The 288,358-nt window shown below is 37.8% G+C and overlaps 1 protein-coding gene across 3 annotated transcripts; it reads left to right on the top strand.

The window, feature by feature from the left end:
- Positions 1-108,117: 108,117 nt before the first annotated feature.
- Positions 108,118-283,395, top strand: LOC127637553 (potassium voltage-gated channel subfamily D member 2-like). 3 transcript variants are annotated; one of them, XM_052118659.1, is made up of 7 exons: positions 108,118-108,742; positions 109,034-110,234; positions 269,119-269,281; positions 272,324-272,422; positions 273,595-273,690; positions 277,149-277,390; positions 281,780-283,395. In XM_052118659.1, the coding sequence occupies exons 2-7, from the start codon at positions 109,123-109,125 to the stop codon at positions 281,958-281,960; spliced, it is 1,893 nt and encodes a 630-aa protein (XP_051974619.1). In that variant the 5' UTR covers positions 108,118-108,742; positions 109,034-109,122; the 3' UTR covers positions 281,961-283,395. The 3 variants fall into 3 exon arrangements, with proteins under 3 accessions (XP_051974619.1, XP_051974620.1, XP_051974618.1); XM_052118660.1 differs by lacking the exon at positions 272,324-272,422 and having other exon boundaries at positions 108,120-108,742; XM_052118658.1 differs by lacking the exon at positions 281,780-283,395 and having other exon boundaries at positions 108,120-108,742; positions 277,149-278,112.
- The last annotated feature ends 4,963 nt before the right edge of the window (positions 283,396-288,358 follow it).

Here is a 288,358-nt window from a genome sequence, read left to right as displayed (position 1 = left end):
CATAAAGGCAGCATAAAAGTAATCCATAGGACTCTAGTGTTAAATCCAGATTTTCAGAAGCGATATGAAAATTAAACAGAATAGCAAAAACACTCCCCTTGTTTTACTATTGGTTTATCCAACAGATAGTCCCGGTTCACCAATCACATGCACAATTCACTTGGTACACAATATAGACTTCGCAAAAGGCCATAATATTTGAAAGCAGTGTGTGAGAATTTGTGGGTGTGTTTATATGTCTAAGTACAGTTCACCAAAGGTCTTGTTTTCTTTCAACTTGTCAAAACATAACAGTGAAAAGTGAAAAAAGCTTTTTTCTAAAATAAAAAATGAAACAAGCAATAGCTCTCTTTATTTTTTCCCCTGCGCTGTCTTTTTCTCCCTTAAAGGATCGGTATTTACCACAGAAAAGTTGACGCGAGTAAAGGAGCTAAAGCATTTTCTTTTGGTTGGCCAAATGTGGGCTTGTCATGGTTCAAAATAGGACTGCAGAGACTGTGGGCCCACATATGTATATATGAAGTCCAATCGCTGGCCTCAGGAGATGCTGAGAAATGTGCCATGTTCCCCCTCCACAGAAGAATGTGGGTGTTGGAAGTGTAAAGGTTTTCATAAAAGACTTTTATAGGTAAAACTGATAATTAGAAGCAGAAAGTTTGAAAGTTGTTTAGTATGCTATCTAAGAGTGCTTTTCACACTAGAGCATTTGATGCAGGCATGAGTCTGTTTGACATCAAAATTTGGTTTATTTATTTCATGTAAAATAGTTTTTTCCAACTGCAACTTTTGAACTATCTGTTCAATTTAAAGGAATAGTTCAACCCAAATAAAAATTCTGTAATTATTTACTCACCCTCACGTTGTTCCAAACCCACGTGACTTCCTTTCCTCTGCAAAATACAGAAGGAAACATTTTAGAAAGTCTTCACTGATGAGATGAGTATATTGCGACCAGTGGCGGCTGCTGGTCTTTCAAAGAGGGGAAGCTCATTTTCGGCCTACATTATAAACTTATTTAAAAATAAATTCTGCCCTACGTTCCTTTTCGAGAAAATGCACTGTGACTCTGTCGTACCAACTAGGCGTCTTTTCCAGTGACTTGACCAGTGTCTTCTCAATGGCCAGCAGAGCTAGGCTGCTTAAACGACCTTGGCCCATTGTGTTACTTGGCCCTTGTTGGATGATTCACTACTCTCATCATGTCCCCTAAATGACAGCTCCTGTCGGCCAAGCAAGGATGTTACATCAATAAGGCGGTTTAGGAAGGCCCTGTTTTGTTTGACTGTTTCATTATGTTTAGTCACTTGAATGCGAGCACCTTCATTGATTGCATGCTCAACCCTGATCCTGCCCATGCAACTTAATCTTGCACATGCACTCACATGTTCATTGCTCTTTTCATGTCTTTTATATGCCCTGTCAAAGTTAGACAGATCTCCAAACCCCACTTTTGACCAAACAACACATCCGTGAGATGGTTTCATCAAGAGGCATGGCCAGCAGTACATTTTATTTGTCACAGCACTTCCAGTCAGCCAGCTAACTTTTTCATACCAGGAGAGCTGAAAAGACCTGTTATTTTTCCCTATTTTTTGCACTAAATCAATCTTAGGTGTTGATCTGCCCTGCTGTTTAATTCTAATTTTTTCCTCGTAAGGAAGACTTTCAAATGGCTTCGCCAAAATCAGGTCGACAATATTAGCACCGCCTGCCATCGTGCGCAGTTTCACCCGTACTGACGCTAGCCTAGCCTACTGTATGAATGAATGAGCGAACGAGCTAACGAACGAACTGCTCTAAAACAAAATATATTAAAGTTGGTAAAACTGAAACAAGGAATGTGGTGTATAATTGTGTGAAATGTATTATGCAAATTGACTAGCAATTTCGCCAAACAAATATAAAGAAATAGGTTGCAGCAGTTTGTCTTTCGACTACACTTGAGAAATCCGCGATGGGACTGAGCTGAAATAGCTTCAGTGACTTCTTATAGTACAGATTCGCTGTCAATCAAAAGGAGATGCAGTCTTTCGACAGATCCTCCAATCATCACGCGGAAGCCTGGAGTCCGGGCCAGCCCACTCCTCATTCACCCCCAGAGACGCTGAGCGTCCGTGGGCGGGACATAATCGCAGCATTTATCCAATGACCGTCTATTTTCGGAGCACTGAAAAAAACTGTTCAGAGCAGCCCCGTTGAAGTCAATGGACGCTCGGCTTCAACAGGGAAATGCACTGACGCTACGGGAATGTATGAGAAGTAAATCGAGTCAGCCGACCTGCTATATGTAATGTAGCTGATTCTGAACGAACTCGTCTTCGAGATGAACGTGTTCTAACGCATTTTTAGTCAATAAATTGTTTACACAATAGTACATATTTGACCATTATTTTTTTGACATTATAGGGGAAGCTGAGCTTCCCTTGCAGTCTTAAAGAAATCCCCACTGATTGCGACTGTGTAAATACAATGACTATGGCGAATAACGACTGTGGCAAGCAGGGCATAACTTGCTGGGGGAGAATCATCTGGGGGAGAATCATCGCAATCAGTCTGGAGAGAGATAAAGAGGAGCCAGAGCCACACAAAGCTGTCTGTGTTTGTGTGTGTGTGTGTCAATTTGTTTAACGCAACTGCTGAAAAGCAGTGCATGCATTTTATGTGGTGCAGAAAAGTGTAATTAAAAGTCTTATGCTTGGATGTTTACCCGGCTCTCACTTCCTCCTCCAGTTGAGAGCAAGAGTTCTGCCACAATGACTTCATTTAATTTTCATTTGTAGCTCGTAATGTAGATAACCTCTTTTTTTTTTCCTCTCTTTTTTTTTTAAGTAGCTCAAATGTAGTTGAACTACTTTAAATTCCGAGTAGAGTACAGAAGTGCTAAAGGCCCTGCGGGGCAAAAGACAAAATATTTTTCAGACAAAACACTTATTTATCATTAAACATTTTTTTTCAAGGTCATTATATAATAATAGAAATAATAACTGTCTAAGAAGTGAAAGGATTGTATTTGGGGTAAAAATCCCCTGTGTTGCAGGGGCTAATGGCACCTATAAAACACATCGTTTTTCTTAATAGGAGAGAATAGATTTGTTATGAAAATTTTTCAAAGTGGGCTCAAGAGCCAATCACAATGGAGATTAAGTTGTTTATAGAATACTTGAGATGTTATAAAATGCCAAATGATGCACCCTTGCTTTCTGATGTAGTTATATGGAGTGGTGGTGGTGTAGTGGTCTAAAGTACATAATTGGTAATCTGGTTATCAGAAGGTCACTGGTTCGATCCCCACAGCCACCACCACTGTGTCCTTGAGTAAGGCACTTAACTCCAGGTTGCTCCGGGGGATTGTCCCTGTAATAAGGGCTCTGTAATTCGCTTTGGATAAAAGCGTCTGCCAAATGCATAAATGTAAATGTATTTTGAATATCCATTATCTTAATTTGTTACTCAAAGCATCTTGTTGTCTCAAAATAATTGCATTGGTTGACAAATTTTGCCCTATAGTTATTGTCCCTATACTGACACAATATCACTATAACACCCTTAGGAGCCTTTTACCCCAAGTGTGGGGTAAAGGTTTCCCCACCGCTTTATTTAACAACTGAATTTTAATATAAACAACCTCCCATTTACCATTTGATACATTTTGTGACTAGATAAAATACAATGTTCCATAAGGTGAGCCTTTAGCCCTGTTTTACCCTTAAATTTCAAAGTTGCTTCCCCAACAGTGGTGTTGAGGGACACCATGGCTGAATTTTAAACTGAACACATGGCATGCAGAATTAGTTTTGAGTATTCAAATTGAGGTTGTATGGGTTTTTTGTATTCAAAGAAAGCTTTGGTGAAGAATATAAAGAGACTGCAATACTTTTCATCTCAGGTTGTGCTTCAACAGAGACCTTCATGAACAACAGCTGTGCTTTGATTATGTGCTGTACAGCATGATTTTTCATGGTACGTGGGTTTTATTGACCTCACATAAATGCGGCTGTGATTGGGTTTGTTTGCAACATATAATCAATTTTTGTTAAATTAGCTCAGAGCTGTTTTGGACCCCTGAGAAGCGAATAGTTCCTTGACTTTGGCTGTGAAGGCCAGACTCAAAGAAAAAAAAAGCTGAAGTATTTGTGTTCGAGAGCATAATTAAACAAGCCGCAAATCTTGTTTCTATATTTCTGATAATTAAGCAATGTCCTATTAAATTGAGATGTAGTCTCCCTTTTAGAAGCTGTAATAATGAGTGTGTCGCCATAGTAACGGACACAGCCTTATAGGCCTTCGGGAGTGGACGTGGTCGCATCTGCATTGAAATCATGTTCCTCATTACAAGATTGATTGAAGAAGCACTGATTGTGGAAATGAAAAATAAATAAGACTAGAGGATTAGAGTGAGGAAGAAGGATTGAGAAAGGGAAAAAAATAAGGGAGGAAAAGACGTTTGTCATAATGGGATGGAGGGACTGTTGTTATAGAGATCCTATGGGAAAGAATGGTTTACCGCAGGGGTTTTCACATTTTTTAATGACGAAACCCTGCAAATATGATGATCCCCTTCTACAAATATGAACACAGCTCTGATCTTATTTTGAAGTGTATAGTTATAAATCTGAGTATATAATTGTATATCTGTATATTATAAATCCTGAAGATATATTTGTAAATCTGAATAAAGAAAATAAGCCTGATTAAGGGCTAGGCGTGCATCATCACGGTCCTGCCCTCCTCCTTGCCACAGCACTATTCTGATTAAAGTTTAGAGACTGTTGTGTGTGAAAATCCCAGAAGATCAGCAGTTACAGAAATACTCAAACCAGCCCATCTGTCACTAACAATCATGCCACAGTCAAAATCACTGAGATCACATTTTTCTCCATACTGATGGTTGATGTGAAAATTCACTGAAGCTCCTTACCTCTATCTTCATGATTTTCTGCTTTGCACTGCTGCCACACGATTGGCTGATTAGATAATGGCATGAACAAGTAGGTGTACAGGTGTTCCTAATAAAGTGCTCTGTGATTGTAGTTATAAATCCTATTATAGAGTTATAAATCCTGAATATATTTTAATTATATTGATTCTATTGTTGTAACTCTAAACATATAGTTATAAATCCTGAATATACTGTATAATTATAAATCCAAATACACTGTATAATTGCAAATGTAAATATATAATTTTAAATCCTGAATATATTGTTATAGTTTTGATTATATTGTTGTAAATCTGAAAAATATAGTTATGAATCCTGAATATATAGTTATAAATCTAAATGTCTATGGGGGTACCAAACACTCAGGAGATATCTCTGATTTATTTATTTTAATTATCAAGTGTGTGTGTTTGTGTTTGGTATAAAAGTGCTCTCAATCACAGTGCAGGGCTGTTGCAGGATTGATGATGTGACCTTTGAAGAGCTGTGATTTCCAGTGCTTTTACTATCATTATGGTTCCTCTTCAAGCCTGCGCTCCTAGAATAGATGCATCAGGACTTAAAAAGACTAGACAGAAGGAAATAAAAGATGTGACATCAAGTTGCAAATCCATAGCTATGTCATACTTTGTTTGCAGCTAAATAATTTTCTCAGGGCTAAAACATCTCTGGTTTCTAATATTTCTTTTGTCAAATATTCTTCAAACCAAATGGTTCAAACTGTTGGCAATCAGGAGTCCTGTTTACAGCCACAAAATGGCAAAATGTCGCTAAGGTTATCAATGAGCGCATTTACATTCATATTATTACGCTAATATCTACCAAAAATCAGCTTATTCAAAAAAACATGCGATTTAAAATCATCGGGTTATTCTCTGCGTTTGACATTAAAACATAAACATGCATGCATACAACAGTTGTGCACATGATAGGTAGAAACAATTGTAAAGGTGTTTACTTGAAAGGCGAAAATCAAGGTAATTGCCAAGATCTTCATGTGCCGATTGTTTTTTTTGCTTAAACTTTTATGATTATGGAAAACCATTTAAGGCATTTACATGAACACACACTTTGTCGAGTTATTAAGCACAATACTTTTTAGGAGTTACTTCTGTTATTACCCAAATATAGTATGTAAATCCACTGTAACATTACAATGACTAGAACTGTTTCCTGTCTTTTCAGAAAAGGCTTGTAGGCAGTCTTGTTGTAGACACTGCATTGTGATACTCCAGCAGTTCTGCTAATTAGGTTACTCAAAATGACCTTCCTCTCTCATTTTTAATTGTTTCTTTATCCTCTTGAGCCAATTAAAAGCCGAACAATGTTCTGCTGTGCAGTCTTTTACCGAAAGACTCCTGAGCTTTCTTCGTCGACTACTATAATTTATAATATAAGCCTAAACGTTTTCCTTCACAAACGTCAGCCTGGTCTGCTACTGTATATAAACTGTAATAGCTATATGACCATCTGATAATGTGCAATTTAGTTTGTAGGCATCTTTGTGTGTTGTTTGTGAAGAATAGTGATAAAGCTTGCCCTAAAAACTACTAAATTAGTTTGTCAAAATGCTCAGGCCACATCTAAACAAATCTGTTTTTGTTTGAAATGGAATTTTCAGTTTCCAAATGTCAACATTTAACAAAGTATGCTGTCATGTAAACTAGTGATGGGTCGTTCGCTAATGAGTCGACTCTGAGAGGTGAACTTTGGGAGCTGGCTCGCATATCAGAAGAGTCGAATCTATTTATAAATTTTTTTAAATTAACATGTGAATAATCAAAAGATTTGAATGAATACAATGAACTGTTTCAAAGAACGAAAAAAGAAATAAAATAATATAGACCTAAATGCTCAAGCGCACACACTTTCGTTCTGACTGTCTGCTCGGACTAACAGCCTCACCTGTTGTTCCTGTCAATCAGACACACACAGTGTCAACCAATGAACCAAAGATGCGTGAGGGAGGGCGGAGCCCACTCACTCACTCACTCACTCACAGACACAGTCACACACTTAGCAGCCAAGGAGAAAGGGAAGGACAACTGTGAAAAAAACAGCTGGAAAGTGGATAATGAGTGGGAAGCACAGTAGCATTTGGATGCATTTTATTAATGTAGACAATGTTGGAGCACAGTGTAGAATTTGGCAAAACAAAATCTCATATAAAGCCGGTTCTGCGCACAACGTGCACCAGCATATGCAAACTGTGTACCCTAATAATTTAATTAGAATTGTTTTAACAACAATCATAGTCAACTATCGCAAACTGTTTGACTTGAAACAATACAAAACTTTTTTTTTTTTAAAGAGCCGTTTGGGAGCCAAAAGAGCCGGCTCTTTTTGGTGAGCTGAGCCGAATGAGCCGACTCACTGAAAAGAGCCGGAATGCCCATCACTAATGTAGACCATTTTCAAAACAATTCGGTGGAGGAAAACACCATTTCAGTTTGGATGAGAGGTGTAAACATTGACAAATCAGTGCATTTTCAAGTGACAATATATTAGCGTGGATGTGGCACAACAGACTTCGGATTTCTTGGCTTTCTGTCACATGATTTTGAGTATGTCTGTTGTGCGTTTTATACTGGAGCAGATGTTGAGTACACCTGTGTGCACTGAGTTTCATCTTTACAAAGTGACGTCTTAGATTAATGGATTTAACTCTGGATTGAATACTGAAAGTTGATCCAAACTATAGCACAACGTGTAAAGGAGAAGTATTTTATAAAACGCTGTTCCAGCTTCTATGTGTTCAAAATAAGCAATCCTGTATTTTCGCTCAAAATTAAACACATGCCATAGTTCCATTCTCAGTCAAAACATGCTGGATTGTTGACCATGATTAAATCCTTTATTCATGAAAAACTTTGACTAACAATATAACAACATTATCTCTTTCCTCTTGAAGTGGAACACCACATTAAATAATGCATGAAAAAAATTCTGAAAACATGTTTTTCCATCACATTAGCCACGTACAGTAGAAATCGACTTGGCAAAACTCCCAACTTTTGAACACCAAGCCATATTTGAGAAAATACAGGGTCTTTTGCATAACTGGAACATATTGTAGATGCATATTTGTTAAAACTCCAATCTCTGGCATTAAGCGACTGTGAAACATTCGCTAGATGAATACAGGCAGTCATTTATGAAAGTTGTTCTCATTTATTTACCATCCCAGCGCTTTACCTACATAGCTTGAATAAAACTGGTTTGAATTTGAATATGTCATTCCACTATGTTAAACTTTTTTTTTTTTTTAATACCGCTCATTTTAGTGTAGATATGGGCTATAAATGGAATAGCATATTTCCATACTACTTATAAAAAAAAAATATTCAGTGTATATACAGTATATATTGTGCTTTGTATATTTACAGTACTGCACATTATGCAGTCAGCATTATGCTATTATATGTCAATTCCGTTTCCAATAGCCAAAGCTTCAAGCAAGAGGTTTTCTTGTCAGATGGTACACAGCAAGGAAAGTGTTTACTCTTCTTCTCTTTCATTTATTGCCATTATTGGCCTGTGCATATGTTGCAGATATGAAGGAAGCACAGAAGATAAAACAGGTTTGTTTATTGAATCCAGAATCTTTTTACCATTCTGCTCAGCACAGATTTTTCATACAATAAAAATATTCTACTTTTAAGTGTCTATAAGTGTGTTTTAAAAGCACATGCCAAAAGTTTTATTTTAGCCAGTGACAATATGTCAAACCTTAAACAAAACAGCAAAGGTTGTCAATGATTGAATGGAGAATAGCTCACCATTTTCTCTTTCATCAGCTCCATTACAAGCTCTGTAATTTAATTTGTCTGGCAAGTTATGATAGAAACAGAGTGTAATTAAAGACAGGCTTTCAACTCTCCTAAATTTCTCTTTTATTAATTTTGCTAATTGACTTGCTGCTGCTTTCTCTTTGAATATGTAAGGTGACGGTTCAAGCTGTAGGAATGTTGAGGTGACTAAAGAAAAGTTAAACAGCATGATAGTATAAAACAGTTCATTTCCTGTCTATTACCACCTTCTGTATTTATATAAACGATGGAAATAAGCGCAGTTTTATTTCCCACTGTATTCAGATTTAATTTTCAGATTCTCAATACACAAACACCTCAGTTAATCGTCTGATAGATCTCTGCATGTCTTGCAATGCAAGAGGACTGTTTTCACAAATAAATAAGGCTTGTTAAACGAAATTAATTTCTTGTGCCTACTTTAGTGCCTACTTTAAAATGATCAGCTTTCTTCTCTACCGAGGTTATAAGGTTTAAAGTTTGTGTTTGTGGCTGGAAGTGTCCTTAAACATGTCTTTAAAGATTATGTATATTTTTTTAATGTTTTAAAATATTTTTCCTTCCTCTATGTATAATATCTTAACATACTGTACATGGCATATATGTTATTCGTTGGTTCTTTTTCTCAAAAAGCATCCCGACCAGCCCAACACGGCAACATTTGGGACAGGACCAATATTACCTCTAATTTTTGATCTTGCTGAGCAAAACCTATTTATGTTGGAACAGCTCTCTAGCCACCTTAGCAGAAACACACACATATAAAGTATATGATTATAAATGAATTTTGATTATAAATAATAGGATATATTATCTAAATGATTTAATAAAATGTAGTTTGTGATAATATACTTTTAAAAATAAATAGTGTTACCTATAGGCCGTACATTATTGTTTTTTTCTCTCTTTTGTTTTCCATGTTGGGTTTTTGTCAAAGTCAGCATTGCATAGTATATTCTCAAACAAGGTTTCTTGTAACTTCAGTTTCACGCTAAAAAAAAGCAATTATACAGTTCATTTTATTTAGCTCTAATTAAAAAGATTCTCCATCTGCATGGGAGCAACATCATAAATAGATGGCCGCTTAAAAGGAAACATTAGATGGATCTGTTTTGACCTGCTAGCAGACATGGGGAGTGTTCAGGAAACCTGTTGTGTGAAATCAATCATTATTTCTGCAGTTCTGTTTGGTGCTAGAGGCACAGGGATTACACACTTCACTTTAAGCATTCAATGTGACAGTATTAAAAACGCAGGCTTTTTGGCTATGTATAATGCCCACACCACAAGGTATAAAAATGCCCATGATGTACTCATGATTGTGTGTGTGTCTATGTTTGAGGTAAGGTAGTTGGCACTATTGGGCCCCTGTGGTGGCTGCTCAGCGGGCCTAGGAAATAACAGATGTACTCTTTATGTTTACATCTCTGGAGTCCAGCACACACGTACACACTGACTATGCTTACCGTAGAAAGAGAGAAAGTGTGAGAGAGAGAGAGATAAAGTGTCCTCTTTGGCTCTGCTTATCAGTGTGCATGCATCCATCTCACTGCTGACAGCTTGGGTAAGATAATTAAACTTCCCCCAGATAACTTCAACATGTCTCCCTCATTTCTTTCCTTGTGATTCAACATGATAAGTACTGTATGTGTGTGCATACTACTTAGTGCATACTACGTTGAGTCCTATGTTAGGAAATATTTACCCATTGGGATTTTTTTTTGTCTTGTTTTGCAATAAAAATATCTTAATTTACTTAAAAGAACTTAAATATATAAATTAAGGTTATTTTTCGAAGCATATTAGCAAAAAAATCTGCCAATAAGTCAAATTCAATATATTTTCCTTGAAAACATTAATCAGTGTTTTTGTCTTTTTTTTTTTGTAAAAATATCAAAATATCCTTAAGACAACACATTTAATTGAGTAGCAAAATTTTTTAAATTCAGGTTATTTTGCTTAGCCCGTTGGCAAATTGATTTTTTTTTTTTCTTGTTTTAAGTGTAAACATCACTATATTGTGTTTTATTTATGCTTAAAGCAAAATTTGCCAGCAATGTACCGATGAGGTTATATATATTATAGACATTAAAACTGGAATTTGTATAATTTATTCATACAGCAGTGCATGCTGGGAGACTGACTATGTAAGTGTGATTGCTTAGTTCTCTTAATTATTTTATTTTAGCTGAATAGTTTTTTCAGTAATGTAACAAGGTTTAATGGAAAGGAGGCGGCGGGAACCGGACGAACCATCAAAATAATGTTTAGTGAAAACAAAAAGACATAAAACTCGAACTGCCGCATCTCGCTGCACTTATCCCTCTCCTCGGCTGATTGGGGGCCGGGCATGCATAGTCAAGGCCAAGCCCCGCCCTCTACCTCATCACAAGTAATTAACCACAAGTCAAGTTCAGTAACAAGTCACAAGTCAAGACAACAAACACTTGAAGAATTGAGTTACCTCAACATGATCCATCCAGGGCAGTTATTCTAACTCTACTTTTTAAGGTATGATAACTGAAAACAAAATATTTTTTTACAGTATATCACGAGGAAGCAAATTTTAAGCATAAACATCACTAAGTTTGATTTATGCAGAAAACAAGATTTGCTAAAAAATGTACCAATGAGGTTAGTAAATTAGACTAAATTCAAGATGTTCTCTGATATTAAGTCTTAATCTCACAGCAAAATCGTAAGGATACATACGACTTTCTAAATTTGGCTAATTCGTATGATATCGTACGAATGCCACTTACACTACAGTCAGTGATGTCACTGCACATCGTTTCCATCTAATACGTGACAATTACTTCTGTCGCACACAACAGCTTCTTATCATGTTTACACTCTCGGTACAGATCGGTTAGGTTTAGATAAGGGGTTTGGGTAAGGGCATAATATTAATAAGCATGTTCTTAACGTGTTTACTTCCACATTAAACATCTGCGGATTTGCATGTGATGAAATCGCACAAATTTATACAAATGAGCTCATAACATTTTTTTATGAGACTGGGTTGATCTTAATCTGTATTTTGTCTTTTTTGTTTTCCCAGTAAAAATATCTAAACATTAAGGTTATTTTGTCTTGTTTGGTTGCTTTTTTTATATGCAAAAGCCTCACTACATTTAGTCAAGATAATTTGCAAAAATGGTTAAGACAACTAAATTCAACATATATACTTTACAAACAACTCTTAATATCTTATGCAATTTCCCTTCTCAAGTCTTGTTTTAAGGATTTTCACTGGAAAATGTGCCAAAACACTGATTAAGAAAATTATTTTGACCGTGCAAGCCTGGACAATTTTCTATCTAATACATCACTGCCTTTCTCTCCCATCCAAGTTTAATCTGCTATTTCTTTTAATCTTACATTCTGCTAAAGGGGAGGAAATAGATCTGGAATCGTAATCAACGAATTACGATTGCATTTTGCAGAGAAAGTGTATGTAGCTGTGAGCAGTACAAATACTGCAGTAGAAGCTCTTTTGTGCCAATTTCATACCCAGCCGTCTCTTGAAACAAATGTGTTTACCTGTTTTCTGTAGTTCTGGCAGTGGCAAACAGATCTTGATCATTTTCTGAGATCCAGCCAATGTTGTCTGCATGTCTGACTGTGTACCTGTGTGTGAGCTGGACTCTAAGCTATCTGTGCACCTCTCTGTTTGGCTGTCACACCATCTGCCTCCCTGTAATCCTCATCATGTACTGTACCTTAAAAAAACACAAATGCAGTTTTTGAACCATTTGGCTATTTGAGAATTTATAAAACATGTTTCTTTTGCAAATAGAACAATCATCTTTGCCATATGTCCTTCAGCCAATCAAAGCTCTCTCTGTAGCTGGGCATTCATTAAACAACAGATCAAATTAAAAAAGTTATGAAAGTGTATATAAAAGTATGACTGTAGGGACTTTTGTAGTTTCAGTCAAATAAACTAACATTGGCAGTGCAAAAACATTATTAAATTCAAAGAAACAGACTAAAGTGGGAGCACTTAAAGGGACTTTTATTAAAGTTTAAAAGGGGCACTGTAAAAAAGTGTTTGTGCTGCCCTAAAATTTTAAGAACATAAAGTTGTTCTCAATATATAACCTGTTTAATGAGCTTCATGTCTTTAAGTAAACTAGAGTTTCTTAATTCAATAAACTTTATATAAAAACATTTCAAATACTTATATTATCATTTAATGATATTGATAACCATAGATGCAGTTAGTTAGCTGCATATATATATATATATATATGCAGCTAACATATATTATTTTTTTAAGTTAAATAACTAAGCACAAGTTCAGCCAACATACCCCAGCCAAAACTTGGGTAGTTGAGTTATCACAACAAGATCAATCTAGGTCAGATATTCTAATTTATGATAAAGAAAATGAAAATTAAATGATACAAAAGTATATCATAAGATAGCAAATTTTCAATGAGTTCAGTGCACTATGAAAAATAACTTTCAAAACTCAAAGCTCTCTCCCCAGTTTAAAAAGACCAATTATTGAAACTAGGCTGCAAACAGCTAGTTCTGAACTTCTAGAACATATTTCCGTTTGAATGATAGACCGAATACCCATATTTATGCGTCAATGAAATTGAAACACTAAATGAAAGTTTGCTAAACCATTTGCTATTCCTGACGGTACGTATATAAATCTATATGTGGATATCTTATGAGCAGCTGTTTTTATGGCCTGCGATATGACGGTGCGTACGAGATATTTGATTGGTCAAGAGCCATCTGTCAACACACTGCAAAAATCTTTTGTATTTTCAAGTCAACTTTCAGATGATCTGATTTTCCATAAACATCAGGCAATATTTTAGATCCTGACTTCACTTCTAAAACAGTTTTTTCCCCTGTAGTAGACTGCAAATAAAGTCCTCTACACATGAATATATCATGGCAAATATCCTGAAAATAGCACCCTGTCAGTCAGTTCATTACATGATTAAATGCTTCTTTTTTTTTTTCTCCGCAATTTGGAATGCCCAATTCCTAATCCACTCTAAGTCCTCGTGGTGGTGTAGTGACTCGCCTCAATCCGGGTGGCAGAGGACGAATCTCAGTTGCCTCCACATCTGAGACCGTCAATCCGTGCATCATTTTTCATATATGATATATATTTTTCCAGTAATATAGAACATTGCAAAACATTTTAAAATTTAAATCTTTAAACTTTTAAAAAAAAATTATAACATAAAATTCTGAGCAACAATTGTCAGTTTTATATTCTAGAGGTTATTTGCAGTGCTCACAGGTGAAATGATGTGCCCTGGGTTGGCCTTGATCCCCGACAAGCCTGCTGAAATATGCCTTGTAGGCCTCATACATCTTAGCAGGTGCTTCCACAGAGTATTTTTCACTCTTGTCTTGATAAATTGTCTGCAGACATCGCTAAATGCGTCTGCCGAATGCTTGCAGCCTCCTGATGCCAGATGCAGATATGTATCCAATTAAGCAGCTGGAACTAAACAGAACTGGTGTGCCCTGTATTTATACCACCATTTATATTACTGGAAAGTTCTAGAACGTTCTAGAAGTTACTCCCAAGTTTACTCTGCATTGGATCTATCTGGAATGTTCTGAAAAATAGGTACATTTCAAAATATCACTGTCCTGGTCACAAAAGCAAAGTTTTGGGGAATAATGGCCATTTTCTATACTTTTGAGGCATTAGCAATGAGGTAATAACACTTACTACCAAGGATGGTGGATTCAAACAGCTTTCATTGTTGACCGTTCTAAGGTCACCGTGCCATGGTTGACGTATGAGGCATCTACATATGTATGTATGTATATATATATATATATGGTGTGTGGCACCTTCTGCTCTGCATACAATTTTAAATAATTGCAATCTTAGGAACATGCAGTTGAACTTTTCTTTCCCCCAGTCAAACAGATTGTAAACTCATGTAATTAATTGAACTGTTACTGTGTTTCAACTGCTTGGAATTGTCAAACAAGGTTTTAATAGCACCACGTTGTACATTAATCTTCGAAGAGTTTACATAATGTTGTCGCTGGACATTAAATTAGGATTATATAATCCTTTGCATATAAAAAGCACATCACCTTTAAGGATAGATTGTGAGCATGGGTATCAACAGTGCTAATCGAAGATGATGATCAGATGGCCTGCGGGAGAGAGCAGCCGTTCTCTGGGGGAAGATCAGTCTTCAGCCAGTTCAGTGCTTCAGTGAGGAGTGAATGATAAATGATGACTTTCAATGGAAGAGAGCAAATCAATCCAAATCATTTTAGAAACCTTTCATCGCCATTTCATCAATGTCTCTGAGGGCAAATGCGGAACAGACAGAGAGGAAACGGGGGGATGAAAAGAGCTAAATCATAGCTTAAAAATGCTCTTTATTGCAAACCCAGCAGAGTCAACGAGTTCTCGATTATCTACATTGTTTTTGGACTGATTTCTCTGATTGAATATGATTGACAAAAGAGTGTGATAATATTTTGGTTACTTTGTTATAATTTGGGGACAGAAATGTTCACAAAAGTGAGCTATATCTGACAAAGCCTCCCTTTTGACAGTTAAGTAAGTGTGTGTGCATGGTGATCTCTGTCTTGACTACTTCAACTAAAGTTTAGTTAAGTAAAGATTAATTAAGGATTCTAAAACGAGGTCAGGAAGTCAAAATCTGCAATAAATCATTTTGGTACAGCAGCTATGAATAATTCTGGCCACATACAGATGACCATTGAAGTTCATCAGTCCATATGTGGACGTACGCGGACGGTTCACTGTTTTCACTTACCGGAAATGGTGTCATATATTCAATAGTCTTTAAAATTGGCAAAAAAACATTTTTTTGATCATCAGCGATGCTGGTAATACATTTTACATTTATTTTTTAATGCATTTTATATGTTTTTGGTGGCAGAATATGCATGTATGATACAATGATTCACAGCATAGGAAATGTAATGAGACACAGACTTCATTAATAGTAAATGAAGTATAAGTATTTTGTATGTTTATACTGATGAATGATTGTGGAATAGCAGACTCTGCAAGAAACTTTGGTGTCTGCAGGAAGTAAGATGCATTCACTAAAACGTTTGCCAATGCAGAGCAGCACTAACCTGCTGCCTTAAATTTACTGAGAAGTAAGCTGTTCTTTTTTCCCCCTTTCTCATTATTTTTCTTGCCCTAGTCTATGCACCCCATGCTCTCTTCCATATTCTCTTTTCCTCCTTTGTTTACTGTATAAATAATTATATTACCTGTTTTTCTCTCTTGGCTAGGCGGGGGTTACAATCTAATAATTACAAGGGGATTATGCTACAAATGTAGTTTGAGGACATTCATAGTGTCCCCATAATTCAGATCTCTGAAAAACATATTAAACAATGTTTTTTTGAAAATGGAAAAATGCATAACGTTTTTTGTGAGGGATAGATTTAGGGGTAGGGTTAGGGGATAGAATGTATATTTCATACTGTATAAAAATCACTATGTCTGTGGATAACCACACCAACACATGTGCGTGTGTGTGTGTGTGTGTGTGTGTGTGTGTGTGTGTGTGTGTGTGTGTGTGTGTGTGTGTGTCTACTTAGCTTCAGTTTGGGGTCAAATACTGTTTTCAAAATGACAAAAATTCAAAAACCTTTTTTTCTTCCAGAGGTAGGGTTAGTCTGTAGCAGTTATAATTAGCTTTATATAAAAATCCACAAAAGCTTAAGATATGTCCCCATTTAGCTAAATAAATGTCTGATTATGTACTTGTCTTTAGTTTAGCAACAACAGAGGTTAGCTAAATCTTACAAAACCTCCCTTTGGGGACATTTGTGGATGCCCTCATTTGGAAAAATAATTCATAAATCACAGGATTTTTGTATGTATTTGGGTTAGGGTGTGGGGCTAGGACTAATAATATAATTTTTATAATTACATTTATATAAAAACAATATATGGTAGAGGTCTATGGTATGTCCTCATTTATATTAGATTAGAATTAGTTTTAGTTATGTTAGGATATAGTAAATATTAGGGATGAACCTTATTCGGAAAGGCACAAATAATGACTTAAAAATGAATAAAGAATGAATCCGAATAATAGAAAAAATATTTGTTTGACTGATTATCCAAGATGCACAAGGATAAAGTGACATTTTAAATTAACATACACAAAATTACAATGAATTTCTAAAGCCAATATTTCTGAAGTGTAAACATTATGAATGAAAATGCGCACAGTGTGATTTCAGATCGGATGGCCACTGTCTCAACTCAGTTTGCGGTCTCTGTTAATTGTGCGCTTCTGGGGCTTGTCAAGTGTAACAATAATTAATATAGGACATCATATACACGTTCCACTTCTTGAAATGTCTTTGTTATTGTATCACATGATTCACATTTAATGATTCTCATGTATTCATGTAGAGCCTAAACCTGAATGTGATTTTAAATGCCTGACCTGAAGTGATGGTTTCACATCTGAGCTCATCTATCGGTCTCCTATAGTGGACCACATTTATATCCACATCAGCAAAGGTCATTTTTTGGTTAATACTCTATTCCGAAAAAATGTAAAATCTATTCAGATTATTCCTGCTCATGTAAAATGAATAAACTGAAACATGCTTTTCTTCTTCTTCTTTAAACTGTTCTAAACTGGGAATTTTAAGTGTTCTTGAGCTCTGGATATGTGCTATATAAATGTAACATAATTATATTATTATTATTATTTAATTAAATATTGGTGTCCAGTCATACAAATTTCTGATAGACGTATGGGACTTTCACCTGTTTTCAGGCTATATCAATTTATTTTAATTGCTTTTAATAGAATTTGTATTTAACATTCACTGAAAAATGTGTCCTTACATTTCACATTTTGCTCAACACCTCTTGCCTTTAGAATAATATTATACATGCACAGACATAAACAAATATACTGTTTCAGCAGATATTAATATCAGAAATAACAGGAGAAACCACAGTTAACATATTCCACAGTTAAGCTAGCCTGTAAGAAAAAATTATAAAATAATAATTTTATTAAACGTATTTGCAGCCTACATTATTATTATTATTATTATTATTATTATTAATAATAATAATAATAATAATAATAATTAGGCTATTATTATGAAAGTCATTTACAAGGCATGTTTTATTTATAGAAACTATAAATTTAAGAGTAACATTTAAAAATGCGTTTTTAAATGTTTCATTTAATTTTGACACATTTCTGGTTTAAGTCCTACCCGCAAACCTTGTAAATATTATTACCTTCTTATAAAAACCATTGGATTTATGAGATCTCCTAATATAGTGACAGAAACATGTGCGTGTGTGTGTGTGTGTGTGTGTGTGTGTGTGGATGGTTGAGGGTTTCTCAGTGTAGAAAGGCCAGAGACTAGTTGTGATTATAAAAAACAAAAAGCACAGCTCAGAGGTTCCCCTGTACAACCCCAAGTGTTGTTATTCATAACTGTGTGTGTGTGTGCTTACAAGGGGTCTAGGCCAGAAACTATGTATAAACACTATTATTCATTAATTAATGTTGTAAAATTGTAAAAATGGAAAAAATGCTTATACTGTAAAATTACAAGTAGCACTTTACAATAAGGTTCCATTTGTTAACAACATTAGTTTACATGAACAAACAATGAAAAATACATTTACAGCATTTATTAATCTTGGTTAATGTTCATTTCAACATATAGTATAGATTTTTTAAATCAAAAATGTATATATGTTTACATTAGTTAATGTACTATTAACTAAAAATAAACAATTGTATTTTTATTAGGACTTACAGCGTTTAATAATGCTGTAAAATATATATATATATATATATATATATATATATATATATATATATATATATATATATATATATATATAATTCTTCATTGTTAGTTCATGATACCTAATGCATTAACTAATGTTAATTAATGGAACCATATAGTGAAGTGATTTCCAAACACTGAACTGATTTGATATAAAATAATGGTTGAAATCTGGTCTTTTTAAAATATTTAAAGGTAATTGTTCGATCATGTAATCAACAAATGTCATCTTTCATGGAACTTGTTTGGTCGCTTTTATACTTCAAATGAAGCGTTTCGGTAGATGTTCTCTGTGGAGATTGCCGATGTGTATGAAAACAAGTACATAATTTAAGGAAAGGGGGATCCTCTTGGAAATAAAATGTTTTGGTTATGATGTTTATTCTCAAGAGACGTGGTTTTTCATATCTAACTTGTCGAATTTCTTGATGTGGAAACCTGTTGTGGTGTGTGTGTGTGTGTGTGTGTGTGTGTGTGTGTGTGTGTGTGTGTGTGTGTTAGTCAGAGGATCTTTGTATGTCCTGAAAATGCCCCAATGCATATTTGTTTATGCCTCTTACAACATTTAATTATTTCCTGATCTTCATTTATTATTATTATTAAAGCTAAAATTTCACTAGCATCAACAAATGGAATTGCATAAATGACTTCAATCAGATTTCCTGAACTCTTCCCCTGTCTGCCATTGGTCGGAAAACAGATAATCCTGCCCCAAAATCCATTGGTTTTGCTGTGTTGGGATGGGATGGTCAGGATGCTCAAACAACAGAGCAATGTTTTGATACACTTTTTTCCTTATAGTGGTCTCTGCATGTTAAGAAGAAAAAGTGCACCTCACCTTTAAGTTCTCACTGTCTTTTTCCATTGTTTATATTAATTGCCCATTTTGTTTGCATTTGTTTTTGTTGATGTGCGTATTTGTTTCTTCTGCTGTGTGTCTTAATGGGCACTTCTGTTTACAGAGTTTTTGGGTTAGTTTTTTTTTTGCTGTTGTTTCTCTACACATCAGTAGATAGACACAGGCTGACTGACCTACTAACACACCTATGGCTAAGAATAACATTTCTGTGCTAAAAATGACTCTCCTCTCTCTCTCTCTCTCTCTGCTGCAGAGACACACCATGGCTAGACTAGCTGAACCTTGTTCTGTCACATGGACTCATTGGACTTAATTAATGAAGTTGAGCTTGTGGTTAATGATGGCCTGTGCCCTTCTAATAGGTTGAGTTCCTAGAATAGAGAACATTTTAGCCTTTTTGCACACATAAACATATGGCCTCAGAATTGGAATAAAGTGCCACATGGATTCATTTTTGATGCTTTTATGGTGCTTTTTTTGTCCTTTTTGGAGCTTGATAGCCCCTGGTTCCCATCCAATTCTACTTTATGGAAGAATGCAGCATGAATATTCTTCAGAACTGCTACTACTGTGTTCCTCTGAGGCAAGAAAGTCAATAAGAATTGAAGTGACATGAAAGTGAATACATTATGACAATATTTGTATTTTATAATGGATTATCCTTTTAAAGGAATATTCTGGGTTCAATACAAGATAAGCTCAATTAACATCATTCATAACATTGTTGATTTCCTCCAAAAGTAATTTTGTCTTATCCCTTATTTATTGAAATATTGAAAAATTGCGGTTACATTAAGTCACTTCCTGTACTGCACATTGAAAGTGAATGAGGGCCACTCCTTAAACACTAAAATACACACTTAAAAAGTATAGCCACAAGACATATACATGATATGTTTTAACATTATTTTATTGTGATAAATAAAATTGCTTACTAACCTTATCTGTGTACAGTTACAGTATATCCAATATTACAATTTTGTTTGCCATGACAGCGAAATCCTATAATCACAGTATTGCATATAACTTTAAACATAAATGTTTAGTAAGTGATTTTATCACACTATAATGATAACAAGTATAATGTCAATGCATTTTAATAATTACATCTTCTAGCTGTACTTATGAAACTTTATGTGCTGTAGCATTTTTGAGCTGGCCCCATTCACCTGCATTGTAACGCATCCTGAGTGAGATGCGTTCCTGGGTCAACAAGGGAGGTGCTTAAGATAATATTGTTCAACCAGTCAAAGATGACTACATGACATAATCAGGCTTTTGTGCTCTTTCTGAGGTTCAGCAGACTGTGCTAGCCTCATCTGATTCTGGAATCATTCAACTATTGAAGGTAAAGGACCTTAGGGTTCAATGGGGCTAAAGGCCCACCTTAAGAAAAATGCGCTTTTTTTTCTGGTCACAATGTGTCTCAAGATTTAAGAAATGCATTTATTTTTTATTGAATAGTGAAGGAGCAACATAATGTGAGTGAAAAGAAATAACAACAGAAGGTTGTTTTGAATACAATTGTTTTTTTTTAAAGGTGGCAAGGGAGCCTTTTACCCCACACCTGGGGTAAAAGGCCCCTAGGGGGGTTTCTAGTGCTGTAGTGTACAAACTGGGACAAAAGTTAAAGTGCACAATTTGTCAGTTTATGCAAATAGAGAGAACAAGATGCTTTTTTTAGTAACAAATTAAGATAATGCTTATTCAAAATAACCACTTCAGAAAAGGGTGCATAATTTCTTGTTAATTTCAATCACATCTGACGTGTCATTAAATCTTAAGTAAATAAAAAAATTAATCTCCATTGTGATTGGATCAGTCAATGTGAGCCCACTTTGAACAATTTTCATATAAAATCTATTCACCCCACTTAAGATAAACAATTTAATAGGCCTGCAACAGGGGGGCTTTTTACCCCAAATGCTATCCTTTCACTTATTGGACAGTTATTTATTTTTTTCCCCCATAAATAAATGTGATAATTTCCAGTGAATTCATTAACTACATACATTTACAAAATTTTTTTTTTTTTTTAAATAATAATAACAAATGAGATACAATTGCCTCAAAATCAGCCTATAGGCATTACACACAATGATCTCATGGAAGAGGAAAATGTTGCTGTTCATAGTGACAAACAGGTTTTTAGGAACATGCTGAGGTAGTGTGGTAAACATTACTTGGTGATACGTAGATGTATCATCCAGTAATGTGTAGCACAGATCTTATTTAACTCATAATTTCAAAAACCCCATTATAAAAACCCATAGGAAAATTCAGAGGGAACCCATGGTGAATTAGACTTCCAGGTGCACCTACAAATTGACAGCAAGGCTGAACAGCTCTATAAAAACTCAAAAATAGCACAAAAGACTGATATCTCATGTAGTCAGCTCTGATTGGTTGAACAATATTATCTGAAGCACCTCCATTGTTGAGTCAGGAAGCGTCTCACTCAGCAAAATCAAGATGTGCTTCATTGTAAGTGACTTACTGAAACTTTTTTTTTTTTTTTAAATAAACAATGGATGAGTCCAAAAAAAACGTTTGTGGCAAACAACATTATGCCACATATGCTGTGTATTGCAGTTAACTTGCATTTAACCCGAAATATTCTGTTAAGGCCAAATACTGAAATGTTCATCTTCAGTCTGTGCTGTGTTCAGGTCCAACTTGGAGACACACTGCGCTCCAGTTCTACCCTTAATGCATTCAGAGAGGATGCAATTTTAACGATGCTCATTCTGCCAGCACACTTCCATTCTACACATACTCATATCAAAGTGTGGCAGGTGGTGTGTTTTTGAAGAGTCGGCTGATTCCAGCCTGTGGCAAGATCTGCCAGAGAGACCACAGAAAGCTCAGTCCTGCCTAATGTTTGTACTAAAGTGACAGCCTCTGGTTTAATTTCCTTTTCTATCCTCGTACACGAATATCGTCACCACTCCCAGATATAAAATGTCCATCTGCTCAGTCTTGCAGACTAAACATTGGCTTCTCATGAGATTCATGTCTATGTCCCTCTTTTGTGCCCCTGTACATGTCTATTCATTTTGAATAACAGACAAAAAGGAATTGATACAGCTGTACTGGCTCTAAGGAGAACATAGTGTTGAGGTCGCACATATTATGATCTGCCTATTTTGAATTAAAGTTTAGATTAGTGCACTTTCACTTATCAAAATGTAGGAGAAAGACACTAGCTCGGTTTCAAAACCTGGTGAGCTGTCTACCTTGACAGCATGTTAAGATGTTTTAAGGTATCATATATTACACCTATATGATATTAGTCTTGTTTATATTTAAAACTTATATTTTTTTATTTTGGTATTCATCCTTTAGTAGAGCTACAAAGTCAAAATGTTTCTGTAAACAAGTTTCATGCTGCCTATTTCTGATGATTTATAGATGGATAAACCTTGAGGATTTTTTGTTATTTTACTTGCCATTTAGTAAGAGCTCTTCTTTCCAGGCTAACCCAATGTTACAGTAATCCCTGGATCAAGCTTGTAATTAATAAATTATTATTAAATGAAAAAAAAATTAGCTTTATCTCAGACAGATTGACAATCTCTAAAGTTTTCATTCACACAATGTACAAAATGAAATGTGTGATTCATGCAAAGTATTATTTAATAGACAGAGTAACACATCCTGTGACAGTTAGGCTTAGAAGATCAGGTTGTACAGAGCCTATGGTTAGCACATGAAATATTGTAGAAGGGCTGGGTGTCGATTACAAAAAGAATCGATTCTTCGATTCAGAGGGATTGGGAATTGAAAGTCGACTGCTCATAGTCATTACATTATCTTTTGTCATTCATACTATCAATCATAAATAGTAGGAGGTATGCACTGTTTATTGGTATTATTTCCTTTGAACTCTTTTTTTTTTTTACAAGAAAATTAGTTTGATTTCATTTCCAGGTTTAAAGAGTCAATTTCAGCGTTTTAACAGCCCTAGGAGAATCTATATTCACTTTGGAAATGTCCATTGTGTTTCAAAAGATTTTGTTCATTTTTATGACTTTTGCAGTCCTGGAAATCACAGATTTAAAATTCCTAGATACTTCTTGGTTTTCCATGATCCTTGGAACCTATAGAGTTCTCTTATCTCCAAAATCCTAATTTAACTCCTAGTTGAAATTGGTTGTATAATTAGTTCACAAGCCACAAAGTTTATCTCTAAAGCAGTGGTTACCAGATGGTTTAGCTTCAGGACCCAAATTTACATTGGACACTATGCGTCAACCCAATATAATACCAAACCCATACCACATATTTAAGGTAGTCTGAATTTCTTTTACCTTACATAGTTTTTTGTATGGTTTTCGAGGATGAGGGCATTCCATGCAACCTGCCCATGTTGGCATCTGCCTAATTTGACTATCATTGTAGCAAGTCACAGATGAATTTGAGCCAAAATACAACACTGGGATTTTGACTGAACTTTGACGTCAACAACAAAAGATATGGGAAGGATTTTGAGCCTAGTTTGCAATCCTAAATATACGATTATATGGTTAGTTGCATTTTATAATGATTTGACCCACGTTTGGGTCGTGACCTTCCAGTTAAGGACCACTGATCTACTCAGTGGCTTGTATTATTTTTTTAAACTGCCGAAGGCATTATTGTTAAATTAAATGGATGGGCATTCATTGAATTTGGTCACATGTGACTACATGCTCTCGCAGTATTCCTTGAGAGAACGCTCGAGGCTCTGGGTTGTTTTTACAGTTTATCTGCAGTGACAATTTTAGTGGAATATCGCAGAGCTGAATGACTTGACACTGGGTGGAAGAGACACGCCATTGGAGAATTTATGCTCATCTTATTTTTTTTATGTTAAGTTGTTTTTAAGCATTGCTAATGCATCATGCAGTGTCAGAATGTTAAATGTGGTCCACAGAATATTATGTATTGGGACTGACTATTTATAACATTAAATTACCACTAGCTCTCATTTGTCATTTCAGTTTGAGAGCCATAACAAGCATTCTGAAATCTGAAGTTAACTGTGAAGTACACTGATTGGCGTGTCATAAAATATGACATTATTAGAAGCAGATAAGTGTCTAGATTTAGCTTTTAACTTCAACAGAGATTTAGCCTTCTTTAAGTGTAGATTAATACACTAGACATTCAGTGTTGGGGAGTAACTAACTAAAAGTAGCAACACATGTAAATTACCCATTTCAAATAAATGATTCTCTGATTCAGGCATTCATCACTATGTTTCAACTCAAATGTATAAATGAGGGTGTTTACAAGTCTAAATGTATCTGTTCATTGTAATGCCTGTAATAAGTTGCTACTTAATGACTACAGCGGTTGTCTGATTTGCAAGCATATAAACTCATATCCTTGTGGTAGTTGTCTTTATTTAGCCAGCCTGCCCTATGAAAATTACATGACTGTGCAACATCTTTGCAAAATTATATTACGAGGTTCATTGTGTATATCACAGTAGTTCTGAGGTGAAATGTTCTCTGAGTGCTGCTAAAAACAATTGAAATGTTCTCACAAACAGATGAGGTTGTTAAGACTAATGCTCTATCAAGGTTTAAATCATGAAAACCTTCCTCTCTGCCTTAACAATCAACCTAAACCAAGCCGATAACGTCAAAAAAAAGCAAAAAGAAACAATGCTGGCAATTTCTGAAGCAACCATGCCATTTTTTGGTGCTTCTATTACACTCTTCAGGACTTGTATCTTGGTCCATTGCATCGTAAGCTCAACACTCTTTTAGATGAGCTGCTGTGTAATTTGATTATGCTTGCAAAAGCTTGTAAATGTAGTTGGTTTTGTAATGCAAATGTCAAAAATATAGTCATAGTTAATATCTTTTGATGTTATAAGATATCACTCTGTGAAGAACAGGGCAAAAAAATAAGTGTTTATGAACTGAAAATCTGCCGTTTTGCAAGTAATTTTCATGAAAGTGCCATGATTCATACAACAAGCCACATAAAAATAAATTTGCAAAAATGTAGGTAGTGTAACGTGATCCTATAAAACCAAAAAAACAAAAACTTGCATTTTGTACAAAGTAGGGCAGCTTCAAAATTCACATTTGACTGTGTGTATTTTTCATAGAATAAACCATGAAAGTCTGTTCACGTTTTAACCACAGACCTTATTTTACTCATAAATCGAAAACCGTTTTGAAATTCCAGGTGGAATCCATTGCAATGCTAACTCCAGATTTCAAGACTACAGTACAAAACATACAATTTTATTTTTATATATTTAATGGCATTGCCTTCTTAAATAGCTTGTAGTGTGGCCAACTACCTTTTTCAAAAGAATTGCTTGACTGTATTTTACTTGCTTTAAATAAATGTAGTTTGTTGCTTGGGAAGCCAAAGTTTCAAAGGACCTTCCTGAACACTGCAGACACTCTCTCTCTCTCTCTCTCTCTCTCTCTCTCTCTCTCTCTCTCATTAGTATGCATACAGGAGCCGATGCATTGCTTTGAGTGCAGTAGCGCTTATGCGGCAGTTGTTCCAACTGTTGTCTCCAACACATTTTTTCCAGTCTAACTTGATTATTTTATATTCTGACTGAGGTCAGCCTCAGCCTGTGGGGAGAAGGCTGTTTTTTTGCATGCCAACCGTATTATAACCTGGCTGGGTATTTTGAGAAAGGATCCCGGAATGCACACAAGAAAACAGCTAAGATGTGAAACTCAACCAGTGGCTGTGTTTGTGCTTTGCTGCTTGACTAGGTGGCTATGAATGTGTGAGTGTGAATCTGAAAGTGCTGCAAGTGTTTTCAAGTGAGAGTACATTGGAGGAATGGTGTGAGAGTGATATATCCAGACTGACAGTGGTACTGTAGTTATGGAACTTTATTACATGGCTCTCTGGAATACTTAATTCTGACTGGTCAATCACAGCATTCTACATTATTATTTATAAAAATAAAAAAAGTTTGCTGGCTGTTTATTGAAAAGATAGAATAATCAAAACTGAAATAAACTTTAAAGTAAAAGATCGTTCTTAGGATTTTAAGAATCAATATCAATGGCCCGGCGGACAATTTTTTTAGGGCACCATATCTAGTTGAGATCCACGTAAAATAACTTTTCATTGATTGAATTGCCTTTAAATACTCGTTCTGTCATTTACAATCAGATTTATTCAAACACACAGCACAGATGTGGTAAAGAAACCTCTCCACTGAAACGTTTGCTGAAATGTTACAGACAGCACCATTTTAACATTTGTTATTGGAGTTCAATGGAAAGGAGGCGGCGAGAACCGGCTTGACAATATAAATTATAGTTTCATGAAGAAATAAACCAAAAGACACAATCACACATACGGTCAGCTGCCCGTTAACGTTCTCTCTCTGTCGCACCTGCATCCGCAATCGGCCTTTATCCCTCTCGGAGGCTTAATTTGCCTGATAAGGGAAATACTGAAGAATTTTCTATCTCGTCTGAATTATGGTGTGTTACACTTCCATTTAGAAGTGATCATCCCTAAACGCTATTCCCTTCAAAGACTTTAGCCTCCATTGTGAGAGCTTCGAAGGGCTGAAAGATCATTGTGGTGAGGGCGTGGTTGAGCGTCCGTCCAGGGAGAGGGGAAGAGGTAAGGATTCATCCCTGGGTGAAAATTAAGTCTAACAGTTTCCTGTTGCAGTAATTCGGGATGAGTGATAAGAGTAGCCCACGCCAGAGCCCAGAGAGAGAGAGAGAAAATGTTTCACAGCTGAAGCTACACGAGTGTGCTTAAAAAACTATACAGAATATATTGAGAGTGAATAAAGAAGTGTGACGTTACCTGAACCCCGCTTCCTCAGTTCTGCAACATCCAGAGCAACATACAGTGGTGCCGAAACATGTCCACCGGGGAGGAGCGGCTGTCTGCTGGGGTATGGAGGAGTTGCTGCCTGCCGCCGGGAGTCGGAGGAACCTCTGCAATCCACCATAAGGGGAGGAGTCGTTCTGTCCTCCTGGAGTCAGAGGACTTGCTGCCGTCTGTCCGGGGAGGAGCGGCTGTCGTCTGCCAGAGGGCACTCTATCCATGGCCCAGTCCGTAATACGCCTATGGTGTGTGTGCATCCATTTATTGTCCTAAGATCTAATATAATTGATTGAAACATGATAAAACATGTTAAACAAAGCTCAGCAGAGAGTGTCACACTCTTGGCAATTGAAAGCATAATCAAATTAGCGCAAATCTTTAATAAAAAACAACACAAGGTGTGGAGTTTAAAGTTTAAGTACAGTATGTCTACAGTAGGTTTCTGCATTGGTTTAGTGTGTTGTTAATATTAAATGTTACTCCAATCTTACTATGAGCAGTCAAAGGATCTGTAATCTCGCTGTTACTGGCTGATAGTAGATGGGAGCTCTCAGCGGTGAGCTGTACTGAATTAAAAGTTCACTAAAGGATGGACCTAATGACTTCCCCTAGCAAGATTCTACCACAGGACGTGACCCACAGTCACCAGGCAGGCGGGATTTCCTCCTGTGCAGGCAGGTGTGAAGCTATAATTTTGAAACCAGGAATTGGGCCACACACCAGAACCCAGCATACCCCCAACTACTACAACAGACACCAGCCAAATCAGAGCTTCTGCCACCTTTAGTTTGCACATTACAGACAGGGAGATCTATAGAAAGAAAAGTAATAAAAACATGTAGAAGAAAGAAAAATCTTGTGACTCACAATGGGACACTATGATTTATGTTTTAGAAGTAACATGGCACAAAAATGGGGGAAATAGGTCAATAATCAAACCCAGAAGAATCTTGCTCGAAAGTTCTTCACTCTTTTATTTATGTTCATTTGAGTGATGTGGGTTTGTATATTTAGTTTTTTGGCTAATGCATACACGTGCAGTCTGAAATTGTGATCTCATCAAATTAAGCAGGGCTGCTTTGAAATTAAGTGTTGGCAGATTATTGCGGTCCAAACAGCCCGTGTTTGAAGTGAGCACAAATGTTCACTTTAATTACATTTGTGATACTGCTGTGCCTTCTTAGCCGATGGCATATTTACAGTGTTTTCAATTTTTTTAAAATATCAAATCCTAATTCAAAGAGACTGCATTCTGCTTTTAGGCATCATAATTAGACAATCAAAGCAGTGATATTTTCACTGTAACAATTAAGAAAACCAAACCTCCCATGCTGTGCATTTCCTGCTGTACACGGTCTGACTGGACTGTTTATTGGCTAACTAAAAATTAGGGCTTAAAGGGTTAGTTCACCCCCAAAAATAATGACTGATAGATAGATAGATCAATCTAAATAGATCGATGAATTTAGTACTCTAAATACAAAACCAGATGATCTGTGCAGCATGAATTAGTTTGTGTAATTGAACGACTGCATATTGTTCATCTAGAGCAAGCCAGAGGTGTTTTGAACTCTTGCCATTGAGTATTACTGCATTATATATTAGCAGCAACCATAAATCAGCAAATGCATAAATTATTCCCCACAGTCTTTTATCTGAGCTTGAATGATGTGATGGAAACCAAATGGGATAACAGAATGATGGCTTTCGTCTTATCCTCCTATTGGGAGTGTGCATATATGTGTGTGTGTCTGTTTTTTCCCCAAGCCATTAAAAGATGAAAATAGTGCTGCAAGCTAAAAAACCTTCATTCATAATGAAACTAAATGGAGAAAATGTCATCAGGTGAGGAAACGGTTTGCATAACGAGGAGTGAGAACAAAGGAAGCTTGTACAGTGTAATATTTTTCACCCCTCGGGTGATGGGCAGAGAGCCAGATGTATGTGATGATGGTGATGATGATTTGTCCAGAGGAAAGCTACACATTCAGGCCTTCATATTGGAGACCAATGCTATGTCAGCAACTTCCTCTTGAGAGAGTGGATTCGCACCATTGCATTTAAGATTCTGTTATTATGGCACAATATGGAAGATTGTGATGCATTCTGTGGCGCCCCCTTGAAAATGATCATGTAAGGGGGGCTCTGTAGCACCCCCATTTTCACCTACAGTCACCAAAATGGGTACATATATAGTTCTCATAAAGCCTAACAACTTTCATACTTTTGGTGGTTTCATAACAACTTTTCATAACTTTCATCACGGTCATAGCGCCACCAACTGGTATCAGGAAGTATGGCACTTTTAACAGACTTTGAAATAGACCTCTTGTGTTTACATGAATTGCTTCAAAATTCTTTAGAATAATGTCAACACTGCTGATGTAACATTGTAAAGGAGTATTTGATATCTTAAATACTGCTTCCATAGCAACACATTAATTGTTATTCCTTTCTTCCTATATTTCTGTATTTTTTAGGCACTTGGCATGCTTAAAATTTCTTGAAATTTTGCATATACATCGGAGTCATTGGCTATCAGGTTTGGGCAAAAGTTCACACATGGGCATGTAGGGGGGGCTCTGTAGGGCCCCCTTTAATATGGATGTGTAAGATGGCCTCTGTAGTGTCCCCATTTTCCCCTACAGTCACTAAAATTAGTACACATGTAGTTCTCATCGAGCCAGACAACTTTCATAATTATAGTCATTAGGTCCATCCAATAGGATATTGGCCATTTTAGATATTTTGAATATTGCAGTCTCTGAACCTTTCTGAATATGGTGTCTCACATCTTCTGTGTGCAATATGTGATTTAGAACAAATTGGAGATGTTTAGTCTTTGGGGCTAATCACATGGATTTTACTATTTTGAGTCACGGTAATAGCACCACCACCTGGCAGCAGGAAGCGTGTCTCTTACAACAGTCTTTAAAATAGTCATCTTATATTTACTAAAAATTTGTTTCAAATAATATCAAATGCCAAATGCATGTGTCCACATTGCATTGTTTTCTGAAAGTGACCAGTTGTGTTTGGGCCCGTCATCGCTGCTTGCAGCCATATTCATTATTATTATTATTACTATAAAAATAAAGAAATAATTTTAGGAAATATACAGTACAAGGGATTTTGCCAAATGTAAACTGATAACTGATTCCATTACTTTTAGTTACATTTAACCTCCTGTGACATGAGCACCTAATAAACATTAAAAAAAAATAGCAAGTAGTTTTCCTAAAAATTTATGTCCACATATGTGGACAGCTAAGTGGTGAAATTTTTATAATACCAAGCTATAGAAAGTCAGATTTTTTTTTAAAATCAAATAGTTGATTATTTTACATGAATAGTGTTGTTTGTTCATGTTTTTGAGATGTTACAGACACTGAATCAGAATTAATTATGTTAATTTCTGATGTAAAGTATGAGCAGCATCATCCAATCACTGCCAGCCATGTTAAAATAAAATTATACATTCTGAATCTTTGTACTGATTACCATTGTCCCATGTCTGCCAAACATGTTGAGTGGTCCAAACATCATCTGCAGTTTGAAACTGAACTTTTAGTTGGATTTGTTATGAATGCATTTAGCTGCATAGAGAGCTATAAAATGCTCCCTTGATCCCTGTTATTTGCATGACTTAACCTACAGTGTGCTCTCTGTTTGCTTTGGTTTTAAAAATAGTTCAAAATGCACCTTTTTTCATTAACTCCATATAAAGCCTTTGAAAGCTTAATTTTTAAGCTTTTTGATGAACCCATTGATTATCAGTGTGATAATGCACAGTAAATATAGGATTTCTAAGGAAAAAATGTGCTGAAGTACACATTAGTGTACAATGTTTTTAATAGCATGGCGTTTCGCAATAAATTGCTCAAATTTAAAAATGGCATATCGGATGAAACTACATATTCTAATCTTTTGACTCAACCAGGCTCCAATGTCAAACTTAATTTCTTTTCTTACCAGATGTAGTTTTGTTGATGTTTCTCCCAAAGACAAACTCATCTGTGGCTGGCTTCATGTTGTTTTGTCACATAACTCAGTGCGTCGGAAGTTTAAACCTTTACTGACTGTACAGAGTCTCCTGAACTGAGATCAGTCGGTTTAAATTAATTTAAATGATGCGTTTCCGGGTTAATCCCCACCCATATCTAGTTTTATCCGAATTCAGATATCCTAAAGCCTAAAACAGAATTATAAAACATATGAAATGTTAGAAAACATTTAAAAAGAAGTACAGTACAGTTTTAGATGAGCCTTGCTAATAGTTGGAGGCATTGTGTAACTTTCATGATAAAGTTGGTTAAACTTTATATTGGCATAGAAATCCACCTTCATCCATAGCTATATACTGTTGTAAGAATAGCACAGTGGAATGGAGAAAGATAAGTGTTGTTAAATCACAGACATTTCAAGTGGTTTTGGAACATGCAGTTAGATATTTGAAGGGTTTTTCAGCTATTATCATGTGTGATATTTTCAAGGTGTAAAACACATTAGTATTCACAAGTTATTTGTGTAGCGCCCCAAATTTAGTAGTGGTGGCTCTCACACACAAGAATGCAGTAGGGAAACATCCATGCATGAAATACCTCTCTAATCCTGCCATTAAGATAATTTATGCACGTAAGGACAATACATTTTTCACAGGTGTAATGTTGGCTAATTAGCTACAGATATTATTTTTTTGCTGGCATGGTAATGAGACACAAACACATAAACACAGAATGACTGAGGAAAATGTCAATAGAATTGTCTGATAATGTTGAATGTGTGCCGCTCTCTGTTATCAGCGGTCATTAGTAGATATTAATCTTGCTTTAATAACTCACAACTCCCCACAGGCTGTAGTTCTCCTGATAGTCTTACATTTCCCTCTCTCATGCCCTCTGCAAGAGAATTTAATCAAATTGGCATTCGTTCCCAACTACTGCTTGTTTAATCACCTCTGATTGGATAGGAAAAAACTCACTGTGTTGCCAGTAGGAGTTTTTCAAAGGGTGTTTCTTTATAGTCTTGGGGAGAATATATACACACAAACACATAAAGATATGAAATATGAAGCTAAGAGGGATCTTTTCATTACAAAATATTGTAATATAATGACATAGTGTATATGAATTTTAATGAGCTAGCTAGTGTAATCTACCACCCTGATGCAAAAGGCATGTTGAAAAATAATGTACTAGGGTAAACTAGTTCATCATCATTATAAAATCATGAAGACGCTACAAAAATTCACTTTTTTATTACATTTTATTCATCTCACCATTGTGAACTTGCCAGCAACCTAGAAATTTGTGATTTAACTTGGCGTTGACAAATTGACAATCGTGAGTCGCCAATACTAAAGCCATTCCACCAGTATAGTTGTTGGCTAACCATGCTGAAATATCTGTGCAGAGAACAGTTTGTAATTGTGCCAAATTGTGCCCAAGTGGAAATGCTACAGGAAGACTAGCAGCTGTACATCATCGCACCATTAGCTGGGTAATTCCCAGCCAATCACAAGTAAGCCATCGCTTTATAAGTCTGCTCACAATCTATCACATTGCTGTTTCAGTGTGCTAACGTGGCAACCTCCACCACCCCACCACCAACAGTTGAGTCCTGTCCTGCACGGGGGTAGGCTCCTCACCCCTGCCTCCTTTCTCCATCAGGATATGACGGTTCCGAGTACTACAACTTCTTTGGCCTACGCCAAAGAGAGACATTACTTTTCTGTTATATATTCATCAAATAAATGTCATCTTCAATTTCACTCAAGTCTACAAGTCTTCCTGATAGAACCATTCCTCACAGTGCTCAGAAAAGTTCAACCCGATGGTGGAAAAAGGAGTCTTCATAAGGAGTGAATTGGGAGAAGGTCAATGAGCAGAACAGCAGTTAATAGTCTCTTTCTACAGTTGATAGAGAATTAGATCTCTGTTGTTGTCTGTGTGCGACTTGTGTGACTGCAGAACAAAAATGGTTGTTTCCCAATCAGTGGCCATTTTCAAACCGGGATTGGCATTTTTCTAATGCTTTACACGATTTGCCTACGTGTATTTGACATTCGTAGTTGACTCTTGCCTCAGTGTTTAGTGGTTGTGTGATTACATTTTTTTTCTCTTGTATATTAAAAGCTATTACAAAATGAAAAGCTATTTCATTTTTGAGGTTAGAATTCACAAAATGTATCCTAATCAAAGGCTATTTTTTTATGTTAAAACCAACGTAAATAACCATTGTTGGATAAAGTGAACATTTATTGACCTTGTAGTTATTGAGTACGTAATATATAGGCTAAATATATATATATAGTAATTTTTACTGCCTGTTTTGTAAAAGTTATTCAAAGGTTTCTTCTCAAAGTCAGTTATTTAATTGACATTTTGTGTGATTCGACATAACTCAAATTGGTATTTTAAACCGTAAATTGTGAGCTGAAGGACTAAAAGATGAACTGACTGATGTTAAAAATACACAAACCGTTTGAGTAACTTATAGAATTCTGTTTAGCAATGGTTAATCCTGTATAATCTCAAAAGCAAACACAACAAATTTCAATATAGGTAAATCCTCTCAATGACACCATTGTTGGAGTGCTGTATTAGGGGTAGTTTACATGAACCCAAGAGATGAGAAGACTGAAAACAAACATTTGCAAACACACATGATACTAGAATGAAATAAGCAACAGTATTTTAATATTAAAGTACAGTAGCTGATTGAGGACTCATACAATCATTTAAGAAATCATATTATTTCTCCCCTTTTTTCCTGTTTCCTCAAGGCTTCAAAAGATCAATGGTCTCTCATCCATTACAAAAAATATCAGGCACAGATAAACCTTTTTGGTACAAGGTGACTTTAGAAAACAGAGTTTTTGTAAAGTGAACGTAACAAAAGTTATCACTGTTTTTTATTACATTTGAAGGTCATTGAGTGCCTACATTGGGAAAGTCCTTTCTGATCTTACCTTAGTATGATTAGAGTAGAAATCTTGTTTCTTTAAATGATGCACCCCAATAAAGCTTGCTTTGTATCGCTCATTGCGCTTTTCATTACTGCTGTCCTGACTATGATTAAATCCAAAGTTTCAGGGCATTTTTCTATTATAATATTTTTTTATTCAAAGGAATGGAAAAGGATGACATAAATGAAAACAAATGGCATCGATGTAAATTAAGTTGACTTGTGAAAAAATATGCAAGTCTACTAAAGTTTGAGACCTTAGATAATATACAGTATCAGTAAGATCATCCATCAGTGAGATGATAATAATGGTTAGTTGTGTACTTGGCAGGATAAATGAGCCATACAATTTATTAGGCTGCCAAGGGAAAGAGAGTGGATGTTGGATCAGAGCCACACCATTTGTATAATCATATTAATTCGATTCAGAACACCCAAAACTGAAAAGGTTTTTGCATTTTGTACATATGCCTTTGCAAGTGGGTCTGGAAACAACAAAGGATAATTCACACACACACACAAAAAAAAGAATATATATATTGTGTCATTGTGTCATACTCACCCTCATGTTGTTCCTATTACATTTTTTCTTCTGTGGAACACAAATGAAGATGTTGGACAGACTTTTAGTCTCAGTCACCTTTCACTTTCATCATATGAATAAAAAAAATAAGATGCAATGAAAGTGAATGGTGACTGAGAATGGAGACTGTCATTCTGTCTTACATTCTATTTTGTGTTTCACTTCATTTACTCATACTGTTCCCAACCTGTATGACTTTTTTTGAGTAAGCAATGACAGAATTTTCATTTTGGGGTGAACTATCCCTTAAAAATGATAAGATTACATATTCTAATTATTAGGACAGCAGTAAGCTTATCCAAACTTTTCAGTTATTTGTGTTCTGGGGCTTGATATCACTTGTTTCAGATATGGGTGGATAACTTAAAAATAATGTCCAGATCATGCATGGTCTGTGACATCTCTTAATCTTCATGACATGCTGTAAAGATGCTGTCAGACACATAAGTTTATTTATTGTTCAGTTATGTGCGAGCTGCTTTATGCATTGGTCCATCTGAGGAGTGAGTCAGTGATTCTCATCACAACACCACAGAATGAGGGAGGGGGATGGATTATCTCACTGATACCCATCAGCCATGGTTTGGCTGGCTCGTGTGAATTCCCTCAGCCTTTATTGTATGTGATAGAGGGATGTGTAGCAAAGCAGAGAAAGAAAGAGGAGATATATCTGTGATAGCTCCCAAAAGGAGTAGTGTGGTCAGTGCCATGGCGATCATTAACTCAATAGCTTGAAAAATATAAATAACAATGAAATATCAGGTTGACACTTCATGTCTTTGTCCTGATCTTATAAAAATGGATTATAATCAATGTCTTTCTTAAACATATCACACTTCCATCATGCTTATTTGGTGTTGCAGAGACCTTTATTCAGTAAAACATAAATAAATTGAATACAATGTTTCATGCTAAGATTCTCTGACTGTTGTGCACTCAAAAAGTACATTTTTGCCAATTAATTTATTTTTATTTTATTTATTTTTATTATTATATTTTATCGTATTTGGTAGCACTTTACAATAAGGTTCTATTCTTTAACATTTGTTTAAGCCTTCGGTAGCAAGAGCTAACAATGAACAAAATATTTTCACAGCATTTATTAATCTTGGTTAATTTTGGTTGTTCCTTGTTCATGTGTGTTCATGATTCATAATTATTTTCCATATACAAATTTCAATTTAAAAAATGTAATAGTTTATGTATAAATTAACATTAACCAAGCTTAATTAGTGCCTAAAAGTATTTTTCATTGTTAGTTCATGTTAACTAATGTTAACGAATTGAACCTTATTGTAGAGTGTTACCTTGTATTTTTCCACACTGTGTTTTTCGTGGGCACAAATTCACCTTAAGTGCTCCCAGAATCAATACCAGTCACATTTTTGAGAAGTGCATGCCTACTTTGTGGAAAAATCTTCAATAATATCTGCCTACTGTCTTTTGATAAATTCTAAAAAACGTATTCAAAGAAATAGGTTAATTTCAAAATTACTTTTATTATTTTTACACCTACAATGTTGTTTATGTGAGTCCTCATTGAAAATCTGTGATTCAAAGTCTAATTTAAACCTGGAAATATTCTTAGAATTGTGAAAAATTAACATTAATATTTAATAAATAAACATTAATAGTTAATAAATAAACATTATAAGTTAAAAAGAATCAATATTTCAAGGTCAAATCATGCTGGTAACATGAATCATCAGGTTTTGCGCAAATTTGTGGCATCAATGCCAGCTTGAATGCATGCTCTCATGAAAGCACATTCTGAAATTCACGTAATGTATAAAAAAATATTATACTCACATTGTTATGCTGATGATATAATTTGTAATTTAACAATGGTATTAAGGCAAAATAGAAGAATTTTCACAAGTGGACTCAGTCTGTTAAATGGCACTGTATATCACTGAGGTCTCTCGGACCCAACATAAAAACCTCAACCGAACATGATGTTTAAATGTCCGTGGTCATGACACTTGCTCTGTCCTCTTATTAACATGCATGGAATGGATATTTATCTGTGGCTGCATGCAGATCTTTAACGGCTGCCTGCACTGCAGCTGCTGAGAGGTGCGGCATATGGATACCGGCCATATTTAAGTTATCGCAGCATGTGGCGGATCCCGAGAATCTCTGGGCATGAAGTGGGCTCTTAGAAAGCCATATGCACCTAAATCTTTCTAAGAAAATGTTCTGCAATTATAAAATGTACTTAATCTTTAGAATTATGCTGACTAATTTAAGATCTTTATAAACATTTAAAACGGGCTGGATGCTTTTCAGGAAGCAGGAATTAGAGTGCAAATGAAATCCTAGCAAAGATTAACAGCACAGATTGGTAGATTAGTCTGAGAGTAATTTTTTACACCAAAGTATGAACTTTTTTGTTCAGTTTTCATGTTGTACTTTTATAGTCTATATCATTGCAGTCTAATCTAGTGAGGGCTGGGTATTGGTATCTACTTCAAGATTCAATACATATTGTTGCATATGGTTTCACATGTTGTGCATTCTGAGATGCTATTCTATTATGCTATTCTGCTCTCTACAATTGTACAGAGTGGTCATCTGAGTTACCGTAGCCTTTCTGTCAGCTTGAAGCAATCTGGCCATTCTCCGTTGACCTCTCTCATCACAAAGGTGTTTCTGTCCCCATAACTGCCGCTAACTGGATGAATTTTTAAAGTTTTGGCACCATTCTGAGTGAACCCTAAAGACTGTTGTGTGTGAAAATAGTAGGAGAAGAGCAGTTACAGACATACTCAAACCAGCCCGTCTAGCTCCAACAATCATGCCACGATCAAATTCACTGAGGCCTTTTCCCTGTTTCTGCCAGCACTTTCAGCCATGGAGTCCATTACCATGTTGCTGCTAGCATTCCCAGCCAAGCGCTTCCTGCCTTGCAGTCCGTTCCCCTGCCGCTGCCAGCTTCCTCGGCCATGGAGGCCGTTTCCCTACTGCTGTCAGATTCCTTGGCCACAGAGGCCGTTCTCCTGCCGCTGTCAGCATTCTCGGCAACGGAGGCCGTTTCCCAGTTGTGGGCAGCGCTCCCGACCATGGCAGTCACCACACAGCCTGTCCAGTTCCCCATGATCATCAAGTCTGTCCAGTTTCCTGAGGCTGTTGACAAGCCTGTCCAGTTCCCTGTGGTCGTCGAATCTGTCCAATTCCCTGAGAACGCTGACAAGCCTGTCCAGTTACCTGTGGTCATTGAATCTGTCCAATTCCCTGAGACAGTTGATGAGCCTGTCCTGTTCCATGTGGCTGTCGATGAGCCTGTCCAGTTCTCTGTAGTCATTGTGTATGTGCAGTTCCCTGAGACTGTTGACAAGCCTGTCCTTTTATCTGTTTGTGTCAACGAGTCCGTTCAGTACCCTGAGGCTGTCAACAAGCCTGTCCAGGTCCCAGTGGCTGTTGAAAAGTCTATCCAGTCACCTGTGACCATTGATGATCATGCCCAGCCCCCGGTGACCTTCAAAGAACCTGTTCAGTCCCCTGTGACATTAACTATCCTGTCTAGTCCATATCAGCCATCGACCAGCTCTTTGCTCAGTCCAATGGCCAGCACGCATCAGATACCAGCTATCAGTCTGTTGCTCAGCCCATTGACCAGCACCTGTCAGCCTCCAGCCACCAGTCTGTTGATCAGCCCAGTAAACGGCACCTGACAGACACCAGCTACCAATCTGCTGCTCGGTCTGTTCTGTGCCCAGCGGCCACCCACATCCAGTCTGATCCCAATCCTGCAGCCATGTATGACCTCACCCGATGTCCTGTGGCCATGTATGACCTCATCCTCTGTCCTGTGGCCATTTCTGACCTCATCCTCTGTCCTGCAGCCATGTCTGATCTTACCCTCTTCCCAGAACTTTCTCTCTGCCCAGCAGTTACTATCCAGGCACACCCTGCCTTTATCACACTCAAGTTTCCACATGCCCTGTCTCTTTCCCTAACCTAAGCCCCATTCTAGTTCCTTCCTCCACCAAAATTATTTCTGGTTTCTGCCTTGTTTCCCTGACCATCCACTAAAACTATCCTGGATTTGTTGCACCTTATAAACAGAATAACAAATATGTGTGGGGAGACAAGAGTAGTAAGAAACATACAGATTTATTAACAGCTCAGTATGTAAAAGAAAACAAATTTCATAGTAAACAATAACGAAAACAACAAACATTCTGCTCCCACCCCGGGAAAACCGGGGGAAAGAGTCCACACATGCCTGCGCATCCGTGAGCAAGATGGCAATAGCATGTCCATCTCCCATCGCACTCCTCAGCCATTAATCACCCAGTTCACAGAAGATGGAACACTCCATGCGCCGGTACGCCCAATCAACAATCAGCTCCATTGGCCACAATACAATTAAGTGCAATCAAAAGAGATATAGAGAAAGAGAAAGAAAACACACACCACTTAATGCACCAAACGATATGCACCATTTTCTTGTAAAATGTTAATAGGAACTCTCTCATTACTCCCCACCAATGAAACACGCCCCATGGAAATAAATGGTGCATTCAACTTTTTTGTCGAAACATTTAAAACCTTAAAACCATTGTCACAGGTGTAGCGAGAGCAGAGGGTTTAACTGGAGAGCGGCAAGATTTTCCTTTCACTTTTAATATAGTGCATTTAGTTTTCCAATGGCCTTTTCCTAAACAGTTACAAATTCGATTAGAGTCAAATTTACTTTTGAAAGATTTGTTGTTATTAACTACTGTTGAGCCAGCATTAGTAGAAAAATCAATAGATGCCTCAGAACATGGAACATTTCTCTGTCCCCAAGCCCAACCCACACAGATGTCACTAATATGGGACTTATGAGTAAACGCATAGTTATCTGCTATCACAGTAGCATCAGATTCAGAAACTTTGTGACATTTATTAATTTAAGTGGAAAGTTGTGGAGGAAGTGTACTCTTAAACTGCTAAAACACAATTATATTGGCCAAAAACTCAAAACTCAAAAGTTGACACATTCGATTCTGTACACCAATGGTTAAAGTGCAACCACTGGTTATGACCAAACTCTACATATGTTTGATCACTTTTTTCCTCAAATCCCTAAACCTTTGTTGATATGCCTCGGACACTTGTTCATATGCTTTTTATACAGCTGCTTTGTCGGAAACAGGTGCTGTTCAAACATAATAGACTAAAATAACAAATCCAACGTGCCTCATAGAACACATTGCGGTAACACTTTAGAATACTGTATCTTACTTAATTCATAACTAATAAGGAATTACTGCAGAACTAATAAGTATTCTAAATTCTTCATTAACACTTAAGTCACTACTATTAACTACTAAGGAATATGTGTTAACTAATCAGTATGTAATAGCATTTTATAGTTGTGTTAAGTAACAATTAGCTAATCAATAACTATTGAATTCAGTCATGCCTCCTGATGAACTACTTTTAATTACTAATTCAGCTTCAGGAGAAATAACTATTGAGTAACTACTAATGAACAGTCGATTAATTACAATACTGTTCCAGGTTGTAAGTAATTCCCTCATAATTATGTGGTAATTCTGTATTAAATAATCATGGGTTCCCTGTATTTTCACTTTAGAATACTGTTCCAGGTTGTAAGTTATTCCCTCATAATTATGTGGTCATTCTTTATTAATTACTCAGGGGTTCCCTGTATGTTCCCTTCCCCTCAGTCATTGCCTTACAATCATAAACCTACCTGAGGTAAGTTGGCTGTAAGATGGGGTTCCATTCCGTTGTTGATTTCTGGTTACAGACCACACTCACAAAGCAATTGACCATACAGTCCAAAACTATTAAATTCGCTGTAATGACTCATTTTGGGAGTGTAGTAATTCCACAAAATGCATATTGCATTTCCATAGTAATAATAACATTAGAAGTAAGGAAGAAGAAATGGCCACAACCTGAATATTGTAATGGCTAATTGTTATGATATTATTGTAATTAATTGTAATTAATCGACTGTTCATTAGTAGTTACTCAATAGTTATTTCTCCTGAAGCTGAATTAGTAGATAATTAAAAGTAGTTCATCAGGAGGCATGACTGAATTCAATAGTTATTGATTAACTAATTGTTACTTAACACAACTATAAAATGCTATTACATACTGATTAGTTAACACATCTTCCTTAGTAGTTAATATTAGTGAATTAATTGTTAATGAAGAATTACTTATTAGTTCTGCAGTAATTCCTTATTAGTTATGCATTAAGTAAGATACAGTATTCTAAAGTGTTACCCACATTGCTATGCCTACCTATGGAAAAATTTTCTTTTTTCTTCAAAACAAGTCATCAGCAAATTATTTCATTACGAATCCCCCATATCATAATCAACCATTGCAGGATATATAAAGATAAACATTTTCATATTTTTATTCTTGTAATTTCAAGTAAGTCATACTGTATTTTATAACAATATATGTGTTGTCCATAATCCACTTAACTTCATTTTGGAAGTAAAAATCGACTAGCCTTCTCATTTTATTTTTATTTGTCCTCTGAAAATATCCATTTGTATAATTATTCTCTTGTCTTATAGAGATGCTGTTTCATAGATGTGTAGAGGCAGTCATTGGCATGTTATAATTATTAATGTATGAATCAAACAAAGGCTATACATTTCTTTGTCACTCTTTGATATATATGACAGAGTAGACAATTAGATTTTAATCCTAAATCAAATTAAATAAGAAATATGACTGTGTATGTATTCGAAACGGAATCAAACAAATAATAATAATAATGAAAAAACTTATAATAGTCATCCATAACAAATTAATTCAAATATTCAGCAACCTCTTATATTTTAATATAAATAGGTATTATATTTATAAGACTAAAATCCCTGATACTAAAAATTATTAGAATTCTATACTATACTAGTAATATATAAAAACTATCATTAATGCACTCTCTCACTTTTTATTTACACATAATGCTACATATTGAACACACTGAATAAAATGTTTGCAATAAAACATACAGTATATCATGACTACAAACATTTAAAACATGGATTTAATCCACTACGTAATGGATGACCGTGATGTAATAGATGAAAACCACTACGTCATTGTGCTACAGTCCTGGGCTAGACAGTCCCTTCTGTCTGTCTTGTCGTGTGTTGGTGTGTGTGTCTGTAATCCCCCCCCAGTCATGCTCAATTTCCAGCTCATCATCAGCGGCACCTGCCTCCAATTACCAGCTCCTATATATTCTCTCCTTTGTTGCTCTGTCTTTGTTGGATTGTTTTGCTGTGTTGCAACACTGTTTGTGTGTTCTGGTCTGTTCCCTGTCTCCAGTTTCAGTCAGGCTGTTTTGTTTTTGGTGGTGAGAGTGAGAGTTTTGCTTGGCATTTTATTTAATTAAATAAAAGCCCTATTCTGCCATCCTGCAATTGGGTCCTTCCTTATTAACTGTGCCACCTTATGAACCAGGTTATACATTTGACTTTGAAATCATCTTAAGGCAGATATTTTTCTTCTGGGCAAAGCAACAGTTAAGAGAATCTGTGATTCCCAAATTACCCATTAAAAAAACAACAGTGACAGTAACTCTCAGAAGTCTTCTCTCAGGCATATCCCAGCTCCCTGTAGACAGAGTAACTTTGTTTCCTCCTCTTCTCTCCTCGTCCCTCTCAACTCCTTACCCTCTTATCTTCAGAGAACAAAAGAAGTGGTGATGGAAAGAAGGCAGCGTAGGGGCCTTAAGCAGGTCGATCAGCTAAGAAAGAAAGGTATAAGACCCCCTCTACCTTTCTGCTTGTGAACTTTTGGAATATCATATAAAAATCTTGGGCCTTCAAACATATTGATTGCCAGTGCAACAAACACACTGCTCACCAGTAAACAATTGTAATTGTCAGTAACTCTTTCCATTGTGGCTATTGACTCCACATCCTTTAATCTGGAATTATATTGCAGTGAATTGTAAACCGTTTTGGAGGTTGAGTGATTGGCATAGGTCAATTAATTATTTATATGAGCAAGTGTGTTAAATACATTTTCTGTTCCTTCTCTGATAAGTCTAATTGAACCGCTTAGCAAACATCCCTGAACTCACAGCAAAACTTTCTATTACAGTGCAACTATAAAAAATGCTTATTCCCACACTAAAACTTTTTACATATAGTGAAATTTAGCACACACTTTGTGGTTTGTGTGTGTAAGGTGTAATGGACTAAAACATTCTGCTAATACTTTGAACTGATGATTAATATAGCTTTGAAAAATAAAACAAAATTATGTATTTTGTTTGGTTGTGAGGGAGCGCTTTATTAGCTTCACATTTCTTTTTTTTACTGCTTAATGTTTTTCATAGTGGCCCAGTTGTTAGCAGTTGAATGTTTGCAATGGGATAAACAGATGTCAATTACAAAAACCCAGGCACAAACAACGAAAGATGAGGCTGAAATGAAGCATGTTAATTTGTTGTTTATCAAAGAAAACTGTTGGAAAATGTTGATATGAAAATAAGTAATGATGAAAATAAGCTTTTGTAGCAGGTTATTTGGGGAAGGTGGGCTATTCCAGTTATGTTGTATATTTTAAACTCTTTGTAAGTTTTAAAACCTTTCTTATATTTCTATTCATCAAAAATAGAGTGTCTAAATGATTGGTTTTCGTTTCTGCTCTAATGTGATGTCACATTAGAGCAGGCCTCACCCAAGACTGGTGACGGACTCCACCCTATTATCATAGATCCTCCCCTGAGTTATCTACACACAGTCTGCCATTGTTTTCCGTGCTGGAGCAGATACAGTGAGAAGAAGAATGTCTCAGCTTTGTAAGCATCATAAGTGTTCTGTTGTTGTCTGTAAAAGTGACAACAACTTTAAACTGCGTTCATGTACTCTAGGCATCAGAGCCACCAAAATTGCAATTTAATTAACTATTCTGCGACACTTACTGTTCTATTCCATGTAGTTGCTAGGGACCATAGTAACTAGTAACTTCATTACAGTATATTTTTGCATTGCTCATCTATCGTTGGAAAATGGCTGAAAAAACTCAACAACAATAGATAAATTAATCAATGAACCATTCAGAAATGTCCTGGTTCATTCTCACAGTTGTGACTTCTGCCGGAGTCTCTCCTTCATCAGTGTCCGACTCTTGTTCATACATTTCTGTCTGAACTCCAGTAATTACACTGTCAGTCATATTGGTTCTGATTTGTTGTTGCTGTAGTATCTGGTGCTGTAAAGGCACAGCCCTCTTCCGGAAAGGGGGTGGAGAGCAGCAGATCATTTGCATTTAAAGAGACACACACGAAAACAACATGTTTTTGATGCCACCCAAAAGAAACATTTATAACATGGTATAATAAATTATCCTTGGGGTATTTTGAGCTGAAACTTCACAGACACATTCTGGGGACAACTGAGACTTATATTACATCTTGTAAAAAGGGGCATAATAGCTCTTCTTTAATAGATGTGGTATTTACTCTTTCATATCTATTCAAAATGTTCTTAATTTTATTACGATTGTGTCTTCATTGTGTTGATGATCAAAGACTCTACAAGTTGTCCAGACTCTCAAAAATCCTTCAGATAAATCAGCTGACCAACTCTCTCTAGTTTTTAAATTAATTCAAAATTATCGATCAGCTCTTTTGGGAGTGTTTTTAAATTTTCAAGATAGTATTCCTAACTGGTATTCCTAATATATATATATATATATGAAATTAGATCTGTGTCAGAAATTAACTTTTAAACTTAGAGGCAATTTTTGCCAATTGGCTTAGATTTTCAGGGGAATATTTTACCTTTACGAGGGATGTTTTCTAACCATATAAAAAAGTAATGTCAAATACTTACATTTTATCAATTTATTATCATAAATTATGTTATGTAATAAATTATGTAATAAATGTTTTAATTCTTTAATATGAATAACAAGGCCTACAATGGAATATGAAAAATATTACAGATATTATAGCAGATATTAAAAAAAAATCCCATTGCATTTTTAAATTCGGGGCATTTTGTCACTTTCAATGGAATTTTTACCCTGAGCCCCCGTTTATTTCTGACCCTGATATATATACACTGATGAACAAAAACATTATGACCCCTCACAGGTGAAGCAAATGACATTGATCATCTTACAAGGCAACATGTTAAGGTCTGGGTAGATTGCATGGAAAGCGAAAAATCAGTTCTTGTAGTCAATGTGTTAAATGCAGGAGAAATGAGCAGGAGTAAAGACCTGAGTGACTTTGACAAGGGCCAAATTGTTATGGCCAGACGACTGTGTCAGAGCATCTCTGAAACAGCAAGGCTTGATGGAAGAGTTCAAGGTGTTGTCCAGGTCTCCAAAGACTTAAAGGATCTGCTGCTAATATCTTGGTGCCAGATACCACAGCACACCTTCAGGGATCTTGTAAATCCTCAGTGGGGCGGTGCTGTTTTGGTAGTACCCAAAACAGGCAGGTGGTCATAATGTTTTGGGTCATCTATGTGTGTTTGTGTGTGTGTGTATGTATGTATGTATATATATATATATATATTAGAAATGATGAGCATATCATGACTATTTGCATATATGATATGGACATTAAAATGTACTGCATAACAGTTGGTTATATGTATGGACCTGGTGTGTGAGTCTGCCAACAGAGGATGCAACACTTCAATCTATTTCCATCTCATTTAATCCGAGACCCCTTGTTTCTGACGTGTGCTGAGGGAATGTTTGGAAAAGATTACTGCAACAGACAGCTTTCAAAATTCCATCTCTGCCCTTTACTGTCTGCTCCATCGTCCACCTTCAGTTGACAAACCATCCGCTTTGATGTTAAGGATCTGTCTGTCTGTGTGTGTCTGTGTGTGTGTGTGTGTGTGTGTGTGTGTGTGTGTGTGTGTGTGTGTGTGTGTGTCAAAGAGGGACGATCTTTCCTCCCTGGTGTGTTTCTGCATGGCAAATGTCTATATGTGTGTGTGTTTGTGTCCATGAAGGAGCTGGTAATTCTCTTCATGCGACCATCAAGTCACACACACACCTACACACAGTAGTTTAATGAATGATAGATGAGCTAGCAGATGTTGGTAGCTTGCTGGACAGCACTGGAACAGAGTGACCTTAGCCCATACTGACAAAAATTATCATTGCAGGGCTAAACACACTCACACTCAAGGTCGGAGAAGATAAGCATACCATCTACAGCAGTGGTTCTCAACTGGCTTTGTTTCAGGACATAGATTTTATTTTATACATCAAGTGGCGAACCTAACACAGTACCTAAACAGTTTATTGAACAAAAGCAAAAACCATCGTTTTCATGGATGAGGGCAAATTATGCAACCTGTCCATATTGGCATCTGCCCAATTTGTCAAGCTTCTACCAAGTTACAGATAAAATTGTGCTAAAATACTTTAAAATTTGATTAGATGCATGGTTTTTGACATATTTTAATGTAAAAAATGTAACTTAATCATGGTAAAAATGTACAATTAAGTGTGTATTCATTAACATTAATTTACTACATTAGTTAACAAAGTAACAATGAACAATACTTTTACAACACTTAATATTTTTGGTACTTCACAACAAGTTTCCATTTGTTAAAATTAATGCAATTGGTATCATGAACAAACAACAAAGAATAAGCATCATATTGTTTACAAAATGTATTAATCTTTGTTAATGTTAGTTAATAAAAATACAGTTGTTCTTTGTAAGTTCATGTTAGTTTGTAGTGCATTTAGCTAACTATTGTTAACTAACACAACTTTTGATAAAAAAAAACTATCTTAGTTTGTATTAGTATGTGTTGAAATTAACATTAATTAAGATGAATGATGTAAAAGTATTGTTCATTGTTAGTTCATGTCAACAAATGGAACGTTATTGTAAAGTGTTACCATTTTTTACATACATTTTTGTATACGTTAATGTAATGTAAACCTAAGTTAATGTATTAGGAAATAACAATGTACATAATATAATTTTTTTATAAACAAATATACACCAAGATTAATAAATGATGTAAAATTATAGTTTATTGATAGGTCATGATTTATAATGAATTTATTAATGTTAACAAATACAACCATATTTTAAAGTGTTACTTTTTAAAGTGTTATTTATTTTGCTTTCATAACTATGCATGATTATATGGTTAGTTGCATTTTATTTGCATTTATATAGCTTTTTTCCCCTATAGCTGTTTAAATGCAGCATCTTACATTTCATTTCTTTTCATACCAAGATAAATGAGAATATTTGATACATTATTCAGAATAATATGTGCATCTAAACCCAAATGTCTGCCCATTCACATTATTTACACAAGTAAATGATGTTTAACAAGGACTTTAATTCTTTCATTTTGCAAATGTGTAATGTAAGATCATTTGTTAAAATATTTATTTTTTTAAATCTCCCCCTTTGCTATTAGCGTTTCTGGTAACACTTCATTTTGATGGTCCCCCTACAGATACTCAACTGACTATAAGTGACATATCAACTGACTTGTTATAACTAGTAAACAGTGTTTCAACAAACATTCAGTACACTTTCAGTAGCCTGTATATATATCTTTATTAATGATCTACTTACATTATTGTTGAGAACATTAGTTCATTCAAATTGTTGGACAAAACAATGACTTCTCTGAATTTATATTTCTTTTACATACAGTCTATGTGCTGGTTGCAATGTGGTGCTGATATTCCTGTGTGTTATTATCAGTATTGGTATTTGTCATCTGTTGATAGTCTGTTTCAAAAAAGGAGACATGTAGCAGTCAGATAACAGTATTCCTTAGATGTTCACTTTATTTTGATGGTCCCTAGGTAACTATAGATGAACAGTTGATACTACCTTAAAGTGACTCTGTACTAATAGGAAATGTATATGCAACAAATAGTTAGTAGAGCATTTTCAGAAAACCTTTGGGTAACTTAAGGTGAAATAAGAAAACCAGCAGGTGAGCAAAGAAATGCAAGTAGGTTATTAATAAAGATACAGGCTACTGAATGTCTACTGAATGTTTTTTGAAGCACCCTTTTCTAGCTATAGCATGTCAGTTGGTAAGTCACTTATAGTCAGTTGAATATCTGTAGGGGGACCATCAAAGTAAAGTGTTACTGCATTTCTCAGTTTTATCTAATGGCTTAATGGGAAAACTCTGAGGGAGATTTTCAATGCTGGTCATTAAGTTGTAGTTAAGCCACTGAGATCAAACGTTTAAACAGTGGATGTGATGTAGCTCAAGAACCATTTAACAAAAGCTGTTAAATGCGATTTCACAAAGCGCTTTTCTCTCTCTTTCACTCTTTGCCTGCTCGCACTGCAGTGCCTACATCTAGTTTCATGAAAAAGTGTGGATGTAGATGAGCTCTTAGGGGGATGAGGGGTCACATTTTAGCCCCTTGTTTCAAACAAGGTCAATGAGAACATCTATGACCCCTGTGATTGGACGATCTCCTCCCACACTCACACTTTTCATTAATTGGCTGAAAGGACCTGTGATGGGCGGGATCATGTAGCTTATAAAAGCAAATTAGAGAGAATATATTAGCAGTCTGTTTGCTTGCTAAACTCTGATATTAATTATAACATCAGTAAATATAAATCAAACATAAATAACATCAAGCACTAAGCTTTCATGTGATTTTGTACCGCCTTTACTCATGTATCATCTGAACAAACTTTCTCAGGAGAAAAATCTTGCCAAGACTATCTAATAAAATGTTTAGACGTTTCTAGATGCCTCCTGATGAATCTCAAAAACATTTTCAGTGTCTCCTCCTCCCATTTTGAGTTCCTTCCAATAATTTCTCTCCTCCCTTTCATGTTTAAAGAAATAGTTCACCCATAAATGAACATTATGCCATCATTAATTCACCGTCATGTCTTTCTGAACCCACATTACTTTCTTTCTGCTGTGGAACACAAAATGAGATGTTTGGCAGAATGTTAGCCTCAGTGACCATTTATTTTGATTGTAAGGAGATGGAGAAAAAAGATGCAATGAAAGTGAATTGTGAATGAGGCTAACAATCTTCCTAGCATCTTTGGAACAACTTTGGGTGTCTAAATGATGACAAATTATTCATTTTTGGATAATCTATTCCTTTAACTATTCCTTTCTCTAAGTGTGGAATTCCTCCAAGCAAATGCCTTTCATTAAAAAGCAATCCAAATCACACATGATTCCTCTCCCAGGAAAAGATCCAATTTTTCCTTCAATTCAACAGGCCATAAATTCAGTCAGCAGCCTGAGAACATTAGTTAATGGCGTCCTAACCAAGTAAAATAGTGGATGCTGCAAGTCAACAGGAGGAGAGGGATAAAATAAACCCTCTCAATTAGATTGTAAGACTCAACAGTAATAGATCAAATGAGCTTTATCCAATCAGAGAGCTTGGGTTCTCATATAAAAGGTAATTGCACAAGAGACATTCATTCCCCTTTGAAAGCAAAAAGGCCACAAGAAAACAAAAGGACTGATAATGAGGACTGCAAATATGAGACGGTTTATGCAAACGAAATGAGATTATTAAAGAGAGGGTGTATTTTGCTCTAGTTTGGTTTAGTGGTAGGCCTAAAAAGAATATGTCAAATGAATGCTAAATTAACATATTAGGAGAAGATGAGCTTCTAATAACATAATTATGATCTCATAAGAAGTAGATTCAAGAGCATTTAAGGATGTTGGAGTCGGAGTGGTGCAGTCTTTTCAAGATGGAGTTTAGCCTCAGAGTAATTTCTTTTTGGATGAATAGCAAAGGAAATGTTTGAACTGATGCAATCGCTTGTAATGGAGCGGAGGAATTATTATTTTTATTTGTAAATTATTTTGGAGGGGAGATTGTTGTTGATTGATACTCAGGCGAGATGAATAGCTATATGTATCATTAAATATGTATTAAAAACATTAAACTATGAAAGGTGCTGTAAACATTTTCAGCTGTTTTGCTAACTTCAGCCGCACGCCATCTCTCAAAAACCTGGCCCTCCAAAGACATGCCTTATTTCTAAATTCTTTGAGAGGAAAGTTTGTTTGTTCATACAAACTCAAGCAAGATATATTGTTCAAATATGTATTAACACAACGTGACTGAAGTTCTGTCCAAAAACCCTGCCCTCTGAATACATGCCAGCAAACCTGATGTAAGCACTCCCAAACATGCAAGATTATCTTTCAGGTAGTAGAGGCATTTTATGTATGGTATGCCAAATAATTGCTTGCAGTCTCTTTATAAAGGGAAACATGAAAATGATTTCCAAAATTTCAAGTCAAGTGATTATTTTTCCAGTTATATTTGGTGATGCTAGTGGTACAGGAATTACACTATTAAAGGAATATTCCAGATTCAGTACAATGTAAGCTTAACCCCTTGAAGCTCTGAAGGTGGTAACAAAGATTTCCAGTTTCAGTGGCATATCCAAAATGAAAGGCTTATTGGCACAGTACATAAGGAAGGAAGGAGGACCCAAATGCAGAAATTAGTGAAAATGAACATATTTATTGAAAAAACAGAAGAAAAAAAAAACAGGAAAACACAAAACTCTCATGGGGGAAAGGAAACAAAGTAAATATAAACCAGAATAAAAATTGTAACAAAGACCAACTGGGAACAGGAACTGACAAAAAAAATTATTTGATAAACATAAAAGGAAGAAGGCACAATATAGATGAAGACACATGAGGGACAGGTGCAGACAATCAACATAACAAGGACTAAACGAGGAGGCGTGGCAATAGGAAACCAGCGGACTGGGTCAGACGTTCTGTTAATGTGTTGATTTCTGTTTTGTGTTTGAGCGCATGGCTCTGTTGAAAACACAAAACAGAAATCAACACATTAACAGATGACAAGAAGGAAAGGGCTGTCAGAAAATAATAAAATAAAATGGCTCAAAAAAACTGATTTTGTTTTGTACCCAATCATATCAACTGTAACTGAGAAATTCTGTGTTGATACTACAAAGCAATCAAAAGATATGGCATTTCAAAAATAATTTATCCTAGTGTCCAAAAGATTCTCCAAACAAATACAACATAATAATAGTACAGAAATTCTAATTACACATGCAAACAATGACTTAAGGAATGCATAGCATGCAAAGATGATTTTATTAATGAGATTTCACAGAATGAGTTTAATTCTGTGCCATTTGAGTCCTCATTGAGTCTGTGTCATGTACTTTGCAACATCTCATGGTGGCCAAATGTAACAGTCACCAATTTTGAATGTCTCTCTGCCCAAATATGGATGAATTTTTCACCGATCTGAACCCAATTCGATTGGTTTAGCATTCCATAATGCTACATAATTTCCAATGACATCATCTGATTGTGTTTTCATCCAGATTGCAAGATGCCAGAGAGAGATGCTGTGTCTATCCATTTGTGTATCTTGTGTGGGGGCTTGTTTAAAAGATAATTGCCTCCTCTAAGTACTGGTATGATATTTTATGCTTTGTTTATTTTTCATGAAGTTATAAGTGAAAACACTCATGAGCAATACCTGTTCACATGAAAAATAAATGCCAAAGACATATACTTGGCTATTACTTGCTAATTGTTATCTGTGAGTAAAACAAATAGTCTGGATAAATTTTACTCTTTGAGAGTTTTGCGACAACATATGACACATGGCTATTTGATGAGTTTTAAGTTTTTACTGATTGTAATAATTTGTACAGTTCAAAATTATTAATAAATTATCAAAATGTGTCAAGTTTCAAACCTTAAGTTTTGGTCATAATTCCTAGATGCATACTAAAGACTGTAGCTATAAATATTTTGATAATAATTTTTTTTCTCGCGGACCTCAAGGGTTAATCAACATAATTTTTTGCATAATGTTGATTACCACAAAAACATTATTTTGACTCAACTGTCCTATTCTTTAAAAAAAGAAGCAAAAACTGAAGTTGCAGTGAGGCAATTACAGTATAATTAAATGGATCCAATTCTTGGAGAGTTTAAAGGCAGAAATGTGAAGCTTATAATTGTATAAAAGCACTTAAATGAATTATTCTGTTAAAACTGTTGTATAATTTGAGCTGTGAGATGTTTAAATTGTCACTTTTACAGTAATTTGGGGGTTTTATTGTTTGTTGGCATTACATCGTCATGGCAACAAAGTTGTGAAATTGGCTATAACTTTAAACAGAACAGGTTAATAGGTGATTTTATCACACTGACATCATAGCATATTGTTTACGTCTTGTGGCAATACTTTAAAAATAGTGAGTATTTTAATGTTTACAGATTGGCTCCATTCACTTCCATTGTAAGTGCCTCACTGGAATCCAGATTTTTGCTCTCTTTTTTTTTTAAAGAAAAGGTAATATATATATATATATATATATATATATATATATATATATATATATATATATATATATATATTTATTTTTTATTTTTTTGTAATCAATATGATGCCACAAATACTGCCGATTGAGCTTAACTTGTATTGAACCTGGAATATTCCTTTAAATAAATGCTCAAAGTTTAAATTCACCATTAGGGACAAGCTACATAAAAACAGACTGTACAACATTAGAAGTGATAGCAGGTTTGACATCAGTTTTGCAGTTAACAAAAATCTTTGGGTGGCACAGAGTTGATGAGACCTGATCCCTTGCAGAATGGCATTGCCAGATAGTGGATTGTTGCTCTTGCCTAAATATAAATTTATTTTCTGTGCTGCTGTCTGTGTGTAGTTCAGATCAGTAAATCTAAATAGAATCTCAGAGAGCTTAACACTCTCTATATAGTCTTTATAGAGGGTACAGCAGAAGCCTACTAGGCACAAGTGTGTGTGTGCAGGTACTCTGACTTAAGCATAGTAGTACACAATTTTTTGCTAATGGATATATATAGAAAATAGACAATTTCTTTGCCGTTCATATGACACCAGCCTACTGTAAATTGATCCATTTACATCTGCACAAATACAACTTTAGATGTACAATACCTATAATTTCAAGCCTTCTTGAGCCCTGTTTGAGATGTTTTCTCTGGCATTGTTTTTATTTTGCTTAGTTTTTTTTATTGTAAGAGCACTATGTTGCATTGCGGTAAGGAGAAGAGAGAACGCAAGAGAGAAAGCCAGTCCAGTCAGGAGTTACATACTCTAATCCCTCTCATCTCAGACCTGACAGCAATACAAAGTCTATAATCTCATAAATTATCACCATGGCAACATCCATGTTCACAACCATAGCTCCAAGCTGAGATGAATGGATGCATTTTTCATGGATACTTCCAGAATTCATCAGTCCAGTTTGCTCTTGGGAATATAACGGCAGCAATCTGGGAATGCAGCATGAATGCTTAATGGTGAAGAAAAAAATAAAAGCCTGTACACACAAAAAAAGGGATACATTCAGTCATTATTTATTGTACAGACTTAAACCTTCAGTTCAAGATAACATGCAGTTTTAGCATGAATGCAAACATAAAACCCACTCAGACTTTGGACTTTATAACCAAAAGCATATGAAGCTTAACAATCACTTGTAAGTGGTAATTGAAATCAGTGAATAGTGAGCGGTGGTAGGTGTGTTATCAAGGATTTCTAGCTGTGTAGACTGACTAAAAGTTTCTAACATCAGTTAGATCTGTCAGGTGAGCAAATGCTTAGAAAAGTAGATAGATAGAAGTGAGTGAGAGAGAGTGAGAGAGAGAGAGAGAGAGAGAGAGAGAGAGAGAGAGAGAGAGAGAGAGAAACTTACAGCAGAATAAAGGACTTGTATGTGTTTGTTTACATTTGACATCTTTTGGCAGCTAGAGTTTGAAAAGTCTTGGCCTGTTTAAACATTCCTCAATGTAAGTCTATGGGCTTTTTCGAATTTTGATCGTTCACTGTGCAAAAATTTGATAAGTTAGAAAAAAGTCAGATCATTTAGGAAAGATAAAGCACAATAAGTAAGAACAGTCTGGAGGTCTGTGCTGAGTTTTCTGGCTTTAGCTTGAAAGCTCTAGGAGTAGTTACAATTGCTAATTTTGATCTAGGTTTATGGATTTTGGAAAAACCCTAAACTATGTCTGTAGAATAACATTATGTTGGATTTGTCAAGCCAATGACAGAAATAGTTATATTTATTATTAGTTTTGATCACAGGTGTATTCAACCATTTCAATGGATTTGAACAAAATCGGAATGATAAATGTAATAATTAAAATCTTTTTAAAGTTGTGGTAACATTTACATTCACACAGTGAAATTCCGCAGAGAAAATATAGTCATCTAAATGGAAATCCACGCAATGGACTTTCGGTGGTGAATCATTTCCCCTTGTGGATTTCACTTAGAGTTTAAGTTGGTTAAATTTGACAGGGGAATTTGCCACTTTGACCAATAGGAAGTTGCTTGGCTTACCAGTGACCTCTGTGTGGGCGGTGCTTCATACACAGCTACAATGAATATTCACAATGGACAAGTATATCATTTTAGCAGTGAGTATAAAGTGCAGCATTAAAAAGAGTCTGCTTGGTAATTTGTTTTATTTCTGGTTTCACACATGCTCAACATCCACCCACGCCTTCTTCACCCGTGGAATTTTGCCATGCAAAGGTAAATATGAAAACAAAAAACTCCCTTAGATTCCTGCAAACTGCCCTTCTCAGTTATAGACAATACATGCAATAAAGCCAGTATGCAGACCATAAAACTATCTTCTTTACTGTTTAAAAACCAGTATGGTTTTTACATGTTCCTTTCCCCAACCCAAGTATAATGTTAACCCAGTGCTTAATGTTCTGTTGTATATTCCCCAACTCTGGTAAACAATGATTTGACATTTAACGAGAAGCTGTTTACATAATGAATAGCCCCTGCACTGGATGCAGTACGCCAACAGAGCTTAAGTTTTACTGCGGATCTGTCCCCCTCAGGAGAGTCATACGCACATTGCAGTCTCTAATTGTGTTTGTGTTTGTGAGTGTCCTCCTCCAGGGTGTGTATTCTGTCATTCTGATGTAGTTGAGCAAAATCACGGCTCTACTTATCATGTGCCACTCAGAACACAAGCTCTAAAACACAGTATCATGCCTCACTGCACTCATGCTAAAATGTTCCTTATAGGAAAATTGTTACAGACTCTTTTTTTCATTCGTTCTCATTATTTATAGGTGAAGGGCCTTATTCATGAAACATGAGCAGAACAAATTTAATTGGACAATGCAATAGGACCATTTATAGAAAAATTTGCGTCATCAAACAGAATTGCACAAATAATTAGAAAAATGATGTATGCCAAGATAAACTAATTTTGTACACTTGACAAAGCCTTGTCTGAAAGTAGTTATAACCTAATTATTTAAAACTTTTTTTGTATATTTTTTTATGTTGAAGAGATTTAGATTTTATTTATTTATTTAGATAGATAGATAGATAGATAGATAGATAGATAGATAGATAGATAGATCTATCATCATTGAGCATTCTGTGGTGTACCCTTTGAGTCATCTTGGCTGGATGGCCACTTCTAGGGAGAGTAGCCACAGTACTAAATCATCTCCATTTATAGACAATTTGTCTAAATGTGGACAGATTAATTTCTAAGCTCTAAAATAACTTTGTAACCCTTTCCAGCTTTATGCAAAGCAACATTTCTTGATCGTAGGTCTTCTGAGATCTCTTCTTTGCGAGGCACGGTCCACATCAGCAGATGCTTCTTGTGAATAGTTAACTTAAAATGTTTGAGTGCTTTTTATAAAGCAAAGTAGCTCTAACCCACAGCTCCAATCTCATTTCATTAATTGGATGCCAGGTTTGCCATCTCCTGACTCTAATTATCTTTTGTTGATGTCATCGGATGGATGGATGGAAGGACAGACAGACAGAGCTTATATATTGCAGCACCTATATTACTAATACACCATATTATTAATAACAGTTGACATGAAACTGTGAAGCATTCAAAAGCCATACTGACTTTTCATTTATCTAGTTTGTGTGATTGCACATGTGCATCTTTTATTAGATGTGTCCGATAATGGAATACAGAATCAATATTGTATTGCAGGAACTTTAACTTGGTTCTTTTTGTAGGACACAAAAGCTGGCACAGCTGCGTACAGCAGGAGAACACTTCCATGTCTAGGCCTAGGGGTGGGCGGGCTGGTTTTGCTGCGCTCACTGTTTTTAAAATTTTTTATTATCAAACTCACTTCTGTTTTGCGGATTTAACAGATAGCACCCATGAGCACAACAGTCGGGATTTAAGTTTGAATTCCCAGGGGCTTTTTCACTTTCTCCCCTCCCATATGTTTATTTTCTTGAAAGAACAGAGGATGTGTTACCTCAATGTCACAGTAAAGCACTTCTGGCCCATTGATGACTGTCTGTAGCTTTTTATTGGGATTTATTTTGTGTTGAGTTATGGTGTGATTAAATTACTCTCTCCATTATACTTATAGCACATATTCGATGGGTGCCTTTTTTTAATCTGAAACAAAATTGCAATACATTGGTAAAATATTCCCTGATGGATCTTAGAAGGACAATCAGCAAGTGTTTTTGTGGCATTTAGGGTTTAGAACTCATGTAGATGTTGTGTTTTTCAGATATTGGAACATAATTTTAATGGTTACAGTTTGCATAGTATGCATGGCTGTGTTCAGAATTAAATATTAGCATACTGTTTACTACATACTGTTATGACCCAGTTATTGTGGTTCTGGTTGTTAATTTTGTTTTTTGTAGGTCTGATTGGTGTGTGACTTAAGCACACCTGAATCTCTTCATGGCACTTTATTTAAACAACGTGCAGTTGTGAATTGAGGCCACTTCTAAGCTGTTGCTTAGGCAGTTTGCCAGACTCTCCAGTTTTGACAATACTTGTAGTTATTTGTTTATTTATTTGCAATCATTACTGACTAACAGTATTGTTTACTGATATTTTGATTATGTGGTTCAATTTATCATTGCTGTAATAATAAATTTTTTTTTGGTTAATATTTCTGTGTCTTCTCCCCTTCGTTTCGCATCTTTGAGCCAGGTGTGACATATGGGGGCTCGTCCGAGATTTTGTCCAGGTGTGACAATACTTTTTATGCAGAGAGTTTCTTCAAATTACCTCACAACATTGTTTTTAATTTGCTTTTGCTTTTGTAATGTTTTTAATTAAACATTGTAAGTTTAATTCTTGTCTAAACTAGTCATAACTCCAAGTTTTTCATAATTATTTATGTAAAAACTTGGGTATTTCATGCATATAGAAAATGTGCATACTGTGCTGGGTATACATACTGCATACTGCTGAAATAGTTTGAGTAGTATGGTAATTTTTTATTCAGAACACAACCTACTTTGCCTTTTCAGTGTCATGAGGTCATCAGCGTGGGACAAAACTTTGTCTCACACAATCTTACAAATTAACTATAGAAAGAGACGATGTGCTCTAATAGAGTCATGGCCACACGTGCAAAATCCATAAAATATTCATGATACCTCTAATTTTTAGTGTAACAGTTAAATTTTTTAGGGAGACCTTATTAATATTTGGTCCCAGGGATATTCTTAATGAGATTTGAATATTTTATTGGAGAAACATTCTCTGTTCATCTTGCAGTCAAGATGATTTAAGTTAGACTGAGAATATGTATCTTAGAATCTTGAATTTGTAAATTTTAGGTATGGATATTTCACCCAAAAATGAAAATTCTCTCATCATTTACTCACCCACGTGCCATCCCAAATGTGTATGACTTTCATTCTTCTGCAGAACACAATAATATTTCATATTAATATTTCAGCTCTGTAGGTCCTCACAATGCAAGTGAATGGATACCAAAATTATGAAGCTCCAAAATGCACATAAAGTCATCATATGTAACGATCTAGACACACAACAGGCAGAGACGATGACGAAGTGGAGATGAACCCAAGTGCAGTTTATTCTGACAATGTGAAACCAGGATCCCGAACTATAAAGGTGAAGGGAGACAAAACAAATCATGAGAAAGATCAAGCAGGGGAACACAAGCGAAACACTAGAGTAGGTAAAGCAGCGTGGGTGACAAAACAATAACCAACAAGGACCAAACTAATAATGACAAACCTGGACACAACATGAAATAATTAAGGCAGGGGCTAAGGCTGGACAGGACTGGAACAAAACTACAAGGTACAAGGATGCAGACTGGACTAAACTAGGCTAGACAACGGAGTAACATGTACACAGGTGAAAACTAAACTATGGGTGACCAAGGTTACTCAAAGACAGGCTAGACTAAACTATGGAAAACAACAAGGCGACATAGACACAAGGTAACAAGAGCAAGGCAACATAAACACAAGGTTACTAGAGAAGAAAGACAAGGTTACAAGAACAATACCTGACAAGGGCAAAAGGCAAACAAAATGGTTTAAATACAAAAGACAAGGGTGACAAAGGCCAATAAACGAACAGAACTCTAAAACAAGATAACAAGACAATTAACTGAAACCAATGACAAACTGGAACTGATCAGGAAATTTCAAAATAAAAGTACAAAAACAAAAGTCAAAGTGAGAATGTTACATCATAAAAGTACTCCATAAGACTCTTGAGGTTAAAACTACATCTTCTGAAGTGATATGATAGATGTGAGTGAGAAACAGATCAACATTTAAGTACTTTTTTTCTATAAATTCTCCTTCCTTCCCAGTAGGTGGCGATATGCATGAAGAATGTGAATTGCCAAAAACAAAAGAAAAGGAATGTGAAAGTGAAGAATGATAGTAAAAATATGTGTGTTCGACAGAAGAAAGAAAGTCATACACATCTAGGATGGTATGAGGGTGAGTAAATGATGTGAGAACTGTAATTTTTTTTTAAGTTATAGCCCCAAGACTAAAACATTATGCGTGTTAATATACAAAGTTATATCTAATAATTCAACTCATATCAAAGCTGGTTATATGGGTAACTTTTTGACATGATACTGTACATGCAAGCATAAAAAAATTAACTTTTTATCCAAGGCATAAAGTTGGTGTCAAATAAATAGAAGTCCAACCACCTACACTAGCAGTCCCACCACAAAAAGAACTATTAAGACATTTTTACAGCTCAAAGTGCACACATTTCTATTGAATATTTAATATAACTGCTGTAACTAAAACATGAATTTCACATTTGTGCTTTAAACCCTTTGGAATGCTGGCAGTTATTTTTATTGTAACTTTTTCTTTTTACTGAGGCGCACATTTTTTTCGTGGTGATCAACATTACACCACAAATTCTCTCAATAGAGCGTACCTTGTATTAAACACGGAATATTAATTTAACTGTATTTTACATAACTTGAATCTTGCCAAGAACCTATTTTTTTATTATATGAGAATTATATACACTGAAACCTGCATAATAACATTTTGTTTCCCAGAATGTTCTAGAACAATTTGTATAGCTGTAAGCAGACAGTAAAATGGTGCAGTGCTATACTGTAGGGGCTAGCTGCTCTCCCCTCCTGTCATGTGTGAAATAGTTGAGTGTGTTAGTCGGAGCCCTGGGACGACTGGTAATGATCAGATTTTAATTAAGACCCCTTACACACTATATGAGAACTACTTTGCTCACTGGGGAGGCACCCAGGCTGAAAACATTTCATGCTTTGGTGAAAAAAAAGAGGGAGAGAAAATGTTTGATTAAATAAAAAGATCGCTACAGACTGAGAAAAACAATTTGGAGAGTTCTTAGTCTGTGTTTTAAATGATTCTGTAATGAGATACCTCTCTGACTTGCATTTTATTTTATAGTGAGTCAGATTTATTTTTACTCAGTAACATTCACTATTTCAACAGTGTCTTTCCAAAAAGCCTTTTGAGTGAATAGAAATGAATAGTTATAATAGATTGATAAAACTCCTCTAATAAGTGACGGCTGAACAAATTTACATTACAGTAATACCAACATGAATTCACTGGCACACGCTTTGTGAATATATTGTAATTTTATTATATTTCTTTAGATTTTTATAATCAAAATTTGACATTTTTAAAATCAAAAGTTGTAAATGTTAACATTAGTTAATGCACTATTAACTAACATGAAATAACAATGAACAATTGTATTTTTATTAACTAAATCAACAAAGATTAATAATTGCTGAACAAAAAAGATATTGTTCATTTTTAGTTCATGATGCCTAATGCATTTAATAAGATTAATAAATGGAACCTTATTGTAAAGTTTTACCACATCTAGCTCTAATAGAGGGGAAATTAACTCAGTTTGTGTCTAAAAAAAGCCCTCATAATGATTTAAACACAATCATCTGCATGGCTTGAGACAATGTAGAAAAGTAAACAGTACATATTTTTACAAATGTTTTACTATATTTATATTATTTAACTTTTTATTAAAAAGCCTCTTTATGTCTGGATCTGGGTCGATTAGAGCTGTCCTGACATAAATTAAGGCTAATTCGCCACGGGTTCCCTCGGGAATTTCCTAAAGGTTATTTATAATGTTTTCTTTTTTTAATTATTATTATTTATGAGTAAGATAAAATTTTGGACGTCTTGTAAAAATACCTAAAAAACAAAAAAACCATGGCTGCTTTCAAATTCACATTTGGGCAATGACTGAGTGTAATTTATAAATTATAGTTATAGAGCAAAAAAAAATTTCTTAAAGTATTGTTTGACACAGACCTTATTTTACTCACAAATCCAAAACGGACATTATAAAAACACATAGGAAAATCCAGAGGGAACCCATGGCCCAAAAATGCCAATTTTCTTCCAGGGTTTTATATATATATATATATAAACTGCACTAAAGTTAACATTTATATTACATACATCAGGTGTCTGGACTATTTTCCTTTTGGTGTTGAGTTTCTGATATAGAGTTGTTACGCTTAAAATTGCTAAATTCCTTCCTTGAATCAATTTGAACACTTTTTTTTAGATGTTTTAGAATTATATTTTTGGAATTCAGTTAAAATTATCAATAAAATCTCACTCATTCATTCAATTAAGATAACTTTCTGTGTATACATTGCACTTGTGACATCAAGCAAACCTAAAAAACAACTTAGCGTATATATCCACATAGCGTATTATCCACATTTTTCTGACATAGTGGGTTAAAAAAAGAAGTGAATTCAGTATGCTGTTTTTTGAGTGACAACTTTAAGGGTGTCTTGAGTCCAGACTTCTGTGTGAATGAAAAAAAATGAATTTGTTCAAATACAGTATTTCTGTACTATTCAACATTGTTGAGAGCTTTTGGTGGGATTAAGGCCATTGAAAATGGGAGCAATTAGCTTTAATGAGAGATTGAATAAAAAAGAGGTAGAATAAAGCTATTGCTGGCCACTTTGCCTTTGTCATGTTGTAAATAGTAGATTGTATGTAATGTGTGTATATATATATATATATACACACACACACACACACACACACACACACACACACACACACACACACACACACACACACACACACACACATGTTTAAGTGAGGTCTAAAAAAAAGAATAATGACCAATTCACTTACATTTATTGACTGACACATTTGCATTGAACTGGATTTAAAGATGTTTGTGTGCAATGTGTCTTTGACAAAGTTGCTCCTATTGTGTCTGGCAAAGGAAATGAGGGCAACACTCCCTCAGATAACCCCCTACCATCACTGCAATTGCACACACACACACACACACACACACACACACACACACACACACACACACACACACACACACACACACACACACACACACACACACACACACTGTGTGTATGTGTGGTGTTCTGCTGCTTTGATTGATGAATGCAGGTGGACATATTGAATATGGGTGTGAGGTCATAACTCAGATGAGATGGAAAGGTGGAGCATTGCACTTTTCTGTCAGTAGAAGAAAAGATGGCCAGACTTTGGGAGGATGGTCAGTATGTGACTAATGTTTTATGTCATTCATATTAGTAGGTATTTGTACGTAAAGTGTACACATACAATATCAATGTATGGACAGTTGTCTTTTTTAAACATAAGACCTTTTACACATGTACTCAATTTCAATTTGTATTACAAAATACAAATTTCCATCAAACCGAATTGAATAATCTAATGAAGTAATCAACATTGACATAAATAAAGCATAAATGTGAAACATTTCAGTTTAATTAAATACTCTAATTTATGCAACATTTATAAATTTACATCAGGTCTAAAGGATCACACATACCTTTGCATAGTGAAATTCCACAGGCAAATCCTGAGCGCATGTGAAATCAGCAGAAATAACTGCCAAGCAAATGATATCCTTGTCCATTGTGTATTCAGTGTAGCTGTGTATGAAGCTTCCTATTGGCCAACGTGCAATAGTTTGCCGCAAAGTTTACCAAACTTGATCTCCATGCAAAATCCATGAGGGGAAATTCTTCGCCAAAGAGAAGTCCATCGCACAAAATATACGATGATGACTATGACTATATATATATATATATATATATATATATATATATATTTATCTTTATGAATACCCTGAAGACTGGTCATGCTAAAATTGCAGGGATCTCTCCGACCTTTAACTACAGATGTCCGAATCCACAATCGCTGTACTCGCATTTAGCAATAAATGATGGGTGAAAAGTTATTTGCACTCTTTGAATAATGGGTGAACTTATCATCAAGGCTTATCACAAGTATGAAATACAAGTGAAACACGGTAAATTTCACGGTATAACAATAACATGTTTCTTTTTGGCTGATTTGTGTTGTCACAAAGGTTCCAACCAATCAGAACAGAATTAAAAGCGTGATAAAGTCAAAGGTGGTATTTAGTGAACTTCATTTATTTTGTCATTTCTGTCTCTCTCACACACATGCACTTTATATTTGGGAGTGTTATCACTGCTTTATGATTCACAGACCCAAAAACCATTTCCTGCTCAAATTGTTCCTATTCAAATAGCTCTTCCTCTCTCATGCTCTCTCTGTGGACAGCACAGATTTTTCAGTTTAGGCTGTCTGGAGTTTTTGCCCTTTCATTTTAACACATCTCTTCCGACAAATAATAAATGAAGAATTCAGACCTCAAAATTTGAAGGGATGGTACAAATTTCCGAACCTTTCCATCTGTAATACAATACTCTTAGCGCAGGGCATAGATTCCAGATCCCAATAATCAAAACAAGCAAGTACAGCCCCCACCAATATTTATTCCATGTGCAATGGAAATATTTAAATGCTTCACAACACCCCCCCCCCCCCACACACACAAAATTTCAAGCCAAATCTATGCCCTTCACTTAGCATATCAGTAAATAAACCATAGTCCATATATGTGTACCTCTTCTGAGTTTCAGTTCTTTTTGCTTATCTTTCATTTTTGTGTATAATGTATATTTTCTTTCTTTTCCTGGTACACTTTTGTGTGCATGTAAGTGTTTGTTTGGATAAGTGGCTCATTTGCATTCAAATTACTCTTGTTCTGTGGCTGCAACATCTAAAGCTAATGCAGCAGAGGAAAAGATTGATTGAGGAGAGTTTGGAGAGTCCATGAGCATCAGGAAGTATTGAGAAAGCTTTCCATCTCTGTTTGGATTCCCATCTCTCTCTCAACAGAACAAACGACACAGGCCATGCAAAATTCAACAGCCACCAAGGGTACGGTAAAAGAGAGAGGTATAAAGAACACCGGGAATGAAGACAAACACACTCTTCTGTGCTTGGAAATATGCTCCAAAGTAGCATACACATACTGTAACACAATAGTTTCGAAATCTTTGCACATGACGAGTAGAAACTCTCATTTGAATCAATTTCCCCCATCAATTACCATCATGTCCCATCCTATTTCCACTATCCATATCAATAAAAACAAAAAAAACACACACATTGAAATTAAGAAAATTAATAATCACTCACTGAGCACTTTTTTAGGAACACTAATAAAGTGTCTTATGTGCTCTTCTGCTGTTGTAGCCCATCCGCCTCAAGGTTTGACGTGTTGTGCATTCTGAAATGGTGCTCTGGTCACTCTTATTGTACAGAGGGATTATCTGAGTTACTGTAGCCTCTCTGTCAGCTCAAACTAGCCTGACCATTCTCCGTTGCCCTCTCTCAACAAGGCGTTTCCATCCCAAGAACTGCCGCTCAATGGATGTTTTTTGATTTTGACACCATTCTGAGTAAACTCTAGAGACTGTTGTGCGTGAACATCCCAGGAGATCAGCAGTTACAGAAATACTCAAACCAGCTCGTATGACACCAACAATCATGCCATGGTCAAAATCACTGAGATACATTTTTTTCCCAATTCTGATGGTTGTGCCTGACCCTTATATGCATGATTTTATGATTAGATAATCGAATTAATAAGTAGGTGTACAGGTGTTCCCAATAAAATGCTCTTAATTATCTAAAAAAATGTTTTAATAAATTATATACGCAAATATATATATATACTGTATATATATATATATATAGAGAGAGAGAGAGAGAGAGAGAGAGAGAGAGAGAGAGAGAGAGAGAGAGAGCGAGCCTATCTTTTATTTTAAGGTTTGAGATGGAAATATGTCAACATTACATAACAAATGTTAGCATGAATGATATTTGATGGTGTTAATTTTGAATAATCTTAATGAATCCTCTGGCTTCCCAAAATTCAACCCAACTGAAATTACATTTTAGTTCAGCTGTAAAAACCTGATTTATGTGACAAAAACAGAAATTGAATAAGCTACACAACACACACACGCACACACACACACACACACACAAATCTTGTTTCTATTGAAGCTATGTTAGTTTTAAAAAGCTGAGCTACTAATATGCTGCTGAAAAATGTAGTTAACTGAGTTTTGCAATGTTTAGTTATTTGTATTTGTTTTGTCTGAAACACATAATATGCCATAAAACATGGAAAATCAAGGAATATTTTTTTTTTTTAAAGGAATAGTTCAACCAAATATAACAATTCTGTCATAATCACTTTCATAATTATAATTGACATTTTAATGAATATTCTATTAGTCTTTTGAATACAAGTGATGTTCATAGTGACTCAAAAAAACCTTGGATATCATATAAGTAGTACATTCGACTTTTGTGTCATATTCTAAGTCTTCTGAAGGCATATAATAGGTGAGAAACAACCTGAAATTGTAGTCAGATTTTTTATGAAAATCTTGATGTCCGTGCATTTATGAGTGCTATACTTCACAGTGGCATGCATCACTCGAGAACTTGCATTGTTTTTAGCGCTAAACTTGCAATATGACGAACAAGTCTTTCCCATTTATGAGACTTTTTTGTTCCTTTTTTAAGCTTTAAAGTGAGGCACTATCCACTTCCATAATATTGAAAATATTATGAAGCATAAATATAAAGCTATGTGGTTTTTGCACAACATGAGGGTAAGTAAATTATGACATTATTTTCATTTTTGGGTGAACTTTCCTTTTAAGTATAAAAGCATGTTTTAAATCATGTATGGTAGAAAATGATCAGGAGAACCCCATGGTGCAACAAAAAAATGGATTCACTGTTTGAAAACAGAGATACACTGGAACACTTCATAATAAGGTTCTATTGGTTAACATTTGTAAATGTTTTAGTTTTCGGTGTCATGAACTAACAATGAACAATTATATCTTTACAGCATGTAATAATCTTTATTAATGTTAATTTATGATATAAAAATGATTAGTTCATGTTAGTTCATAATGCATTAGCTAATGTTAACATGTACAACTTCTCATTTTACAAATGTATTAGTATATTTACATTAACTAAGATTAATAAGTGCTGGTAAAGTATTGTTCATTGTTAGTTCATGTTAACTAATGTTGTTCATTAATACTAACAAATGCAACCTTATTGTAAAGTGTTAACAGAAACTCTTCCAAACACCCTTGTGTTCTGACTTAAATAGCAACAGCAATGTCAAAATTCACACAAACTCCTGCTCAATGAACAATAACAAATTGTTGGATTTCTCCGGAGGTTCACAAATCCCCTGGTCATCCTGTAGCAGTATTATCCTCTTTGTGGTGCCATATCCTCTCATTCCTTTCGGACCCACCATCAGATTGGACAGCGGTCATAGGGAATGAAAGAGAGATGGGAGGAAACAAGAGAGGACAGAAGAACAGAAAGGAGAGGACAGAAAGGAGACTGCTGTAGATGTAGAAGAGATTGCCACATGAAAGTGGTCAAGGGTGAGTGTTGGGTGTTTTTGTGTAATTTCAAGCCATATGGGCAGGTTAAATATTATAGGAAAGCAGTACTCTATAAATAGTTTTAGTAATAGATGGTCCAGAGGGTGCTTTATATAACTGATGCTCATCTCCAGAAATAGATCTGTACTCTGATCAGTGCTCTAATGCGATCACAGTGTTTCTTTGGCCACATGAGATGGGCATACCAGCTTTAGGACGTCACTATATTCCCATTGTGTACTAGCACCATTTGGAATATATAAATATCTCTCTTCCATAACCAAGTGAACTGCCTACTTAGACAGCATTTTTTGGCATCATAGGCATGTTCCCTACCTGGTCAAAGTCACAATATCATGTATTCTCTTTGTAGAATAGGTAATCCCATAATTCATTGCAATAAACTTTCTAAGAAAAGAGAGAGAGAAATTACATATAAGGATGGTCTTCAACTACTCACAATGTCTTACAGTGTATGTACATGCATAACATGAGATTTATGGCATTTTATTAAAAGTCACTGAAATTCCCACCACAGAGTCATTTCGATCACATCTTAAATTCTACATTGTGTTTAAAAGAACACTGTGTTGAAAATGATGGTTATACATATTGTTTATAAATAAAATTGCAAGTTTAATTTAATAGCTAACATTTTATGTATCCTAAATACACATAATTAAATAATATTTTTAAATTTGTTGCGTAATTTAGCAAAATTCCAAAATGACAATCAATAAACCTATTCAACAAGGTAATTTACCTTGATTTTTATTTTTATTTTAAACATCACTGGTCTCATATTTAATCTCATGCATGCTCTTCACTGACACTTTTGTTGGCTTGCTAAAAGTACACTAACTTGTGTCTAAAAAAAAAAAAAAAAATGTATGTATATATATATATATATATATATATATATATATATACACACACAATATATTTTTTTATTTTTTATTTATGATATCACAAAATCGGGACAGTCATGATATTTTGAGAACAAAAATAGAAATTATTTTCACATAATAAATATTTAAATATATTTTTTATCACATGTTGCTTAGATTATCATATTTTTTTAAACCTTTTGTAATTTTGTAAAAATGTTTTAATAATTTGTATTTTTCATGGATTTTCAGAGCATAATATTTGAAAGTCTGGGTCTGGGACAACGTTAAAACTGTAAAATCAATGCATAAAATGCTTTTGAAAGGTACCAAAAATAAATGACGAAGGCATGGTAAAAACATTTCCAGTTCGGTTTTAATGAGATCTTCATATTACAAAACATTATTAAGATTTTTTTTAATATATATAAAAATCAACCCATGTTACGTGGAAGTGCCCAAAGTTGAAGAAACACCCATAAATAGCTGGGTTATGTATAATGTTTGAAAATCAGTAAATGATTTAGTTATTTTCAGCCACAACTGTAAAAAATGTAGCTCAACTGATATAGTTTAGCACTAGCATTAACAAGGTCATGGGTTTGATTCCCAGGAAATACACATGTGGATGAAATGTATTCCTTTAAGTCACTTTGAATAAAAGTTTCTGCCAAGTTCATAACTGTAAATGTTGTAAGGTCCCATTTAATTTAGGACACATTCTATGTAGACAGCAAGGCAGCTCAGCAGGTTTTGGAACAGAGCTATGGACTTTTTTGCTATGTTCTCATCTAATTATGGGTTTCCTGGCAATCTGCTTTCTTTTTTGTCCAGCTATGTCACAGCCTTATGGTCCCTCTCTATGTGGTCCCTTCCTCTGGAGTGGATTTGTCCAAATCACTGGAACAAGTTTGTGCCTAACAAGTGTGAAGAAATCCAGAATCTAGAAGTGCACTATTTCAAGATAATAACTTTGCTCTTTGAAATGTGTGTGTGGGTGGATGCTAGTCTTTTGGCAGTAAATTTAATATAGCAAATCAGACAGTTATTAAGAGAATGTGATGAGTTTATTTGCTGCATTTGGAGCGAGTGTGCAATCTAATGTCCTGTGGTGCTGGGAAAGTAAAGTGTTATGGGTGTGTATGTATGTAGGCCTTAATCATAATATGGAGGTTGTCTCACAGGCAGCCACCATCTGTTATGAGGGCTGTGAGGCATCGTAGAGGGACAGCAAATGTCACGACTGTCTCAGTAGGGTGTGTGTTTGTAAGTGGGGATGAAAGTCAATTCCTCTTGCACCAAGACTGGCAGGTAGTTTATTGAGAATAGTGACCTTTGACACCTCTCGTATAGTGTACATTGTATTTCTGTCAGGTGATCATATGGACCAGTGGCATCTTAGGCTCATTTCTGGTGGGGTTGCATTAACCGGATATTCTCTGTCAAATCATTTGCTGATTTTAAAAATCTCTGCATCTGATTTGACTTCACACTCTCTCTCTCTCTCTCTCTCTCTCTCTCTCACACACACACACACTCCCACTGTGTATATGTGCACTGTTTTTTTCCCCTGGTGTTAAGTTTTTGCATCTATTTACTGGTAATATGCATCTCTTTTGACCAATAGTGTTCACATTTCAAGGAAGGGATCTCTGATTTCATGACTGCATACATCAATCAGTATGTCAGTGTGATAATGCATGATAATAAAGTGCAAAATTATAATAACAAAAAGTAAGTGCAAAAAAAGAGGTTCATCGTTTCTGCCAGTTATGCTTGCATTTAATATAAGTGCAAACATTACATTTAGATCTGAATTCTTCATATTTTTAGGAGAAAATGTATTAACTGAGCTTCAGAGATGTGTGTGCTTCTCATCTTACATCTTACTACTTCTCTCAGGCACACTGAAAAAGGTTCAGTGTACTTGTGCATGTATGTATGTGCTTTATTCAGCAAAGTAAAAAAAAAAACTAAAAACAATCCTGTAGTGAAGCAGTTGATTGACAGATACAATTTTGACCTTAACTCCATGACCAGACTCAAGCGTGAGAAGTCAAAAACATGCATATCCACTGTAATGTATATGCAATTACTATATAGTGGATGCTATGCCCCTGAATGTAGCCCTAGTACTAATAAAATTTAAACCAATTATTTTAATCTCAGCACAAAACACCACTAAAACGTGCACATCCACATCAAAAAGTTCAAGTAACCATGGAAGCAACCCAGATATAGTTAAATCATCAAAGGCTGTGCATATTATTTCACTAACTTGCATGAACAGTATTACAAAACTAATCAAAATAAAAGACTCAATATTTAGCAGTTATTGTTAACACAAACTCTTTAAATATATTTCGGAAACTGCTTGTTCAAAAGCTGATGTGCCAGGAATAATTTAGAAATATTTGAATAACTTGACTGTATACATAGGACAAGCGGCTATACAAGATGGATGGATGGAGTGTACACAGGACAAGATATTATGTCCTATGCCCGTAAAAGGCTTTACAATAGATTTTACACTACAAGAAACACAGAGAGGTTTTAAAGTTGAATAAACACTTAAAACTTTGATTACACATTCAAATCAAATGTTTTATTGCTGGATCTCTGACCTAAAAATATCCTACAGAACAGAAATTTAAAGTGGATATTGAATCTGTCCTCCCATATATGTGTGTGTGTGTGTGTGTGTGGGTGGGTGGGTTTAAGTGGTTGCAAACTGGTAATTACAAGGGTATTATGCTATAAATGTGGTTTATAAGGACATTTCTAGTGTCCCCATAATTCAAATCACCTAAAATGCTTAAAACATTAGTAGCCCCTAATAAACATGCAAAACGTTTGTTTTTTTTGAGCAAATAATTTTCCTAAATACTGATTGTAATGTCCGTTGTGTTGTTTTATAAGACACTGACATTAGATCAAGTCTGTTGTTTATTGAGACGTGTGTGTACAGACTCCGTGCATCTCTATTCATGCTCTCTACATTCTAGTCGACTGACTGACTAACTCTGCGCTCTCAGATGACATAACATAAATGTCATTGTATGAACCAATGAAGCTGCTCAGAACATTACATTGATATCCTCATATGGGGACAAAAGTAAGAAGTCATTTTAAATCAAGCTATAGAATATCAGATTTTTTTTTATTAAATTGTTTATTATGTTTCCAGGAGTGTTGGTTTTTCATGTTTTTGAGACATTACAGACATTACAGTTGATTTTCTGTGAAGCTGCTTTGGAAAAATGTGAATTGGGAAAATCACTAATAAAAAAACTATACAAATTCTGGTTATATACTGATTCAAAGCAATGTTCAGCATCATCCAATCATCCAATCACCATGTTAAAATAAAATGAAGCATAACAAATTCTGAATCTAAGTACTCATTACCACTGTCCAATTTCTGCCAAACATGTTGAATGGTCAATACATCATATGCAGCCTGAAACTGAACTTTTGATCGGAAAGTTTGGAGTCAATGCACCTGGCTGCATAGGAAAGATATAGGATGCTCCCTTGCTCCCTACTAAGCAAAATACTTAAACTCCAGTATGCTGTCTGTCTGCACTGACCTCAAAACAGTTCAAAATGCACCTTATTTTTATAACTCAATATAAAGCCTCCAAAGGTAAAAATGTTCAGCTTTTGGATGAAACCATTGATTCTCAATGTGTCAATGCACAGTAATTCTTAGGGGGGAAAAAAATCTAATTTTCAAAAATGCATATTGGTGAAACTAGAGACTCTAGCACTAGACTCTAGATTCTTTTGACTCAAGCAGGTTTCAATACAAAAAGCATAGTTATGTTTCTTACCAGATGTAGTTTGTTGACATTTTTTTCTCCCAAAGACAAACTCTGCTGTGATCGGCATTATGTTGTTTTGTCACTTGACTCGGAAAGTTTAACACGTTACTTACAGTCCAGAGTGTCCTAAACTGAGATTAGTCGGTTTAAATTCAATTCAATTATGCATAGTTTACATAAGACAAAACAAAATGTCCAAGCAGGATGTGGGGTCGCACAAGGATAACCATGTGGTAATGACTATTTTTGGATAATCCTGTGAACTAAATACTTGACAAATTAAAGGTCTGCCTACTTTATCACATTTGATTACTGTATATTCTGTTTTAATTTTAGTTCAGACTCTGAGTCACCTTAAAGCCATTGTAAAATAGTTGATATACACACACCTGCAACTTCACATCAATTGAATTCTATAATGCAGCAAGTTGCAATGTTTCTCGGCAGCCGTTAGCAACTAAACTCTGCTTTGCCTAACAAATCCCCTTAAAGTCTGCAAGAAATTTAAAATCGATCCTTTTTACTTCTAATGCACTTTTCAGGTCTTTTTTTTTTTTAATGATTCATCTTGTTCAATGATTCAAGTTGACTTTAAAAATATATATATTTTCTTTGTCTTGACATTTTTGGAACACGTATGTATTTCCACATTACTCTTCTTCGTCACTCTAATGTGGCAATAATGTAAAGCAGTTTTTCCTAATGATATCCATACAAATATATCTATTGTGGTATACATACAGTATAGCAAAATCTCAACCAAGTGAAACATTTATTTGATTGCTTATTAGGCCTATATACCATCATAACAGACAACCCTAGCTATTTTATGAGCCTTGACATTTAAATACTCATACTTGACTTATAGCTGACCCTGCACTGTTTGTATACATTTGGCCTCACATTAACTGTTTTAGTCAGTGTCTATACACAAATAGATAGATAGATAGATAGATAGATAGATAGATAGATAGATAGATAGATAGATAGATAGATAGATAGATAGATAGATAGATAGATAGATCGATATGCCTCTTAATTGTGTGTATTTTTGTAGTCATTTTTAATATGCTATTTCATAAACAGCCATATGTGTATTTATGTCTGTCAAGGCTCTGATTTAAGATACAAACCTATGACACAGGTCTCCTTCACTAAGATTATAAGTAGAAAGATTAAATATGACATCTCAGTGTAATGTGCGAGCCGCAGGGAGATCATTTGCTGTAGCTGGTGCTTACCTGTGCCGGGCGGTAATGAGCTTTCAGATGGATCAGAGAGGATACAGGGTGAACTGAAGGAAGAAAGGTAGTTATTTCTTGTCGGGACAGTTATCAGACCACACACAGAAATGATACACCATCTTTGCTGGGCTGTTGACAGCTTATTAGCCATCCATCAGAACTCCTGCACATCCAGAAACTAAGAGATAGAGTGTTGAAATTATCTCTGGACTGAATTATCATAGCGTTGACATTATTTGGTATAATTCCTGTGTATTTATGCATTTAGTCTGTACAATGCTGGTATTTTGTATTCCTCCCTAATTAGTCTAAGTCAAGCAGAATGATGGCTCTCTCTGGTAGTAATTGTTCTTTGATCTTGACACGTCTATGTGTGTATTGAGGAGTCTGGAGTTAGATTCTGTGCGCTGGTGCTCATCTCCCTAATTGCACATCCGTAGGTGTATTGGGGCCTTGTCTTCTCTCAAAGATCTATGCTATAACAACATTTCAGCTAAAGTAGTGCATTCAATAATTTTTCTAAAGTCTCCTTGTACAAAACTGACACAGAACCAACAGAGAAGAAAAAATGTGTATAGTGTTGCATGCTTAACATGATATACACAGATAAACATCTTTTAGTTTTTTTTAGTTTTAGTTTGAGTATTTCTGTAATTGCTGATCTCCTAGGATTTTCACACACAACAGTCTCAAGTGTTTACTCAGAATGATGGCAAAAACAAACAACATCCAGCAGTTCTGTGGACAGAAATACTTTGCTGATGAGAGAGGTCAACATAGAATGGCCAGACTGGTTCTGTCTCGGTCCTGTCACTTTGTCAGGTTTTTGTCTGACGGCACAGTGACATCATCACCTCATGTCCTGTTTTTGAGTTGAGAGCATGGGTCCGGGTGTGAGTTACCACCGTGCGCTCTTCGGTCGGTCTTGTTCATGTCCGGACTCCGGAGCATGATGTCTGGATCCCGACTTACTGTCTGGTTCGGTTTCGGTCTGTGTTGTGATCCGGTCACTCATGCTCCATGTTCTGTTTGTTTGTTCTTTCTCTCCCTCATGTGTCTCTCACGCTGCCGGCGTGCATTATCAGTGTTTCAAGTTGTTATTCATTTTTCACCAAATTAAAGTCAACACGCAGGTAACCATTTTGTTGTAATGTGACAAGAAAGCCATAAAACACATTTTGTTCTGGTCAAATGGAGTAACCCTTCAAAACCTCTTGATTTTTGTCATTTAAAAGTATATGATATTTGCAAAAATAAAATATTTTTGAAATTAATGATTAAGTTGTGTATACTCACGTCTATTCAAGGAAAGTATTTTTATACCTTTTACTTGATGGTTACACCACTTGAATTTTTTGTGAAATATTTTATATATATATAACTCAGGCACATGCCGTGGGCATTGAGACTTGGCAAGTATCAAAGATTTTTAATATATATTACTAAACGCTGTGCCCAAAATGCATTGTATGGGTGAGTGTAATGTCTCAATAATGTTATTGATGTAAATTGTTGCCTTAGAACCCACCAGTCAATGGAAACAATTGTCACAGTGGTGAACTTCATGACAAATTTTTTTTTTTTAATTCAGGACAGTAATATTGTTCATATCACACAAATTAAAGATTGTCATATATTGAGCCGAGCATGTTTATGTCCATTAAGTCATACAGTGAACCATAATGCCAGAAGGGCTTGTTGTGACATACAACAAAAAGAAAAAGAAAAGATTGCCAGTTAATACAGTGGTTTCAACATCATAGGCCTCACACGTCTCTCTCTCTCCCCACAGTTCAGAACCACTGGAATGGACAGCGGCTATTAACTAATCTGTCCACAAAAGACAACAGTCTTAACCTGAATGCACAAGGCTTTTTTTTAAACAGACACTGTACCCTAACTTTAGAACTGTAAAAACAGGCATAGCACAAGAAGGACATGATTGCCAGATCACCAATTCATAGCCTCAGACTAACCAGAAACAATGACCTAGTATCAATAATACAGGTTTTTAATAAATACATTAACTTACCTTTACTTGAACACAAAATCCACGCGTCTCTACTTGCGAATGAGCATATCCTTTGTTGTAAAAGTTGCCTGCTTGTTAAAGTTTCGATAGCCTCGCTTTCTCTATTTTTTATTGAAATTACCTTTGCCAAATCTGCATTGGTCATCGATGGTTTCACTGCAGATATCCATTTAAGCGCTTAATAACACAGTGTGCTGCTCAAGTGTGAGGAAGGATGATGAATTTGGACGAAAACAGTAATTTATATTACAATTATATTGAAATATTTCATATTGTAATTTTTTTTTCAATTTTTTGTTGGGTAAGCACTGCTTACCTTGCTTATATGGATGGCATGTCCCTGATATATATATATATATATATATATACAAATATATACAGTTGTGCTCAGAGTTTGCATACCCTTGGAGAATTGGTAATATTTGTACCATTTTTAAAGAAAACATGAGTGAGCATGCAAAACACATTTCTTTTATTTCTTATGGGATTCATATTCAACTGTAGGCTGTAACAGAATGGCACAATCATAAAACAAAACATGGCAACAAACAACAAAATGAAATGACCCCTGTTCAAATATATGCATTCCCTTAGTTCTTTATACTGTGTATTGCCCCCTTTAGCATCAATGACAGTGTGCAGTCTTTTGTAATAGTTGTCTATGAGGCCCCAAATTCTTGCAGGTGGTTTATCTGCCCATTTGTCTTGGCAAAATGCATCCAGGTCATGCAAAGTCTTTGGTCATGCATGAACCGCACAGTTGAGATCTCCCCCGAGTGGCTCGATGATATTAAGGTCAGGAGACTGTGATGGCCTCTCCAGAACCTTCACCTTTTTTCTGCCTTAACCACTGGAGGGTCAGCTTGGCCTTGTGCTTAACGTCATTGTCGTGCAGGAAAGTCCAAGAGCGTCCCATGCGCAGCTTTCGTGCGAAAGAAAGCTAATTGTCTGCAAGTATTTTCTGATAACATGCTGCATTCATCTTGCCATAAATTGTCACAAGATTCCCCGTGCCTTTAGAGCTAACACTCCCCCAAAACATCAGTGAGCCACCACCATGCTTCACACTGGGGATGGTATTCTTTTCACTATAGGCCTTGTTGACCCCTCTCCAAACATAGTGCTTATGGTTGTGACCATAAAGCTCTATTTTGGTCTCATTGTTGTTGGGCATACTGAGCTTTTTTGTTGCATCGGTGCAGTAAAGGCTTCTTTCTGGCAACTCGATCATGCAGCTCATTTTTGTTCAAGTATTTTCGTTTTGTCCTCAAAACAACCAAACCATCTTTTTCCAGAGCAGACTGTATTTCTCCTGAGGTTACCTGAGGGTTTTTCTTTGTATCTCAAACAATTCATCTGGCAGTTGTGGCTGAAACCTTTCTTGGCCTTCCTGACCTTGGCTTGGTATCAAGAGACCCACACATTTTCCACTTCTTAATAAGTGATTGAACAGTACTGACTGGCATTTTCAAGGCTTTTGATATCTTTTATATTCTTTTCCATCTTTAAAAATTCTTTACTTTGTTACGCAGTTCTTTTGACAGGTCTTTTCTGCTCCCCATGGCTCAGTATCTAGCCTGCTCAGTGCATACATGTGAGAGCTCCCAAACTCATTGACTATTTATACACAGACACTAATTGCAATTTAAAAAGCCACAGGTGTGGGAAATTAACCTTTAATTGACATTTAAACCTGTGTGTGTCACCTTGTGTGTCTGTAACAAGGCCAAACATTCAAGGGTATGTAAACTTTTGATCAGGGCCATTTGGGTGATTTCTGTTATCATTATGATTTAAAAAGGAGCCAAACTACTATGTGATAATAAATTGCTTCATATGATCACTATCCTTAAATAATTTATTTTGCATGATCAGTCATATTTTCAAAATCAATGCCTCATTTTGTATGAAACATTACATTTTTTACAAACTAGATAAATGCTTTTCATTTTTGTCATCTTGGACAACCTTATTTGTCAACGACCCTTATACATTTTTTATATTTGCACTATACTTTTTTCCATATTTTCTATGTAGTACCCTTAGAAGTATGCCTGATCTTATTACATTACACCATGATTGTCGTGTTTATGTGTTTTGTTCTTGTTTTAATTTTTTAGTTTCATGTCATGTGGTTCCCTGGTCATGTGATATCCTGTTTCCCTTGTTTTCTTTAGTTTATTGTCTACTGCAGTTGTCTTGTCATTGGTTAACTTGTTATTGTTTTACCCAATGTCTGTATATTTAAACCCTCATGTTTGCCATTGTCCTTCATCAGGTATTGTGTTTATGTAACTTTGTTTGGTAGTCAAGTCAAGTCTATGTTTATATTTTGTATCACGTTTGGATTTACGGTTGTTGGATTTCACTTATGTAAATAAACTGCACCTGGGTTCTAACTTCATCATCATCATCGTCTTCATCAGCCTTTCTTTGCCAGCTTTGTTAAAGAATACCTGACCAAAAAATGAATCCAACAGTTCGGCTTCTTCATTTACTTCAGGGGAATCGTCTCCTGGAGGAACATGTAGAGGACTTTTGCGCTCTGGCCTGCAGGGTTGACTTTAATGAGGTGGTCCTCAAAGAGTTTTTCAGTTTCGGGCTAAATGAGCCCGAAACTGCTCCATGATGCCTGGAGGCTAAATCCAATGGACTCTGGCTCAGTTTATGGACTATGCCCTGTTGCTGAGTGGCTCACTTTTCACTGTAGGAGTGGCTGATGAGGGACTAAGCACTCCCACAAAGCCTGCCATGTTCCACGAGCCGGGTCCCACACCTGCCATGTTTCATGAGCCAGAGTCCCACGTCATGGCCGCTGAGCCAGCGTCCCACATCATGGCCGCTGAGCCAGCGTCCCACATCATGGCCGCCGAGCCAGCGTCCCACGTCATGGCCGCCGAGCCAGCGTCCCACAGCATGGCCGCCGAGCCAGCGTCTCACGTCATGTTCGCCGAGCCAGCGTCCCATGTCATGTTCGACGAGCCAGCATCCCATGTCATGGTCGATGAGCCAGCGTCCCACGTAATGGTCGATGAGCCAGCGTGCCATGTCATGGTCGATGAGCCAGCGTCCCATGTCATGGTCGCTGAGCCAGGGTCCCACGTCATGGTTGCAGAGCTTGATCCTGAGTCTACTCCATGCCATATCAAGCCTCGGCATGCTCATGCCATTTCACAGCCATGCCTGAGTGTGCTCCATGCCATGTCACAGCTATGCCTCAACCTGCTCCATGCCATTTCACATTCACGCCTGATTCACCATCCACACCAACCATGTCCAAGTCAGGATCCTGCCGTACCATATTACCATGTCATGCCATGTAGCCATACCAAGTCACAATACGTTTCGGTTTAGCACAAAAGAAATCTGCCCTGAAGCCGTTTCCATTCAGAAATGTGTGTTTATCGCTAATTCGCCTCCCAGACGTCCCTAATTTTTTTCCTCCGAAGTTTCATCTATCATCTCAAATTTGTTTTAGCTTCAAAATGCTAATTTATTTTTAAAGTATTTTAAAATATTTAAACTTTTAAAATGTTCAAAAGCTAGTTTTCTTAAAGTGAACTCAGCATTGCAAAAATAGTTCTGTTAGTTTATAGTCTTGAAAAAGGTGCAGAACATTCTGAGAACATCATTCAGCCACAGAACACATCTACAGAACAGGGTAAAGCTATTTTAATTTTGAGAAAATAAAAGGACTATATAATGTAGGTCTAAAAAAAAAATATTTTTCGTTTGGTAATAAATATTTTTAATTTAATGCTTTTTTCATTTGGTCATTTATTTTATTTAATACAGGGGATTTTGCCGGCATTTTTTCAAAAGTAGACTAAACAACAATAATTTAATAGAATTGGGCTGTAAGTGTTCCAAAAAAAAAGCATGCTGAAGCTTTTCACCTAGTATTGGTTTGTACTGTGGGCTAATTCCATCTGTTGTATATTTTTGAATGGTGTGGAAAAGAAACTTTAATAAATAAACAGACTGATACTGCGATTACGCAAATAGTGGCCATTCATTTGTTAAACGTGTACAAGATATTTGTGTTGGCACTCCTGGAAGTGTCACTTTGCAGATCGGATCTATATGCCATAAAGATCAATCCATAATCATGTACAATAAATTGGCTTTCAATACTGTCATCATGAATAACACAGGCTACGATTGGGGCAAACTCTGTCATGTGACACTACATTTTTGCATGCGCTTGAGTTAAACTGAAAAATATGATGTCGACATCTGTGAAATTTTAGCGATAATGTGCGTTTCCATCGGCTTATATTTTGATGCGCTAAAACCTTTTTCGCAAAAAGAATCCTTGGATGGAAACATAGTTATTGATATACAATGAGCCAAAACAAAATAATGTAAAATTTATTGCAAGGAAAGCTATTAAAACATTGACATATTTGGCACTTAAAATATGTCTCTTTTCCCAGAAACACTCAATGAGGGCTGGGATGTATTGATGAAAGCTAAAGGTCAGTAGAGGTAATTCATAGATGATGCTGTAGCTGATTTTGATGCATTGAGATCATCTCTGTTGTTTCCTCACCATGACTGACTATTCATGGGCTGGGATATCCATTACCCCCAAAGGTCCTTATGTGCAGCATCTTACAGAAAACACATCAGCAAGTTTCAATCACAGAAACCTATATGTATTACTTCCTACTGTTCATTCGTTGTGCTCCACAAAATCCCCAGAGTCCCTTTCATCAAATAGATGATATATCATGAGCTGCTGTACCATGAGTTGCTATTCTTTGAGGATGTGTGTTTAAAAAGATGATGTGTTTGTACTTACGTGTCTGCAGAACAAAAATGGGCTTTTCCCAATCAGAGGGCGTTTACAAATTGGGATGGGTGATTTCATCTGCTTTACATGATTAGCCAACTACATTGAGATTCCCTACTTTCATTGGATAGTTTAGAAATGTCCATCACGATATGAAAACACCCACAGATTGGGAAACAACATTACTGCTCCACAGAGACTTACTTCCTGAGTTAAGCTGGATGCAAAATGTATGTATGTATGATTTTTTTTGCCAATTTAGTTGTCTGAAACATTTCGGGGATCGTACGGTAACAAGTTACCATGCTAACCAATCAAACTTTGGCCCCTTAGTTTTACCCAACACTCTTAAAAATAAAAGTTCCAAAAAGGGGGGGTTTGCAGCAATGCCAGAATTTTTGGTTCTACAAAGAACCTTTCATTGAAAAGAATTTTTTTTGAAGAACTTTTTTATAGTCCAAAGAACCTTTTTCCTCTAAAAAGAATCTGATGCTGATAAAGAACTGCATTGTGTACACTCAGCTATAATGTAGGGAGAGTCGACAACTATTCTTACCAATTATATTGATGAGAGAGAGAGAGAGAGAGAGAGAGAAAGAGACAGAAAGGGGATGGCAGAATATTAAAGAAAAATGCCTTTTCGACATCAGAAACCTTGAAGGGATGGCCTTAAAAATGTGTATCTGCATTTTAGAGTGTTATTCTGCATTTACAGGTGTTATAATACAGAACGCCTATTTCCTGCACAGTTTATTCTCTACCCCTCCCCTCCCCTGCCAGAAAGGTAATGGCCACAGATATTATGCAGAGTTTTTATGTCTTTCTTTCACCTGAGCGATGAGATTTGTCCTCCTGATCTCTCTATCTCTCCATTTCTTTGTCTCTTGCTTTTTCTTTACAGACACTCGTGCTTGCCATGTTTTTTTTTTTTTTTTTTTATCAGAATGAAGTGTGGAACACACACACACATAACGCACACATCACAATCTGTCATGGACACTAAAAAAATAGCTCAAGCATTCAGGTTTTTGTAGTGTCTGCAGAACAAAAGTGGTCTATTGGGCCTGCTGTTGTTTAGTCTGTCCCATAATGCACCAGTTGTTTGTAATGGAAACTGTCTCTCTAGTGCCAGTGATAACACAATCTCACTCCAGGCCACCTTCACAAATGCTCAGACACACCTGCAGACAGATACTGTTCAAGCTTCTCCACTGGTGTAGCATGGCTATAGATAGGCTGACAGTGTTATTAACCCCTGACAAATAATGGTGTTTTGGATCTTAAAAGTAAAGTGTGTAATTTTTTCAGTGCTAAAATACAAAGTAAGCCCTTTGTAGGTTGAATTCACAGAGTAAAAACTGTGGCTATCACAACACTGTTCTGTTTGTTTGAGTAAGTGTGTTAAATTTGTGCAGCACTACTTGTTTGTTCATGAGGTTATACCACCAACAGTTTTTTTATATTTTTACTTTGCTCAAGTATAAATAATCCTTTCGCTTTTACTTCTAAACTTTGAAGAGAGAATTAATACTTTACCTCAGATACATTTCTCCAGACCCTTTCATTACTTTTGTGAGTGAACATCACAAAAAATAACACATCTACAAATGTAAACTGCATGCAGATCAGTAATAGTGACATCTGAAGTCTAATCTTTTTATCAGTTTGATTCTTTTGAATCAGTCAAAATGATCCAAAAACTAGTCAATGATTCATTTCAACAAATGATTTGCAAATCTGAATCAAAATCACAAAGGAGAGTCTCGGAAAATGCGCATTGTGTCTCCACTTGGAAAAAAGAAGGTGTTTTAGGCTATACGTTATTTATACATGCATTTTTGTCCTATACCCATGACCTCTCTTCTGGGTAGTGTAGTTCTTCAATTTCTCTATGGAGAAAATTAATGGGGTTTATACTTCCAGAACCCTGCTGTCACACTTTATAGCAGATGGGGAAGTTTTTATTTTCACTAGTAGCACAGAAAATACACAAGTTGACAACATGCCAAAGGAAAGTTACTGGATGCTTATTCCTATTTCTAGGGTAATTTACACATTTACATTTACACAATTGGCAGACGCTTTCATCCAATGCATCTTAGATTGCTTTCAAGTTATGCATTACATCAGTATGTTCCCTGGGTATTGTTCCCATGACCTTGGCGTTGCTATTGACATACACTAAAAGTTGACCTAGAGGAAGTGCTAGGGACATTTGTTGACGATTGACCCTTTCTCTCAAACTACGAAATCTCTGCTTAAATGGCTCCAAATCTCTTTACCCTGGTAAATATAGGTTAGTCTTATTACTTGTTATCTCCTTTTTGTATTTCAAGCATCCAGTAAAAACGTCCAATGCTTGTGCTTTCTGTGTATTGGTCGCTCAACTGATGTGTGTGATTAATGACAGAGTTAGAAAGCAATTAATATGTGTTATCATCACTGAAGTAGCATTTTCAGTCTCTCTGCTGTCCCCTGTCTAAGGTTACTGATGTGTGTGTGTGTGTGTGTGTGTGTGTGTGTGTGGTGGAGGGTCATTTTATAGGGAATATAATTCCATGTTATTGGACTCCAGATGTTGCCTGGCTGGGTCACACCTGGAGGGAGACATTTCAGGCATAGAGTTGTGAGAGTTCACACCCATGACCATCTGTGTCTGCAATCTCTTGTGTGTGTGCATGTGTGCATGTGTATGCTATCTTTGTGTGTCACTGTTGTGAAATAGCATCTGCTGTTGCTATGTTTAGAAAGTTGTCACATAATGACGTTAGCTGATTACATTTCTTCTCAGTTATTTTACTGTGGATATGATTGTTTGTGTATAACTTGAATTACAAGTGCAGTACATGATTTAAACAGAGATTGTGGGGTGATGACAGAGGTCTGGAGGATGAGTGGAAGGAGAGATGAGATGGGAGGAGACGGGACGGGAGGTCAAAGGTTGATTGCTGTCAGTAGACATCAATTCTAAAAGTGTATAGACTACCATTTGTGTGTGTGTAAATGTGTTAGAAGCATTCAGGCACTTTTTTGTGATTTGTTGTGCTGATGTGATGGGTGTCATACACTTAAGACATTGATGAGCTGTCATAGCCAATCAGAGCACTCATTGAATGACAGCACACAAATATAGTATTTTAGCCTCATTTATAAATATATTTGAATCATAGCACATAAGAAAACAAATTACAAATTGGTAAATTCAGTGTTTACTTGCGTCATAATTTTTTCCTTACTTTTAGTCAGTCTGACTTGTTCAAATTCTACAAATGCAATGTGAAAAATATTTCTTTGAATCTTTTGCTCTGTTTTAAGTCAAATATGCCAAACAGTGGGCCTTAATTATGAAACACCAGCAGAACGAACTTATGTGTATATTATCCGAAGAATCGTTCTTTCGTTAATTGTCACATTCAATGTACTGAAATACAAATTTATTTATGGATGATTTACAATGCTAATGTTTTTAAGTAATACATTTATTTTCTACGGAAGTCCACTGGTATAATATCTGATTTTGAATGAGCTATTTAAGACTAGTGAATTGTTTGCTACTAATGCAGATTCAACTGATTATACCAACACAAGATGACTTTGCTTTAACAGTGAGAAGTTATTTATATACTGTATACTGTATATTGCACACTATTAATAGTAGAAAAAAATCATCATACACATTATGTTTGTAAATAAATAAATAATTGTGGCTGGAGTAGCAGCACTGCAACAAAGAAAACAAATGCAGAAAAGATGCAATGAAAGTGAATGGTGACTGAGGCTAAAATTCTGCCTAACATCTTGTGTTGTGTTCCATTAAAGAAAGTCCTATGGATTTGGAAGAACATAAGGGTGAGTAAATAATGACAGAATTCATATTTGGGTGAGCTATCCCTTTAACATCCTTGAATTATTCTCAAGGCTTTACGCAAGAGTCTTTATGGAATATATTGATGATGTCATAGATCACAATCAGTATTTTTGCACCTATAGGTAATGACTGCTCCCTGGACACTTGTATTTTTCAACACCTCCTTATAATAAATCTGAAATTCTTCTTTGGACTGACCCTTTGGACAAACTGTAACTGTATAAGGTTGGGCAAGGAGGAGGCAGTAACCGGCTGAACATTCAACGTAAAGTTTTAATGCAAAACTCAACTTAAACAAACATAAACACAGACACAATTTGGCCACGTGCGTCTCTCTCTCTCTCTCCCTAAATGGCATCTCCGGCTCCCCTTTATCTCGCTCTCCATCTGATTTAGCGCTGGCCGTGCATCATCATGGTCTGGCCACACCCTCCTCCTTGTCACACAGACACACACTTATTCTTACATGGCCATATCGCAAGGGCTGCCGTGATGGTAAGGAGGGAGCATCGTGGTGTTGATGAGTTCTCAACATCTGAGGCAGGTTTTAGTGTTTTAGAGACAGCTGCTGGCATGATGCTTTATGAGGCTCATTTTAGAAAGAGGGAATGCTGGCACAGCCATTCACACTTAGATTACTTTCATGAATAAATAAAGACGCTAATGGAAAAGCCAATATATAAAGCAACAGCCATTATTTCAAATACTCTAAACACTTATTAGTCATTGGGTCACACATTTTGTGTCAGTGATATAACTTCGTTTTTCTGGGGTTTTAGTTACACTAGACAGTTATGCAAGACAGGCAAATTAATGCCTAATGCATAGATCTGATAATGTGATACGTGCCTGATTGTTTACATTCACTTAAAGGAATATTCAGGGTTCAATACAAGTTAGGCTTAATCAACAGCAATTTTGGTATAATGTTGATTACCACAAAACACAATTTGAACAAAAAAAGCAAAAGTCTGGGTTGCAGTAAGACACTTACATTGGAAGTGAATAGGGCCAAGTCATAAACATTAAAATACTGACTGTTTCAAAAGTATAGCCACAAGACGTAAACAATATGCGTGTTAACATTAGGTAAGTGTGATAAAATCGCATTTACATTACTAACATTATTAACCTTTTTTTAAACCAAATTTACAACTTCTTTGCCATGACGATGTAATGCCAACAAACCCTAAAACTCTACAATGACCATAAAAATGACGATTTAAAGAAATGTACAGCTCTAATAATACAAAAGATTTAATAGAAGAATTAATGTACTTTTATTTCATATTAAAGTGCTTTTACAAAACAATTAGCTTCACATTTCTACCTTTAAACCCTTCAAACATTGGCCCCATTCACTTCCATTGTAAGTGCCTCACTGTACTTTTGACATTTACTCTTTTCTTTTGTTTTTAAGAAAAGGAAGCACAAGTCTTTTTTTGGGGGGTAATTAACATAATGCCAGAAATGCTGTCAATTGAGCTTCACTTGTATTGAACAAGTAATATTTCTTAAAAGGGATAGTTCTCCCAACAATTAAGATGCTGCAATCATATATGTTCATGTTCTTCGTGTCTTGTATGACTTACTTACTTCTGTGGAACACAAAAGGTGACATTTTTTAAGGATATATTGGCCGATCTTTTCCAAATATTAAAACTGAAATTGGAATAGATCTGTCAAGCTTGAAAATGAAAAAAAAAAAGAACCATAAAATAATCGTAACTATATTGAACTATATATATCAACGCTATATTCCATGACATATGAGGGCTTTGTGTGAGGAACAGATGAACATTAAAGTAATTTTTCACCGATTTAAATGTATCCCAAATTGGATAGGAACAAAAATCTTGTGTTTGTTTTTGCTGTGGACACATATGCAACAAGGTCTGATTTGCATCAGATAGGCTACCAGTGGGAAAAAAAATTAATCTGAATATGTTGAGTGTAAATTTGGCCACTCCAGGCCTGTGATGATTTTGTCATTGATTTTGAAGGACCCTGGCATTATTGTCATTTGTCAAAATCAAATTCAAAGTTGTGCTTATATTTTGCCACACAGACAACTTAGACAGAAACACACACACACACACACACACACACACATAGTGAGTGAAAAAGAGACTATACAAAGGTCCAAAAGAATTGAAATGTTTATCTCTGCTAGCATTGTTGCTTTTGATGGCCTAGCATTTTATTTTCCAGTGGTTTTTATGAAAAAAGATTGTTTGACGTGTGTGAGGTAGATTATGATGTTTGTTCACTCTCCAACACAAAACTCTGTCTGTCACACGGCCTTAGGGGTGAGATAAAGACTTCTGCCACTCACTGAGACTGACAATGAAGAACTCTAACAGAGAGTGAAAGAGAGAGAGTTAGAGGACGGGAAGGAGCAATATAAAACGAGAGAATAGGCTAATAATTCACAACGGAGACTGCAATACCTGGTCCACTCGTAAAACTGCATCTCAGAATAAGTATGCACATCATTTCAGTCCCATCAAGACTGCCAGTTTTCCTGACGCACCCACTACACAATAGATCTTACTGACTCAGACAGGTGTGAGACTTGAAATTTGGAAGTGGGCGTTTGAGGGGAGGTTTGCCATCAGCCACCTCTAATTCCATGAGTGAAATGCAGCACAGACCTGCCCTTAGTTTATTGAAATGTTCTTTAAACCATAGTAACCTGATAAAGTCATCAAGTTTTATGATGGAATAGAATATGCAAGTTGATGCTGTCAGTCAATTAAAAATTTTTATGAAATAATCTAAGAATAATAGTTCATCTGTGTGTATACACACTGATTAAAGCACTTCATGTCAGGCAAAATGTACACACACAAACGGTGTAGGATCAGCTATAAGTCAAGCGTGAGTTTTTGTTACTGTAAATGTCAGAGCTCAAAAGATAAAGGTCTGGCTGTTATGATGACAGGGACATTGCCACAAGGGTGGCACGGGGTGGCAGCTGCCACCTTAAAAATGAGTTTGCCAATCCATCTGCCACCCCAGCATTTCTGTATCCAAATTTATTTAATATAAATGTAAATATATTATAGTCGATGTTGACATTGTGTTGTGGTTTATTTATGTCGAACTGCCTAAACTCTCACCAAATGCATAAATGACTACAGACCCATAATGTGATTGGTTACAGCAGCGGCCAATCTCATGATTGTTTACAGCAGCGGCCAATAACATCATCGAACCATCGCATACCTACTATTGCTTCGCGTGTACATTGTTTGGGCTCTCATGGGTTGATGAGCATATTTCCTCAACAACAATGACCACATGGACAAATATGTGGAAAAAATTGCTGAATCGCTCTCAGGTGTGCAATAATCAGGTTAGCTGATTGTTGATGGGGCGGACCGGTGCGCCCTTTATTTCCTCCCTATGTACTGTAACTGAGTGTTTCGTGTCTGGGTTGTGCGTTGGGATACGGTGGTTTGTGAACTGTTCCATCTCATTCACGAGCACTCAGGCACATAGTGAATTTTCACGGGTTCTGGGAGTTTGTGGTTGTCGCTGTCTGAACTTTGGATTTTGCTGTTTTTTCATATAACTGTCAATAAATTCATCCAAAACCTGAAAACACTAAAGGCAGAAAGTTACCACTAGGTCAATCAGTGATGTTCTTAATCAAAGTGCTGATCTACAGTGATCTACTGATTAACAAAATCCCAAGACTGATATTACCATATTATATTATGTGAAATATTTATTCAAGTGCTTGAATCGGTTGTTAAGTATGACTGATGATCAAAACAGGTCATTTAAAAGAATCTCATCCTGTGCATAACATAATTAATATTCATGAGTTTCACAGCACTGCCCATCACAGTACAATTTTCTGTGAAGTTTTTATTTTTATTTAGGCCCAATTTTTTTGTTAATCTTCGCTTTCAAATTGATTACTCAAGCTGTTACAAAAATGTATTAGCAGAATGACATGAGATTAGCATGCTTTTTCCATCCATGAGTACACTTAACAAAAAATAAAGAATAATTGGCCTGCATAAGGTTTAGTCCAGATTGCCGGTTCACAATAGATATATTTGTATGGATATCATTGGGCAAGGCTGCCTTGAATTATTGGAACATGAGAGCTAAGTAAAATATGGAGTAATGTGAAAATACAGAGCAGGTTGTGTCCCAAAATTGACAAGTCGTAGATTTTTTTTTATTAAAGTCAATATGAATCACTGAACATGATTAATCATTCACAATAAGAACATAAACGTACATTAAGAAAGGAAATAGTGTCAATTCTGATTTACAAAATGTTTTCTTTATTTCTATATTACTAAACATAATTCTATCTATACAGTCCACAGCAATCAGTTTTTACAACCGAGTTGTCAATCAGTGTGAGGAAGACTTTGAGGTCGTTCACTACAAAAATGTTCTTCCATTCAATATGTTTTATTGTTTAATTGCTGGTCAATGCAAAAATGCTTTGGATGGACATCTTTGTCCATGTGGCCTTCTTGCATCCCCCGTTTCACTGTATGAGTGCGCACATTTTTAAGACAGCATGCTAAGTTAAAATCATTTTAAAAAGTTGAGACCCCAGCATTCTGTTCCATTTCACAGTGCTCCATCTAGCTGTTTAGGACCAAAATGTGTCCCAGCCTAATCGCATGAAAATGACATGACTGTGGCAAAATGTTTGCAATATAACAATATGTGGTTCATTACATACTGCATATTGCAGCAGTTCTGAGGTGAAATGTACACTGTGTGGCACTAAAACCGAGTTAAAAGTTCTCCCAAACAGATTTTACAGTTTTTTTAAACAGGTTTTTAACTAGGTTTTAAATGTTAATGCTCCATCGAGTTTTAAATAAACAAAACCTACCTCCCTACCCTTAAACTTAAACCAATGGTGTCCTAAACCTAACGGTGTCATAAAAAGCAAAAGTGGCATAAAAGTTGTTTAATTGAAGTAACCACGTCATTTTGTGGTGCTTCTCTGGCACTTTGGCTCATGTGTTGACTTGTGTGCTCTTTAGGAGTCATTCCCTCATCCTTTGCATCGCAAGTGCAACACTATCAGTTAAGCTACTGCACAATTTGTTCATTTTGATGCCCAGAACATGCTTGTAAATGTAGTTGGATATTTAATGCAACGTTAAAATGTATCAAAATGTTACATGTCATAAGATGTCATTGTGTGAGAAACAGGGTTAAAAGTGTTTATGAACTGATATTCTGACATTTTACTCGTTATTTGTGTGAAAGGAAATAAAAGTTGTTGTAATGCCTTTAGTGTTCATTTCACCAGGCAACTGCTGCAATACATTCGAGCCACATAAATGTCATTTTACAAAGAATTTAGGTATAGTAACATGATGCTAGAGACCAGGTTAAAAATGACTCCAGTAAATTGAGAACACTTTTCAAAAATTCCTTGCATATTCCTAGCTACTTTAACTAAATCCTTCCTATATTTACATCTAGAGGAAACAGGGATGGTATGAATTTAAGCCAAATGCTTTGAAAAGTGTCAGCATAAACTCCAACAGGAAAAATAATCATATCAGGACATTAGCATTACCTCGGTTTTCTAGTCTGCCCTATTTTTTAGAACAGACGAATATAACTTATCCTGAGCAATTTTGAATAAACTTCCTTTTGTTGCATGCCGTTGTGTCATTCCAAATCTCACAGTGGGCCGATACTAGTCGCTTCCTGGAAACACTTGATAGCAGTGAGGAAAGCTGAGCGTATTGAGTTTAAACAGTGAGGATGAGAATGATCAGGATTCAGTTTCAATGCAAGAAGCCCTTTATATATGACACATCCTGAAATTTCAGAATGACTATACTGTTCTTTTCAGCATTATTGTTCTCCCCATTTCCACTCCATCATCTCAAATCTGTTTTTTACCTCCCAGTTGCATTTTTTCTCTATCTATCATGAGCATACACATTCTGTCTGTTTGTACACTTGGAGTCACATGCCATTTAAGTTCCTCTCAGCCATGGCTGGAGCCCTCCAGGTCTCTTCATAAGAATAGGAGCTCTGCCTGCAGCACCCAGAGGTCCCCCTGAGGTATGTATCTCAAATAGATTGAATTTGAAAGTGATCAGTAATGATCATAACAGCAGTGATCTTTGCTCCACGGAGAGTCTAAAGGCATAGAGAAAAACAAAAACCTATGAATAAGGGGATGATTTTCTCCTTAAGAGTTTTATTCTACTACACAACAATAAGTGAAGGGACTTATCCACCTAGCATCTGTCAACCATGCTAAAAAAAACGTCTCAGTTACTGCTGTAACCTCCGTTCTCTGATGGAGGGAATGAGACGTTGTGTCGATGTAGTGACACTAGTGGTCACTCTTGAGAGCCCCAAACACCTCTAATCTTTGCGAAAAGGCCAATGAGAATTGGTGTGTGGAATTTGAATGCCACTCCCCCAGACATATGGGTATAAAAGGAGCTGGAATGGGGCCACTCATTCATGTTTTGTGCTGAGGAGCCGAGACAAGGTCCCGGCCATTTCAGCGGCTACTACAGCAATGTGCCAAGAGGGACACAACATCTCGTTCCCTCCATCAGGGAACGGAGGCTACGACAGTAACCGAGACGTTCCCCTTCTGTCTCTCACTCGACTTTGTGTCGATGTAGTGACACTAGGGTTCCCTATAGAAAAACACCACAACAGCTGAACCATGTTACGTGAACTGCCAATACAGGTGCAAGCAAGCTGCTGTGTGTGTAATAGCAGGTCTATCAGTCTGCACGTAACCTCCCCCAATGCCCCACAATATGTCATGTAGTTCCCCACACCCTGAGGGGCGGAAGTGACATAACTAGCTTGGGAGCAGGCCGCACCAGCCACAGCCTTTTCTCTCCACAGGGTATTAGATTTGGCTGGGGCCATCTAAAGCTATTATACGTATCGGGGTAGGTTTCTTTTCCTTTCATATTCTATCAGGGGGAAAAGACCCCACAGAGACCACATCCTGCACAAAGGGGAGGTTAATATGTAGCTGTAACATAGTCAATGGAAAGGAGGAGGCGAGAACCGACTTGACAATAATAGTTTTAATGATAATCTTAAAAAGACACAAACACACACGACGGACATGTCCATAAACTATCTCTCTGTCCCGCACAATCCTCTGCAGTTGGCCTTTATCCCTCTCGGAGGCTTGATTAGCCTGATAAGTTACCGGGTGTGTATGATCATGACCCGGCCCCGCCCTCCGCCCAGTAACCGACACCTTTGGAGCACCTATCAGAATACAGGGCATATTAGCATCAATAGTGGGTCTGGCTGCAAATTCCTCTGCCGAATCTGCGAGCCACAGGACTAGGAAGGAAGGACATCCAGGGTTCACGGGTTTGTGAACTCGCATGGGAGAAGAAGTGCATGCCTTCTCCTCATGGAGGGGTATACACAAGCGATACACCCGGCCACCTGTTCCGTATTACCAAACTTACCTGCTCATACCTGACAAAACATGGGATGAAACTGGCTCAACCCAGAAATTGTAATATCTCGCAAAGGTATTAGGTGTTGCCCAGCCCGCTGCTCTGCAGCTCTCTGCTAGAGAAGTGCCATTGGCCAGTGCCCACGAGGATGCTACACTCATTGTAGAGTGTGCTCGTATTCCCAAAGAGGCGGGCACAGCCTGGGCCTGGTCTTCCAAAGTGATGGGATCCACGATCCGGTGGGCAAGGCTCCGTTTGGAGATAGCGTTCCCTTTCCGCTGTCTGCCGAAGCAGACAAAGAGCTGCTCAGAGCGTCTAAAGCTCTGCGTGCGATCCAAGTAGATGCGTAAAGCACACACTGGACACAGCAATGACAGGTCTGGGTCTGCACTTGCAGGCTCACCACTTGATTCCTGAAGGGGGTCGTGGGAACCTTGGGCACATAGCCAGGGGTCTCAGGATCACGTGAGAATCTGCTGGACCATACTCCAAGCAAGTGTCGCTGACAGAAAACGCTTGCAGGTCCCGAACCCTCTTGATGGAGGTGAGCGCAATCAGGAGGGCTGTCTTCAAGGAGAGGGCTTTGAGCTCAACTGACACTAGCAGGACATACAGGGCTCTCCGAAGGCCCAGGAGGACCACGGAGAGATCCCATGAGGGGAAGAGGTATGGCCTAGGAGGATTCAGCCTCTGGGCACCTTTGAGGAAACTGATGATCAGGTCGTGCTTCCCTAGGGACTTACAGTCCACGGCGTCTTGGTGGGCAACTATGGCGGCCACATATACCTTCGGAACCCGTAAGTAAGGAACCTGTTATTTTTTTGACAATGTGGGTACCGCAGTCCGTTTGGGGTTCGGGCGAACACAAAACAATTTACCTCCCAGCCCTCCACCGGAGGATGGAGTGGTCTTGGTACCAGCTCCAATGGACGTAGCGGACATCTCATTCCCTGTGCATCGGGGAGCGTCAGCTTCCTGGGGGGGCTCTATGCTGGTGCCGAGAAATGGGATCGGGCTGTGGTGGAGCCGCCTGGGCTTTCGCCATCGCAGGGGGACACCCTCGGCGAGCAGACGGGGTACGGGATATTGAGCCGCGCTGGGGCAAGATATGTTGTATAGCCTCCATCTGTTTCTTCACCACTGCTGGGCAAAGTCCTCAACGGTGTCGCCGAATAGGCTGATCTGGGAGATGGGTTCGTTGAGAATGCAAACTTTTTCTGCATCCCTCATCTCGACCAGATTCACCTACAGGTGGCGCTCCTGGACCACCAAGGTGTACATCGCCTACCCGAGTGCTCGCGCCGTGACCTTTGTCGCCCAGAGGGTGAGGTCGGTCACATAGCGCAGCTCATGCAGCACATTGGGATCAGGACAATCTATGTGCAGCTCTTTCAGTGCCTTGGTTTACTTGCAGGAGGGCCATGGCATGCAGGGCGGAGGAGGCCTGTCCAGCAGCACTGTAGGCTTTGGTCACCAGAGATGACATAGTACTACAGGCCCTGGAGTGGAGCGCCGCACGTGGGATTCAGCACACTGATACACAACCACTTGGCTCCGAAGAAAAAATCTGAACGAGTGGACAAATTTCAGCTCCTTCGATACCCATATGTCTGGGGTTTGGCATGCAAATTCAACTTGCCAATTCTCATGGGCCTTTTCTCAAAGATTAGATGTGTTTGGGACTTTATCTGACTGTCTGATGCATACAGAGTGCAACAGTTCCCACCCTCTTTTTAGCTGTCTTGGTTCCAGAAGTATTTGTCGCACAAATTATTTCCATGGGGATTTCATAAAATCCTTCATAAAAGAGTTCTAAGCCATAAACAAAACAACCAGCTCTGAGGTGAATCACATTAAAACTTTGATTTGAAGCAAAAAAAAGGATTTAAAAATTGGACAAAAAGACAGATACAAGGTACAAGAATTTGTACTTGATGTCTTTCATTAGGGATTAAACTACAATCACATGAAGCATTGCGAATGACTCAATTGAATAACAAATTACAGAAAAATGACAGACTGAATACAAAAATGACAGACTGGATTGATTGCATCATTAACAGTGCATTTATTTATAGCGATGTCCCTATACTGATACTGGTAATGAAATCGGGTCCGATACCACATGTAATTGTACTCTTGCTCGGAAAAATTGTCCGATACAAAAACCGATACCATCTGATGGTATGTCATTCAGTAAACATTCAACATTCAAATTAAAATGACATTACGTTCTAGTAAGATTATTTAACCTTAAAAGCTTTGATATAATTAGATAAAAACATAGTTGGCATGAGCGGCGTACAACAAATGTGAGCACTTGTGAATGTGTGGAGACAGTGTTGTGCCAACAGCGGCAGCATGTACCTTTTAAAGCTCCTCCTTGACTCATACAAGGAAACACAATAATGAACATCGCAAGCTCTATTTGTAGCAGATGACAGTGAACAGAGAACATTGTAGCGCTAGGCACAAACGTAAATGTATGTAATGTTCATTGTATTACTACTACTAATAATAATAACAACAATAAATAAATAGTAATTGTATTATGTTTAAGCAATATCTCACATGCTCTGTCATGCAGGACTTTATTTGACAATATATAACTCCAATATGGAATTTTGGACTGTTCTTTGAGTTTCTGTATAAAAGTACTTAATTTGATAAAAAAGAATACAATTTTAAGTAAAATTCATTCATTTAAACACCATTTTGATGATAAGATTAAAATAAACTGTGGTTATGGAGTTCAGAAGTTAGACTCGATATCGGCAAGTACCAGAAATAAAGTATAGGTACTTGTACTCATTCTCCAAAAACTGGTATCGGGACATCACTACAATAACTGGTACATAAATACAAAACTAACTACAGTTGGTCATTTACATCTCACTCAAACGGCCTTTTTTTCTGTCTAAGTGGGCGGTTCCGCCATGGAAGAGTTCTTCCTGGCAGGCTGCTCAGCCAGGCTCTAAATGTTTTGGATTAGGGATGGGACGAGATTAGGGCCTCTGCCTGCCAGGAACAATTCCAGGCATCTTTGAAAAATTGGCAGAGCAGTTCTTCATCGGGATGAGCTGAAGTGGACCAGACTTTATGCCACTAATCAAAAGTATGGTGATGCAAGATCTCATTGTCCACAAGCTTTGAATCTTATGTTTTTCCTAAAACTTACTGAATTGGACTTCTTATTCTAGTATGGAGCTATTTATAGAACAGAAGTTCTTATCACCTACTCCAGTCGTATGTGCGCAGATACAATGCAGTGACTGTTGACACTGCATCACAGTAATCCGCAGTTACTCATGGCGACCGAGTGACAGGTGATGAGTGGTGGAGTGACAAGCATGAAATGGGGGGAAAAAATTATCTGAAGAGATAGAAAGCAACTCTAACGGAGGTGGGGGGGGGTGTAAGAGAGGAGCTACTTTACCAGCAAATTAGCACTCACAAGAGATGAGAATATGTGTTTGTGCTAGATAGGGTTGCAAACTTTAAGAAATTTTCTTCATAGACAATTGACAATCGTTAACAATAATGAATAAAAATACATTAATCCTTAACAAAAACAATAATAAACTGTAAGTGGTGTACAGCATGAAACACATTTTTTTTTTTTTTTTTTTTCAAATAAAGCTTTATATATAGGCCTACAAAGATTGTTTTTTGACTGATCAACCATTCTAAAGCAAACTTAAAAATTTCAACATCTGAGAAAAAATCCTTAGTGTAAAAGGAAACGTAAAAACATGAAACAGCCACTGAAGTTGTGCATGTGATTTCGACTGTGGCATGATTGTTGGTGCCAGATGGGCTTATTTGAATATTTCTGTAATTGCTGAACTTCTGGGATTTTCATGCACATCAATTTGTAGAGTTTACTCAGAATAGTGCCAACAACAAAAAAACATCCAGTTCTGCAGACAGAAATGCCTTGTTGACGAGAGAGGTCAATGGAGGATGGCCAGGCTGGTTCAAGCAAACAGAAAGGCTACGGTAACTCAGATAACCACTCTGTACAATTGTAGTGAGCAGTCAAACTATGACACAGATGGGCTACAACAGCAGAAGACCACATTGGGAATTTTAATAGGGCCATAATGTTCCTACTAAAGTGCTAAGTTAGTGTATTTTCCGTTTAGTGTTTTTTAATACATTCAGATGCTCTCACGGTGAGAACTGATGTGATTGTTGTTGTGGATGATACAGTTAGGCTGGTGGATCAACAATGCTTGTTGTCATGTTGTACTTTAATGCAGTATCACGGTTTATGCAGTAAACATAATGTTCATCTATAGAGAAGCGCTCCGTGATTAACAAGGAAGTGAAGGAAGTTACTCCGTTACTGACAGGATGTGACATGCAGCATGCAATCGGCAGTGCGCCCTCTAGTGGTGGATGACTGTTTAGACAGTTTTGGTGTCATGATCTGCTGGCAAGATTACTGAACGGATTTGTGCTGAAATTTATTAATAGATGATCAATATGCTTATTCGATCAAATTATTAATGTCAAATAATCAATCAACGATTATTCATTAACATCCCTAGGGCTGGTATTTGGGATGATGGGAGAGTGATTTTAATTAAATTAAGGTATGGTGATTATTTTGTTAGAAAGGGATGATACAAAAAAGTGTCCCTTTTCTCTCAGCTTTGCTGTGTGCTGATGTTATGCTATATATATATATATACACTGCCTTTAAACTGGTGTTGACAGCATAGATTGGTGTGTTTATGTGTTTAAATGTCTGAGAATTATAATAGGGACTGACACACTCCACATGTTATTATGTAGACACTGAGATAAGGGACAGACAGAGCTTGTTACAATGCAGTTACCCTTTCTTCCAGCACACATTGTATGCAGGGTTGGGGAGTAACGGAATACATGTAACGGGATTACGTATTTAAAATACAAAACGTAAGTAACTGTATCCCACTACAGTTACAATTTCAATCATTGGTAATTAGAATACAGTTACATTCAAAAAGTATTTTTATTACTGGAGAGATTACTTTGCATTTAATGTTTTTGTTTCATTTAATATTTAGTCCTTTCAGATGGAAAACATTTACATATTAATGATGCGATCCAAAGTGCATTTGAACAGCGTTGAAACACTTTCTTATGATGTGTTACATTCATATGAGCAGACAGAGAAGTACTTTTGAAGTAAGTTTGTACTGGCAGAGATTTTATTGTCAAAACAAGTGAAAAAATCTAGAAGTATTCCAAAGTATTTGGAATATGTTAAATTGAGTAATCTAACGGAATACGTTACAAATGACATTTACAGCATGTATTCTCTAATCTGTAGTGGAATACATTTCAAAAGTAACCCTCCCAAACCTGACTGTATGTAGCGATCTGGTGCGCCAGTCTTAAAGGAAGACCCTGCATATAGCAAACTGACCAAACATCCTATCTACGGTATTTGGGCATGGATAGTGTAAAATGTGTAATGGTAAAGCACAGTAATGATATTAGCCTGCATTAAGAGGCCAACAGAGACTTTGATATGGTTTAAAAGCTGAAGTGTTGCATCAGTGTCCTACATAAATGTCCATCTGGCTGAGCAATAGAAGTGTGGGAAAGGAATCTGCCAAGGCTGAGCTGGACTGTATGCAATGAAGAAGCACTTTGGAGCTTTATAATTTGCCGTGATAGAAGTTCCTGCTAGTAGACCTGGGGTTGACTCTGTGGTTGGCTCAAACACTTAAAACTCTAAATGCTCTAATACCAGTAAATTTGCTCTTAGAAGTGGCAGAAATTATTGAGCATTCAGGAATTCTTCTATATCTTTTGCACCAATGACTCTTCAAGAGTTTGAGAGTTCGAGAGAAAGTAAAATCAAGGTAAATTATTTGCAAATGGCAAATAAATTGTTAGGTTATAGTCTGAGTAAAAATAAATTTACAAACATCCACATACCCAACAGAGGAGTGGAAAACCAAAACAAACTTAGAAATGTATTCTTAAAGCTTCAACAATTAACGTTTGTTGGCTCTTATTCCTAAACAACTGCTTCAACAGCAATTTTGGACTTTATACTGACACCTATTGGTGTGGATGCAGCATCACATACAAAGTTTTAATTTACTGACAGAGAAATACGTTTTTGGTTACTTTAAAAATACACTATTCATAGTAGGGTTGCACGGTATACTGGTACGAATGAAATATCGCTATACCAAAAAATTTTAAGCGTTATGATATCATCTTTTTGTTAATTTCGGTACTATTTTAAAGTATGCTGCCATTAGCAAAATGTAATGTCATGTGAGAGTTTTCAGATGAAATCAATGACCATTTGAAAATAATAATAAATAAAGTCTCGATATGGACAAGTGTGATCATTAAACAGCAGAAGGATGTCATTTAATAAATTAATATAGTCACATGTGTGCCACAGAACGAATGAGAGGCTCTGTCCTGCTCTGTCATCTCCTTCACACACACACAAGCAGACACACACAATCACAACACACACTACTAATGCTTGATTTTCATGCAGTGTGTCCAATAGTTTCCATCTGCAGAGCCGCAGAGCAGTGTGTTTAGTGTATAATTGGCTATGAACTCTCAAATGACTTTTTTCACCGTTGCAGCTAGGAGAGTCACAGGAAGCTTGATATAACAAACCCTTCACAAACAGGAAGAACTTCAATGATCTCTCAAAATAAAAGTCCCACTGAAATAATAGCTATATTCAACCAGATGCATGGAATTGAAGACATTACGACAAAAAAAAAAAAAAAATATGTCTACTGTATGAAAGTGTAATATTCAAAGTAGTCACAATAATATTCATAATAACAATAATCTAATATAAAATAATATTATATTATTAATATTATTATCTGTAAGCAAAAAAGAAAATGTACTGAATATCAGCATGTTGTGATTCAGTCATGGCAGCCTTTTGCCTCAGGTAATCAGATTGTTTTTATTTAATGTTGTCATTAATATTGTAAAGCTCTGTTGTGCATCTTTTTCTTTTTTTTTTTTACCAGAAATTATATATATATATATATATATATATATATATATATATATATATATATATATATATATATATATATATATATTATTGTTGTTCAAATATTATTATTGGCTCTATATTGTTAAACATTTTTATATTTTTATTTAAAGCTGTACAGTATGAATTTGATTAAACACAATTTGCAATCAGCCAATCACTGCTCTGATTTTAGTGTTAGGGTGAGGTCTAGAGCTTTGATTGGTTAACAGACGTTTCGTTCCATTACAACCAAGGATTTTGATGTTAGGAACATGTCCTACTTGTGTTCGTCAGGTTGTGAAGTCAATTTAGCACATTCTTGGATCCAAAATGTAATGGAGAATGTTTGCAGATGTTGATGCAAACACGGTAACATTTTTTGCTGTTTGAGTTTGACTTTATGGCTGTTTTTTCAATATGGGTTGATTTTGTTCATCGGTTGTAGATGTGTAGATTTTGATGCTTCAATTTGTAAAAATGGCTTACTTTTCTGTCTGGCTTTCAATTATGTGTTAGATATTAAACACTGGGTTTACCTAGCTCTGTATCTGTAAGGTAGTCTAATGTTGAAGGAAAATGTTTCATCTTCCTCTTTGAAACATGACCATATCATCAGGTGTGTGTGCACTTTAGTTTTTTCTGAGTCAGTAAGCAGATGGTCTTGATGACCGTAGAGTCCAGAAGTATCAGCGGGTGGGTAGATCTCTTCCCTCGTGTCCCACCTCTGTCCAGTGCCCACCTAACCTATTGTGTCGGGCCAGTCATGTTTACTTGCCTCTTCAAGACAAAAGATATGAATTCCAACATAGTGTGACCCATTTATTCCTCTTACTCTCCTTTTCATTCATTCATTCATTCATTCATTCTTTCTTTCTTTTTAATTTTTCTTCTTTCTTTCTTTTCCTTTCATTTAATTTCTTTCTTTCTTTCTTTAAAATGTAGTATTATCATAATTGTGATATTTAATCCACACATAGACACTCACATATACAGACTTTCTTGTGTGTTTGAGTGTGAAAGCAGACGATTAGAGATGATTTGATGATTAGGAGTAGGAAAATGGACTAGAAAAGGTGGAAAAGAAAACTGAAATGTGAAGTACAACAAAGGCTTGAACTTAAAAATTAGCAGAGAAGAGGGGGAGGACACATGCCAAATATTGACAAAGAGAAGGTTTGGCACATTATGGCTTTCATACCAAAATCTCTGGAGCCCAAAGCCTTAAAGTGAATATGTATGCAAGCTCTCTGAAGTTGATTGGCATGGTGGAGGTTATTTTGGGCGGCTCTAGGATGCAGCTTAAGCAGAGGACAGAAGCTGAAAAGTTTTAGATAGAGGACTGAGTTTATGCCCTGCTACAGATGGGCAACACACACATGCACATTTTCTATTCTATAATGGTGGGATAATATTTTCTATCCAATGACCCTACAGTCCCAAAATCTACTAAATCCATGCCTAACACTGAATTGTTTCTGCATTGTTAGATTTGCATTTTTTATTAAAGGGACAGTTCACCCAAATATTTTGATTCTTTGGTACATACAGTCTTTGGTACACAAACACAGCTCCACATCAAGCATGGGTCAATAAATTGAATCATACTTCACATTGTTCCCTGTCCTGTATTCCACATCAAAGTAAAATGTATTATATTAAAGGAAGGAGACACAAACAGAGCTTTATACAGAATGGTAGATGCTGAATGACAATCAAATACAGTATAAAGTATGTCAGTGTGTCCTCTATTGATAGCCAATGTAAACAGGTGGGGTGGGGGGGGTGGGTGTTGTGCAGATGGCCATAGGGTTGTTGTGAAGACTGTTCATCTCTTATGCAGGCTATAATTGCATGTTGTATGCTGCATCTGTCCCGAAGCTGATGAGAGAGGGGATGAGGTTGGGAATACGAATGTTTTCTCTGGCTAACACACACACAAACACACACAATTTTTCAGAACCATAGACACTTCAAAAGGACATCTAGCAGAAATTAAACTCACTGAGCACTTTATTTGGAACACTATGGTCCTAATAAAGAGCCCGACATGGCCTTCTGCTGTAGTAGCCCATCCGCCTCAAGGTTGGACTTGGAGGTACTCACTACAATTGTACAGAGGGGTTATCTGAGTTATCGAAGCCTTTCTGTCAGCTCAAACAAGGCCATTCTCTTTTGACCTCTCTCAACAAAAAGGTGTTTCCGTCCGCAGAACTGCCGCTGATTGGATGTTTTTTGTTTTGGCACCATTCTGAGTAAACTCTAGAAACTGTTGTGTATGAAAATCCCAGGAGATCAGCAGTTACAGAAATACTCAAACCAGCCTGTCTAGCACCAACAATCATGCCATGCTCAAAATCACTGAAATCACATTTTTCCCCATTCTGATGGTTGATGTGAACATTAACTGAAGCTCCTGACCCGTATCTGCCTGATTTTATGCATTGCACTTCAGCCACATGATTAGTTGATTTAATAATTTCATAGGTGTACAGGTGTTCCTATTAAAGTGCTAAGTGAGTGTATATTGAAGTCTTAAATATCAAGGTTCTTCATCACTTTAGGTCCAGCAAAGAACAGGTTTTCTTTTTCCCTAGCTCTATAGGGTTCTGGAGTTGTCTATATGGTTCTTTAAAGATAAAAAGATTAAATGTTGATGTACATTTTAGGTTTTTCAGATTAGTGGATTAAAAGCACAATTACTGTGTTGTGCATTTATATTTCAGACTGAGAAAAGTTTGGGAAGAGAATGGTTTATGACTTGTGCATTTTCTTCATAATTGGCTCATGGAAAATTCTCACACTTTACTCTATTTTTGTTGTTTAATTTACTTAATCTTATTCTGCTCCTACGTTTTTCTCCCTGAACTGTATTTTAATGAAATTTAAGCAAATACTAAATTGGACAGAATGGTAATTACAGACGTCTTTGTCTTACGGTTGTTTGTCAAGCTGTTGTGACATAAGTTGTGATTTGCCGCCAACATGTTTAAAGTGAACAAAGCTCCACTAACTGAATCTGTCAGTTGTTTGCAATTTTTCAGAATGTGTTATGAGAAGAAATGAATTGTTTTGTAGCTTCACAAAAGTCACTATACCTTGGCTGCTTAAGAATGTGAAGAATGGTAATCTGGACACATTGCACATTGATTTCTGATGTACTTGTTTGGTCCTATTGGCTGGCCAACCATCAGGAGACAACAACACAGAAATTGGGCCCATTAAAAATATAGTTCACCCAAAAATGAAAATTATCTCATCATTTACTCACCCTCATGTCATCCCAGGTGTTTATGACTTCCTTTCTTCAGCATAACACATTTGAAGAAAAATAGAAAAATATCTCAGCTCAGTAGGTCCTTACAATGGATATGGATGGTAACAATTGTTGATGCTCCAAAAAGCACAGACAATCAGCATTAACGCAATCCATATTACTCCATTGGTTAAATGAATGCCTTATAAAGAGATACAATCATTTAGTGTGAAAAAGATCAATATTTAAGTACTTTTTAACTATAAATCACTGCGTCCGGTAAGCACGTGTTCACGAGAGGGCTGAGGTCACAAGGTCTTTCCAGCAATGGCATGGAAATGTTCCATTTGTTGCAGCAGACGCTTTTCCTCTGTTGACATTGCCTGGCATTGCCTTCATGTGCACCACCACATCTCCTGAGCTCTCTATCTTTATGAGGTTGTTGGTCCAGCCTCCTCCATCTCCCTGTGCTCCTGGTTATTGAGTACTCAGGTTCAAATAAATATGTCTGTGCAGAAACTTGTATCTCCCATTCTCCTCTTAAATTAAAATCTTCTGACACCTTTGTTTAAATTTGCTTCAGTTTGTTTACAACATTCGGTCTGTGCAGCATTCCTCCTACTCAGTTGTAAACAACGCTGCTCTTCTGGGTGTCGCGATTCCGTAACTTGTGGCATGAATATGCCTACTCTAATATGTCACACGAGAGACCGCATGACCTCAGCCCTCCCGTGAATGCGCATACCTCTGCCTAACAGAAGCAATTAGTTAATGTTATGAAGTACTTAAATACTGATCTTTTTCGCATCTTTACAGCATCAATTCTCTCATGAAGAGATTTTGGACTATCAGGATTAAGTACTGCCACTTAGACAGGAAAGTGAAAAAGGCACAGTTCAACAAAAATTTCAAGGAATTGTTCACCCAGAAATACTGTCTAAACCCGTATCAATTCGTTCTTCCGCGGAACACAAAAGGAGATTGTATGAAATGCAATGGTGACTGAGACTAACATTATTCTTAACATCTCCTGTGGTGTTCAAAAGAAAAAAATCAAAAGTCAAATGGGTTTGGAACAACATAAGGGTGAGTAAATGATAGTAAAATGTTATTTTTTGGTTGGATTATCCCTTTTAAAGGGATAATTCACCCAAAACTGAAAATTGTCTTATCATTTACTCACCCTTGTACCATACCAGATGTGTCCATCCCAGATGTCATTCTTCTGCAGAACACACACAAATAAATATATATATATATATATATATATATATATATATATATATATATATATATATTTAGAAGAATAAATAAGTTTTGTTGGTTTTTATAATGCAAGTGGATGGTGACCAGACCACTGAAGCTCCAAAAATCATACAAAGGCCACCTAAAAGTAGTCAGTAATCACAATTGTAATTTTTGGGTGTACTATCCCTTTAAAAATACTTGGCAGAGGATTCTTCAATTGCTCTTAAAGTTCATCCATTTCACCTCATCACATATCACATAGTCATTTAGGAAATTGAACGTTTCATTCCCTGCCAAGTCATCCTGAGTCAGCCATCTCTCTTTACCTCTCCATTTACCCACTCATCCTTCCCTGCCAAACCCTGTATTCTGACCTTCTTCACTGAGTCTAATGGGTCCCATTAAAATCTTGACAGCATTTAATAAACCTTCCAATGAACTGTCTATTTTATTTGCTTTGATTCTTTGTAGTTACTGTATAGTTGTTTAAGAGCTTCAAATCTGTGCTGGCTCCTTCATGTGTGTTCTCTGTGAAACCTGCATGAATTATTCACATTATTTGTGCTGTTAGTGCAATGGGTCATCTTCAAGCTGTGATGTTGTGTGCAATCATCTTAGCACACAACATATTTCACGGTGTAGCCTCAGTTCGACACCTTTAAATATGCACCGATAAAATATTTATTATTTACATAGAAAAATTTAAAGATTATTCAGGTCAGTGAAATCAGAGAATGGGCACTGATATGTTCAACTGGGTTTTTCTTTGTTTTTCGTTGAGTTTGGCGAGCAGACAGGATGGTGTGAACTCTAATGAATGCCTTCAGGACCCATCTGAAGATTGAATTCTGGCCCCATTGCATGCCCTGGTGAAGTCTCTTAAATTGAGCTGTAGCTCATCATTCTGAACCCCAGTTTCTGCAAAGCTCACAGGTAAAGAAAAATACAGAAAGAAAATAAGGTCCCTGTACAGTTTCTTAACCTCACTTTTATCATTTGGAGGGATAACTACATTTTGGAATTGCTGATCATATTTAACCTGGAGAAAAGCAAAAAGATGACATTTTTAAGATGCAAAATGTCCTTGCCGCCAACCCTGAAAGCTAATAATGGTTTCCCCTGAGAATTACCAAAGGGATTTGGACTGCCATTCTTTTAACCAATCAGATCCTAATCCTGATATGCAAGTCCCTTTACATAGACGTAGTAATATTGTAGGTGAACTCACAAGTCAGTTCAGTTCAGTGGGGAGCTTTCTATTTACCAGCATGCTTTTCATGGCACTCGGCAGGGTGAGTTAATGTTAAAATGAAGTGTTATAATGTGTCTTTCTGCAAGATGAATGTAAAGGGGGAGACTTATTAGTGTTTAATGTTTTGTTGTGTTATTTAGAAGAGTTTTTGCTATGTTAAGGTTATTGGGGGTTACCATTATGGTGAAAGGTGGAGCTTGAGCTATAGTACTTTGCTTTGTGTTGAGCAATTATTATAGTAATCAAAGCATAGTGTTGCCAATTAGCATGCATTTAACATTCTTGTACTCACATACAAGTTAAATCTTGTTAATACTATCTAGATAGGATCCCTCTACTTGATGTATGTATTTTAAGCTTACATGATCATTTTAAATTCAGCCAAATAGTTAAATATAAAGTTAAGTGCTTCTAAAATGTACATGTTAGCTTACGCATTAATTTAAGTTGAGAGCACTTAACATGGATGTGTAGTATAAAATCATATAATATAAATATAATATCAAATCTGAAAGTCCTATTAACTTAAACTTCGGTGTTTATTAACTTTTTTTAATAATTATCTCATAGAGTTCTGTTAGATTATTAGGGTTAACAGTGTAGAACACAGTTTATTGCCAAATCTAATCAGATTTGTTATTCAAAATGTAATAATACTTATTAGTGAGCAAACATTTCTTACACACACCAGTAAAATAAACATCTTATGAATATTCCATGTTTATGCAGCATTAATATTTATTAACAGTTTTCACTGTTTTATCCATACAGTGAACCTCTAATATGAATATTGGCTGATAATCTGGATCTCCGTCTGCAGTAGGCTTACTTTTGAGTTTGCTAAAGCCTAGGAGATACAACAGAAGGCCCTTGGTACAGTCTGTGCTGGGTGATGAATGACCAATGTGGCGTGCTCACTCAGAACGACATTGTCAGCTATGAAAAATGATGTTATTACAGTTATACCGTTACCATGGAACCTGTCAGTGGGGTTGAATAACACCAGCGGCGTTCATGATATTGTGTCAGTCACAGCTTGACTTGTCTATGTGTGAATCTTGATGGGAAAACCAGACAGAAACCAGAGTGTTTTTTTCTTTCTTTACACAGCATGTGAGGAACCTGTCATGTGTATCTCGGTGGGTTAAGGTTTGTTTATGTAACTTGCATGTTTATGCAAAATGTTATGCATGTTATGGGTTAAAAATACCTATACATGATGTTGAATAAGTGACTCATGGGTATTTTTAGTACATACAGCATTTAGTCTGTTTTTACAAGCGAGGGGTGGATAAAAATTATTTTCATTTATGTGAATGTGTAATGGCCAAGTCATTGAAGCAGTTGCTATATTGTTTAACAATATGTAGGGCGCTTTAAAGGTGACGAGTGCTTCAAAAACCGTCACCTTCAAGCTCAAATACTGATACGTGTTGGACTGGAAACATTCATGGATACATACAGTACTATTAAAGATGAAAGCCAATGGTCCACCTTATGACCTTTGCATAATGCTGAAATAAAATCAATACTCAATTTTAGAAGTCAAAGTATTTATATATATATGATACCTAATAATCCGTGCTTGTATTCTATTTTGCATGATACAAACATTTTCTTTTCACATTTGGTGGGAGTAATTATTTACACATACAGTACTTGTGTCATGTGAAAATCTGTTTTTGTTTCTCGTTTAAGTTTATTAGTTTGTGTCTTTTATTTTGATAGTTTAGTTCCTGTTTTATAGTCATGTGTTCATGTCATGTGATCCTTTTCCCTCATGTGATCTTGTCATGTGTTTCCCCTGTTCATGTGTATTGTTAAGTGTCTTGCTTATTGGTCATGTATTTTCAATGGGTCATGTTTTGGTTGTCTTGTTATCTTGTTATTAGTTTAGTCTTGTCATTGGTTGTCATTGTCATGTGTTTGCCCATGTCCATGTATTTAAGCCCTCGTGTTTGCCATTGTCTTTTGTCAGGTATTGTTGGTGTAATGTCGTGTCATTGTTCTTTCATGTCAAGTCAAGTCGTTTATGTTTGTTTTGTTTTGTACTCGCTTTGGATTTATGGTTCTGGATTTCACGTTGTAAATAAACTGCACTTGGGTTTTTCACTTCATCATCATCTTCGTCTGCCTGTCATTGCAAGCGATGTTACAACTTGCACATAAATTCCATTTTAACTGCAATTCTTCCAAATTTGCCATTAATTTGATATTAAAGTAATATTTGTTATTACAACTTTAGATCCAAATGTATTTAAGATCATAAAAAAATGCATTCAGTAGATAGTCAAAAGTCAAATGAAACCCAACTCGTTTGAATGCTGAAACAGCCTTTTGAAATGTATGTTTTTATCCTAGTAGGCCGGTCTCCAATGGCAAGAATAATTTCTTATAAACATGTTTCTATGGCCTGACCTCCAGCAATAAGATGCTGAATACAAATGACTCTTTTCATTTCCTACAGGGTTATAGAGGAAAATGGCTATTCGGCTATGGTCTGGCACTTACTGTATACTGGCTACCTGAAGTCAGATTCAATTCAGCTAACCCATACCTCAAAGGTCCACAACAGATTCAAAGTGTTATCCCTGTGGTAAAGTTAGATTTTCAAAATTGTGACTTGATGTGTGAATTTTATCATGCAAAGGCGATGAACTGTAGGTGTGTGCATTCTCTAGAGAGGGCGAACACAAACACATCAGGTTTAGCTCACGGGACTGAAATAGATGTGACTGGTAACCATGGTGACACAGGCGCCTCTCATATTTGGCTCCACTTCTTTAACAACCTGAGGCAGGAAAGTGTGCTGAACGAAAGACGCACTTAATTGACTTTGAAGTGTAAAACACTACTATACTCATTTATTCTATTTAAAACACAATGTGTGATCACGGTACAATGTGTTAAAAATAGGAAATCCTGTTAGTTTTAGAAATGCATTTAGCTCACAACGATTTGTTGTTTTGTGAAGGCGAATGTGGGCTGACCGTGTCATGATTCATTTGGACTTCAAGAGTAAAACCGGATTTCCCAGCAAGGCCGCAAAAGGATAGTGTTCTGCTGTTTTTCAGTTGTTTTTCTATGTAAACATGGGCTTGTTTTTTTCAGCATCTCGACAGCATTTGTGGCATAACAACATGGCCACATTAAGATTTCACTATACATGACCGGGTATAGTGAAAGTAAAGAAAAGTAACTCATAGGCCTTTCACTTTTGTAGCGTTCCGAACCTTTGGACAAAACTTTATAAATACTACTGAAAAACTTGTCTAACGATTGGACGTGTTGAATTGGACGTGGTGCCCCTGAGCATGTGCCCAACTGACCATATGGTTAATCCGGCCTTGGTGGCATAATGTTGATTACCACAAAAAAATATCTTGATTTTTCCTTTCTTTAAAAAAAGCTAAAATCTGGGTTGTAGAAGCTACTTACAATGAAAGTGAATGGGGCCACTCGTAAATGTTCAAATACTCACTGTTTCAAAAGGATAGCCACAAGAACATGATTTTAGTGTGATAAAATCGCTTGCTTACCATTTTTGTGTTTACAACTTCATAACCATTACAACGAAATTCAGTAAAACCAAAAAGCCTGAAATGGTGGTACATTTTTTTTACTTTACAGCTCAAATATTACAAAAGTTTTAACAGAAGAATTAATGGTGATTTTATATATATATATATATATATATATATATATATATATATATATATATATATATATAATTTTTATTTTTGCCTTGTAAACTCTCCAAAAACTGGTCCAATTCACTTCCATTGTACGTGCCTCACTGTAACCCATATTATTTATTTATTTTTAAGGAAAGTAGTCGAGTAGAAATTATTATTATTATTATTATTATTATTGTGGTAACCAACATTATGCTACAAATGTTGTCGATTGAGCTTAATTTGTATTGAACACGGAATATTCCTTAAAACACCTGTTCGTTTCTCGTCTCTTCTGTTCGTTGCATTTAGCTTTTTAGCCCAAAAACACATTTGGCCTGAACGGCCCCTAAGAAGTCAATAGGAGATTTCCAAACGTAAACCTTTATATATATATATATATTGATTAAATTAATTACAATAATTGTAATGGAGTCTGTGACTTCATTAAGCTATTCAAGTAAAATGAAATGCAGATAATTGTGGAGAAGAACAACAGAATGTTTGAGGAATAGCCTATCAATATATTAATCTTAAAGTTAATATAAAATGTGCCTTGAGCCCATGAATCTCACTGCCAATAGCCAATAATGCGAAACTTGCTGGTCGCTGTCCATGGTGCTGAAATGAAAATACCAAGCCTTTGTTAACTAATCTCTGTCTTTTTCTCTCGCACAACATTTAATCTGTGATACGTCAATGTGGCTAATTTTGGAGGCAGTGGAGAAGAGGGAGGCCCTGAATGTGCCAGGATATTTATAATGGGTTGAGCACTCAAACATGCATGGCGCTCTGAGCTGGCACAGCTGTTTGGTTCGCTCGCGGAAATCAGTTTTTGGCACTGTCACAGGAGTGTGGAAATGCTGGGCATCATCTAAGAAATAAAAGTCCTGGGCCCAAATTTTATTTTTTATTTTTTTCTCGGGCTTTTCTATAATTAGTAGAAAACAATACAGAATAGGCTAATCCACAAAAGGCAGTGCATAACAGTCATTTTACCACAGGTGACAAAAAATAAACAATATGATAAAAGGCGCCAATATTTTAGAAATTCTTCCTCCAAAAAAATGTAGTAGCCTACATTTGCCTTTAGTAAGACTGAACTGACTGTCATGCAACGTGGCAACCTGGCACAATAATACAGATTTCAATTGATGCGAGGTCACAGTGCTTCTGTTTTCGGATCAGATTTCAGAGTTGGCATGATCTGCCAATACTTTAAAAACGTTTTAAATGCATGACTAGAAAGTTATTTTTAAGCTTGCTGACTGGGTTTTGACACAAGAAGAGTTCTTGAAATGACTTGAACCCATCTGCTCTTACAGGTTTCTCTACGCTGCCCTCACCTCAATTGAAAACTGTCTCCATCTAGTGGCATCGCCCCTGTGAATGTACTGTATCATTGGTGAAAATATAATTCAATAACCTGAGCTGAGAAAATATACGCAACTGAGTTCTATTGAAAATATATTTCTTATAATAACTCAAAGAGAGCAATTGAATAACTTTATGCAGTGCATTAAAAGGCTGTTTATCCTTTCCATTTAGAACTTAATCAAGTGTAATTTATTAACATTACAACATTAAACACAGAGTGTACGCATACGGTAGTTTAACATAGTGAATGTGAATGGTGCACTATGTATATAGGCTGTTTTACATTCATGTGTTAACCGATTCCCGTAGCACGTGACACGCATCCAAGCAGAGAGCAACTTGGGCTTCACCGCATCCTCACAGATCTCTGTCGGAAGCGAAAGCAGCAAGTTCCACGGAATCATTTGTTGCTGATTTACTTTGAACTCGGGCGCACTTTTAGTTTACGCTACTGCTAGACCCTGCAAAAGGATTAGCCTACAATTTGAAGAAGAAGAAAAGAAAACGGATAGTAGAGTGGTATTTTTGTTAGCGATTTGAACACTAAACGCACACTTGACGGGTTGGACTTGCTTTCCTATGAAAGGACTACTGTGGCAGTTTTCTCCAAGAGCGCCAGTGTGAAACGTGTGAGCTGAGGCTGATTAAAAAAGGCATGCCCTTGGACGGACTGCTGTACCTCAATAACCTCCCTGACTTCTGAACTTGTTGCGTTTGCTTTGCACCGGCTACGGAGACGCATTTTCGAATACTTTTGGGTGCTAATTTGTAACGAAGGTAAAGCAAAGGGGACTATAACTGGAGATCTATATGTAAAACCCACCATTTTATCAAAACGTATTTATGAGGAGGTAAGTTTTTCTATTCTTATTCCCGAGCACTGTACATTTAAATCAAATTCATACTGAAGCATTCATGCTTGAATGAAAATCCGTTCCTTTTACGCATGCATACGCCATTTCACACATTCATTTCTGCGCTCAGAATCACTATATTTCCACTTTGCCGTTCGAATTCAGTCACACTTTGATCAGGAAAATTAATATGCATCGTAGCTATCGTTATGCAATCTTCTGCTGCATGTGAACAGTAGTCTTCTTTGAACTTTTTACATCGAGTGGCTGCGCGTTGTGTCTCTCCAGATGTCCTTTCCCTGCGTGGTGGATCTGTGAGCGCAAAACGGAGCACCGACTCTGCTTCAGTTGCACCGGGTCGCGCACATTGGGTCATCATGGCAGCTGGAGTCGCAGCTTGGCTACCATTCGCGCGCGCCGCGGCCATAGGATGGATGCCCGTGGCGAACGCGCCGATGCCGCCTCCACCACGGGAGAAGAGGCTAGGTCAGGACGGGCTGATTATCTTGAACGTCAGCGGCTCAAAGTTTCAAACTTGGCGGAATACTTTGGAGAGGTACCCCGACACCTTACTTGGAAGCACCGAGCGCGACTTCTTTTACCACGAGGAGACCAACGAGTACTTTTTCGACCGCGACCCGGACATCTTCAGACACATCCTCAACTTTTACCGCACCGGGAAACTGCACTACCCTCGCCACGAGTGCATCTCCGCGTACGACGAGGAGCTGGCCTTCTTTGGCATCATTCCCGAGATCATTGGTGACTGTTGCTATGAGGAGTACAAAGATCGCAGGCGGGAGAATGCGGAGAGAATTCAAGACGATGAAGAGAACGAAAACAACAACGATATGGCGCCGCCGGATATGTCGTTCCGTGAGTCCATGTGGCGCGCTTTTGAGAACCCTCACACGAGCACCATGGCGCTGGTGTTTTATTACGTCACGGGCTTTTTCATAGCCATCTCCGTTATGGCCAACGTGGTGGAGACGGTCCCGTGCGGCAACGCGCAAAACAGGCTCAAAGAGTTCTCCTGTGGGGAGCGCTACGCGCTCGCGTTCTTCTGTTTGGATACGGCCTGTGTTATGATCTTCACCGTCGAGTACCTCCTCCGTCTGATCGCCGCTCCCAGCAGGTACAAGTTCGTCAAGAGCGTCATGAGCATCATTGACGTGGTAGCCATCATGCCTTACTACATCGGCCTGGTCATGACGGACAACGAGGACGTGAGTGGGGCCTTCGTCACCCTTAGGGTCTTCAGAGTCTTCCGAATTTTCAAATTTTCGCGGCACTCTGCGGGACTGCGAATCCTGGGGTACACGCTTAAGAGCTGTGCGTCTGAGTTGGGCTTCCTGCTCTTCTCCCTCACCATGGCCATCATCATCTTCGCCACCGTAATGTTCTACGCAGAAAAGGGCTCGTCCTCCAGCAAGTTCACAAGCATACCGGCGGCTTTCTGGTACACCATCGTCACCATGACAACGCTTGGGTGAGTTGAAGTTGTTGTTTCACTATACTGCGCAAACCTCTGAATTAGTATGTTTTTGCGCATGACCATCTGTCAACACTGCTTAAGACTGCTTTAGAGCAGGTTTTTTTTTTTTTAACACCAAAGCATCTCGAAAAGTAAAGAGCTAAAGATGGCAAACACCAAGACCAGGGAGAGATCAATAAAATTGAATGCATATAAATAAAATAAATATATGGCAAACACAGAAAGTTAGCGAATTATTCCAATTTGGTTACTTTTCTGGAACCAACTCCTAACGATCTAGGAACGTTCTTTTAGGGTTTTATTTTTTATAACTATAAACTAACCTTCCCTGAACGTTGTAGGTTGTTTTTTATTGACAACCTTAATGGAACTCATAAAGAACGTATCAAAATAGATCAAAACAAGACTTGTCTTGAAGGCTGGTTATTGATGTAGTGCTGCAGTTTGGTTTGCAGTGAGGTGCGAGAATTTATATGGATAGTTCACCCCAAAATTAAAATTCTTATAATTTACTCACCCTCATACCATTCCAGATGTATATGATTTTCTTTAGAAGAATATCTCAGATCTCTAGGTCCTCAAAATGCAAGTGAATTGATACCAAAATTCCAGAAAGCTCCAAAAACGCCATAAATGCAATGTAAAATCAACCCATACGACTCCAGTGGTTAAATCCATGTCTTCAGAAGTGATATAATAGGTGTGGGTGAGTAAAAAAAGTTATTTTTTTTACTATAAATTCTCCTCCTTGTCCAATTGGTGGCGATATGCACAAAGAATACAAATCACCATAAACAAAATAAGAATGAGAACGTAAAAGAGGAGATTGAGAGTAAAAAAAAACTTCAATATTGATATGTTTTTCACCCACAACTATCATATCACTTCAGAAGACTTGGATTTAACCACTGGAGTCGTATGGATTACTTTTATGCTGCCTTTATGTGGTTTTGGAGCTTCACAATTTCGGTACATGCATTATTAGGACGTACAGGTCAGAGTTTTTTTCTAAAAATATTTGTGTTCGTTATTAGAAAAAAAATCATAAATAATGGCATGAGGGTGAGTAAATGATGAGAGAATTTTCATTTTTGGCTTAAAGCTTTGTTCTGGGAACCAAGAACATGTTAGTTGGGCCCTCTATCTCCCTACATTCTCTCTCTCTCGCTCTTTCTCTCTCTCTCTCTCTCTCTCTCTCTCTCTCTCATCACACACACACACACACACACACACACACACACACACACACACACACACACACAATTAAAAAGGCCATTAACATCTATACACTGTTATCTAGCAGCAGGAACAAGTGTAATGTTTAATTTCCATCTAGTCAATGAACACACAGAGAAACTGGGGCAAAAAGGGTGATTTCTTGTGACATGAAGCACTGAATGCGATAAAAATAATACAACCCCCATTGGTGTGTTATTCATTCATTAATCCCTTCACTCAACGCCTCAGCGTGGCATCTCCGAGCCTCCAACCTGCGTTCAGCATGTCAAACGGGCACTCTCCATGGTGCTGAAGCAGCCTGCTGCACGTTGAGGTCGCCCTGTGCTGCACTCTGCACTGCTCTGGAGACGAACGCGGGGTTGCCGGTGGGCAGATACAGTCCCGAGTCACTCTTGTGGGGATAAATCAAACCACATGCTCCAATGCACACCCAGTGCTTTGATCGGCATGCCTTTGAAGTGCATTACTGTGTGTGTCATAACGCGCCCTGCAAGTGGCAATCTGATGCCTGTGCCTGGCTGATAGGATGCACATTATCTGAAGTAAATTTGATCTGGCTTTCAATTTAGAATTTCTTTGCTTTAAGTTTGGACCAGTTTTACACCCAAGTTCAACAATTCAGTGTGGTTCAGTATCTGCCTCATGCTTTTTATGTGTTATCTATTGTTTGCATATGTTTTTTGACATATTCAGTCGATTTTAATCTTTACTTTTCACTTTGTGAGTAATGCTTTCCTTGACTGAAGAAATGTTAGAAATTCCTCCTTGCTCCTTTAGATACAATGAGAAAAATAGGCAATGCAATGAAAGTGATTGAGGCTGTCAGTAAATTTTGAAGGTAAGTAAAACATTTTTGGGTGAACCTCACCTTTAATAATAAGAAAATATGAGGTTTTTGGAGCTATGGCAAAGTTGATAGTGTACATGCTTAAGATATATAGGAGTTTTTGTTCTTACTGGGTTGCAGGTTCGAATCCAACCTCTGTCATGTCCTGATCCCATTCCCTCTAGTCTACACTGTTCTGTAAAGAAAGTATTAGGTTTGGAGATAGGAGTGAAAGGGGTGAAATTATATGTGTGAGAGAGAAATTCATATCTGAAGTGTATTGCCCCATTTTATTGTGAGCAATTTGTGTTGTGTCGTTTCTCGCCTGTCAAATCGGATGACATCAATAAGAAAATGAAATTACGGGCTCACACTCAGTGCTGTCTTAATGGTGGAGTGGTGTGTGTGAGTAAGTGTTAGGGTGAGATGATGACTTGTCGAAGCCAGCTGGTCATGAACTATTTCTTCCAAACAGACCCGCAGCTGAAGGGCTTCAGTGATGCGGCCCATGTACCTGTCTCCTCTCTCTGCAGGCAAGCATGCTGTTACTCATTACAGACTTTATTGCATTGCCTCAGTAAGCCCATCAAGAGGAGTTTGAAGGGTGCTTGAGGCAGGCACTACAGCAGAGATCTGACCTGGTAAAGTCAAGTTCACCCTAGCAAAAGCCAAGGCTGAGAAATGTTTTAATGTAAAGATTTAATGTTTGATTGACTACGTTTTGATATCTATGAAAACATAGACGCCACACAGTTTAACTTCCCTTCCTTTTGATGGAACAGTTCACCCAAAATTAAAAATTCTGTCATCATTTACTCTCCCTTATGTTGTTCCAAAGATGTTTGACTTTCTCTCTTCCAATTAATACAAAATGTAAATAGTTGAAGGATATCCTGCTTGCTTTTATCCATATAATGTAAGTGAATGGGGACGGGGTCAGTCAAGCTCCAAAATAGCAAAAAACAGCACCACGAAAAAAATCATAAAAGCACTGCATATGACTTGTGTGTTGTATTTTAAGTCCTCTGAAGCCATATGATATCTTTGTGTGACAAACAGGCCAAAATGTATGTCTTTATTCACTAATAATCTTCCAACCTCTGAAATAAGCTAAAAAATTTGTGTAGACTGTGTAAATGGCCATGCCAATGACGCCAAATGGCATTCGTTCTTGCGTATCTCTTCAAGCATCTAATGATGCACATTTCAGTTTTGAGAGCTGCAGTGGAAGGGAAGATGTTTAGTGAATAACAACTTTAAATTCAGTCTGTTTCTCACACAAATCTATCATAAGGCTTCCGAAGATGTAAGAAGTCGTATGGACCACTTTCGTGATACATTTATGGTTCTTTTTTATAAGTTTTGAGCTTGAAAGCTCCAGATTAATTGTAATCATGTATTTATGACACTATATGTTAGGGTTAGGGTTAGGTTTAAGGTTTAGGGTAGGAAGGTAGGTTTTGTTGATTTAAAACTCGATAGAGAATTAATCTTCAAAATCTCTTCTTTTTGGGAAGAAATGTAACTCTCTTTTAGTGCCACACAGTAGACATTGCTAAACAACTTTACCTGCTCTGACTGAATGTGGCCTGGCTCTCTAAATGTGTGCATCACTTTGTAATGCCTCATTTCCTACACTGGAGGAGGTGGATGACAGGGGTAGATCAGTGGCATGGAGAGCAGGGGGAGGGATTTCAGTAAGGTGGCTGCTTTAGACAATGTGAGCCAGGTTTTGAGATTAGATGACTTATAATGAAGCTCCATGCTCCAAAGAGCAATTGAAGTTTAAGAATGTTTCAAATATCAGTGTGGTTTCACTGAGATAAAAGCCAGCATTAAAGCAGCGAGAAAGTCACGGTTGCTACTAGATTATATTCAGCCCTCTGGCACCTTCAATCTGTCCGTGTGAGAGAATGATTGAGAATTTTAATTACCCGTAAAGATAGTCTCAATCACGCGGAACTCTACGCAAGATACCAGAGTGTCTTAAACGGCTGTAGCCTTGCACAAAATCCCAAAGATATGGATATACCCAGCAGGGACTGCTTAACTTCTCAGGTCTCATTCTGATCTAGATGTTGTGGTTTCTTTTATCTCTCACCATTCTTAAAGTATGCAGAGCTTTACTCTGTTTGCGTGAGATAACCAGTGCTCCGTTTTGTCGCATATCTCCTGGTTGGAATAATATCGTGATGACAAGAACTGGAAAATGACAAGCTGGTACCACAGATGTTCTTTTAAACCTGCCTCAAAAAAGCAATCACCTGAGTATTGAAGCATTAGTGCAATTCAGACCAAAACTTGTGGATTGAACAGATTTCAGAGATACATGTAATTGCTTGCATTATTTTTGGTTAAAGGAATCATATAAAAAAAAAAATTCCCACATTTATAATCTTTTTTTCATCTGAGTTCCACTTTTTTAGTAACGTTTTTTTTTCATATTGTAGTTTTTCATGTTCAAGGACCAGTGATTGTCTTACCTTTTTCACCCCTCATGAGTTTTCATCCCTGTAAGTTGTTGTGACATTGCAAGAACAAATCTACAAATTAGAAAAGAAGCTAATTTGTTGTGTTTTCATTACCCATTTAGCACTCTTGCCACCTGTGACCTCACACAGCGTAGCCTACCTATGTGACTTTTTTAGTTTTTTGCATAGCCGATTTTCAAACATTACAAGTAAACTAAGACGGACAGAAAACATGGACAAGTTCTTGAAAAGGAAAAATATTGACAATGGTTGTGGGATAGTGGGGTGCCATACAATTACGACCTACAGAGCTGAGATATTCTTCTAAAAATCTTAATTTGTGTTCAGCAGAAGAAAGAAAGTCATACACATCTGGGATGGCATGGGAATGAGTTAATGATGAGAGAATTTCATTTGTGGGTGAACAAAACAAAAGTATTACAAAAGTGTATATTAAAACTCTGTGCCATGGATCAAAAACGATTTATTTTTTCTTAAAGACTGTAAATATCTCCAATTAAATTAATGTTTCTGTTGAAAAGAACCATGTAATTGTCTTCTGAACACAAGAAATATAAATCACATTTGCGTTTTTAATTAGAAAGTTTAATTAGTTTATAGTAATTATATTAAAAAATCTAATAACCATATCAAAGGTGCAGCAAAACATGCAAATGTAGAATATATATATATATATATATATATATACATACACATATAAATATACACAGTTGAAGTCAGAAGTTTACATACACCTTAGCCAAATACATTTAAACTCAGTTTTTCACAATTCCTGACATTTAATAATAGAAAACATTTCCTGTCTTAGGTCAGTTAGGACATTTACTTTATTTTAAGAATGTGAAATGTCCCAGTGGGTCAGAAGTTTACATACACTTTGTTAGTATTTGGTATCATTGCCTTTAAATTGTTTAACTTGGGTCAAACCTTTTTGGATAGCCTTCCACAAACTTCTCACCATAAGTTGCTGGAATTTTGGCCCATTCCTCCGGACAGAACTGGTGTAACTGAGTCAGGTTTTTATGTCTCCTTGCTCGCACATGCTTTTTCAGTTCTTCCCACAAATTTTATATTGGATTGAGGTCAGGGCTTTGTGATGACCACTCCAGTACCTTGACTTTTTTGTCCTGAAGCCATTTTACCACAACTTTGGAGGTATGCTTGGGGTCATTGTCCATTTGGAAGAGCTTTAATTTCCTAGCTGATATCTTGAGATGTTGCTTCATAATTTTCCTTCCTCATGATGCCATCTATTTTGTGAAGTGCATCATGGGATCATGCAAAATTCCCATCACTCCAACACCTTATCCTTGTATAATCATGCTAAATTACAAATTTGGTACTAGAAATCACTTGCTATTATATCAAACACTGCTAAAAGCTATTTGGTTTGTTAAATGAAGCTTAACATTGTCTTTGTGTTTGTTTTTGAGTTTCCACAGTATGCAATAGAGACTGGCATGTCTTAAGGTTAATATTAGGTCATAAATGGCAAAAAGAAACTCATAAGTCAATCATTGTTTTGAGGAATGAAGGCTATACAATGCTTAAAATTGCCAAAAACTGAAGGTTTCATACAAAGGTGTGCACTACAGTCTTCAAAGTCAAAGGACAACTGGCTCTAACATGGACAGAAAGAGATGTGGAAGACCAGATGTACAACTAAACAAGAGGATAAGTACATCAGAGGCTCTAGTTTGAGAAATAGACGCCTCACATGTCCTCAGCTGACAGCTTCATTGAATTCTACTTGCTCAACACCAGTTTCATGTACAACAGTAAAGAGAAGACTCAGGGGTGCATGGCTTATGGGAAGAATTGCAAAGAAAAAGCCATTTTGAAACGGGAACACAAAAAGAAAAGGTTAGAGTTGACAAAGAAACAGACAATGTATAACAAACAGATCAGTGGAAAAGAGTGTTATGGATCTTAACCACATTGAGCTTTTGTGGGATCAGCTAGACTGTAAGGTGTGTAAGAAGTGCCAGATAAGACAGCCACATCTATGGTAAGTGCTACAGGAAGCGTGGGGTGAAAGGTCACCTGAGTATCTGAACAACAAACTGACTGCTAGAATGGCAAGATCTGTAAAAATATTTCATGTTATTAATGTACTGACTATAAATTGTGATCAGTTGAATGCCACTTTGGTGAATAAAAGTACCAATTTCTTTCCATAAGAGCAAAATATGTACATTATTCCAAACTTTTGGCTGCCAGTGTGTGTGTGTGTGTATGTGTGTGTTTGTATGTGTATATATATATATATATATATATATATATATATATATATATATATATATATATATATATATATATAAAAAGATCAAGAAATAATTAATTCCTTAACTTGAGTATGTGATCCGGTGTCAATGTCCAGACCTCGTGGAGTTCTCGAATGGCAATGTGCAGATTGGAGGGAGGGAGAGGGATGGGATGTGACTTTGGTTCACAGCATGAATGGCCTCCTCTTCATTGGCCTCTATCACCTCTTTAATGGACTCTTCTTCTGGCATAGGCTGATTCTGCCTGGCTTAATTAAATCAGCAGCATTTTAATTGGCTTATATTAGTCAAATGGGATCTATTAAGTGAGCAGCTGTCAGAGCTGAAGACGTACAGATACGGGAGAGAGGTGAAGAGGGGTAAATAAATCAGCATTAAAGCACTCGGGTACAATGAGAATGTCTTGTAAATGAAATGCCCTGTGATCCTCTACAATACCCATCATTCTTTTTCACAGAAATACACTTTACCCTGTTCGTTTCTTTCCTTTCTGCCCATATTCCAATCCGTTTCCTGCCTCTTGCTGCTCCCCCTCTCCTTTGAGGTTATGAAGTCACATAAAGAGTTCTTCCAAGAGGTTGAAAAGAGATTTATGGAGTAACATGGGGACTTTAATAGATTCTCCTCTCATTGAGTCAGTTAAGGCCAAAAACTTCAATGCCTGCAAGGAATTTATCCTTCCCAAAGATATGCTTATGTGGGGATTTTGCAGATTAATCTATGATATTCATTATGGACACTGTAGGTTAAGCAATAGGCTTAATTTCCTCTAAGGGGATAGGATCACAAGTTTACAGTTGGCGCGGTTTTCAACAGATTGAACAGTCTTGCTCAGAGCAGGGTAAGAGGTTGTTTCCTGGTCATGCTGACAGGGTTGTGCTGAGGTCAGGCTATGGTACAAGATGTGAAAGGAACTAACTATTATGTTTGTAAAAGCATGCCTGTGTGGGGTTACCCTCATTAGCACACCCTGATCATGGGTTGCATAGTTAGAGCATGGCCCTGGAGAAATGCAGTGATGCAGGTTTATTATTGGTGATCCAACTCCTCTCAGGTGTGTCGACACAACTAGGAGACCACAAAGGCCCTGTCCCAAATGCTGCCCGAAGCCATAGTGGTCCTCCAAGGATTCCAGACTTTGGTGATGTAATGGCATACAGACTGTTGGATAGTCGTCTACTGTGGATTCCACATCAGTGCGGGCCTGGCACAAGTTGCATTGAGAGCACAAAGCGGACACATATGGTGGGCACTAAAATCACAAATTGCACACCCTATGGTCTTTTGGACTTCATAGACATATATGCAGGCTAGGTGATACTTCGTTTCATTTCGCACAAGGCCAAGCAGGGACATGCACAGACATTTTGGGGGGCAGGGGCTCAAGTGGCACTTCTCTTAATTACTTAACAAAACGTTAAATATATTAACACAACTCTGACTTCCTTACTAATTTATTTTAATTCCCTCACACTCACGCAATTGTTTCATACTGAAAATATTGCAGTTATTTTGGTAGAATACAGCTTTACTCTGTGAAAACATTGATGAAAAACTCAATCACCTTGAGATTCATTGTATTTCATACAATGACAGTTAATTGTGACTAGGCTGTCATTCTGCCTAACATCTCCTTTTGTGGTTCAAAAAAGAAAGAAAGTCATGGGTTTGGAACAACATGAGAGGGAGTAGATGACAACAGAATTTTCAGTTTCAGGCAAACCATCCTTTTTATGCCTCTTTTTACCTACAAGCGCTTTTGTGGGGCCGATTACACCATTTAAGAGCTACAATAGGAGGAATCACTGTTTAATGTTATGGTTTTTGACTACAAAGAACCTCCTCTGGCTTTTCATGTGCTTGTTTGCCCACAATTTCCCTCATACTGTATAACCCCAATTCCAAAAAAAAAAAAAAGAAAGTTGGGACCATATTAAAAATGCTAATAAAAACAAAAAGGAGTGATTTGAAAATTCTATTCACCCTTTGCTATAGTGAAAGCACTACAACGACACATGTAACCATAGCGTAGTTCTAGCGGGAAGACTAGCAGCTGTATATCATCGCAACATTAGCTGGGTAATTCCCAGCCAATCACATGTAAGCCATTTCTTTATAAGCCTGCTCACAATCTATCACATTGCTGTTTCAGTCTGCTAACACGGCAACCTCCACCACCCCACCACCACCAGTTGAGTCCCGTCCTGCAGGGGGGTAGGCCCCTCGCCCCTGCCTCCTATCTCCGGCAAGATATGACGTTCCGAGTACAGCTTTTTCGGACTGCCAGACGGGGCCTATGCCAAAGAGAGACTTCTCTGTTTTATTTACAGTAATTTCAAATCAGTTGATTGCAATATGCTCCAAAAAAGTTGAGACAGGACTAATTTAAGACTAATGACAATGTGTCAAGTTGAAATAACAAGGCGATTTGAAACAGGAGATTTTAAACAGGTGAGGCAATTGCGTCATTCTACTGTATAATGTATGTGGTGCCTCCAAAAACAGCCTAGACTTTCAAAAGCAATGATCGTTCAAGACTTGTCAATTTGCCAAGAGATGCTTCAGAAAATAATCCAGCACTTTGAGAATAATGTTCCCCAAAAACAAATTGGAATGATTTTGGGCTTTTCACCCTCTTCAGTGCACAATATAGTTAAAAGATTCAAGGAGATCTCTGTGTGTAAAGGGCAAGATGAAAACGACTTCTGAATGTGTGTGATCTCTGATCCCTCAGACATCACTGTCTTAAAAAATGGCATTCATCTGTAATGTATATCATGAACATGGGCTTGGGATTACTTTAGTAAACCTTTGTTAGTCAACACCACTCACTGCTGTGTCCACAGATGCAAGTTAACTTGCACTTTGACTTTACTATACAAAGCAGAAGCCCTATATCAACACTGTCCAGAGGCACTGCTCACTTCTCTGGGCTCGGTCTCATCTTAGATGGAAAGTAGAACAGTGGAACTGTGCTTTGGTCCAAGGAGTCCACATTTCAAAACATTTTTGAAAAACAAACCATCTGGGCCAAATAGAAAGAGGGCCATCCAAGCTGTTATTAGCATCAGGTCTAAATGCCAGTGTCTGTATGGACCATGCCCATGGCATGGGTAACTGGCACATCTGTGAGAACACCACGATTGCAGACAGATATGTACAAATATCGGAGCAACATATTCTGCCATCCAGCACCGTCTTTTCCAGCAGGACAACTTCAAACCACATACTCCCCAGATTTCAAGTGCATAGCTGTGTGAGCAGAGAGTGTGGGTGCTAGATTGGCCTGCCTGCAGTCCTGACCAATTGAGAATATGTGTTGCATTATGAAGACCCCATACAATTGAGCAACTAAAGACCTACATAATGGAACAATGGGGGAAAATTCCACTTTCTAAATTTAACAAGCTTGTGTCTTAAGTACCCAAATGCTTAATAAGTGTTATTAGAACAAATGGTGATGTTTCACAGTGGAAAACACTCGACTGTCCCAACTTGAAATTTGAAATTACTGTACATAAAAACATCATTTAATGTGTAGTTGTATTGCTTTTCAATATAGCAAAGGGTGAATATAATTTACAAATCACTCTTTTTTTTATTAGCTTTTTTCATACTGTCCCAACTTTTTGGAATTGGGGTTGTAGGTCAGAATTATGATTATCAAGTTCCACCAAGGAAATAACTATTTCGTATTATGGTCGCAGAGGAAAAGGAGAAAAAATGATAGTGTTTTGATGAGTTTGTTTTTCTCCACAGATGTACATGACAGGTTTCATAGCTCAAATAGGAGCATGAGAGAAAAGATTTATTTGAAAGATTTATAGTGTGGCACAACCACAGGGAAATAAAGAGCCCAGAATGAGGTAATTAAAGGCTCTTTGTCATGTGGAATAACCCCTGTGGTTTTGCTGTAAAGGAGCTAACACTATTCATCCATCCATTTCATACTCGTGCTATTACTCCACACCGAGAGGCTAATTGGACTAGAGTGTATCTGCCTTCTTCCTTCCCTTCCATCCTTTTTCTCCCTTATCACTCATTCTTTCCTTTACTTAGTCGTCTCTTCCCTCCTCCTCTTTAATTCCGTGGTTTCTCCTTCACGTACCTTCTCTCTCTCTGTTTTTGTTCCGGATTTAGCTGCTCTGTGATGGTTGAAATGGACATAAATTATTACATGAAAGTGGAACATGCGCTCCTTGAACGAAATAACTCCTTAGATGTCTGACTTTAAACAGTTGAAAGAAATGGAGGGAGGGGTTTCGTCATCCTCTTCCAATTAAGTCAATGTTGTTGTTGTTGTTTTTATTTTAATTTTGGTTCTTTAATTTCTTACTTGGCCTGTCTAGGAAAAAAAACAGTAGAAACTGTATTGTTAGTGGCATTTGAAGCGCTTTAGTTTAACTCATGCACATGTCTCTGCACACTTCAAAACATTCAAAATGAAAACAGAACCCATGTTCAAGGGGAATACATTTCAAATACTTCAGAACTACAGGAGTCATGGCTCTGAGAAAGAGTGAACTTGACACTTCAAACGTATACATTTTGTGCCCATTGTAATTAATTTAGCTTTGAAAGAGATCCTGGATTGAGATGCTGCAAGGAAATCACATCCTCATTTAGACTAATTCCCATCTAAATACTCCTCAGTCTTCAGTTTCATAACATCATTGTTTTCCAAAGTATGTGTTAATGGAGAGCGTTTTCGTCAATTCTTTTGCTTGAGAAAAATGGTGTTCCAGTGTGAATGAGAGGTGTAAACGTAGTGAAATCAATGCATTCTGAAAGGAAAACTAATTTGTTTGAACTTCAATTGCAAGACAGAAAACAAGAAACTGTCAGCCTTATTAATGAAACATGAGTGGAACAAATTTCTGTGTAAATTGTTTGTAAAATCATTCTTACATGAATTGTCACAGTCAATTCAAAGGAACAATTTACATAAGAATGGATTCATGAACAATTTACACAAGAATCGTAAATAAGGGGTCCTGAGAGTGTTTAAATGTGTGCAGGTCGACAAGCGTCTGTCTTGTAGTACACTTGGCTCAGCATGCAGGTGGGTGATATTTAAACTGTAGATTTACTTTGGATAGAACTCCGATTTCCATTGGTTAGCGCCTGCATTCAGCCAAGCCAGGATGCAAATATCAACCCACAGGCCAGGGTAATCTCTTTAATGTGCCTTTAAATTCTCTTTAAATTATTTTCTTCTCTACCACCAATTTCTCTCTCTCTCTCTCTCTCTCTCTCTCTCTCTCTCTCTCTCTTTCTTTCTGTCTCTTTATATTCTTCAGGTCATGACTGATTTGATTACTGTGTAATTAGGATTGTGGATTGCTTTTTTTTCTATTATTCTGTGTGTGTGTGTGTGTGTGTGTGTGTGTGTGTTCTGGTTAGTGCTGGACTAATTGAAGTAATGTATTCATCTGCATTGCTCTGTCTTTGTCCGTTTCTTTCTTTCTCCCACTCGCTGTTTTGTGCCCGCTCTTATTTGTCACCCCTCAGTAATTCATGTTAAGAAAGTAATTTAAAAATTAATAGAAACCTTGTGAAGCCCTGGATGAATATGATGATTTTGTTTCCCCCACTGCCTAGAAAGAGAAACAGAGACCGTGCGTGTATTTGTGTTTTGGGAGGAAATAATGAGTTGGCTGAAATTCTAAAGGGACCTGGAGTGTTTTGCTAAAGTCTGCTAATACCATACAAGAGGTTCATAAATAGCAGAAATAGACTGAAGTAGGGTGGTGAATATAAATTGTGTCTTTCATATGGAGATTTCCTGTGATAGACGGAGTGAGACAGACATCTCATCATCACAGCTCCTTTGAATGGTACTTAAAGGTACAGTTCTCTTAAAAAAGAAAATTCTGTCATCATTTCTCACCCTCATGTCAATCCAAACCCATATCCTGTATTTTTTTTGATGTGGAGCTCTAAAAAGGACAAAAAGGCACCATAGAAGTAGTCCATACATCTCACTTGCTATTTTGCAAGTCTAGCCCGCATTCACGTACGATTTAAATTTGCGCATCAAAGTCTTTGACATAGAAATGGAAATGATTATCTGAGTATGTAGTTTGCCAAAAATGGCAATTTTGATTGTGGATGAAAATGCGGGCTAGACAAAAGCTTTGGCTGAGAGAAAGATTATCAGTGAATTTTGTTCATATGAACAACTTATGTAGTGGTTTTATTGTATTTTTCCCCAACATGGTGACTATATCTTCCAAAGATTCTACGATTGTATTCCACAGTAAAAATAGGAGAATACGGGTTTGGAATAACATGAGTTTGAGTAAACTGTGACATAATGTTAATTTTAGCTTGAATTGTAGTCTAGAGTTGAAATTTTGTCAGGGTACATTAAATAAGTCTCACTAGCTACAGAGAAGTTGACCTGCAAACACTAATCTCTGATCAACCTTTAACGGCTCACAGCCGCACTCACACAGCATGCAGAAACAGAGGAGAATGACAAAGTGAGAATCAGTGAGCCTGCAGTACCCTGCACCTGTGTATGTGTGTGTTTGTTTCGGAGCTCACTCTTTAGACCGTTTAACTTGACCCATTTTCACAAGTCGTTTTCACGCAAGCCACAGACGTTGATTTAATAACCTTGTAGGCTGGCAATTAAAGGGAGTTAATACATAATGATTAAAAAACAGTATTCCTGTTTGAGCATGAATCTTTCATACACATACATTATTAACATTTTGCTAAGGCAGGCGTCACTTACGTTTTCACATACTACATCAAATTGGCTAGCCTGCTGTACAAAAATATACAGATGTATATAATTTGTCAACATTATTAACATTTTTGGACAGTAGACTATATAGTAAATGTGAATGAATGTAAGCAAAGTGACGTCAGGCCCTTGGGTGGGGTCCTTGAGCTTCAACAGACTAGTTGAATATGACGGCCTAGTTTGATTTCCAGTTTAAAGAGTGTGGTCATAGCCACTTCCGGTTCTCCTGGCCCCCGGTCCAGAGACTGTTGAAAGTAGCCTTTTAAATTAGGTGTTTACAGGAAGGAGGAATTTAAATCTATTGTAGCATTGCAGTGAAGACACATGAGGCCGATTTCATAAACAGTGTTTTTATTTAAGGATGTTGTCAGCTTTAAATGTGTCCCCACAATTTTATTCAAATATGTTATTGTTCATTATTAATTACTGTTCGTTCATAATATAATAATATAATATAATATAATGTTAATGAACTCAAAATGTAAAAAATGTGTTACTATACATAGAAATGAACATTAACCAAGATTACTAAATGCTGTAAAACTGTTGTATTTTGTTATTTTATGTTAGCTATTTTATTTACTTATGTTCATGTATAGAAGCTTATTGTTATGTGTAACCCACAATTTAAACACTATTTACTTCATACCATTGGTCAGCTCATCACTGCTGATAGTGGCACACATCAATGTAAAGAGCATATTATCTCCTTTCGATTTAGCACTCTCATCCCTTTCTTTACTTGTAAACACTCTCATGCTGGTTTTAACCAAGTCTTTAACAAGTCTCCTCTGGATATCTCCCCTCACAGCAACTATAAAGCACCACTCATACCATGATCACACTGTGTGATCTCACTTATTTTTCAAAAACGCACATACAACCAAAGTAAGCATGCACACACTCATGTTGCAAATGCTCACTGGTGCCATCTTGTGCACCGAGCCAAATGTGTGGCTTTAGGAGAGGGGTGCTAATACTTTTCTAAATGATTTGATTTCCCAAAGACCAACAGACTTAAATTGAAGGAGGGACCCGAGCCATATCTACATTTTACATATACATTTATTCATTTAGCAGACACTTTTATCCAAAGCGACTTACAAATGAGGAGAAAAATATAAGAGAGTCATCCAACAAAAGGGCAACAATATAATAAGTGCTGTACAATTCTCACATAGCTTAGAGCAGTAAACATAGCAAGGAATGTTTTTTTTTAAAGAACACGAATGTAGTGTGTTAGAATGAAGGGGTTTGGTGTTCATGAAATTGATGTGTCTTTAAAAGAGAAAGAGGCTAAAGACATAGTCACTCGGGTGGAATTAGGCAGGATAACACTCAAGGTCAGTGATTTTGTGCCTCTATGAGATGGCACCACGAGGCGCTGTTTACTTGCAGAATGCAGGCTTCTGGAGGGCACATAAGTCTGAAGTAGTACGTTTATATAGTGGGGTGCAGAGCTAGTGGTTGTTCTGTAAGCAAGCATCAACCTTTAACTTAATGTGAGTAATCATTGGCTGTCATTGCAATTTGATGAAGAGAGGCATGACTTGCTGCCACATTCTGGAGCAATTGCAGATGTTTGACAGTACATGCTAAAAGGCCTGCCAGAAGAGCATTGCAATAGTCCAGGCTGGATAGAACAAGAGCTTGGACGAGGAGTTGTGTGGCATGCTCCGATAGGAAGGACCTGATCTTCCTAATGTTGTACCAGGCAAATCTGCATGATCGGCAGACCTTGTTACGTGGTCTGTGAAGTTTAATTGATTGTCAAACACAACTACAACATTTCTGGCTGTCCTGGATGGTGTTATCATAGAATAGTCTATCTGAATTGTCAAGTTGTGATGAATTGCTGGACTTGCTGGAAGCATGAGCAGCTCTGTCTTAGCAAGGTTGAGTAGGAGGTGGTGATCTTTCATCCAACATGAAATGTCTGCTAGGCAGGCTGAGATCTGGGTTGCTACAGTTGGATCATCAGGCTGGAATGAGAGGTAGATTTATGTGTCAACAGATGATTTGGATGCCGTTCTTGCCAGTCTCAGAACGTCAGTAACTGACAGCATGGCAGTCTCTGTAGAGTATCTGCTTTTGAAACCAGACTGATCGCTGTATAGCAGGTTGTTCTGTGTAAGAAATTATGAAACTTGGATGAACATGACTCATTCAAGTGTTTTAGCAATGAATGAGAGGAGGGATACTGGTCTGTTGTTTTCTAAAAGTGCAGGGTTTAGGGTGGGTTTCTTAAGCAGTGGGGTTACCCAAGCCTGCTTATATGTGGTGGAAAGGTACCAGTGAGAGGAGATGTATATCAGTGAGAGGAGATGTATCAATGATTTGAGTGAGTGCAGGAAAGATTGAAGGAGAAATGGCTTGAAGGAAGTGGGAGGGGGTAGGATCAAGAGGCCAAGAGAGAAGTTTGGAGTGAGTTTGTGTGTATGTGTGTGATGTTAATGTGTGTTCGTGGGTTTGTGGTTGGAGAATTGACAGCTGATGTTCATGGAGAACATCAGATATCCAGGGGGTGGAGTAGCGCAGGCTGGCCTGGATGAGAGGGGACAAAAGTTATCTAGATGTTAAAGTGGAGAATGGAAAGTTAGTAGCATTATTTGCCTTATGTGAGGAGAACTGGTTAGAGGAAGGAAGTGAGGATGATAACATAGAGGAGAGACGGGAGAGTGAGCATAAGTTATGCCGAAAAGAGACCCAAGGACGAGTGTGTGTTGTGCCAGGAGGCAAGTTAAGGTTGAAACTAAGGAAGAAGTGATCAGCAATGTGCAGTGGAGTAACAAGAACATGATCAGTGGAGCATTTACGTGTATAGATGAGGTCCAGTTGGTTACTTGACTTGTAAGTTGCCGTAGTTGTGAGTTGTTTGAGGTCAAACGAGGCAAACAAAGTGTGAAAGTCTGCAGCCTGATGTTTTTCCTGGTCTCCAAGTACTACAAGAAGGTTGTCATCTTCATGGAAGGTTGAGAGCAACACATCCAGCTCCTCCAAGAAGTTACCTAGCTGACCTGGGGGGCGGTATATAACTACAAAATGGATTTTAACAGGATGATTGATAGTAATCACATGTGATTCATAGGAGATATTGTCACACAGAGATGGTAAGGGAATACATTTCTATGCACTGGATATGAGTAAACACATTCCCCCACCCCTTCCAGTCTGACGGGAGGTGTGGGAGAAATTGAAGTTGGTGGAGAGGGCTGCAGGTGTGGCTGTGTCCTCTGGTCTGATCAAGGTCTCAGTCAGGGCCAGAATGTTGAGATCTGAATGACTAGCAAAGGACGGAATGAAGTCAGCTTTGTTTACAGCAGACTGACAATTTCAAAGGCCGATAGGAAGAGAAAGTATTTTAGCAGAGGAAGTGGGGATAGTGCACAAGTTGTTAGGATTGTGCTGTCTCTTGTGTCTGGAGCATGAGTGATGAGTGTTAGTGATAGTAGGAATTTGGAAGCACATAGTGGTATAGGATAGAGAAGATGTCAAAAAGCAGTAGACAAGAAAAGAAGATAATAAGTTCAATACTTTAATGCCTTCCCTGTGTCTTTGCTCGGTGGACTCGCACAGGTAGACTTGCTGGTCTTTACATGCGTAGGGCTTCACACAAGGAGGGATTCACATGAGTGCTGCTGCTACCTCTGCCTTGTTGCGTGTATCAAATATATACACTGCTGTAACCTCGATGCTTGAAATCAGCAGGACATGCCTGAGAAGGCAGTTGATCATGCTGTTTAAGTAATTTACCTGGTGTTGGACCAGCCTTACTTCTTAGCAAAACAAAGCCAGTATGCGATAACCACTCTAAAATGAGTGAAACAAGTAATAAACACACTTATACGCTGCTACTGACTTCTGGGAAAAAGCTATCTAGGGACCAGTATATCATAGAGACATGGATGTGGGCTCTTTTGACAGACTATACTAGCATTGTGTCACATACATGAACCACATTTAACTGAAAAGTCTGTAATCTAGTTTTAACTGACCTTTATAAAATTATTTTGTCGTTTTTGTATTACTTGTGCGAATGTACAATGGCCTTAATGTTGCTTGTTTGCTTGGGTTTGTTTGTTGTGTTCATTGTGTTGTTAAGTTGCCCATTGTAAAAAGACAATTTTACTGACTGTTCGTACATGAAGTCGTCCAGATCACTTGTGTTCACTTTTGTACTGTCAATGTAATTCTGAAGCAGGCTGGCTGGGTGACAGCTTGTTGGTCTCAAATGAAGTGAAACAGTGGGAGGATACAGTGTAACCACTGCAAGTCAGGCAGAAAACTACTGGACTCTCCTTTTCTTATCTCTATCTCTCTATCACTCTCTCTCTTACACACACACACACACACACATACGTTGATGCGGCTATCATGCGGACTCTCCATATACATAATGTTTTTTAGACTGTATGAACTATAGATTCTATCCCCTAACCCTACCCCTAAATCTATCCCTCACAAAAAACTTTCAGAATTTTTTAATTAAAAAAAAAACTTTTTTTTAGGGATTTGAATTATGGGGACACTAGAAATGCCATCATAAACCACATTTATAGCATAACACCCTTGTAATTACCAGTTTGTACCTAGAAAATATCCTTGTAAACCACCCAAACCTGCACATGCACGCACCAATTTTATGGTTGGGATGCAAGCAATTTAAAATTTCATTACACACCAAATAGCACAACTGTCTCACGTTTCTTGTTGTTTTTTCGTCTTTTGTTCATTCGTGTTTACTTTGCTTTCTTTAAAGTGACATACAGTACACCTCTCTACCCTTAATTTGGTTAAACATAACATTTAATACATAAAAAAGAAAGAAATGTTGGATGTATCTTGATTTGATTGTTACGATCTCTATATGACAAAGGGAGGAGTTGAAAAATAAGAGGGCTTGGTGACATCAGCTTAAAAGGAAAATAATTTCAGAGCAGACCCATTTGTGAATTTGGCAACAGATTAGTTGAAAGTTCTTCAGCTAAAATCAGTCTGTACTTACTGAAATTTGAACCTCCCAGTGGCCTAATCTGGAAGTGTTTTTGAATGTATCGGGCACGTGTGAGCTTCATTTACCAGGTGAAATGTCCACAGAGTGGCTCCAAAAGCGAGCTGTAAAGCGAGATGTTTTTAGTTATCTCCAGACTAATTTTAAACTGGTAACATGCACGGGAACAATCTCAGGTAGCTGGATTGAGAGAAACTCGAGCTCTGCTGGTAAACTACCAGGTGTCATTAGATTACAGCTCAGTGTCCTGGACCTTAAACACACACCATTTGTCTTCTATGACATGTAAGAGGAACACGTAACATTCATGTAAATACTGTATTTTGGCTGAATGTATACAAATTAATATATTTTTTGCTGTAAGCATTACCTTTTATTTTCATGTTTGTATTCGATCATAATTCAATTAATACGAGTTTAGGGTGATTAGAATTTATGGCTGAACAAAAACATGATTCATCCTGGTATGAGATTCTATTTGACAAACACAAGCCAACTAATTATGCTTCTGAACAACCAATGAGAGATTTCTAATTAAAAGGATATCTGAGTAAAACCACAAAATATTTTGTCACCCTTTCTCAAGTAGACTGTGTCAGGTATTATTTCAAATATTTTTCAAGTATAACAACTTTATATTGCTTGTGGAATTGCTCATTTAAGTCTAATTGATTGGTGTCTGTAATTCATTTAGTGGCAGACAAATCCATTAGATAACATTGTCACATGAAAATCAAAGCTACAATGCATTTGTGCTTTTGGTGTGCACTGATACATTACCAAGAAAGGAGTTTCTTTTAGCAGCCGTGGATATCTAGGTCATTGCATTAGACACTCCTGTTAACTGTTCCATGTGGTCTCCTCAGTGTCCTGTAATGTAGATATAGTGTTGTCGTGCCAGTGAAGATGGACAGTGGAGGTCGAATTGGACAGAAGGCCGGTAACAGGAGAGTGACAGAGAGTGAGAGAGAGAGGTTGGCATTTAGAGTGTTGCATGTCACCATTGCACTTCATTGGAAAACACAGAATCCATTTGCAATTGGCTGTCCTCTCTAGTTCTGTCTTTTCCCTTGACAGTCCGTAATCACACAGTTCACACAAACCTCTGCTGCTGTGTCCCAATATACACACCTGCACTTACAGTATATGTGCGGTAATGAACTGCCAGTCATGGATTGAGAGCGTGCTGTTTAGTCAACACGTAGACATGGGCGACAAGGGTGATGAAGCCAAGGTGAAACCCTGAATTAGACAACATGAACACCAAGGGTGTGCAGTATTTGGAATTGAATTGAGAATTCCTTTTAGAAATTCAGTTGTTATATTTAAATTGAATTAAAACTGAAGTAGCCAACTGGGTGCAAAATTGCAATTAGAATTTTTATTTAAAAAATGCCATGAGGATGCCATTTTGCCTTTCATATCTGTCATATGGGTTTGGAACAACATCAGACATTATTGTCATTGTTGTGTACACTATCCCTTTAAATTCTGAATTTTGCCCAACCCTGATGTACATGCACATATCCACACACTAACTGCTCTGCATTCCCAGAAGGCTGAGGAGTTTTCCAAAGATACGAGGAGAGGTTGTTCAGGTTGTGCTCTTTAATCCGAGCTAGGTCAGATGGAAGATGGAGGAAATAGCGAGAGAGAAAGAGAGAGTGAGCTTGAAGTGTGGAGCGATGGAGTGGGCTGCAGTGGTGGCCTCATGTTTTAAACATTGCTGCCATTCTCCTCACTGCCTGACATTCAGCAAACTCTACGTCTGTCCGGCCTTGATAGTGTCTCCCGCCAGGAAGATCACTCCTGTAACCTAATTATCATACGCACACATACACACATGTTCAAATCACCTTCAGAGGATTTTTGCAAACACACACACACACACACTCACTCTCTCTCTCTCTCTCTCTCTCTCTCTGTCTCTGTTCTATGTGGTTCAGCCTCTCAGGGATTTTGCTGAGATCAGAGATGTAGAGGCAAAGTGAATGTGAAAATTTCGCAAGAAAGGGAAAATAGGATAAAGGGGTCTAAATGCCCTGATATAATTTCAGAGAAGTTCTTCTTTGTTGTTCGTTCAGGGGTAAAAAATAAGCTCTAAACAGATGAGCAACGGTATACCGTTTGAGAACATTCAGACACCTGCCACACCGCTGTGGGAGGCATTTAGAGGAGTATTTAAATAAGAGGTCGCTATTTATAAAACATTGTCAATGTGTTATCAATGACTTAATACCTCATTCTGGTTAGCATTCACATGAGGTCAGTAAAATAAGCATTTTTAACCAGTCAATGATTATTTAAAATAATATATATGCAGTAGAAAATGTTTAATTTGTATTGTTTTGATTCTGAATTCATGACGCTAATGCACCAACACACCATATGCAGACATAATATGCACTGGTTACACTCTGTTATTGTAATTTATGACGAAACTGACACTACTGCAAAGATGGATGAATAATAGAGTGTTGATGTTCAGAATACAGGCTAATGATATCTTACTTTGGGCAGATTCACTGCAGATGGCAATAGTGAATAGTCACTAGAGTGTATTTGATTAGATCTGATTCCTTTTGTAGACGAATTGAACCAAAAACAAATTGCATGCCAGTGTGTTCATGATGAATGCTGACTGCCTATGTTTACATGCACAAATTTTCATCAATCCGAATAAATTCAGGATTTCATATATAAAATGTATATATGGCTAATATTAAAATAATCGGATTAAAAAGTTTAATCGTATTATTTTAGGTCTACACCACTCCCTTCAATCGGATGGAAATTTCATTCGGATGCAGCTCAGTCAGGTCATTTTTGTGTTTGCATGAAGGATTTTCAATCTGATTGAGCTATCATATATGCGAGTGATTTACTTGCACTGCAGAGGGCTGCACTTTAGAGTAAAAGATCCTTCTTGGGATTTAAGAATAGATATCAGGATCCTTCAAATAAAAATTGGAATTAATCAAAAAACCATATTTATTGACTATACAAAAGTATATAAATATCTGAAACTTATAATGAGGGCATAGCGCACTTTGGTTCCAGTTTTTTTTTTCTGTGAAAATCGTGAGTCTGAACTCTTGTTTGATCGTTGATCATTGAATGCTTGTTGAATCGTGAGTCAACAAGCCGCATGGTTTTAGGTATAATTTATGCATTTAGCAGTAGTTATACATCATTTAACACTAAATAGGATACAGTTGTAATAGTAACGCTTAGCACAATTATACTATGTGGTAAACATCAGCTTACTTCACTGTGTAATTAGAAAGTTGGGTTTTACTTTGATGCCTTCACTGAGCAAAAGCTCTCGTTTTGGTTTATGCTTCATTTCCAAGCACATCAGTCTTGAAAATAAATGATATTCTGCTTAGAGAGGCAGGAAATGTGCTTCGCTTGAATTGAAATGGTGGAATCTACTTTAAATTTTGTGGCTAATGCATTTCACTTTGTGGCTGTGTGGGGAACTAAATGGTGAAGGTTGAGGTTTTTGCTAGTCTCTGTGATATCCATCACAGAAAGAGAGTGAGAGAAACAGAGAGAGAGAGAGAGAGAGAGAGAGCGAGAGAGCCTGGCTGTGATCTAAAAAAACAGTATGTGTCATAAGATGCTCTCGCTAGATGCCCATTCAACCGTTTGGGAGAACCAGTCACATCTGTCCATTTTACATTTGACCTAACAGTCTGTATTTTCAAGGTTCTGATCTCATCCACTGTGTTTAACCTATTAAAGACTTTGTTCCCCCAAGGGTGAAGAAACCATTATAACCAGGGACTAAGTTGCCCCAACGCATGCCTTTCACAAATCTGAAAGGACCATAGGGTGTATGTCATGCCACATAATTTATCTTCATGAGCCTGAAGTTTTATAATATGCCCCTCACACATTTCAAATCATTCACCTGCCCCTGTGTGCTCCACATTTCCTCAAGAATATTGTTCTTTTAGAGCTCATTTACAACAGATTGACACCTGCATAGGTTTATTTACAGTCAGCAAGAAATGCGATTCATGTGTGTTTCATGTCATGATTGCTTACTACACAACCACACGTAGTATATTCTGATTGGCTTAAACTGGGTGATTGTAGCTTGCTATTGGCTGAAACTGAGACTGGAGGAGCTGGGTTTTGTGCTTTTGTGTGTATACTGATGTCTATTGTGTATGTGTGCATGTAGGTATCTCTACTGAAAGCTTTTTCGACGCCTTGGCCCACACAGCGCATTTGTGATGGCTTAGACAAAACTGGCTCAAAACAATTTAGCTGAATCCTCGATATGCCATTTTGATACAAGAAATGAAATAATAGCAAGACTGCCAAGGATCATTGATCCACGGCTGGCTGTGAATACTAATGGAGTACCATTACACCAAGATAAATACGTTTTGAGACTGTTTTGGCTTCCCTCTCTCACACATACACACATTCCATAGTTCACAAACCAGCAGACTGAAACACAGGGTGACAAGAAAGCACCCATGTGAAACAGGAGGAAATCAAAAGAGCCACAGTCCCTGGAAATAAGCAGAAAAATTCGCTTTTGATGACATTAATTGCAGTTTTTAATGTTTACCTAGAGTTGGAAACAATAGACGTCATTTATTTTTCATTCGTATTTGTTTTTCATGGGAATCCAACCCATGAAATTGGCATTGCTAGTGCCATGCTCTACCAGTTGAGCTGCAGTAATAGCACAATCGATGTTACCAAGAATTGGTTCCACTGCATTGCAAAGGTGTCTGTATTAGGCTTGAATGAGAAAATATTTTGGTGTTCATTTATTTAAGTGTCCTGGATCTGATTCAAATTGAACCTTTAAATTAAAATGGCAAAAATACACGGTCTAATCATTTGGACAGAAATTGAGAATGAGAATTTTTTGACTATGCTGATGTGGTTTTATATTTGTGGTTACAGATGTATGCCAGTGAAACGAACACATTTCATTTCATTTAGACCTCCTTTTGTTTGGAGCTTCTAATTTTATGGAAATTTACAGTCCCAATTCACAGTGTGTTATAGTGTCCAATTGGAAGAAATCAGTTCAAGTCTTCTGGACAGTACATTAACATGCATTTCTGTTAGTAATATGCTTTACTCACATTCACACAGATTTTAAGTGCCCCATTGAATTTTAGTGACCCAAGAAATGTATGTAAACAAGCTTTGCAAAAGCACAATTTGCGATTTTCATGTTACTTGCAAAATGTTTTTAATCAGAATACAGTATATGCCAACTTTTGAATGACTGTCAGTGGAGAAATATGCTTTTTCCCCATATAATATTATAGATATGGCATCTACCAGAAAGGTTAACTGCCCACGCTAACCATCCAAACCTTTACCAGGACAATGGTGTCACGAACTCCGCTCCTCTGCCCCATCCCCGCTTCGTCGCACACACACTCACTCCCTCGACCTCACTCCCTCGCTCCGCCCCCTCGAGCTTTTCACGCTCTTTTTGCTCGCTCGAGCCCTCACGCCCACTTTGTTCCTACTCGCTCACATGCTCGTAGGTTATCTCCCTTCCTCGAGATTCTCACGCGTTTCCAATCCCCCAGAACATTATGACCACCTGCACTCGTCTCATCACCTGTCATGGTTTACACCTGCACTCGCCCCTATATATATCACTACCCTTTCGTCTCACGGTGGTTGTTATTGTATTTAGTTTCCCGTGTCTTTGCCCCCGCTAGTCTCGTCTAGTTTTGATTCCCTCTTGAACTCCTCTTGATTACCCCCTTAGCTTGCCAGCTCCTCGTTCCCCTAGTACCCCTGACTACTCCCTTTGTAAGTTCACCCGCCTCTCGATCCTGTTTACCCCGGCTTTGACCCTCGCTCCCCTCGACTACTCTCCCGGATTTGCCCCCTTTACTCTCTTTGATTCCCCGGCTTTTGACCCTACGCTACCCTGACCATTCTCCCTCTGGATTTTCCGTGCTGTACTTTTGTTTGCCTGCAAATAAACGCAGTTTTGATATACATTGTGACTGTCTCATCTTGTGTGTGTGTGTGCGGGTTACAGAATAACCAACCTCACCGTAGACAGTCACAATGTATCACGCGGAGGATTCGCGCAGCTCACTAGAGCGGAGATACACGTCACATTCAGCGCGAGGAGCTACTGTTTGGACACTTGACTAAGCTCAGTGGCCCAGGGGCAGCAGGTATGTGCTATGTCTGATTCATTTCACCCTGTTTCACCTGTGTCTGCCCCTGAGCCCGTTGATGCTCTCCATGCATCCGCGAGCGCCGTATGTTCTCCATCCCCGGAGAGGTTTTATGGCTCTTCTGACGCTAACCAAGGTTTTTCATGCAAGGCAGCGGTTGTGTAACTCATAATCCCGCCCTTGACATTATGGAGCCAGCAGCCCGACTCTTGGTTTTGCGTCAGGGGAGTCAACCCTTGGAGGCTTATGTGGTTGATTTTTGTGCCCTGGCCAACCAGGTGAATTTTGATGAGGTGGCTCTGAAAGACATTTTTCAATTTGGACTGAATGAGCCAGCCTCATCATTCATGCCTGGTGGTCGCTGCTCTCTCAACCTGGCTCAGTTTATTGACCTCGCCCTACTGTACGCTGGTTCCTCGCTTACTGTGGGGAGGCAGAAACTGAACCAGCGCTCCATACCACGGCCCCCGCCTTGAAGCCTACCACGGCCCCCGTCTCGAAGCCTACCACGGCCCCCGTCTCGAAGCCTACCACGGCCCTAGCCCCGAAGCCTGACACGGCCCTAGCCCCGAAGCCTGACACGGCCCTAGCCCCGAAGCCTTACACGGCCCCAGCCCCGAAGCCTACCACGGCCCCAGCCCCGAAGCCTGACACGGCCCCAGTCCCAAAGCTTGTCACGGCCCTAGCCCCGAAGCCTTACACGGCCCCAGCCCCGAAGCCTGACACGGCCCCAGCCCTGAAGCCTGACACAGCCCCAGTCCCGAAGCTTGTCACGGCCCTAGTCCCGAAGCCTGTCACGGCCCCAGTCCCGAAGCCTGTCACGGCCCCAGTCCCGAAGCCTGACACGGCCCCGGTCCCGAAGCCTGTCACGGCCCCGGTCCCGAAGCCTGTCACGGCCCCTGTCCCGAAGCCTGTCACGGCCCCTGTCCCGAAGCCTGGCACGGCCCCAGTCCCGAAGCCTGGCACGGCCAGCGAGTCAACGCCCATGCCTGCCACGGCCAGAGAGTCAGCGCCCATGCCCACCACGGCCAACGAGCCAGCGCCCATGCCCGCCACGGCCAACGAGCCAGCGCCCATGCCCGCCACGGCCGGCGAGCCAGCGCCCATGTCTGCCACGGTCAGCGAGCCAGCGCCTGTAGCCTCGACCGCCCCAGAGCCAGCGCCTGTAGCCTCGACCGTCCCCATGGCCACGTCCCCTGTTGGCCAAAGACGTAAGAGAAGGAAGAGGGCCCCTTCTCCCCAGTCTCGTCTTGTGCTCAAGACCGCAGAGGTTCCCTCAGAGTCTTCCACGGCTCTGCCGGGTTCTGCTCCGCCCCCAGAGTCTTCCACGGCTCTGCCGGGTTCTGCTCCGCCCCAGAGTCTTCCACGGCTCTGCTGGGTTCTGCTCCGCCCCCAGAGACTTCCACGGCTCTGCCGGGTTCTGCTCCGCCCCAGAGTCTTCCACGGCTCTGCCGGGTTCTGCTCCGCCCCCAGAGTCTTCCACGGCTCTGCCGGGTTCTGCTCCGCCCCCAGAGTCTTCCACGGATCTGCGGGGTTCTGCTCCGCCCCCAGAGTCTTCCACGGCTCTGCCGGGTTCTGCTCCGCCCCCAGAGTCTTCCACGGCTCTGCCGGGTTCTGCTCCGCCCCCAGAGTCTTCCACGGCTCTGCCGGGTTCTGCTCCGCCCCCAGAGTCTTCCACGGCTCTGCCAGCCTCTGCTCGGCCCTCAGAGTCTTCCACGGCTCTGCCAGCCTCTGCTCTGCCCTCAGAGTCTTCCGCGGCTCTGCCAGCCTCTGCTCGCCCCTCAGAGCCCTCGCGGCCTCCGCCTCACGAGCCTCCCAAGGCTCCTCCTCCTAAGCCTCCCAGGGCTCTTCCTCTCAAGCCTCCCAGGGCTCTTCCTCTCGAGCCTCCTAAGGCTCTGCCTCTCAAGCCTCTCAGGGCTTCTCCTCCCGAGTCTTTCAAGGCTCCTCCTCCCAAGCCTCCCAGGGCTCCTCCTCTCGAGCCTCCCAGGGCTCCGCCTCACGAGCCTCCCAAGGCTCCTCCTCCCAAGCCTCCCAGGGCTCCTCCTCTTGAGCCTCTCAGGGTTTCTCCTCTCGAGTCTTTCAGGGCTCCACCCCTCAAGCCTCTCACGGCTTCGCCTCTCGAGTCTCTCAGGGCTCCTCCCCCCCCTCAAGCCTCTCAGGGCTTCCCCTCTCGAGTCTTTCAGGGCTCCTCCTCCCCTCGAGCCTCTCAGGGCTCCGTCCCTCGAGTCGTTCATGGCTCCACCCCTCAAGCCTCTCACGGCTTCGCCTCTCGAGTCTCTCAGGGCTTCTCCTCCCCTCGAGCCTCTCAGGGCTCCGTCCCTCGAGTCTTTCATGACTCCACCCCTCAAGCCTCTCACGGCTTCGCCTCTCGAGTCTCTCAGGGCTCCTCCCCCTCTCAAGCCTCTCAGGGCTTCCAGGGCTCCTCCTCCAGGGCTCCTCCTCCTCCCGAGACTCTCGGGGCTCCGTCTCTTGAGTCTTTCATGGCTCCCCCCCCTCGAGCCTCTCGAGCCTTCCAGGGCCCCACCTCTAGAGCCTCTCGAGTCTTCCACGACCTTTTTCCCCGAGCCTCTCACGGCTCTACTCCCAGAGACTCCAGAGCTTCCTAGGGCTCCACCTCCCGAGCCTCCTATGGCTCCGCCTCCCGAGCTCCTCTACGCCCATGCATCCCCGCTTCGTCGCACACACACACACTCACTCCCTCGACCTCACTCCCTCGCTCCGCCCCCTCAAGCTTTTCACGCTCTTTTTGCTCGCTCGAGCTCTCACGCCCACTTTGCTCCTACTCGCTCACATGCTCGTAGGTTATCTCTCTTCCTCGAGTTTCTCACGCGTTTCCAATCCCCCAGAACATTATGACCACCTGCACTCGTCTCATCACCTGTCATGGTTTACACCTGCACTCGCCCCTATATATATCACTACCCTTTCGTCTCCACGGTGGTTGGTTATTGTATTTAGTTTCCGTGTCTTTGCCCCCGCTAGTCTCGTCTAGTTTTGATTCCCTCTTGAACTCCTCTTGATTACTCCCTTAGCTTGCCAGCTCCTCGTTCCCCTAGTACCCCTGACTACTCCCTTTGTAAGTTCACCCGCCTCTCGATCCTGTTTACCCCGGCTTTGACCCTCGCTCCCCTCGACTACTCTCCCGGATTTGCCCCCTTTACTCTCTTTGATTCCCCGGCTTTTGACCCTACGCTACCCTGACCATTCTCCCTCTGGATTTTCCGTGCTGTACTTTTGTTTGCCTGCAAATAAACGCAGTTTTGATATACATTGTGACTGTCTCATCTTGTGTGTGTGTGCGGGTTACAAATGGGCAAAAAACTATGTGTGCCGATCGGTTTATGCTTAAACCATTTATGACCATTTAAGGCATTTAAAACTACACTATGTAACTTTTTGCACTCTGGCAGTTTAAGCATAGAACTGCAGGTTACTTGTGAAGGAACATTAAAACATTTTGGAAATTATGCGAGTTGGGCTTCGCCTCCTTTCTTCTGCGTGGATGAATCTGATGGTTTGAATAGTAACCATGGTTACATGTGATCATCTTATCAGAGTTAATGTCACTAACAACAACAAAACTCATCCCTCTCCCCTAAAAAAATAAATAAATATTGAAAGGAAGAGAAAGACGGATACCCAAAAATATGTCTTATGAGCAGGTAAGTAGCATACCTTCCACTTTTTTAGTTGTTTTAAAATAAATAGCTTTACAAATGTTAGGCAACAATGACATTAGATATAATGATTGCTAGTTATATCAGATAAAATCAAATTGTGGAAACTATTATTACTTAGATAACAGCCAAATAGAGGTATTAACTGGTTCAGAGATTGGCATTGTTACCAACATAAAAGTTTTCCATTGTCCTTCCATCCTCGAAAATGAAATTGAAAACAATCCATAATAAAATGCCCAATTAGAGTGGCTAATCTGATCTAACGATCTACCAAACTAAGAGAGCTACCTGGCTCACTATCGATCCAACAAAATAGCTTACCTGCCCAGCAAGAAAATTTCCATCTCTGGATCAGAGTTGTCGCCACCTCTGAAAATCCAATACAACGTTGTTTTTGTTTTACTGTGGGTTCTGCCACTTTTCCTTTTTGCTTGCAGACTCTTCTTGGTTTGAGTATTCTTTTAGTTGCCCAGAGGGTTGTCTTTTGAATGATCCATAGCCAATGGTCAATGTCGCTCATTGGTTGTGGCTACAAGCTTCCAGCTTTAAACTACTACCACACATATCACCGCACATATACATGCTCTGTAGTAACCAGATCTTCTTTTCTTTAGGTACATGATGTAAACACGCACGACAAATGATGGAAGTGTGCAATTTCCCACCAAATCTGTCTCGACAGCTCTAAAATATAAATAATGATTATAGTTAATAATTAATATAGTTAAAGTTAATATAGCAAAAACATGGTTTGGAAGATGAATTGTTGGTGTACTTGCTCATTAATGAAATTTTGTTTAAAACAAATCATACATAGTGTAGCTTTAAATTACCGTACACGTTGTCGGCTTAAATAGCATAATCAGTGTAAGATTGTGAATGTTATGCACTCAGTGACAAAGATGAGAAAGGACCCAACAGTTGTGCAACCACCAGAGGAGGCGGCAGCCGATTTTGCCGGGGCTTCAGCCCAGAATGTTTTGAGTGTAGCCCCGAATGTATTTTGAAAATTTGACTGACAAATATGAAACCGGACCATAGCCTATGTAAACCCCCGAAATCATAAGTTGCCTTATTTCATTGTGCTTTGGCTTTGCACATACTGCATACAGCCTGTAAAAATAGACATAGGCATAATCTAGCCTATAGAATAAGTTTCTTTGCTGTCGGTAGCCTATTGGCGACTCTGTTTCTTCCTCTCTGTTGAATATGCTGCAGGTAGGGGAGGAGCTTGCACAGTCGTTGACATCAACTAACGTTACTTAGTGGCGAGTTAACAGCAGTTAGCACGAAAGACAGCAAAAATGAAGCAAATGAGGCTTTGGGGATTTTTCCGAAATAAGTCAGTGGGTAAGAATTCACATTTGTTTTTGTCCTTAAAGTCTGAAGATCATCATCTGGCTGGCTTTCACCCACAGTAGGCTAAACCTCAACCTAAATGAGAGGTCCACTACCGACTGTCATTACATGTTGTAGCCTCTAGCCTCCTTGTTAGCGCATCCGCCTCTCACGCCGGAGACGTCGGTTCGAGTCCTGTTCGGAGTGTACTTTTCTTGATTATCAGGTGTTGTTTTCTCTAAGTATAACCAATAGGCATTAGCATAAAATGTATGTGTGACTTGTTTTGTGATATTAGTTTGTAGTAAATATACACTTTGATTTGATTAAATGGTTTTGTAGAGTGTAGCAAAGATGAGCAACAGACTGAGGAGCAGCAGCAGCAGCTGTGCCAGAATCAGGCATGGAAACTGGTAACAATTAATCAGTCACTTTAATGATCCTAATGTATGGATTTTGATAGATGAACATTGAGAATTATATACAGTTCGATGCCATGGTGTGTCAATGAACTTGAAAGTTCAAGCTAAAGTTATTCATGTATTGCTTTAATTTAGGACCTTATACATCTTTTTGACTATTTATGTAAAAATATATAAATTATTTATATATAAAAAAAGATTTTTTTTTACTTCATTTACTCACTATAATATATATAAATATTTTGTGATGACTTTATGGTAATGTACATGAAAATTCAAGAATCATGATAGATCCCACTGATCTGCTCTTCCCAATACATTTTCTTCAATGGTATTGGTCCACAATTTGAAATATGTAGCACTTGATGAATTAGTTGTTTGAAGCTGATTTGCAATAATTTATGTGCTGTATCTGTTCTTTTGCAAAACAGATGATTCGAGGAGGAGAGAGGATGAGTTAGTCGAGGATAGTACTAGAGTGGAAGATTTAGGAACTGTAGAAACAGGCCCAGCCAGAGCAAAACTCAAAGAATACCCTATCACCAGCTTTATACTACAGAGAAGTGGTTGCTAGTGTGAAAATAAAATTATCTGGGCTAAGCCCCGGATGTCCTTCAATGCTGAAAACGCCTCTGGCTACCACACACAAACCCCAAAAGAAGGACAAAAAAATAAAATTTGGAAACGGCAAAAGAACTCCGTAATGAACAATGCTGGATGCCAAGAATGAGTTTGCGTCTTTAGTTTTCAACTATTTTAAAACAAGAATTATTCCAATTAATTCATACCTAGCCCCTTTTCTATCTTCCTCAGTATTCCCTAATTGCTTATTTATTACCTAAATTGCTAATTAGCAAAGCATGCTTTACATCTGTACTCTGAAGGAGTTTATGCGGTGGAATATAAAAAAAAGTTCTAAATCTTTCTTTATTTACAGTCAATGTAAATGGAAAACCTCTAATTTCTGCACATTGAAGTTTGGAGAATTGAGCTAATGTGAAAAGTTGAAATTGGTTTAAGTCTCGCTAGGTGAAAGGAAGGCGATTTAAAATATGTGTATGTGTTAAAGGTGGCGGAGGTGTCAAAAGGAAAAATGAAATCACACCCGTGTGTGTGGTGTGTCTGTGGAAGAGTTTGATGTAATGGTTTTATAATGGATTTAGAGCAGCTGTGGTGATCAGTGCTCGGATGACTTATTTAAATGTCATGCACTCTTCTCATCCTTTAGCTGGAGATGAGGCGGAGAGAGGGATGAGGGGAGAGAGAGGGAACGGATATTTCAGCACTGTCACTCTTCCCATACTGTTCCTCCTGGAAAGCTTAGACTGGATTTGTGGTTCTGTGAGAGAGCTAAATCTTCATTTGTGTCTAATTTAAAGTTGTTACTGTAACATGACAGAGAGGGGTCAAGGCAAATATCAAATGAAATGAAAGGGAGCGAAAAAGTGTGAGATAGAGATGCTGAGGCTGACAGTAGCTAAAGGTTGAATGTCTAAGCACTCTTCAAAATAAAAAGTCCAAAAAGGGTTTTTAGCCTCCTATGATATCATAGGAGAACCATTTTAGTTCTCATAAAGTCATACAAGAACCCTGTTTTCTTCCTATTACATCATAGAACAACATTTACTGTGTCATCTTAGTAGATCCTTTTTAAGGTTTTTTTAAGTTACCACAATGCAGTAGAACCTTTTTAAGTTCCTATGCTGCTGTACATCGTTTAATTTCCCATGATGCCATATTTGAAACTTTTTTCTGATGAACACTTTTTATTGATTCACTCAATTGACTAAGAAAAGCAAAGCATATATTCACAGAATCAGCATTTAACCCCCATTATTACCTTTCCCCCACCCAATCCCCAAACCCCCCCCTGACCAAATATCCCTGTGGTCACACTTGAGGATACACACAAAAACCAAAACATATATATATATATATCACATTCATATAAAACTACACTTCTCTCTCCACTGCCACTCCCCGAGAGCCCTCCAAGAAGGCCAAATAGCTGCCCCATTTCCTATCAAATGAATCTAAGCTGCCTAACCTTCTACATGAAACTTCCTCAAATGCCACCACCCTCCCCATCTCTGTGCACCACTTTTGAAATGAGGGCATTCCAGCCAACTTCCATCCCCTAAGAACAATTTGTCTGCTGATCATAAAACTGGCTAGGACCCAATGTTTGTATTTATCCCCTATATGAATGACCGCCTCATCGCCTAAAATACAGAGTCTGGGACAAAATGAAATTTAAGTGCTAAATACATCACACATAAAAACCTTCAACCAAAATTCTTGGATCTTAACACACCACCAAAAAACATGGGTTGTCTCAATATCTTTTGATTGGCATCACCACCAGGTGGGTCTGTCTTTTTCAGACCAAGACTATACAATCTAGAATGGTCTAATAGAATCAATGTAAAATCTTAAATTGCTTAAGGTACACCCTTGCATCTCTAGATGTTGACTTGACTTTAGAATCCTAACTCACACTCCCTCCACCAATAACAAGTTTAAATCTTTCTCCCATAATCTCTTGAGAGAAGTTGAAGCTCTGTCCCCCAGACACTGAATTAGCAGGGAGTAATACACTGATGTGTCATTACCTTTTCCAAAAGAAATAATCACCACTCCCTGAGTATCTGCCGCTTTAAGGGGTGTATGCTACTCCCAATATAGTACAGGGCAGGTGGCGCAGCTTTAAATACCTAAAGAACTGAGATCTGGGAATTCCAAAATGTTGAACCATATTTTCAAAGGATCTCAACACTCTCATATAGTTCACTGAGCGTATTAACCTCTTTCTTAATCCGCTCTATCCAGCTGAAAGGGGAACTTATTAATACATTATTTTGGGTTCAGCCATATGCTCGAGGCTACATTTAAATTAATGTCTAAATTAAACACTGTGGACAATTTTGTTCATATTGAGTGAAAATGTGAGATAACAGGGTGTAACAAGCAAGAACTTCCTGTTCAAAACTAAACCAGGGAGGGGCTCTCTCAGGTGGAAGTGACCAATGAGACAAATGTCTGAGACCGAATGCATAATAAAACAAAATCTTCGGTAGGCCTAGCCCACCTTTGTCATTAAAATAGGATTAAAATACCCAAATACTTAATGCCTTGTTTGGGCCACTGGAAGGCGCCCGGCTGAAAAGCCATTACTCGGTAGTACGCTGTCAGAGCCAAAGCTACTGTACCCTGAGAACTTAAAAAAGGAATTAATAATTCTGTGGAGACAATGCATAGATCTAGTGGGGTCGGAGACAAATAATAAAATATAATCTGCTTAAAGCAAAAGCTTATGTTCCACACCTCCTGCCATCACCCCTGAAAAATCATCCTCCTTTCTTATCATGGCTGCTAATGGTTCCAGGGCAAGCCAGAACAATAATGGGCAAAGAGTATCCAGAGTGACATTATCTGAAATTAATCAATTTGTTTGTACTGCCGCTACTGGGTGTCTATAAAGTAACTTTTAGAGTCTGATCACATGATATTGTGATCCCGAATAAATACCACCTCATCTATATGTATAAGAGATGTCATAACTTTACTTAATTGGTTAGCCAAATTACAATATTTTATCATCTAGCTGGATCAGGAAAATTGGATGGGTAACTCTTACACTGGCATGGATCATTGTCCTTTTTAAGAATCAGACTGATCCGGACTTGTGTCATGGTTGGCGGAAACTTTCCATTCTTTAATTCTAACAAACGTGGAGCCAGTTCTGTAGCATAAGATCTAAAAAATGCAGCGGCAAAGCCATCTTACCCCAGAGCCTTGCCTGTAGGTAAGACCTTAACTACCTCACCAAGCTCCTCTAAGTTATCTCATAATCAAGAAAATGGGGTTTTATTGAGATTTTAAAGAGAATTTTATTGCTCAGCCGACAATTTAGTAAGTTCTAATGGTTCCCCATTTTCTAATATCCTCTTCAGTAGACGAAGATGTGGAACTATAAAGATCAAGATAGATTTCTTTAAAAGCATTATTAATATCAGTGGCCGAGGTAAATATTTCACCAATAGTTTTCACTGAGGAAATAGTTTAAAAAGACTCTCTCTGTTTTATACTTATATCTAGCCAGAAGATTCCTTGCTTTGTCCCCCAACTCAAAATACGACTGTCTTGCCCTGAATAGCCAAAACTACACCTTCTGCGACAAAATGGTATTATATCTGTATTTCAGTCGGATCAGTTTTCTGAGGCCATTAGACAACATTTGATGCTTCAGCTCTGTCTCGACACTTTTAATATTCCCTTCCAATTCCATGAGTTCTTGTGCTTTGGATTTTGTGGTGAATGCTGCATACTGTATAATCCAGCCCCTAAGAACTGCTTTAAGTGCCTCCCAATCCACAGAGGATACTGAGGATTAGTTGGTCTCCATAAAGACATTGATTTCAGCCTTTAGCATTTGTTTAAATTCAGGATTTTGTAAGATACATTAAAGTTCCAACTATATGATTTCCTTTTCTTCATATGTGGCAACACCTCTAAACACACCAGGGCATTATTTGAGACTAATTGAGCAATCAACGACAGATGAAATGAGGGACTTACATATAAAAAATCTATTCTAGAGTAAATCTTATGGACTGAGGAAAATAATTTATAGTCCCTACCAGATGGGTTCAAAAGTCTCCAAATATCTGTAAGTCCAAGATTTTTACACATCCTGTGACACATCAATGTTGCTCTAGGGGGCTTGAACACTTGCTTCACCATGATCTAGGACTGAGTCCATCAAAAGATGAATGTCTCCTCCCAATATTATATTATAAAGGGTGCCAGCAGCTTGCAACATCCCTTCAAGATCTTTAAAAAAGCCCTGATCATCAATGTTAGGTGCATAAATATTAGCCAGCATAAGACTTTTCCCTGAATTTCTGCTAAAACAATAATGACTCTTCATAATTTATCTTTACTCTGTTTGAGATATTTGAATTGTACATGTGTACTTATCAGTGTAATGACTTCCCTGCTCTTACTCGAGCCAGAAAAAAAAAAAAAAAATGCCTACCCCATATCTTTCCAAATCTTTCAGCTTCCTGTGGAGAAAGGTGCATTTCTTGAAGAAACACTATATAATAGTTCTAATGCTTAATAAGAGAAATAACCTGCCTTCTTTTTATGGGGTACCCCAACCCATTCACATTCCAACATGGAGAGAGACAATCCACTCATATTAACATTTGACATTCTGACATATAAGAACAAATTGTTAGTGTGTCAAAGACAAGATTATGAAGACCACATTCCAACATTAATGCAACAATAAAACCCTGAAAATTCCAACATTAGTGCAACAATAAATCCCTGAACATCCCCTACAACAAAAAAAAAACAGAAAAAAGAAAAACGTGTACATTAACCCCACGCACGACAGCACCAACTGGTCAGATTGCTCAAGTCCGGTGCTTCTATACACATTTTGTGAGACAGAATTACACAGCAAAATATAATCTATAAAACAAATTCCATCCAGTAGGCAGAATAAACACAAAGAGTGTGTAGTTTCATCCATAAAACTGTCCTGAAGGTGTGTTATTCTACAAAATAAACTCCAGCCGCTAGGCGGAACCACGCAAAAATAAAGTGCGGATTTTTTAAACAGTCAAACTAATGTTCAGTGAGCTGGTCCACTCAGCTGCAACATGAGAACAAGCAAATTACTCACTCCAATGACATCGCAAGGAAGACTACACAAAATAAACTCCAGCTGAGAGATGCACCGGCACACAAAAAAACGTGCAGGTTTCTCAAACTGTCAAGTGGATGTTCAGTGAGCCGGTCCACTCGGCTGCAACATGAGTGCAAGCAAATTAATTACTCCAATGACTTTGCCAGAAATACTCCAAAAAAGAAACTCCAGACAATGAATGACCCCATCCAGAAGGTGTGTTGCTCTACAAAATAAACTCCAGCCGCTAGGCGGAGCCAGCACTAAAAGAGAATCTTCAAACAGTCAAGTGAATGTTCATTGAGCATTAAGTTCCTAAAATTTGATTTTTTAATCTTAATTTCTTACGATTCCCTATCTTTATACATTAAGTTCATATAATGCAATAAATGAACCGTTATAAGTTCATATTATGCCAAATACTAACCTTTTTAAGTTACCATGATGCCATATATTAATCTTTCGTACGATTCCATTTATATGATCCCCTATATGAATCTCTAGACAGTAAGTTCATATAATGCCATATATTAACTTTATTAAGTTTTATAGAACCTTATTAAGTATTATATATATATATATATATATATATATATATATATATATATATATATATATATATATATATATATATATACCTTTTAATTAAGTTCCTAGGATAATTATTAGTGCAACAGTTCCTGATTTGAAGAGGGCTGTTTGCTGCACCACTGAAAAATGTGTGTATTGTTTGTAATCCCATCACATGCATAAATCTACTCTAAGGTCTTTCACATTACAAATACACCAGTCCATACAGTCTCAAGACCATTGTGATGATTGACACCTGGAGCTCCGCCCAACCTTTTATTTGCGTTAGTGTGTGCATTTTTATTGTTCCTGCTGTTCCTCTGGTTGGACATTTATGAGTTGCAAATAAGGGAAGTGAAATATGTAATAAAGCCAGCCATCACTTTAAATCACATGACAGAGATAGAGAGAGTGTAAGAGAGAGACTGAGTCCTCTGAGACAGGAAGATGATGACAGTACTCTTGATCAATATTTATGATCACGGTCACAACATAGTGATCTCAGAAATAAACCTGTTAAACACACACACACACACACACACACACACACACACACAGTGCTGAAGTGCTGACGACGAGTAAACATCCCATTTCTGTATGCAAAGATGTGAGTAATGAGATTTAAAGGGCTAGAGGAACAGAGCGGAAATGGGCCAGCCCGCCGCTTGATGACTGGGGTAATGTGGCACAGGAAGTGATGAATATATTGGTGGGCACCATTTGGCATGACTCAGCACTTTTCTCACAACGCAGGTCTTTAAGACAGCTAGATTAATGAATCTTGCTGAAATTAGATTGAAGACTTATAGCCCTTATTTCTTTCCACCACCAATAACAGTGTCATCTGAAATGTACATCCGCAGATAAATGACAAATTCATCATGGGTATTAGTGGTGGCTTTTGTATTAATCTGGAAAGCCATTTAGTATTTTATCTGGAAATCCCTTTTATGTACATGTGCTGTCTGTGTTGTTTTAACACCCAATTCACTAAATTGTGTAAATCAGCTCACAGTGAAAAAAGCACCCACAAAATTGGTTCTAAAAAAAATCAGTTTGCCACCTGTTTCTGTGGGCAGTAATAATGCAATTTTAATTGTGGCAAGCAAATAGCAGTGAGCATTCTATAAAAATATGAATTTGCATAGAAAGGAGGCACATTTGTGTTGAAAGAATGACAATGACTGTTTAATACAGAGCAGCACTATTTTATGAATAATATGCATGTTATTATTTTGAAATACAACGAACGCTAAAGTGGTATATCTGTTTTATTGAATGGGGATAACACAATAAAAGTAATGTGTGTTACGTAATTAGATTACTTTTTCGAGTAACGAATAAAGTAATGCAAACATTTTTAGAGTTCTTTTTTTTAATAAGTAACACTTTGCTTTTGTACTCCTCACCTTTCCCCATATTGTGATAAATTAGGAGTAAAAGTGTGCAAACTTTGAGGAGAGGCATGATGGGCATTGTAGTTCTAGCGAGTGGGAGGCTTACTAGAGATGTTTAATTGAAGTTGTATTATATGTGTGCATGATGGGTATTGTAGTTCTAGAGAGTATGAGCCATGCTAATCAGTGATGGGCAGAGCACAACAAGTATTCTTTTAGCCCACCCTGAGATTTATGTTTTAAAAATGGCAAAATATTGCTATTAAAGAAATGTAAATCTGAATGCTTCAGTGGAATCCAGTTGTACTCATCATTTGTAGCGGTGGATTTTTTTTGTGCACTGGAGCTTAAATGAGCAGCCATCATAAACTTTACCGTTCTCATAACAATCGCAGCAAGAGTTAAGAAATGTGTCCTCATAAGGCAAGATTTTGTTATTATACATATGACATGAAGATCTACTGATTGTAGACTTTCTAAATATCTGTTTGTTTAGTATGTTGTTTTGACTTGAGTATTGTACATTAGCTAGCATGACCTCTACAAGAGAGAGTGGCGGTGAGTAAACACAAAAGTAACGTAACACTACATAAAAAGTAACTTTTTAATGAATTTATTTACTTTTTTATGGAGTAACGCACAATTCTAATGAGTTACTTTTTAAAGTAATGTTATCCAACACTGATGAACACCCCTTGCAAATGATAATGACATGTAACATTTCTCCTCAGTCAAAACAATGTGAAGAATGAAAGCTGCATTTTCAGGCTCTATTTGTCACTAACAACAGAGAAAATTGGATTGAGTTGTTCTTGAAAGCGAGGGGTGTCAAATTTTAATGCAATCAAAGTGAAGTACACAGCCATTTATTCTATAGACACATCGAAGGTAAGCAGGTGAATGCATGCACACGGTCAGACGTGAACGGAATATAGCTATACAGGAAGACATCTTGAGCCAAAACGGTCCTCATTTGAATGCAGCAAACATCAGAGAATGCACACACACTTGAGATGAGCTTTCAAAAGTGAGCAGACAGTTGAGGTGTTTAGGAGAAGAGAGCAAGCAACTCTGAAGGAGTGTGTGACCTTTAGATTGCATCTTTGCGTAAGTGTGTCTGAAAGAGCGAGGTGGAGAGGATCTCTGATGAACGTACCAGAGAGAGATGACATTTTTCATTCTTTCAGTTTGGACACACCAGGACTCTGACAGAGAGACAGAGAGGGGAGCTTAAAGAGGCAGGTGGGATTCTGGAGTTATGCCCAGAGATGTTAACCCACTCCCAGGAAACGGAAAATGAAAACGTCTCTGGGGGACAATCTTTACAGGGCCTGATCGCGTTTCAGACCTCAGTCATTACTAAACCGCTTAACTTACCCTGTTTCACATTCACTTCCCCCTCTCTTTATCTCTGCTGTCTCTCCACACCCTGAGGGTCAACAATGCATCAACACATGTATGCATACAAAGAAATGAAGTGTGTAGCAACCTCCCCATTCAATGAACTTAAAGACCTCATGAAATGGTTTGACAAGCACATGACTTGTAAGGCGACACATATTAACATTGGCATTACATAACCAACTATATTTACAAGCTTGTTAAAGCGTTGTAAAATTGCACGGTAGCTCAACTGATAGAGCATTGCACATGCGATGCAAAGGATCAGGGGTACGAGTATGATAAGCATGCAAGTCTTAGATATGGTGATTTCACTTCGTATATAGTGCGATAAGTGTAAACGAACCACTAAATATTATTTAAATTAAATTTGGCTGATAAACCCTTTCAAAATGGATAAATTCTAGCCACTTCTCATTAAGTACATTTTTGCAAAAAAAATTAAAGTATGAGCGAAAGCACAACTTAAGACACACCCATGAATAAGTTTGTGTAGTGCAACATGCAATGTATTAATATTTTTGGCATATGTCTGCTTAAAATGTATCTTGTTAACTTTTTGGAATACACTAGCATACCATTGTGCGACCATGTGAAATTAGAAATAGAAATCCCATATTTACTGTGCATTTTCACATTGAGAATCAATGGGTTCATCTAAAAGCTAAAAAAAAATTACTTTCAGAGGATTTAATTTGAGGTAGGATGAAAATAAATGCCATTTTGAACTGTTCTGAGACCTGTGCAGATAGATAGCACAAAGGAGATTAAGACATTCATTAAATTGGCAGAAAGGGAGTGTCCTATAGCTTTCCTTATTTCTTTGTATTCATTCTTTAAATCCGACCAAAAGTTCAGTTTCAGGCTCCAGATGAAGTTTGGACCACTCAACATGTTTGGCAACATGGGACAATGTAATCAGTACACAGATTTAGAATGTATAATTTTATTTTTAAATAGTTAGCAGTGATTGGGTGATGCTGGCCATTAATTTGTTTCAGAATTAATTATGCTAATTTCTGATGTAATGTCTGTAATGTCTCAAAAACATGAATAATCAACACTCCTGGAAACAATTGATTAAAATAAAAAATTGAATCTGAATTTGTATAGCTTTGTATTATTTAAAATGTAACATCTTAGCCTGCTGTCCACATACTGTATGTTGCCATACATGTTTAGGATAACCCTCAGGATGATACAGTATACATGGCATCACAGTTAACAGATATGAACTAAAAACCACAAAACTCCAATTTTGATTTCATGGGGTTTTAACAGTCTCTGAACATAAGATTCTGGGTTCCTCTGAGCTGGCTTACAGTATTCTCTCTCGCATTGAATCTGCGCTACCTGTTCTGAGTAAGTTATGATATTTCATAACACACATCCTTTTACAAATGCCTCTGAAAATAATGATTTTCCAGCCCTGTGTTGGACCTGGCCTTGCCCTTGAGAGGCATTCAATTCAATGCTACACTGAGCTCTTCTCAAACTCATATTACTTATTTTGATCCGTGGGCTCCATCTCCTCAATGTTTTCTAATAGTGAGTGAATGCTGCAGATGGAATCTACAGCAATTTTTTTATTATTATTATGAGCTTTTCAACAGTGCTGACCCGCCACTTTTGCTAAAAGTGACTTACGTTTGTCATGAAGATTGTGAAGCATAGCTTAGTATGATTTACTGTATAGTAAGCTTTTTACATCAAGACAGTGGCGTAGCCAGAAAATGACTTTTGGGTGGGCCACAATAAAAATAAGGGGAAAATACAGTGTATTGCTGCTCACTAATGGCATCACAGGTTTGCTGAAAAGCTCACTCCACAACTTAAAACATGCAACCCCTCTCAAAATCATAATATATAAAAAACACAATGCATCATATGCACAAACATATTTATTTTATCAATAGCGAGCTGCTATAACACTTTCCATAAGAAAGGACCTGTAACTTCCATTAGACATTAACTGAACATATGCCTACATAACCATAAGGCATGATTCTGATTCGTTTGAAAAAAACAATACAAACACAAAAGTTTAAATCGACAAGGAGAAGTGGCAGCTTGCATGGGAAAAAATGTGATCCCTAAATACAACTTTATAAAAGACACACTGATGCCAGGAGTTTAAATGAAATAATGTGAGTACAATAATTACAGAGGCTATCTTCAGTCACCTAAACACTGTATGAAAGCAAATGCCTTGGCAGGCATATACATATTAATATCCTAAAAACGTTTGGCGTACCTTTTGATGCATTTTGATTGTTGAGGGTGGACTACTTTTGAGTCGAAAGCGTTTGGACTTCCAGAGATGACAGCAAGATTGAATGGAGATTCGAGTTTATTGACTGTGATGCAGCTAATTAGATCACATTGATATTTATTTATTTGTTTGTATATTTTATACTCTCAGTTTCACACATGTGTTACTATTTGTAGAATAGACTTTCAAAAATCTGAATTTATGTTGTTTTGTTTTTTCTCTCAGAGAAGAGTTAGGGCTAGGTTAGGATGGGTTAGGAGCTTAGTTGGTGTCATTCAGAAAGTCGGTGAAGTTAGACTAGGAACCAATCAAACATTTTTGCCAGAGCAAAACATTTAAATTCTTTCAAAATTTACTTGCACTCATGTCATTCTAAAAAACCATATGAGCAACACAAAAGCTTGAGAGGCCATGGTCACTGTTACCTCTTTTGCATGAAAAAGTGCATCATCATCATTCTGCTAAACATCTACTTGTGTTACCCAGGAAAGAAAGAAATACTTAAAGGTTTGGAATGATACGAGGGTGAGTAAATGATAACAGCCCCCCCCCCCTGTGTATATATACACAGTCCCTCTCCTTTATGACTCATTTAAACACACAAACAGACACTCATGGGAGAGGTCAGTTGCTACCGAGACTTGATAATGAGGATGATTAAAAATGGAAGGCAACACACCAGGGTCTTGTTGAGTCATCACACCAATGTAACATAAAACAGACAGACTTACACCCACAGTCTATACACACATTTCACACATCTGCACATGCAGTGGTGTATACTTCATGAACAAAAGTATGTGGACACCCAAATTCCAGTTCAATATGTGCTTGTTGAACTTTTAATTGATAGGGAATCCGTCCTCCCTTTGCTTGTATAACAGATTCCACTCGCCTGGAATGGCTTTCCACTAGATGTTGGAACATGGTTGTGGGGATTTGCTCCCATTCAGACACAAGAGCATCAGGTCAGGCACTGATTTGTGTTCCAATTCATCCCAAAGGTTTTCAATGGGGTTCAGGGCTTGACTTTTTGCAAGTTCTTTCACACTCTGTAAACCATTTCTTTTTAGACCTCGCTTTGTTTACAGGGGCATAGTAATGCTGGAACAGAAAAGATCCTCTCCCCAAATTTTGCCACAAAGTTGGAAGCATACACAACTCTAGAATATCATTGTATGCTGCAGCATTATAATTTGTCTTCACTTGAAATACTGAGTTAGCTAAACCTGTTAATTAGAAGTGGGTGTCCACCTACTTTTGGCCATGTAGTGTTTTTCCAGATATTCAACAGACACTCTTGTTAGCAGTTGGTGAGTGTGTGTATATGCACTTGTGTATGTATGCACGCTAAAGCATTACAAGCACGGTTTATTTAGCAGACGACGTTCCTCTTAGTGATCTATCATCATCAACATAATAGCCATATTGTTTATGGAGATGTTCTCAGCTTTCATATATTCAGGCCAAGCGCTGGATGATGTATCTCCCAAACTTCACTCTTCACCGGCCAATTACAGTCTGATCTGCTGAGCATAACTCACAGCAAAAAGAGCCACTCAAAGGCTATTTATTTGTGGTTGATATTGAGAGAGAAAGAGAGACTGAGAGAGAATAATCCAGTCAAACAGAGGAATAAATTCAGTAGTAGTTGCGGCAATTGTCCATGCGGTATCCCAGCGCAAAAAAATATTATTTCTGAGTGAACACTGTTCTGTATTTAAATAATTAAAATTCAGTTATTGCAATTATTTATAATGCAAAACATGCCTTCTTTCTATGTAAGTTATGCATTTTATAGATTGATGAGGTTTACAATATGGGTTTTAAACTCAAAATAAACTTTGGTTTTGACACGAACGCTTAGCATCTGTGTACAGTTGAACTGTGCACAGATCCTTTCAACGTATGCTTAATTTGACCGTGCGTTCGTACACAAGCGGTTAGCGTATGTGTGCTACGACTGCTTGAGATACTGGACAATTTATCTTTAAAAGTTTAGACCCATAAATATGTCTTTATATTCCTTCAGAATGGAGTTACACAAATGCATGTATTTCCTGGCCTCCTCGCACATGTGCTCTTGACTTGCACATGTTGTTGTTTCCACATTCTTCTCCAATAGTTTACTGGTGATTATGTCTTCTTTAAGCACTTCTTCATTAAAGAATTGGCTCAAATGTGAGTGTTGCCACCTTGTGGACCAACTAATTAGTACAAATTATTCCAGGCACATGCACATTCAAAGATGCATGGCTATAAAAAAAACGGCTGCACGCGTTCAGTGCTCAAGCACTCTGCTGATGATGAAATTTCTGTGTGAAATTCCTGTGTATGACCAAAGTGTACTTTGTGCTTTTGTATAAAAGCATTATAACTGGGCATATATCCACACGTGCAGTCTTAACAAGCATTCTTTCTTCATTTTTGGCATTTTGAAGACCATTGCCATTCACATTAATGGTTTTGTGCTATTTTACTACGCATGGAAAGCAGGCAGTACATTAAATCTATTGATCATATCTGGAATAATTTAGCAAATTATGTAGAAAATTATTATAACAGTCATGTATCCAGGTACGCAGTGTAAACAAGAGTTTTTTTCTGTGTTATTTATGGCATTTTAAATACCCGATTCAGGCCCCGATAAATGCAGTGGTGGTGTGATGCTGTACCGTCCCAGTAAAATATGCACTCACAAACAACCTGCAAGATAAGAAATTGCATTTTACATACAACCATACTGTGTTCAGCACGCAATTTTCAACTGTTAACTGATTTGCATTAGTCCTAAAACATTGCAGACAGTGCATACAAATAAATGACTACATCAACAGGGGCAATTTGTTGTTAGTGAACTCCTCTCCTCTTTCTCCTCCAGCCTTTATCTCACCCGAGACAGTCATGGGGTTTAACCAAGGAGCAGACGGTTAAATGCGACTCTGCATGCATTCAGGAGTGTGCTTATACACATGCAGGTGTCCATTGTTTTTAATAGTACTAAACTTTCTCTCAGGTCCATTTGAAAACATGCACAGACAATCCCTCTGGTGCCTTCAGTTACCCAGGCAACACAATTTCCCCACCTTCTATCACGAGAAAAGAGAGGGAGTGGGAGAAGCTTTGTTACAAAGGGGAACAATGTGCACTCTTTCATCTGGACAGCAGACACCCATTTTTCTAGAGAGAGGAGATGCCTACGCACGCTCTCTAATAAGGGTTTATGAGACAGAGAGAAAGAAAGATGAATTCTATTGAGGTTCATTGGTAAGACAATCTATTGCAGCCCTTAGTTATTTTCTCTGCTAAATAATTGCAGTAATATTTGTCACTATTATTAGTGCTCATGCCTACGGTTAAGGATTTGTCTATAGAGTTAGATAACTAACCTCTAACCAGAATATATATATAGATATATATATATATATCTATAAGCAATATCACACGCAAGAGTGCAATATGGCCCTACATCTGCACTGCTGTGATTCAGCCGAAGGTAATTACAGCAGTGCTGATTTAGGGCCATATAGCATGATTGCAAGTGTGATATTGCTTATATACAACAGTTCAATGAACAAGTAAATTTCCCAAAAAATTGAAAAACTGAGTATGGTAATAAAAAACACATTTGTGCATGGAACTACTTTCATAAGCGACGGATCAGAATCTGCCGTTGCTGTTCAAAAAATGATGTGTCCAAGCCTACGTTAGTAATTAAAAAATATCACTATATCAGGACTAGTATCACAGCTTGGGCTGTTTCTAACAAGTTATTGGTGAAACAAGGATATACTGTATTTGTTTGTGTGTGTGTGTGTGTGTGTGTGTGTGTGTGTGAGAGAGAGAGAGAGAGAGAGAGAGAGAGATGGAGCGTGTGTGATCACCTGTTGATTATGCTGTAGTCTGTTAGTCAGCTTTTTGAAGATAATGTCATTTTGGTGTAATTCGTCCAATTTTGCTGAAATATGTCATATCACAATATTAAATGTAAAGAGACAGATGGTTCTTAGTACCATCAGCACTCGGACGCTTCACTGTGTGTATCACTCCGCTTGTGTTCGTGCCATTCTGAACTAAAGTGTAAGAGCAGTGCAAATGGTGTCAGACCATCAGGCTCATGGAACGTCTCTCATCCAATCAGATTCGAGGACTGGAACTAACTGTTATATAAATATATATCATAGAGACTTGGGGGTGGGCTCTTTTGACTTGGGCCAGTAAGTAACCACTAAGCAAAGTGATAAAATCTACTCAGAATACATTAGCAATCACATTGCATTGCCATAAAAACCAGTCACAACACCCTAGCATGATGGCAGCAAGTTCTGCACAGGCAAGCACCTTTTCTCTTGTGTCTCAGCAGATGTTTTTGTCTTGCTTGTTAAACCCGAGCTCCAACAGCATAGACGTATCAGATTCAACCACAAAAGTCACATGCTCCCCTTACTAACATTACTATGTTAATGATCAGTATCAAATGTTGAACAACAACCTACATCAACTTGAATATTTCTCAAAAGTTCCCACCTAATCCCCAGAAAACAGCTATGTGGGACAAGCCTTTGCCAACATGCTGAATGTGAGAAGAGTTCTGATGTTTTAAGAGCATGACTGAAAACATTCTACATGCATGAATACACACATACGTGGTCAAAATCATGAGCACAAAACAGATTAATGCTCACACATGGGTACAGTCCCATCTCGTCTGCTTTTGCTTGAATGCTGCTATTTGATGCGCACAGGGTTGGGGAGTAACAGAATACATGTAATGGGATTACATATTTAAATTAAAAAATATAAGTAACTATATTCCACTACAGTTACAATTTAAATAATTGGTATTTAAATTAATTACAGTTACATTCAAAATTACATTTTACATTACAACTAATGTTAACAAATGCATTTATTTTATATTAACAATAAAAAAAATTATATTATAAAATAAATCATATAAATTATACAGTGTTACTAGTATAACTATGGCAGTTGTACTTATAGTTTCAAAATTTTCATAAGAAATATCATACTTATTTTATAGAAACCATAGTTACATTTATGAACATGGTAATGATGAGGCATCTATGGTGTTACATATGGTTATACTATTGTCTTATTTCAAAAACTACAGTTTAACTATAGTTACTACGCAACTATATTTTTTTTATTATTTTCTGTTTTGCTGTACACTGTATTGTGGGATGTTCCTAGCTTTAAAGCCACATGTTTGTAATTGTAATTTTGTAAAATATCATAAATATCAAATCATCTTTTCTCTTAGTTACTCTCTCAGCGTACATTATGTGTGTGTATGTGTGTTTTTACACAGAGCTTTCACTACCTGCACTGATGGGCCGCTAAAAGATGGGCTAAATGTTGACTGATTTCCCTGCTAAAATCACTCAATCATGTGGTGGATGCAGCATTGGCTCTGCTCGTCTTCAGTCTAACAGCTGTCACAGTATTTTTAGCAGGCATTGTGTCGTCCAGAGAGAGTGAGTGAGAGAGAGAGAGAGAAGAGTCATGTGTGCCACAGAACCTGACCTGTTTATGTTAGTTAGAAGCATGTGTAATTGTATGTGTCTCAGTGTATTCTTCTCAAAGAGCCAAATTTAATGAGGAATGTTCAACCATATAACACCAGATCTTTCCTTAAGGGTGTCAGGTGAATGCAGTGTAAAGTGATCACTCCTCAAGACATATGTTTTAATGAGGATCAGAGCTCTCTCCCCCTGTTTGTGGCTACATGACTGTAATGTTCTTACTGTAAATGAGTGTATATAATTGCGCCGCATGCTGAAAAAAACCATAAAAGCACTCTGGATTTTTTATTGCGGAAGCTTCAATGCCCCATGAAATGTAAACGTTCTATATGCTAGTGTTCTCCTTTATGTTGACAAAAATATTGGTGACTCATGATGCACTACTCAAATTTTTGTCCAATCAAATGCTCTCTAGAATGAGAAAGTCCCTGCCTCTAATACCACCTGCGAGTATCAAGTAGCAAATCATGGTTCATGGATATGTTGTAACTAAAGCCTATAGGCTATTTACAGTGTTGGGTATTTTAAAATGTGTAATCAGTATCTTAGTTACTTTTTTAATGGATTACACTGTCACAGTTTTTATTACATTACAAATCAGCTAACTTACTGATATGTTCCTAAATTTAACAAAGGTTGCATGACTGAAACATTAATACATTTGTAATACATTTAGCAAGCAACAGCAGTGTATGTTTTCCTGTTTATTACTAATGTTTTATGAAAAGAGTGTTAACTCTAAGGGGGCATGACATGAGGAATACAATTTCCCTTGATCTTTTGACATATAACACGTAATTGTACTATAAAAACATACTGTTATTTTCAGAGCTCAAAACTTCCACCACTCTGCAAAATGAGTATTTGTTAAAACAAAGCTGCTAAACTTCCTCCATATTGTGACGTCACACTGTGGTAGACATTTGCATCTGACATCCTCCAAATCAATTCAAATCAAATCCCTTTATTGTCCACAACAACACATCAATGCATACTTTACCTTTAATCTCTTCCGTAGCCTGCCCAGTAGTAGTGAACAGTGAGATAGTAAGAAGAGAGCAGATCAGTCAAGAGCAGAGAGCCAATCATAACAGTGGGCGTTTATTATAAAGTCTTAAAGGAGAGGCAGCAGCAAAACCAAGTGTTTCTGACAGAGGGTCAGAATGAGAGTGGAAAATGATCATGTTTTACAAATATATGACTGTGTTTTTGTGCAAAAAACTTTACTAATATTATAAGTGAACCTTAACGAACATTTTTAAATAATAAAGGCATGTTATGACCCCTTTAATACAATTGGTACCACACCGAACCTCACCTAAATTATGGACCACACCGAACCTCACCTATATTACAGGCAAGATTGAACTGCGATGCACCTCACTGATCTCTGCCTGCATCACCTCGGTCTATTGATGGACTACACTCTTGAAATGGAATGCATAGACTATCAATTAATTGCCAACAAAACCCTTCATCAGCCAACCAACAAGGACATTTGCATCTATGTGAACTTCTGAAGTTAATATAGGATGAACTTCAAATACATTAGTCATTAATCTTACACTTCATACAATATCTATATTTAAACACTGTCCCTTAACACTTACTTAGTTTAATCATTTTAAACCATGACTTGCACTATACATAAGTAATATTGGCATTATATTCATGATGTTAACCAGAGGGAACTGGCCCCCAGAGTGACTCAGGTTTCTCCCAAGGTTATTTTTCTCCCATTAACTAACATCTTATGTAGTTTTGTGTTCTTTGCCGCAGTCGCCTTCAGATTGCTCACTGGGGTTATAAATACAATTATAATTTAATTCTTTATTTTTAAACACAATTAACAATCGTATTTTATCTAATTACACAATGATGATTCATCGACATTATAGACATTACAGTTTTATCGTCTGTTAATGCCTGGTCTTCTGTAAAGCTGCTTTGAAATGATGTGTGTTTTGAAAGGCGCTATACAAATAAAATTGACTTGACTTGGTACTTACAGGTAGTACAGTTTACATTTAATGATTAGTTTTATAAAAACATGTAATGATTAATCCAAAACAATCAGATTGCCTAAAAGTGTCATCTAAAAAATGTAAATGATAGCTCTGTAATTTTTAATCAGGAACGGGCTACACTTCAGAAATAATCTACCCAACAAAAAGAAGTATATCTTTAAATATGTATGTCTAATTTTGCCGCATACTGAAAGCCATAAACTGTAAAAGAACTTTGCGAATGGCTTATCCAAAAGAAAATTAGTTATTTGATTGCGGAAGCAAAGTTCACTCAATTAGCTCTTTCTTTAACACACAAATACGCACATACACTCATTTCACACCTGCAAGTACACGAGAGTGAAAAGTAGGACAGCTAAAGACACTGGGACAGCCCAAGGCTGAAGGTCTGACTCCAACACATACACGCAAACCCACACACACACATAAAAATACTGTTCGTCCACCAGCAACACTTTTCACAGCTTATTTAGCACAAGCTGCCAATTTGCAACATGTCTCACGTCAGGAATGTGTCATGGCCTCACGTCAAGAGCTGGGAAACTGAGATCTCGCTTGCAGCCACCTGTATCCACTGATCCGGAGTCAGTTTTCTCGAGTTTAAAAAAGGCACAGTAATTTATAGAACTTTTGTCTTAGCAGTCAATACTCAGACAGCAAAAAAGACGATTTCGTGAGGTGGGAGGTTAGGTTGTCATGGTGAGGGGTGAACTTTAACGATAGTAAAATTACCTTAAGGGTGAATCTGTAATTGCAGGGCCTGAGGGCGTGCATATTAAGCACTCATTTAGAGAAAAAGTTTGCCAACACTGTATAATGCACTATCACTGGGAAATCTAGGCACTTACACGAACAAAAATACTTCAGGTTTTCATTGTGATATAATTCTTAAAGGAATAGTTTAAATTAAAATGAAAATTCTATTTACTCACTCATATCCTTTTAAGCCTGTGTGATGTTGTGTTTTCTGTGGAACACACAGAAATCTTCCTCTATTTTCTCTGAAGAATCTTCATCTCTTTTCTATGCAACAACAGTTAATAGAAACCACATCTATTGAGTTCCAAAAATACAAATAGTAAATAATTGGCAGAATTTTTATTTTTAATTGCATTATTCCTGTAAAGTTGACATATGTCACTTATCCATACAGTGTTGTGTTGGTCAAATGTATGTGTTGTACACATAGTGTAAATTGTGTAGAACAGGGCCTGACTGTGGTTACCTTTGCTTAAAGTGGCAAATATAATTTATTATTGATAGCGATCAAAGTGTAATTAGCTGCAGTTGTGAGCCTGGGGTGTACTTTACCCAAACAATGTGCAAGGAACCATATTCAACCCACTGGATACACTTACCTGAGCAGACGTGAAAGACACAGCTCTGTCCACACAGAGGAACACAAACATAAACACACACATACACACTCGCAGGGAATGCACTAGTACATTCTAGTACATTAGATCAAGGAAAATACACTCAAACACGTGTTATTTGGAACATGCATTAACGGTTCAAACGAAACAAGGATCAAAAAGCTGTGGGGGAATTCACTAGGAATAAATTGATTGCACCATTTAATTCTATGCGCCGTCTGCGTTGTTTTATCACATTATATAACACGTTCACAACATTAGTGCTGAATGCAATTTGTGTGCCTCAATTCCTGTTCTTGCTGGTTGGTTTTAGTGCTTTGGTTGTTGAGGATGCGATGCAGCAACTGAATCGGCTCTTTAAAATACTGTGATAAAGTGTGCTCGACTACATTGCACGTCTTAGACCCCGTTTCCACCTGGTATTAAGATGCATCTCAGGTGATCCGATCACATTGTTGTTTACATCTGGCTGCTTAAATGCATCTCCTGTAACCACTTGTGTTCTGATTTGGAGATGATGGTCACTGTTTCATGACGACATACATCAATCACTATGGCAGTGTGTTACTGCATGATATTAAAGTGCAACAAAGTCGGAAAAGACAAAGAAAGCAAAAAACAAAACAGTGGTTTTTCCCTCAGAAGTGGTCGAAATTTAATCTAAGCACAAACATAACATGTCAAGCAGAATTATCTGTTATTTTAGTGGATTATCTGTATTAAAGAAGCTTCACGTGTTCGTGTTTGTTATTTGACTTGATATCAGACACACTAAAGAAGATCCGTGAAGCTCTTGGGATTGTGTATGTTTCAGCTTTTTTATTTTCTGATCGGACGGTTATTTCCTTCCACTCATAACCGGCAAACTTTAAACTTTAAATAAGGAGGTTCTATAAAAAGCCTCATTTACATACAACAAATGTGTATTTGTGCTCAAAAGAATGACAATAAGCACATTTACATGCACATTTTACACTGGTTATGCGGAATAAGCTGACAACATGTGAGTTCATGTACATACATGCCTTAAACTGTGTCGTTTTTTCATGAACGGTTTAAGTAAACTCTGTTTTCTTGCCTTGTTGTTAACTAAACCTTTTGATAGTTATAGTGTATTGTTTGTATGTTAATGTACTCAATTATTTAAATACTGAAAGAACAAAAAAACTTCAGTGCATTTAGTACATTAAACTGGATTGTGGGTTGTTAGTGAATAAGATTCAACGTTTTTGTGCTGAAATACTGCATGAAAAAGTAGTGTAACTGTTTAATTCATTAATTCCTGTGGTTTTCAACAATATGAGTGCATGTGTGGGGGCATAGTCTCTTTGAGCTGGGTTAGAATGCAGTCATTGGAGGGGGAGATTGCTGCAATTTGCCAGCAGCCCATGTAAGTTCTGAGCTACTGATCTGATGAGCGCTCAGAGAGAAAACAAAACAGAGGGAGAAAAAATGAAAGAGACATACAGGGTAAAGAAATAAGAGAAAAGGTCAGATGGGTGTTCAGCTGTCAAAGAGTATGGAAAGGTACAATCTTCTTAGAATTATTTGAAAAACCACGATGCGCACCATCCTCAGTAGAAATGTGCTCCGTGTTACACACACACACACACATCCTCTCTCTATGTTTCTTTCTCAAGATTACCTTGTGATGAATTTTTTCAAATTGTAATAGTAATTTTTCATGTTATTAATGTCCTGACTATAAACTGTGATCAGTTGAATGCCACTTTGGTGAATAAAAGTACACATTTCTTTCCGTAAGAGCAAAATCTGTCCATTATTCCAAACTTTTGGCTGCCAGTGTATATGTAAATGTTAAAACAAATGTACATAAATGTAAACAAAACTGTGTCTTACAGTAACCAGGTGCTAAATTGTCTATCTACACTGAAAGTGAAAAGGCTGGACGATGAAACACAATCACAACCAAACAGAACATTTCATGTTTAACATACAGTTATTTGAAGCAGAATTACGGACCGATTAGATTTCACTATGGGTGGGGCTTCTTAGCAGCATAAAGAGAAATCAATCGACTGACAATATTTGCAGCGCGTCTGGTGAGGATATACCATAACACAAGCACTATTATTTACATTAATAGATAAAACTAGCATTTACACCAACAAAAAAATTTACATTGCCATTTACACACTCATCCACAATTTGTAGACTGTAATAAACCAAAGAAAAATAGTAACCTACATTCTATAAATAAAACAATCAATTATATATATATAATGTGTAATAAAAATAAAGCAAACGCAATATCTTCTGAACACTTGTGCCTTGTGATTTAAACCCCATGCACTCATGTAGACCTCTCCTAGAAGGGCCATGTAGCTGATTTCAATAAGCACTTGTTATATACTGGCACAAAAAGCCAGCGGGAATCTCCTGCTATTTTTATCCACTGCAATAATGCAATCCAATAACACAGCCCTCAACCGACATGCCATCCGCAAGAAATGCAGCGCAGCTGGGGAACACAATACCTGCGACATGCTAAGACTGATGATCTCGGTGCATAAAGGGCAAGATGTAAACCATTTCTGAATGCAAGTTATCTCTGATCCCTCTGACGTTACTGTCTAAAAAAATGGCATTCATCTGTAATGTATATCATGAACATGGGCTTGGGATTACTTTAGTAAACCTTTGTTAGTCAACACCACTCACCGCTGCATCCACAGATGCAAGTTAAGACTTTACTATGCAAAGCAGAAGCCCTACATCAACACTGACCAGAAGCACTGCAGACTTATCTGGGCTTGGTCTCATCTTAGATGGAAAGTAGAACAGTGGAAATGTGTTTTTTGGCCTGAAGTGTCGACATTTCAAAATGGCTTTGAAAACAAAGCCATTTTGTTATCCGGGCCATAGAGCAAGAGGGCCATCCGAGCTGTTATTAGCATCAGGTCCAAAAGCCAGTGTTTGTATGGCCCAGGGTTGTGTCAGTGACCATGGCATGGGTAACTGGCACATCTGTGAGAACACCATCAATGCAGACAGATATGTATATATTTTGGAGCAACATATTCTGCCATCCAGCACTGTCTTTTCCAGGGACGTCTCTGCATTTTCCAGCAGGATAACTTCAAACCAAATACTCAAGGATTTCAAGTGCATGGCTGTGTGAGCAGTGTGTGGGTGCTAAACTAGCCTGCCTGCAGTCCTGTCTTGTCTCCAATTGAGAATGTGTGACACATTAAGAAGCACAACATATGGCAACAAAGACTCAGTACAATTGTTCAGCTAAAGACCTATTTAATGGATGATTGGGGAAATTCCACTCTCTAAACTTAAAAAACTTGTGTCTTCAGTGCCCAAATGCTTATTAAGTGTTATTAGAACAAATGGTGATGTTTCACAGTGGAAAACACTCGACTGTCCAAACTTTTCTGTAGTGTGTTGCAATCATCTGATTTTAAATTACTGTACATTTTCAAAAAAACAATTAAATTCACAATATAATTTACAAATCACTCTTTTTTTATCAGCATTTTTTAATATTGTCCCAACTTTTTTGGAATTGGGGTTGTAGATTAATAACAGCTAGCATTAGAAATAATAGCGTTTGAATGTCTCAAAGTTTTTTGATAAATTGTTTAAATGTTGACAGTTTTAAAATCATGATAATGATTAGGACAAAGCTTAATTAGCTGGTTAATTTGTCCTATATCTTCAATGACCTGTTGCTTGTCCTATTTTTCTTTGTCTGTATTACTTACTTGGCTAAAGATTGGGGACAAATCAACTACATTGTGGAGTCCAGACAGTGGTAAACTGCTTAAAAAATTTACTAAATATTGTCTTGATGAAAATATGAAGATAAAATTTTATGTGAGGATTAGGTTTATGGGTGCGAACAGGGTTAACGGGTAGGAAATATAATTAGCTTAGTCCTAGCAAGGAAAGAAAAACAAGCATTTGTGTGTGTGTGTGTGTGTGTGTGTTTGTGTGTGTGTGTGTGTTTTAGGACATACAGATGTCCACCCTAAAGTCCAACTAGAGCGATTTGACTGTGACTTTCTGTCTATGTTGATTTGACATTTTAGCCAGAGCTTTATAATTATTCAGTAGTCTCATATTGTCCAAGGCTCTCGCCATGCCCTCGGGTCTCATGATCAAGTGCAAAGCGATTTATCCAGAGTGACTCAGCATTCTTCCACATACTCCACACCAACCGGTCAGCCTATCTGTTTTGAATTCCTCTCCGTTTTATGAAGCCATAATTCTGATGTGTTGGGTCATGAATACTGAGAGCGTGTAAAGTTCACCAAAGCCTCTGTAGGTGAGTTTATACTTTACCTTTTGTTAGCCGAATCTGTTCCAGATGTGAATTTTCAAAACACTTTCACACTAGAGCTGTTTGGTTCTTTTGGTTGGTGTGAGAGTCAATATTCATTTACATTTACATTTATGCATTTGGCAGACACTTTTATCCAAAGCAACTTACAGTGCACTTATTACAGGGACAATCCCCCCGGAACAACCTGGAGTTAAGTGCCTTGCTCAAGAACACAATGGTGCTGGCCGTGGGGTTCAAACCAGCAACCATCAGATGGGTCTGATTGCCAGTTATGTGCTTTAGTCCACTACACCACCACCACTCCCATTCTCATTCACAAGTCCACTTGAAAGAGTAATCTAGGGTTGGGTTAATGTGTACTTCTGTGTACAGTTTGCAAAAGAGTGCAACTAGTCTTATTCTTTTTTTTTTTTTTACCATAGAGGAATGGATTTTTTAATGATAGACCTTAAAGCCAGACATACCATGTGCTCTGAGGTTGTTAAGCAGTGGTATATGCTTCTGTTGAAACCCTTATTCAGAGTTTTCAGCTTTTTTTATCAGTTTTAATAGTGGAATTTTTCCAATCACGAATCAGAGTATTGCAGCAAACAAAGTGCACCAAACAAGCGCAGCAGTGACTGCACACACACACACATATATGTATATATATATATAGAGAGAGAGAGAGAGAGAGAGAGAGAGAGAGAGAGAGAGAGAGAGTATATTAATATTTTGCAATAAACTTAAAACATATAATTTATAATCAACAACTTTTAATCAAATGTTTAATATTTTTTCCAGCATTTTTAATTCAGTTACCCCATTTGCAATGCTTCATGACAATGTAGTTCATCCCCTTCATGAAAAACATTAAGTACACAGTCTTGCACCTTTTTGTATGTGTCTTTTTGTCAGATTTTCAAATATTTTTTGGCTAATTTTGTGATTCACCTTGGAGCTGGTTGATTTAGTTCATGGCTTAGAACTCTTGAGAAGAATTTGATATATTCCTTTGTAAAAAATGAATGGGAAAAATACTCCTGGAACCAAAATAGCTGAAGAAGTGGACAGGCATTGTTGCGCTCTAAAGATACTGCTTTTGAAAATGCAAATTTCTATATAGCAAACATTTGAAATAGGGATGTGCCAGGGTGGTCAACTAATTGACTAGTCATTTAACAAATGACTAACAAAGTTGATTAATGGGGTTGACTACAAAAATATATATATTTTAATGGTGGTGGTTTTAATGGGATATGTAATTTCCAAATTAATTGAGAGCAAACAAATTAAACTCCTTAGAGAGATCTTTTGCGTGATGAGAGCTTGCTGTGAATAAAAGTAATCACAGTAAAACCCTCTGCAAGAAGTTTAGTCTCTTTAATGCTTTAGGTTCAGTCTTTTTATGTACTTTTGTTGCAGCAAAATGCTGCATCAACAACACATTACAAGACGATCACTGTCAGAATTATGTATCCTCTTCTGTGAGTAATATTCCCATATATTCGGAATGTTCTGTGGTGAGATTAAAGTATTTTGCTGATTCTGTCAGAGACTTCTTACTTTAAAAAAATTATTGCAGTAAAAAAGGGTTTAAACTGCTGGATGTTGTGAACTAGATTATCTTGAAGTTCTGCGCTCCTGAATCACTCCAGTTACATTACAGCACTTAATTCTGCGTTCAGGATGTGCATAAGTAGTTTAATCCCGCTCTCTATTGAAGCCTTTCTCATTTCTTACATTTCTTACTTAGATAGGTTTGTGCAATAAGATGTTAAAGTTACAGTATCTAGTCTATTTATTTGTTGAATATCCATGCACATCATGTTGACGTGCTGCACTTAGCATCTGTTTATCCCTTTAAAAGGCATCTGATTGGGGTCACATGAATGTGAACATAATTATACAACATAAAACGAACTAGTCAATTGTGGAAAAATTGGTAGTTTTGCACATCCCTAATTTAAAGTAAATAAATGTGCTGTTTGTCTGATTTGACAGATGAACTCGTGGCTCGATTGTTTTTTTTAAAAAGTTGCCATCTTTGATATTTACTAGTCGCTGTCACCATGGTTACAGGTGTTATTCAGGGCTATCATGATAATAGAAAAAGAGATGAATTTGGTCATTCCCTCATACAGACAGTATTCGAGCCGCTGCTGTAAGCTGTTGTATGAACAGGACATTTTGAGACCCACACCTGTTAGTTAATACACTTGTCAACTATAAACACTTCTGTCTGAATGCAGCCACGAGTACTAATGATGCAAATGATATGGTACCAACAGAGTTGGGGAGTAATGGAATACATGTAATGGGATTAAGTATTTCAAATACAAAATATAAGTAACTGTATTCCACTACAGTTACAATTTATATGATTGGTAATTAAAATACAGTTACATTCAAAAAGTATTTTTTATTACTGAGGAGATTACTTTGCATTTTATTGTAATTTGTTTCATTTAATATTTAGTCCTTTCAGATGGAAAACATTTATACGTATAAACGATGCGATCCAAAGTGCATTTGAACAGCGGTGAAACACTTTCTTATGATGTGTTACATTCATACGAGCAGACAGAGAAGTACGTTTGAAGTAAGAGTGGAGCAGAAGATAAAATGCTATTACTAGCCATTTTACATGCACATGTTACCAGACACAATCATATTTTTTATCAAGAAAATTCACATTGAATCAAAATATATATTTTTTTCTAGTAAGACCTTTGATATTAGGGCAAAAATCATATTCTTGATAATAATTTTGTATTGTTTTCCTGTAAAAATACCTAAAAATCCTTAAAACAAAATCAATTAGATTAATCTTGTTTTAGTAACAACAGTATTTTTAACATGTGTATTTTGTCTTACTGTACTGGCAGAAGTTTATAGTCAAAACAAGTGAAAAAATCTACCAGTGCTGAAGAAGTAATCCAAAGTATTTAGAATACTTTCTGTTCTGTTATTATCTGACACATATCTCTGTTTTAAAAAAGCAGAAGACTTATGTTGTTTGGACATAGTGTGAATGTGTAATGTTCTTTCAGCTAAACTGCACATTTCTGATAGATTACCACACAGCAAGTGACTAATTGTTTTCACATTGAGTTTGTTTTATGCGAACATGTATGTGTCAGTGTCCGTGACTGATTTGTTAATAAAAACACATCATAATGTTTCTGAATTGGCAATTGTATGAAGGAGAATTTGTGTGCAGTGCATGTGTATGTAGGGTTGGAAGCTTTTTCTCTGTGTGTCTGTGTGTGTACATGTGTGCGTGTGTCTGAGCTGGGTGTCACTGTGTATGTGAGAGAATTTAAAGGCCTGCCAGCAGACACACAAAGTCCCTCATCACTGGAGATTAAAATGTCAAAGGAAAGATGGCAAGAAAAGTGGAGCAGTCGCTCATATCTCTCTCTCTTCCTCTTTCCCTTCTTTTTGTGCAAGCCCTCAACATCTTCCAGTAGATTTCATTGCACGGATGCATTTCAGCATACACTACATGGCCAAGAGAATATGGACACTCCCTTCTAAATAATCCATTTGATAGCTACATCAATTAATAGCAGGTGCACAGAATCAAAGATACAACCATACAGTTTCCTTGTACAGTAGCTTGGATGATTTGCTGTTTAATTATGGTAGTTAGTTTGGTAGTTGGTTGGTACTTACAGTTATACAATTCCAGTACTTTTTACTTCCATAAAAATACATTTTTGATCATCCAAGATATTGCTGCTTAAACAAAATTTATAGCGTTTGCAGTGCAATTATCTTAATTATGTTGATCATCTATTGTGTCGGATGACCAGACATAGTTATGTGCCAATGGGAAACGTAACGTTTCTTTTAACATTTCCTCCCTTGGTGTTGCAGTGTATGTTTGAAATCCTTTACTTTGAGTGGGCTGACTGAGCAGCATATTGGCAAAGCCTGTTTATCATTAATCAAAGAGGATATAGCCTGTCAGATAAAATATGTAATTCAATTTTGCGGATTGACTTTCGCATTTAACTCCATCAATATCAACATCTCTTAACCTGTCAGTCACTCTTCTTCTCATCATCTCGTTTCATTTTCTCAATTTAATTTTACACCCCGTCACCTAGTGGGGACTGTGATGTCATAATGTGTGGATTCTTCTCATCCCAATCTGCAGATCTAATCAGCCAAACACAGCACATGTGTAACAAATTGTGCATTTCCCGTAACTTTAAATTGTTGAGCATAGCGGTAGCAATGCCAAGGTAATGGCTTCGATTCCCAGGGATTGCACATACTGATCAAATCTATAGCTTGAATGCTCTGTTAGTTGTCTAAGCAAATGCATAAATGTAATTGTAAGAACATGTCCAACTTGTTGAAATCATTTGAGTGGGTAAGTAAGGTTAGTCTTTGATGTTGGTTTTATGTTATGTGATGCATAACATACTGTAAGTCTTATGGAGACTGCTCTATTTGGACAAATGACCTGTGTCTTGCATGCATTATCCATCATAGTGTATCTGGCATATACTACAGGTACACATACTCTACATGTCCAAGCATTTAAATGGAACATTGACACATTTCTCCTCTAATGCCCCTGAATCTACAGTACATGGCACAGAGATGTCTGCATTAATGTATGCTCTTTATTGTAGGCAACTAGAGAGCGAGAGAGCACAGGGACGGCAGTCATGATTTATAATGCATATGTTCTGCATCATGTAAGTGGTATATATAATGGTAGTATCCATGGTGATTGCATCTGCCCAGTTCTGATCTTTGGTTCATCGTTCAAACATCTAGCAAACTGTGTCACCTGGCTTGTCTTTCTGTTATTTATTTCTACTGTATATACACTAGCAGTCAATAGTTTGGACACATTTGACAGAATTAGTTCTGCATGATCTAAAAAAACCTTATATATTTGAATACTTGAAATTAGTTTAGTCTGTATACATTTCTTTTCAAAGCTAAGTGTTTAATTATTACAGTATTATGATTATTATTTAGTTTTGTTTTTGACAAATTTAACCAAATAATAAAGTAAACAACAACTGACCTGCATACTTGGGAACTTTTTCAAAACTGTTTTAAAAGCATTCCAGGTGGAAGTTGGTTGAGAAAATGAGTGTACAGAACTGTAATCTTGGAAAAAAGTGTCTACTTTAATAAATCTAAAAAATAAGATAGTTTTGACTTGTTTAACAGTTTTTGGTCACTACATAATTCTGATACTTCCATTTGTGTTATTTTACATTTACATTAATGCATTTGGCAGACGCTTTTATCCAAAGCGACTTACAGAGCCCTTATTACAGGGACAATCCCCCGGAGCAACCTGGAGTTATGTGCCTTGCTCAAGGACACAATGGTGGTGGCTGCTGGGATCGAACCTACAACCTTCTGCTTACCAGTTCAGTGCTTTAGCCCACTACGTCACCTCCACTCACATTTTTGTAGTTTTGATTAGTTGATGACTAACTTTTAAATGTGTAAAACAGTAATAAGACAGATTGAGATGGCATGTCTAAACTTCTTGACAGGTATTTTTTACAAAAATATGCACATTACAATATACAGTTACCAAATCAGTAATGTATGCTAGATTCTGGCCTCAAGGTTTAATTAATTTAATACAAAAACAGAAAAATGGATTGTGAAAAATAAGCAGTGGCTGAGCAGTAACTTAGTTTGCTGTGAAAGATTGTGAAAGTTGTCACTCTGAGTTAAAGTAAAAGGCATAGGCTGATGTGTAATCAAATGAAGTGGAAAATGTAAGACCTGTTTCTAACTGTATTAGAAATATAACATTCTGAGCCCACTCTCTTTCATTTTAGAAATAATAATAGAAAATATATATTTTGGCAACAGAAGAAATAACCGCAGGGTGTCCGAGCAGCATGAATGCACATATAATGAAAATAAAATTGCTTTGGCCATAATAAATGTTAAATAAAATACCCCATTTTCAGCTTGTGTTTTGCTCAATGTGATTTAATATAGAAAGACTATTTAAAAATATATATATATATATATATATATGATCACAAATATTGCTATTGCTGTGTGCTTGATATTTTCCTTGCTTGATCGGAGGTATTTAGGTTATTTTATAGGCTGGTGATTTTGTTTATTAGAAATATTGCCTGGGTCTGCCTGGGCTTTTGTGTGTGTGTGTGTGTGTGTGTGTGTGTGTGTGTGTGTGTGTGTGTGTGTGTGTGTGTGTGTGTGTGTGTGTGTGTGTGTATACACATATGGCTGCCTTTATTAGTGAATGATATAAATAGACTTGCATAGTCCTGATATAGATGCCTCCAGGAAAATTGGCAAGATTCCTGGTGACACAGTATTCTAACAAATGAGAATGTTCTTTTTCTTCAGTTCTCACCCACATTGTCTTCTCCCACACTAATTTTTCTTCTTTTGCTTCCTTCCAGGAAGTCTGTCATATTTCCATCCCTTTATTATTTGTGCGTAAGTGTATGTGTCAGTGTTGAATGTGATGATTGTGTTCAAATTGGCACTTCTGACTGATTAAATGCATTTTAGTATGTTATTCAAATTATCCTTCCAGCTACACTTGTTTGTATGTTGGAGTAAACAAAGATTTAGATTCGTCCATTTGTTTGTAATTTGAAACTCTGGAAATATCAAGGAATTTCAAAAATGTGATTTCCAGGCCTGGAAAAGTAATTTAAATAAATGAAATCTTAGAAGTCATGCAACTTTCTTTAGTGAATATAAATGTTTGTAATTTTCCTCTTAAGAAAAACATTGAATATGTAAGATCACATTTTTACGAGTGGATGTGTTGAGTTAAACTTACCTGCAAACCTCATGCTTTCCATTGAGGGTTTTAATAGAGTCGTTTGTACATTACAAAGGTGCACTCAGTACGTTTTTGTTCACGTTGGCTTGGAGTTACACTGACATCTAATGATGTGGACGCATCATCCTTCAAACTCAATAGTTTTTGGTTACAGATGCCATTTTACAAATTCACTATTCACAGCCAGAGTGAAAGTGTCAAATAACAGGATGGTTACGGAGATTAAGTGAGTAGTATTCGGCTGGTCATATGCGATCCCTCTCCATGTAGAATAAAACCGCTTTTATAAGGTTACTGATATGACTGGAGTCTTCATCTCATGTGAGTGCTTGTGATTTTAGACATTGGTTTAAAAATTAAAATTAATTTATTTTATATCAATTACTGAGTGCACCTTATAAGTATAGACTAGTTGTTTAGTTTATATTAAATCCAAAGATTGATACCTGACAAGAATAGAAATGTATTAGTCAAAAAGGATGGCAACCATGTTTGAAGAAGCAGTCAAACAGTCAGTTTCTACTGTATTGCAATCCGGTTTAAGATTGCTTTGTTTGTATGTGTAGTTACAGAACTCAAAACACCATGAATATGGTGCTGTACCACTATGAATTTCCAGGAGTGCTGGTCGATTTGTGTCACTGTACTGTGTGTTATCTATCTATGTATAATGTGTTATTCATCTTATCTCTTTACATAACTCACTGACTCTCTTTGAACACATCGTCTTGTTTCATGGGATTATTGTACGCTCAATCTGTAAGCGCGCGCGCGAGTGTGTGTGTCGCGTGTGCGTGTGCGTGTACATTTCAAGAAATTGAAGTTTTGCCAAACATTCATCTTTCATTTAATCTCTGTGGATCTACTGAATGTAAGTGAACTAACGAAAAAAAGAAAGGTTAGAATGGAAAATGGAAGTGTTTTTTAAACTCGATTTGAATGAAGTTTAAGTTGTTATAGCCAGCATACCATGACATTATGCAGTACACAGGGCTCTCAACATTACCATACAAACAAAGTAAGTGATTGATTTCATATTTTGTTGTTTTTGAATCGGAGAAATAGTGTTTCAAATAAGAGAGCTGTACAATATTCATGAGGGGAAATTTGAGCTGTGTTATCAAATGTAAAAGCTGCCTCAGAAATACAGCTGTGTGTGCTGTGTAGCGACATCTGTTCGGTTGTTTTGCTACATTGATCATTCAAAGTCAAATCGCACAATAAAAAATCAATTTAGAGGTTAATTTATAGAGATCACACCTGCATTGTATGATCAGTTCACTTGTATTATGTGTAGAGTAAATGGCAACATGGCACGCCAATAATATACACCATGCCAATGGCACGTTTTCATGAGAATTTCCTATATTTAACTGTATATAAACAACTTCCGCCATTAATAATAGTCATCAGTCCTCATAAAATAAAGATAAAATAAGCAGGAGCAGGAGCAGGAGCAGGTGGAATCTGTAGACTCTTTTGCATTTTCTGGCTTGTAACGCCTGCGTTTCTAAATCGGGGATGTCTATAACGTTGTGAATGATTGCCATTTCAGTTCTTCAGAAACCTGTGGAGCTTTATGTGCAGTTCAGTGAACAATCAGTTTACTAATTAGAAAAGACATTGTCAGCAACACAGTTACATTACTTCATAATAAATCTTATACTGAAACCTTAAATGTGACAGGGCATAGCTATGTTAGATATTGTTCAAAACCATAAACAGCAATACACATTTCCACTGTCCATGTTCCTCCCTAATGAATCTCTGTCTCTGTTTTATTGCCGTGACCTGTGCAGCATCCCTAAAGTTGGCTTAAGAGAGAACGTAAAGAGAAGAAATGGAGATCAACTCTTAGATAATCTCAAAAAAGCTCAGGGAGAGAGAAGTGAGAGCGAGAGAGATAGAGCGCTTAGGGCTCCTAATTCTCCACTTGGATTTGAAAGAAGAGCTCCCAAAGACTTCCTTATCGCTTTTGACAGGCCTTTGTTTTGGAGCAAGGGAGGTGACAGAGGAGAAGAGAGATCAAAACGAGAGAAGGAGGGGAAGAGAGAAGCAGTGCTCCACTCTACTGAGCGCTAGAGAGACCTGGCACTCTGTACTACTGCATACACTATCCAACAGAGCAAGGGTTTATGTCACTTGTTATGTGGTTTGCTCACGCTCACTTTGTCCTCTCACTTTTGTATCTCCCCTTTTATACCATTGGTTAAACCAGCTAAAGATATTAGGGTATAAAATATAATCCTGATTTTACCCTTTTCAGCCTCTTTTCTCTTATTCTCCCACAGTTTGCTTTAAAACTGTGGGCACTATATTTTTAAATACTGCTGTCCCTGTTTAAAAAAGTAGTTCACCAAAAAAGAAAATGTTGTCATAATTTACTCAACCTCATGTTATTCCAAACCTGTATGATAGTCTTTCTTCTGTGGAACACAAAAGCTGATATTTCACAGAATGTCTGAGCAGCTGTTTTCCATATAATGAAAGTGGACAGTGATTTTAACTTCCAAACTCCAAAAAAGGAAAAGAAAAAGCACCATAAAAATATCTTCAGAAGCTCTACAACAGCTTTGTGTGATGAACCAGGGTCTTTTATTGTTAAATAACACTTATATCATTGTATTAATGACACAATAATAATCATAGAGAACATTGACCACTGTTAGTGTGTGAATTATACCTCTTACTAAACACTGAATGAAAGTTATTTTTAACATTTACATTTATGCATTTGGCAGACACTTTTATCCAAAGCGACTTACAGTGCACTTATTACAGGGACAATCCCCCCAGAGCAACCTGGAGTTAAGGGCCTTGCTCAAGGGCCCAACAGTGGCATCTTGGTGGTGCTGGGGCTTGAACCCCCGACCTTCTGGTCAGTAACCCTGAGCCTCAACCACTGAGCCACCACTGCCCATCTGTTTTAATGTTTTTGTTTGTTTGTTTGTTGAGGCGTTGATAATAGTTTTGTTTAATATGCTTCTCATTCCAAATCTGGAGAAATGCTATAATCTCCTACAAAACATTATATTAGTTTTGTATGTTAACTTGATAGCCAAAAATATATGGAAATACATGAATGAGCAAAAAGGCGAACCCGGAATGTGATGTCACAATGCACAATGTTCAATCCATGTTTTAGAGTTGGATGCAATTGCATCATTACAATTAAATGAATTCTTAGCACTTTAATCAAATGAAAACAACAAAATATCATGTTATTATTTTTATCAAATAATAACTTTGAATGAAAAATTACCGTTATCAAAATTGTTATCATATCAAGTACTATAAGCATATTATTTTCAGAGGGAAATTCCTGTAGGAAAACACACAGGCTTGAATACACTGATTAGCTTGCAGCAGTAGATGGCGATGATATCAGTATTGATAATCTAGAAGAGCCTTCTCTGTATCGATTATCAATAGAGCAGCATGTTATATTAATTAAGCAACAAGAAGGCTAAGCACTTTTCAGTGAGTTGGCTGTTAAACTGCATCATAACCAGTGTTGTATCGACCAATTGCACAGCCACTGAGGAGTTAATGTGTGTGTCAGCAAACTCAGCCGTGATCGATCAAGCGCTACTCAACATCTGTAGATTTTTCTCTCTTTTACATCATGTTTACATCATCATTTATATATGTCCTCTGCCACATGGCTGGCTGAGTTTCTCTCATTTTTATTCACTCTTTCTTCATTCTGTCTGTTATCAAAGGACGCCTGCAGTTTCGTCCCATAAACAGGCTGAATAGTCACTGTGGCCTTGGAAATAAAGTGAATATGGAAAACTTCAGTGCAGGGGTTGGGTGATTTTCACCTAGATAGGCTTCACCAATGGCATGAGTTATCGTGTTGGTGCGCGAGTGTGTAAATCTGCCCCAGAGCTTTGCGGTAAAGCTGCTTTCTCTGTGAGTCCAACAGCCTTTGAGAAAGGAAGATGTAAATAAGCTCTGTTAATTAGCTCTTGCTATCAGCTCCCTCTGGACTTCTCTACAGAACTCCTACTTAAATAAGGTCTTTATCTCTGCCCCTCCACGATGCATGACTTAACAACTGCAGTACACACACTTTTAGATGAAGAAAGCAATACTGTAGACTAGTAATAGCTTGCTGATGCTACTCGGCCCAAGCCTGATGGAACCCAACAAACTGGGGTTTTGGGTTTGGGTTCGTTTTTCATGAATAACTTTAGGTTCAGAGTGGTGTTGGCGTAGTGGTTAAAGCACAGGGCTGTTAATCAGAAGGTCAGAGGTTCTAACCCCACGGCCACCACCATTGTGTCCTTGAGCAAGGCACTTAACTCCAGGTTGTTCTGGGGGGATTGTCCCTGTCATAATTGCACTGTAAGTCGCTTTGGATAAAAGCATCTGCCAAATAAATGTAAATGTAAATGTAGGTTTGAGTTCGTAATTAATCAAAAAATAAATTATATTTATTATTCGAGGATGACACTGTGTCCTAACCAGTTGTGATGCGATCAGCTTTAAACATCAAGCAATTTGCCTGTCCACACAGAAAGCAAAAATTTGGATCGAAGTAGCACGATAACAGCCAATCAGACCATATTTGACGCTTAGTTTTCAGCTATGAGGATTTTAGACCAATGAGATTTCACTGCAGTTCCGTTCGGTGCCACTAGGGGAGAAATTGCACACTTCACACCCTAATTTTTGTTTGTGTTTTGTTTGCATTTTTTTAATTGTATTTCAATGTAAACATACGTTAGACGGACATCTTTAAACTTTGTGCAATGTCTTGCTGTTTTTTTCAGCATCAAGCGCTGGAGCACCATGTTTTTAGATGCTGTGTCGAATGAAAAATAACTTTTAACTAACTTATAAAAACACATCTTGAGACACCTGACTTCTGTTAATTCATAGCACTGCATCTAGATTTTGTAACGTAAGAACACGTTTGGTCTGAAGTGCCTCTTAGTCTTTAAGTTTGTCCGTTGCTGTGTGTCTGTGTTTCGTTAACTCTGAGTTTCAGTCTCAGGTGATCAGCAAATTTGCCTGCAGTGATATCAGGCTCTGATTTCATTCTCTTTTTGTCTCTCTCTCTCTCACTCTTTGGTAATGCATGTTAAATATTCATGCGCTGGTTTGTGTTGTAAGTAGTACCTTTTATTGCCGTCTCTCTCTGCTGTTTGTGCACCTGTCTCAGAGGGAGACACTCTATGAAGACAGACGCTGAAGAGAGACAACACTGTTGCTCTGAGATCTTCTAACAGTTCACAGTCAGAGCTGTTAAACACTTCGGCACTGAGCTGTTTGCTCAAGGTCGGTTTAGTCAGGTCGCGGGAGCAGAGAATTTATGCCTCGGTACATTAGGGGTTGCAAATGTAGTCGACACTGTCAGTCTGAATTCGACTAGTCGCTTACCACGTGATTTATAAAACACTGTCTGTAGGAAAAACAGAAGGTGTGGAGCCCGGTGGCTCTGCGCCCAAAAAGAAAACTTCCTCAAATGTAGGTTACTTTGATAAAGATGACACAAATGCTAAGGTAACCTGCAATATATGCAAATTAGCCATCAAATATAAAATAAATACTAGTGCTATGCATAGGGCTAGCTAGAGATTTTCAACCTGATTATTGGCACAACTTTGGGTGTTGGGAAATCTGACCTTGTTGCTGTTCACTCCTTGAAGGACACGATTAGGCAATAGTTTAGAAAAGCATACGATAATATGATGGAATGTATCCCCATTGTCAACTTTGTGTGTTGGGACATCTGACCTTGGTGCTGTTCGCTCTAAGTGCTTTAAGTTATAGTCCAATGGCATGACTGAATGCATCCCCATTATCACCTGCACACTAGACCCTGTGGCCGCCAGTAACCAGTGTTGGGTAGATTTCTTCGCAAATGTAATCGGTACTGAATACAAATTACACTACTTAAATTGAAATCTTTTACGTAATATTTTAGATAACACTTTTTAGGTAATCTAATCTGATTTCTTTTGGATTACCCATCTCATATTTTGAGTCATATAAATCTAATAATGTATTTTAAATATTTTAAGTTCCAATTAACACTCCTTACATTAAACAATAGTAAACATAAAATCAAATGGAAACTTGTTGTTTGTCAGGTGCTGAGTTAAAAAAAAGAAAGTGCTTAAACTGGCACGTAGTATATTATAGAATCCTTATATATAAAGTCCTTATTATTTGTTTGTAAGGGTACATGGTTTGGCACCTCACTACATACACTAAAAATTGCCTGCATTTAGCAGTAATTTCTTACAATAAAATACCTTTTCAGTATTTTACTGTAAAATCAATGCAGGTCATTTTCGGTTACAACACAACAAATTACTGTGAAAAATACATTGTAATATTGCACTGCATTATGGGAAAATGGCTTCGTTTGAAGTCACCATTATGGATTAGTGTTCCCTTTGGATGGTACCTTATCATATTTATTTCTAATTAAGTTTATCCTAGTTGGTGCAATTGTGTTTCTAAACACAATTTACTGTACTGTGATGTATGGAGAAAATAGTCAATTTAGTGGTTGACTTTATGTTGGACCATGATGTATAAACTACACCATATGATACATTTGAAAGTAAATTCATAATCTAATTTTAAATGAACAATGAGGAAGTGATGAAAAGCTAGGCTATAATATGGATGGTTTTATTGCTCAATAAAGTCATGCAACTAGTAGCCAAGAATTTACTGCAAAAAATCTTTTGCATTATATTTCTCAGTATCAGACCTCCAGGCCTTTAAGGTCTTCAAACTGTATGCTGTTATCTGTGCCCATGTCCTAATTAAAATGTAAGGGTGACCGTGCATTTTCAGTTGCGGCACCATGCCTCTGGACCAGTTTGCCCGTCCTACAATTGATCCTTTTAAATCACTTCTTAAAACTTACATTTTCTCTATAGCTTATGAATCAATGTTAGAGTGGCAGTGTCTTTGTTTTTAAGTATAAATGATGTTGTCTTTTAATGTCTTGTTTTAATCGTTAGCATTGTGTTGCACTATGGTCAACAATTGTTTTGTTGTTTCATTTTAATTGTTTTAAAATGCACTTTATAAATAAAAATGACTGACTGGAGTGACTGAATAAGAATGTATGTTACTCAAGAGCAAAGACAGTGAGAACATGCTTGTTTTAAAAAATATATATAATTGTTATTTATTAATTAGTAAAAATAAATTAGTAATTAGGATTGGACATTTAATTAGAAATCATTAATGAGATAATGTCTCTAGATATAATGTAGAGTTGTACAGTTTGTACCTCCTCATAATTATTAATGAGAAGATGTGGCCTTAACCTAAGACCAGCGCTCTTTCTGCCATCCTGAAGCATTGGCTGAAGTGCAATTGCATTTTGCATGGTGAAAAAACACAAAGTTGTATGTGACCAACACCTCTAAAAAGTTTGTTTGCATCATGTGTTTTTAATGAAGAGTTTGTAGAATTAGGGACAGGTGGGCGAGGGTAGATTTCAATTTTTCGATTAAATTATAACAATCACCAATTGCCCTCTTTGTATTTGTGAATTGTACTAAGCACTTTCAATGCACTGTCAATTTTGGGTAGCTACATGAACACATGGCTAGATGTTACATAACATATAAAATACAGCCTGTATTTTTTAAATTTAGGAGCATATTTAGTAAATTACTAGATATTGCTTTTGGCTGAGTGGTGATGTAATCAGAATTTTATCATGTAATCCATAAAAATGTAACTATAATCTGATTACACACATCATAAAATGTAATATGATTACAAGTAATCTATTTTTGTAATCTGATAATGTAATACAGATTACATGTAATCCATTACTACCCAGCAGTGCCGGTTACCATCTGAGTGGAATTAAAGGCTCAACTAGTTGGCTATTTTAAATCTTTTGTTGTGCAAACCCTAGGGTACATTAGATGTCATAAAAAGCATGACCTGCCAGGTGTTGAAAAGAGACGATTTTTGCATTAACACTGTTGAAAGATTGAAAGGATTGTTTTGCGCTATACATTTACTTTTGTGATCGCCACAGAAAAACTGACATTTTCTAAGTGCCAGTTTTTGAGGATTTTTAATTGACTCTGTCTGTCTGTCTGTCTATCTACCTATCTATCTACTGTGTCTGTCTGTCTGTCTATCTATCTATCTATCTATCTATCTATCTATCTATCTATCTATCTATCTATCTATCTATCTATCTATCTATCTATCTATCTACTGTGTCTGTCTGTCCTTCTGTCCTTCCAATGCTCTATTGTACATACAATATCTAGCTGTAGTACCAGCATACAGGATTTTGTGCTTGTTTGCTGTGTTTTAGCATTGTGTATTTATATACACATCTGTACAACAACGTGCAAGGTTATACCAATTTGCTCTTAAATTCCCCAGGCTTTCTTTTTAGGCATTCTGTTCTATTTTTGTGGTTGCATCTGTGAGATGTTAAAGTGTTAACGATAGCAGGGGAATGAGAGCGGTGAGGAGAGTTGGATCTTTTCCCAGACAGTGGGTTCGTTGTGCGGTCTGAAGATAGATGCATTTGGCACGGTGATGACTCTGGGAGGAATTGTCTGTTTCGGGGTGGCAGGGACAGATACGACAATTTTAATCACCACAGAGATCACTCCTGATCCGTCAACACAACAGACTGACCAGATGCTTACCAGATGCATCAGCAACTACTTTCTTTCTTTTTCTTTGAAGTGTTTTCTCAAGTGTCACACAGTGCAACATATTTCTAAATAAAAGAGCTGATTCCTTTTGCACGTTGAGATAACGATAACACTTCCCTGACTCCAACATATGCCACAAATGCATTTTGGAAAGACAGGAAAACAGGTTTTTTTTATGATCAAATCCTGATGGATAAAAATGAGTTCCACCCACATTTTAGTTTTTTCTTTATTTCTCTGAGAATATATTTTCACATTACAGAAGTAAAATTGGTTCCCGTTAGAAAATAGCTGTGTTTTATAACATTGTGGCTGGTTTCTAACTGGTCGTTAGCTGATTGACCAGCAACCATTTTCAAAACACCAGCTTGACCACCTTAAACTGGTAAAAAACCAGATTGATCACACTGTGAATTTGGTATCAGGATGTTTGTCTGTGCTTACCAAAATGGAAATCACTGGCCCCTGTGGCCAAAACTGGAAGTGTTGTTGAACGTTTGGGCACGTGTGAGCTACAGTTTCCTGGTGAAATGTCCACAGCGTGGCACAAAAAGCCAGTTGTATTTTTAGTTGTAAATATTGTAATATAATCAAAAGGAATGCATATTTTATTAACTGTACTACCAATCCCCAACCCTAAACCGAAATTTTATTTTAGAGCTAAAACGCAACTTTTGAGTCCTTGAAAACCAGAAAGTAATCACATTTACATTTAAAAACATGGTGAGCATAATTACTTCCTGGTTCCCATGGGACCAGAGGTTGTCTCTGAGGTTGTTTGCGCAGCATGGTATCATTAGCACTAGAGGGAAATGTGTTAATGCTTAACTTATGCAAAAATGTCTGATGTGGGGGTAGCGTTTGTCAGTAATTTGGCTGAATGTGGTTGATTTCATGATAATAAAGAGAAATGACCCAAGGTTTTGAGTTGATAATACTTATGGGTCATTGACAAAAAAGGTTGTTAAAGGTGTTAAAATCTAGTTTAAAACACTTGTGTCATGTTCTCAGAAATGTAATCTTTGTGTCCAATTTGGTCTCATACTTTTTGAAAAACTTTAAATTGTCATGCGGTGAAACCATCAAGTATAAAGTATTATAATACTTAATCATTCATTTCCAAAAAAGTGTTCAAACACTATTTTCATTTATTTATTTATTATTTATTATTATTTATTTAAAATGTATTTAACATTATGAGATTATTCTGCACTAGTCATGTCAACGTTTATTTATTTTTTTCAGGAATTTCAGCTTTTAATGAGACTTTTTTTTACTGTCTCTGGACACAACATGACATTTTTTACTTTAAGCCCCAGAAAAAATATCAATATGACTTTAATCTCAGAAATTGAAAATATGCTGATCATAGAAGAGTAAACCATATTCAAGTAAATGGTTTGTGTGAATTGCGTTTTTTTATTTGAATAGATCTGGACAAAAATGAGTGTCACTTAATTGACCCTTAGGACACATGGCCATAATATGCACCTGTTACCCTCCGATATTGTATGTTATGATGAATTTTGTGAAAAGAATCACAAATTTGTTTTTCTAGGTTGCTCGCCCACTGTCACAGACACACTACTCCAATAGCTGAACTATAAAGGAAGTTTAGGCTATTTCTATGAAGCATGCTTAAACGGTGGTTTAAAAAAGTTGATCTAAACACAAAAGCGTTTTATGGGCAAAACCCTTAAAATTGGTTGAATTAAAAACATGTATATATTGTAACAGTACACTCGTCATGGCAGTATCTTACCATCTATTCTCTTCTTTTTAATGAAAGACAAAAATATTTCCTTGAACTTTTCTCTTGGCATTTTTAAATTGCGTGAAACTTTTGAAAACTTGCATTACCTTCGGTGGCGTAAATTGTATGTGAACACTGGGATGGACAAATCAACACATCGCTAAACAATGACCTACTGTACTGGTTTGCCAGTGTTTTCAGAAATCCGGCATCTTTTCGCTGTGGAGAGAGCTTGTGCGTTCATGGTTGCCAGATTGCTTCACTAAAGAATCACCTTGGCAGAATATTTCCAAACTGTAAATGTCAAGATCTAAATATGGGATTTCACCTATAGAAATCTGGTAACCCCACACACGTCGAAATCTCATTCTGACCAGCTAATCACCCTTAATTAAAGTCTGTTATTTATTAAATGTAGGAAATGTAATATTTTACTTGCATGATTAGTTCTAAGTAATACCTGAAACAATTTATATAAAGGGGTGATGGTGGTTTTAGAATGTTAATATTTTTTAGTATTTCCTGCAACAAGGGGGACGGCAACACCTCGCATCCCCCCTCAACTCGAGCCCTGAGTCCATGTCTACATAAGTACTGGAAACTGCTTTGTTTCTTCTTTAGGCCTAATTTGACCATTGTTTATCATGCTTATGCCTCTCTTCTTGAAATCATCTGTTCACCATTACCATTTAACTCATTTCAGAGAAACCTTGAGATCATTCTTTTAAAAACCCAAGTAATTAAAAAAAACTCTCTACTTATATGACCAATTATGAGGGATCTTCACAGAGATCAAATCTCCAATAGTACTGTATCATGCTTTAGCAGCACTAAACAACCTCAGTACTCAGTACATGTGGATTATAGCTCACTGCAGAGAGCTGCAGGCTAGAAAATTACAACCAACCAGTAGAGTTCTAAATGAAAGTCCGCTGTGGAGGAGGGAAGGGCACTATATGTTGGATCGGCACTCGTGTTTCCACAGGCTTTGTGTGGCCCATGGGTCCACTGTGGTTATTACCAGACCAATACAATCAGCTTTCACTCAGCCTGCTCAAATGAGGCTGCAAATGCGATTACAACACAACCAGCAAAGGGGAGGGTGTTTAGGAGAGTAGCCCCGGCATTGGCAGAGAGCAAATTTAATTAAAATGGAACACATTTGACTCCCGCTCTCTCTGTTTTGTTTTATTTCTCAAGGACTTTCCAGCTTAGGTCCAGCAAAGAGATGAAAACAGATGAGCAGAATTCAAAACCTTGGGTCATTTCTCTTTATTCTCTCTCTCTCTTTTGCTCTCTCTCCATATCTCTATGATAAAGATAGATATTGATAAATAAAGTTTCACTTTTAATTTTATTTTCAGTTTGTCATTTAAATTTATGTATCCACTTATTTTTTGGACTCTATGTGGCCATTTACACCATCTTTCCATCCATCTGTGTTGTTTATGTTTTTTTTTTTTTTTTTAATGTATTCATGCGCTAGATGAAAGTCTTTGAGCAACAAAGAACAGCAGCTTTCTCAAAAATCTTGAGACATCTGCATTATTTTTTTGTTTGTTGCACTCAGTCAAGCTTGATAAGTGCAAGAATTGTTCATTCTAAATAGCCCATAAGACTGTTAGTTTTAGTCAATGCATTATCATTTATTTATGTTTAAACATTTCTCAGGGGCCTACATTGTTATCGCAATCTAGTGTCATTTTCATGCTGTCAGATTGTGAAGGTTGCACATTTTGTAGACTTGAAGTAAAAAATGTGTTTGTGGTAATTTTTCCCCCTCTTTATCACTGTTGGTTCCAGGGGTGAGAAATTGACCAGTGGGGTTATTTCCACAAATTGTATCTGGCATCTCTTTCACAAAATAGCCACACATGCTCTCAGAAACTTTGGAAGACCACCATATGTAGGCTGTGTGCTCACCGCTGCACAGTTCATTAGACTACTGACCTTTACAGCACAGGTTTCACTGCACTGTAGTTTCAGCACTAATGTCAGCAGATGTCTTACAAACGCACTACACCTTGACATTCATTCAATTCCTGGCCTGCACAGCTGTAAACCACATGGGTTCAGATTCATACTCTCAAACACACACACACACACACACATATAACACTCGCTCTCTCAGCATCAGTCTAGTGTTAGGAAAGAGGGACTTGAGGCATATTTCCTGTATAAAAGCTACTTATGAATGGCTCTTTTGACTTGGTCCAGTAAGTAAGCACCCTAAATACTCTATCAACACCTAGAACACCTAGAAAAACCATATAGCAATGTGCTAAAATTAGCTCCTTAGCAACATAGCAATGCCCTGGCAACCACCCACATAAACCTAGAGTTCTTGGTGAGTTTTTCACTGGCAAGCTGAAAATCTGGTTATTATGTTGGCTTGAGAAAGCTAACATACTGAAATCCTATTTAAACTTATTATTATTCTTCTGAGACAAAAATTTCTGACTCCTAGAGCTGTTAAGCTACATGCACCAAACTTGGCACAGATCTTTAGACTGATCACGAATAGTGTGCTATTTCTTTTCTAACTAATTGGACTTATGGTATTGGAGAATCAGACTTCCGAAAAGGCCTCATGTCACATTGACTTCATTCAAGGTGTGAAAACTATTTCCTGTTATATCTCCTTTAGAAGATTCAATCTACATCCTATAACTCCACCACTCATACTTACTATATATCTTCCATCACTTTCTTTTTATATCTTGTGCTAACACATGCTATCAACACCTAGCAAATTGCTAAAGCGTACTAAAAACATGCTAGCATCGTGTTAAGACATGCTAGCAATGCCTGGCAAAGTGCTAAACATGCTAATAACATGTTTGCATCGTGCAAACACATGCTTGATGTTAGCATGTTTTTAGAATATTTTTGCACTTCACTAGGTGTTACTAGCATGTGTTAGCATGATGTCAACATGTTTTTAGAATGTTTAGCTCTTCACTAGGCATTGCTAGCATGTGATAGCACGATGCTAGCATTTTTTTAGCAACATGTTAAAACTAATACTTGCTGAAAACATGTTAGCATCATGTTAACACATGCTAGCAATGCCTAGTGCAGAGCTAAAACATTCTAAAAACATGTTAAGATCATGCTAAGACATGCTAGCAATGCTTAGCAAAGTGTTAAAACATTCTAAAAATATACTAACATTAAGCATGTATTTGCATGATACTAGCATGTTTTAGCAAGTTTTAGCACTTTCTTTTTCTATCTTGTGCTAACACATGCTTGCAACGCTATCAAATTGCTAAAACATGCTAAAAACATGCTAGCATCATGCTATAAAATGCTAGCAATGCCTAGCAATGTCTTAAAAAGTGCTAAAATATGCTAGCATTGTGCTAACGCAAGCTAGTAATGCCTAGCAAAGTGCTAAAATGTGCTAAAAACATGCTAACATCGTGCAAACACATGCTTGATGTTAGTATGTTTTTAAAATGTTTTAGCACTTCGCTAGGCATTGCTAGCATGTGTTAGCAAGATGCTAGCATGTTTTAGCAACGTGTTAAAACTAATACTTGCTAAAAGCATGCTAGCATCGTGTTAACAAATGTTAGCAACACCTAGTGAAGTGCTAAAACATTCTAAAAACATGCTAACATCATGTTTACACGTTAGCAATGCCTATCAAAGTGCTAAAACATGCTAAAAGCATGATAGCAATATATCTGTCTGTCTGTCTGACTATAAACTTTCAGGCTAGGCTTTCTCAAGCCAATATCAAAGTTTTACTTGACAAACTTTTTTATCTAGTTAAAGTTGTTATATCAGAAATGTACTACAACAAACACATCAAATCTTTTGTAGCAGATGCGACATGCTCTGCATTGTGCTGCAGTGGTATGTCTTTGAACCAGTATTCTCTGTAGATTTACATGAGCAAACTGTCTCAGAGACAGTCACACAGGAGTAATTCAGTGAATGATGGAGCATTATGGAGCGTGTTTGTGCATGCATGTGTGTGCGTGTTGTATAGACGGCTTGTAATTAATTTAGTTTATCGGCTCACCTTGCGAACATGAAGATGTAGAGCAAACTAATCTGTTTTTATAACAACAGACAGTGAAAACACATTCGCACAGACACAGAAAACTCCCATACAAAGTTACACACACACATTTCAAGAGATAATCCTTTCTAAATCAGATAGCAGCAAACAGAGAGACTTGGAATTAAAAACAAACTGGAACAAACATATTTCTACACACATAGGCTACATAATGTTCCAAAATCTAGTGGACTGCCAACTCCATACATAGATAGCATTCTAACCATCATGGGACAGTCATTTGGAACACTCAACAGTACATAGTAAGCAACTCCACAAATAACCCTGTGCACAGGACACTTGAATTGCAGTTGATTTCAATAGTTTGACGTTAGCATGTTGCTAAGCTAATGGCATGCTAAGAATAAAAATACACAGCACACACAAATATTGGGTAAAACAATCCATTTTGCACTGAACCATTTTATTAATCTTTTTCAGTATTGAATGAAATAGTTGTAATTTTAATCGTCATTTCTCTTGGCTCAACTGCCATTTTGCATTAATTGTGTCATGGAACTTCTCTGCATGTGTTGCTGCCTAAGAATATGGTCAAAATGAGGTATCTTAGGAAGCAGCATGATTAAAATTCCTACATTTTAGAACATCCTTTGCGTTGAGAGCATGCCTTTGATGCCTCAAAGTGCTGCCTCCGTATAGCTGTTTTGGAACAGTGCATATTGTCTTGTATGTTGGACATGATTTGTTAGAGAATAAAGAATGAAAAGTGTTCTTGAGTTCAAAACTTAACTTTAAGTGAGAAAAGAGCCAAATTTTCTGACAGTAGCAGTCATTCAGACGTGTAGGATTCTGAGTGACTCCGTCTCTCACCCTCTCCATTCCTGTATTTTCTTTCTGTCACATCCTTCCTAGATTTATTTTTTAAATACATGTATTTATTACCTTCACCACCTGTTGCCTTTTCACATTTTCCTCTTGTTTTTGTTGAAGATTGTCATATATTAGTATTAGTACTGGTATATTGGTATATAGTATATTGTCTATAAGGTCTATACATACTGTTTGTATATCCAGGTAGTAGATATGTATTCTATAACATATATACTGCTTTGTGCTTTACTTTATTTATATATATATATATATATATATATATATATATATATATATATATATATATATATATATATATATATATATATAAGGGAGAGTGTATTGTTTTAAATAATATGTATCAGTGTAAGAAATATTTTTAAGGTGCAACATTTGCCACTAGAATTGATTTTCAGGGGGTATGCTTATCTTTTATGTGGCCATTTTCCCCCAAAACATATTATAAAAATATATAGAACATGGTGTATATAGTAAATATAGATAATATATGGTGTATATGTATGTATAGTATATACACACATTTTTCTTCTGATTATTTTTTTCATTTAAAAGTACTTTATTGGCATGATTGTGTTTACATAAAACATTTCCAAAGCATTAATACACAAAACAGATAATGACAAGAAATAATATACTAGAAATAATAAAAGAATGATATTAACTCTCTGAGCACTTTATTAGGAATGCTATAAAGTGCCAGACGGGTTCTTCTGCTGTTGTAGCCCATCCGCCTCAAGGTTCGACATGTTGTGCATTCTGAGGTGCTATTCTGCTCACTACAATTGTACAGAGTAGTTATCTGAGTTACTGTAGACTTTCTGTCAGCTCGAACCAGTCTTCACATTCTCCGTTGACCTCTCTCATCAACAAGGCATTTCTGTCCACAGAACTGCTGCTCAATGGATATTTCTTGTTTTTGGCACCATTCTGAGTAAACTTTAGAGACTGTTGTGTGTGAAAATCCCAGAAGATCAGCAGTTACAGGAATACTCAAACCAGCCTGTCTGGCACCAACAATCATGCCATGGTCGAAAATTATCTGAAGCTCCTGGCCCGTATCTGAATGATTTTATGCATTGCACAGCTATATATATATATGGCCAGATCTTATGGTTTTCTGTTTAGACTGCAGTTGCTTTTGCTAGCACAACCACATAAGTTGTCATAGTAATGAAACAAACCTTCGTAGATTCACCATATGTGAGAGTTTAGCAATAGATTTTTATCCATTTGATTTTTATCCATGTTTTCCGTGAGGGCAGTATCCAAAACACATACTTCACAGACAGCGGCTTAAAAAATTTGAAAGTGGCATATGGCATATGCAATGTTTGTTGCTGCTAGGTTTGACAACTAGGGCTGAACCAATTAGTCTTCATTATCGACAACGTCGACAATAAAAATTGTTGACAAAAATGCCATTGTTGAATAGTCGTTTGATGTAATTTAATGTAACGAGATCATATGAACCCAATGACATGTAAGATAGCATTGCAGTTTGCACCTGACTGAGGAGAGGAAGAAAACACAGCTCACAGTCCAGATGCACTCTAAACTTTTACAGCTTCAGGTGATGTAGATCACAAAGTATGTGGGAATTATACAAAAATACCAAAAAAGTAAATACAGAAGCTCTCTCGTTGTGGAATAACCGGAGCCAGAGCTGCCGCTCCACTGAAGCAAAAGCATTTTTAAAGGAAACACACCAGGGTTAAATTTTTAATGCAGTTATATTTAATGCATTATAGCTTTATTAAAGTTCAAATAATAAGGAAGCAGGTAATGTAAATAACTACTAACTCCGAAACTGGCATTTATCTGTGCGGTCAGCACCTCTTCTATGAGTTATGCGAATGTCCCGATCTAAGGGCGAGAGATTGAATCGTTGAATTGAGTCGTGGAGACGCTCATCTCTTGAACATGCACGTTTAATGCAGCTAGATTATAACGTGATGGCTCGAGACTTATTGAATCATAATACAGTATGTGTCACTGAGCATTTCTTATCGGGAAGAAAATTGGCAATACCCAGCTTTATTAATAAGAGAGAGTTTGTTTTTTTTGTTAGTTAAAGATGGATTGAAGTGAACAGAAAGGTGAGAGAGGATGTCTTCGCCCCATTATACACTGCAACAAAATATGTTTTTGATTTTATTTTGTTTTGACTTGTTTTCCAATATAAAAATATAAAACTCCTTTAAAACAACATATATTTACATTAGTAGCTATACTGCAGAAGAAAAAATTGTTATCTGAGAATGTTGAATATAATATTAAAAATAAAAATATATTAAAATATCGAAAGATCCTTTAAAAAAAGACGCATTCACCAGAGAAGCAGCACATAAGATATTTAGACTTTTAGAGAATAGATCTTGAATATAAGTATATTTTGTCTTTACTGCACTCGCAGAAGTATAACCAAGTGAATAAATACACTTATATACAAAATACACTTATATTTGTCTCTTAAAGCAAGTCTAAATATCTTATATTTTGCTCCTCATTTTAAAATGGAAAACAAAACAAAACCACTTTATAACAATATGATCTTTTACAGTGAATTTCTTTACTGAATTAAACTTAATAAAAAGTATTTTTTCCCTTTAATTCAGTGAATGTCATTTAGAGGTATTTATAAAGGATGATTTCTTCCACTTTATTGTTAGTAAGTTGGGGCACAAGCTGAATTGTCGGTTAAGAGCTAATGAATAATTGTTGCAATAATATTGCCGAATAGTCGAATAATCGTTTTAATAATAAATCAAAATAATCATTAGTTGCAGCCCTAATAACAACTGTGCTATTTTAGCCGGGATATCCTGTATTTTTGTACAAAATTGTGATGTACCCATTGTCCCATATTTTATCCCGTAAGGCTTTGTGTCCCATATTGAAGCAGAAAAATGCTCAAAGATTCTAAAGACGAAATGCTTGAACGGGACTCCCTTTCCGTATTGAAGTGCTTTAAAATGCTCAAGCATCCCTTATTTGTGTAAGACATTCAAGACCATATTAGTGTATCTCTTTTGGTGGGTAAAGCCAATGTCTGTATTATTGTAAAGGATGTTTTCGCTGCTTTGGCTGCCATGTGGCATATACATGACATATGGGTGTGTTCCATTCAGAAGTGATCATCCCTTGGCACTATTACCCTTAAAGACTTTAAGTTACACTGTGAAAGTTTTAATGGCTTAAAATGTATAATAAAATTGTTATTTTGAACTCACTCACAGTTTTATTGACAAATCTGTCTCTAGCGATACCAACAGTATGGCCTGCATTATTGTTTTCCCTTCAAAGTGCCATATGAAGACATACAGTATGACATTTGGAACGTAGTATGTCTTCTTTTCGCAACTCCTGACGTAACAACACGGCGCACACAACGAAAGATGGAAAAAACCCATGGAATCTTATCTTAATGTTCAGACTGAGATGCATTAACAACATTTTTATTTTAATCCGATTTCAAACCACCTTCGATTGTGGTTTGGATCAAGCTTGTAAAAATCATATCCTCTCCATATACAAACATACTACAAAAACTTAAAATCAGGTTGGGTTATTTCTGCCTGTATGAATATAGCCTTAGTTCCTCTAAGGTTTATAATCCCATGAAAACTGTTTAAGAGCAGTCAGTGTCTTCTGTCCAAAATTATTCATGGACTGTGATTCCCTGCAAGCTAAAAGCAACAGCTCATATATTGTAGATGTAACTTGCATAGCCTTGCTTTCAAAAGTGCAGGACCTATTTCTGTAAATGCTGCTACTGGGTCTTTAACACAAAAGCGTATGTACCCACACACACACAAATACGTACATACACAGCTGCTGTTGCTCAGAAGCCATCTGCTGCGTTTACTGTATACTGGAGCAGCAGGTGAATTAGGATTCTGTCAGTCTTTGGTTTGTCATCTAGACACACCGAAAGAGAGAGAACAGACAGGTCTTGATATTACTATAAAGCTGACCCTCTTTTACTGTGGCTTCATTCATATTGACTGGGTCCATCTGCGCTCTCTCTGAGTATCTGACTCACTGTCTTGAGAGCTAATTTGTCCTTCATCCTCATTTCTAATAGGAAGTCATTTGGGCCACATAAGGATTCATTATCCTAACAAGTCTTAGAACAGATGGGCTCACATTACCAGTCTAGAACATTCACCTTGTGAAACAAGAGAGCCATGCAGAGGAGACCAAGAAGTAGACGAAACTATATAAAAAAATGAAGGTTCAACGGGTGGGGTGGGGAATGGAGAGGCACTTTCCACAAAAAGGCCCTGTCTATAATTAGGCTTGAAAATAATGTTTCTTTTTTTATTTGTATTTATTTATTTGCAGAAAATTCTTCAAGTTCTTAACCATCAGTTGATCATCAACCTCAGGTGGTCAAACTAAATATAATTTCTATTCCTTTAATTTGTTTTTGCAATAAATTTTACATAGACATCCAAATTAAATATATAATAAAAAAAATATAATAAAAAAAATGTGGCAGAATTGGTAACAGGTTTGCAGATTTAGCCTACATTCAGCTAAATCACTCCATAAGGACTAGCTCATTTGGGACCAAATATAGATTTTATTGTTGATAAACTATAAATTAAATACAAATATTTTTGATTAATAAATAATTATATTATTTACTAGTATTCCTGCTATTCAGTAGAAAGAGTTGTTAAGAGTTGTGGTTGCTGTTACTTCTTGAGTGTCATAATTTTAAGGAATGTTTATTAAAATTCTTAATTAATACAATAAAAAATAAATTATTTAACATTTTTACTACAATGAATTCAATGCCAAAATCAAAATGTTTAGGGGTAATACAGACAAAAGGGTAATTTAAAAAACAGACACACTGATTTGGCCAACTTGCTTCATATGCTAATTAAATTTTATGTTAGAAATGTTTATCTAACTTAACGTTCGGTTACGTATGTAACCTCCGTTCCCCGAGGGAGGGAATGACACGTTGTGTCGGAGAAGCGACACTAGGGGTCTCTCTTGAGCGCCGATATTCACCTCTGACCTATTGAAAAGGGCCAATGGGAGTTGGCAGTCAGTATTTGCATACCCCGCCCCCGGACATACGGGTATTTAAGCGGGGCAAATACGGAAGTTTAGTCAGGATTTTTCTGAGGAGCCGGAATGGTCCAGCCACAACAGTGGCTCGGTTCAGTGACATGGCGGAGGAAAGACACAACGTGTCGTTCCCTCCCTCGGGGAACGGAGGTTACATACGTAACCAAACGTTCCCCTTCTGTCGCTCTCTCCACGTTGTGTCGGAGAAGCGACACTAGGGGACCCATTCCAATCTTGCCATGTGCTGAACCATGTACGTGAACCGCCGATACAGAGGCGGGCAGGGATTTCATCCAGTGCCGCGCATCGTCTGTACCTGGCTGCACGTACGCTTCCCCAATGCCCCATAAGAACATCGGAGTCCTTCTAGTTACCCTGGGAGGGGAACAAGGCGATGTTTGCCAACATGGGAACGGGCCAGCCTGGCTGTGCAGGGGCACTCCTGCCCATAGAAAGCAGAGGTCTGTCCAGGGTCGGAGTGTTTTGAGGCAGTTGGGGGTGATCCTTACCCGATGCGTGGCGTGGTGCCATGCTTGTCTCGGGACTCGAGTCTGGAGCCAGTGCTGGAGTGGTCTCATATGCATCGACCCCAACGGCGCGACCGCCGCGGAGGACGCCATATGCTCCAGGAGCCTCTGGAAAAGTTTTAAAGGGACCACTGTGCCTGGCTTGAAGGAAGCGAGGCAGTCCAGCACCGACTGAGCACGCTCGCTCGTGAGGCGTGCTGTCATTGAGACTGAGTCTAACTCCAACCCGAGAAAAGAGATGCTCTGAACCGGAGTGAGCTTGCTGTTTTCCCAGTTGACCTGAAGCCCCAAGCGGCTGAGGTGCCGGAGCACCTGGTCTCTGTGTGTGCATAGTAACTCTCGAGAGTGTGCTAGGATGAGCCAGTCATCGAGGTAGTTGAGAATGCGGATGCCGGCTACTCGTGAGCGGGCAAGGGCCGCCTCTGCGACTTTCGTGAAGACGCGAGGGGACAGAGACAGGCCGAAGGGGAGGACTTTGTACTGAAACGCCTGGCCGTCGAACGCGAACCGTAAGAAGGGTCGGTGTCGTGGCAGAATTGAGACGTGGAAGTACGCGTCCATCAGGTCTACCGCTGCGAACCAATCTAGATGCTGAACGCCAGCCAGAATATTTCTCTGCGTGAGCATTTTGAACGGGAGTTTTAACAAGGCCCGATTGAAAACTTGCAAGTCCAGGATTGGTCGTAAGCCGCCGCCTTTCTTGGGTACAATGAAGTAAGGGCTGTAGAAACCCTTCCTCATTTCGGTTGGAGGGACGGGCTCTACCGTGCCCTTGGCTAAGAGGGTCGCGATTTCCGTGCGCAGGGAACTGGCATGCTCGCCGTGTACTGCGGAAGCGGACGCCCTGAAGGGGCGGAGCCGGGCAAACTGAATTGCATAACCGAGTCGAATGGTCCGGTGCAGCCAGCGTGATGCGTTGGGAAGCGAAAGCCACGCTTCCCAGCTCTGCGCTAGGGGCACCAAAGGGACGAGTATTTTGGACGTACCCGGTGGAGCCTCGCAGCGGGGTGGAACAGGTAATGCAGCGTCGGGCGGCTTCGTTGCGGCCTGAGGCTGAGGTGCTGAGAATAGACTCAAAGCACTTACCTTGCTCCGCGCGCCCGGCAGGGTTCTTGACTGAGGAGGAGGTCTGATGTTGGCGTACTCTGGACTCGTCTGAACCGGCCGGCCGGGGGACAGTCGTGGGCAGGCGGAAGGCGGGATCGCCGCATCCGGTGTACCGGGACTGTTGTGATCTGAAAGCACATTGCCGTGAAAATGGCATTTGCGGGCCTTGTGACCCAGAGGCAAAGGAAATAGCTCTTTTATTGAGAATGTGGGTACCACAGCCCCGTCAGGGGGTGTGGCAAATGAAAAAACAAAGGATTCTCCTCCCGGCCCTCCACCGGGGGATATAGCGGTCTTACCACCTCCGGAGCTAACATCTTTGGCTCTGGGTCGGCTGTCTCAGGAACGCTTGGGAGCCTTCTGGGTCCTGGAGGGGGTTCGTGAGACAGGGGCGGCGCCGCCTCGCGGAGTGCTCGACGCTGGGGCTGAGAGCTGGGCCCGGGTTGAGGCGGAGCAGGAGCTGGTTTCCTTGCAGGGGACACCCTCGGCGGGCAGACGAGGCAGGGCCCGTAGCGGCAGGTCTGCGGCGGGGCATGATGTGCGAAATGGCCTCCGTCTGCTTCTTCACCGTGGAGAACTGTTGGGCGAAGTCCTCGATGGTGTCACCGAAAAGGCCAATCTGGGAGACAGGTGCATCCAGGAAATGGTTCTTGTCAGCCTCACGCATCTCGACCAGGTTGAGCCAAAGATGGCGTTCCTGGACCACTAGGGTGGCCATCGTCTGTCCGAGTGCCTGCGCTGTGGCCTTCGTCGCTCTCAGGGCGAGGTCGGTCGCTGAGCGCAGTTCCTGCAGCACATCAGGATCAGGTCCACCCCCGTGCATGTTTCTGAGAGCTTTGGCCTGGTGGACTTGCAGGAGGGCCATCGCATGCAGGGTGGAGGCAGCGCGTCCAGCCGTAGTGTAGGCCTTCGCGTTGAGCGAGGATGTTGTCCTACAGGGCTTGGATGGGAGTACGGGCGACCCCGCCAGGAGGTAGGGCTACCGGGCATAGATGGTGCGCAACTGCCCTATCGACCTGGGGAATCGCGTCGTACTCGTGGCGCTCTCCGCCGAGGGTGGAGAGAGTGGAGCGGGTGGCACCTAGACGAGCGGAGAGCGGGGCTCTCCACGTAGACGCCAGCTCATCATGCACCTCCGGGAAGAAAGGGACCGGGGGATGCGAGGCCGCGAACGCGCGCTGCCTCCAGGAACCAATCATCCAACCGAGAAGGCTGTGGGGAGGATGGAGGGTTCCAATCCAACCCCACGCTCAAGGCGCCCGGCAAGCATGTCGGACATCTGAGCGTCGGCCTCAGCCTGGGCCTGCTGGCCCGAAGGCGGCAGTCCAGGGGAGTCCTCGGCATCAGACACAGCACTCTCCGATGCAGCGGTGAGCTCATCTGCTTCGGACTCGGGAGGATAGACAGCCAGGCCGTGAGGCGAGCTGCTATCGCCACGAGCGTGGACGGAGACCAGCGAGCGTGTCGGGGAACGGGAGTTTCTAGGGGGGTTACCCGGCGAAACTGCACCTGCTGCCGCCCCCAAATCGCCCCCAGCGCCAACCGCACCGTCCTCAATCCCGTGGGAAGAAGGAACAATGCGGGGTGCAGCTGGGGTGGCTTGCTTTCTGTTGAAAGCAAGCCGCGACCGCAACGTGGTCATGGTCATGTTCTCGCAGTGAGAACATGAACCATCCACAAACGCCGCCTCGGTGTGATCGCGGCCCAAACACACGTGACAGCGCCTGTGGCCGTCTGAAGCGGAGAGCACTCCGCTTCAGGAACGACACAGGGGCAGAAAGGCATCTTGAAAAAGACGCATCCTTAAAAGGACGTTCAACGCCGCTGTGTTTGCTCTTTTAGAGGAAATTACTCTTTTAGTAAAAACTCTTTTAATACACAGTGTGTGTGTGTGTGTGTATGTGTCTGCGCTGTCGAAGCGCTCAGGGGCAACAATGCACGCCGTGCAATGAGAAGGAGAAAGCCGCTGTTGTGCGCCGTCAAGATCCAACAGCATGCAGATAGTCAGAGGAAAACAGGAACGTTTGAGTGGTGTGTAACTCGCAGCAAACTGCAGACAGACCATCGGCTCCGAAGAAATTTTCTGACTAAACTTCCGTATTTGCCCCGCTTAAATACCTGTATGTCCGGGGGCGGGGTATGCAAATACTGATTGCCAACTCCCATTGGCCCTTTTCAATAGGTCAGAGGTGAATATTGACGCTCAAGAGAGACCCCTAGTGTCGCTTCTCCGACACAACGTGGAGAGAGCGACAGAAGGGGAACTAATTGTTCTCACAAAAAGGGATTTTGCCTCTAACTTGTGATACCAAAAAAAGGAAAATAAAGGAGTGTAATGTAAAGAATGGACATAGAATTGCAATGAGGGTGGAGAGAGGCAGGAGGGAGGTAAAGTGTGAAAGAGAGAGTTGTAAATCTTTTTCGGGTCTTTACTGACTCGCCACTCACATGGTTGATCAATAGCTCAGGCAGTAAGAGGTGCTTTGTTATTGAGGCTTATGCTTTTGAATAAGGCTTAGAACTGCTCTGAAACCACACTACAGCAGGAGAGCACTCGTAAGAGCAACTCATATCCCTGCTCTCTGAGCAAATCCCACACATCCAATAACAATTCAGGGACAGAGGTCGAACTCGCTCAAATTTTATAAGCATTAGCATTGTGCTGACTCTGCCTTTGGTGTACACAGTGATTAGTGATTGGCCATTTTATTGGTTTCCACTAAAAAGAATAAGGGTTTAAACCAAATTGTATTGTTTGGGGCTCACTGCTATAGAAGTAATGCACCAATTTTACTTGCAAAGCATCAATAGTGAGTCTGGGTGGTCAGTTTCTGAAGATTTACATGGTCATTGCTAAATGTGTGATAGGCCCATGAAAATGGCTAGTGTCAGGCTGATGCATAGCATGACGTACAGCTGATAGTTAGTCTTTTGTCATTGGGTTGTATCAATAAAAGTGGACTCTGTGCATAAATTCACCAGCTAATCAATCAGCATCCATAAACCATACTGTCATTTCATTGCCCTGTTTCTCTCTCTCTCTCTCTCTCTTTTGCATCCACTCTCCACTTGCTTTGTGCATAAATCAAACATAACGGTCTATAACAACCACAACAAAATGCTTACATGCTCTCACATGGTTCCATTCATGAACACAGGCAGAGGTAGTGCAAATGCTAATTTATTGGGTGCGATGGCACGGTCAAGCCGCTATGCCCTTGTGATAAGCCTTCACCTGTGATTTAAGGAGAACAAATGAAAATGATAGAGTATATATATAATCATCATTAGACTGATTTATAAGTGGAAGAATAATAGGTTAGAGAATCTTGAGATAAAGAATGGAATGGGATGAGGGTGTTGAGGACAATTGAGAAATTAGAGTCAACCCTGCTAAAAAAAAAAACAGCTTTAACCAGGCTAAACTGGTTTGTTGGTCTTAGCTGATCTATGCTGGTCTCCAAGACTGGCAAAGCTAAGAGTGTGTTTTATGCTAAGTAAATTAAAGCTCCTCTTCCACTCTCATCTGAGGAAAACTGAATTGTTGGGCTGAAAACTGTGGCTGGTTAACGTAACCATAGCAGCAGCAGCTTTGGGGGCATTTCGGTCTGCGCCTTCTTTTGTTAACATGTGAATGTTTAATGATCGGTGGAAGTCCTGACGTCTGTTTTGAAAGCGAAACATGAAGAATTATGTTCACAACAAATGGCCTTGGTCCCGCTACACTTGCTAATGGTTTTTTTATTGTACATTTTTTTAAATGGTCTTCAAAGCATGTCCTTAAGAACCCATGGAAGAGGGAGCACTTGTGGTCTTGAATTATATATCATGCTTGTGTATATAAACATACATGCATGTTGTAGATGTATAAAAAACATGCACCAAGACCTCAGAGACCAGTGTAGAAATTAGCTTGAGTAGAGGTTTGTGGATTGCAAACACCTCAGATTCAGAATTTAAGAACTGGCTCCCTATAAGAATAAATTGAATTGGCCACACCCTACAAAATGTTGATTTGGAATTTAAATGGTACTTTATGAAGATAAACAGCTGCTGGGGCAATTTGCCAAGCTGTGTGGGTGTCCTGGAGGGGGTGTGGAACTTAGTGCATAGAGAAGCGGAATCTGTTCAAATCTCCTAATGAGCAGCCGACCTCCATAGATCCACACAATTTCATACTGTACCTTGTCAAAAACACAGTTTAATCCACTGCAATAAATAGAGAGTTACAGAAAATAACAGAACTGTGAAGAAAAGTGTGAGTTTGGAAATGAGGAACAGCGCCTTCATCAATACCGTACATCCTGATCCACTATGATTCCTCATCCTCATGATGCCATATCATTTATACAAATTTGATAAAAGAAAGTAGAAGTATTTTCCATTGGCAAACCTGCAATTACGCCCAAGGATACACACATCAACCGCTGTGATTTTTGTGTTTGTGATGGCAAATGATTTCCCTGGGTGTTTATGAACAATTTTGTCATTGAACAATTCATCTGTGTACATTATTCCAAAGAAAAATGCTTGACATTGTGATCTTCCATCTAAATGTAATAATTAGATTCACCTGTGAAATTATTGTCTGCTTCTTTTTAACCCCTCCCATCCAATCAGTCATATACAGACCACTTTTGATGACATAATAAATTCCCAATGAATAAAACCAAGTTTCTCCCATACTTTTTTCTTATTAAAATTTTCACTTGGAAATATATCACATTATGGAAGTAAAATTGTTTGCGAACGCCATTTCGAGTCCCATTTTTTCCTCATTAAAAAAGTTTACTCCAAACAAAATCTTAATTTTAAAACATATACTTAACACCATGCATAAGCACTCATATGAGATGAAGACTCCAGTCGCATCAGTAACCTTATAAAAGCTGTTTTATTCTACATTGGAGAGGGTCACTGTCATGGAGGCAGCCATGTTCTGATCACATGACCAGTCGAATACTACTTGTTTAATAACAGTAATCTGCCTGTTATTGGACCCTTTCACTCATGGATTCAAATAATTATGGCCGAAAGTAATTAAAGAATTTCATGGTGTTTACATTGTTTGAATAATGGTGCATCCTTGCCCCCTTCTGTAGCTGGCAGAATGAGTCCAAGATGACACCTTTAAATTAGTTCAAGATATGCACATGATAAGTCTCTATTCCATCATGTGTTGATTTTCATGCCAGGACTACCCACATAATGACATGCAAATTTAAATTATTAGCTGTGAAAGGTCAGTGGCAACACTGAAACTGTCTGAACGTTGAGCATCATGTTAAAATGCTTGACCTGCTCTCAACATGACACAAATCAATTGATCTCTTGTTCAGAACCGGTTCCTTTCTTTACAAAATACCAGAATCGCCTGTCATATATATTTTATTAAGTCAGACTATACTTTGTGATCAGTTGAATGCCACTTTGGTGAATTAAAGTACCAATTTCCTTCTGAACAGCAAAATCTGTACATTATTCCAAACTCTTGTCCACCAGCGTATACCTGGAGAGAAGTTGGAACGGATTGATTACAAAGTACTTTGAGCGGGTATGGGAAGCTCAAGTACTTTTGAGTGCGTCTACATGTTTTGTTGTGTGTGATGATGGTAAGTATTCTAAGAATAATGAAAAGTATCTTCTTAAAATGTGAGAAATGATTATGAGTGCTTTACTTCCATTTTATATATACAGCTGAAGTCAGAAGTTTACATACACCTTAGACAAATGTTTTCCAAAAATGTTCACAATTCCTGACATTTAATCGTAGAAAACATTTCCTGTCTCAGGTCAGTTAGGATCCTGAATTGTTAGAATAATAGTAGAGAGAATGATTTATTTCAGCTTTTTAGTTCTTTCATCTCATTCCCAGTGGATCAGAAGTTTACATACACTTTGTTAGTATTTAGTATCATTACTTTACATTTTTTAACTTGGGTCAAACATTTTCGGTAGCCTTCCCACAATAAGTTGCTGGAATTTTGGCCCATTCCTCCAAACAGAACTGGTGTAACTGGGTCAGGTTAGTAGGTCTCCTTGCTCGCACACACTATTTCAGTTCTGCCCACAAATTTTCTAGCGGATTGAGGTCAGGGCTTTGTGTTGGCCACTCCAATACCTTAACTTTGTTGTACTTAAGTCATTTTTCCACAACTTTGGAGGTATTCTTGGGGTCATTGTCCATTTGGAAGACCCATTTGCGGAAATTTTTGAGGAATCGATATATTATCATCAGCCGACATTTAAGTTAGAAGCCTAATTGGTGTGCTTCCAATACACTGTCAATTATCTTCCATTCAATGTAGTCTGATGTAATAGCTTTGGGAGACCACAAGGGGACGACTTAACATTTACTGAAGCTGGTTGCAGCATGGACAAGGCATAGATATCACACACATTACGAGCTGATGGCAGTCCAAAGTTACGAAGATTTTTGTACTTCTTCAAGAATGAACAAAGTGGCACTGATGAGTTTTCTGGTTAGTATGGAACTGGTGTAACTGTGCAAACTGAACAATTATAAATGGCAACATTTGTTATGCAACTTCCCTGTATGAAGCATCGAATAGGTTTCATTCAACTGTCAAATCACAAAAAGACACACATGTAACTGAAAGTACATTGTGTAGGCTCTTTGAAAGATACATATTAACAATATATCATCCAGTAATGACTAGAGTAAATAATCTTTGTACTTTGAAAATGATTTGGGTTGAATTTAATGAAAAACTATGTGAGTTGAGCTCCACAGTGTTGCAGAATTTTTAACAGCCTCCATGAGACTGCGGTGTATGCAGACCTTCATAGCAAATAGTTGTTTCTAAAATAGTCAAATTTTAGACCTTTAGAATTTTAGTCCGGTACGTGACCCACTGTAACCCTGTGCTTACACTTTACCAAAGATGTGTTGAGAAATATGTTTGAAAAGGCTTCTGTGAAATAAGCAGCATCTGAAAAAATCCAGATATATATTGATAATTATCTGAAAAATCTTCCAATTATCGATACATGAAAACGGCATAGATCCCAAGCCTAATTAGTACATAATTCCATATGTGAAAAAAATATTTCATCATGTTTTCTCAACACAAAAACTTTTGTATTTTTATTGGTGTCTTTCCAACAATTTTCACAATTCCATCTTTCTTTCATTCTGTAGAATAGCAGTAGTATTTTGGGTTCTGTAATGTATATTTCTCAGAGTTTGATTCACATTGTTAACATTGACGTTCTGACTTTCAAAAGAAAAAAAAACTTTCATTGCTTTAGGCAAAATCACTCTGCTCCAATCCCACTCCACACTGCTCACATACTCTGCACAAGAGCTACTCTCAACTCTTTCTGGCCACAAAATACCTACTTTGCCTAAAAGCATTGTGCATAGTTTGTGTTATTGTCTCTCACCTGCTGCCTCCCTTTCTCTCTCTGTTTCTTTGTCTCTTTGCCTCTCCCCTATTTATCTCTCTTCTCTCTGAGTGCAGAAAGAGTGTTTGAAGTTTGCAGGAGTGTGTTTGCTGGAGTCTGGAGATGACGGGTGATCAGTCTGCACTGTTGAAATTACGGCAGATAAAAGGTTCTGTTGGAAGGTTCTGTACAGAGCCCAACTCTCTTAGTATTAAACTTTTTAAGGTATAACGATATATTTTGAAATGAGAAACAGGATGAGACAATATCGTTTAGATCGATAAAGTTTGAGGTTGCATTACATAACACGTTTCTTCTGTAAAGCCACACCGTGTTTGCATCTCTCTCATCCTCTCCGATCAACCCTGCCCCCACTCTCTCAAGTTCTCATGCAACATGGAGAGAGACACAGTGCTGGTTCACACTGCCGAAGAAGACCTGGTTAGTAAAAATAAAAACAATGGTTCAATTATTTGGAGATGGTTTGGATTGAAAAGACCAGATTAGCAGCAAAACAGCTGCGTGCTGTTTGACTGACAGGCGGCTTTGTGTGTGTGGCACGCTTTACATGCTTGTGTACCCCGAAAATGCTCGTGCTTAAACGGTCCGTCTTGGTGAGGTATTCATGTAAACGCAGAAAGTTATGTCTAAAGTGAATGTAAACATTAGCTAATTTGAATCGAAATGTATGACTTGTAAGTTTAAATGTAACCTAATAGACATGCCTCTGTCTAGTGTATCCTTAATATTAATCAAACAACAATAACAAGTATAACTAATCCACTCAGTGCTCAGATCTTATTCCATAGAAGTGTGAGCACCCCTGCTGTAAATGATGGTGATGGAGGCTTTCCTTTATTTGGCCACCGTGCATAGATGTAACATAAAATAACCTCCCCACAAAGCCCTTGCAGCCCGAAAAGTCTTCTGCCCTGAAAAAAAAGTGTGATACAAGCTTAATTTACCATCTCACTTGTGGATTTGACATACAACTGAACTTTTAGCTGACTTTGTAGAAAATACCAAGATCTATATAGTTTATCGCCATTCAGCCTAAAAATACAGAGATATGATTTTTGGTCCATATCGCCCAGTCGTAGAGTATTAGCAGGGTCACTGGGGGGTCTCGCTTTGGGTTGTATCACCTCTCTTGAGAGTGGAAATCATATAAAGTGTCTTTTGAAAAAGTTGTAAATTGTAAATGGCCCTGTTAAGTAAGTTAACACCTAGATTCTTATTTTTAGAATAGGACGGATGAAACTTAAGTCTAATGTTTTTTTTTTGTTGTTTTTTTTCTTCTTCTCTTTTTGCTTGTTCTCCAATGTGGCCTTGGGAGCCTGCGTAAAACAGAAGGGAATGAATTATATTCTGACCTCTCTGTCTTCTCTTGCTCTCTCTTCTTCCTCCCATACGTCTCAGGGCGCTAAAATAAAGCGTAATGGTTGAGTTGGAAGTTTTGAAGTGAGCTCTGGCAGGCGTAGGGCTCGGCTATGGCACTCCGGAGAGCTGAGCTTGCCCAATTCAGACACACCACCCAGGGAACATAAATCTGCTCCTGGTGTGAGTGTGCCGATCAGCTTGTGGGCCCCTTTAGTCTCTCCCCCTGTGTGGATGTGCTAGGAGAGGTGATGGATAGCAGGTTTATTGCCAGTCTTATGGAGATTAGCTCCATCCCCAATGAGTCACTTATCCTATGTTTGAAACTTTAATGTAGATAAGTACTCCGTCTGGGGGACAGCAGCATTTTGCACACATTTATTTCACCGTAGTACTGCAAAGAGAACTGTGACAAACCCTTAACAATTTTTACAGATTCATGTGTTCATCTGCATTGTTGTGAGATGTTTATTAATCATAATGCATATTTACTCTCACTTCCATGATTGATATTGAAAGTTACTGAGTCATTGCCATTAAATTAATAGTTCAACTCATTTACACAGACATTTGGAAGGATAATATGATGTCTGTTTTTCCATTTAATGCAAAACAATGAGGTTCAACACTTCCAAGCTCCATAAATTACATAAAGGCAGCATAAAGGTAATTCATATTACTCAAGTGGTTTAATCCATGTCTTCTGAAGAAATACAATCAAGCAGCACAAGCTTCAAAATGTATAGTTAAACGAGTTAATATTTTGTCTGTTACTCAATTTAAACTAATAATATCACTTTAGAAGATATGGGTTTAACCACTTGAGTGCCATGGATGCCTTTATATGCTGCCTTTATGTCCATTTTGGAGCTTAAATGTTTTTGACTCATAGACATCATATATCATTCAAAATATCTTTGTTTGTGTTCCGCAGAATAACGCTAGTCATACAAGTTTGAGACGGCATAATGGTGAGAGAATTATAATTTTTGGGTGAACTATCCCTTTAATGAAGAAATTTAGTAATTGGCCTTTAGTGCCTTACTTGGCTTCAACTACTGCATGTGTTAAAGTCAACATTAAAAATCAATAATGGCTCTAGTTACTGTTTCAGTACATGCTCATGGTTTAATTGGGAATGATTCATTAGTGCAAACAAGAAAAAATGAAATCAGAATTGACCCCATCCAATCAATTCCCGATGGATAAAACTAAGACCTGCCCTCGATATCCTGTTTCACTCTGAAATAGGTCACATTATGGAAGTACAATGGGTTACAAATGCTGTTTCATGTTGACTTTAAACCATTTAGTGCCATTATCACAACTGAATCTGTTTATACGAAGGTGTTGTGTAAACATACCCACACACCACCTTGGTAATGTACAATAGTAACACCATAGGCGTCTCATTTATGTCTAAAGTGAAAACTAAGTGGAAAAGCTAACCACTCTTGTAAAATATAAAAGCCCACACTTACATATACAGGTGGAAAATCTTAAACCCTCTCCCTCTGAGAAAAGGAGCTCACCTTACCCCTCTGTAAATGAAAAGACCCATTTTGTCGGCTCAGCACTGATAGAGAGATATGCTTGTCGCTGCAAACCAGGATATAAACTGCCAATCCTCACTTCCACTCATCACTTTAAAACCTATGAAAATGGAGGATTAGAGCTAGTCTCCTCCACCCATTAATAGCACTGCGTTTGATTGGATAATCTGTCAAGCTGCAGATAAGCACGGCTGTTTCTCTGACTGAGGGAAGAGAATGTGAGACAGCTCATAATTCTGACCCAGAGCAAAAGTCTCTTAAAACTCCTACACTCCTCACTGGCTTATTTCCTTGTTTGTGATGGGGGTCATGACTCCAGTCTATATAAGCAGATATGCTCACTACCGCATATACAAACTTGCAATGAGAGAGAATGGTGACTGAGACTATACCCTTCTCCTTTTGTGTTTGACAAAAGAAAGAATGTCCATTGTGGCAGGGCGGAGGGCGGAGCCGGGTCGTGATCATACACACCCGGTCCTGTATTAGGCTAATCAAGCCTCTGAGGTTTAAAGGTCGACTGCAGAGGATCGTGCGGGAGAGAGAGATCGTTAACGGACATGTCCGTCATGTGTGTGTTTATGTTGTCTTTTAAGTTTACTATTAAAATATGATTTACATCGTCAAGCCGGTTCTCGCTTCCTCCTTTCCATAGATCCCTTTACAGTCATATTCATGCATTCATGTATTTGTGAATGCAGGGCATGTGCATTTTTCAACGAAATCTCTCCAGTTTTCAGTTTGACCTCGTTAGTGTGGATTCTGTCTGAGCAATCAGGGCTTATTGTTGGACTGGGCTGAACATGAGCACTTGCTTTTAACCTGGCTGGAATATAAATGAGGGATTAACACAGCCATTCAAGTGACTTCTATTCTCCTGATATCCCTGCTTGTGTCTTTCATGAAAGGCCCCGTTGGCAAGTGAAACCCACCTGTCCGCTCTCTGATTCCAAACACTCTGGTTTTTTGGCTCCAGGTCAGGTAGTCACGTCTGGAGGAATGTAGATCCGTGTTAATGTCTTCCTGACAGGTTCCCAGTGGAAGCTCATTCTGGGTTTACTCATGCAGCAAGGGGAAACAGATTTAGCATGAGGACAGGATGAGAAAGATAGAAAGACAGAAAGAAAGAAAAAAACTAATGTTAGGAAGAAACAGAACAAATGCAAGAAAGAACGATATAACAAACCCAAGAAAGAACAAACAAACACAAAAAAGAAAAATAAGAAATGCAAGAAAGAAAATAACAAATGCAAGATAGAAAAAGAAAGACAACGTTTAAGAAACCATTTAGTAGTTGTGTGATGTTTTTCAAGGTGACCTTGCAGTTCTTAACTTGAATCCTTGATCATGTTGAAAAATAAAGAGAAAATGAACATCAAAAAGATGGAATGAAGGTAAGAAAGAGAACAAACAAATGCAAGTACCAAGGCAAGAAAGAAAAAATGAACGCAAGACAGCACAAACAAAAGCAATAAAGAAAAAGAACAAATGCATGACAGAAAAGAACAAACTCAAGAAAAGAACATAAAAAATGCAAGAAAGAATAAACAAAAGAAAAGAAAGAATGAACGAAAGAAAGAAAGAAAAAACTCAAGAAATATAAATCGCAATGAACAACAAAAAGAACAAATGAACGTAAGAAAGAGAAAAACGCAAGTACGAAGGCAAGAAAGAAAAAACTCAAACAAGACTCAAAACTCAAACGTAAGAAAGAAAAAGAACAAATGCAAGAAAGAAAATAAAAAATGCAAGAAAGAACGAAAGTAAGAAAGGAATGCAAAAAGTATAAAATGCAAGAATGGAGCGGATGTAAGAAAAAAATTACAAACAAGAAAAAGAACGAACAAATGCAAGAAAGAAAAGAACAAATACAAGAAACAACAAACATAAGGAAAGAAAGAAAAAGCTCAAGAAGAAAATGAACAACAAAAAGAACGAAGGAAGGCAACGAACAAACACAGTAAAAAAGTACAAATGGATGCAAAACATAACGAATGAAAGAGAGGAGCTAAAGCAAGAAGGAGTGAATAAAACAAGAAAATGAATAAACACAAGAAAAAGAATGAATGCAAGAATGCAAGTAACAAATACAAGAACAAATGAGCGCAAGAAAGAATGAACGGAAGAGTAAAAATGCGACAGAACACAAGAAAGGAAAAATAAAGAGAAAATGAGCAACAAAAGAATGAATGAATGAGTGCAAAAAAGAAAGAAAGACAACATTTAAGAAAACATTTAGTAGTTTTGTGATGTTTTTCAAGGAGACGTTGCCGTTCTTGACTTGAATCCTTGATCATGTTGATCAAAGTCATTATGGCTGCTAGCGTTCCTAGGGACCAAAATGAACTCTTATTTCTTCTGTCCCTTTCCATTTGCATTCAGATGAAGACCTCAATGATGCGCTGACCCTGCACTTGTCCTGTTGTTCTGTGTTCTGCCCTGCTCCTTTTTATCTTGATCTAATTTCTGTTCTAGTAGACCTTATTCAGTGTAGACGACATATTCAATTTAAAGTGAATGGAAAGACGTTGCAGTGGATTGAAATACAATCTGTTCAATATTTATTTTAATTTAATTTAATTTAATTTGTCTGAAGGTCACATCTAATTTTCATAACACTGAATTTTTTTGACCACTTTAAACAGTCAGGTGATTCATTTTGGCAGCGTAGTTTTGATGGGAACAGTCTTCTCAGGCACACTTCGCACAGATGCTGACTTGTAAATCTGGCAGCGTTCATCCTCTTTTTCTGTGCCATGTCTGCTCTTGTGTACTTGTATGGGAGTTTAACCATTTGAACAAGCTCTCAGGTGCCCTGCTTTAACATCATCCATATCCGTGTAGTCTCCATTGTAGTGGTCCAGCAAAGTAAACAAGGACCATGCTAAATTCTACATGTGATCTGAGTTCAACAATTATCTGTAATCTTCGCTCAGGTCAGAAAGAACTTATCTTACTTCAAGTCTCCTGAATGTATTACCCTTGATCATGATAAGTACCAAGCATGAAATAAAAACACCAGCTGCCTTTATCAGCTTTCACTGAGGCAGCTGGTAAAGAGACAAATGGAAACCAAAGGAAAACAACATTAGCTTACTTTTCGATTTTTTACAAGGGTTTAACGCTAAAGTGTGCTGCAGTACTTTCTCAACTTAATATACAGAGACAACTATATGAAAGATTTTAGAAGGCTGATTTTCCCAAATAATTTAATCATTGTGGCTCTGAGATGGTATCAAAATATTACAAAAATAGTTTGTTTGACCAGCCCGACACAACAGCATTGGCTCAACCAATGGTGTGAGTTTGGGACTGTATTTTTTTGGCCAATGGATCACAGGTGGAGAAGTCAGGGAATCTGTTTGAAATCAATCAGAATTTACCTAATGGAATAAAAAGTACACATTCAGCTTAATCTCGTGCAACCACACTTCCACATGCATGGATGTTGTATTTTGGCTTCGCTGAATAAAAACCCTCTGAATACTGTTCACAAGACTCTAGACTGTCATTTAAAGGTTAACTTCTGCTGCACCGAGTCACATGACACAACAGCATGCCATTGATTTTCTTGAAGCGCTTTTATGGACACAGCACCAACAAGTGCTTCTGGTAAGAAATCTCTTTAGGTGTTTTCACTGAAACGTGTTTGGTTGTAAAGAGGAGAGTTTCTAGTTTCGTTTGGAAAAATCTGTTACTTTTTCGCATGTCAGCACCCTGATAAACATGATGTCCTCACACAAGCATTTTGGGACATTATTTCTATCGGGAAGACACGCAGGCTTGAGTGAAGTTTAAGATGCCATTTATTTGATAGATGTAAACCAGAAAGTAATGTCTCTCTCTTTGGTGTAGGCCCCGTCCGGCGGTCCGAGGGAGTTGTATCCGGAACCGTCATGTCCTGCCGGAGATAGGAGGCAGGGGCGAGGAGCCTACCCCCGTGCGGGACGGGGCTCAACTGGTGGTGGTGGGGTGGTGGAGGTTGCAGTGTTAGCACACCGAACCAGCAATGTGATAGATTGTGAGCGGACTTATAAAGCAATGGCTTACATGCGATTGGTTAGGAATTACCCAGCTAATGGTGTGATGATGTACAGCTGCTAGTCTTCCTGCTAGAACTACGCTGCACTTCCATTTCCTCAAAAGTAGAAAAGACTTGTAACTTAGTTATTTTGAATAACTTTCAACATTAACACATATGTGGGTCATTTCACTTCATTTTCCCTAAATAGGGAGCAAGGGAGCATCCTATAGCTTTCTATACAGTTAAGTGCGTTCAATCCTAAAATCCAACCAAAAGTTCATTTCTAGGCTGCAGATGATGTTTGGACCACTCAACATGTTTGGCAGACATGGGGCAATGGTAATCAGAACATAGATTCAGAATTTAATAATGCAATGTTTTATTTTAACACGTGGCAGTGATTGGATGATGCTGGACTTTACTTTGAATAAGAATTATTAATTCAGCTTTACAGAAAATCAGCTGTAATGTCTGTAACATTTCAAAAACACAAATAACCAACACTCCAGGAAACATAGTACACAATTTGATGAAAATAAAATCTTAATTTCTATAGCTTAGTATTATTTAAAATTAACAACATGGACATTAACATATGTGGACATTATATTTAGGAAAACTATTTGCTCTAGACATATATATATATAGCTTTTCTTGTTATTATTATTAGGTGCTGCTAGTTACAAATAAAAATTGGAAATGGAAAATACACACAGCAGTCACGCTCGGGTCTCAGTCGATTAATATACAACATACAGTCAACATTTGGCCATATTTACTATTTCTGGGGAAAAACAATACTAACCAACAAAAATCATTAATGTTGATTCAATAAAATCTCAGTGGATAAAATCAAGTTTTGCCCTGCATTACTTCTCACTAAATACTTTACACTATGTACATTAAATGTGTTGTGACTTTCAATGTTATTCTGTAATGTACAATGTTGGTATAAACCTATATAAAATGTTGGAATAGCCTGATATTTGAAAGATTTTCACATTATTGTTTTATACAAATAAATTATGCTACATTTCTAGTTTCAACATTATTTGTACTTCAGAACTTTGTTTTGTTGGACAAGAAAAACTAGCTACATACCACTTGATGCACATTTGGTTTTCAACAATTTAAATAGGTCAGATTTTACAATTTAGGAACGGAGCCACATTGAGAGACCCCATATATCTGGGTTTTAACCATATTGGGCCTTAAAAACAAAGACTTTTAAGAATTGAAAGTTTGTTCTCAACCAGAATCTAAAAGCATATTAAGGTATATTTAATACATCTGGTGTTATAGGCTCTTCAACTTTTAAACTATTTAAAAAAGTAATTTTTTCCTCCCATTTTTGGACTCCATTGGCATATAATGCAACACCATAATTTAAGGAAAGGTGATGAAGCCAACTGATTTTAGTAATAGACCTACCTAACTCTGTGTATAATTAAAATAATGGCCTAATACATTTCCAAGGTGAAAACTATCGTGTTTTCCCCCTCTACAAAATAATGCATTACTCAGTAAATAATGATCCATGACATTTACAATTTTGGCTTTCATCATCAATTGTTTATTTAAAAAAATATTTTTTTAAATTTCTGGAATTTGGATGATTTGACACGGAATAACCCAATGGGATTAAAACACAGGATCATACTATATTTACCGACTATGCTCTTCACGCATGCCCTTCACTCAATTATCGTGTGATCTCTATCAGACTTGTAAATTATTGAACAATTCATCTATTCAGCCTTCCTCATTTACTTTCTGGTAATAGCATGCAGTGAAAATTGTGTTATTTCAGCTTTGTGTGAGTGCATTATGCCCTATATTTTATGCATTGTCCTTTTGCCATTCAGCTGGAAGGAACATTTAGGTCTTTATAAATGTTACACAAGCTCGCTCCCTTTATCTTTTAATATTCGTCATTTATAGAGCAACGCACATCAATGTATGTGCGCCGCTGGGGCTCCATGTTTACATCGGTGTGAATGTTTGTGTGCATTTGCCAGTGCGTTATTATTCATATTCATCTTCTGCGTAAACTCTAATATTGCCTCAATCAAAAACTCTTTATATGACTTTTTCTCTGCCCAGCGGGCTGTTTGAAACAAAACAGCAAAATAAAGAGCTAGTATTAAATATTAGTCTTTGAGCAAATCTGCTTCAACTATATGTTCCTGACATGTTTACTTGCTGTACAGAAAGAATGCACAATGCTTCTCCAGTGCAGTGCAGTCAGCCAATTACTGACAGATTTCTCCAGAGAATGAGCAGTTAGCTTGAATTTACCCTCTTTTCACTTGATTGCACTATCTAGATATGTGAAATTACGGCTTTCTAATGCTGCTCTGGGGTAAAGATAGATTGCATATTCTCAGTTGGAGGAATAGAGAGAGAAAGATGTATATTCCTGTACAATGGAGAAAGCTTTTTTTAAACATTGATCTTTTGCACTGTGAGATTCCAAACAGTTGGTGTGCTAAATTGACATCATCCTGCTTTAGTCCCACAATAATCACCAAATTAGGATTTTACTGAAATTAGACACTGACATTATTATTGTTTTCTTTTTTTTCATAATATCAATAAAGATACATTGTGTAATGTTTTTGCACAAAGTCCCTTTGTTGGTGTAAGAATGGATTAGACTCAAGAAGTCTGAATACGTTTTGCTAATCAGTGCGTTTAAATTATTTGATTTAATGAACAGAATCAAAAACGACTCGGTTACTAACGTAACCTCGGTTCCCTAAGAGAGGGAACGACTATTGCGTAAGTAGCTTACGCTATGGGAAAACTCCGTTTCTCGAGAAATATTGAAGTCTTTATGTAAAACGCATTGCAGCTGCACAGCAGACAGTGATGAGCGAGGCAGCTCGGTCATTGGCTGTGCTGCGGCAACTGCTCGAACCAATGACGGGGCGATTTAGAACGTGGCGCGCCCCGCTTTCGCGCGCTCATAGCCTGCTGAAATTAGCATATGAGGGCTATATAATGAGCATCCCGTCATTCCGGTTCTTTAGGTTCAATCGACTGAAGCGACTGACCAAGCACAGGCACGGCAGCTTACGCAATAGTCGTTCCCTCTCTCAGGGAACCGAGGTTACGTTAGTAACCGAGTCGTTCCCTTATCGAGAGGTCTCTCCTATTGCGTAAGTAGCTTATGCTATGGGAACCCCATGTAAAACGCTGTGCGTGCTGACTTCGCTGTATAAAGCCAGAGGCAAGTGCCTGAGCCTTAAAGCAAAGTGATTATTCCACGAGCCGGCCAGAGGCGAGCTATTTAGTGGGGTATGACAGGGCGCCCTTACCTACAAGGTGGAGGGCTCCTTGTACAAACACAAGTACACATCTTATGTACTGAGTTTTTTGTGTACTGGTACGCATAATAAACCCTCTAAGTCGGTCAGAGACGGACCTTATAAGGGAGGAGATAATGCCCAGCATGTACATACTCCAGCTCATTCCACAGTCAGACTGATAGAATGTTGGAATGTAGTGAGGGGACCTGTAGGTTATAAAACCTGATAAATGTCGAAGGCGAGGCCCAGCCTGCCACTGCACAAATATCTTAAATGGGTATCCCACTCGACCATGCCCACGAGGAGGCCATGCTCCTCGTAGAGTGAGCTCTGACGCCTAAGGGGCATTGAAGGCCCTTGGCTTCATAAGCTAGCGCTATAGCATCCACTATCCAGCGCGATATTCGTTGCTTTGAAACAGCGAGACCCTTAGTTCGGCCGCCAAAGCATATGAATAATTGTTCCATCTGTCTGAACAGGGCAGAACGTTCCAAATATACTCTGAGCGCCCTGACCAGCTGAGGACGATAGCGCTGCCAGAGATATCACCTGTGCTCTGAAGGGAGTGGAGAGCACCTTAGGAATATACCTGTGCTTTGGCCTAAGGACAACTCTGCAGTCGTTAGGTCCAAATTCCAGGCAAGCAGCGCTTGATGACAGCGCGTGCAGGTCGCCCACTCTTTTAACTGAAGCGAGTGCCAGCAAGAGCGTGGTTTTGAGCGAGAGCTGCTTGAGGTGCACGGTTCGGAGAGGTTCGAACGGGGCACCTTTGAGTGCGTCCAGGACCGTGGCCAGGTCCCAGATCGGCACCGAAGGTGGACGAGGAGGGTTCATCCTCCTAGCGCCTCTTAGGAAACGAACGATCAGATCGTTTTTTCCTAATGAATGTCCTTTATCAGGACTGTGTGACGCCGCTATGGCAGCCACATAGACTTTGAGCGTGGAGGGTGTGCAGCCCGCCTCCAGCAGCTCCTGCAAAAAGGCGAGTACACTCGGTATCTCGCACGTTTTGGGGTTCAAGCTCTTGGTATCACACCAGTCACTGAACACTTTCCACTTTTGGGCATACAAGTGCCTCGTAGAGGGGGGCTCGTGCCTCAGCAATGGTTTTCAGAACTCCACTGGGGAGGTTCTCGGGAACCCGTTGAGGGGCCATGCATGGAGGGCCCACAGATCGGGGGCGGGGATGAAGAATCATCCTGCTGGCCTGTCCAAGGAGGTCTTGCCTCAGCGGAATCGGCCATGCGGCAGATTGCATCATCTGTACCAGCTCTGGAAACCACGTCTGGTTTTTCCAGAGTGGGGCTACCAGGAGCACTGCACATTTCACCTCCCTGATCCGACTGATGACCTGAGGCAGCATCGCGATCGGGGGAAAAGCATACAAGGGGCGGCTCGGCCAAACTTGGGCGAGCGCGTCCGTGCTTTTGAGAAGAGAGGGCAGTGCGCGTTTTCCTTGGAGGCGAACCTCCGCCTCGCCAAAGGTTCGCCATAACCACTGAACCGTCAGAGGGTGGAGAGACCATTCTCCTGGGAGAACTTTGTCTCTGGATAGCATGTCCGCTCCTTGGTTCAGGACGCCTGGCACGTGCGCTGCTCTTAGCGAGCGCAGGTGGTGTTGTGACCATAGAATGAGCTCCCTGGCCATAGAGTGCAGGGAGCTCGACCTGAGTCCACCTTGGCGATTTATATACGAAACTACCATCATGTTGTCCGTTCGGACCAGGACGTGTTCGTTTTGCAGGTACGGAAGCAGGGCTCTGAGAGCCAAGGCGACCGCTTTAATTTCCAGACAGTTTATGTGTAGGCGCTTTTCCGGGTTTGACCAAAAACCGGAAACAGGCCTGCCCTCGTAAAGGGCCCCCCATCCTATTTTGGAGGCATCTGTCGTGATCATTTTTCTCCGCGTATTCACGCCCAGACTCACGCCGGTTTGATACCATTTTATGGCTTTCCAGGGCGTCAGGGCTTTTATACAGCCGTGATTCGCTCTGATCAAAAAGTGGCCTGAGCGCCACGCGTGAGTGGGGACGCGGCTCTTGAGCCAGCGCTGGAGAGGACGCATGTGCAACAATCCTAGCTGGAGTACAGCTGATGCCGAGGCCATGAGGCCGAGCATTCTCTGAAATCGTTTGACGGGGGCGTGCGTGCCCGTTCTGAACGATGTTGCAAGGCGTCAAATAGAAAGCGCGCGCTCTGATGAGAGGCACGCTGTCATCTGCACTGAGTCTAGCACTATTCCCAGAAAAGAAATATTCTGGCTGGGGGATAGCACGCTCTTTGCAAAATTTATTCTCAGACCCAGGCATTGTAAATGGCTGATAGTCCAAGATCTGTGTGTCATCAACTGAACCTCTGACTGTGCTATGATTAGCCAATCGTCGAGGTAATTCAGTATCCGCACTCCCCGCTGTCTCAGGGGGGAAAGTGCTGCATCCATACATTTCGTGAATGTACGGGGGGCCAATGATAGGCTGAATGGTAGTACTGTGTACTGGTATGACTGTCCCTCGATAGCGAATCTCAGAAAGGGCCTGTGATGAGGCGCTATCGGGATGTGAAAGTAAGCGTCTTTCAAATCCACTGATAGAAACCAATCCCCGGGGCGAACTTGCGCGAGGATGTGTTTGGTTGTTAACATTCTGAACGAGCGAATCATTAACGCTTTGTTCAGATGTCTGAGATCCAGGATGGGGCGAAGGCCACTGTCTTTTTTCGGGACGAGAAAATAGCGGCTGTAAAAACCCGCCTCGCTCAAAGAGGGAGGAACAGTTTCTATAGCGCCCTTCTCTATCAGTTTGAGCACCTCGGTGCGTAGAACATGTGACACATCTTTCCTCACTTTCGTCTCGACCACCGCTGAAAAGCGGGTGGTCGAGACGAAAGTGAGGACAAGATGTGTTGAAGTGAGTATCCGTGTTTTATTATGTTCAAAAACCCATTTCGGCATGTTGGGGATTTTTTCCCAGGCTTCTGCTCGCACAGATATGGGCTGAATGCCGGCTGGGGTGTGTCGCAGTGACGTATGGGCCCCGCCGGCAAATCGCTTTGTGCTAACACAGAATCTACGGCTCTCAGAGGCGCAGGTGCGCGCTGAGCAGCTGTATTGAGTGCCGAGTGCAGAGGTGCGTGTGAGAGTACAGGCACATGCGCTATTTCCGAAATGCTGACAGCATGAGTGCTTGAAACTGTATGAACAGTGTTTTGAAGTGGGGTGCATTCATCATTATGGGCACGCGCCACGTTCATAAAGCTTTCCGCATTTAGCGGGGAGTTTCTTAGCTCGCGCATTACATCTGTGATGTTTGCGGCATAGCTGTTTGAAACTGTGTGGGTAGCTGTGTGTAGGGGTGCGTGCAATACAGCAGGCACACGCGCTACACTTATAGCACTTCCCGTTTTTACTGGGGAAGTGTTTATAACTGTGGGAACAGTGCTTGTGTGTAGTGGTGCATACATGACAATAGGCACACGATCTACATTTATGGGTCGTCCAGCTGGAGCTGGGGAAGTATTTGGCACTGTTTGGACAGTATTGATAAGTGGGAGTGCGCACTTTAGCCTGGACACGTGACCCCTTAGTGACACAGGCAGAAAATGATTTTTGTGTTTTCTGTGTATTGCCGTTAACACGGCGTTTGAGTGCAGGTAAGCGAGTTCTGTGACTGGCCCATCGACTGCTGTACAGACATTTCCAGCCGCCTGTAAGGAGACTGGGTAATGTTTTACACGTTTTGCTCGCTGCTGCTGAGGCGGTCTCTTCCATGCTGGTGCCCGCGCTCGTGTCCGCTGATGTCGATGGCGCGGGGTCAAACGAGCCCGGCCAGTCGTTGGATGCAGCGTCAATAGAAAGAATGTCATCCTTTCCATCGTCGTCCCCTGGCGCGCCGAACGAGACGAGACCCACCGCTCTGTTGGAGGGGTGCTGGTCCGCTCTCGTGGGCGGCGGGGAGATCTCTGGTAGCGGTGAAGCACGCGGGGACTGAGCCGGCATGACGTCACCGAAGTCTACGTGCTCTGGCAGCCTCTGTGAGCAGCGCTTTTTCTTGCGCGGCTCGAACAGAGGTGGCAGCACGGTGGCAGCCGGCTCGCTTGCGGTGAAAACGGCAAAGCGAGCGCGCAGCCCGGCGAGGCCCAGTGAGTCACATTCGGGGCATCCGCCCTGAATGAGTGTAGCTTCTGCATGGTCTGGTCCCAGGCAGCGAGTGCAAATGATGTGATGATCCCCGTCAGGAAGAGGGCCTCTGCACGAGGCGCAGGCTGAAGGCATCTTAAACAACGCCTTAGAAACATCACTCTTTTACTTAAAAAAGCGTTGCGGGGGCGAGCGCTTGCAGTAAAAGGATATGCTTAGTAAAAGGATATGCGATGCGCGCCGGATGGCGTAGCAGAAGGCTTCGAAGGCGGCTGAAGGTGCCGGCGTCCTCTTAGCAGTCCCGCTATAGCTTTTCAACGGCGGCGAAAGACTCCAACAATCCGGAGGATCCAGCGAAGAGAAGGTCTTCGCTGAAGGAGATTAAATCTAAAGAACCGGAATGACGGGATGCTCATTATATAGCCCTCATATGCTAATTTCAGCAGGCTATGAGCGCGCGAAAGCGGGGCGCGCCCCCATTGGTGGCGTGTTCTAAATCGCCGCGTCATTGGTTCATCACTGTCTGCTGTGCAGCTGCAATGCGTTTTACATAAAGACTTCAATATTTCTCGAGAAACGGAGTTTTCCCATAGCGTAAGCTACTTACCCAATAGGAGAGACCTCTCGATAAGGGAACAGATTTGAATTATTCATTTGAGTTAAAAGTTTTCCCAGAAAGTCCTCACTCAGAAGCGTTTGTGGATGTCCCAGTCCAGCATTTTACATGCTCTTTAGTATTTTTTAGCAATAGATAAATAAATGGAAGCGCAGCATAGTTCTAGCGGGAAGACTAGCAGCTGTTCATCATCACACCATTAGCTGGGTAATTCCTAGTCAATCGCATGTAAGCCATTGCTTTATAAGTCCGCTCACAAACTATCACATTGCTGTTTCAGTGTGCTAACACGGCAACCTCCACCACCCTACCACCACCAGTTGAGCCCTGTCCCGCATGGGGGTAGGCTCCTCGCCCCTGCCTCCTATCTCCAGCAGGACATGATGGTTCCGGGTACAACTCCCTCAGACTGCCGGACGGGGCCTATGCCAAAGAGAGAGACATTACTTTCTGTTTTACATTTATCAAATAAATGGCATCTTATCAGTGCCGTTTAGTACAGCTAAGAGATTTACAAAAGATGAAGTTGTTGACTAACCAAACATCACTACAATGAATGAGAATTTAACATTAACCAATCTGTGGTGTGTGTGTGTGTGTGTGTGTGTGTGTGTGTGTGTGTGTGTGTGTGTTTTCCCTGATGTTTCCGGTCCATTCCATCAGTGTGTCCTAAGTGTTTAATTAGTAAGCTTACAGAAAGCCCTTTGGATTTCCACAAACTGCCCCTTTATTTCCCAAACACGTAACAGACTGAACATCTGAGAATGCACACACATCATGCACTTTTAAACACACGTACACACCCTGGGGACATTTACAAACACTCACACACAAATACAGGCCGATATTAGTATGCAAGACTGTTTGCTGAAGAGAATGCTTCCATGGCCAGAAGAAATGTTTAGAAACATAAGCTTTGTTTAGCCATCCATTAAACCTAGATGAATGCAAATACTGTGACTCTCAGCATGGAAAGATGCCGTTAAAGAGACATGCATGTGAAAAATGGAGGAAAGGAAGACAGGCTAATTTCATTAGCATTTGAACATAAAATGTGGTTATACATACATATATTTTCATATATTTGGAAAGAAACGTATTATAAGACAGGTAGTTCTGTCTCTCTAACCTTATTGGACAAGCAGCATTCCGAGAGTGCTGATATTTAGGATAAGCAGTACCGCCGCTCCCTATTAGCAGACTACGCTGTCTGCATCGTGCACAAACTACCTAAGGGGGGGCACCATCTTACTCTTGGAGGGCACCAGAAAGTCCACCGGCTTAGGACCCGAAGGTGTGTTAGTATTGTATGTGTCAGTGTCTATCCAAATATTCAAAATGTATGTGTGGACTTTAAGTACAAATACCTATGAATTCAAATGTGATCATCATGGACTTCTAAAGAGAAAATGGAAGGCAGACATGATTATGTGGTATTGAGAAGAGTGAGATTTGATGATAAGATAGCGGAAGGAAGCAGCTTGAAATGCAGACGGAGAGAGATCATCTTTTTGCGATAATTCCTATTCAGCCGTCCAGACTCCCAGTCCAGCTGAGGACTCTGCTTTTCAAGGGCCTCTTTAGAAAAATCAAATGAATGGTAGAAAAGGAAAGAAAAGGTGTCACATCTGCTGTGTACAGAAACAGAAAGGCAGAAAGGCAGAGTGGAGAGATGTGAGGATCTCGCTTTTGAATGAACAGAGATATATATTCTCTATTGAGAAAGGTGAACTGAAAGAAGGATGTTCTTGAAGAGAAAATGGGTTTTATTTTTCCTCTTTTATCAGTCTAGACTGAAAGAAAATTATTGAAAGCTCACTGGTGAGAGTAAAATAAAGCACATATACAGGTAGAGCTTGGGTCTCTTTGTTGCACCTCTGGCATCAGTCCGTTTGTGGAATATACTGTGTTGATGTGCTTGTTTCATGAAAAGACAATTAGCACTGTATATGTACGGAAAGGAACACAGAGAGTTTTGGACAGTTTGTTTTGTGTTCGTTTTACAGGAAAAACGTGTTGAATGCAAACTCTCTGTGTTTCGCACATACAAAATAGAAGACAAAATGAGAATGATTTTTACTATACTTTTTCGACCTCTCCTGTAATGTTTTCATAAAGGTCTGGTGTTTTCAATGAGTCTTACTATCATGCAGTTTTTAGACTTTCATAGCCATACTTTTTAGACTGATCTCACTGTGAATTCGGCGCTGCCCCCAGTGGCTGAAGCTGGAAGTGTTGTTGAACATATAGGCATGTGTAAGCTGGGAAAATTACAATGTTTCCCATCAGACTGAATACAACATGTGCACCCTGATTCCCTGAAATTGCGTTCAGCCAGCCAATCAGATCGGAGCTTGCCTTTTTGTCATTTGTGTGTGCAATATTCATTAGATGGTTCATGAATGGTCCATGGCAATGCCTTCTACAGGCTAACTTCTACTTACTGGGCAAACAGTCCTCTTTTAGTTTCCTTAAAATTAGGACAAAATGCAAAGGCAGTTTTGTTCTGCTAAGGTGTTCGTTTGGTAATATTTTTCCTGTTTGCGGACATCATTTATATTCTTGACCTAAGAACTCTACTACATTTACATTTACATTTATTCATTTGGCAGACTCTTTTATCCAAAGCGACTTACAAAAGAGGCAAAACATCAGCGAATCATCTTAGGGAGTCAGTGGTACAAAAAGTGCCATATTACAAAGTTTCACTATCATCGGAATAGTATACAAAACAGATTTAAGTGCAACAAGAAATGTTAATAATAATAATTATTTTTTATTTTTTTAGTGACCGGTTAAGTGCTTTTGGAAAAGATGTGTTTTTAGCCGTTTTTTGAAGATAGAGAGTGAGTTAGCTTCCCGGATTGAGTTGGGAAGGTCATTCCACCACCGTGGTATGATGAAACTGAAAGTCCGGGAAAGTGTTTTGGTGCCTCTTTGTTTTGGTACGACAAGGCGACGTTCCTTAGCCGACCGCAGGCTTCTGGTGGGAACGTAGCTCTGCATAAATGTTTTTAGGTATGCTGGAGCAGACCCAGTGACTGTTTTGTATGCCAGCATCAGGGCCTTGAATTTAATACGTGCATGGACCGGCAGCCAGTGGAGAGAGACAAAAAGTGGTGTAACGTGTGCTCTCTTAGGTTCATTAAAGACCAGACGTGCTGCTGCATTCTGGATCATTTGGAGAGGTCTAATAGCACATGCAGGAAGGCCTGCAATGAGAGCGTTACAGTAGTCCAGTCTAGTTATGACAAGTGACTGAACGAGCAGTTGTGTGGCATGTACAGAGAAGAAGGGTCTTATCTTCCTGATATTGTAGAGTGTAAATCTACATGATCTACTAGTTGAAGAGAGTTTATGATTTGTTAAAGTTAACTGATGTCGTTTCAACATGGTGTTCATTTTTAATCTATTTTCTTTAACAAACTCATTTTAGAATGACCCTACACATGGTATAAGCAATGGCTTTGTTAACCTCGGTGCTTTAGTTCTAACAGGAGGAAAAAGTTTGGTTTATTTCATTGTATAAATTAGGCTCAAGACTGAGACTGCAAAAGTTTTAGACTGTCAACGGAGACCCAGACAATCTTCAACCTAATTTCCATCAGCCACTACTTCTTTCAAAGGCAATATACACAACCTGTGTGTGGATGAGTTTATGCGGGATAGTATATGAAAATAAATAGCTTGTGCCAGACGTTATTGAGTCGACCGCAATCAGGGTAGAATCAGGTAGTTCTGCTGCTCTGATGTGGATCTTCCTTTATGAGGGACAAATCAATGTGTCAAGACTCTCTCTGTGTCCCCAGGTCCCCAGTGTTTAGGGTCTGTCTGACTCAGAGTTGCGAGTCATAAACCGCTCTTTGATAGAAGGGGTGTAAAACGAAAATGCTTTTTCTCCCTTTCTTTCTCTCTCTCTCTCTCTCTCTCTCTCTCTCTCTCTCTCTCTCTCTCTCTCTCTCTCTCTTGCACTCAATCTCAGTTATATTCCCCTATAAATGACACGGCTTGTAGAAAGAGGCCCTTATTACTAGAATGTCATGAACTAAAACCCATGATTAGGGTTCATTGTCACAGCCCCAAAGGAGCCAGTGCTTGTAAAGATGTCTGTGTTTCATAGTTTTTTATGGTGTGACGACTACCGGGTTTACAGTTTGAAGCCACAATCCCCAAGAGCATGATGATGCTTTCCTCAGATCTATGATACTAACAGGAAGAGACAGGCAGATATTTTTTTAAGTGACAGAATTAGGAATCTTCTTTTTATCTGCATCCCACGCTTTTCTTGTGTTTTTTGCATGTTACTTGTTGAAGTTTTCAATATGCCATCCCAGCTGTATTATAAATCAAAATGTTGGGTTTATTTTGGATTTCTTGTTACTTCTGTGGCATATTTCTATCAGATTTCATGCAGCACAACTTGTTAGTCTTTTATCTGCAAAGTACTCTGTAAAGATAGTATAAGTTACTAGTGTCTTGCAAGTGTGATTACCACTGTCAAGACCAGACCCTCCAAGATTAATACCAATACCAGACCCCTAAGACCCAGACCAAGACTAGATCACTCAAGAACCTGATCCAGACCAAGACCAGTCAGTCTTGAAAAACAGGCTGTTGATTTTTATGAATTCAGACTTGAGGTTCAGACCAAGATTTTAAATTTGGAGACCCAGAACAAGGCTGTGATTATTTAACTGGAAAACCAAGACCCCAGCTTAGGCAATTCCATATTCTTTATGCCAACATGACACCTACACCATCTCATGAGTGTGTCACTGTAGAGGTATGAACCTTCAAACATCTTTATATAGAGTAGAGGTCCACCAACACCTTATTACACATCTCAGTCACACTTAGAGAGAGCCAGAGACTAAAAAAACAGAATGAGAGAGAATGGCTAAAGCTACACGCCCACAAGGCTATGTATGACAAAGAGAGAACAGACAAGCTAGCTGAAGACAGGCTGTGATAGTTTTTTAAATGACATGATTCTCCCCTGATGCTAGTTAGAGACACAGGTCATAGCTTTGAAGGAACTTCTCTGTCTTAATCTTGTCAGACACCCTCATTGAAGCACTGAAGACCTCTATAGCTGTGATACACATACAAATGAAAGGAAGCCATAAAAACATTTAAAGGAATAGTTAAACCAAAATGGAAATTCTAAAAATGCTCTCATGTTGTTATACATCCATGAGATTTTTATAACAATGAGATTGAAGAGCTGCTGAGGAGGGGGCATTATCAGCAAATAACGACTTTCGAGCTGTTGCTCACACATTTACATTTATGCATTTGGCAGACACTTTTATCCAAAGCGACATACAGTGCACTTATTACAGGGACAATCCCCCCGGAGCAACCTGGAGTTAAGTGCCTTGCTCAAGGAACAATGGTGGTGGCTGTGGGGCTCGAACCAGCAACCTTCTGATTAACAGTTATGCAATTTAGCCCACTACGCCACAACACTCCAAACCAGGCTTTATTAGGCCTGGAATACACAGTATAATATGAACTACTTTTGATGTGCTTTTTTTGTCATTTTTGCAGATGTGATTAGAGATATACCTCTTTACATTTAATTTTGTGACATTACATATTTTAGCCAGCAGTTGGAGGCAAAAGAAAATTATTGTGTGTAATTTGAGGCAGTTGGTAACATGAAGTGAGTCGGTGTTACTCAGTGATTATATTCAACAGCACTTCCATGATCGCTCGTATTACTACTACACTACTAAAGCTAGGAAATAGCTTTAAACTGCTATAAACTAACAACTTCAGCAATAAGTTTCATCACAGCTGAGAGACACAACAGACTGATCAATTACACAAACTCAAGGCGTTTACATCTTACCAGACTTTCCACATTGGAGAGGACAAAATGGAGGAGGACACTGTGGTTTCTATAGTGAAAGACTCTTGCGCACTGGCTACCGCAAAATTTGGAGGAATACCCCTGATTCCACTGAGAAAATATGAAGTAATTCACCAAAATGATAGTATCTTCAGAAAGCTGACTAACAGACTAAAGCATCATCAACAGGTGATCGCACACGCTCCATCATTCTATCTCTCTCTTTTTCTCTCTCTCTCTCTCGCTCTCTCTCTAGCTCTCTCTCTCTCTCTCTCTCTCTCTCTCACACACACACACACATCCTTGTTTCTCTAATAAAATGTTAGAAACAGACCAAGCTGTGATACTAGTATTTCTGAAGTGATGTTTTTGAGTGGCTTGGACACATCATTATTTTTCAAACAACAATGGCAGATTCTGATCCTTCGCGTAAACAAGTAGTTGCACAAATGTGTTTTTTTTTTTTAATTGTTTTTAATTTATTTAATTTACTTAATTGAACTGTTGTATATAAGCAATATCACACTCGCAATCATGCTATATGGCCCTAAGTCAGCACTGATGTGATTACCTACAGCACTAGGCCTGTGGCCGAATCACAGCAGTGCTGATATAGGGCCATATAGCACTCTTGCTCGTGTGATATGGCTTAAATACATAGATTTTTTTTTTCAATATAAATAGTGCTGCTCATTGCACAATAGTCTTTGTCTCTTCAGACGTATTTATCAACACAAATTGGTAAAGTATGAGCGGCAGGGTAAATTATAGGGGGTCACAGACGTCTGGCTGACATGTCGCGTTGTAAAATTGAAAGAAATTATTTATTGTCTACAAACGTACGCACACACCACCAACTGAGTTTATTGGAAAGCACGCCAATTGGGCTTATTACTTAAATGTCGGCTAAACTGAATGTGTCAATGCCTCAAAAATATATCTATAAAATAACATGCTAAACAATAATCAATGTATTAATATTTTATGACATCACTAATTAACACCCTTTTCTGAGTGGGCAAACTGGCTGCAAGAAGAAAGTTTTACTTTTGCTTTAGTGTTTGTTTGGTTGTTTTCTCAGATCAGATTATCTAGAGAGTTGAAAGAAAAACAGTCAGATCAGCTTAAGTCAAATGTCACAGACAAAGCAAATAACATAAAAAATGGTGACATTTACACCCCCTTTTGTTTGCTGAAGACTAAGACACGGGACGTTGTCGATACAAAAGCAAGGAGAATTACTGACTTCCAAAGTGTCACATGCAGACAGATTTGTATTGGGGTGAGTCAGGTTTTGCCTACAATATGACAACCGACCAATGGTCCTCACAAGGAAAATGGCTTAATAAAAATACATAAAGTCATGAAAATGTAAAAGTGCAGAAAAGGTATGGTTAGGGGATAGAAAATATCATTAGCTCAGTACAAAAAAATAAAAAATCAATAGAAAGTGCACCATGATGTAAAAACAAATGTGTATGAGTCAGTCAGACAGTATCATTATTGATGTGAAGTGTCTTGTGTTGCCCTGGGTGACAGCCAAAGATGTTGGCAGAGTGTTTGATATGAAACCTACTGACAGCTTCAAGCGATGTATGTGTGTGTGTGTGTGTGTGTGTGTGTGTGTGTGTGTGTGTGTGTGTGTGTGTGTGTGTGTGTGCCTAAGCACTTTTACGTGCATATTAAAATTAAATAGAAACAAACAGGTAATCTGATAATATAATAGGATTACAAAACATAACTGCAATAAGGCCAATGTGCAAATTGATTATAGTTGCATTCGCAGGAATGGATTTGTGTAATTAAGTTTTTGCTTATCTTGTGAAAATGTTGCAGTTACATTTTGCAACTTTAAGACTATAACAGTGCAATCAAATCTTTTCCTCAATTATAATACTAGCATAATGCTTACTGCTTACGGCAGTATACTACCTAGCTTTGATTAAACATAATATGTGAAACAATACGTATTGTGAAATGATTTTTAACAGTATGTTACATTTTTGTCACATAGCCTTTTGTGTTTAATTCAGTGAGTGGTATTCAGTTATTATGAAAACAGTTATTTTACCTTTTTAAAAATGTATACATTTCTCTCTTTTTTTCTTCTTTCTTTTTTTAAATTGTGGGACACAGGGAATGCCTGCAAATTAATTTATCAAAACGGTCACATTTATTGAGTATGTTTCATTTTTATTAAAATGCCACTACAGTAGTTTATGAATACTGAATTTCAACCATAATCAGAATAAATTCATATATAAACACTATGAATATATTACCCAATTGTGTTATGTAATGAACTGTGTCTCAAATCACAAAGACTGACATTCTGTGACAGATCACATTTTGAGAGATCTCACAATGTGTTACATGTGTGTGTGTGTATTTGAAGCATTGGTTTTCCAAATGCAGCCACATAAATAATAGCATTACTCACAATTGAATTACATGCCTGGCCATGAGCTCTGTGTTTGTGTGTGTGCATCAATACAAACTTGGGTGTCTGTATTTTGCAGCTTAATGAAACCTGTCCGTGTGTTTGTGGGTGGGTTTGGGTGGTTTACGGGGACTTTTTTTTAGGTTACAAACATGTAATTACAAGGGTATGATACTATAAATGTGGTTTATGGGGACATTTCTAGTGTCCCCATAATTCAAATCGCTTAAAAAACATATTAAACTATGTTTTTTAAAATATCAAAATCCAAGTTTTTTGTGAGGGTTAGGAATAGGGGATAGAATATATAGTTCGTACAGTATAAAAATCATTATGTCTATGGAGAGTCCTCATAAGGATAGCCGCACCAGTGTGTGTGTGTGTGTGTGTATGTGTGTGTGTGTGTGTGCAGGGAAAGCATGGCATCTGTGGGCAGTAAATGTGGATTGCTGTAATTGGATTATACCTTATTAAAGTCCTCATAGTTGACTGGGAATTATTGTGGCTGAGCAGTATGGTCAGATTAATTTAAAGCCGATAGATTGTGTTTAAGGTGTGTTTAAGGTGTGTGTGTGTGTGTGTGTGTGTGTGTGTGTGTGTGTGTGTGTGTGTGTGTGTGTGTGTGTGTGTGTGTGTGTGTGTGTGTGTTGTGGACGCTGGAATTAAAGGCTTGCTGCGATGTCTCCTCTCTCTCTCTCTCTCTATAAAACTTCTGACATTCAGGGCTTTACTGTCTCTCCAATTCTCATGGAGATAAAAGGCTTAAGGGCAAATATTCTCTCGCAATCTTTGTCTACACACACACACACACAAATAAATCCACACTTTTCCCTACGGCAATCCATATAAACATAATTAAGTTTGTGTTGTTACAAACATAGACTTGGAAACTGCATAACATTCAGTTACAGTACACATTAAGGCATGTAAACACACACATATGCACATACACAGGCAAACAGAGCAAGAGGTTTAATTTCCTTAAGTGACAGGGTAGGTTAAAACATAATGTAATAATAAATCTGAATGGCGTAGTTTTATTTGAACATTGTGATACAGTGCAGATATTTGAGTTACTGAATTCTTGATTTCATGCTGTTCATTAATTTCAGAATCTACCACTATTACAGCATTGATGAGCAATTATTAAAAAAAACCCTGTATTAATGCAGCATTTATTGGCATCTCTACTAAATTCTTTTGAAAAGAAAATAATTTTCTTAGTGTCTGCTTAAAGCATTTTACAATACCCCAAAAGAGAATGTGTCTGAGAAAAAGTAGAAAGTAGATATTTAAAACACTGCAGATGTTTTGTCTAAACTCTAGCAGTGTTTGTGTGTTTCCAGTGCAGTGGGCTGTTTTGGGGTTGTCTTGGGCATTTTAGTCAGTGAAAATAGAGGTGAGCGTTGATTCAGTTAGACACTTCCATTGCAGAGCGCCAGATTAAAATGTGTCTTGTTCCACCACCGCACGTTACATTAACACAGTTTAGCAACAAATCCTGGCTGCAGGCCACTGCTGCCATAAGCAGAGACACACACAGAGAATTGATGTTAGCATCTTAATGCCAGTTTCCCAGGTGGAAAAAAGCGACATTCACATCGGGAAATTAGGCAAAGAAATGTGTGATGCAGCAGTTTCCTTCAGGTTTAAATCATGTTTAATTTTTTCAGGCAACATGAAGTGGTGTATTATCAACAATTTACTGTGATAAACCCTTTGGCCTGTTGTTTCATGACAAAATGATCAGAACAAAATTCACAGGTTCTATATAAACCTAAATAAAGTTTTCACTCCGGAACAATTGAAAATGACTTTGTTCCGGATTTGTTTTCAGTTTTCATTTTCGTTCCTTGAACCGTTTTTAGTCCCTGCTAACAAATATGAATTGAAATGATTTGATGTCACGATAAAACAAAAACAAAAAATTATATTTGATATAATTACTGGACAACTCAGATAATTTGGCCAGCATCTGTTAAGATCATCCAAAACTAGCTCTGTGCACGTTTAGAGTTTAGTGTTGTGGCATCCCATCAGTAGATTGAAAAGTTACGAGTCAAAAGCCTATTCGCTTGTTCTGGCGGCTATGTGCATCTTCATTGATTTTAGGTGAGAATATGCAAAATCCTTAGAAATATAGGATGACTGTATATGCTTGTTTATGCGCTAGACTTCACTACTTGTCTAAACATTAGTTTTGAGTGTATGTGTGTAGATATGTGCATTAGCCATTCGATAACAGAGTTCATCTTACAAAAAGACCAGTGACAGAAAATATATTACAAAAGTCTGTTAAAGCCGAGGTAATTTTCTGTGTCTCTAGCACCAAACGGACTGTTTTCAAACAGGTTTCCTGAAGCACTCCCCCTATCCTCTATTGGTCAACAAACAAACAGTCCTGCCACAAACTCTTGCTATTGGTTGAGCCAATGTTCCTTTGTCAGGCTAGTTCTTGGTAAGTTTCTAAACACATTCAATTTCAGTATGAGTTACTGTTGTTATTTCTTCAGAGCTGTGTCTTTTTTAAATGTTGCTTTGTTGCGTCACATATAAGTTAAAGGAAGAAAGTCATGCATACAGTCTCACGACAAGCAAGAAATACTGGAAACACATTCACATTAACAGCACATTTGCTTTCAAAATCATAATTTTTTGTTGCTTTACATACATTCACAAGCACTAACAACTCTACCAATTACACATTCCCGTTTCTCTCTCAGTCTTGCTCTGTTTCATGCTAAAGAGCTATAATGAACTTTTCATAACTTTGCTCCATTTAACTGGTGTTGAATTCACTTACACTTATCTGGTGTCAGACGATTTTCTAGGGAATGCACATTTATGTCCACACTAATGAAATTAATAGTTATATCATAGAGTTTTATATTTATTTATTTTTTACTAAGAACCACTTATATAGTTAGTCAAGTGGTTTTGTGCCAAACAATCATAATTTAATGTTTCATAAAAAAGGGTTGTTTTAGCTACTGTGCCTTTAAAGGTGCACACAGTAATTGTTTCCTCATTACAAAAGATTTACTCTTAAATAGTAGTTTTGAAACATATTTATGAAATCATGACAACTTTTATGAGTTGAAGACGCCAGTCATATCAGTGACCTTAAAAACAGATGAATTCTACATTGAGAGGGTCCCCTCATGGCGGCTGCCATGTTAGGATAACACAACTAGCAGAATACTACATGCTTAATCTCAGTAACGGCCCTGTTATTGGACAGATTTACTGATGGATTACAGTAATCATGGCTGTGAATAGTGAATTTCAAAAATGGCATCAGCTGCTGAAAATATTGCCTTTGAATGATGCTGCTTCCAGGCCACTAGGTGTCAGTGTTAGTATAAGATGGCATAAACAAAACAGTTACTGAGTTCACCTTTAAAGGGGTCATGACATATTTTAAATTTGAATATGTTCCTTCAAAAGGTTTTCAGTCATATGTTTGTAAATCATCCTCATTTTCCACCCTCATGCTGACCCTCTGTTAGAAACTGTTTTGGTGATGCTTCTCCTTTAAGACTTGACAGTAAACGCCCCTTGTTCGGATTGGCTCTCTGTTCTTGACTGATCTGCTCTCTCCATGCTATCTCACTGCTCACCACTACTGGGAGGGCTTTGGTAGTGACTAAAGGTAAAGTAGGTGTTGATGTGTAATTGTGGAGATGGTCAGATTCAAATGTCTACCACAATGTGACATCACAATGTAGAGGAAGTAAAGAACGAGTCATGATGCCAGCTTGGTTTCTACAAATGTTTTTACAGTTAAATGAATTCTTATATATCAAAATATCAAGGACAATTTGATTCCTCATTTAATGACTCCTTTAAGACTAAGTATGTGAAATGAGAAATAGCTCTTTGCTGCACTCACAACCAGGCAGCTTTTTTTGCAGCTTAGTTAAAAAAATTCTCTTTTTGGACTCGGGAAGACGTTTTGAGTTTTAAATGTTTTCATAATACATTGAAATATTTTATCTCAAAAGATCAAAGAGTTTTTAATATGACCAATTTAAGATGAGATAAAGGAATTGTTTCTATTCAGTGAAGCTGACTATTGTTTATTTACTTGTAATAGCAGAAAATGACCAGTGTAAGGTGGGTTTTTCAAGCTACCATGGTTCAAGCTTTAGGAATGCCGAGGTGACTGAAGAAATATTAACAGAGAGGAGGAATTAAACTGTGCATTGCTTGTCTATTACCACCTTCTGCTACTTATGCCAATGACGGATACAAGCGCAGTTAGAATAGCTATTAATGTGGGAGAGCATTGTTTAGAACCGTACTGTGACCTTATTGTAATGCAATATGGAGCACTTAAATGTATGTAGTTTACACAGCGAGAGCTAGACTTAGATTAAAAAGAAATGTTTAATAACAGTTTAGCCTTACAATGTTACAGTAGATGGTTACAATTTAGATATAACAGGTACAAATTGGATGTATGAAATGTCTATATGAAACCAGTATGCATACTACCTGAGTGAAAGAGAATGGAGGATAGGAAGAGTGAGAGACGGTAGAGAGAGAGATGCCATTGAGAGCTGGAGTATGGCCTGATGGCCTTTAACTCAGTCAATTAAGAGCAGAGCCCAGAGAAAAGAATGAGATGAAGATGCAAAAAAAGCACCAGAGCACAAGTTACAATCTTGTTTTAGCCTTTTCTTGACCTTATGACCACAAACAGACCAGATACATTTAAATTGACCAATCAGCAGACCACCTTTAACCCCCACTGTATTCAAGCTGCTAACATTTGCAGAGCCCCAATACACAAACACCTCATCCAGGCGGATAGATCACCATCAGCACTCTCTGGAATGCACAAAGGAATAAGGGTTGTAACACAGAAATGAATTTCTTTGTTAATTTTCAATCCTACACCAGTAAGTATAGATTGGTTGGATCCTGTGTGAATTAGGATGCTGGCAGTGATTGTCAGGTCTAAGAAGTTGTTCTGCATTATGGTCGGGTGCAGAGGGAATGTTAATGGTGCGCGTGACTAATCTCTTTTATTGTGTGTTCAATACAATATGGCTTTGCCTGCTTTGGATGCAGTACAAGAGATTACATCCCTAAAACCGGCTTCTGCAACCAGCTAATCTGTGTGTCCCTTCCCACTCATCTCCAGAACACCCACGTAACATTTTCTAATCCTTCTGTTTATTTTACACATGCATACACCAATGGGTCAAGTTTTGGCTGGTTAGAATGGGTCAGTTAGGCTCGGATGATAGATGCTGTAACTACAACATTCTGGACACAGAAAGTATCCTTCTCCAATGACGGCTAGGGCTAGAGGAATCCTCTCCATGTCTCTCTGACACTGCACTCCAACATTAGAACTATTAAACAGACAGAGTAACAAGGACATGAGTGCCAGATAACCAAATCATGGCCTCAGACTCACCAGAAACGATGAACTAGTATCCATTACCTAGTATCAATTACTCAGTATATAAACTTACCTTAACTTGAAAACAAAATCCATGCATCTCTCCTTGCGAATGTACATCTCTGTCACTTTGTTGTAAAAAATGCGTGCTTGTTGAAGTTTCGATTGCTTTTTTTTCATTTAGCCATGGCTATTTGTAGCAGCAGGTGTGATTCAATTTGAATGAACATACAGTGTTGAATGAAAGGGCCGTAGCATTGCAATCAGAGAAAGCATAACATAAAGTGCTTATACCTGTTGATGGCTGCTCAACTGAGATGAAAGATGACGATTTTGAACGAAAACACTAGTTTGTACTGTTTGTTTATGAACAATTATGTTTAAATATTTCATATCATCGTTTTTCATTTCACCCTTCTGTTAGGTAAGCACTGCTTACCTTGCTTATATGGATCGCACGTCCCTGGAACTTAGACTGTACTTAATACTATGGAACATTACTGAGAAATGCAGCCTTAAAAGCATTGTTTACCCCAAAAATGAAAATGATGTCATCGTTTACTCACCCTCATGTCGTTCCAAACATGTATGACTTGCTTTATTACGTGAAACACAAAAGGACATGTTAGGCAAAATTTTACCAGACACTTTCACTGTATGGAAACTTTCATCTTCTGAACTTACATATTCTAAAAATCCATGTTAAATTACATTACAACATTATGGTTGAATTGTTGCTATGGCAACGCTGGTAATACTTTATAGGCATTTATTGTTGACGCTATTATTTTTCCTAATGCACAATGAAGTTGATAAACTCAAACTGAAGGACTTCCAAATTCCACAACTCACTCATATAGATATTTCATTATACAACTTTTTAATGTTTATTCAGTATCACTGTAAAATACAAATAAAATGCCCACAACAGAGCTGAATATCTATGACTCTTTGACTAACTGATATTACTCTTTTATTCTTTGTAGCTCTTTGAGAAAAAAACACGTAAAACTGCTTTTGTGTTTGCACTTCGCTAATGAATAAAATATGTACCTTGCAGCTAATGCACTGAAAAGCAGTGACAAGGCTGATGAAAGTTTCACAGTGCGTTTTGGACAAACCATCAAGCAATGCTATAGAGCTGTGGTTCTCAAAAGGCAGATTGCAGAGAAAAACAATGCTTAAAAAGTAATTAAAATTATTAAAAGTATACATATTTTCAAATGTATTTATTTATTTATGATTTATTTATTTTATTCATATATAATATTCGTGTGTGTGTGTGTGTGTGTGTGTGTGTGTGTGTGTGTGTGTGTGTGTGTGTGTGTGTGTGTGTGAGCGTGTATTTATCACTTTGTGGGGACCAAATGTCCCCATAAGGATAGTAAAACCCGAAATTTTTGACCTTGTGGGGACATTTTGTCGGTCCCCATGAGGAAAACAGCTTATAAATCATACTAAATTATGTTTTTTGAAAATGTAAAAATGCAGAAAGTTTTTTGTGAGGGTTAGGTTTAGGGGTAGGGTTAGGTTTAGGGGATAGAATATAAAGTTTGTACAGTATAAAAACCATTATGTCTATGGAAAGTCCCCATAAAACATGGAAACACAACAAGAGTGTGTGTGTGTGTGTGTGTGTGTGTGTGTGTGTGTGTGTGAATAATATAAATAAATGATAAATAAATATAAAATGTTTGACTTAAAGAATATTTTTGTTGTACAGTAAAGATAAAGATTTTTTCAATGTTTATTTACCTCTATGTCCAATATAAAATCAGAGTGTTGAAGCAAAACAGTTGAAAACCGCGGCTAGTGTCTCTTTGCCTCTATTATTCATTTGTTTTCTCTATATGACCCTCTCTTACACTGTTGACACTCCAAAGCTTGAATTCGTTAGAAATCGATGGCGCCCACTAGAAAACCAGCTGAGATCTATCTGCCATTGCTGCATGCTGAGCCCAGCTTTCTCTCATTATCCTGTCCGCATGACTCTTTTTAGAATTTTTTCTCTCACTCATCCCATCCTCAGCTCTCCGAGGATGAGTCCAAGGCTCTGTCTCACATTTTGCCTTGAGCAACAAGCCTCAAATTCCCTGTTGTGTGCTTTTTGGTCATACAGCTCCCTTCATTTCTGTAAACCCCCAACACATACACAAAATATGTGATCCCCTATCTTCTTTCTGTCATGACACATGAGGATGCGTCCCGCAGGTGTCTGTCTTGGGTAATCTGCAGTTCTCAGCAGGTGTTTGTGGTCTGGTGGGGGGGTTGGTTCTGTAAGGGGTTTTTCCATGAGGGAATGGATTGTCAGGTCTCTGTTATCAGTAGATGCTATCAGAACTGTAACACCATCCCTCAAGCCAGCGGCTCTGGCACGCTACTCTATTGTGTGCTGTGAGCTACAGATGTGGTCCTATACCTCCAGCCAATTATCAGATGTCTGTGTGTGCGTGTACATGTTTCACAGTTGTATACTGTCTAGGGCATGTTCAATGTCTCTCTGATATAATAATAATAATATTATAATATTATAATTGGAGCAAAGACTAGCAAGCCTTCATTTAGGATCATTAAGATTTTTTGCATTGTGACCTTATTTTTAGGACTCTCAAGCACATTTTACCCCCCGGTTGTCATTACCATAACATGTTCGGATGTTTTACTTTTACTTCTAATATTTTCAGTAGGAATTCTCATTGCTGAAGCACAGTTATATTTGTACAGTTTTACAATAAAAATGTGCAGTTGTGCAATGATTTTCTTTTTTAAAAACAGCTAAAATGAAAGGCAGTACCAAGGGCAAGCTACCAAGTTATGTTGTATCAAAATGTAACATTTTAAATAATACATCTTATTAGGGTAACACCTTACAATAAGGTTCCATTGGTTAACATTAGTGAACAATATTAGTTTACAAACTTACAATGAACGATACATTTATTAATGCTGACCATGTTAATTTCAACATATAGTAATGCATTTTTTAAATCAAATGTATTTGTTAACATAAGGTAATGTAATATGAACTAACATGAACTAACAGTGAAAATGTTTCTGATATTTACATAGATTAATAAATGCAGTAAAACAAATTTTCATTGGTAGTTCATGATACCTAATGCATTAACTAATGTTAACGAATAGAACCTTATTGTAAAGTGTACAGGTGCATCTCAAAAAATTTGAATATCGCTGAAAAGTTCTGAAAAGCGACCTTCTGAAAAGTATGTTAATTTATGCACTCGATACTTGGTCGGGGCTCCTTTTGCACGAATTACTGCAAATAATTATTGCTCAGTGGTCCAAAGTCCTCTTTTCAGATTAAAGTAAATTTGGGATTTCGTTTGGAAATCAAGGTCCCAGAATCTGGAGGAAGAGTGGAGAGGCACAGAATCCAGGTTGCTTGAAGTCCAATGTGAAGTTTCCACAGTCAGTGATGATTTGTGGTGTCATGTCATCTGCTGGTGTTGGTCCACTGTGTTTTCTCAAGTCGAGAGTCAATGCAGCCGTCAACCAGGAGATTTTAGAGCACTTCATGCTTCCATCTGCTGACAAGCTTTATGGAGATGCTGATTTCCTTTTCCAGCAGGACTTGGCACCTGCCCACAGTGCCAAAACTACTAGTAATTGGTTCGCTGGCCATGGTATTACTGTGCTTTATTGGCCAGCCAACTCGCCTGACCTGAACCCCATAGAGAATCTTTGGGGTATTGTCAAGAGGAAAATAAGATACACCAGACCCAACCATACAACCTGGGCTTCCATAACATCTCAGCAGTGCCACAGGCTGATTGCCTCTATGCCACGCCACATTGATGCAGTAATTCATGCAAAAGAGGCCCCGATCAAGTATTTAGTGCATAAATTAACATACTTTTCAGAAGGTCAACATTTTTGTATTATAACTTCTATATTCTATTCTATATTTTGAGATACTGGATTTTTGATTTCCATGAGCTGTAAGCCGTAATCATCAAGATTACAACAAAAAAAGGCTTGAATATTTCCAAGATATTCACTTTTTTTGAGATGCACCTGTATATATTTTCATGTTGCGGTAATGAGAATGTCATAATGACCATCTTTTTCCACAGTGCAGTAATGACAATTTAGGTCTCAAATTTGCATGAGAAGTAATGTCACAATGTAAAAATGATGAATGGCCCTAAAGATATGCTTTATTTTCTATAGGATAAATGTCATTTCTTTTTACTTTGGAGTAAAATAGGATGAGGACATTTTCTGGACAGGTTTTGTGAGAATCACCTTTCTATTTTTTCTATCTTTCCCTTTGGTGATGCTAGCGTGCACAAAAGACACACTTCACATTTAAGCATGACGTTTCCAAACATGGGCAAAAACAGGTAGTCCCCCCCAAACTCACATCATTGGTTGAGCCAGAAGTTGACGTATCGGACTGCTCAGACAAACAGGTTAATGTTTTGAAAGTGCCACATTTTTACATACTTTGGGAAGTCAGCTTACTTACTTATTACTTATAATTGTCTCTGCATTAAGTGGGTCAGACATACACAAACACATACATACAGTTGCACATACACCGCGAGTTAACCTAGATGAGACTTGCAGAGAGATTTGGTCCAAATGAGGCTGTCAATCAAACTGAGGCATCGTGTGAAGTGACACCCTTCCCATCATGCAATAATGTATCTCAATTTAGCACCCTCACATATTTCTCTCTCTCTCTCTTTCTCTCTTTGCCTCTCTCTCTTTGCAACCTCCCTCCATCCTCAGACAGGCAATCGGCCCAGAACCCTTCCACATAGTGATGGATGGATGAGGTGCAAGCAAAAGAGTGAACAATTCTTTTCATCAAATACTCCCTCTCTCCCACACCGAGATCTAATTTAAACACAACACCTCTCACCTTCTCGGCTCACCTGTCAATATTGTTTATCGATTAGCACCCACATGCACACACACTCTTTTGTGCAAACAAAAAGTTGTCCCTTCCTGTCGTATGTGGGCCGCCGCCTGCAGGTTCTCTGGGAATGGGGAGAGAGATGGTTTATCTAAAAGCTACTGACCTGTGAGAGAAAGTTAATTAGCTGAGAAAGCTCCACTAATGGTGGAGTGTTCCACCCAGGGGTCTAGCCGGGGGTCATCCTTGATTAACCTCGGAATGGATCACTCTAGCACCCAGTACCAAGTTAAACTGTCTCACAAGACATATGGACACTAGCTTGAGTAATTGATAGTATGGAGAGGAAGATAGAATAATGGAAGAAGTTATTTATGCTTTTACAGTGTGGTTCAAAAGTCTGAGGTCACATTGGGAGTCTGGAATTAAAATTTTAATCTAAACCTGGAGATACACTTATTTTATGATTTTGAAACATTTAAAATGAATAATAAATATTTAAATGTTATGCACTATTTCTAGGGTGCTACATTGTCCATGGAATGTGTATAATAAAGCTATCATTGAGAGGTTTTTTTTTTATTTATGGCCACATGCGCATGAGTTTACACATGCAATGTCATGACAAGCACAAATGCACGCAGACTAATAATGCAGTCCATTAATTTGAAAAACTTGATCGGAAATAAAGTATTTTGTGGAAACACCTCAATCAGAGTCGTTTTGGCAGCTTGGTTTCATCAAATGGCCTTTTTGCAGTGTGCAGGTGTGAACTCTTTTTTTTTTTGCAGCAGCAGCAGCACTCTACACTCTGACCATCTTTTTTGACGCATTGACAAATCAAAGCCATTTGTAGACTGCAGAATGTGTTGTGGCATTTGCACTAACCACTAAGCTACTGTACATCTCTGATCCTCTTTTCTCTTCGAATCCTCTTTTTTTTCTATGATGAATTCCAACTGTAATTCAGTTGTGCCTACCAAAGTTCATTGGGTACAACTAATTATACTAGCTATCTGACATTAACATTAGTCATTCTTCATGTACAGAATGCATATTAAAATCATGTAGCTTAATGAGTTTTAGCTTCCTAGAATTGAAACACGGTCACAGTGTGGCCTACATGTAACGTCTCCTCGTATTATATATGTGGGTCCTCTATCACAGCTGTCAGCTTCTCTATTATTCATGCCGTAGTGTTAGCCTAGCAAGAGCGTTGTTCATTTAAACCGCCCATTCATCTGGCCTAACAACGTCCTGACAATGTTTGTGCAATGTTTTAAAGATGCAAATAGCTACACTGTAAAAAAACATTCCTGTTTTTTTGTTGTTTTTATTACAAAAAAAAAAAAAACTGGCAGCTGTGGTTTAATGAAATATGATGGGTTATTCAGGGAATTATGGGAATGTCCGATTATTGTTTTTTACAGTAATTTTAACAGTAATTTACTGCAAAAAGTACATGTACTCTCTTGTTAAATCCACATTTTTACCATTTTAACATCTAGAAAGTGTCATTTTCACAACATTTTATTGTAAAAACGACGGCATTGTCTTTTAAAATATATTAAAAAAATGTACACTATATTTTACAGTTAACATTCATTAATCAATTCATATTTATTTTTCTGTAGCATTTTTGCAGTCATTTACCGTTAAAATTACAGACATTTTTACAGTGCTGTTGGGTGTCGGGCGTGTCTCTGCTATACGGCTCAGTCAGAGATATCGCATTAGATGCTTGATTAAGAAGTGAAGAAAATCGAGGTGGCCGGGTCAGTAATTGGTTAAATTTTGCCTGGTCTGGTGTCTGGTGGTGTTGATGAAACACTCAGGTTTGCTGTGGTCGATGCGTCGATAGATAGTTAGCTCGGCTGAATTCTGATTGCAGCCTATTGATTTGCAAATGCTGTTGCTTGACTTGTGCATTTTGAGGTATTAGTTTGAACAGTTAAGGGATATTCATTGGTTATTGGGCATTACTTGTATATGAGATGTTGAACATTTAGCAGTGTTGGATGACTTAGAAAAAGGTGGGTTGAATCTTTTGTGCTTGTGAAGCACATTTATGAAAACATAGTATTTATGTTTTTTGTTTGGATATGATGCACTATAGTATCAAAATGTATTTTTGATATTATGGCTACTTTCAACCTGTATGCTATAAATTTTTTCGTGGTTCATTGTACATTAAATAAACACTAAAGGCGCTACAACAACAATTGCTTTTATTCCCTTTTACACAAACTATGAGTAAAACAGCAGATATTCAGTTCATAAGAACTTACTTTTCGCCCTGTAAAATGATCACTATGATATCATAAAAGCACCACAAAAGGACATGGTTACTTGAGCAATTGCGTTTTTCCTATAACATTTGCTTTTTATGACATTATCAGTTTGGGTTAGGTTTAATATTTAGGTTAGGGATTTCAGTTTTGTTGGTTTAAAACCTGATAGAGCATTAACATTAAACACCTCATCTGTTTGGGGGGAAATGTAGGCCGCTTAGCACAATACAGTGGACGTTTCACCTAACTGCCATGATATATGTAACGGATCACATTATAGCAATTTTCAAAAATGTTTCCACATTCAAGTAATTTTCATTGAGATCAAGCTGCTTTTATTAGTAGTGCTTGCTAAGATAAGCATTAATCTTACTAGTATTATAATCTCCTATTCTAGTAGATAAAACACTGGCTCACAAGGTAGCTGTGTCTGAAGTACTGGACTGGAACCGGTACTGTAACTTACCGTTCCTTATCAACTACCTTCTTTCCCTCTCCTCATTTTTATTCATAAATCTCTGCTTTCCTTGTGTAAATAAAGACAGGATGAGAGGGATAAGAAGAATGTGGAAAAAAAGGAAAGCAGAAAGGGTAAACAAGAAGTTTGGTAGCTGGAGGCAAACAAACTGGATTGTCTTACCTCTGAAAATATATGCATCTCTTTTTCCAGACACTTTCTAAGCCTGTTTTGTCATATTTTCTAAATTCTGTGAGTTGATGAACTTGCAAGAAACCCCTGTAGCGTACGCTGAGGGAGAGAGGAGGATTTGAGAGGAGAGGGGATCGGAGGGTGCTGATTTTAAGCAGTTTCCATCTTTTTCTATTTCAAGAGTCTTCACCCCCCCACCCACACACACACACACACAATTCTACATAGTTGATTTAAATAAGTATGTGGTGAAAACTTATGCATTCAGAAGAGATTTTTCAACCAGGGATGTGTTTAAAAGTCTAGTTGGGGGAATTCTCTAAGAATTAATTCTTATGAGTTTATTGGTCACATGACAACATGATCACACGGGAAGTCTGCGTGTTGTTTCCGAGAGTTCCAGTACCCTAGGATTGGCCAAATTATGGCGACTCACTGACAAGTGCCATCTCCTATCAGCATTGTTGGGTAACATTCATTTAAAAGTAACTCTTTAGAATATTGTGTTACTTAATTAAAAAAGTACTTTTTATGGAAAGTAAGCGTTATGCTACTTCAGCCTTACTTTTGCATTACTTTTTTCTCGCCGCCACTCTCTCTTCTGCTAATCAATTTATTCCATACAAATAAGCTATGCATTGCATGCAAGAGACATTACAGGTATTCATGCTAACTACTGTACAACACTCTTGTCAAAACAACATACTAAACAAACTGATATTTAGAAAGTCTACAATCAATAGGTCTTCATGCCATATATATAATATAAATTCAATAACAGAAATATGCATGATATGTTTTTCTATCGACATGGCAGCCAACATTAATAATGAAGAATAACCACTGTCTTACCAAATTCTGCAAAGTTCAACATCTGAATCTGCATCATATGTCATCATATGCAGGACCCATCGACAATGTCAGAGTCAACTTGAGATGTTTTTCAGAAGTCAGGATACAATTTAGTGGGGGATGCCAGCCTAACATGTTCAAGGAATGAATCTGATGAATATATGAATATTTTTCACTTAAGTCATCTCAGTGCAGGTTGTTTTGAGTTGATCCATGATGTGTACTGCAGACAGCCTACTGCAAACGCGCATGTTGATACAACTTGAATGGAATTGTTTTTAATGCTACCAAAATGTAAAAAAAAAAAACATTATGTTTCACAAATCACATTACTTGATTATTTTAAAACATAAATGTTGAATATTTTAAGAAATTAAGACATTTTGTCTGCATACACAAACCATGTAGTGTGTTGCTCGCAGCCGCTGATCCAGAGTCAGCTTTTCTCATCCCATCCTCCTAGTTACAGGGAGCTCTAACATGGAGCAGTTTGGCTGCATAAGTCAGTGAATTGAATTAGTATTTCACACTGTGTATCATGTCGTAACCAGTGGAAGACTAGTTTTATTATCCTTTGCCTAAATGTGTTTACTGATTTTTTAATGCAGCATGTATTTACACATGATTCAATCATGTTTCACTCAAAAATATGTTGAATGTTAAATGCTTTAACACTGAGCAGTTCTGATGCAAACTGATTCTAGAATAGTTATGGGCAGCTTTAAAATAAAGCAATTCAATTGTACAAAAAGTCAGCGATCATTCCACATTGTATTTAACTATACAATCATGCCATGGCCACGGGAAGACTTTTCCAGGCTTATGCCTGTGCTATATTATACCACAGATATGTGTGTTTACACACTTTTTAATGCAGCCTACATGAATCAATCGTGAGAATCAAAGTTTTACTTACGGAAATGTTATATTTTTGACAAAATGCTGCTTTACATTTCTCAACTCTTGCTGTGATTTTTTATGACAATAGTAACGTTTATGACAGCTGCTCATGTAAGCTCCAGTGGATAAAAATATCAACCACAGCAAATGATAAGGACAACTGGATTCCACTGAAGCATTAAAATTTACATTCCTTTACCAGCAATATTTAGCAGTTTTTAAAACATAAATTTCAGGTTAGGCTTGAAGAAGACTTGTTGTGCTCTGCCCATCACATGTAAGCATGGCTCATATGCTCTAGAACAACAATACCATCATTCGCACACATACTACTACTTCATTGTGCATCTCTGGTAATCAAGCCTCCCACTCTCTACAACTACAATACCCATCATGCACTATGTCCTCCCCAGAGTTTGCACACTTTTACTCCTGATTTATCACAATATGGGGAAATTAGAGGTTTACAAAAGCAACACAAAAAAGTAAACTGATTTCGGAACACATTACTTATAACGCGTTACTCCCAACACTGCCTATCAGATATTTTTGCATTGGCTCCATTGTGTTTTCCATCCCCTGTGGCGTGACCAGAAGCATGCCGCATCAGCAGCATGGGAGACCTGGGTTCAGATCTCGCATTGAGACCAGGAAGTAATTAGTTTGCATAATCAGTGACAAGCACGATTCTGAGGTTGCATATTTCCCTCTAACATACATTTTTTTTTTATGTCACTGATAGTTAGGTTTAGGTTTGTGTTTAGGATTACAGTTTATAAATGATGCATTCCTTTTCAACGTATTACAGCCTGTGCAGCTTAAAACCCCTTCACAATTCGCTTTTGCTGCCTCTGCGTGGACATAACACTCAGAAAATGGAGCTCACATGTGCCCATATGCTCAATAACACCTACTGCTTTGGCCACTGTGGGCACTGTTTTAAATTTCGGTGAGCACACACCGATTTTAGCTACAGAAAAGACAACCTACTGTTTCCGATATCACTGTGAATGCATCTAAGTTGCTCTGTGCCTCATTACATTCTAGATGGCTTTGCAAAAATGATTATTGAAAGTGAATAAATTAGTGCCGAACGCAATTTGCATGGCGCAGTTTGGCTTTTTAAAAATGTTGAAAGTGTGCTGGAATTACTGCTGTCATGATCAGTACAGAAGGTAAACAAACAATCACAGGCGGAAATTGTGTAATGTTAATTGCACCAGGCAAATAGCGTTGAGTTTTGCAAATAAAGTCCAATCCAAAATTAGCCAAATTTACATAGAAAGGAGGAAAGTTTGCCCTGCGCATTTAGAAGGTGGTTAGTAAACAAGACGGAGGCTTTTGCCAACATAGTCTCATGAATCCGTACGATATGGTGAAATAATACGATTTTGTACGACTTGGCTCAGATGAAAAGGTATGACTTTTTAGTGACCTACCAATCATTAAACAATTACAAATCGATGCTATACAGGCATTTTATCTAGTCTCCTATCCAGCACTTTATTTAAAAACCTTCATTCAAACAAATTCATATATTTACATATTTATATATGCAATATAAATGACTGATGTATGAGTACCTGACGTTTCCTTTCATCCGTGGTACGCAAAAGTGAGATTAGCAGAAAAAAATCATGGTTAGGTTTAGGGTTTTTTCCATGTTAGTTTTCTCATGCAAAAGTGGTGCAACTGTTAAGAGAATTAACCCCTATAGTCTCATCAACAAACATTTTACATAATCTGGTTTACATTAATAACATTTTGCCACACATTTGAGATCAAAGACTATTTTGGCCAATTTATCTTCACTGACACTGATTTCAAAGGTGTTTTCTAGCTGTGTGCATGGCTTTGTGTGGCTGAGTATTACAGTCAGTGTACTAGCTTGAGTTGCCATTAGCAGCAGTTGACTGAGGTGAGAGTGCGGGGTTAACAAGTAATATTCTGATAAATGAAGCGTGATTTTTTTCATGTGAAGGAAAGTACAATGTTGCCAAATCAGTCATTCTGTCTAACTGTGCCATAATTGAGGTACTGAGATACACAGCAAAACTTTTAGTACATTTAAAATGACCTATTCAAATAACCAATCATGGTGCTGCCCAACAGTAAGATCAGCCATTTAGAAGCCTTAGAATTAAAAAGAATATTAAAAAAAAAATCTAATTTATAAGTACAAAATGCATTTGATGAGCTAAAGCAGATACAAATACCTGTACTTCTATCTCTATGTCCAATCACAGTAAATCACGCATCCCTCTTGTTCTATCGGGAAGACACGCGGGCTTGAGTGAAGTTTAAGATGCCATTTATTTGCTAGATGTAAAACAGAAAGTAATATCTCTCTCTTTGGCGTAGGCCCCGTCCGGCGGTCCGAGGGAGTTGTATCCGGAACCGTCATGTCCTGCCGGAGATACGAGGCAGGGGCGAGGAGCCTACCCCCATGCGGGACAGGGCTCAACTGGTGGTGGTGGGGTGGTGGAGGTTGCAGTGTTAGCACACCAAATCAGCAATGTGAGCAGACTTATAAAGCAATGGCTTACATGCGATTGGCTAGGAATTACCCAGCTAATGGTGTGATGATGTACAGCTGCTAGTCTTCCAGCTAGAACTATGCTGCGCTTCCATTTCCTATAGATTCACAAAGTAATTATCATGTGTTGCACCGATTATGTTTATCATTCATTCATTAGAGGGTTTAGATTTTAGGATCAAAAATGTCTACTCTCATGTTACTTTCTACATTTATCTCTCTCGTGCACACTCACTCTGTCATTTCAAGGTCAGATTTAATTGAGAAGTGCATCTAAACTCCTCTGTGCTTAATCTCATACCAGATGGCTTTGCAAAAAATTGTAGCAAAAAGAATGAATAGAGGTATATAATTTAATGACAGTTTCTCATCACTGTTATCTGCTAATCAAAGCCTTTCACTGTTGCATTATGAGACAAATCTGTATTTTCAATAAGCCTGTTATTAGCCTGAATCACATAAAGAAGATTAAAGCAGAGGATGTGCCAGCGCTTTTGTTTATGCAGGATAAATGCAAGCAACGAATTAGAAAACAATTAGCAGCTTTATCGGAGGTCACGGCCTACTGTTATATCATCAAGGTGTTTGTTGAGCTAATGCTTGGGTGCTAAAAAGTATTTAAACATTCATAATACAAAGTATATATGTAACAAGGTTTAAAATGGGCAAGGAGGAGGCAGGAAGCGTCTGAACAGTCAAAGTAATATTTAATGTCAAATGAAAACAAAAAGACAAAGTTTCCCACCAAGTTTAAAATGTATGGTGTCTGACAGCCAAACCCTATTAGGGCAGAAAAATAATAATAATAAAGAAAGGTTATATCACATTTGGTGTTTGAATTTGCAGAGATCGAAACCCTAGATTTAGATATTTCATTACTTGAAGTCACATAAGTTGCTTTTTCTTAATAATGGTGCATTTTAAAGCTGCATTTGTAGTTTTAACATTATAATAGCTTCATACCATGTGACCTACATTTGGTTTTCAACCATTGTAAATGGGTCAAATTAACAATTTAAACATGAAGCCATTTTGAGTGCCTAATATCTCTGGCATTTAAGCATATGGCTTTAAAGATGAAGATAGAAAAATAAAAGTTTGTTCTGAACCAGTATCTAAAAGGATATTAAAATATCTTCAATACTTTTGGAGTTAAAGCCACTCTTACTTAGGGAAAACTATTTTTTTCCCCCCATTTTGGCATATAATGCAACAAGCTGTTCTGAAGTCAACTGATGATGATATATAGACCTACATGAATAGACCTAGCTATCTTTTTGTAAAAATAAAATAATGACACTGCCACCTTTCTATTTATTTATTTTTCCTCTAGTTTAGCTTCAAATAATAGGTCAAAAATGTCATTTTGACCCCACTCTATAAAATAATGGATTACACAGTAAATATTGATCCATAATGTTTAATATTTTGGTTTATCTTCTGAAAAATTATTTACAAAAACTATTTCAATCTGTGAAGTTTCTGAAATGTGGTTGTTTTTACCAGTGGCAGAGCTAGGGGTGGCCAATGGGATGGCCACCATGGACCGAAACCTGGCCACCCCATTGGCCACCCAAATTGCTTATTGCTGTTTTAGTCATTTGGTAATTTTTTGGCACAATTTAGTCCTTTAGAGATTAAATCATCTCTGTACAAATGTACAAACTTAACATGTGCATACACCAAGGTCGGTAACCTCTCCGTCCTGGGTGTTATTGTATCCACTCGATATAAAAATGCTGCCCGAATATTTCTTTGCCACCAGAGTATGATCGCTTTCCCCTGCCTGGCCTGAGACAAAACTAATTATTTAGTTTCATTTACTGATTTTTGCTTCTTGTTTCTTGAATGCACACTCACATTCACACACTCAAGGTTAACTAGGTTGGTGGCATGAAATCACAGACTCACACACACCCGCACAAACAGCAGGACAGACAGGCATGGCGAGCCCAACCTCTGAGCCCCACCTGCGGTTTCATAACAGAGCAATCTGTCCCTAACACACGCGCACACACACACAAGCCTGCTGCTGCTCTTCCACAGGTACAAAACCTGAGAAACACACACCTGCTGCTTCATCCTAGTTGCAGACACAGCCTCACAGACCCAAGAGGGCAATAAGACAGAGAAAAAGTGAAGCAGGCAAAGAAGGGAGTTCGCATAAAAAGGCGACTTCTATTTTAAGCTGTGTTTATGACTCAGGGTGAAGGTGTCATCTGTTTTCTACCTCCTTGAATACATCATCTACTTTTCCTATTTTGGCCTTTCCTTTCTTTCTGTCTGTGTGTATTTGAGTGTGTGTAGTGTTACTACTGATCACTAATGTCTTTTGTGTGCCTATGTGTTTGTGTCTGTGTTTCTGCTTATGTATTTTATGTGTGCACCTACTGTATGTGTCTGTTGGTGTACACTCTTTCGTATTTACACCTTTCCATCTGTGCAATCACACCACCAAAGTGTGCACCCTGCTGAGTGATGACAGAGAGCGAGCAGGCAGAGAGAAAGAGAAATGGAGGTAGTGGGAGAGAAGAATAGAGGGATACAGAGTCTCCACTGTGAGCAGAGGAGCAGTCTACGTGAACACATTTATAACCGTCTTAATGAGATGACCTGTTTGTTACACACGCAGAGATGAGTGAGTCCTTCAGGAGAGACCGTGATTCCTGCGCTGTGGTGTTAAACAAGCAAACGTACAGAGAGATTTTTGTCTTAATGGAATACCTTACAGAAAAAGTGTGTGTGAGCCAAGTAATTATGGACAGCATGATTGTGAAAAGACCCGAGGACGTGTCGAACACTACTGAGGGCCCTGCGAGCAGAGAGAGGGAGATGTCAGTGTCAGTGGCTGTAGGATAATTTGCTCACAAAGTAAAGTTTTCAAAACAACTTTGGCAAGACTGACGGAAAACAAAGCTAGATTGGTCACTTTATTATTGACCAAACTATTTACATTGTAGATGGAAACTGCGGCACCATCATTCATTTGACAGATATTACGTTCCCATATACGATTTGTAGCTTTGCACAGAGACTCAAGCCACTTTGTTTCTCTGTCCGTCTAAAATAGGGTGATCAGATGTCCCAATTTTCCAGGGACAGTCCCAGATTTTGGAGGTCTGTCCCCGATTGGAACTGTCCCCGGAAATTATATAACTGGCCCGCATAGTGAATTATATTACATGGCCAGAAACTTAGCAAAGCCTACCATGTGCTGTTTATTTTGACCAGCAGAGGGGGCTGCTCGCTATAGCAGCTTCAATTCATTCGTCTTCTTTTACTGATTACATGGTCAGGCCAGTTTTGCCATTAAGAACTGGACAAGGCAATTGAAGAGAATTATCATCCTTGTTATAAACATCAAGGTAAGGCACATACTGTACTAGCTATTTATATTATAAATATTGTTATGTATTTTATAACAGGTTCTGAATTCGGCATGTGTTTGTATTCAAAGTTTGGCCTTCATAATGCTGGAATTCCCGCACAGACTGCACAAACTAATAACATGCTGGTTAAAAGTAGTCCCTGCAGATGAACAAATAAAATCAATAATTTTTTCTTTAACCAGTGTGTGTTTTATATATCAGTGTTATCGACACACCATCCTCTCTCCCTCCCTCCCACAATTGTAATATTCACACACTGACTAAGGAAGCACCTTCTCACATATTTGCTCATTTGTTGTTTTAACATATATCCAAAATATGACATTAATAACATGAAAAATATATAAAAATGCAAAGAAATGTACAGTTAGTTGGTACATCACAGCATAGATTACATTGCGGCTTTATTCATAAGACTTGATCAAAATAAAATGTGGTAATTAAGAAAAACAGGTCCACGTGAGATATGCAAACAGTTAGGTAAAATAGCATTAAAATAAGAATAATTATTATTATTAGACCACTAAAATGATCAACTTTACCTCCGTGCTTGAATTTCATTGAGACATAGGCTACAGTATTCAATAGAGCATGATACACCGCACCATACAAATTATTTTCATGAAATATCCATGATTTGGATATTTGCCAAATCAGTAGCATAATCAATAACATAAGAATTTGTGTTTTTATTGAGTAAACTAATGACACAATGGCAATGCACTGATATAATGTATAATGTAAAAAACACTATTTACTATAAACATTTTATTCAAAATTATTACTTATTTATTTTATTGTAAAATGTAATTTTAAATGAACTCAACATTTTAAGGCAACCAGGTTACTTACTTTTTTAAGTTAAACATAAATATTTCCTTACAGTGCATATAGTTCAGCAGCACATCACAACATTCACAGTGGTCAAAATCTTAGTCTAAAAAAAATCTTAGTCTAAAATAAAATATTATGTCCCACTTTATGTAAGGTGTTTAACTACAATGTACTAACATTAAAATACACACAATACAATTTACTTATTTTGTAATTACATGTTGTTCTACAAAGTTCTCATCTGATTCACATTTGCTGCTACTGAGGTCGGGGTACGGGTAGGTTTAGGGGTATGGTTAGGTGAATATGATATGCCAAAACGGGTTTATATTAGGGTTAGGGTTGGGTTAGGTTAGGTTAGGGTTATGGTCCACGAAGCTCCTCAAAGGAAATTTCTTCAGTGTCATTTATTTAATTCATAACAGTGTGAGAGCGCCCTCTGTCTGCTTGTATGATTAATTCTTCAGTTTCCCAGCCGTTCAAATGCATCATTTAAAGAAATAAAATGTTTTCCAACTGAATAGACTAAATATAAAATGAAAAATAAAATTATAGTAAAATGCAAAGCAATCTTCTCAGTTATCAAAATACTTTTTTAAAGAAACTGTGTTTTGATTAGCAACTATTTAAATTGTAACTGTAGTGGGATACAGTTACTCACATTTTGTATTTGAAATATATAACGCCATAACATGTATTCCGTTACTCCCCAACCCCAGTTTAAATGTAAGTACCATACAACAACACGTATGTACATAAGGATATTATATCAAATGCTTAAGTACATAGTAGTTAAAGATGCCTAATACAAAAAAGTGAGTTGCCACATACAGAGATCAAATATGAGAATTTATTGCTTTAAATTTTATGCTTTATATATTTAAATTTTTGCTACAAAAGTAGCTGAATCAAATGACTAACTTCTCCAAAGAAAAAAAAAAATTTTTAAACAACTCCAGCCACAGACTGTCTAATGTAAAATTATATTATTTACAAATATCATATGTGCATGTGTGAGTTGATTGCTTTGAATTTTATTTAGGAATGGTTAAAAGCATAAATTGTCTGATTGATTGTGATCTTCATTTAAACAATCCCGATTTTGATTCTTAGGGTTAGGGTTCATTTCTTTGACTTTGACTTTGACTTTAAAGTTTACCTCAGTTTAGGGTGATGATTATATCTTTTAAATAAGTAGCAATTGAACTGCATAGTTTTAGCCCTATAGTTAATTAAAACAAATATATATTTTCATAATGTACCAAGAAGTTTCCCTATATAATTTACAGCACTAAAGAGAGAATTTCTTTCGTATGTTAGCAAAATGGACATTATAACTGAAATATACCCAAATTAATTGGAATCTAATCAAATCGTATCAAAATCGGAGTTGAATCGAGTGCTTGTCAATCAAATCAATTTGGGGAATCTGTATCAATTCCCAGCCCTAATTTGATTTGGTATAGTTTTAATTGAAAGTGTTGAAAGTGGCTCTTGATTTCTTAGACACTGAATCAAAGTACGTAGGATGGTAAAATAATGACTTGTCCTAAGACTCGTAAACAAAGATCGGAATGTGTTATTTTTATTTGTAGACAGGTTATGTAGTAAGTCAGTCAGTTACATCATCATTCAGCTCTCAAGTCAAGGGGTAAGAGAGGGACAGAGGGAGAAAGACACTGTGACTGTGTTTATGGATTTTAGGACATGGAATAAATGGGACATGGGTCTGAGATCAAAGCTTAATGAATACAAACAGTACTCAGAACAGCAGAAAACTATCCACAGACTTTGTGATCTAGTACATAAGAATGGTCTCATTTATCTTCAAAGACGCTGGGACAAGAGGTTATTATAACGGATGCATAATTCGACTGGGGGCCGACTCCCTGTGATCGGTCAGAGCAAATTTGTGCAAATGATAAATTATGCTGGGGATGTGTTTTACATTGTTCATGTCCTGTTCGATAGAGGAATAATTCACAAAATTAACATTGTATCATGTTGCACACCCTCATGTCGTTCCAAACCTGTATGATTCGCTTTGTGATGCCATCTCGACCCACACTGTGAGATGGCAAACATTATAGCACATCTGAAGTCAGCTCTTACACTGGCAGACTATTTCATATTCAGCCCATCTTAACACCACACTCATTTATCTACATCTGCTGCCATGGTTTGATATGAAAGAGAATATATTAATGGACGAACACTCTTCTCTTTTGGCTTTGTCATGCTCCCTGTTGGTTGGGAGCAGATGGCGAAAGGGAGGGAGAGAGTTCTGGAAAGGATTCAGCGGCTCAGATTACTTTCTGGATTAGAGATTGGTTTAGGTTTGTTCAGTTTGGTTTGGACATGCTGTGCACAGGACACCTCAGTGTCACAGAGGTTGTATGGAACAGCTGTTGTATGTGAGTGCCCCCTATTGACACTTTCATTTTGCTTAGGGCTTTAAGCAGTGATTTTTGCAATCATTGTAACATGAGGGCTTTTTCCAGAATAGAGTACTGGCTTACTAAGTGAATACTGTACATATACACTGTACTGTATGCTGCCTACAATTACTATTAAAATACTGTATGAGTAAGCATTATTCCACAATAAATGTTTCTAGTATGCTGTTGCCACATGACAACTTTTCTTAATTTTGCATTTATTATCCAGCATTACGCTTGGCAGACTGATCAAATAAAGAGACAAGAAATAGTCCAAGGGCTAAGTTTGATAAAGCATACTACCATACTTCTCTTCTTCTATACGTATATAGTGTATTGCAGAAAATAAACATCTGAAATTAACATCTGACTCATTTACTGAACTATAGAGTAAAACTGATGCTATAACTATTTATGAAACTTAAATCAGTCATTAAAGTTGTTGGTCATATGATAATGTGTGGGGCTAGTTAAAAATAATTCCCTACACATTTGCAACATATCTTTTTGTAATGGTTTTATGATATCAATGCATGATTTAAAAAGTTTCAATAATAAATAGATGCATGATGCCGCATGAAATTGCAAGATCAGTTCCCTTTTCTGTGCATTCTCAAAGGCTGCATCTCTGAAGTACGTACTATAGTATATACTGCAGCATTAGTAAGTGTAGTATGGTAGTATGCTATACGGAACAAACCCAAGCACAATGCAAAAACACAAAGGCATTTTAATGCACTATTAAGCACACATTTCTGCTAACAATTGCACATACAAACAAGCAAATGCAGTGGATGTAAACAGTGGAGTTCTGTTCTTCAAAGGAGCATGCTTCTCTGTGCATGAAACAAGCCACCAATCAAAGAAGACATGAAACACGCTTCACTGCAGCAGCTCGCAACTCCCTGTAAAACAGCTCTTTTAAGAAGAAAGCGGCTTTCATTCAGAGTAATGGCGTGTGATACGGAGTCATTTTTATTTTCTCTAAATACACGCTTCTTTGAAGGTGCATCCCCCTCTAAAAAAAGTACAGACTGAAGAATGCAGGGTACATTTCAATTGTAGTTTTGGCATTTAAGTTTGTTTCTGCGACGTAATCACATTTATTGGCCCCGAATGTGATTACGGACTCTGCGGGGAGCCTTATGTTCTGACTGTATTTAGCTCATCAAACCCTCGCAGAGCAAATGTGATATGCCAAGTGATAATCACACAAACACTTCAACAAAATACTGTACGCATACACTTATATATAGATAAATATGTCCGTCTCAAGAAAACATGTCTAGGTCACATTTCACCCTAAAAGAAAAAGAAAAAGAAAGTTTACAGATAAAGGGATAGTTCACCCAAAAATCTAAATTCGCTCATCATTTATTCACTCTCATGCCATCCTAGATGTGTATGACTGACTTTCTTCTGCTGAACACAAGGAAAATAATATTTTAGCTCTGTTGGTCCATACAATGCAAATGAATGGTAACCAGAATTTCTAAGCTCCAAACATCACATAAAGACAGCATAAAAGTAATCCATATGACTCCAGTGTTTAAATCTGTGTCTTTAGAAGCGATGTGATAGGTGTGAGTTAGAAACAGATCACTATTTAAGTAATTTTTTTATTATAAATCTCTACTTTGACATTATGAAAGTGGAATTTTATAGTAACAAAGGATTTAAATATTGATCTGTTTCTCACCCAATGCGATTGCATCACTTCAGAAGACATATTTTAAACCACTGGAGTCAGATGGATTACTTTTATGCTGCCTTTATGCAATTTTTGGAGCTTCAAAGTTTTGGTTAGCAGTGGGCTAAAACACATAACTGTTAATCAGAAGGTCGCTGGTGTTCAATCCCCACAGCCACCACCATTGTGTCATTGAGCAAAGCACTTAACTCCAGGTTGCTCCGGGGGGATTGTCCCTGTAATAAGTGCACTGTAAGCCGCTTTGGATAAAAGCGTCTGCCAAATGCATAAATATAAATGTAAATGGTCACCATTCTTTTGCATTGAAAGGATCTACAGAGCTGAAATATTGTTAAAAAAATCTTCATTTGTGTTCAGCTGAAAAATTCATACATATATTGGATGGCATGAGAGTGAGTAAAAATTAGAGACTTTTTATTTTTGGGTGAACTGTTTTTTTGGGTGAACTAGTGAGATTTTCATGACAATTAAGCTAATTTTACCCCACAATTCTCATTATTGTATTAAAAGTTTCACTTTTGAATTTGCCATTATTCTTAATAGTAATTCTTATACTGTAATACCAAAGTGTTTTACTATATTACAGTTAAAATTACAGTAATATAATTTTTATTTAAAATGTGTAATTCATTTTAAATATTTTATATTTATTTAAAAAAGGAAACAATAAAGCCAATTAATAAATACTACCAAGGTATAAATAATACTTAACAATTTAAATAATACATCATTATTGTATTTGTTTTATTTATTTATATTCCAATATTTAACTTTTTAATTTTGCTTTCCTGTAATGTGAAGGGGGTCATGAAAAATGAAAATAATGTAATGATGCATAAAAATATTTTTCTTTACATCAAATTTGATTTGGGGCAAAATATGATCTGGACATTTTTTTATTTATTTTATTTTGGGGTTACATTAGATTCACCCAAATGCAGCAACTGTGTAATAAATTAGAAAGAAAACTCAACCATTGAGTTTTAATGAAGGTCCCTTTATCACCTTCTCTGTTTGTAAAATGTGTGTTTCTCTGAGACTCAAACAGATTTGGATCTGATAGTGTGATGGATCAGTGTGCGAATGAAGGATTGCGCGGTTGTTAGGGGTACAGATCCTTCACCACCTTTCTTCACCCCTTTTCCAAAAAGAGATGGATGGCATGGCCTGCAGCACCAATTTGGCGAATGACAAGTTCAAAAGCAGACAGATGAGTGAAGCAGACCAGGTGGGCTATTTATAGCACGTTTGCCTTTCATCCCCTTCCATCCTTGGCTCTGTTTTCCCGCTCATTTTTTACTTCTTGAATTATAGCAGCTCTACCGGAGACACTTTTTCAGAGGTAACCAGACTTGTTTATCTGTCATGGATTCGAAACAGACACAGAGGTGATTGAAGAACTTATGATACAATGATGATTAGGTTTTTCAATTCTTCTGTTATATTCTCTTTCACAAATCTCTCCTAACTAGGTTATCAGTCCCAGATAAAACTCCACTTCTCATATGTAGGCCCAGATGGGATGTACAGAAATGTTTGGTGGGAAAAAACTGGAGCTGAGAGTATTACACTCTTATTGAAGGTATAATCAAATTAGCTGAAATAAATGTGTCGAACTTTGTGAATGTGAAAGGAAATCAAACCAAAAGGTTAGGTGTGAAAAATAATTTTTTGCATACAAGTATATAGTTTCAGCCGGGTATTCAAACATTTCTGTAACAAATAAAGTTAGATTGAAAGTTAGTGAATGTGTATTTTCATCTTTCAAACTACACTCACAGAGCACTTTATTAGGAACACCTGCACACATATTTATTCATGTGATTATCTATTCAGTGCATAAAATCATGCAGATACAGGTCAGGAGCTTCAGTTAATGTTCACATCAACCATCAGAATGGGGAAAAATGTGATCACAGTGATTTCGAGCATGGCGTGATTGTTGGTGCCAGATGGGCTGGTTTGAGTATTTCTGTAACTGCTGATCTCCTGGGATTTTCATGCACAACAGTCTCTAGAATTTACTCAGAATGGTGCCAAAAACTAAAAACATCCAGTGAGTGGCAGTTCTGTGGATGAAAATGCCTTGTTGATGAAAGAGGTCAACGGAGAATGGCTAGACTTTCAAATTTAAGAAAAACATTTAGATAATCGCCAAATAGATGCTAGCAAGCTGCGTTCAGCTAAAGAGGTAACCCCAGTAGCAGGACTCTCAAGTCAAATAATGTCTTTATCACTTTAATGTAGATTATCTACATTAAACAAACATCTTAAAAAAAAAACTTCCTTCAAAAAATCCTTTAAAAAAGTTTGCCCCCAAGAAAGTCATTACATAATCCACACATTGCATATATTCAAAGCTAAAATGAGGGTTTTGTACTTCATGTATGCCTTAACAGAGCAAAATCCAATCACAATGGAGGAAGATGTTCCTCTTGGAAACAATAAAACTTGAAGAGAAAAATCTGCTAATAAAACTCCTACTTCTGAATTCTTCATGCATCATGAGTACTCACACACACGTTCACCATGGGAACACGGTAGAGACACTATTACTGGATTAGAGAGAAATATGGTATCTGCATCTGTCTTGCCCAAGGCCTCGTAGACTAATTGTCCTCTGCGCTCGTGTCTGTAGGTGGAATGAAGTGTCAAACTGGAGTTTGTCTCTGAATGTTTGTGTTTGTGTGTGTGTGTGTGCGGGTGTTTGTGCGTGTGTGTGTGTGTGTGTGTGCGTGTTTGTGTGTGTTTATGCGTGTGTGTGCGTATTTGTGTGGGTGTGTGTGTGTGTGTGTGTGTGTGTGTGTGTGTGTGTGTGTGTGTGTCAGCCTCTCTTTGTTATTAAGTGTGATTGTATGTGTGTGTTTAGCTCAAGAGCTAAAAGAGAGGGCAATAATTTTTCTTTCCTGGAGTGTTTGTTTGTGGCCTTTACTCAAGGGCTATGCAGACGATCAATGGAAGTGTCTGAAAGACTGAATCAGATCTAGATTTAGACGAACGCTTAATCTGACAGTCATCAAAGGAGACATTCTGTGTGTGGGTTTGTAAATAACATGCCTGCTGTTACATGACTGTGCATAAGTGTGCAAGGGTAAATCTCACGAAACTGATCAAGAACATGTCCGGGTCATATTTATTCATATTTATTATTTTCATTACTGTAATTTAAAAATGTAACCCTCATTTGTGTTTATGTGCTTTTTTGTGTGCCTCTGTGTGTTTGTTACTATTCCCTCTCTGGTAGACAGACAGATACTGATGTACTTTGGTGAGAAGTTCGGTTAGCACATCACCCTAACTGTAGAAACCTGTGTTAGCACCCCTGCAGCACTAAGCATTCCCTCAATGTTCCATAGACATTTCGGAAACGTTACTGTGCCGTGATAGCATTTGACACGTGTGCCACACTGTGACCTCTTTGAGTGCCACAAGGCACTGTTGGTGTTCTATCGGTTCATGCACCCCCCAATTATCAGATATGTCCAGATTATCCCCAAACCCAATAATTGATAGCCTTGTTGCTGTTCTGCTGCGGTCCGTTACGCACCGCTGTCTAATTGGGGAACAACATAATGGTTAAAAAATGTAATTTTTACAGCGCTCAGTAGTCTAACATTGCTCGTCAATGTCATAAGAGATAGCCAGTAAAATCACTCATTTACTCACCCTTATGTTGTCCAAAGCCCACATGCTGTTACTTTTTCTTGGAGTACAAAAATATATATTTTAAGCAGCTCTATTCCATAGAATAACAGTTTATAGTGAGCAGGAGCTGTCAAGCTTCATAAAGGACAAATACTATAAAGCATTATTAAAGGTTCAGTATAAAGACATCATAACAGTATTCCATATGACTTGTGCATATGTGCAGCTATGTGTTGTATGGACTACTTTTATGGTATTTGTTTTTTCTCTTTGGGCCTTGACAGTAGTGGTCAATATGAGCTGTATTGGTATGAAAAGAGCAGAGTTAGGAATCGTGAAGAAAATATTGTGTTAAGATTCTACTGGGGAAAAAACATTGAGGGACAGCTTGAGGCAAGTAAATAATTTTGTGTATTTTCTTTTTTGTAGCCTGCTGAAGCAGTCATGTCATTTTACATAATACATCAGTGATGAAAATAAATTAAAATGATATTCTTCTTTTCTTCGAGACAGCACAAAAAGAATGAAAAGATGACTGAAAGAGGCACATTTCTAGCAATGCAGACAGAGTTTGTCTTGTACTGTGTGAACTTTAAAAATGCATGTATCTTTTAAAATCAAAAATGATAAAATGTTGGGCCTTTATTGCATTTCAAGTCTTAATTCAGAAAACGATTGCATTCGGCACCTTTACTATATTAAAGGACCAAAGAGGACCATTATATTTGTGACATTAACGCCTGTGAACCCCCCACCCCCAAAATGGTTTGGTCCCCTGCAATGTTCAAGACATGGTTATGACCTTGCTATGTGATAACGTCAGGGACATTGATTTCTCATTGATTTGACCTTGCTCACATGTTATATGCTCAAATCATTTTCTTTGGAAATAGAAGAATGAAAGAGTAAAGGCATTTCTCACGTTCAGCTGCTCTCACTGTGGCTGTTCTGATATAATGTACAAATAAATAAGATGAGTTATTATATAGTGGAGAACTGGGCAAGTTGTCAGGTATTGTACTACAGTGAATTCTCAGGATAGCTTTATTTTTGAAAGTCGGCACATACAGAACCTTTTTTCTCCATACAATGCAGGTCTTGGATACAAAAAACACATTTCATTATTGCCTGGAAAAAATTATACATTTTATTGAATACATGTTGACATTTTGTGACAACATGCCCTAATAGCGGAGCATGGTGTCACACTATATGGGGTAGATGCAAGTGAAGCCTAGTAATTAGTTATAAAAACTTTATAAAATGGATAAATCATGGAAAAAAGGATTTAACATTTAAAGGATTACTTCGAGTTTAATATAAATCCTTTCTTGTCTTACAAATTGGCCCCATTCACTTACAATGGATGTGAATGGGACCAGATTGTAAACAGTAAAGTACTCACTGTTTCAAAGGTATAGCCACAAGATGTAAACAATATGGAAATTAACATGATTTTAGTCTGATCAAATCGCTTACCTTTTATGTGTAAAGTTAAATTAAATTTTACCACTTTGTTGCCATGGCGACATAACACCTTAAACCTTGAAATCCTAAAGCAGCTATAAAAATTATGATTTAAGCAACTTAAATAATACACAAGTGCTTTTATAAAATTATAAGCTTCACATTTCTGCCTTTAAACCATGTTCAGCAATGTTATGTGCCTCTGTAACCTTGATTATATATATATATATATATATATATATATATATATATATATATATATATATATATATATATATATATATATATATATATATATATATATATATATATATATATTGTGGTGGTGGTGGAGTAGTGGTCTAAGCACATAACTGGTAATCTGGTAATCAGAAGGATGCTGGTTCGAGCCCCACAGCCACCACCATTGTGTCCTTGAGTAAGGCACTTAACTCCAGGTTGCTCCGGGGATTGTCCCTGTAATAAGGGCTCTGTAAGTCGCTTTGGATAAAAGCGCCTGCCAAATGCGTTAAAAATAAATAAATAAATAAATAAATATATATATATATATATATATTATTTTTTTTATTTTGTTTTGGTAACCAGCATTATGCCACAAATGCTGTCAATTGAGCTTAACTTGTGTTATCCCCGTAATATTTGTCTTTAAGACATATGTGACAACTTGTCCGAATAAAAATTTAAAGATGCTTGACATTTATGACCTGATGTTTATTAAATATATACTTGTCCTGAGAACACAGTTCAACATTCTGGTTAAATTAACATGTGCGCATTATCTAATTGACCCTTACCAGAATGTATGCCAGTCGGTTATATTGTATCCGTTTGTTTACTCTACAATATCATCATATTTTTTCTGGAAGGATAGTTTGTGGAAGTTTGAAGGATATAATTCACAAAAATGATTCTAATTTAAGAGGGTATCCAACTAGGTGTTTTAAAGCAACATGCAAAACATCTGCTAGAGAAAACACACATTTCTGCTGTTGAACTTTTTTTAGTTACTGAGATGTAAGTGATAGGACCAGTCTCTCCTATATAAAACCACACATTCAGTAGTCAAGTATGCATGTGTGAATCATAAATGTTTAACTAAGTGTAACTTTAGCAGTTATGGAACATTAAGTATGGCATGTCCATGGACATGTGTTAATGTACTAATCTGCATACTCTCCCACCTCCCTCTCCCACAATACACACACAACTGCTACAGGTGCTTAGCGGCACTAATGTCTTCTCATCTTCATGTGGACTCCCATTTCCCATCCAGCCGATTTTCTCAGATCATTAGTGCTAATGCTAGCAATAGCCTAGTTTCAGCAACCTCCCAAAATGTTTCTTTAAGACACTACGTTGTTGTACTGACATGCTAATAAAAAGGCAAACACAATGTGCTTTAATATATATATATATATATTTATTTCATCACATTCCCAGTGGATCAGAAGTTTATATACACTTTGTTAGTATTTGGTATCATTGCCTTTAAATTATTTAACTTGGGTCAAACATTTTGGGTAGCCTTCTACAAGCTTTTCACAATAAGTTGCTGGAATTTTTGCCCATTCCTCCAGACAGAACTGGTGTAACTGAGTCAGGTTTGTAAACCTCCTTGCTCGCACATGCATTTTCAGTTCTGCCAACAAAAATCGGATTGAGGTCAGGACTTTGTGATGGCCACTCCAATACCTTGACTTTGTTGTCCTTAAGCCATTTTGGCACAACTTTGAAGGTATGCTTGGGGTCATTGTCCATTTGGAAGACCCATTTGCAACGAGCTTTAACTTTCTGGCTAATGTCTTGAGATGTTGCTTCAATATATTCACATAATTGTCCTTCCTCATGATGCCATCTATTTTGTGAAGTGCACCAGTCCCTCCTGCAGCAAAGCACCCTCACAACATGATGCTGTCACCCCCATGCTTCACGGTTGAGATGGTGTTCTTTGGCTTGCAAGCCTCTCCCTTTTTCCTCCAAACATAACGATGGTCATTATGGCCAAACAAAATATTATTTGTTCCATTAGACCAGAGGACATTTCTCCAAGAAGTATTATCTTTGTCCCCATCTGCACTTGAAAACTGTAGTCTGGCTTTTATTATGGCGGTTTTGGAACAGTGGCTTCTTCCTTGCTGAGCAGCCTTTCAGGTTATGTCGATATAGGACGACATCTCGATGTTGTACTGTGGATATAGATACTTGTCTACATGTTTCCTCCAGCATCTTCACAAGGTCCTTTGCTGTTGTTCTGGGATTGATTTTCACTTTTCACTCTAAACTACATTCATCTCTAGGAGACAGAATGCGTTTCCTTCCTGAGCAGTATATTTGTGTGGTCCCATGGTGTTTATACTTGCATATTATTGTTTGTACAGATGAACGTGGTACCTTCAGGCATTTTGAAATTGCTCCCAAGGATAAACCAGACTTGCAGAGGTCCACAATTGTTTTTCTGAGGTCCTGTCTGATTTCTTTTGATTTTCCCTTGATGTCACGAAAAGAGGCACCAAGTTTGAAGGTAAGCCTTAAAATACATCCACAGGTACACCTCCAATTCAGAACACCACTGATCAGAAGCTAATTGGCTAATTGTCTAAAAGCTTGACATCATTTTCTGGAATATTCCAAGCTGCAATGGCACAGTTAACTTAGTGTATGTAAACGACTGACCCACTAGAATTGTGATATAGTCAATTAATAGTGAAACAATCTGTCTGTAAACAGTTGTTGGAAGAATTACTTGTTTCATGCACAAAGTAGATGTCCTAAGCGACTTGCCAAAACTATAGTTTGCTAATATTAATTCTGTGGATTGTTTAAAAAAAAATGTATTTTATGACTTCAACCTAAGTGTGTGCACATTTCTTATATATATCTTTGCTTCCCCCCTTAATACAGCTGGATTAGCCTGCATTTACATGTTATCATATGATTACATGCTACCATGGTGATTATATTGTACTTCAAAAGTGCAAACACCTTGGTGAAAACAGGAAAAAGGTATTTTGCTGGTCTTTGGTGGTTTAAGCTGGTCTTTCAGCCTAGCCAGGGTAGTCTTCAGCTGTTCAGCCTTGCCTCCCATCCTGATGCTCTGTTTTTAGAAAAGTTCCCTGAAGACCTAAGACCAACAAACCAGCTTAGGCTTGTTTGAGCTGTTGCTTGAACTACACCGATTATGTGGCCTTTTTTTATGTTTTCTGCTCTCTGATTTTTGCAGAAACCTTGCTTTTACTAAACATATGAGCATTAATTTTATCTGTAAGTCTAAGCTGAAAGTATAGCATTTTTTTTTTCTTCTCTGCCCACTGGCAGATCCAGGGGGGCCCCCTCAGTTCAGTATGTTGGGTCATTAACATCCACACATAATAACAGTTATGCCATCGTAATTATGCTATTTAGCACTTACCCACAATGAAAGTCTTGTTAGACCGCAAGGAGAGAAAAACATAATTAATGCATTAAAATCTCTTTAGAAAATAACCAAATCACAGAAGCAAACAGCCAAAGCTTCAATTATGTCTGGAATTGGTGCAGTTATTATTGCAATAGTTTCTCTCTCTCTCTCTCTCTCTCTCTCTCTCTCTCTCTCTCTCTCTCTCTCTCTCTCTCCCATGCTCTCTATGCCAGGAAAGAGAACCAAAAATGGAAACTGTAAGGCAGGGCTGGCGCTGGAAGTATCATTAAAACTAATCAAAATTCTGCTGGAGTGTGGAGTAGAGAGAAAAGAGAGTTTTGTGGTGTTATGCAATTTAGCATACATTATCATTTTGTCCTCTCTTCTGTGATATCGATCATTCACTCTAAACTAAGTCAGACTTTACAGAGGATGAATTGATGCAAACTCAAAGACATGGGATTCTTCATGAGCCACTGCCTGAATCATGGGACAATGCATCTATGTGTATTTCCTCCATTAATTCGGAATGACTTCAAGGAATTAAACACTAACTTATAGTTAATATAAAATAATTTTGTTTAATCATTGACCCACAACACTTATTTAGTTTATTAATTTTAACTACTGAGTTCAAAACATAAATAACTAATATTGGTGTTGTATTCATTCATTTTCTGTTATAACATAATTTAATGTACAGCTGCTTTGAAATAACACCTGTTGTGAAAAGCACTTTACAAATAAATTTGACTTGACTAAACGATAATTCAGTGGGGAAATGAGATTGCTATAATTGATTGGGTTATGAGTGTATTGGGTTTGCCCATGATGGCTCATTCACTCTCCTTTATTTTAATGTCACATACACTAGGATCCAAAGTGTGAGACTAGTAGTGAAAATGCTTTTTTCATTATCATTTAACATTATTTTCAGCTTGGACCAGTCTGGCCATTCTCCTCTGACCTCTGTCGTTAACAGTGTTGGGGGTAACGTATTACAAGTAATGTGTGTTATGTAATCAGATTACTTTTTAGAGTAAAGTAACACAATATTTTTTTAATTTTAGACCATAATGTCACAGTTACTTTTTAAATAAAGTAATGCGTTATTTTATAAGTAAGTGTGCAAACTTTGGGGAGGAGTGCATGATGGGCATTGTAGTCATATAGAGTGTGAGGCTAGAGACTATTTATCAGAGACGAGACACTTCTATTTAAATTAATGGGAGAAATTGGAATGCCCAACCAAGAAGCGACAGCACCCAACAGTCAATGGATGTAGAAAGGAAGTCCCGCCTTGCAGGTAAAATAGCCAATCACCTTATAGATACAGACATCGCCTGTCAATCATCTCGCTAATTCGCATGCGCATTAGCTGTACAAGCCGGGTGTGTTTGTGTGTTTTAGCAAAATAGGTGGTCAACATTCGGTTGAGTGAAACGCGATTGATTCATGTGTTAATACACACTGCATTAAAAAAATCTGTAAATGCATTTAGGCAGAGGGATTATAAGTGTAGTCTTCCACTGGCCACGACATGATACACAGGGTGAAATACTTGCTCAATTCAACATATGCAGCCAAACTGCTGTGTGTTACAGCTTCCCATAACAGGGAGAATGGGATGAGAAAAGCTAACTCCGGATCAGTGGCTCCGAGCAACGTTCTACATTAATTGTGTATGCAGAAAATATGTCAGCCATTACAAAATACTCAAACCAGCCTGTCTGGCACCAACAATCATGCCATGGTCTAAATCACTGAGATCACATTTTTCCCCATTCTGATGGTTGATGTGAACATTATCTGAAGATCCTGACCCATATCTAAACGATTTTATAGATTACAATGCTGCCACATAATTGGCTGATTAGATAATCGCATGAATAAGTAGATGTACAGGTGTTCGTAATATAGTGGCCGGTGAGTGTATATACTGTATATATATATAAATATACTGTATATATCTATATTTGCATTTCAGCTGGCATGCTCTCCAAAATTGTGTGCAAAACCTATTTGTTTACATTAATTAAAGCATTAGGAATTATATACCAACAATACATTTTTACAGCATTTAATAATCTTTATTAATATAAAAAGAAATGATACTATTTGTGATTGTTTTTTATGTCAGTTCATAATGCATGTACTACTGTTAACAGATACAATGTTAATGTAAAAATTTATTTTAGAAATTAACATTAACCAATACGTGCTATAAAAACATTGTTTATTGTTAGTTCATGTTCACTACTGTTAAATAATGTTAACTAATTTAAGTGAAGTGTTATCAATCAATGTTATTCAGACATGATTTGAGAATATTCCAAAGATTAACGGGACCTAGGATATCTGGCCTTTTGTACAAATAAGTTTACATGGTCAATGTCACAATTTGCTTACATTTGATTAGTGATCTGGAAATATTCCACAATCTAATCTTATCTAATACATTTTCTGTATTTTACTTTTTTTATTATTCTACTGTATACATGATTAATTTAAGCCACTATAATTTATTGGTCTACAAGAGATTTTATAGATTATATTTGATTTCTTCTTTATTTAAAGGGATAGTTCACCCAAAAATTATCTCATTATATTCTCACCCTAATGCAATACCAGTTGTCCCAGATTGACTTTCTTTCTTCTGCTGAGCTCAAACAAAGATATTAAGAAGAATATCTCAGCTCTGTAGGTCCATACAATCCAGGGTTTCCGTTGTCCGGTAATTACCGGACATTGGCCGGTAAAAAAATTAAATGTCCGACAAAATTAAATCTCTCCGGTCAAATTGTCCGATTAAAATTGCCTAATAATCCAGTCCCCCTAACACAATCTGAATTTGAGAATAAGCCTAAAATGTATAAAGCAAAAATACACCGATCTCTTGCTATGTTATAAAGGAACAGGCTCTGTCGTTTGAAAGTTATGAAACAACATCGCATGCTGCATTTCAAATAAAGCGCACGCCTAAAACGGCTGCAATATAGACCTAAACAACGAACGATTGAGTGAGACGTTTCAAATATGGCCAGGCCCAGGCAGACTAGCTTTAAAAGCTTTTTCAGAGGCCAGACGATGGTGAATCAGGAACATCTCATTATAGATCGATCAGTGCTTCTAATCCGCGCATTCGTGCAGTTTTTTTCTCTATCATCAAAACTGAATAGCCTATGTTCATCAGTGCATGGTTACAGTCTATATCAAGCAGGGACACGTTTGTGTGCATTTTATTTTGTGATTTCACCGGAATTAATAGAGAGTCTCCGCAACGGCGATAGATTGAAACGCGCGTCCTAGTGAAGATTGCGCAACTCGCGCAGCGCGTCGTCCATGCAACTGATAGCAGCGGACACGAGCGCTCAGCTTGATTTCAAAAACAACAGATTTTAGCGCTAGATCTCTTATTTAATAACGGACTAAATGAATGATCTGCTAGTTAACTGGAGATGTTTTATTTATTTGTATTAGGTACATCCGTGCCTCAATGTTTCAAAAAGTGAATGTGTGTGAAACCACAGTAAAAAACAATTGGCGTTGATTGACGCCAATCGGACGTTCATGTTTTTTTTTCGTCTATTTGAAAGTTAAGCTAATAATAATATGTTGCATTCTATACGGCCTGATTATGTCATTTTTTAAGTTACATAGACTGCCTCCAGTTTTCCTCAACTTGACTAATTAAGAGGCGATATATTTGACCGGCATATCATCAAAATGTCCGTAAAACGAAACCTCTGCCGGTCACTTTGACCGGCACCATTTTTTTCTAGCGGAAACTCTGATACAATCCAAGGGAATGGTGATCAGCACTTTAAAGCTCCAAAAAGCAGACAGTCAAAGTAAAAGTAATTAATACGATCTCAGTGGTTAAATTTATGTCTTCAAAAGTGATAAAATCACTTTGAGTGAGAAACAGATCAATATTTAAGTCCTTTAAACTATAGTTGTTTACTTCTGGTTGCTCTCCATTGCACGTTCATGAGAGTCCATGCAGCCTCTCACGTGACACAAGCACGATGGCATGTTCACGCAAGAACTGACAAGATACAACCGGAAGTGCTGCTTGGTTTAATTACAACAGAATGCTGATCACAAACTTAATTGGTTTTGCTATCATTTGAACATGCCAACATGCTTATGTCATGCCTTTTTGAGCTTGAAAGTGTTAATCCCCATTCACTTGCATTATATGGACCTACAGAGTTGAGATATTCTTCTAAAAATCTTTGTTTTTGTTCTGCAGAAGAGAGAAAGCTATACACATATGGGAGTATTGATGCAAGAATTAAAAATTTTGTGTGAATTATCCTTTTTACTTTACAACTTTTCTTTATTCTAAAGATTCTAAAATATTATTTCCAGGTTTAAATGAAAATCAAAATCCCATATTTTCCTCTTAAATAAAAATCCTGTATTTAGAGTCCAGAAGTCTGTGGTCTCAGACTTTTGGAACCTACTTTTTCCCAACCAACAAGCTTTCACCATCAACAATAGCCAAAAGATGCTCCTCTAAATCTCATCACATTTCATACGCTGTTCCTCGAGCCGTGAAACCAGCAACCCATCTGTGTAAAAATTGGCCAATCCATCCATATAATGATCATCAAGTGTTATTTTCTCTGGAAATCGAACACCTTAAGCTTCACCCCCATTGTGCGGGGAGTGTATTTTTTTCTTTGACACAATAGTGAGTGCGGAGCTTTATCTCTGATTGATCTGTTGTGACTCAGTGGAGCAGGAGACCATTCTGTGGGTTTATAAGAGAAGATAAAAGACTCTTATCGTCTCTCTCTCTCTCTCTCTCTCTCTCTCTCTCTCTCTCTCACTTTTATCCCTCAATGAGAAGTTGGGTTTGAATGCCAAGAGAACATCCTTCATTATCAGGTCAAGGACTTTGAACCTTGCTACTAAAAGCCGTGGAGAAGAAAGCGCTGGTTGATGCGATAAACTGTGTAACTGACTCTCTTTAGACACGCTTGAATGGGGGACAACTCTGATATGGTTTTGCATGAGTGTGTCTGTCTGAAAATGTGTGTGTATTTGTGATAGAGACAGGAAGAGAGAAAAGAGATGGCAAAGTATAGTGGGATAAAACAGATTGTTCAGCATTCATGGAAAGGATGGAGGAAAAGCATAGACAGAATTATTGATGAGGGAGGAGGGGGAAGCTTCTAACCGCCTCGGCATAAAGCATTCACTAAAGGCTTTCAAGAAACCCTCCGTTGTGAAATTTCACCTACACTGCTGCACCCCAGACTTGTTAGAAGAGGATCACATGCACTGAGATCTGCTCTTGCATGTCAAACATGTCGGGTTTGATTTGGTTTCTTCACATAGATGAGTCGAAGACCACTAAAATCGAGCTATAGCAGGTTATTGCATAGTCGAACTACAGTCTGCTCAAATGTACATTAAATAATGCGTAATCAAATATTTGAAGGAAGGATGTCAGCTCAGGAAATGTTAAACACATGCCGCACTTCACTTCTGTCGAGCAGCACATGCTCCGAAAGCTGAGCTACAATCACATTATCTACAGTGGGTCTGTTAAGACTAGGGTATACTTCGTCTTTCCACATGCTGTTACATCTCATGCACAGAAGACTGTAGACTTCAGAGTACACTCTTCTGACTGCAAGCCCATACAGACACATTCAGCATACTCTTTTAGTACAGTCAACTGTTGATTTCAGTCAGAATAAAGCGATTACATGACATTTTAAAAAGATTACTTATTGTTTTAGTCCAACTGAAATTGAACTTTTAATGTTTCAGGGTGGAACTTCAAGAGGAATTTCATTTACAAGTTTGGGAGGGTCATATTTGTAATCTTTCTAATCAGTATGTATGTAAATGTATGTAAACAGATGTTTAGTTCACTTTTTACCTTCCTCTATTGCTCCAAATCTTCATTTATTTCCGTAATTAGGTCTAGAGGGGGAAATGTAGTGCTTAAATAGAATCTCACACTTCCATTGCACACCGCAGGACAAGCTTCACAATTGCTATTGCTTATACATGCATTTAGGGATTTGAACAAACCACTTACCATAACTATTAAACTTGAATGCATTACTTATCCTGCACTGTTTGTTATACAAACATGAATGATACCTCAAAATTGTACAGCTTGTCAAGGAGTAGTGTGAAATTACTTTTCTATGTGATCAGACTTTTGATTTTTGCCCGGTGGATGATTAAACGGAACAATTTTTTTTTACAAACTTCACTGACAGGAACTAGGCCATAGCTTGGGATAGCTTTGGCCAGTAAGCAACTGCCCAGGACACCCTTGCAACCATCCAAAAAAAACGAAGAAACTGCATACAAATGCTCTGAAAACCCCTCCATACACCTTAGAAATGACCTTGCAACACCCCACAACACAATTTCATTTTGGCAAGCAAGCACCAGTCACATGTACTGCAGAAGATGTTTACATGTATTGCCTCCTTAGACTATGTAAGAATATGTGTATTATACTGTATATTCGAAGAAATACTGTTACCTAAAAATTGAAGTCTGAGCTTTAAACAATCAAAAAGAACAGTTCAATTGTGTTTCATTCCATTGCGGTGTGTTGGAGCCCATGCAGACTTATTTGAATGGAACAGTAATGTCATTAAATTGTCTTTCAATATTCTAATAATTCAGCCCAGAGCTTCATGAAGCAGTAGTTATTTAATCAGAGCTTACCATTTTTAAATCTCTGCCTGTATCTCTCCATACTCCCTTCTTGGTTCATTTTACATTTCACATTTCTATACAGTATATAGGGAGTGCTTTCCTGTTTTCTTTGAGTACTATAGTATTTTAATGTTCTGCCCTTCTCTGATAATATTTATCCATCTCTCTTTCATCCTCTCTGTGTGTTTCATTGGAAATCGTATATCCCCTGTAATCTGCAGGAAAGTGTGAAGGCGTGTGTTTGGGTATGCATGCTTTTACAGCTGTTTACTTTCAGACATTGTAGCTGTTAAGATGCTCTCAAAGTGTCTTGCTGAGGAAGTGATAAATCCACTCTGTGTCTCCATGTAGGTTGTTTCCTCTTACATCAAGTTTTTCAGCAGGTAGACTGTATGGCTTGTGTTCAGCCATCATATTGAAACACCCTGTATATACATATGCATATTCATCTTATATCATGTCATATTCATGTCATGTGATATTAGAATTCTGTACTTACTTTCATATTAGCTTAAGATGTGCATACTTGAATGTATTGTATATCATCTTCCACAAGCTCAGCTGCTAGCTCATGGAGCTAGCAAAACCAAGGTCACAGGTTCAATTCCCAATATAGCTTGAATGCTTGAATAGCTTCTGTCAATTGCAGAAAAGTTAAAGCAGAACAGTAATAGATAGGTAAAGTTTGTCAAAACAAACTTTGATATGGGCTTGACTAAGCCTTGTCTGGAAGGTTAAACTAGTTTTAAAGGTTAAAAGTTAGACATTTCAGTAGCTAGATAGCTAGCTAGACAGACGGATGGACGGACGGACGGACGGATGGACAGACACGGATAGATGGACTGACTGACAGAAGGCAGATAGATAGATAGATAGATAGATAGATAGATAGATAGATAGATAGATAGATAGATAGATAGATAGATAGATAGATAGATATCTATCTATCTATCTATCTATCTATCTATCAATGGAGAGTCCCCATAAGGATAGAAAAGCAAACGTGTATGTGAGGCCAGTGTGGGTCAGCTGGGTTAATAGTGATGCTGTCATATGTAACTGAACTGGACAGCGAGCAGCAAGAAAATGACAAACGCAGAGAGCAAATTAGAGTATTTGCTGTCCCCTCTAGTTCACTTCATACAAACACACACACACCTGGCTGACTCAGAGCAAGGTCAATGGCTTTTATTACAGTCAGTAGGGGCGTGGAGTATTTGAATGCAACGCTCGAGACAATACACACACATTGCAGATAATAGCATGCCTCAGTGTGTGGATTTGGATTAGCAGCTACCGGCCAACATATTCATCATGTACACAAATCTAATTATGAGGATAATTGCCTACAAGGGACTTTATTGGTCCCTTATAATGAGTCTATTGTCTGTCGGTCCAGGGGATCACAAAGCTCTCTATTGATCAGTTGTGAATGCCATCATAGCTCATAAGACCATTAATATGGATATTTTTCAGCGCTCGGAATGACTGGGTCAATGACATCGATAGTGTCAACCACAGTACAATGCTGGAAATGAGAGCATTTTAACTCTTTGCATGTCTTGCTGTCTCTCTCTTCATCTCTCTCACTCTCTCTCTCTTTCTCTCTGACATTGTTAATTACAGCCGTTTAATTGGAGAAGTCAACTCTGTGTCATCCGTAATTATGGCACAGTCTTTGGGCCCCTTGAGCTCCTATACTCATCGCCATAATTCAATTAGAACTGCAGTTAGAGCACAAAGCCCCTCAGCGCTGTTAAAGACACGTTATACTCTCAGCTTTCCGAAATACACAATGTATTTGAAAGTTTTTCATTCATGTTTTTTTTTTTCTTCTTTAAATCAGCACACAGTGGCCCCAATATGTATTTGGACACTTACGCAACACTTAAAAGTGTCTGTATGTCATTGCACTAAATAACAAAATATCAAATCTCATCTCACCCCCCACTAAAAAAAATCAATTTGGGGCATTTAATTTACTTTCCAAATTAATTTTCAAAAACATAGTGTAATTATGGTGCATTCCCAAAAGCATGGTATTGTTATGGTAAATGTCCAAAAACACGGTATTACCATGGTACAATTCCACAAAAATGTTTATTATCATGGCACATCCAAAAACACAGTTTTACTATGGTACAAGTGCAAAATAAAATTGTATTATCATGGTACACATCCAAAAAACTTAGTATTACCATGGTACATGTCTAAAAGAAAGCATAGAATTAACATGATACAAAAACATGGCATTATCATGGTACATGCCCAAAAAACATGGTATTACCATGGTGCATGCCACAAAAAAAAAATGCTATGATCCTGGTTCATGTCCCAAGAAACATGGTATTATCATGGTGCATGCTTAAAAACATGGTATTACCATATTACCTTTTTTTTAAGTGCAACTTATAATACCATAGTACATTAAGTGAAAATTGTAAATTTTACCATCAAGATATTCATGTAAGACCTGTTAAACAACTGTTGATGAATTGATATGAAGCAGAACAGTGTTGATTTGGTTTCGATTATGAAACCTGGGACATTGCCAGATTGTGACAGAAATGGGCTGTGATTCATTAGCATGTTTTAAAAAGACAAAGAAGATGTGGTATGACAAAAGGGCTTGTTGCATGTTTGCTTGAACGAGAATAAAATCATGACAATCTTGTGTTACCAAGGCGACATGTTCATATCATGTATACTCCATTATAGGATGCTGTTATGTTGTATGGGGGGGGAAGAAAAAAAAAAAGAAAAGAAAGAAGCTTTTACACTACATTGTAGAGTGAGCGCTTGTTGGGTGCTGTATGGTTCACTAGTGCCTCCTAGTGGAATCATCTGACAAAGGAAATCGACCAAAGCTTGGAAAACATGAAGAATTGTGATATTGAAAAATGGCCTTGTGGAAATCAAACTTTGTCCTTTATGATTGTGGTTCTCAATCTCAACTAAGTTTGCTATCAAGTTTCTAAAGTAGAGCCACAGAACCTGAGCATTATACATGTTAACATGATTTTTGTGTTATAAAATCACTTGCTAACCTTATATGTGTGACGTTCTATCCAGTATTGCAATTTCATTGTCAGAATGATATAACCTTGTAATCAACTGTATCACACTAAAATCATGTAGAACAGATATATTTTTACCAGATCCCATTCACTTCTATTGTAAATGTTTTTTTGTAAACAAACGTGGGGTCAATCTAAATACTCCACATTTATCCTTGCAGCAAGTAAACCTTTTTTTATTGTAATCTTTGTCATTTTTTGCCTTGCATAGTTTGGTTTATGATTTTTGAGGGTGAGGATATGTCACGCAACCCACTGACTCTGTCCGTTTGTGTTTCAGATATGGAGACATGGTTCCTAAGACCATCATGGGAAAGATCTTTGGCTCAGTTTGTTCTCTGAGTGGAGTACTGGTGATTGCTCTTCCTGTGCCCGTCATTGTGTCCAATTTCAGTCGGATCTACCATCAGAGTCAACGTGCAGAGAAGCGGCGTGCTCAAAAGGTACCCTAAACCAACCACCCCAACCCCTTGCCCGGGTCTACAGCCTCTGATCACACAAAGTTCTAAGGAGCTGGTGTCAAATATAGATGTTCTTTTGAAATTCGGACAGGTCTGAGTGTGGCAAAGAGATTAGCCCATGACATGAACACAAACACAGAAAATGATGCTGGGATAGTGTTTAGTACAACTTGGCACAATATGCTTGTGACCCAGATGTCTGCACGCTGTGTGATGTGTGCTGTGTGTGTGTATGTCTCTGTGGTATGTTAACTGCAGGTCTCTATGGAACGATCATTTCTAGTGCATGCCTAGATCATCTCGTACTTCAACACAGACTGAAAAGAAAACAGACAGAAAGGAGAGACAGGCAAACAAATATTTTAAAGGGATAGTTTACCCAAAAAGGAAAATTCTGTCATGCTTTACTCATCCTCATTTTGTTCCAAACCTGTATGACTTATTTTTGTCTGTGGAAAACAAAAGGAGATGTTTGGCTTAAACGATTCTGTCCCCATTCACTTTCATTGTATGGAATAAAGTTGCATCAAATGTGAATAGTGGCTGAGGCTAACATCCTGCGTAGCATATTTTCCATAAAGACTTTTTATTTTTGGGTGAGCTATCCCTTTAAGGAAGAAATAAATGAAAAAGGGGAGACAAAATGGCCATGTACACATTGCAAAGTTATGGAAGTGACAAACACATACTGGAATTAATTCACTTAAAGGGATAGTTCACCCAAAATTTGTATTCTCTTATTATTTACTCACCCTCATGCCATCCCAGATGTGTCTTATTTTTCTTCTGCTGAACACAAATAAAGATTTTTGTCTGTGGGTCCTCTCAATGCAAGTTAATGGTGGCCAGACCTTTAAATCTCAAAGAATGACAAAGGAAACAAAAGTAACCCATAAGACTCCAGTGGTTCAATCCACAACTTCAGGAGCAATATAATTAATTGGGGTGAGAAACAGGTCAATATTTATGTTCTTTTTTTACCACAAACCTCCACTTTCACTTTTACATTCTTCTTTTGTTTTTGGCAATTCATATTCATTGTACATACCGCCAACTACTGGTCAGGGCAGGTCAAAGGTGGAGATTTAAAGAAAAAAAGGGACTTAACTATTGATCTGTTTCTCACCCACACCTATCATAGCATATCCGAAGACATGGATTTAACCGCTGGAATCACATTGATTACTTTTATGCTGTCTTTATGTGATTTTTGAAGATTCAAAATTCTGGCCACCATTTACTTGCATTGTATGGACCTACAGAGCTGAGATATCCTTCTTAAAATCTTAATTTGTTTTATGCAGAAAGTCATTCACATCTGGTATGGCTTGAGGGAGAATTAAAATTTTTTGGTGAACTATCCCTTTAAATCAGTGTTCCATGTGTATGTATGGAATCAAAATAAATAAATAAAAATGGACACATTGCCAACAGTTTCAACTGTTTGGTGGCAGACATTCAAATGTTTGTCCGTTTTTGGTAAACTGCCATTTACTTAGTTTCCGTGTTTTTATTATGGGTGAATCTAGGACATATATCCCCCCAAAAATTAAATAAAAATGAATTAAAAACATTATGTTGTGCCTTAAGAAAACACAAACACATTTTATAAAAACTTTCCCTCAAAATGTATGTTTACATTTCCCTCAAACATTTTTGTTATGTGTCCAGATAGTTTTCTGCATTTCTTATTATTAATAATGATTCATAATAGATTCGAATTACTGTAATAGAGATTTTTCATGGGCAGCGTTTTTCATGGACAGTACTAAGCATTCTGAATAGGAGTGATACTCGTATGTAGTGGGTACGTGGCCCGTGAAACCAAGTACAGAAAGACCAGATGCTTTTGTTTATGTAAGCTGTTCTCAAGAGGATGATCAGAATAAGTACAGTAGATATAGAGTACTGACATCACATCCTAACTCTTTAGAGCTACGTCTTCTCTTAATTTAGCTGTTTGAGACTGGTCAACCCATGGGAGACAAAAGCAGTTTAGATATTCCATTCCCAATATGAGCACACACACACACACACACGTAGATAAACAGTACACCAAATTCCCCCCAAAAACAACAGTCTGTTTTTATAATTATCCAGAGAAAGAAAGATTGAGAGTAAAACAGGGAGAGGGAAATGAGAGAGAAATGAATGAAGGTGGAAGAAAAGGGGGACAACGAATGTCCAAATGTCCAAGAAATCCACATACACTGCAAAAAAAAAAATTCTTAATCAGTATTTTCGTCTTATTTTCCATTAAAAAACAAATATATAATATACATTATATATCTATCTATCTATATATATATATATATATCCTTAAAACAAGATACATTTACACAAGAAGCTACATTTTGAAAGATGTAAGACTTGTTTTTTCATGTCTTGTATTCAGATTATTTTTCTTTCTCCATTAGCATTTTGTTTTTCTTGTTTTGAGCATAAACCCCTTTACATTTTGTTAGATCTATGGTTAGAATAAAAAAATAGAGTATGAAAACTAAACTTAATCCAATATATATTCTTTGAAAACAAGTGTTATTATTACAGATGCACCAATATACAAAATTGAAATTCTAGCAGTGCAAAGCTCACAAATGAAAACCTCTGTTGTCATTGTCACCCAATGTAATTTCACATAAGGACATGTTTTTCTGGCCGCTTTTGACAGGAAATAATTGGCCCTGATCATTGGTATTTTTTAACTAACTGCTTTTATCGGTCGATGCCTATTTTTGGGCATACATTGGTGCATCTCTACTTATTATTTCATGCCATTTTACTATTATTATTTTAAACAGTTATTTAACATTTTGTTATCTTGTTTAAATGATGTTTTGATATTTTTACAGTAAAACAAGACAAAATGCTGAATAAGAAAATATTTTTTGCAGTACAGAAAATTACACATTTCCATTCTTCATGTTGAACGTAAGCATGCAACCTCAATCACACACACATACACACACTTCATGAGAGGTGAAAGTGTTAGGCTGAACGCTCATGTGTTTATCCACTGAACAGAAAACCAGGCTTGCTAGAATTCATGCGGCGAAGAGCGGTGGTGCTAACGCTTATTTGCATTACAAACGCAATGGGATGCTGGCGGACACGGAGGAGGAGGTAACCGTGGAAACCAAGTCGCCGGGGTCTCTCTTAATGGAACGTGACATGATGGGCTGCGGCTGGTGCATGTGGAGCCCTCTTCCCCCTGATCTTTCACCTCTTTGTCAGGGGGCCGGGGTCCAGCAGGGCTGTCCCATTCAAATGCTTTCGTGTTGTATCTCTAACCGCTATCTCTCTCTTTATCTCTTTATCTGTCACTGTCTCGCTCTCTCTAACACCTAGACCAGGTGCACTCGCACCTCTTCCTGGTGGCTGGTCATGAGATTAAAAAACTTGTGACCTCTTGTCCAATGACAGTGCAAAGCATGTGGCTTGGCCTTGCGGGGGCCACGCCCATCCGCTCCAGTCCCAACGGGGCCCCCAACCCTTTGCTCCATCCTTCAACTACTTTCTTTTGGGTTTTTCTATTGTTTACCTTGTCTACTTGTTGTTTTAACTGCTTTTTCGACTACTTACCTGTGCTCCATGCATTTTTTAACATGCATTTTTGAGTGATTTATTCACGGCTGTCCAAATTGGCCTGTGCTCTTTCTCTCTTCATGACATCATCAGAACGCATCCCATGGAGGAATGAGATTGTCTGAACTGCATGTCGTTGATTGGCCAGCATCTTAATGGAGGGCAGGGTTGATGTGATGCAGAGACCACAGGGGCGTGTTTAATGGGTGTCTGTAGGGGGGTATTGTGACCCTTCATGGCACTTAGTAAACGGTGCCATAGTGGACTGCGTCACATTGAGTTCTGCTCTAAGGGACCAGAGAGTTTGAAATGGGTACGGTGGCCCTTTTGGTTCAAATACAGCAGATGCTTACTTTTTTTTATATTCAGAACAATTTTTAGTGCTGAGGCACTGTCTCTTGCTATTTGAGCCTTTTCTAAGGTACACATTTTATAGACATTTTTACAGTCTGAATATTCTTTGCACCTGTTGTCTGCTGTGTTTCAACTGAGAGCTATCCGTCATGTTTGTGATGTTACTAGAATATGACAGATTAATGACCAAGAGCCTACCGTTTTCACAATGACTCAAAAATTCTCCAACATTGTCTGAATGTTGCCGGATCATTGTGAGAACTCAAGCTTTGCTGTCAATCTTCTTGCCTTTTATCTCTTTGATTGGTCCTTTGATTGGTTGATAAGCTTTCAGTCTTTTCTGTATCTCCTATAAGGCATCAAAACAGGCAGGACAAGCTCTGGTATGCAAGACTAACCCCACTTTTGAGACCCAGCATCACCATCTGCTGCACTGCTTGGAAAAAACCACGGTAAGAACCTCAGGGTTTGGGTCCATTTCATCATATGGTACATTCTTCACTCTATCTTCCTACAATATCCTCCATTTGACATGTTTGTTTATTCTGGAAGAAGCCAGTACAATAATTGGAAGCTGTTTTCTCTTCAAAGTTATTTAATTTTGGTTCATTTTGATAGGCTATAATGTGTCCTGAGAAAAGGTCACTAAGCACCTCTGTGAGAAACATTATGAGGGCCTTCTACTCATTTTACGGTGCTACATCACAGTTTTCAGGACGAAACATACTCTACACAAGTACTTGAATGCAGATGTGAGCGCTTGGCCATCGTATTGCCAACATGCAGTCTGGATGAACATGCTTAACATGAGTTCTTGCGTTACTGTGGCAAATCTCAATACACAAGGGGATGATAGACTAACCATCAAACGTCTGTGCCATTAAACTGGATGTGTTATTATTCAGGTAAGTTGCTATAAATATATTTACTTTAACTTACTTGAGTTGAAAGAGAAAATTCACCTTAAGAGTGGACAGTTCACACTGGTCTCACATAGATGCTTGGGTAGAGTATGTTTTTGCCTTAAGGATAAATACAGGTAGCCTACATTTAAATTGATATTATGTTTGGGATTTAGCATTAGCATTAGCAACAAACAAGACACATACCATGAAAATGGCAAGGCAGATCTGATGTGGCTTTTCATTTTCACAGAACCAAAGCCTAAAACATTTAACACTAATTAAAATTGTATCACTGTCTTCTAGTTTTATTTTTCTCAGCTGTTTTTATTTACTACCTTATAAAATTATCCTGTCACCACAGAGTCTCGAGTAAAGGCTTCAATTTATTCAACATTTGCAAAGCTAGCAGTAGTGGACTGCTTCTGCAACTCAGTGCTTTTGGGACTGCCACAAATAAATAAAATATTTCTCAAGTGAATTCATTAGTCAGATACAGTTATGAAATTGACTACTGTCATACTCTGAGAGAAAAAACTGACAGTGGCTTTCATAGGGTACTAGACACTCATGGTAATTCCCAGTATCCTGCTAAGGATACAGGACTGTTTGGGACACAGGCAAAGCTACAGTGAATTTTTGCCTTTGATCTTTGTTTAGGCTGGTTCACGTTATTGAAAGCCTATATGATATTTGTTTTAGAGACAAACGGCTCACATGTAATTGATAGAATAGAATGTAATTGAAACTATGATAGCATAAGAGAGCATAATACAGGCAAAGTAAAAAAATAAATAAATAAATGAAATTCCCCAAGTGGCCAAAAAAATACAGTGATAATGCAGATTTTATAAACTGTACCCCCCAACCCAAACCCTAAACCTAACCATCAGTGGATTAAAAATTTAATGTTAAATGTTAAAGAAAGAAATGCAACCTCCGAGTCGTGCTCTTCACTGATTATGCAAATGCATTTACCTGATTTCAACGCATCCTATTCTACTGACGCAATGCGCTTTCGGTCATGCCGCAAGGAAAGGTAAACTTGCTGGAGCAGATGAAAAAATCTGATAGGAGGTGCCGCTTGTCAGTGAGTTGGCGTAGTGTGGCCAATCCTAGGGTACTGGAACTCTCGCAAACAACAAGCTGACTTCCTCTGTAATCATGTTTTCATGTAGCTTAACTGGTAGTGTAGGGTGCTAGTGTAACCGGTCCTGTTTGACCCACTCCGAGCGGGATTCAAACTGGTGTAAGCTGGAATGGGAGGCAGGTGGGCTAACAAGGAGGCTAAAGGCTACAGCCTCTAACGTCATTCGCTACTGAGCCTCTTGAGGATAGGGGAGTGAGGTTAACACATACCGCACAGCTATCACGTACCAGCTGGCTCCCGTTACACTCAACCCCCTAAACCACACCCCCAATCCGGGTCACGGCACCATTTTAACTGGTCCTGCTCGATCTGCTGCTGATTGCCATAAAGTGAGGTGGACACGCTAATAAGGAGGCTAAAGGCTACAGCATCTAGTCTCAGTCACTAGTGCGCCTCTTGAGGCTAGAGGAGTGAAGTTTACATATAAAATACAGCTATCACATACCAGCTGGCTCCCATTACACTAGCAATGCCGAAGTCATGGGTTTGATTCCCAGGGATTCTTTAAAGGGCACCTATTATGGCATTTTAAATGTTCCTAATATTGTTTTGGGAGTCCCCAACAACAGTTTTACACGCATACAATGACAAAAAACACTTTTGTTGTCTTATAAATGCATTTATGTTTACCTGATTTGCTCACCGACTCCCAAATGATTCGTCCAACGACTAATTTTTTCCAAACCCCTCCTTTGGCCAGATGACCCAGTCAGTTGTGATTGGTATACTCTGTGCAGAGATTGTCGGAAACGGAACACCCATCACCGCTTTGTAGTAAAAAAAATCTAAATCAGAGAAGGAATTTGAGTTGATTTATGTTAGCGATCATAGCCCAAAGTTCGGTGGTAAACACCCAATCAGTTATTGTTTGCGTTAGCCCAACACATAAACATATTGATAAAGCACTGCATTACTACAAGTTATTGCTCTATTCTTTATGACAACTCCAATAACATCGACAAACATTTCACATATTTCAAAAAAATTGACATTGGAGACCTAGAAGCTGCGCTGAGCGTAACGTACACAACACACACAAATACTTATTAAGCATGCTAAAAAACACATAAAAGCAACAATTATTAATAATACTTACAGGTTGTGATTCGGAGGAGGAAGCTGATCCAAATAAACTTGGTACTGAACCTTCCTTCAGTATCAACCGGCTCATGAATCCACACTTGAAAGCATTCATGTTCAGTAAAGCAATCGTCATTAAAATGACGCTGAACACAGCACAAGGTTCGGGCTATACTTGTGTGGTATAGTTGTAAATATAAACTCTAGTCACTGATTCTTCACATGCTCGTCCCTGGGCAGTGAAAAAAGGTCGCTTTTGATACGCACTTCAGAACACAGCGTCTTGTTGTCGACATGATGTTTTCAAGTTTTCCCTGGTGTCTGCGCGCGCAATGAGTGGGCGCGGCCAATTTGATAATTTTTCGTCTTGACGTCACAACGAAAAGGAAAATGACTCATTGGAAAATTGATTCATTAAATTGACTCAGAGTCGACTCCTACTTTTGAGCGACAATAACTTTTTTTATGGTGAACTTTCATATATAAAACTTTGCAGGATGTTTTTGTTCACTTAAATCTATGTTACACACTACATGAAAGGTAATTTTCAAAATTCCATAATAGGTGCCCTTTAAAAAATTACTAGACTCTAAACTTTACATGTGTGCCTAGTTAGGACAAGGTGTTGCTCTTGTAGGATGTCAAGTACTGCTCTTGACATCCTACAGTAAGTAGAGTAAATGAGTTCCAAAATCAAACCTTTATTATTTCATTCAGGTCACAAAAATGATGCCAAATCATAATAAAGTGATAAATACGTCCTGTTTATCTTTCTCAGAACCATGAATTTGTGGACGAGCAGACCTATGAAACAAGCTGCATGGAGGTTTCCATGGTGAAGCCGTCCATGTCCCGCTCCTCCTCACTGTCCTCCTCTTCACACGGGCTCTCCTCCTGCTGTTCGCGCAGAAACAAACAAAAGAGCTTTAACGTGCCCAATTCCAACATGGCCGGCGGTCGCAGGGGGAGTATACAGGAGCTCAGCACCATCCAGATCAGAGAGAGACCGCTGAGCAACAGGTACACAAACACACACACACATGAACACGTACAGGGAGGAGATCTGGAACTCTACCCCCAGACCAGTATGCACAAAATCACAAACAAACACTATTATAATTACGGTAGGGGTGAGAAAAATCTGTACTGGTGCAAAAGACTCTTTAGTATGCCGATGGAAGACTGTGAGAACAACTCACCTTAGCACCCCAACTGACAGACACAAGGTGAATCTGCCTGCGAAAGTATTCCTGAGCACATCTGCTCAAGCCACCGACATTTGGACAGATCTTCCCACAGTATATATACGTAGTTCTATATAACTTCTGTATTTTATCACATTATGATGCCATATTAGATCTCATTTTACAGCGTGTGATATGAAAATAAATGTAATGCATTCAATGGAGATGTCCAAGCATCCTAAAGTACAATTTAAGAACTATTGCTCGAACATGGTTTCACAGAGATATGTTAATGTGATTCTTTCTCTATTAGTGGCCTCTGTTTTCTTTCAATTGTCTTAGTATTTTCATTCCACTGTGATGGCCATTTCTTTGATGTTGTAACAATGCTCAGACGGTATAAGAAGGAAACTTACAGCTGATCGGGGAGACAGTCTAACTTGGTCTCTCCATCAGAATAGTGTGTCAACTGTTATTGATGCGATTCTCTATACAATTCATTTTCCATTCTACTGTTTGTATATTTAATTGTGTAACTTAATAAATAACTTTGCTTGCTCGAAAGGTTTTAGCGATATTTCCTTTTATTATTGATTTGAATGCTATAGTGATTCCAACATTTATTCACTCATAAATCACAGTAGATAGTGAATTAATACTATATACGTTTAGACCTTTGTACAATTAGCTCTAAACCTCTGAAATAGGTCACCCACTTCCTGGTAAACCACAGAGGCTCTCATTCACAATTTTAAACTTTAGTGGTCCCTGAATATTGAACTTTACGCTTTCCATCTACTCTCCAAAAGTACTGTCCTTTAAACAATTTAAAGATTATATATTTGCAACAACTTAAAATGGATAGTTAACACGAAAATGAAAATTCTCTCATCGTTTACTCACCCTCATGCCATCCCAGATGTGTATGACTTTTTTCTTCTGCTGAACACAAATCTCAGCTCTGTAGGTCCATACAAAGCAAGTGAATGGTGGCCAGACCTTCGAAGCTCCAAACATCACATAAAGGCAGCATAAAAAGTAATCTAAATTACTCCAGTGGTTAAATACATATCTTCAGAAGTCTTATGGATTACTTGCTGCCTTTATATGCTTTTTGGGGATTCAAAGGTCTGACCACATTCACTTGCATTGTATGGACCTACAGATCTAAATTATTCTTCTAAAAGTCTTTGTTTGTGTTCAGCAGAAGATGGCATGAGGGTGAGTAAATGATGAGAGAATTAAACATTTTGGTTGAATTATCCCTTTAACTGGAGTCAGATTTATTTTAAAGAATAGTTAATCCAAAAATTATCATTCTCTCATCATTTACTCACCCTTATGTCATCTCAAACTCAATGACTTTCTTCCACGGAACACAAACAAAGATATTTTCATGGAGATATGATGTCTGTTGTGCATACAATAAAAGTAAAAGGTGATCAAATGTTTAAGCTCATAATCCATAATCAGTGGTTTAATCCATGTCTTCTGAAGCTACAAAATGTAACTCCTTTTTCAATGTACATCTTACTATTGCAGTCTCTATCGTCTCTGCAGATCGTATCGCACGATCACTATTTCAAGCTTGATTACACTTCCTAGTGCTTGATGTATGCGCAGAGCTCTAGATGGCGCTAGGAAGTGTAATCAAGCTTAAAACATGTTTGTCAAGGAGACTTCAAGATTTATAGTGAAAAAGGAGACACATTTTGGGCTGTTCTCACCCAAAATCAATTGAATCGCTTCAGAAGACATTGATTAAACTACTGGAGTTTTATGTATTGTTTTTATGCTGCCTTTATGTGCCTTTTGGAGTTTCAAAGCTTCACCATTCACTTGCATTTATATTTTTCTTCTAAAAATCTTTGCGTTCTGCTGAAGAAAATAATCTGAGATGAGTGAATTAAAATTTTTGGATGAACTATTCCTTTAACACTTAAAGGGGTCATGTCATAAGGAATAAAATTGTCCTTTATAATTTGACATATAAGAGGTCATTGTACAAAAAAAAATACCCAGAATTCAAAACTTCCTTTTCAGACCAAAAACAAACATTTATTGTTTCCACTCTGAAAAAAAAACGATTAATTGGTGTGGTGTTCATTAGAATATCCCCACCTTCACAACATACGTAATCATCACAGAGAATTGATAAAGAGAGAGTGGCTGAGGTATTCCAACACTGAAGGTGGCACTATTATTACTATAGTTTGCTTTTAACCAACAAAAAGATTAAGATGTCAAGTAAGGTCCCCAGACGTTGTTGTGTTCCTGGTTGTGGAAAATCTGCATCTCTGCATAGACTCCTGAAAGATCCCAACATTAGGAGTGAGTGGCTTAAATGTATTTAAACAAAGTTCCTGAATGCGTCAATGTGGGATTATACGTTTGTTCGGCACACTTCTCTATGGACTCTTTTGAGAACTATTATGATTCAGACTTTGCAAAGAAACTTATATTGAAAGATGGAGCAGTGCCAACTATATTGGACACGACAGTAATCCCGGTGAGTAACAAATTTAATACTACTGTTTCATCTGTCTGTGTTTGTTTTATATGTAAGGAATTATATAGTCAGCCCTATTTATCTCAAAATAAACCATGATCAGCACTCCAAAGTGAAGCGGATCGTGCTTATTACATGGTCAATTATAAGAAATACAAAATTGCTCACGAAAATGGATTTAAAATGAAATTATTGTATTATGTTAAGAGAATGCACTTGTGGCGTCCAACGAAAGACAGTGGTGAATTATATGCTAGTAAGGTTGCCAGCTGTCCCGTATTAGCCATGACGTCTAGTAATTTGGCCCAAAAGAATGCATCGGGATGCTCACTGTCCCATATTTAAGCAGCAAACTATTGATTTGGGCCCCTTCCTCAGTTGACCAGAGAAACGGGGTCTCCCCACTCGGCGAACAATCCTGTATTGAAGTGGCGTAACCACAGTTTATCTGGATTATTTTCACTGTTTTTAGCTTTATAAAGCATTATTGTATCACCATACATTTTATGCCTGATAATATAAGTATTGGGGAGCAACATTGTGCCGACTTTGTCGAAGAACTTTACTAGTTTGATTGTGTGCTTCACATAAATTGGGACATATAGCGATCAATGATTGCCTGGATTGAGAGATTTTAGGGGATTTTGTAAATCGCTTGCATGTTTTTATTCCTTAAAAAAAAAAGTTTCATACTAGTTATAGAAGGCGCCGTTTGCTCTGCAAAGATGTTAGCCAGTCATAACAGTGGGCGTTTATATTGAAGTCTTAAAGGAGAAGTAGCACAGAAACCAAGCGTTTCAGACAGAGGGCTGGGACAGAGTGGAAAAGGTCATGTTATATGACATTCTGGCTGTTTTTTGTTTATAGATGATAAGTGAACCTCAAGGAAATAATAAAATAAAATAAAACTGCATGACTTGACCCCTTTAATAGTATGTAGACTGCAGTGCACTCTACAATGTAAATAGTATAGAGTATGAAGTTTAAAGCATAATGCTGCATGCAAAAATATGGAGTGCACATTATGCAGTTTGGAGGGCATAGTACTTAGTATGCAAAATATTAAGTACATGGTATGCAGGGTACAGTGCCTAGGTCATAGTATGTATAGTATTTATTTATACAGTGTTTAGTGCATAGTTTGTAATGGCTAGTGTAAAGTATGTAAAAGACTACTGCACACACGTACCACTGTCATGTTATCAATACAGAGGGTATATGAAGGCCCAAATTTGTGGCTGTTTTAGTGTTTTCTGCACTGATTTTTGAGGTAAAATCTGCAGAATTCTGGTAAAATAGTAAAATGCGTAGAACGGAGATGAAAGAACTGGACTCTCATTGGTAGCTGAAAGTGTTCATAAATTAGAAAAAATAAAGTGTAAAATTAAATATTGAATATCCATTTATTAATATTTAATATTAATATTGAATATAGATGAACACACACAGGCGTGGAATGTGTACAGCTTTATGAATGAACGCCGTTCCAATTCTTTGTAAATCTGTGGAGTTCTTGCACATAGATTAGTGTGGGCATGTGGAACTGTTCCCATAGTGATTCATGCTGTTGGAATCCTGTAAAGCTCCGGTTGTGGCACTCCTACCATGCCAGAATACTCTGGGACGCTCTCATGATTCCTACCAACAGCTGTGGAAATTTGCTCATCAGCTGGATATCATTCTTACCCTCCTTTCTTTCCTTCTCTTTCAATGCAGCCGATCCAGTCTCAATGCCAAGTTTGAAGAGACGGTACCCCTTAACTCGGAAGAGCCCTCCTACATCACTGCTGCAGTCATCAGCATGCCGACTCCGCCTGTGACCACACCCGAGGGAGGAGACTCTGCCAGCTCACCCAACTTCTTACAAAGCAACATTGTTAGGGTGTCGGCATTATAGACCATCCACAGTGACTATTAGCCATTTCATTTGATGAGTGGACACTGGAACAGGAGGGATTGAGAGTGCCCCTTGTGTATTGAAGAAGGCATTGCAGCAGGATGGGCCGTAGCTGGACCTTTTTATTTATCAGCTCCTGTCTAAAGCTCTGCTTCTCTGTACCGGGATGTCAGAGCCACTACTAGGCCCATCACGTCATTTGATCAACACTTGGGTCAACAGGCTTTCACTCAACCCATAAAGGAAATCAATGACAATAATTACCATTGTGGTTACTACTCCTATAATTTTTGAATATTGTGTGTCTTTGAATTTGTTGTCTTAAATTTGGTGGGATGGTGAGGTAATTACGAGGAAAAGGGAGTGTACCAGCAGGGCAGGATTCTACAGTAGGATAGTATTGGTTTTAGACAGTGCTTCATACACACCAATACTTCAAACTCTACAAAGAAAAGCTGGGCTCTACTAGGATGTGCATTCGAATGCTTTTCTGTGCGAGCGTGTGTGTATGATAAAGATTAATCTCTTGCATGTTTTTCATTTGTAAGTCTTTTTTCAATTCGGCATGAGCAATAATGATTGGCTTAACCCTGAACCATTCAGTTACCATGTCACTATTCCATAAAATTTTGTAATGCTTGGTATTTTTTCAAATCAAAATTGATAACAGAAGAACTTTTGTAGCAAGAGCTCTTTTAGTCTTACTGAATTCACTGTTGTGGCTTCTTTTTCTGCTCTCACAATGTGAATAAGAGCACAAACACTGCTGTCTTGTGATCTAGGCTCCTGAATTCATGAACAATATCCCATCAATTATTCTATTGGACTACACTTGGGATCTGTAGTTTTTCTCCCCAAATCCTCCCTTGCAGGGGTGCTTTAAATCATTATTTTGATCTTTCTTCACTTCTAATCCCTATTAGCATCCTTTATTGTGGAAATGTTTCTTAAAGTTATAGTTCACCCAAAAATTTAAATTCTCTTATCATTTAGTCGCCCTCATGCCATCCCATACAGTATGTGTATGACTGACTTCTGCTGAACACAAACAAAGATTTTTAGAAGAATGTCTCAGCTCTGTTGGTCCTTTCAATGCAAGGGAATGGTGATCAGATGTTTGTATCTCCAAAAAACATATAAAGGCCACATAAGTGGTCAAATCCATGTGTTCAGAAGTGTTATGATGGGTGTGGGTGAGAAACTGATCAATATTTTTTACTAGACAAAACTAAAAACTAATTAACTGGACACAAAAAAAGTCATTTTTACCATAAATCTTCAATTTCACTACATTTTGAAAGTGAAAGTGGAGATTTATAGTAAAAAGGACTTAAATATTGATCAGTTTCTCACCCCCACCCATCATATAGCTTCTGAACACATGGATTTAACCACTGGAGTCTTATGGACTTTTATGTGGCCATTATGTGATTTTTGGAGATACAAACATCTGGTCACCATTCCCTTGCATTGTAGGGACCAACAGAGCTGAGATATTCTTCTAAAAATCTTTGTTTGTGTTCTGCAGGAGAAAGAAAGTCATACACATACTGTATGGGATGAAGAGATTTTTAATTTTGGGGTGAACTCTCCCTTTAAGTCAGGGATAGTTAACACACAAAAAACTCAATATTTTTAAAATGCAGTAAACACAGACATATTTTGGTTAACACAACCTCTGCTCACATTCTCTCCCACCCCTGTTGTGTTCACTCCTTGTCTGGACTGATGGGATGTTGTTTATTTTCGTATTCTTTTCTGAATAGTACAAAGCAAAGCTAAACGGAAAAGGAAACACCTTTTGAATTTCAAAATCTGGATATTTTGTCTGACTTTCTCACATTGACAGTGGAAGCTTGCGGACTTGAGCTCAAATGCTAGCCATTCAATTTTATAATCCAAATTGTGCGAGTTACCTGTGAAAAAAAACAATGTGCTGATTTATTATCTTTGTTAAAATTCCAATATTGTGCATGTTGTCGTGAACAGCCTCATCATTTCTTTGCCTTCTCATTACACAAGTGATGTACTTTAATCTGCAAATATACATGCCATTGGAAAGACACATAGTGACATATAACGGGGCATCAATGGTTAACATGCACCCAAGACCAACTAGTGGAAAAGGTTTTGGATATATAGTGATCTAGTGATAACAAACAATTTCCACTTTGATTCTGATGATTGTTTTGCAGATTATTTTACCACCATGATCATCCACACCCACTCAGTGTTATATATTCCCAAAAACCATCTGCTCCCGAAAGATGAATTAATCATCTTTCCTCTGCCGTTTGATGTCTGGAATTAGCATTTAATGTCAGAAGATATTTTTTATTATATTCTTTACACTGATGTCAGTGCAATTTATTATGCCGAGGGGCTCTTTATGTGCCTCACTGAGTACACACACAGAGACACACACACACACCACTGCCCTCCTGCTCAATGCCTGCACTCATTCTTGCTTTACCATGTGACTTATGCAACAAAATTCTTTTTTGTAAAGATATGCTTTGTATTAAAGGGTATACTGGGGGTATAGAATCGCACAAATGCATATTTTTAAAACTCAAATGGTGTTGATTATATATAATAAATGTATTTCAGTTGTACAGTAGGCCTACTTAAAAAGAAACATAGCTGAAAAATAAAAGAAAGTGTTGCTAGTGCACCTGTGCTGTAAATTCGTTCTTCGGTGTAGTGAAATTTATTGCAGTTTCTTAGTTTTTCCTAATTTGTCAAGGACAGACATTTTGATGTCTCACTGTTTACTTTATGGCTTTGAAGAATTTTGTTCCTGTTTTGAGGGAAACAGGAATGACTGAGTGCATGTGCTCACGAAGAGTTTCATCATCGCCCAGACAACACGTGTTTTTCTTTTTTCTTTCCTTTTTTTCTTTCACTTTAAAAAATGACTTCCTGTTTGTGATATAATGTACATTTAAATGACTACCAGGATGATGACGGTCTTTTTGGAATTTGTTACAGCTTGTTTTTTGGACATTAAAATACATGAATTATTGACAAGCTATGGGAAAAAATACAGATAAGTTGTTTAGTCTGGTGCAGTGTCTATAAATAAATAGAAATAAATAATTGTCCTATTAAAATACAGATACAAAAACAGCTGTTGTATTGTGATCATTGAAGCCATATCTCACAGTGGAAAATTTTATCAATCTCAATTTTCTTGTCACTGCATATTAAATCATTTTAAAAGACCCTTTAGCCACTTTCATTATATGGAAAAGAGTGCTCAGGGGATATTCTCCTAACTTCACCTTTTTATTCCACAGAAAAAGTTGTACAGGTATGAAATGACATGAGAGTGAATAAATAATGAAAGAATTCTCATATTGGGTGAACTATCCCTTTGACCAAGAAACCGTTGTATTTATATATGTTTTAGTTTTGATCTTTATTCTCTTCCATTCATAGATGGGTGGCAAGTCCTCACTGTCATTTTGACAATTTCACACATGTTCCTCAGACGGCATGTTTATGGGACCCACTTTAATGTGGGTCAACCAAATCAGTCTCACACTCTACAGGCACTTTTCATGATTAAGTTACACATTAGCTTTCTAATGGGATGACCGCTCATCTCTTCATTATACACTGGAGTAGAGGGATAAGGAGGGCCAACAGGGGGTTGCACCTATTTATCGCACTTGCACAGAACAAGCCCACCACAGGGCTGTGGTGAGCTTCCAGCAGGTGAGCGATAGGGGTACACATTAGCATATTTTCCATCAGACCGAGGGTAATTGAGATGTTTGAAGTTGGTTGTTGGAAGAGACAGTATCTGAGCGAAGCGGAAGGAATCGGTGAGGGGGACGACTTCACCGCACACAGGGGAGATATTGAGGTCGAACATCATACAAGTTGCAGCTGGCCGGTTGCGAGCTCTCTATTTTTGCAGGGAGGTGAAAGGGTAATAGTTTTGATACAAATTGGCTAGTTGTATTGTACTCGGTGAAAGGAAAGGAAAGGGAGACTAACAAATTTAAGGTCATAAAACGTTGTGGATGTGGGAACATGAAAATATCCAGTTATCTTAACGTTAGTAGAACGTTATTTAAAGGGATAGTTCACCCAAAAATGAAAATTCTCTCACCATATACTCACCCTCATGCCATCCCAGATGTGTATGATTTTTCATACATGAGAATGTATGAGAATATCTCAGCTCTGTAGTTCTACACAATTCAAGTGAATGGTAGCCAGAACTTTGAAGCTCCAAAAAGCATATAAAGGCAGCATAGAAGTAATCCATAAGACTCCAGTGGTTAAATCTATATCTTTAGAAGTGATATGATAGGTGTGGGTGAGAAACAGATCAATATCTGAGTCCTTTTTTACTATAAATTCTCCTCCCTGCCCAGTAGGTGGCAATTTGCACAAAGAATGTGAATTGCCAAAAACAGAAGAAGAAGAATGTGGAAGTGAAATTGGACATTTCTAGTAATAAAGGACTTAAATTTTGATCTGTTTCTCACCCACACCTATCATATCGCTTCTGAAGATATGGATTTAACCACTGGAGTCGTATGGATTACATTTATGCTGCTTTTATGTGCTTTTTGGACCTTCAAAGTTCTGGCCACAATTCAGTTGCTTTGTATGGACCTACAGAGCTGAGATATTTTTCAAAAAATCTTAATTTGTGTTCAGCAAAAATAACACATCTGGGTTGCATGAGGGTGAGTAAATAATGAGAGAATCTTGTTTTTTTTTGGGTGCACTATCCTTTTTCTGTGCCACCAATCAGAACTGCATAAATAAACAATGTTTTTAAAGTAATCTAGTTTAAAGTACAATGTTTTCTCCAAACATTGTGAGAACTTTTATAGAATGCGATTTACATTATAAATGATGTTCCCTTAACTTTATTTTATCAACGACTGTTTCTAACCTTTACATAATGTTACTTTTAGATGGGATGATAGAACTGGCGCTTTTTTTTTTCTTTCTTTTCTTTTTTTTTTTTTGCGACAAATGGCATAAGACACAAAGTCAACCAATCTCGATTGCATTCTTGGCTGAAAAGAAAATTAGCTAAGAGTGCTTTCATCAGACTGATCTTACAGTGAATTTGACAGCAGTAGGTCTAAAGTTCTTCAGCTGAAATCGGTCTGTGCTTCCTGAAATTCAAACTATTACCCCATTGACTGAAGCTGGAAGTGTTGCTGAACGAATGGGCATTTGAGAGCTCCAGTTTCTGGGTGAAATGACCACAAAGTGGCACCAAAATGAAGTTGTTTTTAGTTGTAAATGATGTAATACAGTCAACAGAAATGCATAGAGTATTAACCATACATCCTAAACGTAATGTCATTGGAGTAAAATATTAATTTTAGAGTATAAGAATTTCCACAGGACCACAACACATGTCATGGGGCGCCAGCACACCAGCATCCCATGCTGGGAACGAGCATTCAAAAATCCACAATTCTGGTCTTCTCAACAGGAAAGGGAAACAGACATAAGGCCAGCTCTACAGTCTATCTCTTTCTCTCTCTCTTTGTCTCTCAAAGGAGATGAATAGTGAGTGGGGGGGTTAGCAATGAGAGGAAACAGTATGTCTTTTGTAGGCTAGTATGACGGTGATCTTGTGTGCTCCTCTCTTTCATAAATCAGCAGTGAGCTTTGGGGGAAAGAGGAAGCTTAGAGGAGAATTTCTAGCTGTCCCTAAGCTGCTATAACATATTGGCATACTAGTCATACTATTTCTGTAGTATGCCGTATGTATAGAGTAATGTGCACAAACTGAATTTTCTGTATGCATGTAATATTCAGATTACCAATTACCTTTGCCAAAATGTTGACTTTAAGACATTTTTAAACAAAATGGGATGAAAATAATAACTGGATGCCACTTTCTGAGTTAAACACATTGTCATGTGACATTGTAACAAACATATTGAGATCATGTGACAATAATGTATACTACTGCTTGAAAAGTTGATTGCTGCAATGCATTTTATTTCCCTTGCTCTGTGTATGCAGTGTATTTAGTACGCAATGTAGCATACTACATATTTAAATGTTATTGCTGCATAATGTGTACTGTTGTACATACTATTTTTAGAAAGTAGGAACTATGCGGTGTATACTGCAACAGTATGCATTAAGCAGTGTATGTAGTAAGCAATGTAGCATACTACATATTTGAATTTGATCCCTGAATAATGCATACTATTTCACATCTAGTTTTTAAAATTAGTAGGAAGTATGCTACTTTGACATACTATTTTTATAAATAGTAAGAAGTATGAAATGTATACCACAGTATGCAGTGAGCAATTTATGTAGGAAGCAATGCTGCACATTTGAATTTGAATGCTTAATAATGTATACTACATAAAATACTTATTTTTTAACTAGTTGGAAGT

Source organism: Xyrauchen texanus, chromosome 45, assembly GCF_025860055.1.
Source record: "Xyrauchen texanus isolate HMW12.3.18 chromosome 45, RBS_HiC_50CHRs, whole genome shotgun sequence".
Classification (NCBI taxonomy): Eukaryota; Metazoa; Chordata; class Actinopteri; order Cypriniformes; family Catostomidae; genus Xyrauchen; species Xyrauchen texanus.
Note: the sequence above shows the minus strand (reverse complement) of the source record. Positions and strands in the feature narration are given on the sequence as shown.

Bases quoted from the DNA above. Each gene is read 5' to 3' on its own strand.
- LOC127637553 (XM_052118658.1), top strand. From the start codon at position 109,123: ATGGCAGCTGGAGTCGCAGCTTGGCTACCATTCGCGCGCGCCGCGGCC. The intron at 110,235-269,118 runs GTGAGTTGAAGT...TTTGTGTTTCAG, and splicing joins GTCACCATGACAACGCTTGG to ATATGGAGACATGGTTCCTA. The intron at 272,423-273,594 runs GTAACCGTGGAA...ATCTCCTATAAG, and splicing joins TGGCGGACACGGAGGAGGAG to GCATCAAAACAGGCAGGACA.